Below are 204,674 nucleotides of genomic sequence, written 5' to 3'. Positions count from 1 at the left end.
CTGTACCCCCATTGTAGCTAGAAAGTAACTAACTTGGTTTTGATTTTACAGGCTCATAGGTGGAAGGGACATGCCTTGTCTCAGATGAGACTTTGGGCTGTGGAATTTTGAGTTAATGCTAAAATGACTCAAGACTTTGGGGCACTGATGGGAAGGCATGATTGATTTTGAAATCTGAAGACATGAGATTTGCGAGGGGCCAGGGGTGAAATGATATGGCTTGGCTTGTCCCCACCCAAATCGCAATTGAATTGTAGCTCCCATAATTCCCATGTGTTGTGGGAGGAACTCAGTGGGAGATAATTGAATTATGGGGGCAGTTTCCCCCACACTGTTCTCATGGTAGTGAATATGTCTCACAAGATCTGATGGTTGTATAACGGGAAACCCTATCACTTTATTCTCATTCTCTATTGCCCACTGCCATGTAAGATGTGCCTTTCACCTTCTGCCACGATTGTGAGGCCTCCCCAACCATGTGAAACTGTGAGTCCATTAAACATCTTTTTCTTTATAATTTTTTTTTTTTTGAGACAAAGTCTCATCTCTTTCACCCAAGCTGGAGTGAAGTGGCACAATTTGGCTCACCTCTGCCTCCTGGATTCAAACAATTCTCCTGTCTCAGTCTCCCGAGCAGCTGGGATTACAGGCATGTACCACCGTGTCCAGCTAGTTTTTGTATTTTTAGAAGAGATGGGGCTTCACCATATTGGCCAGGCTGGTTTCAAACTCCTGATCTCAGGTAATTCACCTGCCTTGGCCTCCCAAAGTGCTAGGATTACAGGTGTAAGCCACCACGTCCAGCCTTTCTTTATAAATTATCCAATCTCAGGTATGTCTTTATCAGCAGCATGAAAACAGATGAAAACAATTTTTCTGACAAAATATTTGATTTAAGTGCTTCTTATTAGCCCAATTAATCAGAACTTTTTCATATAAACATCACACACAACACATAAATATATAGACAGAAGAAGATCCAGTAGTTGTAAGATTTTTCATTTGTCAGTTTTTGAGATTCTTAATTGGATTACTGGATTCAGGGTGGAGTCCTTTGAGGAACAGGGCTAGGAAAACATGCAATTTCTAGGGCCTAATAAGCAGGCACAGATGGAAAGCAAACAGATCTCCAAAAATTCAGGGTCCCATTTTTATGCCGGATTCTGGATCCCCAAAAGAGAAATGGTGTGGAACAAGACAGTGCAATGATTTTACTGTACATTTCATTGCAAAGCAACCCAAAGCCAATCAACCCATTTTTGATCAGTTCATCCCCCATGGGAGTCTTACCTTTCAGTGGGGGTAGAAGGACACCCAACTAGGTGTGGAGCCTGGGACGCCAAGCTCCTAGGCTAGTGTATTTAGCTTTAGGTTTTGAGAGGAATGGTATGTTTTGGCTCTGTCCTCACCCAAATATCATCTTGAATTCCCATGTGGTGTGGGAGGGACCCAGTGGAAGGTAATTGAATCGTGCAGACAGGTCTTTCCCATGCTGTTCTCATGATAGTGAATAAGTCTCATGAGATCTGATGGTTTGATAAGGGGAAAGCCATTTTGCTTGGCTCTCATTCTGTCTTTGCCTGCTGCCATCCACATAAGATGTGACTTGTTTCTCCTTGCCTTCCGCCTTGATTGTGAGGCCTCCCCAGTCATGTGGAACTGTAAGTCCAATAAACCTCTTTCTTTTGTAAATTGTCCAGTCTCAGGTATGTCTTTATCAGCAGCATGAAAATGGACTAATACAAGGGATTTATCTACTTTCAATTCCTGGGGTTTCATGAGGAAAAAAGATTTTTCCCAAAATGGGGTCTGTGGCACTTCCTCCGATTTTCCCAAGGAGTCTGGGCTGTTAGAAATTATCTTAGGTCTTCACACCTGTAATCCCAGCATTTTGGGAGGCCGAGGAGGGCAGATCACAAGGTCAGGAGCTCAAGACCATCCTGGCCAACCTGGTGAAACCCCTGTCTCTACTGAAAATACAAAAATTAGCTGGGTGTGGTGGTGCATGCCTGTAGTCCCAACTACTCAGGGGGCTGAGGCACAAGAATCACTTGAACCCACAAGGCAGAGGTTGTAGTGAACCGAGATCACACCACTGCACTCCAGCCTGGGCGACAGAGCAAGACTCCATCTAAAAAAAAACAAAATAAAACAAAAAAGAAATTATCTTAAATCTGTCCAGGCATGGTGATGCATGCCTGTAATCCCAGCACTTTGAGAGACTCAGGCAGGTGGATCACCTGAGGTCAGGAGGTTGAGACCAGACTGACCAACATAGTGAAACCCCGTCTCTACTAAATACAAAAATTAGCCAGGCGTGGTAGCACATGCCTGTAATCCCAGCTATTTGGGAGGCTGAGGCACAAGAATTGCTTAAACCTGGGAGTCAGAGGTTGCAGTGAGCCAAGATCGCACCATCGCACTCCAGCCTGGGCATTAAATTCCTTCCCAAAAAAAAAAGAAAGAAATGATCTTAGGTCCTCTCATGTGTGCATCAAGAGTGGCAAGAAGACAAAATGGAGAAAATCAATTCAGTTGTCTGAACAGATAAAAATCTTTTTTTTCCCCAGAAAAACAAGATCCAGAAGATCCAGAAAGAGAAAGAAAAAAACAAACAAACAAAAAAAATAACAACAAAAAATAATATATAAAAATATATTATATATATACATATATATATATATATGTCTTGTCAATATACCTATAGCTCAAATATCTGCTTTTAATTAAGTTGACTTTGAACCAAATATCTTATTATAAGACTATAGCCAGAACAAGCAGCAAATATTTCTTACCTTTGAACTTTACCAAAGGCAACATTCCCAGTGCTCAGAGAAAAGAAAATTCAAGACAGGAAGTCAGAAGTTGTTCATGGAGGGAAAGAGAATCAATAAATGGCAAACATCACACAGATATCAAACCAAAAAGTGTTGCAACAGTGGGTAGCTAGTTAGGTATGAGCAGGGCAGGAGAGGGCTCCCCACACACAGACACACACACATACACATACACACAGACACACACACACGCACACACACTAGTGAAAGGTGACAGCATGCTGGCAGCCCTCGCTCACTCTCTGTGCCTCCTGGGCCTAGGCACCCACTCCGGCCATGCTTGAGGAGCCCTTCAGCCCGCTGCTGCACTGTGGAAGCCCCTCTCTGGGCTGGCCAAGGCCAGAGCCGGCTCTCTCTGCTTGCGGGGAGGTATGGAGGAAGAGGTGTGGGTGGGAAAGCTACAAGGCACTCGCGGGCCAGCGTGCGTTCCAGGTGGGCGTGGGCTTGGCAGGCCCCACACTCAGAGCAGCCAGCTGGTGCCACCGGCCCTGGGCAGTGAGGGGGTTAGCACCCCGGCCAGCAGCTGCAGAGGATGTGTTGGATCCCCCAGCAGTGCCGGCTGGCCAGTGCCGCTCTCAGATTCTCAGGGGCCTCAGCCGTGCCCCCCTGCACCCTGCCCCTCAGGGCAGGGCTCGAGACCTGCAGCTCGCCATGCCCGAACCACCCTGTCACCTGTGGGCTCCCATGAGGCCCAAGCCTCCCTGATGGGCACCACCCCCTGCTCCTAGGCACCCGGTCCCATCCACCCTGGAAGGGCTGAGGAGTGCGGGCGCACAGCACGGTACTGGCAGGATCCACTAGGCAAGCCAGCTGGGCTCCTGAGTGGGGTGGGGACTTGGAGAATTTTATGTCTAGGGAAAGGATTGTAAATGCACCAATCAGTGCTCTGTGTCTAGCTAATCTAGTGAGGACTTGGAGAACTTTTGTGTCTAGCTAAAGGATTGTATATGCACCAATCAGCACTCTGTCAAAACGGACCAATCAGCTCTCTGTAAAACGGACCAATCAGCTACCTGTAAAATGGACCAATCAGCTCTCTGTAAAATGGACCCATCCGCAGGATGTGAGTGGGGTCAGATGAGGGAATACAAGCAGACTGCCCTATCCAGCAGTGGCAACCGCCTGGGGTCCCCTTGCACGCTGTGGAAAGTTTGTTCTTTTGCTTTTCGCAATAAATCTTGCTGCTGCTCATGCTTTGGGTCTGTGCCACCCTTATGACCTGTAACACTCACCAGGAAGGTCTGCAGCTTCACTCCTGAAGCCAGCAAGACCGTGAACCCACCGGGAGGAATGAGCAACTCCAGACGCACGGCTTTTATGAACTGCAACACTCACCATGAAGGTCTGCAGCTGCACTCCTGAAGCCAGCAAGACCACAAACCCACCAGAAGGAAGAAACTCCAGACACGTCCGAACATCAGAAGGAACAAACTCCAGACACACCATCTTTAAGAACACTCACCATGAGGGTCCGCAGCTTCATTCTTGAAGTCAGTGAGACCAAGAACCCACCAATTCCGGACACACTAGGAGTGTTGGGCGACCATCAGGTGATGGTCAGGCAGTTGTTAACTGTTTCGTTAAAGTAGTAATTGTTCACAGCTGGTGCCAGGGAACAGCAGTCTCCTAATAGACACAAAACACCTGAAACTAATCAGCAGCTTCCCAGTAAGATCTCAGGTTCGGGGAGAAGTAAGACAAGATCCCAGAAGTATGCCAGCCTATAAAACTCCGAGTTAAGAGGTCAAGCTGCACACCTGGTCTCTCAAGTCACCCACGCCTGTAACTCCAGCACTTTGGGAGGTTGAGGCAGGCAGATTGCCTAAGATCAGGAGTTTGAGACCAGCCTGACCAACATAATGAAACCCCATCTCTACAAAAATACAAAAATTAGCCACGTGTGGTGGTGGGTGCCTGTAATCCCAGCTACTCAAGAGGCTGAGGCAGGAGAATCCCTTGAGTCTGGGAGGCAGGTTCACTGCAAGCCACTGGAGTGTGTGTCACTGCATTTCAACCTGTGCAACAGAGCCAGACAAGAAAAGCAAAGGGGTCAAACACAAAAATCCATGCAAATTTCTGAAAGCCAAGTTTTACACCCCTGAATACTGCCATTTACTACCCGTTTCTTTCTGACCCAGTCAAATGTAAGAGGCTTCTAACTAGATCCAAGCCAGTTAATCAGTTCATTACTGAATCCAATCTGGTCTGGACCCAGTCTTCTGTTATACTTTCAAACCAAGTTTGGATCAGAAATTTGCCCAGAGAATTCAGACAACTCAAAACACAAATCTATGGAGCTTCGGAATCTGAGAGATTCTGAGAGAGAACTTACCCACGATCCCTGCTTGGTCACTCAGCATTCCTGGGGGTTGTGAGAAGTTGTACTTCAGATCCCACTTCTGACACCATCTGATAAAAGAAAAACTTCAGCCAAATTAAATTTAAAAGAGTTTAATTGAGCAGTGAATGATTGAAGGGCAGCCTTCTGAGCCAGGTAGACTCAGAGACTCCAGCAGAGCCACATGGTGGAAGATTCATGAACAGAAAAAGGAAGGTGACATATGGAAAATCAAAGTGATGTACAGAAACAGCTGCATTGGTTATAGCTTGGCATTTGCCTAATTTGAACATTTAGCCACATTTGATTGACCAAAACTTAGTGATTGGCACAAGAGTAGACTACAGGTTGTTTATACTTCCATTTAGGCCATAGTTCGTGATGTACAGAGAAACCTTTAGGCCAAAATAAAGTATGCAAGGAGGCAGCTATAGACTAAACTTGATTTAACAAGGGATGAAATTTAAGATTATGTCACACAAAGAGAAAGAAGGGCCTGGGCACCTGTAGTCCCAACACTCTGGTAGGCCAAGGCAGGAGGATTACTTGAGCCCAGGAGTATGAGACCAGTCTGGGAAACAGACTCATGAATCATTCACTGCTCAATTAAACTCTTTTAAATTTAATTTGAGTTAATAGAGACCCCATCTCTACAAAAAAAATTTTTTAAATAAAATTTTAGGCCAGGCGTGGTGGCGCCAAGACCAGAGGATAACTTGAGGTTAGAAGTTCGAGATCAGCCTGACCAACATGGTAAAACCCCATCTCTACTAAAAATACAAAAATTAGCCAGGTGTGATGGTGGGCACCTGTAATCCCAGCAACTTGGGAGGCCAAGACAGGAGAATTGCTTGAACCCAGGAGGCGGAGGTTCACAGTGAGCTGAGATTGTGCCACTGCACTCCAGCTTGGGCAACAGAGGGAGACTCCATCTCGAAAATAAATAAATAAGGCTGGGCACAGTGGCTCAAGCCTGTAATTCCAGCACTTTGGGAGGCAGAGGCGGGCGGATCGCAAGGTCAGGAACTTGAGATTAGCTTGGCCAATATGGTGAAACACCATCTCTACTAAAAATATGAAAATTAGCTGAGCGCAGTGGTGGGTGTCTGTAATCCCAGCTACTCAGGAGGCTGAGGCAGGAGACTCGCTTGAACCTGGGAGGCTGAGGTTGCAGTGAGCTGAGATCACACCACTGCACTCCAGCCTGGTTGACAGAGTGAGGCTCCATCTCAAAATAAATAAATTAATTAATTAATTCAATTTTAAGAAAAGAGAAGAAGGTTTAATAATGATTTGGAGGGTTATATATCAGATATCACTTAGGGCCAGGCACAGTGGCTCACGCCTGTAATCCCAGCACTTTGGGAGGCCAAGGCGAGTGGATCACCTGAGGTCAGGAACTCGATACCAGCCTGACCAACATGGTGAAACCCCATCTCTACCAAAAATACAAAAACTTAGCCGGGCGTGGTGGCAGGTGCCTGTAGTCCCGGCTACCTTGGGAGGCTGAGGCAGGAGAAACGCTTGTACCCAGGAGGTGGAGGTTGCAGTGAGCCAAGATTGCAACTTTGCACTTCAGCCTGGAGGACAGAAGTGAAACTGTCTCAAAAAAAAAAAAAAAAAAAAAAAAAAAAGGTATGGGCCAGGCACAGTGGCTCACGCCTGTAATCCCAACACTTTGGGAAACCGAGGCAGGTGGATCACCTGTGGAGTGAAACTCTGTCTCTATTAAAAATACAAAAATTTAGCCAGACTTGGTGGCGGTCGCCTGTAGTCCCAGCTACCTCGGGAGGGTGAGGCAGGAGAATGGCATGAACCCGGGAGGCAGAGCTTGCAGTGAGCCAAGCCAAGATCATGCCACTTCACTCCAGCCTGGGCGACAGAGCAAGACTCCATCTAAAAGAAAAAGCTATCACTTAAAAATAGGAGTAAGTGAATGAGTAAGTCAGCCTCACCTTCAAAATAATCTAACCTGACCACCATTCACACCTCTACTGCTTTCATCCTTATCTAAGCCACTAGCATCCCCTGGCTGGCTGCAAGTCTCCTCTTTGGTCTCTCGGCTTCTGCTCTTGGCAGTCTTCAATATATCCTCACCACAGCCAAAGTCATCCTGCTAAATCAGGTTACCCTCCTACTCAGACCCCTCTGAATGGCCAGCACCATTTATTAAATAGGGAACCCTTTCCCCATTTCTTGTTTTTATCAGGTTTCTCAAAGATCAGATGGTTGTAGATGTGTGATGTTATTTCTGAGGGCTCCGTTTTGTTCCATTGGTCTATATCTCTGTTTTGGTACCAGTACCATGCTGTTTTGATTACTGTAGCCTTGTAGTATAGTTTGAAGTCAGGTAGTGTGATGCCTCCAGCTTTGTTCTTTTGGCTTAGGATTGTCTTGGCAATGCAGCCTTTTTTTTTTTTTTTTTTTTTTTTTTTTTTTTTTTTTGGTTCCATATGAAATTTAAAGTAGTTTTTTCCAATCCTGTGAAGAAAGTCTTGGAATGGTCTTCCATTTGTTTGTGTCCTCTTTAATTTCATTGAGCAGTGGTTTGTAGTTCTCCTTGAAGAGGTCCTTCACATCCCTTGTAAGTTGGACTCCTAGGTATTTTATTCCTTTGTAGCAACCATGAATGGAAGTTCACTCATGATTTGGCTCTCTGTTTGTCTATTATTGGTGTATAGGTATGCTTGTGATTTTTCACATTGATTTGGTATCCTGAGACTTTGCTGAAGTTGCTTATCAACTTAAGGAGATTTTGGACTGAGATGATGGGGTTTTCTAAATATACAATCATGTCATCTGCAAAGAGGGACAATTTGACTTCCTCTTTTCCTAATTTTATACACTTTATTTCTTTCTCTTGCCTGATTGCCCTGACCAGAACTTCCAACACTATGTTGAATAGGAGTGATGAGAGAGGGCACCCCAGTCTGGTGCCAGTTTTCAAACGAAATGCTTCCAGTTTTTGCCAATTCAGTACGATATTGGCTGTGGATTTGTCATAAATAACTCTTACTATTTTGAGATATGTTCCATCAATACCTAGTTTATTGAGAGTTTTTAGCATGAAGGGCTGTTGAATTGTATTGAAGGCCTTTTCTGCATCTATTGAAATAATCCTGTGGTTTTTGTCTTTGGTTCTGTTTATATGATGGATTACGTTTATTGATTTGCATATGTTGAACCAGCCTTGCATCCCAGGGATCACACCAACTTAATCTTGGTGGATAAGCTTTTTGATGTGCTGCTGGATTCGGAATGCCAGTATTTTATTGAGGATTTTTGCACTGATGCTCATCAGAGATACTGGTCTAAAATTCTCTTGTTTTGTTGTGTCTCTGCAAGGCTGTGGTATCAGGATGATGCTGGCCTCATAAAATGAGTTAGGGAGGATTCCCTCTTTTTCTATTGATTGGAATAATTTCAGAAGAAATGGTACCAGCTCCTCTTTGTACCTCTGGTAGAATTCAACTGTGAATCCGTCTGGACCTGGACTTTTTTTTTTTTTTGGTTGACAGGCTATTAATTATTGTCTCAATTTCAGAACCTGTTATTGGTCTATTCAGGGATTCAACTTCTTCCTGGTTTAGTCTTGGGAGGGTGTATGTGTCCAGGAATTTATCCATTTCTTCTAGATTTTCTAGTTTATTTGTGTAGAGGTGTTTATAGTATTCTCTGATGGTAGTTTGTATTTCTGTGGGATCAGTGGTGATATCCCCTTTATCATTTTTTTATTGCATCTATTTGATTCTTCTCTCTTTTCTTCTTTATTAGTCTTGCTAGTGGTCTATCAATTTTGTTGATCTTTTCAAAAAACCAGGTCCTGGATTCATTGATTTTTTGGAGGGTTTTTTGTGTCTCTATCTCCTTCAGTTCTGCTTTGATCTTTGTTATTTCTTGTCTTCTGCTAGCTTTTGAATGTGTTTACTCTTGCTTCTCTAGTTCTTTTAATTGTGATGTTAGGGTGTAGATTTTAGATCTTTCCTGCTTTCTCTTGTGGGCATTTAGCACTATACATTTCCCTCTACACACTGCCTTAAATGTGTCCCAGAGATTCCAGTACCTTGTGTCTTTGTTCTCACTGGTTTTAAAGAACATCTTTATTTCTGCCTTCATTTCGTTATGTACCCAGTAGTCATTCAGGAGCAGGTTGTTCAGTTTCCTTGTAGTTGTGCAGTTTTGAGTGAGTTTCTTAGTCCTGAGTTCTAATTTGATTGCACTGTGGTCTGAGAGACAGTTTTTTGTGATTTCTGTTCTTTTACATTTGCTGAGGAGTGCTTTACTTCTAACTATGTGGTCAATTTTGGAATAAGTGCGATGTGGTGCTGAGGAGAATGTATATTCTGTTGATTTGGGGTGGAGAGTTCTGTAGATGTCTGTTAGGTCCACTCAGTGCAGAGCTCAATTCAAGTCCTGGATATCCTTGTTAACCTTCTGTCTCATTGATCTGTCTAACGTTGACAGTGAGGTGCTAAAGTCCCCCATTATTATTGTGTGGGAGTCTAAGTCTCTTTGTAGGTCTCTAAGAACTTGCTTTATGAATTTGGGTGCTCCTGTATTGGGTGCACATATATTTAGGATAGTTAGCTCTTCTTGTTGAATTGATGCCTTTACCACTATGTAATGGCCTTCTTTGTCTCTTTAGATCTTTGTTGGTTTAAAGTCTGTTTTATCAGAGAATAGAATTGCAATCCCTGCTTTTTTTTGCTTTCCACTTGTTGGTAGATCTTCCTCCATCCCTTTATTTTGAGCCTATGTGTGTCTCTGCATGTGAAATGGGTCTCCTGAATACAGCACACTGATGGGTCTTGACTCTTTATCCAATTTTCCAGTCTGTGTCTTCTAATTAGGGCATTTAGCCCATTTACATTTAAGGTTAATATCGTTAATATTTACATTTAAGGTTAATTATGTGTGAATTTTATCCTGTCGTTATGATGTTAGCTGGTTATTTTGCCCATTAGTTGATGCAGTTTCTTCCTAGCATTGCTGATCTTTACAATTTGGCATGTTTGGCAGTGGCTGGTACCAGTTGTTCCTTTCCATGTTTGCTGCTTCCTTCAGGAGCTCTTGTAAGGCAGGCTTGGTGGTGACAAAATATCTCAGCATTTGCTTGTCTGTAAAAGATTTTATTTCTCACTCACTTATGAAGCTTAGTTTGGCTGGATATGAAATTCTGGGTTGAAAATTCTTTTCTTTAAGAATGTGGAATATTGGTCCCCCACTCTCTTCTAGCTTGTAGAGTTTCTTCTGAGAGATACGCTATTAGTTTGATGGGTTTCCCTTTGTGGGCAACCTGACCTTTCTCTCTGGCTGCCCTTAACATTTTTCCCTTCATTTCAACCTTGGTGAATCTGATAATTATGTGTCTTGAGGTTGCTCTTCTCGAGGAGTATCTTTGTGGTGTTCTCTTCATTTCCTGAATTTGAATGTTGGCCTGCCTTTCTAAGTTGGGGAAGTTCTCCTGGATAATATCCTGAACAGTGTTTTCCAGTTTGGTTCCATTCTCCCCATCACTTTCAGGTACACCAATCAAATGTAGATTTAGTCTTTTCACATAGTCCCATATTTCTTGGAGGCACCATTCATTTCTTTTTATTCTTTTTTCTCTAAACTTCTCTTCTTGGTTCATTTCATTAATTTGATCTTCAATCACTGATACCCTTTCTTCCACTTGATCAAATCAGTTACTGAAGCTTGTACATGCATCATGTAATTCACATGCCATGGTTTTCACCTCCATCAGGTCATTTAAGGTCTTCTCTACACTGTTGATTCTAGTTAGCCATGAGCCTAATCCTTTTTCAAGGTTTTTAGCTTCCTTGCGATGGGTTCGAACATCCTCCTTTAGCTCAGAGAAGTTTGTTATTACCGATCATCTGAAGCGTACTTCTGTCAACTCATCAAGGTCATTCTGCATCCAGCTTTGTTCCATTGCTGGAGAGGAGCTGAGATCCTTTGGAGGAGAAGAGGCGCTCTGATTTTTAGAATTTTCAGGTTTTCTGCTCTGGTTTCTCCCCATCTTTGTGGCTTTATCTACCTTTGGTCTTTGATGATGGTGACTTACAGATGGCCTTTTGGTGTGGATGTCCTTTTTGTTGATGTTGATGCTATTCTTTTCTGTTTGTTAGTTTTCCTTCTAACAGTAAAATCCCTCAGCTGCAGGTCTGTTGGATTTTGCTGGAGGTCCACTCTAGACCCTGTTTGCCTGGGTATCACCAGCAGAGGCTTCAGAATAGCAAATATTGCAGAACAGCAAATATTGCTGCCTGATCCTTTCTCTGGAACCTTCATCTCAGAGAGGCACCCAGCTGTATGAGGTGTCAGTTGGCCCCTACTGGGAGCTGTCTCCCAGTTAGGCTATCTGCGGGGTCAAGGACCCACTTGAGAGGGCAGTCCGTCTGTTCTCAGAGATCAAACACCATGCTGGGAGAACCACTGCTCTCTTCAGAGCTGTCAGACATATATGTTTAAGTCTGTAGAAGTTTCTGCTGCCTTTTGTTCAGCTATGCCCTGCCCCTAGAGGTTGGGTCTACAGAGGCAGGCAGGCCTTGTTGAGCTGCAGTGGGCTCCACCCAGTTCTAGCTTCCTGACCACTTTCTTTACCTACTCAAGGCTCAGCAATGGTGGATGCCTCTCCGCCAGCCAAGCTGCTGCCTCACAGCTCGATCTCGGACTGCTGCACTAACAGTGAGCAAGGCTCCATGGGTGTGAGACCTGCTGAGCCAGGCACAGGATATAATCTCCTGGTGTGCCATTTGCTAAGACCATTAGAGAAGCACAGTATTTGGGTTGCAGTGTCCCAATTTTCCAGCTACAGTCTGTCACGGCTTCCCTTGGCTAGGAAAGGGAAATCCCCTGACCCCTTGTGCTTTCCGGGTGAGGTGATGCCCTGCCCTGCTTCAGCTCACACTCCAAGGGCTGCACCCACTGTCCAACCAGTCCCCGTGAGATGAACCAGGTACCTCAGTTGGAAATGCAGAAATCACCTGTCTTCTGCATCAGTCACACTGGGAGCTGCAGACCGGAGCTGTTCCTATTCAGCCATCTTGGAACCCTTCTCAATATTTAGTATTTTAAATATTTAGTTTCTTGTTAGCTGGTCTTCAGTTGACTTGGTTCTCTATCTAGTTACAGCCATGCTGCATATTGCAGTCATGCAGTCATCTATACATTATTTAAATGGGTTTAAATGTTAAATGTGTTACCCATGAATAATAAAATAGACCTTTATGAAAACTATAAAAAAAAAATACACAAAAAAAGCCACTGGGTACATTTGTTTAAATCTTTTTTTTTTTTTTTTTTTTAATGGAGTTTCACTATTTGTTGCTCTGCCTGGAGTGTAGTGGCACAATCTCAGCTCACTGCAACCTCCACTTCCCAGGTTCAAGCAATTCTCCTGTCTTAGCCTCCCCAGTAGCTGGGATTACAGGTGCCTGCCACCGCACCCATCTAATTTTTTGTATTTTTAATAGAGATGGGGTTTCACCATGTTGGCCAGGCTGGTCTTGAACTCCTGACCTCAGGTGATCCACCCACCCTCAGCCTCCCAAAGTGCTGGGATTACAGGCGTGAGCCACCATGCCTCAATGTTCTTGGGCCAGGTGCGGTGGCTCACCCCTGTAATACCAGCACTTTGGGAGGCTGAAGCAGGGAAATCACGAGGTCAGATCAAGACCATCTTGGCTAACACAGTGAAACCCCTTCTCTACTAAAAATACAAAAAAATTAGCTGGGCATGGTGGTGGGCACCTGTAGTCCCAGCTACTCGGGAGGCTGAGGCAGGAGAATGGCATGAACCTGGGAGGTGGAGGTTGCAGTGAGCAGAGATCTCGCCACTGCACTCCAGCCTGAGTGACAGAGCAAGACTCCGTCTCAAAAAAAAAATAAAAGTTCTTTATTGCCTTCAGCTGTCAGGGCTTCGTGACTTCCATTCTATAGAATTTAAACAAAATCCTCTATTTCTCAATGGCAGCATAGCTGGCATTTGAGATCAGATCATTCTTTGTTGTGGAGCATGGATGTCCTGTGCAGTATAAGGTGTTTTGCAGCATCTGCAGCCTCTACTCACTAGATTTCGGTAGCGCTCCTGCCAGGCCCTCCACCACCACTGGTTACAGTGTCTCCAGACATTGCCAAATGTTCCCTAGATGTAGGGTTGCCAGGTAAAATATTGCGTGGGACAAACATACTAAAAATACTATCAATTGTTTATCTGAAATGCAAATTTAATTTGGCCTTCCATATCTTTATTTGCTAAATCTGGCAACCCTATCTGAGAGGTAAAATCACCCCTACATCTCCTACCTCCCATCCCATTTGAGAACCAATGCTCTAGTCCACAGGGAGCAATGGAGAAAAAATGTGGTAACAGGTTTGGGAAATGTTATGATTAGCTTTGCATTTGGAACAAAACACTTTTTTTGTCTGTTTTGTTTTGTGTGAGATGCAGTCTCTCTCTGTTGTCCAGGCTGGAGTGCAGTGGCACAATCTCAGCTCACTGCAACCTCCACCTCCCAGGTTCAAGGGATTCTCCTGCCTCAGCCTCCCCAGTAGCTGGGATGACAGGTGCCTGCCACCACACCTGGCTAATTTCACCATGTTGGCCAGGATGGTCTTGATCTCTTGACCTCGTGAGCCACCCCGCACGGCATGGAACCAAAAACACTATAAAACATCCGAGCCCTCTTCACCATCTGGGAATGCTGTAGTCAGCATCCTGTTTGAGACCTGATTGGAATGCCAGGCTCTCCCTTTTTTTGTTGTTTGTTTTTGAGACGCAGTATTGCTGTCACGCAGGCTGGAGTGCAGTGTTGAGATCTTGGCTCACTGTAACCCCCACCTCCTGGGTTCAAGCGATTCTCCTACCTCAGCCTCCTGAGTAGCCAGGACTACAGGTGCACACCACCACGCCTGGCTAATTTTTGTATTTGTAGTAGAGACAGTGTTTCACCATATTGTCTAGTCTGGTCTCAAACTCCTGACCTCATGATTCACCTGCTTCAGCCTCCCAAAGTGCTGGGATTACAGGTGTGAGCCACCACACCTGGCCGTCTCTCCTTTTTAGTAAGCAACTGGAGTTGGGACTCCATATGTGACCAGGCACATGCACCTCTGGGGAGACTACCCTGACTGCTAAAGCTGGAAGAATAAAAGAAATGGGTGGTTGTGCCTTCTATCTCCTGTTTATCTTCTTTAACATGTTTATATTGAAGGCTTTATTTAATTAGCTAATAAAGGTGCATTAGGAAGAATTAACATGAAATATTTTCTATTGTCCTTAAATCCAGTTCAGGGATCTCCTAAAAACAGGAACATACTTGTGCTCTGGGAGAGATGAGACTTGAAATTCCAAACCCAGAATGTCTTTCTCTTTTTCTTTTTCTTTTTTTTTTTTTTTTTTTTTTTTTTTTTTTTGAGATAGAGTTTGGCTCTGTCACCCAAGCTGGAGTGCAGTGGCAAGATCTTGGCTCACTGCAACCTCTGCCCCCCTGGCTCAAGCCATCCTTCCACCTCAGCCTCCTGAGGAGCTGGGACTACAGGCACACATTACTGCCTAGCTAATTTTTGTACTTCTTTTAAAGATGAAGTTTTGCCATGCTGGCCAGGCTGGTCTCAAACTCCTGACCTCAGGCAATCCACCAGCCTCGGCCTCCCAAAGTGCTGGGATTACAGGCATGAGCCACCATCCCTGGCCCAGAATGTCTTTTTATTTTTCAGTTTTTTATATCTTTTTGCTAATCTTCTCTGTATTGTTTCAATTTTAGTATATGTGTTGCTGAAGTGAACACTTATTTTTATTCAATGGGCTCTTCCTAGCCACTGTACAGGCCCAGAATATCCAAGGTGGAATTCACCAGAACCATAGGTATTCTTTTAAAAATCTCTCAATACATCAGCCAATTTATAAAAAGAATTCAAGGCCGGGCGCGGTGGCTCAAGCCTGTAATCCCAGCACTTTGGGAGGCCGAGATGGGTGGATCACGAGGTCAGGAGATCGAGACCATCCTGGCTAACACGGTGAAACCCCGTCTCTACTAAGAAATACAAAAAATAGCCGGGCGAGGTGGCGGGCGCCTGTAGTCCCAGCTACTCGGGAGGCTGAGGCCGGAGAATGGCGTGAACCCGGGAGGCGGAGCTTGCAGTGAGCTGAGATCCGGCCACTGCACTCCAGCCTGGGCTACAGAGCGAGACTCCGTCTCAAAAAAAAAAAAAAAAAAAAAAAAAAAAAAGAATTCAAAGAAACATAGAGTTGCAGATTGATGTAATTTAGTCTCTTCTCCTCCTTGTTAGAATTCTGGTTTTTCTGTCTCCAAATCGCCGGGTTTGGAAAATGGGTTCTTACCCCGACACTGCAGAGCTCTCTCTCATCTATAGAACAAGAGTACAGCTGCCACCATTATCTCCTGACTGCAGCTCCTCCGAATGTGAGCTCCATATCCATTCCAGTCAAAGGCAGAGAAGTCCCCACACTGACAGGGCTTGCCCTGTGGGAAGAACCCTCCTCCACTGATGCAGTGCTGGGAAACAGAAAGAAGAGACACTGTGAGGGATCTGATTTGCTGCTGACACCAGTGAGCCCAAGACTGGTATCTAACTCCAGACCTCAAGTGATCCGCCTGCCTCGGCTTCCCAAAGTGCTAGGATTACAGGCGTGAGCTACCGCACCTGGCTATGCATGTATTTTAAAGAAATAATGCATGCAGGGACATATGCAAACATGCACTAATGGACAGTCTAAGAGCCAGTGGAGAAGGTTGTCAAGGAAAAGGGCATAAAGACACCTACTTTAGTCCACCCCCAGTGCCCACGTGGTCAGCATCCTCTGAATTCCAATCTGCGAGTCCCTCCATGAGAGAATAGCCGCCTCATCTTAGCTGGAAAATGAAAAAGCTGAAAGCTGAGGCAGGGAAGTGAAGATGGAACTGTGAGTTCAGACTGTCAGTTGGGGAGGAAAGGGGGCCCTAAGTGAATGCCCTTGTTCTTGATGGCTCTGATACTCTCTTCCTCCAGCCCCTAGGCACAGGATGTCCCTCAAATTCAATCTCCCACCACTACAGCTATGGTGCTGTCTTCTACAATAAAAATATAAAGCTTCTAAAAGTTAAGATTAATATTGGAGAATATTTTCATGACCTCAATGTAAGGAGGTTCATCTTAAAGAAAACATGAAAAGTACTAACCATAAATGAAAATTTTGGTAAACTGAATTCCATTAAAATAAATTATACTCGGCCAGGCGTGGTGGCTCCCACTTGTAATCCCAGTACTTCGGGAGGCCAAGGCAGGTGGATTACCTGAGGTTGGAAGTTTGAAACCAGACTGACCAACATGGAGAAACCTGTCTCTACTAAAAATACAAAAAAAATTAGCCAGTCGTGGTGCTGCACACCTACAATCCCAGCTACTCAGGAGGCTGAAGCAGGAGAAACACTTGAACCCAGGAGGCAGAGTTGCAGTGAGCAGAGATCGCGCCATTGCACTCCAGCCCAGGCAACAAGAGTGAAACTCCGTCTCAAAAAAATAAATAAAATAAATAAGATTTTAAAAATAAATAAATTATACTCAACTTCTGGCATCTACTACTCCAAACTTTGTATCACTTCATTTTTATTAAAAATATGGACTTTTCAAAGAAAAAAAAGAAATAAAAAATAAATTATATTCATAAGACATCATCAAGAGAGTAATGAGAGTGAAGAGAATAATGAGAGTAAGCAAGTAACCACAGAGACACAGAATGATGGACCCACACAGGTGCACACACGTGCATACCCATGCACACACATGGGCCATTGATCTCCCCAAAAACTCACATGCTCAGTGTTACAGCCAGTAACTCTTATCCCAGCACAAAGGGCTTTGGCTGCTCTCTCATTATTAAACACCCAGAACTGGAAGAATCCTGCAACAAATTCCCCTGAAAAAGAAGAGGTGAAGAAAGAGCCAAGCATTCACAGGAGGAACCAGAAGCAGCATCCCATTGGCCAGTCCAGGAATTCCCTAAGCCAAAAGCTGAGGCTACAGCCAAACACCCCAGGTTGTAGGGGTGCAGCCCAGCACCTCTATGGCCAGTGGCTTGTGCATGTCAGCCCTAAACTTGTCCCCAAGGGAACTTCTTTTCATCTGGGGCAAGAGGACAAAGGCTGGGGCTCACAAAAGGACCCTTGTCTGCCTACAGCTTATAGGAGAAGATAGACTCCACAGAAAGATTACTAAAAAGATCTGAGAAGGCCCAGCAGGAATAAGCAATGATCAGATGTGGCTGCCTGTTGCTGTTTACACACTTCTCAGCCAATTACCATGGGTTAGTTTCCCTGGCCATCACCTGCTTTCATTGAAATATAAAAGGCAAACAGTGATGTCTTTGATTTTTTTCATCCACAACTTAACTTCTGTGGTCTTATTATACTGAAAACTGCCTTTTGTAAGATAATTAATAGTTATCCTTCATAACAAAAGTAAATTTCTCTCACCACTCTGCTAGTGGTTCTTTCCTGTGAACCTCAGTGTGCACCTTATCTTTTTTTTTTTTTTTTTTTTTTTTTTTTTTTTTGAGATGGGGTTTCACTCTTGTTTCGCAGGCTGGAGTGCAGGGGTGTAATCTCAGCTCACCGCAACCTCCGCCTCCCGGATTCAAGCAATTCTCCTGCCTCAGCCACCCAAGGAGCTGGGATTACAGGCGTGCACCACCATGCCCAGCTAATGTTTTGTATGCACCGTTTCTTAACTATTATAAGAGGCCACGCAGGTGGTGATGAAGAAGCTGGGATTATGTCCTGTGAAATGGGATTAATAGCAATTCTAACTTCATAGTTTTCTCATAATTAAATGACACAAGATCATGTTAAGTTCCAAGACAAGAGTCTGGTGCATTTTAAGTGCTCAGTAAATACTAGTAATTATGAATTGTTCTTATTTGCCACCATTCTCCAAGAGTGCAAGAAAATATTTATGACCAGACTTAGGGAGCAAGCACTCACATTGACCATATGGTGAGTAACAAGATGCAGTCTTTTTAGCATCACCAAAGTCATAGACCACAGGTATGTCTGGGCCGTTGTCATTCCAACATTTCCGTCATCCGTATTTCACTGGCTATTTCTGCAGAGACCCAGAAGAGAGGTTTTGTGAGGACAGTAGAGATGCTGCCACAGTGCAGGGAGAGGAGGAGTTTCAAGTTAACTGCCATTAACCAAAACCAATCATAATAATAGTGCTTCCTTTTCCCCATAGCTGTGTCTCCCCAACAGCCCCAAACCCCTTGTCCCTGTCTCTTTCTCCCTATGCTCTCCTGTCCCACAGGCCTCTTCGTTGCTTGGCTTAGAGTTTCTGAGAGGCCAGACATGAGCTCACAGTGAACCAAAGGAAGGAGAAACAGCCAAACACTCGGTAGTGATGTGGAACCACAGGACAGATCTGCCCCCTACCCTAGACACTTGGCTCTCTGTTCACCAAAGAAAGTGCCCCCCAGCCAGCAGCCCCGTGTACCTGGTAGAGGCCAAACAGATGATGTCCCAGTCTCTGGAAAAAGCCAGTGTTGGTGCGGTATCTCAGCAGGGTGCTGTTTCTCCAATGCTGCATGGAGGACTTGTTGGGCACATGCCAGATGCCCAGGTCCTTGGCCTGGATGTCGTAGTAGCTGGGGTTCTGGAAAGCAACAGACACTGAGCCTGACTGGGCCAGGAGGCAGAAGGTCCACACATGCAAGTGGGCTGAGAGCTCTGGGATCCAGTAGGCAGATGGTTAGCCACGCTCAGACACCCTACTCCCAGCAGATGATCCCATCACCACTCACGGCCCTAACAGCCTTGTTGGGAGGAAGTTGTGATTCAAGGCATGTATTTCTCTCTTATTCTCCAGCTCTTCCCCACATCCCCACCTTCCAGCCCTCCCTACTGCAGGCTTGTGGCCAGCCACACTCCACTCCTCACCCTCACCCTAGTGGGTGGGAAGTGGTACCAACCTTGTAGTCATTGCTCGTGGCCGCCTCTGCAGACCCAAAGATGTTGTAGTTGGCCCAGTTGCCATACCCCTCTGGGTAGTCTGCTTTGCTGCCCTGCTGACTGGACCAGCAATCGCCCACCGTGCACTTCCCATGCACGTCATTCTCGTGCACGCTGGCCACCAGGGTCCAGCCACCACCCCCAGAGGTCATGTCACAGAAGGTCTGGTAGACAACACCATTCTCGGTGCAGAGAAACTACAGGTCATCTGTAGAGAGAACCAGCCCAGAGCCTCCCTGTCTGAGAGCTCAGGGTTCATCTCAGCCCCGTGAACGGAAAAGCCCTAAGAAGTCAAAAGTACACCCAGAAGACTGCAACACATACTTGCTGGAAGATGATGCTCCGCGCGTCCTGTGTTCTGGTCACCTATGAGCAGAGGCACTGACTGCCTTGGCTTCACACTATCTTTTCAAAGAGTTTGTAGAGCAAAGAGCCTTAGAAGAGACAGAGATGGTATCTCCCTCTTGACAGTGCCACCCTGTGGCCAGGAGAGGCCAGAAATCAGCACACAGCCACATCTGAGATAGCTGGATGGGGCCTCTGTGCAGCTCAGAGCAAAGGTTGTGCCCATTTCATAAGATTCAGCTTCCCAAAGCTCAGAGTTCCCCTTCTGTTCCCAAGTTTGCAGGAGACTGGCTCCACTGTGGCATCCTGGTGACCTTGCACATTTGCACATAGGCCACATAGGGACAGCTGACCTAAGCCTTGGCAGAAAGCCTGTGGTCTTCCCGAAACATGGAAAGATGGGAAGCCTGTGAGGACCTGCAACGAGGTCACTTCTCACCCTGCTCCCTATCTTTCGTGGAGGCTGTCATGACTGTGTCATCACCTCCTGGGTTCTGAAGAGGTATGAGGTTTTTTGCCTCACTTGCCCCCACCCCATAGGGTACACAGGCCATGAAACGGCTAGGGCAGCATGGACTGGCTCCTCAGCCACTGCCCACGTTGCGTTGTCACCCACCCTCTTTTCTGTACCGTCTTGTGGGACAAGGGATGGGAAAAGCTGACACTTTTGCCGATCTTGAACTTGCTATCTATGTGAGTAATAAACTCTCTGGCTCTAAAAAGGGCTCGTTGTTTCTTTGCCAGCCACATTTGTCAGCCAGCTTGACAAACCCACTACTTGGGCAGATGTCACCTGGCCCAGTACAAGAAAATGCTGATGCTCTGGCTGCTGCTATTTCTGTGATTAATAAAGTTCCTTGTCTCTGGCTCGGGAGTTTCAGGTTTTCTGCCAGCATCTATAAACCCCGGGCAAGTAGCGGCAAATCTTAGACTCATCACAGTTCTTGCCACCACTGTAAGCATAACCAGGAACACTGCATTCTCCCCCTGTTCAGAAGACTTTGTGACTGGAATGGGACACAAAAGCCTCAAAATTCCCACTAGAAACCTCCTTTCGTAGGAGCTGGGGGCAGAATAGGCTCCACATGGATATGTCCCTCCTGATTTCCATGACTGGACTCTGTTGAGCTAAAAAGTGGCTTTAAAGAGAGAATGGTGAGTTTGTTCATTACTCACCACCCGCACTATGGCAGCATTCCTTGACTTCTTTGCAGCTTCTAGGCAGGGAAGAAAAGGAGGAGGCACAGGTTTGGAACTCCCTCAAGAGCATCTCAAGAGAAGAGGCCGCTGTTAGAAGATGTGAGAATGATTCTCATTAAAAGTCTGACCACTAAGGCCACCTTTCCTGGCCAACCTCTGCCCCTGCATCACTCTGCTCTGAAGTCCCAGAAGGTCAGGGATTCTCTATGCTAAGACGGTCTAATCCAACAGCTGGTATAGGTTAAACACCTGGAATCTTCCACTCGACTAACTTTAATTAAATACCTACTGTGTGAACTACCTAGATGCCGGACAAAGACAATTTGGCACATTTCTTCAAGAGACTACATTCTACAGGGAAGGAGCACATGGAAAGGGGCCAACTGAGATGGGAGGGTCAAACCCACCTACAGGGGTGAGGCCTGGAAACTTGCTGGGGAAGGGACCAGCTGTAACTCAGAGCAGACTGATTTTGATGGGAGAATGGGAGCTGGCTACAGGACAGGAAGAAAAGGGGAGAGTACACCCCAGGAAGAGAAGAAAGCACATGAGATGGCCTGAAGCAATAGCAGAGCCCAGCCCAGCCCAGCCTGCTGAAAACTACAGGTCAGTCTCTTACTGCGGCTGGAACATATGTTGTAATACAAAGAGGTTTGGAAACCAAAGCTGAAAAATTAACAGAGGCCAGTGGAGGAAGGGCTGTGTATATTAGTCTAAAAGCCTAGAAATTATTCCAAAAACCTGGCAGAGTAGGAAAAAGTGTAAAATTACAGGACTCAGGCCAGGCGCGGTGGCTCATGCCTGTAATCGCAGCACTTTGGGAGGCCAAGGAGGGCGGATCACAAGATCAGGAGTTCAAGACCAGCCTGGCCAATATGGTGAAGCCAAGTCTCTACTAAAAATACAAAAATTAGCTGTGTGTGGTGGTGCACACCTGTAATCCCAGCTACTGGGGAGGCTGAGACAGGAGAATCGCTTGAACCCAGGAGGCGGAGGTTGCAGTGAGCCGACATTGCACCACTGCACTCCAGCCTGGGTGACAGAGCAAGACTCCATCTCAAAAAAAAAAAATTACAGGACTCACGTTAAAACCCAGACAACCCCTGATGACAGTGCCTCCTTGAGCAGACACTTAACATCTCTGATCCTTTTTCTTCATCTTTAAGATGTCATTAATAACTTCTTTATACTCATGGAGATCAAATGAGATGCATATGTAAATGATGGATTGAAATAAACAATAAACTCAGTGTCAATGAAAAAATATCACTAGTGTGCCTACTGGAAGAATAGAATTGTGAGGATGGCAACTAGAGGAGGGTGTACCCTGGGCACAGCACTGATCACCCAGCTCCCTCTGGAGATCCCAAGGCCAAGACTACAAGAGCAGCCGAGCAGGGACACAGTTTACTCTCTCACCTTATGAACCCCTCACAGTCACAGAAGCAGAGAATCAAGCCCAAGGACATACCCGAGCTAACATCCTGACTGCTTCAGACCAGACCCCAGGAGAGGCCAGAAATCAGCACCCAGTCCACACCTCAAGTTGGCTGCCTATCCTGGGTTCCGTGCCTCTCCAGGACTTCCCCCCTGGCCCTTGACTTCAGAGCCCTGCCCAGCTCTACTCCCTCCAGGGCCCTGCACAGCAGAGGGGAGCCCAGGGAACTGCAGCTCCTACTGTCAGGAGTGATTTACCTGCACTGCACCCGCTGGTGGCCACAGAGAAGAATAACAGGAAGCAGAGTCTGGTCATTGTCCTCTAAGGAAAAACAAGATGCACAAGGTCACTGGTTGGCCCCTCCTTTGTCATCCTCTCATTCTTACTCCCTGACATTTCTGAGTCAGGAAACCTCACATGGAAAATGATGGGCTTATGAGCATTCTAGAACCTCCTGGAATGTCCTCCATGGCTGTCCAGCACTACAAATACCCCAGAGGCCACAGGCTCATTTCCCTGAAACTCTCAGTCTCTAAAACTGAGACCAGACCTGAGCTGGCATCATTGCTCCCACACACATGGATCAAAAACACTTTTCTCACCAGCATAGACAGCTCCCTCCTTCCTTCCTCACAGATGCCAGGAGCTGAAAGTTCTCTTCCAGTGGACACTCAGAGCTCCCCTGCAGAGGATCCTGATGCGGGGTGAAGTGCTGGTCCCTTTATGTGGAGAGCTGTGGAGAGTCCAAAAGCCTGGCAGAGTGGCACCCAAGCCCTGCCCAGCCCAGCCCTGATCAGCCTAGACTGCTGGCCCCTCCCTCTGATTCCCTTCCCTCTGAGGGTACCTCAGCCTGGGCCCCTGGAAATGAGAAAGGATGTGTGACTGGCTGGAGGAGCAGGGAGCTGTGTTCCTGGCCACACAAGTAACTGTCACCATCTGAGGAGGGGTGTCCTGCTTTGCCAGGGCAGGCCATACAATGTAGCAGTATCTAATCCAATTTGTGGATAGGTCACAATCCTCCCCTGCGTTCTCCCTCTCCCACCTCCCCCAGATGCCCTGGCCCCCTAGACACGGCTCTGTCAAGAAGTCATCCTTTTAGACTGAGGTGACACTTCATGAAAAATAAATTAATTAAGAATAATAATTGGCCGGGCGCAGTGGTTCACGCCTATAATCATAGCGCTTTGGAAGGCTGAGGTGGGCAGGTTACCTGAGGTCAGGAGTTCAAGAGCAGCCAATATGATGCAACCCCGTCTCTACTAAAAATACAAAAATTTAGCCAGATGCAGTGGCATGCACCTGTAATCCCAGCTACTCTGGAGGCTGAGACAGGAGAACTGCTTGAACCTGGGAGGTGGAGGTTGCAGTGAGCCAAGATCACGCCACTGCACTCCAGCCTAGGCAACAGAGCAACACTTCGACTCAAAAATAATTATTATTATTATTATTATTATTATTTAAATAAATAAATAGAGGAAAAGAAGACATCATCCTTCCAATCTTTCCTCCAATTTCTCTATGAAGCCTTCCCTGACACCTCCACCCCCAGACAAAGCTGATGGCTCCCTCCTTTGTCCCACTACTATACATTGTCCAAACACTAATTATTGCATGTATCCTGCTGTAATTTTATTGTTTTATTAACTCTGTTTAGAAACAATTTAAAATTTATTAAATGTTGCAAAAATAACAATGGTATAAAACCATACATATGCCCTTTACCTAGATTCAACTATTGTTAATATTTCACCCCATTTGCTTTATCATTCATGTTCTCTCTCTGTCTGTCTCTCTCTCTCTCTCTCTTTCCTCTCTCTCTCTCTGTATGTGGGTGTGTATATATATACCCACACACACACAAAATTTTTTCTGAACCATTTGAGGGTAAGTTACATACATCATGGGCCTTTATTTTTAAATAGGTGTGTATGGGTTTTTTTTGTTTTGTTTTTTGAGATGGAGTCTCGCTCAGTCACCCAGGCTGGAGTGCAGTGGCATGGTCTCAGCTCACTGCAACCTCTGCCTCCTGGGTTCAAGTGATTCTCCTGCCTCAGCCTCCCGAGTAACTGGGATTACAGGCGCCCGCCACTGCGCCCGGCTAATTTTTGTATTTTTAGTAGAGACAGGGTTTTGCCATCTTGGCCAGGCTGGTCTTGAACTCAAGACCTCGTGATCCACCCACCTCGGCCTCCCAAGTGCTGGGATTACAGGTGTGAACCACCGTGCCCAGCTAAGTATGTGTTTTCTAATAATAGGAATATGTACATGTCAACCACAGTACAATTATCAACATCATATTATTAAAAACTCTTTTTTTGGACTGGGCATGGTGGCGCATGCCTGTAATCCCAGCACTTTGGGAGGCCAAGGCGGGTGGATCATCTGAGGTCAAAAGTTCGAGACCAGCCTGACCAACATGGAGAAACCCCGTCTCTACTGAAAATATAAAATTAATCGGACATGGTGGTGCATGCCTGTAATCCCAGCTACTCAGGAAGGCTGAAGCAGGAGAATTGTCTGAATCCAGGAGCCGGAGGTTGCAGTGAACCGAGCTTGCACCATTGCACTCCAGCCTGGGCAACAAGAGTGAAACTCCATCTCAAAAAAAAAAAAAACTCTTTTCTGTAGAAACGGGGTCTCCCCGTGTTGCCCAGGCTACTCCCGAACTCCTGACCTCAAAGGATCCTCCTGCCTCAGCCTGCCCAAGTGCTGGGATTATGGGTGTGAACCACTGAGCCAGCTTGTTAACTCTTTTTAATGTAACTGATACTTCCCTAGGGTACATCAACCCAGGGGTCATGGTGAGTTAGCATTAATGAGACAAAAATTTCTCTGGCTTTCATGCCCTCCCATTGTAAGGAGACTTCTGGTCCCCTTTTAAGTTCATAATCGCAAGGGGCATCTTGTGTGTGCTAACAAACATTTCTCCATTTCACACATACTCCCAGCCCACCCTGACTCCTTTCAGTGCTGCCTACTGCTGAGACCACAGCTGACCACCAACCATATGATTTGGCATCCCTGCTCCTCTCTGATGCTGGACCTGGTGGTGTTGGGACAACTTGCTGGTGTTTAAGGCACTGTTTCTGCTCACTCCCAGGCCTCCGGCACATCTCCTTGCTATTCAAGGCATGGAAGTAATCCACTTCTTAGGGTGCTGGAGAAGGGAAATGCCTCACTGCTCCTATGATGGGCACCAGATTGGGACATGTCTCCAAGTGTCTCAGTGACCTCAGTGACACCACTTTTTCAGTGCCTCTTGCAGTCTCTCTCTTTCTTGGACTCAGACAGAAATCTAAGGAGATGAGGATAGAGGACAAACCTGGAAGATGTCATACTACTCTGATGGACCTTTGTCTCTGAATGCTAAGATACTATTATTGGAAAGATTTTGTAAGCTCCTTCTCATGAAACTTTTGAATTTTTTTATTTGAGTACTTATATAGGTATTTGCTTAATACCTGTCTTGTGGGGAAAAGAAAGAAAGATCAGACTGTTACTGTGTCTATATAGAAAGAAGTGGACATAAGAGACTCCATTTGGTTCTGTATTTGAGATGCTGTTAATCTGTGACCCTACCCCCAACCTTGTCCTTGCAAGAGACACGTGCTGTGGTGACTCAAGGTTTAAAGGATTTTGGGCTGTGCAGGGTGTGCTTTGTTAAACAAGTGCCTGCAGGCAGCTTGCTGGTTAAAAGTCATCACCATTCTCTTAATCTCAAGTACCCAGGGACACGCACACTGCCAAATGTCACAGGGTCCTCTGCCTGGGAACGCTAGGTATTGTCCAAGGTTTCTCCCCATGTGATAGTCTGAAATATGGCCTCGTGGGAAGGGAAAGACCTGATCGTCCCCCAGCCTGACACCCGTGAAGGGTCTGTGCTGAGGAGGACTAGTACAAGAGGAAAGAAGGCTCTTGGTGGTTGTTGGCAGTTGAGATAGAGAAAAGCATCTGTCTCCTGCCTGTCCCTGGGCAATGGAACATCTCGGTATAAAACCTGATTGTATGTTCTGTTTACTGAGAAAGGAGAAAAACACCTTAGGGTGAAAGGCGGGACTTGCTAGAGCAATGCTGCTCTTTATGCACTAAAAAGGTTTATGGAGATGTTTACATATGCATATCAAGGCACAGCACTTTTCCTTAAACTTATTCATGTCACAGAGATCTTTATTCATATGTCTTACTGCTAACTTTCTCCCTACAATGATCCTATTATCCTGCCACTTCCTTTTCTTTAAGATGGTAAAGATAATTATCACGGGTCCTCTGTATGCTAAGCGCCGGTCCCCTGGGCCCACTTTTTCTTTCTCTATACTTTATCTCTGTGTCTCCTTTCTTTTCTCAAGTCTCTTGTTCCACCTAACGAGAAACGCCCACAGGTGTGGAGGGGTAGGCCACCCCTTCACTGTCTCCTTCTTTATAAAGACAGAGTCTATGTCTGTGGTTGTCCACCAGATGTCCAGGCCTATGCACAATGCCTGGCACACAGTGGGCCTTCAATATGCATTAGTTGAATGAAAGACATTGACTCCAGGTGGTACTAAAAAACACACATGAACGCTTTCTCCAATCCAAAAAAATTTCTAGGAAAGAAAATGGCTATGCCATCTTTCCACCATCAAACATTCAATAAAAGTTAGAATGCATGCAACAGCTTGGTGTTTAGCAATGCTTCAGAGGAAAAAAGGAAGAGATGTGGTATCCTGTTTGGGAAGGAACAACAGGGCAAAGGAAACCAGAGAAAAACAATGGCAGCCCCAATCAGATAGATGATAAGAAGTAGACGAGAGCCCAGGAACTGGCTGAAATGCAGAAGCACACAGGAGAAAAATAGGTCTCCTTGGTACTCTTCAGTTGAATTGGGTAATTTTCTACAGTAGATTTTACCCGCAGTACCAGAACTACTGGGAATGGCAATGTAAACGTAGCTGGAAGAAAGGGGACCTGAGGCTTACATTACATATTCATAAATGTTTATTATCCACTTAGTACCTTTCTTTGTAAATTCTGGATTTTTTTTTTTTTTTAGACAAAGTCTCACTCTGTTGCCCAAGCGGGAACGCGGTGGCACGATCTTGGCTCACTGCAACCTCCGCCTCCAGGTTCAAACGATTCTCCTGCCTCAGCCTCCTGAGTATCTAGGACTACAGGCATGTACAACCATGCCCAGCTAATTTTTGTATTTTTAGTAGAGATGGGGTTTCACTATGTTGGCCAGGCTGGTCTTGAACTCCTGACCTCATGATCCGCCTGCTTCAGTGTCCCAAAAAAACAAAAAAAAATTAAAATGTTTTGACTGTGCCAGGCACGGTGGCTCACACCTGTAATCCCAACACTTTGGAAGGCCGAGGCAGGTGGATCACGAGATCAGGAGTTCAAGACCAACCCGGCCAAGATGATAAACCCCGTCTTTATTAAAAATACAAAAAAATTAGCCAGGAGTGCTGGCAGGCATCTGTAATCTCAGCTACTCAGGAGGCTGAGGCAGAGAATTGCTTGAACCCGGGAGGTGGAGGTTGCAGTGAGCTGAGATCCTTCTCAAAAGAAAAAAAAAAATGTTTTGACTGGACTTCAAAAATTGTTTCAAAACTTTGTTGCAATTTTTAAAATATTTCCCAAAATTAAAATGTTTGGAAGACTGCCCAAACAATGTAAACAAATTCAATTGAAACATGCATTTAACTTTTATAACTTATATTTACGACTCAACAACAAAAAAGCAAACAACCCAATTAAAAATTTGGGCAAAGTAGGACTTACAGTATGATGTTGAAAAAAAAAAGGACAAAGGACTTGGATAGACTTTTCTTCAAAGAAGATATACAAATGGCCAACAAGCACATGAAAAGATATTCAACACCACTCATCATTAGGGAAATGCAAACCAAATGCAAAACTACAGTGAAACACCAGTTCACAATCTTTAGGATGGTTATTACCACAGGGAGGGAGGGAGGTGAGCAGAAAACAAGAAATGTTGGTATGAATTGGCCGGGCACGATGGCTTATGCCTGTAATCCCAGCACTTTAGCAGGCCGAAGTGGGTGGATCACTTGAGATCAGGAGATCGAGACCAGCCTGGACAACATGGTGAAACCCTGTCTCTACTAAAAAAGTACAAAAATGTGCTGGGCATGGTGGTGTGCACCTGTAATCTCAGCTACTTGGAGGCTGAGGCAGAAGAATCGCTTGAACCCAGGAGGCAGAGGTTGCAGTGAGCCAAGATCGCACCATTGCACTCTAGCCTGGGTGACAAAAGCAAAACTCGATCTCAAAAAAAAAAAAAAAGAAAGAAAGAAAAAAAAAAGAAAAGTTGATATGAAGGTAGAGAAATTGGAACCCTTATGAATTGCTAGTGGGAATGTAAAATGGTGCAACCTCTGCAGAAAACAATATGGCAGGTCCTAAAAAAGTAAACAGAATTTGGTTGGGCACAATGGCCCATGCCCATAATCCCAGCTCTTTTGGAGGCCAATGCAAGAGAATCGTTTGAGGTCAGGAGTTGGAGTCCAGCCTGGGAAATGTAGCGAGACCCCTATTACTATTTTAAAACACTTTTTTAAGAAAAAAATTAGCCAGGTGTGGTGGCACATGCCTGTAGTCCTACCTACTCAGGAGCCTGAGGGTGGAAGGATCACCTGAGCCCAGGAACTCAAGGTTACAGTGAGCTCTGACGGTGCCACTGCACTCCAGGTTGGGCACAGAACAAAACCCTGTCCCGAAAATAAAAACAATAATAATAAACAGAATTACCACATGATCCAGCAATCCTACTTCTGGGTATATACTGAAAGAATTGAAAGCAAGGGCTTTCAATTTTACAGATATTTGTACACCCATGTTCATAGCAGCATTTTCCACAATAGCCAAAAAGTGTAAACCACACAAATGTCCAACAACAGATGAATGGATAAACAAAACATGGTATTTGGAGTCTCTCTGAACATATTCTGGTTCTGGAGTCTGCTCAATTCACAAATTGCAGAAAATAAAAATAAATATAAATATAAATATATATATTTTAAAGAGTTGGGGTTTCGCCATGTTGCCCAGGCTGGCCTCAAACTCCTGAGCTCAAGCGATCTGCCAGCCTTGGGCTCCCAAAATGCTGGGATTACAGGCATATGCCAATATGCCCAACCAAAAACAAATTTTTTTAAATGTGGCATGTACAGCCAATGAAGGAAGGAAACTCTGACAGATGGTACAACATGAATGAACCTTGAAGATTATGCTAAGTGCAATAAGTCAGAAACAAAAAGATAAATACTGAATGATTCCACTTATAGGAGGTACCTATAAAAGTCAAATACACAAAGACAGAAAGTAGAATAGTGATTACCAGTGGCTGGAATTGGGAGGCAGGAATGGGGAGGTGTTGTGTTTTTCTTCAATTTCAATGGCTTTAGAGGTACAAGTGGTTTTTCATTACACGGATGAATTGTACAGCGGTCAAGTCTGGGATTTTAATGTACCCATCACCTGAGTAGTGTACATTGTACCCAACAGGTGGTTTTGCATCCCTCACCCCCCTCTCACTCTCTACCCTTCTGAGTCTCCAATGTCCATTATACCCACCTGTATGCCTTTGTGTACCCATGGCTTGGCTCCCACTCATAAGTGAGAACATGCACTATTTGGTTTTCAATTCCTGAGTTACATCACTTAGAATAATGGTATCTAGTCCCCTCCAAGTTGCTGCAAAAGACATTGTTTTATTCTATTTTATGGCTGAGTACTATTCCACAGTGTATGTGTATATATGCTATATACATATACCATATTTTCTTCCTTTTTTTTTTTCCTTGAGACAGAGTTTTGCTCTTGTCACCCAGGCTGGAGTGCAGTGGCATGATCTTGGCTCACTCCAACCTCTGCCTCCCAGATTCAAGCAATTCTCCTGCCTCAGCCTCCTGAGTAGCTGGGACTACAGGCGCCCACCACCATACCTGGCTAATTTTTGTATTTTTGGTAGAGACAGGGTTTCACCATGTTGGCCAGGCTGGTCTCGAACTCCTGACCTCAGGTGATCCACCCGCCTCAGTCTCCCAAAGTGCTGGGATTACAGGCGTGAGCCGCTGCACCCGGTTCATATACCATATTTTCTTTATCCATTCATCAGTTGACAGGCACTTAGGCTAATTCCATGTCTTTACAGTTGTGAATTGTGCAATAAGCATACACGTGCAGGTGTCTTTTTGATAGAATGACTTCTTTTCCTTTGGGTAGATACCTAGTAGTGGGACTGTTGGAGAAATAGGAAGTTATTGATTAAGGGTATAGTATGATTGGAGGTAACATATACCCAGTTTTTCAAAAAATAGGTATAGTATGAGATGATGAAAAGCTCTGGAGATAAATACTGGTAATCATTGCTCAAAATGTAAATGTACTTAAGGCCACAGAACTCTATACTTTTTTTTTTCTTTTGAGACAGAGTCTCAGTCTGTCACCCAGGTTGGAGTGCACTGGTGTGATCTTGGCTCACTGCAACCTCTGCCTCCCAGATTTAAGCGCTAGAACTCTACACTTAAGGCACTTAAGACAGTGGCTGATGTCTGTAATCCCAGTACTTTGGGAGGCTGAGGCAGGTGGATCACTCAAAGCCAGGAGTTCAAGACCAGCCTGGCCAACATGGCAAGACCACAGTCTGTACTAAAAATACAAAAATTAGCCAGGGGTGGTGGTGCATGCCTGTAATCCCAGCTACTTGCAAGGTTGAGGCACGAGAATCGCTTGAACTTGGGAGGCAGAGGTTGCACCACACTGAGATCATGCCACTGCACTCCAGCCTGGGTGACAGAGTGAGATTCCATCTCCAAAAAAAAAAAAGAATAGTACTGACCACCAGTTCAAGTTATGAGTGGGAAGGCTCAGGTTCAAATCCTGTTGGTTCTGCTTCCTACATATCACTTAAAGTCTTAAACCTTCCCCTCTAGGCTGGGCTCAGTGGCTCACGCCTGTAATCCCAGCTCTTTGGGAGGCCGAGGTGGGCGGACCACTTGAGGTCAAGAGATTGAGACCATCCTGGCCAACATGGTGAAACCCTGCCTCTATTAAAAATATAAAAAATTAGCTGGGCATGGTGGTGCGTGCCTGTAGTCCCAGCTACTGGACTAGCTAGTTTGAATAATTTCATCAGGCTCTGGGGCACAGGGGCTGTCCCTCGTTGTCAGGTATCTGGCACTGGATGATTAGGGCAGATGCGTAGCAAGGCAGAATATGAGCCCAGCAGAGGAGGTGGTTCTATGGGCTCTGGATTGGTCATTTTGCATATGAAAGGCATGCTCACAGGCAAGTTGTTTGCTATCTCTAAGAATCAGCCAAACTTAGGAGAGATAATCTGTCCAGGGTCAGCAAGGTTTAAGGTGAAGATGTCAAAGTATCAGAAAATAAAAGGAATGGCTAATACAGCCTTACCCCCATAGACTGAGATAGGTACATCCTAAATACATTTCTATCACCAGATTTATTAAACTCCATTGTAATAATTGTTTTGTTGGTCTTTTGCCTGTTGGACTTAATTCTGCTGGATAGGGATTTTGTCTCCTTCATCTTTGTGCTCTCAGCTCAGAGTACAGTGCCTAGTCCAGAGCTTCTGAGCTCATGTATCATAGCACCCTGGTACGGCATAAACAGGTTACAGGTGTCCCAGGAAATGTCGATGATCGTAAATTTTTTATAGTGATACAGAATCTAAAATTGTCTTTTCATAGGCATTTAGATTTTTACTCCAGTTAAAATTATATTTAAACATTATTCGTGTGGCTCCCTCTGTATACTTCTTAAATTCAGTTCTTATTATCTTGGCAAAAGACTTTGGGCATAACACCCACCATCAAAGAGTGTTCTCTATGGGCTACACCAAACAGCATGTCCCCTGGAAATAGCAGGCTAAGAGTATCCTTCTGGCCGGGCGCGGTGGCTCACGCCTGTAATCCCAGCACTTCAGGAGGCCGAGGCAGGCGGATCACAAGGTCAGGAGATCGAGACCACAGTGAAACCCCGTCTCTACTAAAAATACAAAAAATTAGCCGGGCGCGGTGGCAGGTGCCTGTAGTCCCAGCTACTCAGGAGGCTGAGGCAGGAGAATGGCGTGAACCCGGGAGGCGGAGCTTGCAGTGAGCCGAGATCGCGCCACTGCACTCTAGCCTGGGCGACAGCGTGAGACTCCATTTCAAAAAAAAAAAAAAAAGAATATCCTTCTGTGTGTCCCATGATGCAAAACTTGGGAGCTGTAGTCTAGCAGGATTAAAACAAGGGATGTTAATTAAATCAAATAAGATTGCATAAATGAATTGATGAATGTAATCAAAGTACTTGTTTTGCCTCTTAGACACTGCAGAACACTAGCCTCTCCAACCCTTGACTTTCAAGCTACAAAGAGAGAATAATACTTGTAAGGGTAAACTGAGGCTGGAGCCGAACCAGGAACGAAGACATATGTAAGTCTGAAGGTGTGTTCAAAGAGGAAGGGAAGTCTCGAACAAAGGGCCTGCTCAAACAAAGGGCCTGTTACGCCGAGTGGCACCGCCATGTCGGGTCTAGATCCCTGCCTAACATTCTGACCTCTTTCTAATAAGAAAAAAGGGGCAACGTGTTCATCTGGCTGCTTCCTGCTGTTATGGGTCATCATGGGGTTTTTCGGAGGTCGGAACTTGGGTATAGGGGTGGAGCAGCATCTGATTGAAAGTGACCCAGGAGACTTATTTTATGAGGTTCTGGATAAAGCGGAGGATACAGGGAGCTGTGAGCAGTAAGAAGCCAATGATTAGTAAGGGGCTTAGGAAGGGTAGGACCCAGCCGGCCATAGACGACTGCCACCACCCGAGTGGGGACTCTAATCCTGAGGGTTTTTTGTGGAGTCCTTCTCGGACTTTTTCTAGAGTGAGGAGGTTGGTTTCTACTAGTCCTGACTCATTGATGTGGTAGCAGCATTCTTCATTAAGGAACATACAGGTCCTGCCTTTGTCAGCCATAAGGAGGTCAAGTGCTCTGCGATTCTGGGCTGCCACCTGGCCCACTGAGGTGATCTGTCGTTGGAGGGAAGCCAGGGATTCTGCCGAAGCTTCGATTGCTACCTGTAATCGCGCTGAAAGGTCTTGAGAGGATCGGACAGAATGAGTTAAAGCTCCAGTTCCAAGGCCAGAGGCCACGAGGGATGCCGCTAAAGAGACTCCAATCATTAGCGGAAGGAATACTGCTCTTGCCTGGCAGGGGCGGGCAAGGGGCAGAAGAGAGGATAGCTCGGCTTCACTGTACAGGGTGAGGCTGGGACTAGGGAGATGGGGACGCATAGGGTAGTGTTGGAAGCCTTGAGAGTTTTTGACAGGGTGGAGTTGCACCAAAAATACCCGCCTGGGGGGGCAGTGAGATTTGGAGGCGCCGATCCTGTCCGATTGCACCAGGAAGCATTAGGGGTGGAGTAGCAAAAGGGGAGTTGTTGTCTAAGCGGGTCTTGGAACAAAGGAACTTCCCCCAGGGTTTGGCCAGGATGGGGAAAGGAGGGGGTTAGGTTAGAGGAGTTAAAAGGGCTAGGTAAAGGTACCGCAACCAGTGGGGGCTTATTTAATGCTGCACACAAGAAACAACAGGAGATGTTGTGCACTCCAACCATATGTACTACCTGGGCCCCTTCTCTGACTAGGGTTAGCCAAGAAAAAGGGTTACCGCTGTCCTGAGGCTTGTTGTCTGAGTTGGCTGTGTTGTCTGGGTTGGCTAGAGCTGAGATGACTTTTTCTTGTTGTTTGATGTCGGAGGCCAGGCTGACAAGGGTGCTTGTGACCCTGACGTATGCTCTATAAATCTTGCGCCAGGCTACGGGATAAGATTCATAGACGTGCCGGTAAAGGCGAGCCTCTACACCTGACGCCCACTGAGGGTCCCACGGGTCAGAAATGGTAAGGAAGAATGTAGGCACTTCTCGTCTGTGTGATCTGACTAACCGAACTGTTGATGCCGGTTGCTGCCACTTGGTGTATGACATGTCAAGGTAAGTAAAATGCATGTTACAATAATGATATGGACACCCGCCGTTGGTTTCTACCCAGTAATTGAGACAGTCATATTCTACCTGATCATAGAGAAAGCATGTGACTCGGTTCCACCAGTCGGGGCAACTGTTACAGGCGGAGAAGTTAAAGGTAACCTGACTCTGGCACCCTTGGGGCTGGCAGTCAACTGTGGCTAAGATGTGGGAACTTATGTGATTGTTTTGGGTCCAGGTCTCTGACAGATAGAATCTCCAGCGGAATGGGTTGATGGGGGGAGTTTGGGTAGAAGTCTTACCTAGGCTCAGGAGTACTGGATAGCTGAGGAAGGTTAGGCAGAGGGTCATTACCAGCACGCATAAGTCATAGTTTAGTAGGGGCAACAGCCTGAGCTGTCCACCTGGAATCATGCTGGGTGGGTGCTTTTTTCAGCTGGGACAGATGATACCAGGAGGGAAGGCCGAGGAGCTTGGCAGCAGTGGGCATGGTAAGGATTACAGTATATGGTCCTTACCACCAGGGAGATAAGGCTCAGGGCTGCAGCTGCTTGACCAGTACCAGGTCTCCTGATGCTACAACGGTGGGATTTTTAGGGTTTGGGGAAGCGGGTGTGGGGAGACACTGGTCCGCGTGTTTTCTTAGAAGCTCGCGTAGGAGGGTTAAGTAAGGGAGGTAGGAGCCTAAGGGAGGGGAGAGGGCTGGTGGCTCCTGGAAGAGGAATGGGCGTCCCTACAGTAGCTCAAAAAGGCTGAGCCCTGTGGGGGCCCAAGGAGCTGCCCTGAGATGAGTAAGAGCCAAGGGAGGGAGAGTTATCCACGAGAGGTGGGTTTCTAGAGTGAGCAGGTTAGATGCAGTTTAAGGAGGCCGTTTTCACGTTCTACCTTACCAGACGACTGTGGATGGTAGGGAATGTGGAGCTTCCAGGTAATCTGGAGTGCGGCTGCCACCTGCTGGGTGAGTTTGGAAATGAAAGCCGGACCATTGTCTGATTGGATGGTTTGGGGGAGACTGAACCTGGGGATGATGTGCTCTAGGAGAATACTTGCCATGACTTTCGCAGTCTCTCGAGTGGTGGGGAAAGCCTCAATCTATCTTGAGAAGGTGTCAACTAAGGTCAGCAGGTAGCGAAATTTTTTATGTCAGGGCATGTGAGTAAAATCAAGTTGCCAATCTTCTCCTGGCTGGTGGCCTCTTAGCTGATGAGTAGGCCCTGGGTGTCTGAGCCTATCTTGGGGGTTAGTGGCCGAACAGGTGGCACATTGTTGATGTACTTTCTTAATTTGGGCCTGCAGTGAGGGAAGGTGAAAGATGGGTTCTAGGAAGTTATACATAGCCTTGGGTCCTATGTGGAGAGAGCGGTGTATGTCGGTCAGTGTATGTACTGCCTGAGTCTGAGGGAGCGCTATTCAGCTGTCAATGAACACCCACCCATCCTTGTTCCAGGTAACACTGGGGTGGGCCATCAGGATTTGAAGTTCCTGGGAAGAGTAGTCGGGGGAATATGTGGGGGAAAGAAAGAGTAAAGGTGCTCGGGGAGGGGAGGAAGTGAGGGCAGTGGCCCATGCGGTGGAGTCAGCTAGGCTGTTACCTTGCGACACAGGGTCCTTAGAATGCTGGTGGCTTTTGCAGTGGATGACGGCTACCTCTTTGGGGGCCTGGACAGCATCAAGCAACCTCTTTATATGTGGTCCATTGACTACTGGCATCCCTTTGGTGGTAAGAAACCCGCACTCTTGCCAGAGAGTGGAGTGAGTATGTGCAATAAGGTAAGCATATTTAGAGTCTGTATAGATATTAACCCTCTGCCCTTCGGAGAGAAGTGAGGCACGAGTAAGGGCAGTGAGTTCAGCCTTCTGGGAGGTGGTGCCTAAAGGCAAGGGCCTGGTTTCAACCATTTGGGTTGCTGTTACGACAGCGTATGCTGCCTGTCTGTGTCCATTGGTGGTTAAGGAAGAGCTCCCATCTACAAACAGGGTATGGTCTAGGTGTTCTAACGGCTGTTCGGAAAGACAGAGGCGGGCGGGTGGCAAGGTGGTGAGAACTTCCGGGCAGGAATGTGCAGGGGCAGAATCGTATCCTGGAGTGGGTAAGAGGGTAGCAGGGTTTAGAGGGGTTGAGGTGGTGAGAGTGATGTGAGGGTTTTCAATGAATAGCAGGTGGAACTGTTGAAGCCAGGATGGGGTGAGATGGCTGAGACACTTGTGTGTGATGAGATCTGACAGTCGGTGAGAAGAGTAGACTGTGAGAGGATGCCCTAGGGTAAGCTTGAGGGCCTCTTGGGTAAGTTCTGTGGCAGCTGCCAGGGCTCGCAGACAAGGTTGCCAGCCCTGGACTGTGGGATCTAACTGCTTGGAGAGATAGGCCACAGCCTGGTATGTGGATCCAACCAGCTGGGCTAGGAGGCCAGTGGCTACCTTCTGGCGCTCCTCGGTGAATAGATGAAAGGGCCGAAGGGGGTTGGGGAGAGAGAGAGCAGGGGCAGAGACAGTCCTGAAGCTTCTTGAAAGAGTTGGCAACCAAGGAGGGGTTTGACAGCGGTCCGGTGGGTGTCTCCTTGGCAGCCTGGTAGAGGGGCTTGGCTAGGACCCTGAAGTTGGGAATCCAATGCCTGAAATACCCTACCAGTCCTAGGAAGGACAAGATCTCTTCCGCATCCTGAGGAGGTTGGAGAGTTTTAATGAGGCTTATTCTATCTGCCGTAAGGCTTTTTGTAGTGGGTGTGAGTAGTATGCCTAGGTAGGTGACAGAAGGTGTGCAACGTTGAGCCTTAGCCAGGGTAATCCAATAACCTCAGTCACCTAGAAAATTTAAAAGTGTAGCAGTGTCTGCAAGGGAGCACTCCCAGGAAGGACTACATAGTAATAGATCATCTACATATTGCAGAAGGGTGCTATGGGTTAGGGGGCAAAGGAGGATGTCCCGTGCCAGTGCCTGTCCAAAAAAATGGGGGCTATCTCGGAACCCTTGAGGCAAGACAGTCAAGGTCAGCTGGGAAGAAACATGAGTGTCTGGGTCTTCCCATGTGAAGGCAAACAGAAAGTGGCAGTCTGGGTGTAGAGGGATGGTAAAGAAGGCATTTTTCAGGTCAAGGACAGTGAAGTGAGTGGTGTCAGGGGGAACGCGCGAGAGGAGTGTATATGGATTAGGAACAACTGGAAAGGTAGGGACTACTGCCTCATTGATGAGGCGTAGGTCCTGCACAAGGCAATAGGCCCCAGAGCTTTTCCATACAGGCAGGATAGGAGTATTGCATGATGAGTTGGCGAGAACTAGAATGTGCTGTTGGAGCAGGCGTGTAATGATAGGTTTTAATCCCTGTTGATGTTCAAGGGAGATAGGGAACTGGGGTCTAGAGGGAAAGTTGGAAGGGTCTTTTAGCCAGATGCAGACCGGAGTATGGTGCTGGGCAATGATTGGGGTGGAGGTGTCCCACACTTTAGGGTTAATGGGGACTGGAAACGGGAGTGGGGGGTCAGCCTGGCGAGGTTTGTCAGGTGAGAGGAGGGGGAGGAGGAATGTGAGGTGTAGGGAGGGGTTGGGTCGGAAGTGAACTGAGGCCCCTAGCTTGGACAGGAGATCTCATCCTAACAAGAAATGATAAGAAATGAGTGCAAGAAGAGGGAGCCATCCAGGCAGCAAGACAGAGGAGGAGTCTGGCGGTAGCTGGAGGGAGTGCTGTCAATTCCCATGACTGTGACAGTGGAGGGGTGGCTGGGGCCACTGAAGGAAGGCAAAACAAAGTAGGTAGCCCTCGTGTCCATAAGGAAGGATATGGACTTACCCACTACCTGGAGCATGACCCTGGGCTCGGCGAGAGTGAGAGGGGACCCCGAGTCTGGGCCTCTTCAATCTTCGTCAGTGTCGAGGAGCTGGAAGGCGCCTCCAATACCTGGAGGAGGATCGTCATGTGGAGGCGCAGCGACCATCCTTAGGTTGGGGCAGTCTGACCTCCAGTGGCCCATCTGCCGACAGTGTGGACAGGGGCGAGTTGGTTCCTTTGGGTTAGGGCACTGCCTGGCCCAGTGGCCATCGTTGCCACCCTTGAAGCAGGCACCAGATGGCCCTCAGGGAGTACCTCCTTTCTGGGAGCTCCTGGAGCCCGCCAGCCTCAGGGCTGCTACCAAGGCCTGGGTTTGGAGTTGTACCTTCTGTTTTAGCCTGGCCTGTCGTTGGGCCTCAGCTGCTTCTTCCCTGGAGTTGTAGACCTTGAAGGCCAGTTTAACTAATCCTGGATGGGAGTTTGAGGGCCTTCCTCCAACTTTTTTAACTTTTTTTGGATATGGGGGGCTGACTGAGAAATGAAATATGAGGCCAAGACGGTCCCCCCTGTGGGGGAGGCAGGGTCAAGGCGGGTGTTCCTCGGTCCAAAGGTGCAGGCCAAGGAAATCGTGCTGAGGGAGGAGGGTAGGGGCTTCTTATAGCCTGAGAGGTAGGGAAGCTGGTTGTGCAAACAGGGACTGGGGGGTCTTGAAACTACTAGGGCAGGAGTTGAGTAAGGGTCACGAGGAAGGGGTCTTTGGAAACTGTTAACCGAAACTGCTGTTTACGAACTTGTGGAATGCAGGTGAGCTGCAGGTCATGGGGGAGTGTGATTGCCCAGCCGGAACCTCTGACATATGTAAGTCTGAAGGTGTGTTCAAAGAGGAAGGGAAGTCTCGAACAAAGGGCCTGCTATGCCAAGTGGCGCCGCCATGTCAGGTCTAGATCCCTGCCTAACAATACTTATCTTATAGGATTATGAAGATTAATAAGGAATAAGTGAAAATTTAGATAAAAAGCATTTTGCAAATCTAATTATTACCACCTTTGGCATGAACAATTACACTACCATTTCCTCTACTGATAATTCTTCACCTTCGCCAGTCTGCCATATATCCTGCTCTCATTAGCAAATTATTCTCCAAACTCTTTTCTCCCTCAAATCCCTCTTCAAATTAAAAAACCTTTGGCAGCCTCCCTTTGCCTACTCAGCCACAAAAACCTTCAACTACCTGGCTGCAACTTCTCTCTGTTCTCTATGACAGGTCCTGGGGAGAATCCAGGGCCAACCCGGCAGGTACACCAGCCACCAGGGGTGTAAAGTCCCAGGACCACGCTATATTAGGCAAAAGTTCACCCAGAGAAGTCAGAAGCAACAGCATAAAGGGGCAACAGGTGAGGCAAGGAGCCAAACTGTAGAGCTCTAGGAGCATCAATGTCAGGGTTAGAGGCAAAGTAAGGACATAAGCCATGTGTTTTCATCAGATGGGCTCCGTGTGGCCGGGCACGATGGCTCACACATGTTATCCCAGCACTTTGGGAGGCCAAGGCAAGCAGATCACCTGATGTCAGGAGTTCGAGACCAGCCTGACCAACATGGAGAAATCCGTCTCTACTAAAAATACAAAATTAGCTGGGCATGGTGGCACATGCCTGTAATCCCAGTTACTCAGGAGGCTGAGGCAGGAGAATTGCTTGAACCCAGGAGGCAGAGGTTGCAGTGAGGCAAGATTGTGCCATTGCACTCCAGCCTGGGTAACAAGAGTGAAACTCAGTCTCAAAAAAACAAACAACAACAACAAAAAAAGACGGGCTCTGTGATGCTGCCCTAGCCAACAACTTCAAAACTCCAGTGGCTTAACATAACAGAGGTTTATTGGTTGCTTATGCAAACTCTGCTGCAGGTCTGAGTGATTCCCAGGGTAACTGTCTCCCATGGAGCAGCTCAGTAACTTTACCATCAAACGTTTTTGATTTCAGAAGGAGATAATAGATCTGGAAGATTGTGCAGGCCTTTTTTTTTTTTTTTTTTTTTTGCTTCACCTTGGAAATGAAATGTGTTGCTTTTGCTCACAGCCCATTGTCCAAAACTAGTGAAAGTCCCCGCCTAATTGCAGGAGGAATGGTAAATGTGGATGTAGTAGATAGAATCCAAGGATGTCACCCACAATCTCTCCCCTCCCTAAACACACATACCACTCCTCCCTCCCATCGAGAAGAATCCTGGCCAGTGCCCTGGTTCCCGTCTGTAATCCCAACATTTTTGGAGGCTGAGGTGAAAGAATCAATTGAGGACAGGAGTTCAAGACCAACCTGAGCAACATAGTGAGACCTTGACTCTACAAAAAATAAAAATAAACATTAACTGGGCATGGTGGTGCATGTGTGTAGTTCCAGGTACCCAAGAAGCTAAGGTAGGAGGATTGCTTGAGCCCAGGCGGTTGAGGCTGTAGCCTTGGTGACAGAGTGAGACCTTGTCTCTTTAAAAAAAAAAAAAATTAAAGAAATAGAGTCCGTGCCGCACACAGTGGCTCACGCCTTTGGGATCCCAGCACTTTGGGATGCCAAGGCAGGCAGGTCACCTGAAGTCAGGAGTTCAAGATCAGCCTACCCAACATGGTGAAACCCATCTCTACTAAAAATACAAAAAGTAGCCTGGCATGGTGGCCCATGCCTGTAATCCCAGGCATTCGGGAGGCTAAGGCAGGAGAATCCCTTGAACCCAGGAGACAGGGGTTGCAGTGAGCGGAGATGGTGCCACTGCACTCCCACCTGGGAGACAGGGCAAAATTATGTCACTAGATCAATTAATTAATTAAAATAAATAAAAGCATACTCAGCCAGGCAGTGGATCACTCCTGTAATCCCAGCACTTTGGGAGGCTGAGGCAGGAGGATTGTTTGAGCCCAGGAATTCGAGACTGGCCTGGACAACATAGTGAGACCCCATCTCTGTTTTTTAGAGAAATGAAAAGAAAAAAAAACAACAAATTAGAAGCCTATTCAATAGGCTTCATCCTTAAGCACAGCTGTATCAGTTCGTAACACAACCACAGACTGAGTGGCTTAAAGAACAGGAATGTATTGTCTCACAGTTCTGGGGGCTAAAAATCCAAGATCAAGGTGTCAGCATGTTTGATTTCTTCTGAGGCCTCTCTCCTTGGCCTGCAGATGGCCACCCTCTTGCCATTTATTCCTCATGCAGTCGACCCTTGGTCTGTATTAGTGTCTTACTCTCTTATAAGAACACAAGTCACATTGGATTCGAGCCCACCATAATGACCTCATTTAACCTTAATTACCTCTTTAAAAGCCCCATGTCCAAATACAGTCACACTCTCAAAGGTACTGGAAGGTTAGAACTTGAACCTAAGAGTTTGAGGGGACAATATTCAGCCCAAAACACCAGTGTTAGTGATAATATTTGTTACAATTCTTGACATTAAAGTGTAAAACGAGGGATCTTATTGAGAAAAATCACGTTCCTAAAAAGAACAAAATAATTAGAGGGAAAAGGCCGTCTTTACACTGCCTCCCAAAAGACATAGAAAGGGGAGAAATCCTTAATCTTAATAATACTTTTTATAATCCCCTTTCTCTTCTCCATTTTTTCCAATCCCGCTCCCCTAACCCACAGAATCCTATTGCGCACCCTAGTCCCCAGTCCCCGGCTCTTTGTAATGTAAATTAAGTCGCCTTCCTGTAAATACCTTGCGCTGGCCTCTCCCAGCCTTTTCAATTCTGCCCTTTCTGTAATTCTGCATCACAAAAGTTCAGAACTGGTCTGGCCGGGATCTACTCTCCCAGAGATGGGAAGTGGCACGCAGTCTCGCAGTCACGGTAAGGTATCAGAAATGGGGTCGGGAAGCCTGGAGGCGGGAAGGCGGCACCGCCCCTGCACTAACCCCCACCTCCAAACCCTGCGCAAGGAACATCCCCGCGCGACTCCGCTGCCCAGGCTTCAAGCCCAGCCCACGGTTCCTCCCCGTGTCTTGAAGATGCCACTGGGCTAAGCCTCCTCGCACAAAGATTTGGAACCCACACCTTCTTAGAATCAAGACCTGGGGATTAAAGCCCCTCCACGATTAGGTCCTCCGCCCGGGAGAGCAAGAAGACCAGTGGCCACTTGGTGTACCCCTGGGCCGCATCCAGCGGGGCTCAGCCAGACCCCGAGGTCCCGGTGTTCGTTCCTCCCTAACTGGGACCGGGCGGCATAGCAGGCTTCGTGACCCCAGCGCTTCCCCTTAGGGCCAGACTGGCCCGAAGGAAGCAAATTAGCGGGACTTAGTCTCCAGCCCTGAGGCCTTGGCTAGCTCCTTAAGAAGCGATCCCCGCGGGATCTTAAGAACTCCCACGAATTTACTCGCAGGGACTTCAACGTGTGGAAGCTTCCTCTGTCTTTTGGGATTGGAGCCAGGTCAGGTCTGAGTCTCTCCCAGATCCCAAAGACACCCACAACCCTGGGGTACCTGGGACGGTCTCAAGCTTAAGTAGAAAAAAAACCTGCATGTCAATGCATTTTCTACATCCTTCCAGGTTCCTTCTTTGAGGTACTGCATTTTAAGTCGTAGCTAATTGATAGTAAATTCTGTGACTTACATAATTTGCATTACTTCCTTTCCCACGCCCCAACGAATTTTTGCCTCCATTTGCAATTCAACATGCTTTCACTCTGCATATAAATTTGTGTTTTTTCTATTCTCCCTTGAATCCGTTATAACATTTACCTGGCTCTCTCATACTGAGAGACAGTACTAGCTGGATTTCATAGGCTGACTAAGAATCCCTAAGCCTAGCTGGGAAGGTGACAGCATCCACCTTTAAACACCGGGCTTACAACTTAGCTCATACTGGACCAATCAGAGAGCTCACTAAAATGCTAATTAGGCAAAAACAGGAGGTAAAGAAATGGCCAATCATCTATTGCGTGAGAGCACAGCGGGAGGGACAAGGATCCGGATGTAAACCCAGGCATTGGAGGCGGCAAGGGCAACCCCCTCTGGGTCCCCTGTCTTAGTATGGGAGCTCTGTTTTCACTCTGTTTCACTCTATTAACTCTTGCAACTGCACTCTTCTGGTCCAGTGTTTGTTATGGCTGGAGCTGAGCTTTAGCTTGCCCTCCAAAAACTGCTGTTTGCCACCATGGCAGACCTGCTGCTGACTTACATCCCTCCGGATCCAGCAGGATGTCAGCTGTGCTCTTGATCCAGCCAGGCGCCCCTTGCCACTCCTGATCAGGCTAAAAGCCTGCCATTGTTCCTGCGTGGCTAAGTGCTTGGAGCTGAACACTAGTCACTGGGTTCCATGGTTCTCTTCCGTGACCCACGGCTTCTAGTAGAGCTATAACACTCACTGCATGGCCCAAGATTACATTCCTTGGAATCCATGAGGCTAAGAACCCCAGGTCAGAGAACAGGAGGCTCGCCACCCTCTTGGAAGCGGCCGGCCCCCATCTTGGGAGCTCTGGGAGCAAGGACCCCAGGTAATGTTACAAGTCAAATAAGGTCTTTCACCAGTGTTCATTTTCATATTGCTATTTTATATCATTTTCATTCATGATTTGACTTTTTTCTGAAAATTAATTTTTTAACAATGATTAGAGGCAGAATAATTATGATTTTTTTCCTTTTTTTTTTTTTTTTTTTAATGTAGGGTGTCTCGCTCTATTGCCCAGTGGTGCAGTGGCAGAGATCATAAGTAACCGCAGGCTCGAACTCCTGGGCTTCAGCGGGTCTCCCACTTTGGCCTACCAAAGTGCTGAGATTACAGGTGTGAGCCACCGCCCCAGGGACAATAACTGCAATATTAAAGAAACTGAAGTTTCAGGCCCCCGTCCAAGGTCCTGTACCCAAGTTTGTATTTTTTTCTTAAAGAGATCCTCAGTTGGAGCCGGGCTCAGTGACTCAGGCCTGTAATCCCAGCACTTGGGGAGGCAGAAGTGGGCGGATCAGTTGAGGTCAGGAGTTCGAGACCAGTCTGGCCAACGTGGTGAAACCCTGTCTCTACTAAATATACAAGAATTAGCTGGGCGTAGTGGCGCGTGCCTGTAGTCCCAGCTACTCCGGAGGCTGAGACAGGAGAATCACTTGAACCTGGGAGGCAGAAGTTGCAGTGAGCGAAGATCACACCACTGCACTCCAGCCTGGGCAACAGAGCTAGACGGTGTCTTTAAATAAATAAATATATATATATATATATAAATAAATCGATCCTCAATTGAATGAACTTCAGGACTGCCAAACCTGTCTTCTCCCCTGCTGCTGCCTGCTAGCTCTGACAGTTTCCATTAGGTAGTTGAAAGATAATTTGTTTTAAGGTAATATTATTCTCACCACAAAGAAATAATATTTGCTGTGATGTATATGTTAATTGGCTTGATTTGATCATTCCACAATGTATACATGTATCAACATATCACTTGTACCTCATAAATATATGCAATTAATATTTGTCAATTAAAAATAAAAGATGGCTGGGTGCGGTGGCTCACACCTGTAATCCCAGCACTTTGGGAGGCAGAGGCAGGTGGATCACCTGAGGTCAGGTGTTCAAGACCAGCCTGGCCAACATGGAGAAACCCCATCTCTACTAAAAATACAAAAATTAGCCAAACGTGGTGATGTACGCCTGTAGTCCCAGCTACTTGGGAGGCTGAGGCAGGAGAATCGCTTGAACCCAGGAGGCAGAGGTTGCAGCGAGCCAAGGTCACACCATTGTACTCCAGCTTGGGCAACAAGAGCAAAACTCTGTCTCAAAAACATAATAATAATAAAAATAAAAATGTTACACGTGTCCATATAAGAGACCACCTGAGCAGGCTTAGTGTGAGCAACAAGGCTGTTTATTCATTTCAGTGCAAGTGGGCTGAGTCCGAGAAAGGAGTCAGCGAAGGGTGGTGGGATTATCAATTATCATTGGTTCTTATAGGTTTGGGATAGGCAGTAGAGTCACGAGCAATTTTTTGCGGCCAGGGGATGGATATTATAAAGTACATTCTCAAGGGCAGGGAGGGTGTATTGTCACAAAGCCAGGGAGGATACATTGTCACAAGAGCGGGGAGGAATGTTACAAAGTACATTCACAAGGATGGGGGAATATCACAAAGTTCATTATCACAAGGGTGGGGGAATGTCACCTCACGGTGGCTTGACCCTGGTGCCACCAGCTCAGAGGACCTTACCAAAAGTTTCATACTTGCATGTGTTTTCTTGTGGCAAAAAATTAAAACATTTAATTTCTAGGATTTTTTTTTTTTTTTTTTTTTTTTTTTTTTTTTTTGAGATGTAGTCTCACTCTGTCACCCAGGCTGGAGTGCAATGGCATGGTCTTGGCTCATTGCAACCTCTGCCTCCCAGGTTCAAGCAATTCTTCTGCCTCACCCTCCAGAGTAGCTGGGATTACAGGTGGCCCAGCTAATTTTTGTATTTTTAGTAGAGACAGGGTTTCGACATATTGGCCAGGCTGATCTCGAACTCCTGACCTCGTGATTTGCCTGCCTCGGCCTCCCAAAGTGCTGGAACTGCAGGGTGAGCCACCGCACCTGGCCGGGATCATCATTTTTTTTCTACAGAGAGAAAATCAATTGTATCTCTACCAGACAAAACAATTTGCATTTCTATTAATATGAACAGGGATCATTTGTATCACTGTCAGGCTTCTACATATTTAACTTTTCTTTCTAGAGTTGCAACACAGTACAAGACACGGAAGGATACTGACTTCTAGAGAATCAGAAAACCCCCAGAAGCGCCCTCTCCCCTAGTCTAGACAAATCCTAGTAATCCACTGGAAGGATACCTGTATTTGTCCATTTCAGAAACGGTCACAATTTTTCCTTAACAGCAGGAATTTTGGTAGCAAAAAGTCACATTGTTTATTATCACTGTGGGAGCCAAGGCCTTTGGTTCCCTGAAGTTTTCTGAAAATCACTGACACAAGGCAGATTAATAGGAAAAAAGGCATACAAAGCCTTCGGAATGAAGACCCAACCTCCCAATGAGGTGCAGAAGCTTATACACCATCCTGAGGTTACAGAAAGAATGAGAGTTTTGATGCTGCGGGAGAAAAGGAATTCTGTTGATGGGCAGTAAATGATTACTAGAGAAAATGATTGGATCAGGAAACAAATTGTAAAGAGTTTTCTTTGGAATTTAGATGACTATGGGAAGCAGGCATTAACTTGTGAAAAGGTCTGTTCAGGTGTGGTTACATTTTTGGTCTTACAGGCGGAAAAGAAACCTACTGTTCTCCTTGGAGGGTCTGGATCTTAGGCAAATAAAGGAACTTCAGCTTCTTTGGGAGACCGTGTGGAGCGGGGAAGGTCAGAGAGACCTTCAGGTTGCTTCTTTGGTTCAGTATGTCAACGTAGTATATTTGGGGGTATCGATTTTCTAAGCCCCAACATTACCTAAGTGTATTGTTCCCGATGAGCCTCCCTCCAATCCCTTTTCCCTTGTATCCCAATGGCCGGCAACTTGTGGAAATTCTTCCCAAGGCCTCTAAAAGTGGCGCTTGCTTTTGCCTGAATGCCGATGCAAGTTGTGAATTGCACGCATGAATCACTATCACTGTCCATCCACCTCTCTCTTGTTCTAAAGCATTGAAACGGCACTGCAGAGAGGTGCCAGGTAACAAAGGCTCTCCTTCACCAGCTCCAGCATGGCTTCTAGCAACTTAAGGCTTTGTCCCTAGGAGGACCTCAGCCCCCCGCTTAAAATGCCTGCCTGAAAAAGCTCATTGATGTCAGAAAAATTTACTGTTCATCCCAGCCCAGACCTAGTAATAGATATAGGCCCCTAAACTTCATCTTAGTGCAATTACTTAGAAAGAAAGCTTGCAATTAAAACATCTTTCTCTGCCTCTTTGAGATGTAAATCTTCTACCCAAAGCTATTTTCACTGGGACCAGAGAGTTTCTTTGAAATGCAAACATTTGAGGAAATAAATCTTGCTCCAGCTCCCAACCAGGTGGGTGCCTTGCTCTAACTTGCACCACTAGCTCCTGTCGTAAAAATAGGTGCTTATTTCTCTTCTGAACAAGCACCAATTCACAAATCCAGATTGTCTAGTCACATGGAGCAGCTCTCTATCTTCATGCCTATCCCTTAACACACCCCAGCCTTCAAACGGCCTCCTGCCTTTTTTTTTTTTTTTTTTTTTTTTATGAAAGTTGAGTTCAGTTCACCTCAGGCCCTCTTCCCTACTGTGATAGTTACTACTTAAAAAAACCTATCCTAGGCCAGGCAAAGTGGCTCATGCCTGTAATCCCAACACTTTGGGAGGCCAAGGTGGGCAGATCACCTGGGGTCAGAAGTTCAAGACCAGCCTGACCAACATGGAGAAACCCTGTCTCTACTAAAAATACAAAAAAATTAGCTGGGCATGGTGGCACATGCATGCCTGTAATCCCAGCTACTCAGGAGGCTGAGGCAGGAGAACCGCTTGGACCCTGGACACGGAGGTTACGGTGAGCCATTGCCCTCCAGCCTGGGAGACAACAGGGAAACTCTGTCTCAAATAAATAAATAAATAAATAAATAAATACCTATCCTTACTTCTTGTCTAAACTCTTGTCTGGCTTTGTTTAGCTTTGACACAGGCTTTATAAGCCCACAAATAACTTTAGGGCAAAGCCTTATAGATTCATCTGAGGCACTGTCTTGAAGCTCTCTAACATTTCTGTGATATGCTTCAAGCTCACTTCCAGCCTATTCCAAACCTTCTTTTTCGTTTTCTACTTCCAGAGACTTTTTCCTTTGGTTAACCACCTTGTAATTCTTAGGTCTGATTCTCGAGCTAGCACATTTCAGCCCCTACAAATAAATGCCTTCTCCCAAAATGTGCAGCACCTTTGCCATGCTACATTCTATTTGTCTTTCTAGTACTATTTTAATAAATATCATAGCTCAAGCATGATCAACCCTCAACTTCTTTATACAGTTATAGGAGTCTCTGACAAGTCTTAGGACAAGCATGTTTTGCATATTTTTTCTTGTCAACTTTTTTTAATGTGCAAAACATTAACATGGTTCCAAAAGTGAGAACTAGACAAAATGGTAAGTAAACTCAGAGAAGTAATACTCCATCATGTATCTATTTCATCCAGACCTTACCTGCTTCTTGAAATAACCAATTTAGTTTATTTTCCTTCCTGTATTTGTTTCTGCAAAAATAAGCAAATATAGTATGCTTTCTTATTTCCCCTCCTTTCTTATAAAAAATGTGGCCTTTTTAAAAAAATTTTCTCATAGAGACAGGGTCTCACTTTGTTGCCCAGGCTAGTCTCAAACTCTTGGCCCCAAGCAATTCTTCTACCTCAGCCTTCCAAAGTGCTTGGATTACAGGTCTGAGCCACCATGCCCAGCCGCTTGTCTTTTCTTTTCCTTTTTTTTTTTTTGACACGGAGTCTTGCTCCCCAGCCTTGTCGCCCAGGCTGGAGTGCAGTGGCGTGATCTCGGCTCACTGCACCCTCCACCTCCCAGGTTCAAGCAATTCTCCTGCCTCAGCCTCCTGAGTAGCTGGGATTACAGGCGTGCACCACCACGCCCCGCTAATTCTTGTATTTTTAGTAGAGACAGGATTCACCATGTTGGTCAGGCTGGTCTCGAACTCCTGACCTCGTGATCCACCTGCCTCAGCCTCCCAAAGTGCTGGGATTATAGGCGTGAGCCACCGCACCAGGCGCCATTGTTTTTTTTAAATTGAGCAGCTTCCAGAACCTGCCCAGGCTCAGATAGACTGACTGTCAAGCTTTTGAATTTTTGCCAATCAGATAGGTAAGGTTAACTATTTTTATCCCTTCTTATCTCCAGCGAACCAGGCCTGTTACTTAGCATCACTGTTTAGAGGTTCCATGTCAGGCCGGGCACGGTGGCTCACGCCCGTAATCGTAGCACTTTGGAAGGCCGAGGCGGGCGGATCACTTGAGGTCAGGAGTTCAAAACCAGCCTGGCCAACATGGTGAAGCCCAGTCTCTACTAAAAATACAAAAAAAAAATTAGCCGGGTGTGATGGCGGGTGCCTGTAATTCCAGCTACTCCAGAGGCTGAGGCAGGAGAATTGCTTGAACGGGAGGTGGAGGTTGCAGTGAGCTGAGATCCCGCCACAGCACTCCAGCCTGGGCGACAAGGGCGAGACTCCGTGTCAAAAAACAAAAAAAAATTTCCATGCCAGGAGAGTCTAGCTCCACCTAGTGGTATCATATCTAGTTGCAGAAAAAGTACCTTTTCTTCATAGGTGTGCCTTTGTACTTACTTTTACTTACCTACTAAATTTCCTGTTCTTTCCTCGCTAAATGGAAAAAAAAAAACCTGCATTCTAATCTCTTTCCTATGTGTTGCAGCATGTGTCACACTCTATGTGGTCCTTATTGGGCACTTCAACATCTTAAATCATGAGTTGGGCTCAAAGGTAGGAGGAGTGGTGCTGAACTCTAGGATACACTTTCTCAACATACCAGAAACAAGGAAATGAGGCTGGCTTGTTTGTTTGTTTGTTTGCTTGCTAGTTGTTTGGCCCTTCAACCTGCTCTACTGTCCACACACCAAGAACAAAGTGTTGGTGGTGGCAACTTTCAAAAATTCAGGGCTGACCTGAATGGCTCACGCCTGTAATCCCAGCACTTTAGGAGGCCAAGGCAGGTGGATCACTTGAGGCCAGGAGTTCGACACCAGCCTGGCCAATATGGTGAAACCCTATCTCTGCTAAAAATACAAAAATTAGCAGGGCAGTAGTGGCATGTGTCTGTAATCCCAGCTACTTGGCAGGCTGAGGCAGGAGAATCGCTTGAGCCTGGGAGGCGAAAGTTGTGATGTGAAGGTTGTCTGGCCACTGCACTCCAATCTGGGAGAGAGAATGAGACCCTGTCTCAAAAAAAAAAAAAAAAAAGTTGTTCTAAAATGGGTATGGGTATCCCCACCGGTTACATGGCATCTCCCAACACTTCTCATTGGTTTCTCATTCACCCCTTTGTCTTCATTCCTCATTCTTTTGTGGCTGCTCCCAACCACTCTGCCTTCCGCGTGCCTTTCTCCCCAGGGATGTTACAGACCGCGACCAAAGGAATCTGCATTTTACAAGTCTGCATTGAAAAACAAGTGAGTCTAGCTACTTTTTAAAAAACAGATTTTCTTTTTTTTTTTTTTTTTTGAGACGGAGTCATGCTCTGTCGCCCAGGCTGGAGTGCAGTGGCCGGATCTCAGCTCACTGCAAGCTCCGCCTCCCGGGTTCACGCCATTCTCCTGCCTCAGCCTCCCGAGTAGCTGGGACTACAGGCGCCTGCCACTTCGCCCGGCTAGTTTTTTGTATTTTTTAGTAGAGACGGGGTTTCACCGTGTTAGCCAGGATGGTCTCGATCTCCTGACCTCGTGATCCGCCCGTCTCGGCCTCCCAAAGTGCTGGGATTACAGGCTTGAGCCACCGCGCCCGGCCTTAAAAAACAGATTTTCAATCATGGCTAATCGCCAATTACCAACCCATCACCTGTTTTTGCACAGCCTGATATATAAAAATCATTTTTACATTTTTTATTTTTTTGAGACGAAGTCTCACTCTGTCACCCAGTGTCGTACTCTCGGTTCACCGCAACCTCTGCCTCTCAGGTTCAAGTGACTCTCCTGTCTCAGCCTCCCAAGTAGCTGGGATTACAGGCACCTGCCACTGTACCCGGCTAATTTTTTGTATTTTTAGTAGAGACAGGGAGACAGGGTTTCACCATGTTGGCCAGGCTGGTCTTGAACTCCTAACTTCAGGTGATTCACATGCCTTGGCCTCCCAAAGTGCTAGGATTACACGCGTGAGCCACTGCGCCCAGCTGTTTTTACATTTTTAAATGCTTGAAAAAGATTCGATAATTATTTCATGACACATGAAAATTATATAAAATTCACATTTTAGTGTCCATAAAAGAAGTTTCATTGGAACACAGCCATGATCATTCATTGTCTGTGGGTGCTTTCCCCATACAACTGGAGTGGTATCATTGTATAGAGACCTGCAGAACCTAAAAAATTTATTCTCTGGCCGGGCGCGGTGGCTCACACCTGTAATCCCAGCATTTCAGGAGGCCAAGGCAGGCGGATCACGAGGTCACAAGATCGAGACCATCCTGGCTAACACGGTGAAACCCCGTCTCTACTAAAAATACAAAAAATTAGCCGGGCGTGGTGGTGTGCTCCTGTAGTCCCAGCTACTTGGAAAGCTGAGGCAGGAGAATGGCGTGAACCTGGGAGGCGGAGCTTGCAGTGAACCGAGATCGCGCCACTGCCCTCTAGCCTAGGCAACAGAGTGAGACTCTGTCGAAAGAAAAGAAAAAAAAAAGGAAAGAAAAGAAAAGAAAGCCAACCCTGACCTAGAATACCCAATTTAAAATTAACCATAGACAGCTCTTAGCTGAGGTGCTGCAAAGTTATTTACAGACCTTGCTACATTACGTTTCCAAACTTTGCAGAATACATATTACCACAATTTTTTAAGTGAGAAAACTAAGGCTGACATAAAACTTTGCCAAGAGTCTGGAATTAAACAAGGTCTGTCTGACTTGGAAACTAGCATTTTTTCCAGTACACAACACCCCCTCCTTAAATCTCTGAGGGGCACTACATTCTGAATTAATACAAGCAGTACCCATCCACTGGTCCTAATTTTCTCCCTTCAGTCCATTAATACAGTATATCTAGACTATAATTTTGTTTTGCCTGAGTCTTTATTCTCTGGGCTTAATGCTGATTCTTTCAGAAGTTTCTACATGACAAAATTTTAGGTCCCTTCACCCTCCAGATCACTCCTCTGAATATATTCATTTGTTGATAATGCCCTTAAAGTTTGGCACTTAAGACAGAACTTGATGCAGGGGTAGGGTGCCGTCAGCAGAGTGACCCCTAGTTCTAAAAATTCTACGTCTTCCCTACTTTTCTATGAAGAGTTGACTTTTTGAACCCAAAGGCAGAATCTGACTTATTACTATTGAATTTCAATTCAATAAAATTTAATAAACTGGAGTTTACCATTCCTGATTATTTGAATCCTCATTCTGCACACTGATGATGTTGCAATTCCTACTAACTCCTTGCCATCCACAAATATGATATGCATGCCTTCTGTTTTTCATCCCGGTCACTGGAAAAACTGCATTAAGTTTTATCCTTTACTCCAGAAGGTTGCACTATAGGCCCTCCATTTCATCAAAAGCCTCATACTTAATATGCCTCACTCTGTCCAGAGTCTGTCTGTTGGGATAGCAGACTCAAGTGAGATTTGTCACACTTCAGAGGAAACCCCAGGCCAAACATCACTTTTTTTTTTTTTTTTTTTTTTTTTGAGACTGAGTCTCACTGTCACCCAGGCTAGAGTGCAGTGGCACCATCTCGGCTCACTGTGATGCCTTCCTCCCAGGTTCAAGCAATTCTCGTGCCTCAGCCGCTCGCATAGCTGCAATTACAGGCACACACTACCACCCCACCCAGCTAATTTTTGGTTTTGTTGTTTTTTGAGACAGAGTTTCGCTCTTGTTGCCCAGGCTGGAGTGCAATGGCACGATCTTGGCTCACGGCAACCTCTGCCTCCCGGGTTCAAGCGATTCTCCCGCCTCAGCCTCCGGAGTCGCTGGGATTATAGGCATGCACTACCACCCCCAGCTAATTATTGTATGTTTAGTAGAGACAAGGTTTCTCCATGTTGATCAGGCTGGTCTTGAACTCCCAACCTCAAGTGATCTGCCCCCTTGGCCTCCCCCAAAGTGCTGGGATTACAAGTGTGAGCCACCACACCTGGCAATTTTTGTATTTTTCATAAAAATAGGGTTTCACCATGTTGGCCAGGCTGGTCTTGAACTCCTCACCTCAAGTGATCTGCCTGCCTCAGACTCCCAAAGTGCTGGGTTTATAGGTATGAGCCACCGCATCCGGCCCCAGCATTACTTTTAATGTTCTCTCTCCTCAAACCCACATACCCACCTCTACAAAAAATGTTAACTTCTGTTTCCAGCTCCTCCTCCTGCATTATTTTCCATTCTGGGTCACTGAGCAGGATATAGGTTACCCAACCTCCCCTCCCCAGGATCTTAATCCCAGACCTACCATTTGCCTAGGACTGGTTGTGTGAACTTAGGCAAATTCCTTAGCATTTCTCTGCCTCTCTTCCCATCTGAGAAACAGAGATAGTAATAATACCTAGTAAATAAGTTAACGGATGATAGTAGTAAGAAAAAATGAGCTGGGCACGATGGCTCATGCCTGTAATCCCAGCACTTTGGAAGGCTGAGGTGGGTGGATCACAAGATCAGGAGTTCAAAACCAGTCTGGCCAACATGGTGAAACCCCATCTCCACTAAAACTACAAAAAAAAATTATCCGGGCGTGGTGGCAGGTGCCTGTAATCCCAGCTGCTCGGGAGGCTGAGGCAGGAGAATCGCTTGAACTCAGAGCGCGAGGCTGCAGTGAGCTGAGATCGTGCCACTGCACTCCAGCCTGGGTGACAGAGTAAGATTCAGTCTAAAAAAAGAAAAAAAAAAGAAAAAAGAAAAGAAAAAATGTTCCATTTCATATCAGATTTCCATAGCTAGTACCAGAAAAGGGGTAATAAGCTGGAAAAGCTAAAGAATTGGATATTTTTTAATGTAAATTGTTTTTCTTCATTTGTCTACTTTATTAAGCTGTCTTCATGTACCAAGAAACATACTGTCCCCTCATTTAGAAACAGACTAACTCCATTTTCCTCCACTATCCCCTCCCCTATCCCTGTCCTTGAACTGTAGATCCTGTTAAGACAGGAAGAACAATGTTGGTCAAAGGGTACACGCTTTCAGTTACAAGATGAACAAGTTCTGAATATGTAAGATAGAACATGGGAGGTGATGTGGCTGGGTGCGGTGACTCATGCCTGTAATCCCAGCACTTTGGGAGGCCGAGGCGGGCGGATCACGAGGTCAAGAGATCGAGATCATCCTGGCCAACACAGTGAAACCCCGTCTCTACTGAAAATACAAAAACTAGCTGGACATGGTGGCGCATGCCTGTACTCCCAGCTACTCGGGAGGCTGAGGCAAGAGAACTGCTTGAACCCAGGAGGTGGAAGTTGCAGTGAGCCAAGGTCGCACCATTGCACTCCAGCCTGGCAACAGAGCAAGACTCCGTCACAAAAACAAAAAACAAAAACAAAACAAACAAAAAAAATCATGGGAGGTGATGTATGTGTTAATTGACCATGGCAATCATTACACAAATGTATATGCATATCAAACCATGTTGTATACTCTGAAGAAAATTAAAAAACGACAGGAACAACAAACACATCCTTAACACTCAATCATTTTATCCCAGAGTATGCTGAGTTCATGTCTCAGGGGAAACACCAAAATCCATGGAACTGCTCTCATTTTCTATCCCCTAAATGTCACTTTAACATAGGAAATGTCCATTTTGGGGTTATTTGCATTCAAACACAGGCCAATGAAAAAAGCTAAATTAAAATGTAATTATCAAGGTAATGGAAAGATATCCTAATCTCTTCATTAACAAGACTATCAGGAATATTTCGAATGTCCAATCACTCTAGGAGTCCCAATTCTCTTAAGGAAGAACTTCAGGATTTAAACAAACTCAATGTGAAAAATAAACATTTATTACAAAAATCAGTTTTGACATTTTAAAGTGAATGCAGACAAGGTGTTTTCCAGTTCAAAAGGTCTGTTGTAAGCTATAGAAGTAAATTCCAAGGCTGGTAATAACTGACTCATATTCTTCACAAGTGACCTAGACAACAAGGAACCATTCACCTCAAATTCACAGAGCCATGAATCACCTCTGCTTCCCCATGACCTTTTCCATATCCCTTCTACTGTCTCTTCCAACCATGACACAGAACTGAAACATACTTTAAAAATCTCATCCTTGGCTATGCACGGTGGCTCACACCTGTAATCCCACCACTTTGGGAGGCCGAGGCAGGTAGATCAAGAGGTCAGGAGTTTGAGACCAGCTGGACCAACATGGTGAAACCCTGTCTCTACTAAAAATACAAAAATTAGCCAGGCATGGTGGCATGCGCCTGTAGTCTCAGCTACTCAGGAGACTGAGGCAGGAGAATGGCTTGAACCTGGAAGATGGGTGATCACACCACTGCACTCCAGCCTGGGTGACAGAGTGAGACTCCGTCTTAAAAAAAAAAAAAAAAAAAAAAATCATCCTTACTGAACCATTTCATAAGCTCTACTTTGTCTAGTTGGATTTCATTTCTTCTGGAAAATTTATTTTTTATTGGCATGTGACCCTTAACCAATGGCTTCATTAGCATTTTGTTTTTCTTTTTGGATCCTTAATAGAAAACTCAGTTGTTAGGGATTTCCAAATAGGATAGGGCAAAGTGGCACTCAGTATATCCTCCACAGAAAGAAAGAAGCAAAATCAAGCCAAGAGGGCCCTTTATTTGTCCTCTTGCTAAGTTAATAGACTGGTGGGATGGTGGTAGATGCAGAAACAAAAATGTAAGGGCAAAGGGTCCAAATGGGGAGGAGGAAAGCAATGATAGCCAGGCCTGTCCTGCTCATTCGCGTTTATTCACATGCAGACCACCCATGATCTGGTCTTCAAATTTCTTCTGAACTCCACCCCACTAAATATAGTAGCAGTTACTACTTTACTACTAAAGCACTTGTTCTCCAAATGACCTGAGAAATCCCCCCGCCTCAGCTCTGGGACAGTAGTTCCTACAGCCATAGGGAGGTCTGTTAATGTACCTGGCTGGACAGGAGGTACAAGAGTAAGTACTTTCTCCTCTCACTTGGTGGAACAGGCCAAGGAGATCCCCCAAGTACAGCATCAGCTTCACCCTGAGTACCTTCCTCCAGCAAAGGAAGGCCTGGCCACAAGAGGGCTCTGGAATGAGGGCCTGAAATTCAGAAGCTCTGCCTTGAGATAAGAACCCGGAAGGGGCAGGACCAGGCACTGGGAACCAGCCCCAGGTTGCTGGGAAGCAAGGCTTGGAGGCATTTTCCTGTTGTACAAAGGAGCCCAGGAACCCTCAAAGACTTTTTCCCCTGCTTACTTCCCACAAAAAGAGCCTTGACAAACCAAGGTTTTATTTCCAGCAACATCCAGCTGATAGAAACACACAGAAATACAATCTAACCAAAGAGCTAAGAAGCCCTCCAACACACGCCCAATTTCAGCATACAGCTAAGACCGCACAACACACACACAGGCTCAACAAAGAGCTAAGACCACTACACACATCTCCATAGCACCACGAGCACATCTCAAAAGGGTCTGTCCAATAGTTCCAGCCAAGGGAAGGGTGATGGCCTGAGCCACCAGCTCCAGCTTTCTTTTCTATTCTCTTTCCCTTTTTTTTTTTTTGAGATAGAGTTTCGCTTTTGTTACCAGGCTCCCGAGCAGCTGGGATTACAGGCATGTACCACCATGCCTGGCTCATTTTGTATTTTTAGTAGGGTTTCTCCATGTTGGTTAGACTGATTTTGAACTCCTGACCCCAGATGATCCACCTGCCTCGGCCTCTGGGATTATAGGCGTGAGCCACCACGCCCAGCCTCCAGTTTTCTTTTCTTTAGAGCAGTGGTTTTAAATATTTTTCACTTCACGTTCTCTGAAAATTTACTATGCTCTCCACAACAAGAGCTCCCATTTTCCACAGACACAGTCAATGTCAGGCGGCTTGTATTCAAGAGGAGGACAGGGCAGAGGGACTTCCCATGGGAAGACAGAACAGAGTGGGCCCCAGAGATGGAAGGACCCCAGTGTCATCACCAAACAACCATTTCAGCTGCTCTAGCCTCTAATCCCTACTCTAGAACAGCTGGCCCCGGTCCTCGGTACACAAGGAAAGAGCCCAGAACCAAGCTCAAGATCCCTATTTAAAGATCCCTGCCGGCCAGGTGGGCAGTTGAGAGCAGATTCCTGGGAGCCCCACCATTTTTGCTGTCTGTTTAGAAGGGAAGTCAATGGCATACCCAGGATTCCTACCTGATCCCTCATAGAAATGGGGAATAAACACTTTAAACAAGTTCCAGGCCACTCAGCAGTGGTAGGAAAGGAAGGGAGAGAATGAAGGAGGAAGGGGCACATAGTTGACATTATTAAAAACACATCCTAAGAAGTAGGGGGCCGTGTGGGGTGTAGAAGACAAATAAGGCATCCTGTGAAACTACAGACATCAGGGGCCAGAGTCCGGTAGCACCTGAGTGAGGCAAGTGCAGATGACAGGCGGTGAGCCCGACCAGGCTCACACCAGGAATGACGAGGTCTGTTTGAATTCCCCCTGCAGAAATAAAACATCCGGTCAACTCTCAATAGTCTTCTTTAGCTGATAATCCCCAAAACACATAAACATGGGCTAGAAATCTCCTCACTCCAGCCCCAGGTAGCCCACCCCTGCCCAGGGCAGGCATACTCACTTCACTTCGAGCACTAGGCTGGCTGTAAATCACCTTCTTACTCGAAGTCCTGTGAACAAGCCAGAAGACAGAGACACTCAGCCACCTAGGTGCTTATTACCTCTCCTTGCCAACTTTAAAGGCCAGAACCGAGAATGCTACAGAAGCACAGAGTGCGCAGCAGAAAGGCATGGGTGGGGGGAAACAGGACAGGCCCAGGGCCGAGGGCACAGAGAAAGGGCTGGATATCCAGATGCCTTCCCTCCAAACTGGTTGCTTCTGCCTTCAACCCATTCCCCCGGGCCCACTTCAGCTTCAAACGGCATGCATCCCTGCTCTCAAACTTGGAGAACCCCAGGACAGCACCTCACTCACCCTTTCTTTGTTCCTGAAAGAGAAGAAATGGGATCATGAGTGACAGCAGGACAGAAGACAGCATGGCTTGGGAAGATGGAGGGGCAGGCCTCATCTTCCCAAGGTGTGTGTTCGATGGGTGATCAGTGTTCCCCAGGGGACAACACCCACACACATGAGCACAGTATCAGGGTCAGTACTCAGATGACACCCATGCCAGGCCCTGGGATGGGGGCAGTACAAAGGAGAGCCTCTGGGGGCAGATACTTACTGTCAAAGTGGCCTCGGCTATAGGCAAACCAGATGCCAAAAATCAAGATTCCCAGGAGAATCAGGGTTACAAGGACAGCTGCCACGATGACCCCCACATTCCGCTCCACTGTGAGACACAAATGAGAAGTCAAGCACCAGGATACTCACTCACGGTACCAACAGGATCACCAATGGCAGGATGAAAAGCAGACGCCGATCCCCACCCCAGGTCTGGGCTCAAGCCCTAACTCTCACCAGCTTCCATGCGCACAGCATTTGATGTCATGGGTGTCCCATACCCATTCCGTGCCTCACAGCTATATTCTCCAGTATCAGAGGCTGACAGGGGATCAAAGACCTGAGGGAGGAAAACAAATTGGCTTCCTGCTTGAAGAAGCAAAATAGCCATTTTTTAATGTCTCCTGACGCCAAACCCAAGTTCACCCTGCTGCCTGTTCTTCCTCCCACTTTTTGGGGTTCTATAACTGCATGCCCCACACATCTTTCACCACCACCCCATCCATACCAGCTCTCCTGTTGTGGGATTCAGGACATAGGAAGAGTTGCTGAAGGCACGGGTACTCTTGGGATTCGTAGGCATCACAATCCCATCTTTGAACCAGGTGTATTCAGAAGGTGGGGAACCATCTTTTTCTGAGCATGTCAGCACTGCCCGGTTCCCAATGGTGGCAGAGGAGGGGATGCTAACTGTAGGCTTGGATGGAGGCACTGTGGAAGAGAAAGACAGAAGGTGCTGAGTACAGGGTGGGGGCTGCTTGAGTCTAAGTAACCAACTAGAATGGTACCCCCATCTACTCAGCTCAAGCCTCCCACCCTCACCATGCCCCTGGTTGCCACCTAACCAGGGCTTATCCCCTCTCTGGCAGCTCCAGGACTCTGAATAGCCCCACCTGTGGGCATTCTCACCATCAAAGAGCTCCAAAGCTCAGCAGAGCCTGCTATGGGAAGTAACTAACTCCAGGCCCACCCAGAAGATATGTGGCACATACCAAGCACGATGAGCTTGACCTTGACCTCCCCATAGTTGTTGCCGCCTTCCTCAGAGACCATACAAGTATATGTCCCGGTGTCCTCCCGTGTCACAGACTTGAAGGTGATACCACTTGGCAAGAAGGTCACTCGGTCCTCATAGGAAGCTACCACAAGAGGAGGCAAGGGCGAGGACAGAGTGAACTGGAGAGCTAAGGGAAGCTGATGAAGGGGGCATCCAAGGTACGCAAGTGCTCTCCTCTTCCCCCAGAAAGGGGAGTGGGAAGGCCATGAGGACTTGAGCCCCAGGGTATGCCCTGGGATAAGGGCACAAAGCCTGGATCGTAGAATCCAGGCATGATAACCCCTCCACAACCTAGGCAATCAGGAAGGAGGAGAAGCAACTCACCTGTGATCTTGTTATTATAGCAGACGAGTTTGGTGGTGTCTCCTTGGTCAAACTTCCACTCCACACGGGGAGAAGAAAAGCCCGAGTAGGCACAGGACAACTTCACAGCTGCAGACAGGGTCAAAATGAGCCAGAGGAGGAATCAGCAGCAAATACACGAGATGGGGAACAGCCCTAAACTGCAGGCTGGGCTGGGTGCTCTCTAGGTCCCCAGACGGCCGGCAACTACTCACCCTCACACCCTCGAGAGCCACCCTCCACAGCCCCTCCCAACTCACGATTATTCTCAGGAATTCTGACTTCAGGTTCAGAAGAGTGCACTGTAACACTGCCCAATGCCAGGGAGCCTGAGGAGAAAGAAAGAGGTGGGCCCTGTCAGGAGTGAGCAGAGAAATGCCAGGAAGAGGGAGGCACAGACCCAGCAGACAGGGCTTCTCCACTCACAGACCCTAAGCGGAAGGGATTCCAGACTCATGCTCCTCCTGACTCTCACACTTTGTCACCATGATCCTAAATGTCTTCTTTAAGTGCTTTTTGCTACAATTGCAGGCTAATACTTCTTTTATCAATGGAAATCTCTCAAATGCAGCTTCTTTTGCTTCTAATTTTTCTCCCTGTGACTCCCAATAATCTAATTAGATTTCTACTAGTCCAAGGGCAGCTTCCAGAATGACATTTCACCATTCAGAGAAAGCTTCTCAACAAATGATTGCAGCCACTTGTCAAGACAATCCTGGAAGGAAGCCAGCAGGGCTGGAGGCAAGGGATGGAAGGGAAGGGCAGAGCCATAATGAGGATAATAATAATACTCGACATTTGTGGAGCATGTGGTGCTTTTTAAAGTGTTTTTGCATACATTATGACACGCTGCATCATTTGATCCTGGAAACAAGCATGACAGATTGGCAAGGCGTGTATTATTATCCCGTGTTTACATGAGGAATTAAGAGTACAAGAAGTAAATGTGCCTAATGTCATACAGCTGGGGCCAGGCCCGGTGGCTCAGGCCTGTAAACCCAGCACTTTGGGAGGCCGAGGTGGGCAGGTTATGAGGTCAGGAGTTCGAGACCAGCCTGGCCAATATGGTGAAACCCCCGTCTCTACCAATAATACAAAAATTAGCCGGGCGTGGTGGCACGCCTGTAGTCCGTTACTTGGGAGGCTGAGGCAGAAGAATCGCTTGAACCAGGGAGGCAGAGGTTGCAGTGAGCCGAGATCGTGCCACTGCCCTCCAGCCTGGGCAACACAGCGAGACTCAATCTAAAAAAAAAAAAAAAAAAAAAAAATCACACAACTGGTTCTAAGGTGAAGCTGGCACTAGAAGTGGGTTCAGATCACCTCACTAGAATATTCTACTCGACAGACGGACAAAGAAAAGGTAGTGTGTGCTGGGTGGAGGGAGGGAGGAGCAAAGAGGCTAATTAAGTAATATGGGGGAGATGCATCAGGGTTCACGGGAGGGACCCACAAAGGTCAAATTAAGCAGCAGTGACGGCCGGGCACGGTGGCTCAAGCCTGTAATCCCAGCACTTTGGGAGGCCGAGACAGGCGGATCACGAGGTCAGGAGATCGAGACCAGCCTGGCTAACACGGTGAAACCCCGTCTCTACTAAAAATACAAAAAACTAGCCGGGCGAGGTGGCGGGCGCCTGTAGTCCCAGCTATTTGGGAGGCTGAGGCAGGAGAATGGCGTAAACCTGGGAGGCAGAGCTTGTAGTGAGCTGAGATCCGGCCACTGCACTCCAGCCTGGGTGACAGAGCGAGACTCTGTCTCAAAAAAAAAAAAAAAAAAAAAAAAAGAAGCAGTGACCAGGGATTCTGGGACCACACGGTGCAGCTACAAACCTGCACTTACACAATTATTCTCATTCACGTTTTCAAAGTCAAATTCATGAAATATCCTTTTATTCATAGCTTCAAGTCAGGACCCTGTCTTAGATAAATGTAGAATTCAAACACATTTGTTGAATTCAAGTACATTTTTCCTTTACTTAATTATGCACATAACTGAATATGGTCTCTTGACCTCTGAGATTCCCCTTCCTCTCTGAAATATGAAACAGATGTGCTCTAAAGTCCTTTAGGTTCCTTTTTAATTTTGGCATTGATGTTTAGACAATGTCTGTATACATGTATTTCAATCTGACATAATAATACTATGGGCCGGATGCAGTGGTTCACGCCTGTAATCCCAGCACTTTGGGAGCCCGAGGCAGGTGGATCACGAGGTCAGGAGATCGAGACCATCCTGGCTAACACGGTGAAACCCCATCTCTACCAAAAAAAATACAAAAAATTAGCCGAGCGTGGTGGTGGGCACCTGTGGTTCCAGCTACTCAGGAGGCTGAGGCAAGAGAATGGTGTGAACCCAGGAGGCAGAGCTTGCAGTGAGTCGAGATCACACCACTGCACTCCAGCCTGGGCGACAGAGCCAGACTCTGTCTCAAATAAATAAATAAATAAATAAATAAATAAATAAATAAAACAACTTTATTTTTAAAAAAAATAACACTATGAATTAGTCCAGATAAGTATTCTCTCTCCCACTTTATAGATAAGAGACTCAAGATATAGGTTACTCCTATATCCTTTTTTTTCTCTTATTATACTTTTTTTTTTTTTTCTAAGACGGAGTTTCACTCCTGTTGCCCAGGCTGGAGTGCAATGGCGCTATCTCAGCTCACTGCAGCCTCTGCCTCCCAGGTTCAAGTGATTCTCCTCAGCTTCTCAAACACTGGGATTATAGGCACTTGCCACCACACCGGCTAATTTTTGTACTTTTAGTAGAGATGGGGTTTCGCCATGTTGGCCAGGCTGGTCTCAAACTCCCCCTGCAGCCTCCCAAAGTGCTGGAATTACAGGCGTAAGCCATGGCGACCAGTCTAATTTTTTTTTTTTTTGAGACAGAATCTCACTCTGTCGCCCTGGCTGGAATGCAGTGGTGCAATCTTGGTTCACTGCAACCTCTGCCTCCCAGGTTCAAGAGATTCTCCTGCCCCAGCCTCCTGAGTAGCTGGGATTACAGGTGCCCACCACTACACCGAGCAAGTTCTAACTAGTTTTTTGTATTATTATTATTTTTTAAGATGGAGTTTCGCTCTAGTTGCCCAGACCAGAGTACAATGGCGCGATCTGGACTCAACACAGCCTCCACCTCCCAGGTTCAGGAGATTCTCCTGCCTCTACCTCCCTAGCAGCTAGGATTACAGGCATGCGCCACCATGCCCGGCTAATTTTGTATTTTTAGTAGAGACGGGGTTTCTCCATGTTGGTCAGGCTGGTCTCGAACTCCTGACCTCTGGTGATCCACCCGCCTTGGCCTCGCAAAATGCTGGGATTACAAGCGTGAGCCACCGGGCCTGGCAATTTTTTGTATTTTTAGTAGAGACAGGGTTTCACCATGTTGGCCAGGCTGGATTTTTTTTTTTTAAGAGCTAGGGTTTTGCTACATTGCCCAGGTTGGTCTAGAAATCCTGGCCTCAAGCAGTTCTCCTGCCTTGGCCTCCCAAAGTGCTGGGATTACAGATGTGAACCATCACGCCTGGCCATATAGCATGGTTTTCAAAAAAGAAGGGTATAGGCTGGACACGGTAGGTCACATCTGTAACCCCAGCACTTTGGGAGGCCAAAGAGGGCAGATCACTTGAGGTCAAGAGTTTGAGACCAGCCTGGCCAACATGGTGGCCAGGTGGCACGTGCCACCATGCCTGGCTAATTTTTTGTATTTTTAGTAGGAACAAGGTTTCACCATGTTGGCCAGGCTGGTCTCGAACTCCTGACCTCAAGTGATCCACCTGCCTCGGCCTCCCAAAGTACTGTGATTATAGGCCTGAGCCACCACACCCCACCTGCCCAGCTAACTTTTACAATTTTTTTGTAGAGACCAGGTCCCACTATGTTACCCAGGCTGGTCTCAAATTCCTGAACTCAAGCAATTCTCCTGCCTTGGCCTCCCAAAGTGCTAGGATTACAGGCATGAGCCACCATGCCTGTGGAAGTCTCTTACTCAACTCTCATTAAGAATGCTATTTGGCTGGGTGTGGCAGCTTAACAGCCTGTAATCCCAGCAGTTTCAGAGGCTGAGGCGAGCAGGTCATCAGGTCAGGAGTTTGAGACCAGTCTGGCCAATACGGCGAAACCCCATCTCTACTAAAAATACAAAAATTAGCAGGGCATGGTGGCAGGCACCTGTAATCCCAACTACTCAGGAGGCTGAGGTAGGAGAATCGCTTGAACCTGGGAGGCAGAGGTTGCCGTGAGCCAAGATCGCACCGCTGCACTCCAGCCTGGGTAACACAGCAAGACTTGGTCTCAGAAAAAAAAAAAAAAAAAGGGGGTAGGGGCACTTCTGTTCCAAAGCTGTCTGTGGGATAGGCTGAGGTCTCACCGGGACTACAACGCAAACTTGGCCTCTCCCTCTGTCCAATCTTGCTTCCTTCCCCTCCTTTCCATGGGCGTGGATCCCAAGTGCACCCCCTAATAAATGTCTTGTATGATTATTGACATCTCAGAGTCAGCTTCCCAAGAACCCAACCTATGGGTTGGGTTATTAGCAGCATCTAATTAGACTAAAAACTAGCCTTTGAAATCAACACACATATACACACAAATCACAACATATGAATTTTATGGTTGTTCCTCCACCACTTCTGGGTTTAGCTAAAGTTCTTTGTTGAGGCCGGGCGCGGTGGCTCAAGCCTGTAATCCCAGCACTTTGGGAGGCCGAGGTGGGCGGATCACAAGGTCAGGAGATCGAGACCACAGTGAAACCCCGTCTCTACTAAAAATACAAAAAATTAGCCGGGCGCGGTGGCAGGCGCCTGTAGTCCCAGCTACTCAGGAGGCTGAGGCAGGAGAATGGCGTGAACCCAGGAGGCGGAGCTTGCAGTGAGCCGAGATCGCGCCACTGCACTCCAGCCTGGGCAACAGCGTGAGACTCCGTCTCAAAAAAAAAAAAAAAAAAAAAAAAAAAGTTCTTTGTTGAGTCCTCTCAGATCATCACATTCACACCACATATATACACAAACACATTGGGCTACAGGCACATTAACTTTTTCTTCATTAATCCTCACTGCCATCACCTGGTCTGGGCTTCTGTTCTTTTGTTTCGAATACATGAACCTTAGTGTCCTCCCACCCACCTCTGTTGCAGGATTAACTATGTCTGCCTGTGGCCTAACTGTGCCAATTCTCCCAAGGTCTACTGTGATGGCCTATCACATCATGAGTCAAGGCCGGCCTTACCACCATGCCTTTCCCATTCACCAGAGGACACCTCAGCCATTCTGGTCCACATTCCCCTTCTCATTCTTGAACAGGCCCCTAGAACCAGACTGCCTGCGTTCAAATCCCAGCTCTGGGCTGGGCGTAGTGGCTCACGCCTGTAATCCCAGCACTTTGGGAGGCGAAGCAGGTGGATCACCTGAGGTCAGGAGTTCGAGACCAATCTGGCCAATATGGCAAAAATCCATCTCTACTAAAAAAATATATATATATAAATTAGCCGGATGTGGTGGCACATGCCTGTAATCCCAGCTACTTGGGAGGCTGAGGCAGGAGAATCGCTTGAACCTGGGAAGCAGAGGTTGCATTAAGCTGAGATCGTGCCATTGCATTCCAGCCTGAACAAGAAGAAACTCTGTCTAAAGGCCAGGCGCAGTGGCTCATGCTTGTAATCCCAGCACTTTGGGAGGCCAAGGCGGGTGGATCACCTGAGGTGGGGAGTTCGAGACCAGCTTGACCAACATGGAGAAACCTCGCCTCTACTAAAAATACAAAATTAGCCACACGTGGTGGCACATGCCTGTAATCCCAGCTACTCAGGAGGCTGGGGCAGGAGAATTGCTTGAACCCAGGAGACAGAGGTTGCAGTGAGCCAAGATCGCGCCATTGCACTCCAGCCTGGGCAACAACAGAGAAACTCTGTCTCAGAAAAAAAAAAAAAAAAAATTCCCAGCTCTGTTACTTACTAGGTTATGTGACCTGAACAAGCCACTTGGCCTCTTCAAATCTCAGTTTACCCATCTGTAAAATGGGGATAATAACAGTTTCTACATCAAAGGGCTGTTTTGAGGACTAACCAAGCTAATACTGTACAAATAAAGTGCTTAGAGCAGTGTCTGAACAGGAAACCCCAAATAAGTATATTTTATGATTATCATCTGCTCATAGGCCCTTCTGTACGCATACTTCTTTCTGACTTCAATGTTTTCTTCAACAAGACATATAAATAAAGCCTGAAAAGTACCTACTCCAGCCCACCAAACCACATCTCCCCCGTCATTGCAGCTGCCTTGGAAAGGCGGCCCCTTCTCTAGAACCTTCACAGATGGACCAGCAGAGCTAGGAGTTTGCTCTCACTGAATCCAATCTGTATCAGGACACTCACAGTTTCCCTGCCCATCCTCCTCATCTATTTTATATTTTCCCTTGCCTTCTCACAGCCCCCCTTTTGCACTTAACCTTGGGCCCATACATACCATACTGTACACACACATACAAATGTCCTACTGATGTACATGGTAAACCAAAATAGAAGGAAATTCCATCCTTTCCATTGTCAAGTTTAATTTTCTCTAAGTTCACAACAAGAAAAGCCACAAAGTTAAAGGCATCAATAGATTTTTGGCCTGCTCAGGTTTTGGGCCCATGTATAGAAAGTCCATTCTCCGGCCAGGCGTGGTGGCTCACGCCTATAATCCCAGCACTTTGGGGGGCCGAGGCAGGCAGATCACAAGGTCAGAAGATTGAAACCATCCTGGCTAACACAGTAAAACCCCATCTCTACTAAAAATACAAAAAATTAGCCAGGCGTGGTGGCAGGCGCCTGTAGCCCCAGCTACTCGGGAGGCTGAGGCAGGAGAATGTCGTGAACCTGGGAGGTGGAGCTTGCCGTGAGCCAAGATGGCACCACTGTACTTCAGTCTGTGCAACAGAGCGACACCCTTCTCAAAAAAAAAAAAAAGAAAAGGAAAGAAAAAAAGAAAGTCCATTCTCCATCCCACTACTGGATGAAGTGCTAGCATTTATTGAGCACATACTGTATTTGAGGCACTGTTGCAAGCATATTATATGTGATATCATTTAATCCCTGCAACAGCCTTTAGAGTTAGGTGATTCTATTGTTATCACCCATATTTACATGGGGAAACTGAGGCCCAGAGTAGTTAAGTAGCTTGGCCAAGGCCACACAGTAAGTGGTAGTGCAGATTCACACCAATGCGGTCCAACTGCAGAGGCTATACAATGCTACACTACACTATACAGCCTTCCTTAAAATGCAAATCTGACATGTCCTTTAAGCTTTTGATGATTCTACATTGCTTATATGATAAAATCCAAATTTTTCTGCAAGCTAAGAAAGTTCCAATAATCCCTATATTCTGCCAAACACCCACCTCCTTCTCTCCCTACTGGAAGTGCTGGAAGAAAGTTCCAGCACTATCTGACCTTTTGATAAGGTTATCATCTTCATCACCCACTCTACTGTTGCAATTTACCCTCTAGCAATACAAAACTACTTAAAATTCCTAGCAAAGACTGGGCTGTTTCACAATCTCTGCCTTTGCTCATGCTATTTCTGCTATGTGGAACACCCTTTTCCCCTCTTTATCTGGGCAGCAGTATTCATCCACATTATTTTCTGGAAAACGAACTCCCACATGCCCAGTCCTCACCATAGCCTCACCTAAGCCTCTTTCCTAGGCTTTAATTATCCCATGCAAAACACTGTCAAAGCAATTCCTACATTATAATGACATCATCTGTGTACAAGTATGTCTCCCATGGTAAACCCCAAGCGAAACGGGACCATGTGTTAATATTCTGAGTATCCCACACTTAGCATAATAAAACTGGTACCAGTTGACGTTTAGTAAATGTTTGCTCAGCCTGGGCAACACAGTGAGACCCCCATCTCTACCAAAAAAAAAAAAAAATTAACCAGCTGCAGTCACGCATGCCCACGAATACTGAGGACACTGTAGGATGTAATTCCTGGAAACTACTATGTACCTGAATAATAATAATGAAACAACCGTGGCAAATAGTATTTTCCAAAACAGCCACATGTATCTGTATATTTATCTCCTCCCCCATGCTCTACTTACATTGTGACCGAGGTGGAATCTAAGTTAAGTTTCCTCCCCATGGGCCCAGCGCGGTGGCTCACGCCTATAATCCCAGCACTTTGGGAGGCTGATGTGGGTGGATTGCTTGAGGTCAGGAGTTTAAAACCAGCCAGGCCAACATGATAAAAATTACAAAAATTAGCCAGGCATGGCGCATACCTGTAGTCCCAGCTACTTGGGAGGCTGGAGTACCACTTGAGCCCAGGAGGTGGAGGTTGCAGTGAGCGGAGATCGTGCCACTGTACTCTAGTCTGGATGAAAGAGCAAGACTCTGTCTCAAAAAAAAATGTTTCCTCCCCATGAATCTGGCAGGGTCTTACGACCGCCAATGGCATAATAGTAGAAGTGGCAAATTATTAAGGTTGGGCCTTACATGCATTTTCTCACTAAATTCTAAAATAAATAAATAAATAAATAAATAACCCTATGAGACAAGTACTATTGAAGTACTATCATTACCATTTCATTTTACAGATGAATAAACTGAGGCTTAGAACAGTTGACCCAGGCCAGGCACAGTGGCTCACGAGTATAATCCCAGAACTTTGAGAGTCCAAGGCGGGAAGATCACGAGGTCAGGAGTTTGAGACCAGCCTGGCCAACGTGGTGAAACCCCATCTCTACTAAAAATACAAAAATTAGCTGGGCATGATGCCAGGCGCCTGTAATCCCAGTTACTCGAAAGGCTAAGGCAGGAGAATCACTTGAAGCCGAGAGGTGGAGGTTGCAGTGAGCCAAGATTAAGCCACTGCACTCCAGCCTAGGCGACAGAGTGAGACTCCGTCTCAAAAAAAAAAAAATCCAAACCATATGGCTACAAATAGCAAGGTAGGAATCTTAACCCAACTCTGCCTGATTTTGAGGCTCTAAAACTATTATGCTATATGTAACTTTATTGGACAAGCAAGGAAATCCCATGTATCTTTCAAGATCCTGTTCAAATGTCCATTGATCTGTTATACCTTTCCTCAATCAAAATTAATCTCACCCCAATTTCTAGGCATATAACCTAAGAAAACAATCAAAGGTAGGCACAGTAGCTCATGCCTATAATCCCAGCACTCTGGGAGGCTGAGGCGGACGGATCACTTGAGGTCAGGACTTTGAGACCAACCTGACCAACATGGTGAAACCCCGTCTGTACCAAAAATACAAAAATTAGCTGGGCATGGTGGCAGGCACCTGAATCCCAGCTACTTGGTAGGCTGAGGCAGGAGAATCACTTGAACCTGGAGGTGGAGGTTGCAGTGAGTTGAGATTATGCCACTGCACTCCAGCCTGGGCGACAGAGTGGGACTCCGTCTTAAAAAAAAAAAAAAAAAAAAAAAGGATCCATGTACAAGAATAATTTAACGTTATTTAAGTTTTATTGTTTGTTTTTTTGGAAACAGAGTCTTGCTCTGTTGCCCAGGCTGGAGTGCAGTGGTGCGATCATGGCTCACGGCAACCTCCGTCTCCCAGGTTCAAGAGATTCTCCTGCCTCAGCCTCCCAAGTAGCTGAGATTACAGGCACACACTGGGCATGGTATGCCCAGCTAATTTTTATACTTTTGATAGACACGGGGTTTTATCACATTGGCCAGTGATCCTCAAGTGATCGGCTTCAAGTAATCCGTCTGCCTCAGCCTCCCAAGGTGCTAGGATTACAGGCATGAACCACCATGCCCAGCCAATTTAATGTTATTTAGTATAGCAAAGAAAAAAGAGAAATCTAAATGCCCAACAAAAGATGAATAAGTAAATTATGATATAGCCATACTTTAGGAATATTATAGAAAGGACCTTATTTAAAGTATATTTTGGGTCAGGTGTGGTGGCTCACACCTGTAATCCTAACACTTTGGGAGGCCAAGGCAGGTGGTCAGGAGTTCAGGAACAGCCTGGCCAAGATGGTGAAACCCCATCTCTACTAAAAATACAAAAAAATTAGCCAGGTGTGGTGGCGGGCGCCTATAATCCCAGCTACTTAGGAGGCTGAGGCAGAGAATTGCTGGAGCCCAGGAGGTGGAGGTTGCAGTGAGCCAAGATTGTGCCACTCACTGCACTCCAACCTGAGTAACAGAGCGAGATTCCATCTCAAAAAAAAAAAAAAAAGTATATTTTGTAGGAAATATAGACATATATCACACATTAATTCAAAAAGACTAGCATGAAACACCAGTAATAAGTGTTTATCTCTAGATAATAGAATTACATGTGATTTTATTTTCTCCATAGTCCTTTGCATTTTCCTATTTTTCTACATTGAGCGTGTATCACTTTTTTTAACAAAAAGAAAAAACTTATCTTTTTAAAAAGTTACTCTCTTCTCCTCTATGCTCCCAAAACATTCTGTACTTTGTTGACAGCCCGTGGCACACGCTGCTCTGTACTCTACCTAGTCAATATGTGTCTGCAGTTTCTTGAGTTCTGCTTGTATCCTTCCCCAGCTCCCAGCACTACACTTTGCACAGAGGAGGTGCTCCATGAACTGCACCAAAGCACTGCTGAGGTGAGAAAATGGTCACAGAAGGCAGAGGCGTCCAGACTCTTAACAGAACCCACCAACAACCATCTCTTGTACATGGAGGGTCAGGTCAGACCCATAACAGAAAAGGACCTACTTCCTTCCACTACTTTACTAAGAAACCTTTAGTTTTTTTCTAGATATCCTGTTAATTATTAGAATTTTCTGGCCAGGTGCAGTGCAGCAGCTTATGCTTACAATCCCAGCACTTTGGAAGGCCAAGGTGGGAGAATCACTTGAGCCCAGGAGTTCAAGACCAGCCTGAGCAACATAGAAAGATCCAATCTCTATGTCTCAGGGATATCAATAACAAAAAATAAAAGAAGAAATACAACATAAAAATAAAAGAAATTTTAAAAAGAGAGAGGCTCTGATCTCTATAAAAATAAAAGAAAAAAAGAATTTTCTTTGAGTTGCTTGAGTGTTGAGTTTGAATTTATTTATTTATCTATTTATTTATTTATTTTGAGACAGAGTTTTTGCTCTTGTCGCTCAGGGTGGAGTGCAATGGCGTGATCTTGGCTCACTGGAACCTCCACCTCCTGGGTTCAAGCAATTCTCCTGCCTCAGCCTCCTGAGTAACTAGAATTATAGGCACCTACCACCACGCCCAGCTAATTTTTGTATTTTTGGTAGAAATGGGGTTTCACCATGTTGGCCAGGCTGGTCTGGAACTCCTGACCTCAGGTGATCCACCCACCTCAGCCTCCCAAAGTTCTGGGATTACAGGCGTGAGCCACCGCGCCCAGCCAATTTATTTATTTTGAACTTTAATTTTATGCTCAGGGGTACATGTGCAGGTGTGTTATACAGATGAACTACATGTCATGGAGGTTTGGTGTAAAGATTATTTCATTACCCTGCTAATAAGCATAGTACCCAAAAGGTAGTTTTTCTATCCTTACCCTCCTCCCATCCTCTACAACTCAAGTAGGCCCTGGTGTTTGTTGTTCATTTAAAAAAGAAGAAGAAAAAAGAAGAGGAGGGGGGAAAAGAGGGAAAACAGCCAGTATCTCTGGTTTTCTCTAATAATTCATCCAATCTTCCCTCTGGACATATGAGACTCACAAGACCCTCCAGTTGCCAGGGAGCCAGAGCCCTGCAATATGAAAGATGAGTCAGGGCTTCCTCACCCCACCAGCTATAGCATACCCAGTTTAACTTCATGTTTTCCCCCTAATCTCTAGCACAGTGCTCAGAATATAGTAAACACCAATGTTTGCTGGATTAACAAGTGAATTTCACATTGCAATATAATTAGAACCTGGACCTCCACCCTGGTTTTCCCCTTCCTCCCCACCAGTCAGCCTGCAGAGTCTGAAGTAACTCTCATAAGAGTTGGCCTCCCCGTAAAGATCAAGAAGCTCCACTGCGCCAGGGAAGTTTCACAGCTGACAGGGCCTTTCCAGGGGTTGCGGTAGAACAGTTAAGGAATGCGTGGGCAAGAGGAAGGCTCTGTGAGGCCAACAACAGGTGGGCTATGTCTAAACAGCCATCCTTGGCTGCACTTTCAGTGATGTCAATCAGCTGGCTCGGGCCCTCTGAGGATAGCAGAAAGTGGTAATGGCAGGGTAAGACAGGAGCGCTTTCACTCCCTGGCTCCCTCCTGCCCGCTCTGCAGAATTTCCGGTTCTACCTGTTCAGCTCCCCAGCCACCCCATCTTCCCAGTGCAAAGGAAGGTTGAGCCTGCCTACCCAGGACTTACTTCAGGGGCCCGGCATCCACTTCCTGCCAGCCAGCTGCTTCCTCCTGTTCCACCCCTACATTGTGAAACAAATGACGCAGCTGGACTTTAGACAGAAACCCTGCTTATCAGGGAGTCCAGGCAGATGAACTCTGGGTTTTCAATGCCAGGAAAACCCCAGCGTGCGTCTACTCTCACAGTATGTGTTCACTCATACTGCTTTCCACAACCCTCACACAATAGTGAAACCTCATCCTCAATTACGTTGGACGCAAGGTCATCCAGGTCTTTCCTGAATCTCTGAAACAGAAATTGGTTTGAGTTTAGAGATCCCCAGGGTCTCTAGTCAAACCTAACAGATGTGATAAACAAGTCTCATTATTCCTATCACATAAAATGTGCATAGCATTTAAATCTATTTTTGGGTGTGGTGGAAATGTGTGTTGCCCATTTATGTGTCCATAGAACAAGTGCACATTGAACTCAGCTGACTTGGAGGGGGTGGGATGTATCCTAACAGCCAAGGCCACAATCCCTAGAAACCAATATGGGCCAGGTGTGGTGACTCATACCTGTCATTCAGCATTTTGAAAGGCTGAGGCAAAAGGATCCCTTGAAGCCAAGAATTCAAGACCAGCCTGTACAACATAGTGAGACCCTGTCTATACTAAAAAAATTAAAAATTGGCCGGGCGCGGTGGCTCAAGCCTGTAATCCCAGCACTTTGGGAGGCCGAGATGGGCGGATCACGAGGTCAGGAGATTGAGACCATCCTGGCTAACACGGTGAAACCCCATCTCTACTAAGAAATACAAAAAAATAGCCGGGCGAGGTGGCGGGCGCCTGTAGTCCCAGCTACTCGGGAGGCTGAGGCCAGAGAATGGCGTGAACCCAGGAGGCGGAGCTTGCAGTGAGCTGAGATCCGGCCACTGCACTCCAGCCTGGGCTACAGAGCGAGACTCCGTCTCAAAAAAAAAAAAAAAAAATTAAAAATTAGCCAGGTATGGCTTACCACTCACGCTTGCCTATAGCCTCAACTATTCAGGAGGCTAAGACTGGAGGATTGCTTGAACCCAGGAGGTCAAGGCTGCAATGAGGCCAGGCACGGTGGCTCATGACTGTAATCCCAGCACTTGTGGGAGGCCAAGGAAGGTGGATCACTTGAAGTCAGGAATTCAAGACCAGCTTGGCCAAATGGTGAAACCCCATCTGTACTAAAAATACAAAAATTAGCCAGGCCTGGTGGTGCACGCTTGTAGTCCCAGCTACTCAGGAGGCTGAGGCAGGACAATCACTTGAACCTGGGAGGCAGAGCTTGCAGTGAGACAAGATCGCGCCACTGCACTCCTCCCTGGGCAACACAGCAAGACTTTGTCTCAAAAAAAAAAAAGGCTGCAGTGAGCTATAATCATGCCACTGTACTCCAGCCTGGGCAACAGAGTGAGACCCTGTTTCAAAAAACAACAACAACAAAACGAAACCCCATGATATATATACATATAAGCAAGATGTAGAATATATGTAGTATGCCTCTTTTTGTGTCAGAAAGGGGAGAAAAAACAAGTTTTATTTATATATACTTGTATCTGTAAAATGGAACACTGAAAAGAAACATAAGAAACTATTGGGGTTCAGGGGCCGGGCGCGGTGGCTCACGCCTGTAATCCCAGCACTTTGGGAGGCCGAGGTGGGCGGATCACGAGGCTGGGAGATCGAGACCACCCTGGCTAACACGGTGAAACCCCATCTCTACTAAAAATACAAAAAATTAGCCAGGCATGGTGGCAGGCACCTGTAGTCCCAGCTTCTTGGTAGGCTGAGGCAGGAGAATGGCATGAACTCGGGAGGCGGAGCTTGCAGTAAGCTGAGATGCACCACTGCTCTCCAGCCTGGGTGACAGAGCTAGACTCCGGCTCAAAAAAAAGAAACTATTGGGGTTTGGGGTGAACAGCAGCAATGTGGGAATGAGATACCCCACCGCTTTGATATCATTTTAATTATAACACCGTGTCAATTAACCTCTTCTAAATAAATATTTTTTTAAAAAATCACAGTAGCTCTATCTTGAATCAGAACTGGGCTGGAGACTCCACAAGCCATGATCACAAAGGAACTGAAGAGCAACATCGTGAGGTAAAAGTGGTTTGGAGTGGCCGGGTGCAGGGGTTCACGCCTGTAATCCCAGCACTTTGGAAGGCCTACGCAAGAGGATCACTTGAAGTCAGGAGTTCAAGATCAGCCTGGCCAACATGGTGAAACCCCATCTCTACTAAAAATACAAAAAATTCGCCAGGCATGGTGGTGCCTGCCTGTAGTCCCAGCTGCTGGGGAGGCTAAGGCAGGAGAACCAATTGAATCCAGGAGGTGGAGGTTGCAGTGAGCCAAGATCATGCTACTGCACTCCAGCCTGGGTAACAGAATGAGCCTCTGTCTCAAAAAAAAAAAAAAAAAAAAAAAAGTGGTCGAGAGCCAGAAGGCAAAGACTAAAGGGCACTGGAATTCCACTGCCACTCTTTTCCTAATTTCAGGTAGAACTAGGAAGTGCCAGTCACCATTTTCTAATTTGGAGGGAACAATTCACTCCTGGGAGTAGAAGTAGAGGAAAGGAGGAGTAACTCACCAGTCTACAGTTTTGAGGTATGCCTGCCCCTGAAAGGGCAAAGCTAGAAGGGCTTGAGTCAGAAACATCAGTAGGAAACACCGGGACTCAGAGAATGACCCAGATGCAGGGCAATTCTGCCCTGCCCACCCGGAACTCCTCAGTGGTGATACCACACTCATGACAAGGGTGGGACAAGTATTACTCCTATTTTACAGATGAAAAGACTGAGCTACTGCCTAAGATCACAAACAGGGCAGAGAGAAAGCCAAGCTAGAACGCAGGTGTGGCGGCCCGGCTCCCATTTCCATCCTCATTTGCACTAACCAAATGACTCCCCTCCCCCAACCCCACCCCAGATCTAGCCTGATTTAAAAGTTACAAGGTCAGTTCCTCCATTCCCTGGACATGTCACTTCCCAGGACCCACTGTCCTAACAGGCTAATGCGACATCATCTCAGGTTCCCTCTGCACTACTGTGGCTTGGTTCCCTGAAGACACCTCCAAGCTCAAAATGGTGCTATCACAACCCTTCCAATGCCAGTATATGATTATTTTAGGATTATCATAAATAATATAGGAAATTAGAAGAAGAAAAAAGAAAGGAAGCAGTGGCAAAGGATAGGGAGGAAGCAGCTCCAGGAAACTTTTAAGCCTGACAAATACTGTCATAGACAAAAACTGTTACAAATACAGTCACTCACCCAGAAGAAACTTCTGGGCTTAGGGGAAAAATACTGGCACAGTACAAAGGTTGGAAAAACCTTTAGTGCCAGAACCACATAACCAAAAATTAACTATGGTTGTCACTAGCAGTTCTAAAATACAAGCCGAAGTAAAATAGGCAAGGGGTAGGGAAAAAAGGGAAAATAAAGAAAAGGGAAATCGAAGAGTAGAATAAAAGGGAGACATGGCCAGGTGCGGTGGCTCACACCTGTAATCCCAACACTTTGGGAGGCCGAGGCTGGTGGATCACCTGAGACCAGGAGTTCAAGACCATCCCGACCAACATGGTGAAACCCCGTCTCTAGTAAACACAAAAAAATTAGCCGGGCGTGATGGTGCATGCCTGTAATCCCAGCTACTCCGGAGGCTGAGGCAGGAGAATTGCTTAAACCTGGAAGGCGGAGGTTGCCGGTGAGCCAAGATGGCGCCATCGCACTCCAGCCTAGGCAAAAAAAAAAAAGGAGGCGGGGGAGACATGAATGAAGAAGCTAGTAGGCAAGTAAGTTTAAAGGTAAGACAGAGAGTAGATTCTGAAGCAGTATCCCAAACAGATCTTGTGCTACAGGGTGCCTGAGATGCTGGATCCAAAAATGGAAAAAGGAAAAGCAAGTCGAGAGGGTTTGGTTCCATTCCCAGGTTCCACCCCTAACTCTATTGTCAACTTGGAAGTCATTTCCCCTCTTGGACCTGTTTCCTTATCAGTAAAATACAAAGAGGACGAGATATGCCTCTGGTCCAATCTCCCCCAAGGGTTTATGTTGTGATAAGGTACAAATGAGCAGTCAATTCATCTAAGGGCAGGGAATCTACAGACACCAGTACTGATTGTAATCATTCATTTATTTAACACTTTCTAAAAAAAGAACCTTGGGGGTGAGGGGAGACTCATGTAGAACACATACTGGCACAACTACCCACACAAGGACACGCACACTCAAGAATCAGACAGATAAACACACAGGTGATGCCACAGGTTGACTAACGCACAAACCAACCGACGACACGCTCAGCCCCACACAAACACATCTAGAGACAGAGGCATGCCCTAGCAAGTGAGCCTCATTGTTCCTCAGGAAAGGGAGTTTACAAAGGAAACAAAAACTCTCATACACAGCCAGTGGGAGGGCAGAGCTCTGGCTCTGATGAGAATCAAGCCAACCAACAGATACACTCTCCCCCTGGGAAGAGTCAACAACACGTATTAAGGACTCCTGAGGTAGTTATTCCAGAAAGGAACTTCGCTGGAACCTCTGCTGCGCTTAGAGAAATTTCAGGTTTCTATTGCATTTCCTCTTTAGACTGTGCACCCAGACATTTTCCCAGAGCAATGGCCGCAATCCAAAGATTCAGAAGAGCCAGAGACTCCTTCAGCAAAAGCTAGGGAAAGAGACTTCCACCCTAGACCACTGCCATTCGATTTTCTCCGAGGACCCTTAAGGAGCCAAGGCTCCCGGTTGCGCAGCGGGGTTCGTGGGTGCGCGTTGGAGGGGCAGGCTAGCCCTTCCCAGGGGCGTGTGGAGCGCGCGCTGGGTAGATGAGTGTGGAAGGGTCTTTGGCCTGACGGCCCTCTGCAGTGAGGACGAGGAGTGTACCTCTGGTGTGTGCAGCGTGAGGGGTACGGTCACAACTCACCAGTGTGGGGGAGGGGAGCCAGCCACTCACCCAGCTGTGAGAGTGGTGAAAGAGGGACCAGCCAGGGGTGGAAAAGAGAATTAGGAGAGCGAGGTAGGAAGGTTTCTGAGCTCCTCCCCTCCCGCGGGCTAGGGGCGTGGGGAGAGGCTTCCTCCAACCTCCGACCCGACCGGCCGATTCCTCCCGAAACTCCGGGAACTTACACAACAGGATCGCCAATATGAAGAGGTGCAACAGTTTCCTGTCGGCTTGCGCCTTTGTCCCCATCGCGATCAGGCTCCCGGTACAACAGCCGCCGACGGGCTCCTGGGAACAGACACAGCTCCGCAGACTTCAGCGCTAGGACTGAGAGCCAGCCGCCAGGTGGAGCCCCGCCTGGCCCCGCCCTCCGCGGCTTATTGGCCAGCTCCCCACCCCGGCGCGTTCCGATTGGAGTAAGGAACCGCCGCTCTTCAGAGCGAGTCACCTCCGCCAGGTGTTACCCTGCCGCCACTCCCCGCCTCGGCGCACTGCGCCTTTCCCCACCTGAGCTGCCTCTGATTGGCCCAGGAGACTGTCGCGTCAGGAGACGAATGCCGCACCTTCAGCAGGTGACGGCCCCCTGATTGGTTGGTGTTCCTGAAGTAGGGACTTCCTGATTGACTGGGTTCTCAGTAGGAGCTGGAGGGCTGAGAAGTACCTCTAAGGAGGAAGTAGGGAAGGCATTCGTGGTGTGGGATTTATGGAGACGGGCTTGGTTTGTGATTTTGCGTTTGTTTGAATGTAAGTTGCTTGGTGCAACTGCACCTGCAGTTTGGTGCTGCAGAAACTTTGGGCCTGCCTCTTGGCAAGTGAAAATCACATATTAACATGGGAGGGCGGGGGAGAAGACCGGGAGAGAAATGGAATGTTACCTTGACACCATCTCCAAACTGTTCCTCTGTCCACCCCACCGGCAGCATTCACAGGCTTTGAGAGATGAGCTGCGCTGGGAGGAAGAAAGGGAAAAAACAAGGGAAAGGGAGCACTCAATTGGAAAATGGGAGCCTGGTCAGTATAGTCCCAGCTACTTGGGAGGCGGAGGTGGGAGGATGACTTGAGCCCGGAGGCGGTAGTTGCAGTGAGCCTAGATCGCGCCATTGAACTACAGCCTGGGCGATAGAGCCAGCCCTTGTCTCAAAAAACAAACAACAACAAAAAATTTTTTAAACCCACAATAATACGATTTGAGAAAAGCGGAATGACGTTATCTCAAGAAGAAAGTTAAACAGATGTACACAAAACACACCCAGATGATACAAACTGAGCTGAACAGGCTCTATAAACATCTTTGGGTGACTGTGGATATGTCCTTTACACATATTTGATCTGTGAACAGGTCCCTACATTTCAGAATTATTTGTTTTCTCACTGTGACTAATAGTTGTGTGCTGACTAAGCCGCCTTTTTTCTATAGAAGATGTTGATACTCAAACTTTGTTAATATTTATATTGTTACATCTTTTTTTTTTTTTTTTTTTTTTTGAGACGGAGTCTCCCTCTGTCACCCAGGCTGGAGTGCAGTGGCCGGATCTCAGCTCACTGCAAGCTCCGCCTCCCGGGTTCACGCCATTCTCCTGCCTCAGCCTCCCGAGTAGCTGGGACTACAGGTGCCCGCCACCTCGCCCGGCTAGTTTTTTGTATTTTTTAGTAGAGACGGGGTTTCACCGTGTTAACCAGGATGGTCTCGATCTCCCGACCTCGTGATCCGCCCGTCTCGGCCTCCCAAAGTGCTGGGATTACAGGCTTGAGCCACCGCGCCCGGCCATGTTACATCATTTTTAACTGACATTCATGCTCAACACCTTTGCTAGTTGTAGTTTCTATTTTACGATGATTTAATTTTAACTGTACTAAGTATATGCAGACTGTGGAAAAAAACTTCCTTAGCATTACCTCATTGCAAGTGAAAAGACCACATTTTTATCCAAAAGAATGATATTGTTTGACATTTTGCCTTTTTCACCTTTGCTCTCATTCCTTTGTCCCCATCTCTTTGGCCAAAGTTCTGCTTCTGGTTCCATTCAATGTAAACCACCTACTGGGTGCTTAATAGTCTTGGCCGGGTGCATGGAGCACGCCTGTAATCCCAGCACTTTGGGAGGCCCAGGCGAGTGGATCATCTGAGGTCAGTCTGACTAACATGGTGAAACCTGTCTCTACTAAATACAAAAAAATTAGCCGGGCGTGGTGCACATGCCTGTAATCCAAGCTCTTGGGAGGCTGAGACAGGAAAATCACTTGTACCTGGGAGGCGGAGGTTGCATGAGCTGAAATCGTGCTATTGCACTCCAGCCTGGGCATCAAGAGCAAAACTCCATCTCAAAAAAAAAAGAAAGAAAGAAAGAAATTTAAAGTCTTGGAGAAAGGTATATACACTGACAGCTGGGCTCTGTGATATGTGCCTGTAATCCCAGTTACTCAGGAGGCTGAGGCAGAAGGAGAGGATCACTTAAGGCCAGGAGTTTGAAACCAACCAGGGCAACATAGGGAAAAGACTCTGCATCTAAGACATTTTATTTTATTTTATTTTATTTTATTTTATTATTTACTTATTTATTTTTGAGACGGAGTTTCGCTCTTGTTGCTCAGGCTGAAGTGCAACGGCACGATCTTGGCTCACTGCAACCTCCACCTCCCAGGTTCAAGCAATTCTCCTGCCTCAGCCTCCCTAGTAGCTGGGATTACAGGCATGTGCCACTACGCCCGGCTAATTCTGTATTTTTAGTAGAGACAGGGTTTCTCCATATTGGTCAGGCTGGTCTCAAACTCCCGACCTCAGTTGATCCGCCCGCCTCAGCCTCCCAGACTGCTGGGATTACAGGCATGAGCCACCGTGCCCAGCCTTTATTTATTTATTTTATTTTTGAAACAGGCTCTTGCTCTGTTGCCCAGGCTAGAGTGCAGCGGTGCAATCATGGCTTGCAGAAACCTCCACCTCCTGGGCTCAAGCAATCCTCCCACCTCAGTCTCCTGAGTAGATGGGACCACAGGCATTGCCACATCCTGCTATTTTTTTTTCTTTCTTTTCCTTCTTTCCTGCCTTCCTTCCTTTCTTTCTTTTCTTTCATTTTTGTTTTTTGTTTTGTTTTGTATACACGATGTCTTGCTGTATAGCCCAGGCTAGTCTTGAACTCCTAAGCTCAAGTGATTCTCCCACCTCAGCCTCCCAAAGTGCTGGGATTACAGGCATAAGCCACCGTGCCCGGCCTTTATTTATTTATTTTATTTTTGAAACAGGGTCTTGCTCTGTTGCCCAGGCTAGAGTGCAGTGGTGCAATCATGGCTCGCAGAAGCCTCCACCTCCTGGGCTCAAGCAATTCTCCCACCACAGTCTCCTGAGTAGATGGGACCACAGGCGTTGCCACATCCTGCTATTTTTTTTTCTTTCTTTTCCTTCCTCCCTTTCTTTCTTTCTTTTCTTTTTTGTTTTTGTTTGTTTGTTGTTTTGTTTTGTATACACGATGTCTTGCTGTATAGCCCAGGCTAGTCTTGAACTCCTGAGCTCAAGTGATCCTCCCACCTCAGCCTTCCAAAGTGCCGGGATTATAGGCGTGAACCACCATGCCCAGCCAGAAAATTAAATTTAAAAATTTTTTTAAATAAAAAATTAGCTGGGTATGGTGGTGTAACCTGTAATCCTCTACTCTGGAGGCTGAGACAAGAGAATCACTTGTGCCCAGGAGTTCGAACCTGCAGTAAGCTCTGATTGCACCACTGTACTCCTGCCTGGGCAAAGGAACAAGAAAGATGCTGCCTCTTAAAAATATAAAAATAAATATAAATAAATTTAAAAAGCATGCATTCACAAATATAATAATAGCCATGTTACACTATTGAGTTATATTCAATTTACAGTATACTAAAATGGGTAAACCTTTTATTTTTACCTGAAATACTATTAAATTGGGTCTCCCACATCCTATACTTACGCTTTTTTTTTTTTTTTTTTTTTTTTAGATGGAGTTTTCCTCTTGTTGCCCAGGCTGGAATGAAATGGCGCAATCTTGGCTCACTGCAATCCCCGCCTCCCGGGTTCAAGCGATTCTCCTGCCTCAGCCTCCCAAGTAGCTGGGATTATAGGCAACCATGCCCTGCTAATTTTGTATTTTTAGTAGAGGGGGTTTCTCCATGTTGGTCAAGCTGGTCTCGAACTCCCGACCTCAGGTGATCCACCCGACTCGGCCTCCCAAAGTGTTGGGATTACAGGTGTAAGCCACCGCGCCCAGCCGCATTTCTTTCTTAACCAAAGTACCTTTTTTGTTTATCTCTGTTCAATTTTATATTTTCTGTTTTGAAAATATTAATAATGGACAAGTATACATGAAATAATGTTAATAACTAAAATGAAAAAAGTAAATACAAATCGTGTGCACCTCAGTTAATACTATATAAAACATCTGTGTATACATTTACAAAGCATGAAGGTATTTTAGAGCATGCAAGTAATTTGATGTTCATCAGATTCTTTTTCCCATAAAGTTGCTTAAATGTATAATAAATGTTACAATTTCGTTGTCATTGACATTTGTTTTCTATAGTCTTTCAAAAAAGCAGATTTGTAAACTACAGACTGATGAGTTTGTCTGCAAAGTAGAAAATTATGGAAGGAATTATTCAACAGCCCCACACACAAAAAAGTAGACTGTGACTATAGACAGTTCAATAGAAATTTTGCAGAGAAGGCCAGCAGAGAAAAGGAGCAACAGCTGTAAGACATGTTGAATAAATGCAGAGTAGGTATTTTGTTTAAATGGAAATGCTTGTATGTTAATAGCAATGATCCAGTAAAGAGCAAGAAATTAATCATGTGTGGAAAAGAGAGGCTAGGCGCAGTGGCTCATGCCTATAATCCCAGTGCTTTGGGAGGCCAAGACAGGTGTATCACTTGAGCCCAGGAGTTCTAGACCAGCCTGGGCAACAGAGAGAGACCCCTGTCTCTACAAAAAAAATAAAAATTAAAAAATTAGCTGGGCATGGCAGTGCCTGTGGTCCCAGCTACTCCAGAGGTTGAGGTGGGAGCCTGGGAGGTGGAGGTTGCAGTGAGCCTCCACTGCATTCCAGCCTGGGTGACAAAGCAAGACCTTCTCTCAAAAAGCGGGTGGGGGAAGAACAGCTGTGGTATCAAGTAATAGAGGAGAGAAGAGATGGCATCCTGAGCTCAAGCTGAGGGTTAAAGCAGAGAAAACCACCTATCATAACAAGAGAAGCATGTGGTACAGCTTGTAGATTTGTTGGTGAGAAGATAATGGCAATTTCTTTGATTTCTTCAGAGGTAAACTCATTAGCTAAGAGTGCAGAGGGAAAAGGAAGTTTAGGAAATCTAGAGAGTAGGGAGAAGTGGAGACTGAAGGTACACACTAGTGGCTGGGCTCAGTGGTTCACACCTATAATCGCAGCACTTTGGGAGGCCAGGCCAAGCGGATCACCTGAATTCAAGACCAGCCTGACCAACAAGGTGAAACCCCCTCTCTACTAAAAATATATAATTAGCTGGGCGTGGTAGCTCACGCCTGTAATCTCAGCTACTCGGGAGGCTGAGGCACAAGAATCACTTGAACCCGGGAGATGGAGGTTACAGTAAGCAGAGATAGCACCACTACACTCCAGCCTGGGTTACAGAGTGACAATTTGTCTCAAAAAAAAAAAAAAAAGGATATACACTAGAGAATTGTGTTAGAGGCCAGGCCGCGGTGGCTCACGCCTGTAACCCCAGCACTTTGGGAGGCCGAGGCGGGCGAATCACAACATCAGGAGTTCGAGACCAGCCTGGCCAATATGGTGAAACCCCTGTCTCTACTAAAAATACAAAACTTAGCCAGGCATGGTGGCGGACGCCTGTAGTCCCAGGTACTTTGGAGGCTGAGGCAGGAGAATCACTTGAACCTGGGAGGCAGAGGTTGCAGTGAGCCAAGATTGCGCCACTGCACTCCAGCCTGGGTGACAGAGGGAGACTCTGTCTCAGAAAAAAAAAAAAAAAAAAAAAAGTGCATATCTCTTATTACAAGTGACCTGAGCATCTCCCTGGGTTAAGAGCCAGTTGTGTCCGGGTGCAGTGGCTCACGCCTGTAATCCTAGCACTTTGGGAAGCCGAGGCAAGTAGATCACCTGAGGTCAGGAGTTTGAGACCAGCCTGGCCAACATATAGTAAAACCCTCTCTCTACTAAAAACTACAAAAATTAGCTGGGCATGGTGGTGCATGCCTGTAGTCCCAGCTACTTGAGAAGCTGAGGCAGGAGAATCGCTTGAACCCGGGAGGTGGAGGTTGCAGTGAGCCAAGATCGTGCCACTGCACTCCAGCCCAGGTGACAGAGCAAGACTGTCTCTCCAAAAAAAAAAAAAAAGAGCCAGTTGTATTCTGTGAATTGTCCCTTCATATGCTTTGCTCATTTTTTAATTAGGATAGTTGTTTTTTCCTGATCCATTTGTACATGTTCTTTATATATCCAAGGAATTAGCTATTTGCGTATGCTCTGAATTGATTTCCCCAGTTTGTTGTTTCTCTTTTGGCTTGACTTCTGTGGACATGTGTTTCCCATGCAGAAGGCTTTGGCTTGTTTGTTTTGTTCTTTATCAGCCTTTTATGGCTTTTAAATTTTGAGTCATAGTTAGAAATATTTTCACCACTTTAAGGTAATGAAAGAGTTTGTACTAGTTTGTTCTCATGCTGCTAATAAAGACATACCTGAGATTGGGTAATTTATAAAGGAAAGAGGTTTAATTGACTCACAGTTCCACATGGCTGGGGAAGTCTCACAATCATGGCAGAAAGCGAATGAGGAACAAAGTCACATCTTACATGGCAACAGGCAAGAGAGCTTGTGTAGGCGAACTACACTTTATAAAAGCATCAGATCTTGTAAGACATATTCACTATCATGAGAATAGCATAGGAAAGACCTGTCCCCATGATTCAATTTTCTCCCACCAGGTCCCTCTTACAACATGTGGTAATTATGGGAGCTACAATTCAACACGAGATTTTGGTGGCAACACAGCCAAACCATCCATACCAGAGGTCTTCCCCTCTTAATAGTTTACATTTTTTGCTTTTTTTTTTTTTTTTTTTGAGATGGAGTCTCACTCTGTTGCCCAGGCTGGAGTGCAGTGGCACGGTCTCAGCTCACTGCAAGCTCCGCCTCCCAGGTTCATGCCATTCTCCTGCCTCAGCCTCCCAAGTAACTGGGACTACAGGTGCCCACCACCACACCTGGCTAATTTTTTTTTTTTTTTTTTTGAGACAGTCTCATTCTGTCACCCAGGCTGGAGTGCAGTGGTGGGATATCAGCTCACTGCAATCTCCACCTCCCGGGTTCAAGCAATTCTCCTGCCTCAGGCTCCCAAGTAGCTAGGATTACAGGCGTGCACCACCATGCTCGGATAAATTTTGTATTTTTAGTAGAGACCGAGTTTCACCATGTTTTCCAGGATAGTCTCGATCTCCTGACCTCGTGATCCACCTGCTTCAACCTCCCAAAGTGCTGGGATTACAGGCCTGAGCCACCGTGCCCAGCCAACACCTGGCTAATTTTCTGTATTTTTAGTAGAGATGGGGTTTCACCATGTTAGCCAGGATGGTCTCAATCTCCTGACCTCATGATCCACCCATCTCAGCCTCCCAAAGTGCATAAGCCACCGCACCTGGCTTTTTTTTTTTTTTTTTTTTTTTTTTTGAGACGAAGTTTTGCTCTTGTTGCCCAGGCTGGAGTGCAATGGTGCGATCTCGGCCCACCCCTCCACCTCCCGGGTTCAAGCAATTCTCCTGCTTCAACTTCCTGAGTAGATGGGATTACAGGCATAAGCCACCACCCCCAGCTAATTTTGTATTTTTTTAGTAGAGACAAAGTTTCTCCATGTTGGTCAGGCTGGTCTCGAACTCCTGACTTCAGGTGATCCGCCCACCTCGGCCTCCCAAAGTGCTGAGATTACAGGCATGAGCCACCATGCCCAGCTGACATTTTTTACTTTCAATCTTCCATCCATTTGAAATTTATCTTAGTATACAGTATGGGGTACAAAACCCATCTGTATATCCATTCACATTGTTTTAATTACTAAGAATTTATTTCATTTCATTCATTTATTTATTTAGAAGCATTCATTTATTTATTTATACATTTATTTATTTATCTCATTACATTGTCCAGGCAAGCCTCAAACTCCCGGTCCCAAGCAATCCTCCCACCTCAGCCTTCTGAGTAACTGGGACTAGAGTGGTGTACCACGAAGTCCAGCTAATGAATCATATATTCAGGGGAGTCAAATCTTTTGGCTTCCCTGGGCCACAATGGAAGAAGAATTGTCTTGGGCTACACATAAAATACACTAACACCAGCTGGGCGCAGTGGCTCATGCCTGTGATCCCAGCATTCTGGGAGGCCAAGGCAGGTGGATTATTTGAGGTCAGGAGTTTGAGACCAGTTTGGCCAAAATGGAGAAACCTTGTCCCTACTAAAATACAAAAATTAGCTGGGCATTGTGGCAAGTGCCTGGAGTCCCAGCTATTCGGGAGGCTGAAGCAGGAGAATCACTTGAACCCAAGGAGCAGAGGTTGCAATGAGCCAAGATTGTGCCACTGCACTCCAGCCTGGGTGACAGAGTGAGACTCTGTCTCTCAAAACACATACATACACACACACACACAAATCTTATAATGTTTTAAGAAAGTTTATGAATTTGTGTTGGGCTGTATTCAAAGCTGTCCCGGGCCACACGTGGCCCACAGGCCGTGGGTTGGACAAGCTTGATATATATGAATAGCTGGTGGGGCTTGCTGCCCCTCGTTGATATTCTTTTTCAAGCTTTTCTGGTTATTCTTGTTTTCAACTAAACATCATGATATATTTACAAAGTTGAGTCTTCCTATCCAAGAACCTTTTTTTTCTTTTTTTTGAGATAGAGTCTCGCTTTGTCACCCAGGCTGGAGTGTAGTGGCACGATCTCAGGTCACTGCAACCTCCGCCTCCTGGGTTCAAGCAATTCTTTTGCCTCAGCCTCCCTAGTAGCTGGGATTACAGACATGCACCACCACGACTGACCAATTTTTGTATTTTCAGTAGAGACAGGGTTTCACCATGTTGGCCAGGCTGGTCTTGAACTCCTGACCTCAAGTGATCCACCCGCCTCAGCCTCCCAGAGTGCTGGGATTACAGGCATGAGCCACCGCACCCAGCCAAGTCTTTTCATTTTTACAAGTCTAATTTTAGGTCTTTTTATTGTATTTTTACCATTTTCTTCATACAGGTCTTGAACTTTCTTGATAAGTATATTCCTAGTTATGCAAAGGAACGATGACAATTACGAATCATGTATAGAGTCTAAACTGAATTAGGAGGAAAATATGGGCATGAGGAAAGTAATAAGTTGTAAAAATTTGGTAAGGTAAATTAATTGAAGGACTTGATAGGTTCAAGAATATGATTAGGAATAGAAATGCTAGTAGAATGAGCTGGGAGGATTTCTTATTGGGAAATACCATCAGACCTAGTTTCTTAGGACTTTCTATTTTCTTGGTTTATCTTCACTTTAAAGTCTCTGGCCATGAGCTCAACATGTATTTTCTTTGAATTTTAAAAATCTGTTTTCCTGTAGTCTACTTCTTGTGTCTAACTGTGCTTAGTGTCTTTTTCTTTTTCCTTTGGTTAATATGAATTTCAAGGAGGCATGATCGATTATTTCTCATGTAAATACTAACCAAAATTGAAGTGGTATAGTTGTACTAATATCAGATAAAATGGATCTGAAGGTAGGAAGCATCCCCAGGGATAAAGAGGGACACAGTGAGAAAGGGATCAATCCAGGAGGGAAGCATAACAATTCTAAATTTGTATACATCAAATAACATAGTCTCCAAAATATGTAAAGTAAAACCGGCAGAACTAAAAAGAAAAATGGACAAATCCAAATCATAGTGAGAGATTTAAAAACCCCTCTGTACGTAACTGATAGAACAAGCAGAAAAAAACAGTAGAGATACAGATTTGGGCCAGGTGCAGTGGCTCATGCCTGTAATCCCAACACTTTGGGAGGCTGAGGTGGTAGGATTGCTTGAGCCCAGGAATTCAAGACCAGCCTGGGCAACATAGCAGGACCTTGTCTCAAAAAAAAAAAAAAAAGAGGCCGGGCGCGGTGGCTCACCTGGCTAACATGGTGAAACCCCGTCTCTACTAAAAAATACCCAAAAAAACTAGCCGGGCGAGTTGGTGGGCGCCTGTAGTCCCAGATACTTGGGAGGCTGAGGCAGGAGAATAGCGTGAACCCGGGAGGCGGAGCTTGCAGTGAGCTGAGATCTGGCCACTGCTCCCCAGCCTGGGTGATAGAGTGAGACTCCATCTCAAAAAAAAAAAAAAGAAACAAAGAAAAAGGGAAGAAAAGGGAAGGGGAGGGGAAGAGAGGGAAAAGAGAAGGAAGGCAAAAAAAAAAAGGAGAGATAGATTTGAACAACATAATTAGTAAATTGGACCTAACTGACATATATAGAACACTGCACCCAAAAGCTGCGGAATACATCTTATTTTCAAGTGTTCAGTGACTATTTACAAAAACTGGCCATAAAGCAAATGTCAACACATTTTAAATGATTCAAATCATACAGTATATATTTTCCTACTACTCATATGAAGGTACTCACCTTTCATATGCCAAGTTATAGTTTCACTGTTGGCCACACAATAATAAACAATCCATCCTCTTAGAGAGCTCAGGCTATTTTGCTCCCCCTCACCCCCCTCCCCACCCACTTCAATAAGCTGGTCTAGAAAGCTTAGTCTACAGTGGGAAGAGCCATGCAATGTGGTAAGTGCTACAACAGAGGTACATACTTTATTTTTCCCATGTCTTATGTCCTTCACGGAATTCAGTTATATAATTTTATCTCGTTATTGTTCTCCCCTCTCCTTCAGTTTAAAAGCCATCTTGATGAGAACAAGTCTTATGCCAAAAACCTTCTTCTAATTCTTGTGAAATTCAGAATGGTACAAAGGAGACTGGAAACTTCCCAAACAGGGAAAATGGCACGTAAAGGCCAGCGTCAGGAAGGAGTAAGGCCTACTTAGGACACGAAGAAAACCAGCTTGTGGGGAGCAGCCACTGGAAGATAAGTTTGGAAAGGCAAAGTGGCACCAGATCTAGACTACAGATTGCTCAAAAGGCCAGGCTGAGACAAGTGCTTGAGCCACTAGACAACAAGGACCTATTATAAATTATCAATTCTGACTGATAAGATAAAAATGTTATTTTAAGATCAGGCAAGCAGTGATTCTTCAGAAACGCTGAAATTAGAAGATTCTGAAGGTCGGAAGGCTAGTGAGGCTCAGCAGACACCTACTGAGAAGTCATGTTTGAGGCACTGGAGGTAAGAAAGTGAAAGCCAGGCCCTGCCTTTGAGAAGCTCACAATCAATTGTAGAGACAAACAAACGAACAACAAAAATGTGGTGTAATAGAAATGATGACACAGGTTTATGGTAAATATAAACCTGGGATAGACAACATAGGATGAAAGGGCAGAGTTTAATTTAGTATGAAAAGGAAGGTATAAGGCAAGAGAAGTGCATATAGCTGGTAAACTCCAGGATTTCAACCTCTCCTGCTGAAATAGTTGTGAGGAAAGGGAAAGAGAATTTTAAAGGGCAAGGTAATCACTTGGAACAGCCTATCCGGGTTATGAACCAAACAGCTAATGAAGGAGAAAGAGGAATGTTCTCTTAACGTTGATCAAGCCAGAGGGCATAGTTATGTAATGAGCCAGGTCTGTTTACTTCCAGGATTCTCTCTAAACCTCATCAGTTATAAAACTGAAGAAAGCAGCCGGGCATGGTGGCTCACGCCTGTAATCCCAGCACTTTGGGAGACCAAGGCAGGTGGATCACAAGGTCAGGAGTTCAAGACCAGTCTGGCCAATATGGTGAAACCCCATCTCTACTAAAAATACAAAAATCAGCTGGGCGTGGTGGTGGGCATCTGTAGTCCCAGCTACTCAGGAGACTGAGGCAGGAGAATAACTTGAACCTGGGAGGCAGAGCTTGCAGTGAGCCGAGATTATACCACAGCACTCCAGCCTGGGTGACAGAGCCAGACTTGGTCTCAAAAAAAAAAAAAAAAAAGAAACAAAAAAAACTGAAGAAAGCAAATGGTCTAAGTTGACAGGCCAAGAAGGGGGCTTGAGAGCTACCTTTTTTTTTTTTTTTTTTGAGACAGGATCTCACTCTGTCACACAAGCTGGAGAGTAGTGCATAATCATGGCTCACTGCAGTCTCAACCTCCCAGTCTCAAGCAAGCCTCCTGCCTCAGCCTCCTAAGTAGCTGGGACTACAGGTGTGCACCACCACACCCAGCTAATTTTTGTATTTTTTGTAGAGACAAGGTCACACTATGTTGTCCAGGCTGGTCTTGAACTATTTGCCTCAGGCAATCCTCTTGCATCAGCCTCCCAAAGTGCTGGTATTATAGGCGTGAGCCATCACACCTGGCTAAAAAACCACTTTATGGTGATAAAAGATAAAGTGGTTACCTAGAAAGAGGGTAGGGTGGGATTGACTAGAAAAGGCCACCTAGGCCGGGCGCGGTGGCTCAAGCCTGTAATCCCAGCACTTTGGGAGGCCGAGGCGGGCGGATCACAAGGTCAGGAGATCGAGACCACAGTGAAACCCCGTCTCTACTAAAAATACAAAAAAAAATTAGCCGGGCGCGGTGGCGGGCGCCTGTAGTCCTAGCTACTCAGGAGGCTGAGGCAGGAGAATGGCGTGAACCCAGGAGGCGGAGCTTGCAGTGAGCCGAGATCGCGCCACTGCACTCCAGCCTGGGCAATAGCGTGAGACTCCGTCTCAAAAAAAAAAAAAAAAAAAAAAAAAAAAAAGAAAAGGCCACCTAGAGATATTCTGGGGATTTCGGTGTTTGAGATCGTGTTTAGGGTGATGGTTACAAGTGAGTATACTCAAAATTCAGTGAATTGAATGCTTAAGAATTGTGCATTTTGGCTGGGCACAGTGGCTCACGCCTGTAATCCCAGCACTTTGGGAGGCCAATGCGGGCAGATCACCTGAGGTCCAGAGTTCAAGACCAGCCTGACCAGCATGGAGAAAACCCATCTCTATTAAAAATACAAAATTAGCCAGGTATGGTGGTGCATGCCCATAATCCCAGCTACTTGTGAGGCTGAGGCAGGAGAATCACTTGAACCCGGGAGGCAGAGGTTGTGGTGAGCCGAGATCGTGCGATTGCACTCCAGCCTGGGCAACAAGAGCGAAACTCCATCTCATAAATAAATAAATAAATAAATAAATAAATAAAGACTATTCCAGTCGGGTGCGGTGGCTCACGACTATAATCCCAGCACTTTGAGAGGCTGAGGTGGGCAGATTACCTGAGGTTGGGAGTTCGAGACCAGCCTGACCAACACAGAGAAATCCCATCTCTACTAAAAATACAAAATTAGCAGGGCGTGGTGGCACATGCCTGTAATCCCAGCTACTCGGGAAGCTGAGGCAGGAGAATCACTTGAACCCGGGAGGCAGAGGCTGCAGTGAGCTGAGATCGCCCCATTGCACTCCAGCCTGGGCAACAAGAGCGAAACTGTCTCAAAAAAAAAAAAAAAAAGACGATTCCAACTGGCCCACTATCCTACAAGTGTACCTTTTTTTTTTTTTTTTTTTTTTTTTTTTTTTGAGACGGAGTCTCTCTGTGTCTCCCAGGCTGGAGTGCAGTGGCGTGATCTCGGCTCACTGCAAGCTCCACCTCCCGGGTTCACGCCATTCTCCCGCCTCAGCCTCCCAAGTAGCTGAGACTACAGGCGCCCGCCACCACGCCCGGCTAATTTTTTTTTTTTTTTTTTTTTTTTGTATTTTTAGTAGAGACGGGGTTTCACCATGTTAGCCAGGATAGTCTCGATCTCCTGACCTCGTGATCCACCCGCCTCGGCCTCCCAAAGTGCTGGGATTACAGGCTTGAGCCACCGCGCCCGGCCACAAGTGTACCTTAATGGCGAGTTTGTGGGGGGCTGTGACATTCTTATGCATATGCACTAGAATGGGTACCTGATGGAAGAACTGAAAAAGTTGGGGATCCATTCTGCCCTTTTAGATGAAAAGAAAGACCAAGACTCCAAGTGAGGGCGCCTGGGCCTCACTGAACAGAGAGAGGGCCTGTTCATGTCAGAGACTCCCTGCCAGAAAAGCCTTACCGATTTTGGTTTTCATTACTGAGACAACAACTGCTTGCACTGATCATTTCAGTTCATGAGCAGTCTGGTGATTTTAGTTTGTCTGGTGTTTGGGTTAAGACTATTTTACTGTGAATTTAATTACAACCACTGCATTGTAATTAATGCTATATTATGATATTATTGTAAACAAAATTCATTCTTATATTGTCATTTATTCTTTGTCCGATTCAGGAGTTAAACTAGGAGCTTTGAAATCATTATTATTCATGACCCCTCTGCAAATGTGTCAGTCTGCAAAGACAGTATCTCCCCCCAAATTTTGTGTAGCTTCTTTTGTCATGGAAAATGGACTAAAAAGAAACTGTGATAACTGGGGCGTTGTTTTTCTAAAATAAACTGCCAACCACAGGTAAAAAAAAAAAAAAAAAAGAATTGTGCATTTTATATTTATTTATTTTTTTTTTTTTTGAGACAGAGTCTCGCTCTGTCACCCAGGCTGGAGTACAGTGACGTGATCTCAGTTCACTGCAACTTCTGCCTCCTGGGTTCAAGCAATTCTCATGCCTATGCCTCAGCCACCAGAGTAGCTGGGACTACAGGCAAACACCACCATGCCCAGCAAATTTTTGTATTTTTAGTAGAGACAGGGTTTCCCCATGTTGGCCAGGCTGGTCTTGAACTCCTGGCCTCAAGAGACCCGCCCACCTCAGCTTCCCAAAGTGCTAGGATTACAGGCATGAACCACCATGCTGGGCCAAGCAAGAATTGTGTATTTTATTATAAGTAAATTATGCCTCAATAATAATAATAAAATGCTATAACCAAATTATAATAAACACCTGGGGAGGGGAAAACATAAGACTAAAAGAGTTAAGACAAAACAAAGAAGGAAATAAGGCCCCAGAAGAAACTTCCCAACCTTTCTGAAAACCAAAACGTTTTCGGTATTTGGGGAAAGGGTAATTGACACTATTTGCCAGACTCTCAGTTGGACTCTTTCATATATTTCAACTTTATCTCCAAACTCAACAATGTCTGGCTAAACTCATACGGTAATGTGGCAAGATGAGCCCAGGGAGAAAGTAGGATAGCTGTGTGACAGGGAAGCTGGAGAGCCCAGATGAATAGCAGATTTCATTGTGTATAGAGTGCCTACTATGAGATAAAAGATGTAGGAGGGGCCAGGTGCAGTGGCTCACTCCTGTAATCTCAGTACTTTGGGAGGCAGAGGCAGGCGGATCACCTAAGTTCAAGACCAGCCTGACCAACATGGTGAAACCTCGTCTCTACTAAAAATACAAAATTAGCTAGGTATGGTGGCGCATGCCTGTAATCCCAGGATGGATTACAAGAGCGAAACTCCATCTCAAAAATGAATGAATGAATGAATGAGGGCTGGGTATAGTGGAGAAGGCAGACGGGAAGAAAAGGACGTGAGAGAAAGGCAAGGAATACAGGAAATGCGTGAAAGAAGTTCTTCAGAGGCATGAAAACTCAGAAACCTGGATTCATTTCTGACTCAATCTTCTCTTCCACAGATTAAGGAATACATTTTCCAAAAATCAAACTTAAGAGGTAAAAACTCTGCCACAAAAATATTTAAAATGTATTGTGCATCAAACTATACACTATATTAGAGGGAAGTCATATACCTACTGTGTAGTGTTGAATTTTGTTTCAGTAAGCATGCATAATTTCATCTTTTTAACCAATTAAATTTTGGTTTTTTTGAGACCGAGTCTGTCTCTGTCACCCAGGCTGGAGTGCAGTGGCATGATCTCGGCTCACTGCAACCTCCACCTCCTGGGTTCAGCCAATTCTCCTGCCTCAGCCTCCCAAGTAGCTGAGACTACAGGTGTGCACTACCACACCCGGACACTTTTTTTATTTTTGGTAGAGATGGGGTTTCACCATGTTGGGCAGGCTGGTCTTGAACTCCTGACCTCAGGTGATCTGCCACCTCGACCTCCTAAAGTGCTGGGATTACAGGCCTTAGCCACTGCGCCTGGTCAACCAATTAAATTTGTTAAATCCAGTATAAGAGATCAGTGTTGATAAAAACCGAAACCTGGTTTTGGTGGCACAGGAAAGGCTCCTCACGCCTGTAATCTGTGCATGACACATCGGTAGGGATGAAGGGTGCTATCCATTCCCTCACCCAAAGGCCTGGGATTGCCCTTTCACCTCCTTAATCCATGGACAAAGCAGCCATAGACAATAACCAAAGTTCACAGCAGCCAGCCAGTTGGGGCCATACTTTGCTGACCTCTAAAGCAGTGGTACCTGCTTCTAGCTGCATATAAGAATCACCCCAGGGGCCCATAAAGCCACTAATGCTCCGGCTCCACCCTCCATATTCTGAATTAAAAAATAAAACAAACAAAAAAAACTTGCTGATTCTGATGTGCATTCTGGGTTGAAAACAGCTATTCTAGAAGTACTGTACATTGTAGCCTCTCAGGAAACTGCTAGAATTTTGCATGTGGGGAGTGCTAGGGGAAGCAGATGAATGCTGAGAAATGATGATCCAGGACTGAATTGAGGTCTAGATAAAGATTAGAACTGTTTTCAGTCCACCTGACACATTAAGTGCTTCCAATACTTTGATTAAATGTTCTTTATTTGATGCTTTTGTGTGCACAACACTATAAGGAGTTGCCCAACTCACCAAGTCAGCCCCTTCACACCCTTAGTTAAGATGGCCATTAAGGGGCCAGGGGGTGGCAATCAGTAAGCCGCCTCCTGCCTAACCCTCTTTCTCCAACCATTCTCTATAGGCCCCAGCATAGTTGCGAGCCCTGTGGAGATAAAGAAGGGTGAGAGACGGACAGGAATGACAGGTAGTCCCCATCACCTCCCAGCTAGCAGCCATACCTCCCCGTACCCAGTGTATCCAAGACTCCGGGCCAGTTGCATGGCCTGGAGGCCCCGCTTGCCCATCTGACAGAAGAAAACGAGATGCTCATCTTCCAGCTTTGGCTTCTCAGCAGAGTACAAAGCCTGGAAGGCAGCTGGCTCCATCTGCAGAGCACTCTCCAACTCGGACACTGGAGGAGTGGAGAGGGTAGAAGGGAAAGCCGGCAGTTTGGCACTCAGGTTCGGAAGCTGGGCCTGGAAAGGCTGGGTCCTGGGGGCCCCCAAACAACATATGATAGCCATCCCCTACCCCCACCCCAATTTCAAGAACCAGAAACCAACGACTTTTGAATGCGAGCCACTCCCCAAGCTGTGAGGAGGCGGGGCGGGATGCTCCCTCAGGCGTCCAGACTTGGGGAGGTCAAGAGAAGCTGGTCTGCCCCTCTCCTCTCCACCTGCTGTCTTCTCAAACTGGATGGGCCAGTTCCGATGCCAGGATCCGCCTCCTATCAGTCCTTCCCAGGAAGCTGAAGGCTGGCTCCCGGGAATGCAGGACCCCCATAATCAGTGCCTTCCCCATTCCATCCTAAATGAGGTCCCACTGGCAAAGACCCTCCTGAACGGCTCTATTCCACCACCTGGGCGTCCCCTCTCCACCCTTTACCCGGGATGTTGAGCGCCCCTGGGATGGTCCCAGCTGCCGCCTCCTCCCGAGAGCGCACGTCGAAGAGTCGGGCCCGGCCGGAGGCTAGGAGTGAACGGAGTTCAGGGAGCGAGACCGTGGGCGCTGAGGAAGGGGCGCGACAGCCTTCAGGAGAAGGGGCCTAGGAGTCATGGCCGCCACGGTATCCCCTCACCTGGCAGCGCCCCTCCCTGGTAGGGTATGCACCAAGACCCCTCAACCACGCCCCTTCGCTCCCCCACCCCACCCCCTGCCACACCTCAACTCAAGGGGCCAAGAGGACCGCGGTCCCAGGCATCCCCCGCAGGTACCTCCAGCCATGGTGCGCGCAGCAACTGCGAGTCTCCGGAGTGCGGCCCCGGCCCCCCCCCTCGTAGCCTGCAGCATCTCCCACTCGCTCCCGGAGCTGAGACCGGATCCGGAAGCGAGGGCACCGCCTCCCGCACCGCCCCCGCAGCACCTGTTCACGGCGTCTCTAGCACCAGTCTACTGCAGAAGCCCTTAACATTCTCTAGCGTGGGCCAAAAACGACAGACCGGTCTGGCCCAGGAACCAGGTCTCCGGGTAATAAGTGCAGGAGCAGCACCCCACCCTGAACTTAGCACAGCCCTTACTGGTCAAAGAGCAATGCCCCTCCCTTCCAGCCTGTGGCCCCACAAAAGGAAGAAAAACAGACAACTGTGGCTTTGAACAATTTTATCCTAAAAAAAAAAAAAAAAAAAAAAAAAAGGAAAAGGAAAGAAAAAAAAAAAAAAAGACCCCCATAAGGGGGAAGGCCCCAAGTGGACCCCTGCCTGTTGTTCTCTCTGGCTTCAGAGACGTCTGCATAGGCCTCAGCTTCTCGCTGGCCAATCTCCTCTTCATGGGCACCAGCCACTGCTAAACACCCTTCCCCCACTTCTTGTGTAAGCTTGCTCCCCTGAGCCACAGGGTGCACCTCTAAACCTCAGCTCCAGGGAAAGGAAGAACCAATGGAAGTGCCAGAGTCCTGGGGCAAGCCAGAGCATCACCTGTCAGCAGACCTCTGCTGGGCACTCTAAGCAAGTACAGGACAAGCCCCCCAGTTTAGTGTGTCCAGTATCCAGCATGGAGGCAGCACATGCATTGTGCAAGAGGAGCACAAGGGCCCAGGGGTTGCATGGTGGGGGTGGGCAAGGCTGTCAGTGCACCTCCACATTGTGTGTTTCACACCACTGCAGGCTGCCATATCACAGGGCCTCAGTTCAAGGACACACCTTCTGAACTTCCCCCTGTCCCATGCCAGAAGTGGGCAGTGAAGGAAAGGGGCACAGGATTAGGCTGTTGCTCCTGGGCTATCTGCAGTTCTTGGGCCCAAAGCCCCTGAATCCCCATAGTTAGTTGCTGTCATTCTTGATGACGACCTCTAATCCGTGGTGCCGCAACTGAGCTCGAAGCAGCAGATTCTTGTTTTTAAGATCTTCCACCTGACAAGGGAAGGAGGCAGTAAAGGAATGGGTAGTAAAGTTGGCACTACCAAGCCCCTGAATGTATTCAGACATCCACTGGTAAGGGGAAAAGATGAAGCCCTCTCCATGGAGAACAAAGTAGAGGGTGTCAAACTGGGTCAGTGGCTAGCAGAGCTGAGAAGGGCTGCACTGGGGGTAGGAGTCTGACCTGTTGTCGAAGCACGTCATTGTCCAGCTGCAGTTGGTCAAGCCCCTGCAGTTCTTCAGACAAGCGGTGGTTACTCTGCCGAAGCTCCTGGATATAATCACAAGCTTTGGATAGAATCCCACCTTTACTCTGCAAGATAAGGTCAACAAAATCAGGACTAGGATTTCAGATACCCAGCTTGCTTTCCAAAAGTAGGTTCATACTTTGGACCTCATTTTCCTCTAAGGAAGGTGGTATAATATCTCCCAGAGATACAGGAACCTCAGGGAGAGATAAGACTACTGTCATGTGCGCCCCTCTTTCTACCATTTCTGGAAACAATACCAGGTGACAGAATTCAGGCATCCTGCCCACTACCAGGGTCTTTCCATGACCTGGCCAGACTTGGTGCTCTCCATGGAGCAGTCTGGGATTATCTTGGAGAGCTGCACGATCCAGTTGTTGATCTTGTCTCGGCGGCGGCGCTCCACTGTGGGGCAAAGTGGAGGACAAGGTGACTCAGTGAAAACTCGCCACAAGTCCCGGGGTAAAATTACCTAACCCTCCACCCCTCAGACATCACTGCTGAGATCACACCAGACAGCTCCTAGCTCCACCCGGATCATACCTACCTTCATTATGCTGAGCCCTGCGTTTCTCATCCCGAGTCGTCCGGGGAGCTTCTGACTTCCTGACAACAGAGCCCAGGGTGGCCAGAGTAAGAAGACAAAAGTACATGATTGGAGTTTGGGGTTAAGGAATTATACAAGATTTAGCAGGTACTAGGACCACTTATGGGTAGCTGGGTGTGTTGTCTCACACCTGTAATCCCAGCATTTTGGGAGGCCGAGGCAGGCGGATTGAGGTCAGGAGTTCGAGACCAGCCTGGCCAACATGATGAAACCCTGTCTCTACTAAAGATACAAAAATTAGGCCGGGCGCCGTGGCTCAAGCCTGTAATCCCAGCACTTTGGGAGGCCGAGACGGGTGGATCACGAGGTCAGGAGATCGAGACCATTCTGGCTAACACGGTGAAACCCCGTCTCTACTAAAAAATACACACACACAAAAAAACCTAGCCGGGTGAGTTGGCGGGCGCCTGTAATCCCAGCTACGCGGGAGGCTGAGGCAGGAGAATGGCGTAAACCCGGGAGGCGAAGCTTGCAGTGAGCTGAGATCCGGCCACTGCACTCCAGCCCGGGCGACAGAGCGAGACTCCGTCTCAAAAAAAAAAAAACAAAAACAGATACAAAAATTAGCCAGGGGTGGTGGTACACATCTGTAGTTCCAGCTACTTGGGAAGCTGAGGCATGAGAAACGCTTGGACCCTGGAGGCAGATGTTGTGTGAGCTGAGATCACGCCACTGCACTCCAGCCTGGGTGACAGAGCAAGACTCTGTCTCAGAAAAAAACAAAAAAAACAAAAAAAAACACTTATGAAATTTGAGAAGAAACAAGTGTCACTCACGGGGAATAAGGGTGAGTCCTAGGGGCAATTGAGCGCTGGCTTCCTCCCTGCAGTACTTCTTGTGGTGACATCATCACAAAGAATTGACCTGTGAAGATGCAGGGTAGGTTCTGTCAGGACATGGGTAGGAACCTCACCAAGCCCTGAGGTGAAGACCCTGGGCCCCTCCTCTAAAAAGAACATGTTAATAGAAGAGCAGCCCCGGACTCACTGCCTGCCCAGATCTTAATGATCACTAAGAGTCATGAGTGAAGGCTCACTGCCTACCAGTCATGTCTCACAGCCTATTCTAGCCCTTTCAGCCAGCATCCTCATGCAGTATCTCACCAGTGCCAGGAGGGGTCGCCTGCCCCAGCAGTGCCTCTGAGCCCTGGGTAGTAACAACAGCAGCTGTACTCCCCGATGTGGTACCCCCTGCCCCATCTCCCACTGCCGTGCTGGGGAAGTAAGTATAGTGCGTCTCAGCAGCTGTCCCCTCCGTGTCAACTGCATCATCACTGGTGAAAGCACCCTGGATCACCGCCTGAGAGAGAGAGAGAGAGAGAGAGAGAAACATCCAGGAAAGGAGAGCCTAGTGCTTTGGGACAAGGCAGCCCTAGACGCCTCACTGTTCCTAGCTTCACCCCCATCCTACTAATACCCTTCTTCATCTTACTTCTCAGAACACTAGTCACCTCCCCAGCCCATACCCTGTACCTGGGTCATGGATTGAGTGGCAGGGTAGCCACTGATGGCACCAGTTCCCTCAGTTTGGCCATCCAGCTGCCCCTCAGACACCTGGATCACCCTGTACATCACCTAGAAGTGTAGAGGAAGGCAGAGCAAGGGAAAGAGAGAATAAAAGATTAAGTGTTGGGAATCTTAGGGCCCCTCATAAAGCTTCCCTTGGATAGGGCCCCAAAACAAAGTCCTTCAGAGACACGGATTGAGCCATTCTCCCTTCTCTCCCCACACAGAGGTTTCAGCATACACCTAACCTCACACCAGTCTCTACTCCAGTATCAGCACCCCCCTCCCCTGAAACAGTCCACTCTTTCAACTCATCCTCCAAGCCAGGTCTCCCCAAGACATGTTCAATTACCTCCCTCAATCCCAATCCCAAATAACACCTGCAGCCACCTGGCCCCCTCCCTTACCTGGCCCCCATTCTCAGTTCGGAAGACGTACTTGACGTTGGGGTCAGGGAAGGTGGCAGCTGACTGGATGCTGGCAATAGCCACACTGGTTGGGTCTTCCCCAGTAGCCACTGCACCTGAATTAAAAGAACAAAAGAAAAGTCTGTGAGTTAACTGCCTTTCTATCCCCGTTCCACGTGCATGTCACTGAAGGAGGAGGATGCACAGGAGATGGTCTGGTGGGGGAGGAAGGGAGGCCATGATGGGTTCTTAGTCTTGGTTCCGTCTCTAGCACTCACCTTCCTGAATCTGCACTGTCCCCTCTTCCGTTTCAGCTGTTTTCTGCTGCCTGTTTGTGGTGAAAGGACAAAAGGAAGAGTATGGGAAGAAGTCAATGAGAAGCTTACCGGCCCAGTAACATATGGCTGCAAACTCATTGGCATTCCCAACAGAAGCTGAGTTAGGTTAGAATAACAACTAGTGTTTGCTGTTTACTATGTACATAAGCACTAAGCTAAGTACATCACATGTACTCTTATTTAATATTAAAAACAACACCATGAGATAGATAGCACTACTTCCATTTTATAGATGAAGAAACCAAATCACACAGTAAGTGATAGAGTAGAACCTGAATCCAGGTCTGCCTGACTCCAGAGGCAGTGCTCTTGGCCATTTTGCATTCTTCCAGGCCACCCATCTTTCATCCCAGACCCTACCCCTTCTTCACTCACCCCTTCATCTCTCTGTGAGGGGGCACATCCGAGGAACTGGTCCTTTTTTGGAAGTCTTTGTATCTCCTATTCACAGGCCTGAGTGCTAAGTCCTGGTAGAAATCATGAAGTTTGCAGTGAGTCTAGGAAACAGAACAGTATCTCCGGTTCTAGAACTTAGGTTCCATGAACACACAGCCAGGAAAATAACCCAGTCATCTGCAGGGGACAATCAGCCTCCACCATACTGATGTTGAGGACTGGCCTACAGTGATTGAAAAAGCAACTCTACAAATAGTGTTCCTTGTCCCTCCATTATCACTCCAACTCCTGGTAGAGAGGGGATAATTATACTGGAAGACAGAAACAACGCTTTTTTTCGAGACAGAGTCTCGCTCTGTCACCCAGGCTGGAGTGTAGTGGCGCGATCTCAGCTCACTGCAACCTCTGTCTCCCGAGTTCAAGTGATTCTCCTGCCTCAGCCTCTCAAGTAGCTGGGATTACAGGTGCATACCACCACGCCTGGCTAATATTTGTATTTTTAGTAGAGACGGGGTTTCTACTAAACCATGTTGGCCCGGCTGGTCTCGAACTCCTGACCTCGTGATCTATCCACCTCGGCCTCCCAAAGTGCTGGGATTACAGGTGTGAGCCACCGCACCTGGCTGAAACAACACATTTCTCTTTTTTTTTTTTTTTTTTTTTGAGACAGTCGTGCTCTGTTGCCCAGGCTGGAGTGCAGTGGCACAATCTCAGCTTACAACCTCCGTCTCCTGGGTTCAAGCAATTCTCCTGCCTCAGCCTCCTGAATAACTGGGATTATACGCGCCCACCACCATGCCCGGCTAATTTTTGTATTTTTCAGTAGAGATGGGGTTTCACCATGTTGGCCAGGTTGGTCTGGAACTCCTGACCTCAGGTGATCCGCCTGCCTCAGCCTCCCAAAGTGCTGGGATTACAGGCATGAGCCACCGCACCCAGCCAACAACACATTTCTAAATGGATCACTATTAAAGCTATTATGACCTGCCATGATGGCAGCCTCATGGGAATCAGGAAGGGCCATGTATTGGCCCCACCATCAAAAAATACCGTGTCATGGACACTGATACTTCTTCCAGTTTCTCAGCCACATATTGTCCACCAAGACATTTCTGTTCTCAAACCTAGGAAGAGGAAATCTCAAGCCCACTACCACTGGAAGAATGTCCCTGACCACAAAGACTAGACTTGGCCTTTGGGCCCCATTCTACTGACAGGATTCTTGTTTTGGGGTATTCCGATTTATATAATCTGTTAGAAACCCTAAAGCCCAAGTGGATCCTCTTCAAGCACCCTCTATTTTATTCATCAAGCCTTCCTGTAGAACAACACAGTTGCTAAAATGTTGCTATGACAACTCCAAATCAACTGAGCCTCGGCAAGAAGGGGTAAAAAAAAAAAAAAAACAGGGTTCTGAAGAAGAGACAAAGGGGGAAGAATCCACCTACAAGCTCTGCCTTAGGACCCTGACACCCAGCCAGAGGGCAGGAAAAACAAAGAGCTGGGCAGACATGCCTCCAGAAAGAAACAGCTACACAGTACAAAGCAATAAGATAATCCCAACACAAAAGGGGCAAGATTTTTAGAAATTCTCTACCCATAAGGTCCTCCAAACCTTTCCTATCCAGGGAAAATTTTCAGTGGATAAGCCTTGGAAAGACCGCGTCCGAGGAAAATGTTGAAAAAGGAACTGAAAGTGAAACCGTCCAGAGGAAGTAACGCTGCAAGGAGATCCCAGTCGATAAGGGGAAGTAACACTAGTGTTTTGGGACCACCTACATTTCCATCTTCAAACCTGAAGAGGAAATGCCCTGCGAAGCTTGCCGCGCTGACTGCAGGGGAAGGCAATGAAATAGAGGGCCCGGCACAGGAGGCATCTCTATTGGCCACAGCTGTCAGCCGGGGCAGTCTCTGAGGACACCCAGCAACGGGGTCAGGGTACTTATTCAAATCTTAGTTGGACATCCGGAAGCATTTCCTAGGCATTAGGGATCTGTGACACGGAAACTGGAATGGGACGTTGTGGTGGGCACGCTCAGGCCAGAAGGGCCCAGTAAGAGCCCTTGCTAAGTCTGGACACAAAGGGAAAAAAATCTACTCCCGAAAGAAGTCAGGCGCCTAGACCTTGCCTGAGAATGAGGCGTCTCCCTGCAGGCTCTCCAACCAGAAGGCGCTTAAGGAGCTGAGCGCCCGCCAGGCGCGAGCCCGGGAGCCTGCGCCGTGACCCGCAGCCCCGCAGTCTAGCCCCGCGCCCCAGCTGCTCCGCGGAGGAGGCAGGAAAGGACATCGGGGACTAGGGGGCTCAGGCGCCCGGTGCCGGCGGCTGCGGCCCGCAGCTGGACAGCGCAGGAGGGCTGGGACGCTCGCGCTCGGGGGCAGGGAGTTTGGCCCACAAAGCAGGGTAGAAGATAAAGAACCAGCACAACACCCCCCCCCCCCCGCCCAAAACAAAGGCTTCCTCCCCAGCAGTGTTCTCTAACCAGAAAAAAGGAAACAAAATCAAACCTGCCCTGCCTTGCCAGTCCACCCAGTTTCCAGACTTCTGCCCGGTCCTACACTCACCGGCCAAGGCCGTCTCAGCCGCCGATTTTCTCCAACTGTGTTCTCCCTCTCCCGACCTAGGTAGCTCCATAGACAGCTGCTCATGCGCACTTGCAACCCGCAGCCATGTTGGTGAGGGGCGGAAGTGTCGCTCTCGGCCCGCCCACAAACTCAAACTCAGAGCCGCCCCACTTCCGCTCACTCCATCTTGATGAGAGCTGATGTTTGTGGGTTTTCTGTGAAGTCGGGAAGAAGCCGTGTCCTGGAGTATGTAGCTGAAGCCCTGGCCACTTTAGACAAGAACGGGAAAGAGACCACTAACTTGTACTGACATCTTAGTGCTGGCAGGGCATTTTTTCATTCCAGGAAAAAAGAGAGAATCCAGCTGAGATGAAGGGAGGGACGTCTGACGGAGGCGCCATCTTTAACAAGGGCTATTTGGGAGGCCATCTTGGCTCAGGGCGTCTTTTTGAAAGATTACCTACCTGCTAGAGATTACGACCTATCAGGGCATGCATAGAACTGGGTATGTTCCTTGTTATTCGCGTCGGCAGTCACTAACCCGAAGACCCCAAAGCTTCTAGTTTTCTAAAGGCTCACACTTTCTGTGACAGGAATCTTGATTCCTGTTCTTCTCAATCAAGACCTACCCTGAATGGATTTGGAGTAGTGTGGTATAATGGGAAGAATTCAAACTTGGGGACGAGGCAGATCCAGGTTTCAAACCCATCTCTGCCACTTCTTACCTCTGAGACCTTTGGCAAACATTTTGACTTAATTGAGCCTTAGTTTCCTCATCTATAAACTGGAGATACTAGCACCAACCTTCCAGACTTATGTGGATTAAATAAAATCAAGGACACAGATTTTATGAGCACAGGATACTTAGTCCAGTTCCTGGCACATAATGAGCATTATGTAAATATAAGTTTCTCTTCCTTATTTCGTGACCACCATGAACCTAGCTCTAGTTTCTAGCCACTAGTCTCCATGACAACAACTGAGGAAGAGCACCCAAACAACAAGAAGAAAAAGAATGTTTTGCCAAATATATGAAGATATAATAGCTATCACCAAAGACTTTAATAAGAGTAATGAGACTCCACACTACGTGTAAAAATACAGCTTTTATTCTGAGACATTGACCTTCACTAGAGTGGGACCTATGGCCCCAACCTGGCTGGAGAAGCAGTCCCAGGGCCTGAGTGACACCATTTCCCTTTCCTGAAATAGGAAGAAGTTATTCTAAAGGAAAAACGAGAGCCCAGAGACATCTGTACAGGATCTCTCTTGCACATGGTGACTGGAGGCAGAGGGTGGGGAGCTGGAGAGGAGTCCAGTCCCTCCAACAAATACTGAGGGTTTCAAAGAGCTTCCTGAACGTTTCTCTTAATCTGGATCTAAAAAGGACAGGAGGTATCTAAGGGTCCAAGAGCAGAACAGGAATGGGCAACTCTAGAAGTGTTTGTGTATGGAAGGCCCTAACCTGGCCCTGTCCCCCGTCTCTACCTTTGGCTTTCATGAAGAGAGATTCATAGCTCAGAGGAAGGGAGGAACTTCTCCAGTCTTCACTTTAAGAAACTCTTTTAACTTTTCTGCCTACCTTATGTTCCCTTTGGCCAGTAACCCACTCCCTGGGAACAAGATCTTGTTGACTTTCTTGGGAATCTCCTAAGAGATAAGTGCTTTCTGTCTGAGACAAGGCAGTGCCTCCCACAGTCAGAGAAGCTGGAGGGCCAAAGCCTATAGAGTTGGGCACTACAGCTGCCTAGACTGCAGAAGAGACAGCTAGTCAGGAACCCTGGAGATTCAAGACAACTTACTGGTCCCCTTTGCCCAGGGCTGTGGTCCTAATCACAGTCCCTCACCTTTCTCAGGGTTAGCCTGTGTTTCAAATGCATACGATCGGCGCTGAGGGGACAACAGGGTGTCAGGAACCTGGGGTTCTCTGGGGGGCAGACTAAGACGACTCCGGGATCCAGACCCTTCCGTGCCTTCAGGTGGGATCTCCAGGCAGCTAAGGGGCCGAGGAGAATGGGCAGAGATCATGCTACAAGGGGAGTTTCTGGGGATGAGGCAGTAATCCCCACCCTCAGTACAGGTCTGGGTTCGCCGAACTCCCTGAGCCTCAGTCCTTTGGCGGTCCCGGGCTAGGGCCACAGCAGCATCAAAAGAAAGACTACCCCCATTCCTCCAAGAGGATCGAGAAGCTCGGGCCCCCCAAGCCCTTTCTCCAGGAGTCGCATCAAGCCGGCCAGGCCTCGGGCTTGGATTTGCAGGTGCCACATGAATCTTGCTACACATTGCACTGGGCATCTTGGCAAACTGTGGCTTGGGGGGCACCACAGGCACAGAGCGGACCTGTTGGACCTGAACCAGAGTAGAAGCTAGACGCATGCCCACGCCACCCAAGCCAAGGGAACAGGGACATAGACAGCCATCTGAACTGGGCTGCCCCTCAGACTCCTTCTCCTCTGACTGGGGTGGCTGTGGGGCTGCCTCTTCCATCTCAGAAGAGTGAGGATTGCCCTCTTTGGCACAGTCAACCTCCAGGGACTCTACACCTGAGCCTTCAGAGAGGGTACCCTCTTCTAAATAGTCCCCTCCAGCCCTCTGGTCTCCCTCAGCCTCTCCATCCCCACTCTCCCGTTCCTTGCTGACCTCCCCTGCTCCTCCTTCAGTTGCTGCTTCTGGGCTTCTGCTGTCTTCACCATCTCCTTGGTCTTTTCTTGCTTCATACTCTCCCTTCCCCCTCTGTCCTTTGTCCTCATCCTCTCTGACTCCCTCGGCCTCTTGTTTGTGTACAACTTCCCATTTCTCCTCAGCAACTTGATCTTCCTGGGCCCCTTGCTCTAGGTCCCTTTCAGCTTCTACCTGGGCTTCCTTTCTTTGTTCGGCCTCTTTTCTCTCAATTTCTTTTTCCTTCTCCTCATCTGTATACTGCTCTTCTGGTTCCTCCACACTTTTAGCCTCCATACTGTCAGCCTTCTTCTGACCTTTGGACTTCTCTTCCTTGGCCTCTGTCTCTTCCCTACTCCCTTCTCTCAATCTGACCTTTGTCTCTTGGCTTCCCCCAGCCTCCCCTGTATCCTCACTGGCCTTTCCAGCCTCCACCTTGGTTTCTGGATTTCCCTCTGCCTCTTCCCTGATGTCTAGCCTGCCACCAGGCTCAGCCTCCTTGTCCTCCCCAACTTCCCAGCGTGCCTGCTCTTCCCCAGCCTCTCCCGGAGCCTGCCTTCCACATCCTGCTGCCTCTCCCTCCAGACTCCCTGCACCCTCCCAGATTGGAGATTTAGGTCCCAGAAGGGGACTTAGGTCATCATAGGCACTCAGGAAAACTTCCTCGCCATTTTCCTCCTCAACTTCAGGCCTGGGGCCAGGGGAGTCCAGGGAACAGCAGCTGGGGGCCAAGACAAACTGTGCCTCATCCAGAGACAGGTCATCCAGGGGCGGCTCCACAGAGAACTCCTCCACCTGTAGGCACAGCGTGGTGGCTCAGGACCAGAAGGCCCTGTCCACACTTGACTCCATGCCACCCCCAAACCCAGCACAGCTCTCCTTACCTGAGGCCCAACTCCCAGGAGCTCCTCCAGGTAGCCCATCCCAGGGTCGTCCTCCCCAGGGGAGAAGGCTGCTCCTGCTGATTCTGCCTGGGCCACCTCCCCATCCTCTGCCCCCACCCACTCAGGTTCTGAGCTGCTTGAGTCCTCTAGGAAGGAGAAGGAGTCCTGCACCTCCTGGGACAGGGAATCCTCCAGGGCAGGAGCCAAGTCGTCTGTGCCTGAGTCTGCCAGGGGACTTGAGGCTGGACTTGCTTCCAACTTTTCATCTGTTGGGGGAGAAGTAGTTCCAGGAATACAAAGGTCAAGCCCTGACCCAAATGTGAGTCCTCCTAGCATTGATATAGCAGGGGCCCAGCACTCCCAGCACTGCTACTCTGAATGACTGATCCTCTCAGACCAATGTCCTTAATTATTGGCTTGCTACCTTAATTGAGACCGTACCAGGTGCCAAGCACTGTGCTATACATTTTACAATGCATTGTCTTATTTTTTCCTCAAAACTATTATGTGGGGTATTGTCCTCATTTTACATATGAGGAAACTGAGGCTCAGAAAAATTAAGCAATTTGTCTAAGGTCATGTAACCAATAAGCAGTACAGCCAAAATTTGAACCCAAGTCTGCCTAACTCTATAGCCCATGTTCTTACCCACTATCCTATCCTGCCTCAGGACTTCTCATGCGTGACACTTCGGGAACTGGAGGCAGAGCAAGGATTAGATCCTAGCTCTGCTACTTCTACCTAAATAAATAGCAAATTGATTAACCTAAGTCTCAGTTTCCACTGCTGTAACATAAGGATAACAATACCTGTACAATATCCTATCTCACACAAGAAACATACGGATTATGAGAAAATGAAACAAGCTAATTCCTGCAATCATAGCACTTGGAACTTTTTTTTTTTAAGACAGAGTCTTACTATGTCTCCCAGGCTGCAGTGCAGTGGCACAATCTCAGCTCACTGCAACCTCCACCTCCTGGGTTCAAGCAGTTCTCCTGCCTCAGCCTCCTGAGTCTCTGGAATTACAGGCATGCCTTACCACACATGCCCGGCTAATTTTTTTTGTATTTTTTTAAATAGAGACGGGGTTTCACCATGTTGGCCAGGCTGGTCCCGAACTCCTGACCTCCAGTGATCCACCCGCCTCAGCCCCCCAAGGTGCTGGGATTACAGGCGTGAGCCACCGTGCCTGGCCTAGCACTTGGTACTTAATAAACTCTTTTTTTTTTCCTTTGAGACAGAGTTTTGCTCTTGTCGCCCAGGCTGGAGTGCAGTGGTGCAATCTCAGCTCACTGTAACCTCTGCCTCCTGGGTACAAGCAATTCTCCTGCCTCAGCCTCCCAAGGAGCTGGGACCACAGGCGCCTGCCACCACACCCAGCCAATATTTTGCATTTTTAGTAGAAATGGGGTTTCATCGTGTTGGGCAGGCTGGTCTCGAACTCCTGACCTCAGGTGATCCACCCGCCTAGGCCTTGCAAACTGCTGGGATTACAGGCATGAGCCACCATGCCCGGCCAGTACATAATAAACTTTTTTTGTTTTTGTTTTTGTTTTTTTTTTGAGACAGAGTCTTGCTCTGTCACCCAGGCTGGAGTGCGGTGGCGGGATCTCCGCTCACTGCAAGCTCCGCCTCCTGGGTTCACGCCGTTCTCCTGCCTCAGCCTCCCGAGTAGCTGGGACTACAGGTGCCTGCCACCACACCTGGCTAATTTTTTTGTATTTTTAGTAGAGACGGGGTTTCACTGTGTTAGCCAGGATGGTCTCGATCTCCTGACCTTGTGATCCGCCCGCCTCGGCCTCCCAAAATGCTGGGATTACAGGCTTGAGCCACTGCGCCCGGCCTAATAAACTCTTGATAAATGTTAACTGATAGTATTGATGTTACTGTTGTTATTACCCATCTATCTATTATATATTCCCACATTTGTCTTTAGTAATCCCTGCTGTATGTTTCTCACACAAGCCCCTATTCTTGGGTACATCAATGTTCTGAAGGCTGCTAGAGATCTCCTCTCCATAGATTTCACATAACCTGATAATATTACTGAATTTCCCCAATCCTGAATCTAGGGAGGCAGCTGAAGGTAACCACCCCAAAGCCCAAGGGCTGAGGCCTCTGCCCTTCCTAGGGTGGATCTTCCAGCATCAGAGCTTCAGCCTAGAGTTCTAGTCCTCTTTCCCAGTCTTGATCAATCAATGGGTCCTCACCTGGGGGGCCAGGGCCAAGTCCAGGACCAGGGCCAGGGCCAGAGGCAGGGCTTGGCCGGTGCTGTAGAGCAGGGCACTCAAGGCCACGGGTGAGCCTGGCCAAGGAAACGTTAGAGATGATGTTCGGGGGCACATTGAGGATAGAGGTGATGTGTAGTGGGAGGTTGACATTGTAGGGGTCTGAGATGTGGACACCAGCACAGCGCTCTGCACGGCTGCTGCCCCCAGCCCGGATGGCTGACCGCCCAGCTCGTGGTGTGCCTGGTTCAGAGTTTGTGCCACCCAGTGCTTCTGCCTCAGGTTCCTGTTCACCCTCTGCTGCTTCTATGGAATCGTTCTCCAAGCTTTCAGGCAGCAATGGGCTTGGCCGGGGGCTGCTGGGCCCCACCAGCCCCTCTGGCTCTGTGGAGGAAAAAGAGGGCCAGGTAGGCAATGGCCTAAGCTCCAGGGGCCTAGACATCTCAAGAAGGCTCTGGAGAATGCTCTCTGCTTTCTCAGGCCTGAGAGCAAGGACAGCCTGGAAGGCACCAGGCCCAGCTTCTTTTGATCACTACTGCAAACTTTTCACCCAGCCAGTAGGTCAAAGATCACCTCACCTTCACATACCTAGGAAACTCCCCTCTTTCCCTGCAGATACAGTCACTGGCCATCGTCACCACCATCACCACCACCACCATCACCATCACCATCACCACCACCACCACCACCACCACCACCACCACCACCACCATCACCACCACCACCACCACCACCACCACCACCACCACCACCACCATCACCACCACCACCACCACCACCACCACCACCATCACCACCACCACCACCACCACCATCACCACACACCCATGCTGTCCCTTCCCATATGAACACTCATCAACAAACCCATAGATTAGACAATGAGCTCACCATTGTAAACATAGCATTCAGCTATGTTTACAATGTGACTGGTATGTAATAGGCACTCATTAAATATTTTTCGAAATGATTGAACACAGTTGGCTGCATGTTCACACGCACACACAAGCCCATGCTGGTCACATAGCACACACACATACACACACAGAAATGCACCCCTATACTCACCATCACTGGCCCCAGCCGCAGCACTCAGTGAGTCCATGCTTTTGGCTGGCCGCAGTGTCCCCTTGTTGGATTTGTCCTCTGTAAGACAGGGATGTGGGTAGAGCCAGGGCCTTGTGCACCCTCAGCAGAGCTCCCCCCATCTCCCCAGACTTACCCCTGTCCTCAGCCCCCCGTGGAAGTTTACGCTTAGTCTCATGGCCAGAGCGACCTAAATTGAAGATAGACCTCCACTTCCTGACCTTCAGAGACCCCTTCCTCCTACAAAGAATGGAGGGGCATAATTGGAGGTTGGAACATGATGGTCAGTGCTGGGGAGAAAGGCCCAGGAAGGAGGCCTTACTTGTGCTCTGCAATCTCAATGATAGTGTGGTAGGGCCGCATCTGTGGGGGTCCATCACCAGCCTGCAGGATGCTAGGCAGGTGATAAGGCAGGGGCCTGGGCATAAGGTCCTCAGGGCTGCCTGATGCCCGGGTCCCTGGAAGTGATCGCCATCCACTCTCCACCTCACCACCTGGGAAAAGGAAAGGAATTGACCAGCTAGGAACAGAGCCAAGAGAGGGACCTCAGGCACCCAATCCTTCATCACCCCTCACCAACTACCAGGTTAGGGATACATTCAGAAGCCCCTAAAGACACTACCTCCATGTCCATCACCTCAAAAGAGTACCCTCATGGACAAAGAGGGCCGGGAGATCCCAGGACGTTGGCCTGGTGGGCTGGGGGTGGGTATGAGCGATCACTAGCCTTGGGAGCCAGGATGGTGACTCACAGGTCAAGCTATGCCCTAGACTGACAGCAGAAGAGGTCTTCTCAAGTCCTGACTGCACCGTTATCTCCCCAGGGTTCTCTCCATGTGACCACTACCAACATCCCTGTATGAGAATCAACTGAAGCAGGTGATCTGCAAGGCTATCTATAACTGACTTGACTCCCCAAACAGTGGCATATGTGGAGGGCAGGAAAGACACTGACCAGAGAGGGCAGCACCCCCAAAGAGCTGGTCCACGTGTGTGAGGATGAACTCCACGACGATGGATTGCACCCGCACCTCCATGAAGGCCGCTGTCCCATTGAAGCCTGAGGCCTCTATGTCCTTAGACCTGTGAAGATGTGGGGTTATTCTCCCCCTCAGCCCCACCAAACTTCCCAATCCAGATTCTCCCTGAAAATACTTTATTCTCTCTCTCTCTCTCTCTCTCTGTCTCTCTCGAATGACCTTAACTCCATCTCTACCTCTTAAATTGTATGCATTATTCTTCCAATTCTCAAATGCCACTTGAAGACTTCCAGGAGGGAAGCCTTCTTGGACCCCTCCTCAGGATTAATCTCTATTTCCTTTGCGTACCAGGGTGTCTAGTTTATAATGAATTTTATGGTGAATTACAGGACTTCTCATCATCTGTCTTGGACCACAGTAAGTGATATGCACAGTGAGTGCAGCCAACAGACTGCAAGACGTTTTGCTCAACAAACATTTGGCCTGAGACTGGGCACAGTGGCTCACACCTGTAATCCTAGCACTTGCACGGGGAGGAGGTGGGTGGATCACTTGAGGTCAGGAGTTCAAGATCAAGTGAAACCCTGTCTCTCTACTAAAAATACAAAAATTAGCCAGGCATGGTGGCTTATGCCCATAATCCCAGCTACTCAGGAGGCTGAGGCACGAGAATCACTTGAACCTGGGAAGCAGAGTTTGCAGTGAGCTGAGATCACACTGCTGCTCTCCAGCCTGGGCGACAGAGCAAGACTCTGTCTCAAAAACAAACAAAAAAATTGACATGGAACTATTATGTTGCAGTCCCTGAGCTCAGTGACACACTGTAGGAAAACACAAAAGTCCTGCCTTTTAGGGACTTTATTTGATCATAGAGAAGGGACTAAAATGGATGGGGCCCATCAGACCCAACATAATCTTGAACCTTCTTTTCTCACTGGGCTTCGTGAGCCCCACATCCTTCTCCAGTGTACCCACACAGTCACACCTCATCCTGGGAGCAGCCTCCCAGAGGCCAGTGCCTCACAGGATCCCCATACACTGCTCACACAGGCACCTACCTCAGCAAGTTGGGAGCCCACACTATGGCCAGGTTGCGAGCATGCATGTTGGTCTGGGCACTGAATGAGGCCATGTGCACCAAGTGCCTCATGAGGAACTCCAGGGTCCTGCAGAAAGCAGGGGCAGGGATCACACAGGGAATGCACAGGGCAGGCATTAGGGCTGGGACCTGGGAGTCAGTAGGACCCAGTTAAGGCTCCAGGCAGAAAGTGAATGAGTTGTCTCAGGTTGCTGGGCGGATGTGGAGCGCCACATACCTGTAGTTTGGGACAGGGAGTTCTCGAAGCACCTCTAGGATCTTGACCAAGCGCTCAGGTTCCAATTGCACTCCTACAGCCTCCTGATTGAGAAGGGTGCAATAAGCAGGAATCAGTGATCCAGCAATGCCCCTGCTTACTCCCCAGAGCTCCTAACCAAGTTCTCAGGAACAATGAGCACTGGACTCTGTGCTACCCCATCCTACATCATCTGTAGTGCACTGACATGGTAGAGAGAGCTTAGAATTTGAGGTCCACAAAGATGGCAGCTGAATTTTGGTTATGCCACTTAATAGCTTTTGTGAACTTGGCAGCTCGCTGCCTTATCATCCTCCATCCGTAGAGCTCTGGTACTGGGATACTTCAGTGGTGCCACCTTGTGGATGCCCCAGGGACCACCCAGTTGTTTCAGTGTGTCCAGGAAAGCCGTCTCCCACCCCAACCTAGCCAGTGTGGACTAAGCAGGGTGCTGCTAGCATTTAGGGTCTCTCAGTGCTGTTGTGCTCAATAAAGTGCAACTTATTTTTAAAGTGTTACTCAATTCAAAATAGCATATTTTTCATGTGTTTTCACATTTAAAAGATGTTCAGGCTGGGCACAGTGGCTCACACCTATAACCCCAGCACTTTGGGAGCTGAGTTGGGAGGATTTCTTAAGCTCAGGAGCTTGAGACAAGTCTGGGCAACACAGCAAGACCTTGTCTCTACTAAAAATTTTAAAAATCAGCCAGGCATGGTGGTACACGCCTGTAGTCCCATCTACTCAGGAGGCTGAGATAGAAGGATCACTTGAGCCTGGGAGATCGAGGCTGCAGTGAGCTGTGATCACACCACTGCACTCCAGCCTGGGTGACAGGAGACCCTGTCTCAAAAAACAAAAAACAGGCTGGGTGCAGTGGCTCACACCTGTAATCCCAGCACTTTGGGAGGCCAAGGAGAGTGAATCACCTGTGGTCAGGGATTCAAGACCAGCCTGGCCAACATGGTGAAACCCTGTCTCTACCAAAAATACAAAAAATTAGCCAGGCATCGTGGCGGGCTCTACAGCTACTCGGGAGGCTGAGGCAGGAGAATCACTTGAACCTGGGAGGCGAAGGTTGCAGTGAGCCAAGATTGCACCACTATACTGCAGCCTGGGTGACAGTGTGAGACTCCATCTCAAAACAAAAAAAAAGAAAGAAAAAAGAAAACAATCAAAGATGTTCAACACACAATTACAGTGAATGGAGAGACATCCTTGAAAAAATTTGACTTCTACAAAGTATTCTCATTCTCTTAAGTGTAGGGAAGCTCTGGTCTATGTGCTTTCCAAGGCCCTTCCAGCTACAACAATCTGGCCTCTACCTCCCCAAGTCTCACCACTGTGCTGTGTGCAATCTGCAGGCCTTAGAAGAAAGAAGGACATAGCAGAGGGAGAGTGAAGAGAAGAGGGATGGGGCAGGACAAAGGTAGTAGGGGCTAGGAGATTTCAGGAGGTGGGGTCTTTTCCCCAGTAAGTTTTTCTGTGGTCTCTTTCATTCAGGATCACTAGGACTCTGGCTGGTATGTGGCACACCTGGGATGTCAAAACCAGGCTGTCCACCCCTAAGCCGTGTCTTCCACCCCCTTGCCTCTCAACTCACAGCAAACTTGTCATACAGCCGGTAAGTGAGTAGGGGATCTGGCAGTTCTCTGAAATAGGCCTTGCACAGGGAGGAGACGCAGTGAATGTCCTGGAGGTAAACATCCCGACGCAGGTCTGGCTTCCGCTCTGACTCAAATTCCTGCCTGGGGAGGCACAGCGTGGTCAGGAGTGGTAGGGGTTGGGGTGATGTGGGGAGAAGTGGGTCCCTGTAGAGATGGTTCCCGGCATGGTCATGGGTCAACATGTATGGGACTTGGAAGGAGAATGTTGTGACACGTACACGTATAAGCCAGTAAGTATAAGGTATTGCATATGTTGACACGTAGATGTGAATGTGAGGATGGGTACATGTACAGGTAAGTGGATCGATGCATGAACAGCGATATGTTAGGGATGTAGCTGTAGATATGTGTAACAATGCAAGGGTATGTAAGAGTCTATAGGGTATGGTCCTAAATTTGTGCCACTGGGTATGTGTAAATATGGGTGGGTATAACTCTTAGAAAGAAACTTAAGTGTAAATCTTTATGTCCTAGGATTAGGCAACAGTTTCTTAGATATGACACTAAAAGCACAAGCAAACAAAAAAATGGATACATTCAACATCAAAATTAAAAACATTTGTAGTCAAAAGTAACTATTAAAAAAGTGAAGACAACCCACAAAATGGGAGTAATATTTGCAAACAACATATCTGATTGAGGGTCTAGTATTTGTAACATATAAAGAACTCTCATAATTCAATGATTAGAAAGACGAATAAGCTAATTTTTTTTTTTTTTTTGAGACAGAGTCTTACTCTGTCATCCAGACTGGAGTGCAGTGGCACGATCTCGGCTCACTGCAGCCTCCGCCTCCCAGGTTCAAGCGATTTTCCTGCCTCAGCCTCCTGAGTAGCTGGAACTACAGGCACCCGACACCATGCCAGGCTAAACAAATAAGCCAAATTTTTAAACAGGCAAAGTTGGCACCATAGGAAAGGGGGAAAAATGGGCAAAAGATTTGAAAAAACACTGCTACTGCTCCAAAGAAGATATGCAAGTAGACAATAAGCACAGGAAAAGATGTTCAACATCAATACCTATTACAGAAATGCAAATATAGGCCAGGGAGGTGGCTCATGCCTATAATCTCAACTACTCAGAAGGCTGAGGTAGGAGGATCGCTTGAGCCTAGGAAGTAGAGGTTGCAGTGAGCCATGACCATGCCACTGCACTCTAGCTTGGGTGACAGAGTGAGACCCAGTCTCAGCAAAAGAAAAGAAAAATAACAAAAGTAACTCAAATATAAATCACATTGAAATATCAGTTTACATTTACAGGGATGGCTATAATAAAAAAAGGTAGGCCAGGTGCGGTGGCTCATGCCTGTAATCCCAACACTTTGGGAGGCCGAGCCAGGGGGATCACCTGAGGTCAAGAGTTCGAGACCATCCTGACTAACATAGAGAAAACCCGTCTCTACTAAAAATGTAAAATTAGCCAGGCATGGTGGCGCTTGCCTGTAATCCCAGCTATTCAGGAGCCTGAGGCAGGAGAATCGCTTGAACCCGCAAGGTGGAGGTTGTGGTGAGCCAAAATTGCGCCATTGCACTCCAGTCTGGGCAACAAGAGTGAAACTCCATCTCAAAAAAAAAAAAAAAATTAACCAGGCGTGGTGACATGTGCTTGTAATCCCAGCTACTCAGGAGGCTGAGGCAGGAGAATCGCTTGAACCCAGGAGGAGGCTGCAGTAAGCCAAAGTCTCACCACTGCACTACAGTCTGGGCAGCAGCGCAAGACTCCATCACAAAAAAAAAAAAAAAAAAAAAATACACAGGCCAGGGCATGGTGGCTCACGCCTGTAATCCTACCACTTTGGGAGGCTAAGGCAGGCAGATCACTTGAGGTCAGGAGTTCAAGAGCAGCCTGGCTAACAGAGTGAAACCCCGTCTCTACTAAAGATACAAAAATTAGCTGGGTGTGGTGGTGTATGCCTGTAGTCCCAGTTACTCGGGAGGCTGAGGCAGGAGAATCACTTGAACCCCGGAGGCAGAGGCTGCAGTGAGCCAAGATCATGACACTACACTCCAGCCTGGGCAACAGAGGAAGACTGTCTTAAAAAAAAATTGCAAAAAAAAAAAAATTAAGACCAGCCTGGCCAACATAGTGAAACCCCATTTCTACTAAAAATACAAAAATTAGCCAGGCATGGTGGTGTGCACCCATGGTGGTGTAGTCCCAGCTACTCAGGAGGCTAAGGCAGGAGAATCACTTGAACCCAGCAGGCAGAGGTTGCAATGAGCCAAGATTGTGCCACTGCACTCCAGCCTAGGCAACAGAGTGAGACTCTATCTCAAAAAAAAAAGTAAGAAATGTCCTGGAATTAGATTGTGATGATTATTGTACTTCATCACTATCTAAAGTAAATATACTATGTGACTAGTATGTGAATACACTAAAAACAACTGAATTATACATTTTTAAATGGTGAATTTTGTGATATGTAAATTGTATCTAAGTTTTTTGTTTTTTGTTGTGAAACAGAGTCTCACTCTGTCACCCAGGCTGGAGTACAGTGGCGCAATCTTGACTCACTGCAACCTCTGCCTCCTGGGTTGGAGCAATTCTCCTGCCTCAGCCTCCCAAGTAGCTGGAATTACAGGTGTGTGCCAACACACCCAGCTAATTTTTGTATTTTTAGTAGAGACAGAGTTTTGCCATGTTGGCCAGGCTGGTCTTGAACTCCTCACCTCAGGTGATCCACACACCTCAGCCTTCCAGAGTGCTGAGATTATAGGCATGAGCCACTGCGCCCAACCTAAGTTGTTTTTTTGTTTGTTTGTTTGTTTAAGTCGGGTGTGTGTGTGGGAATGGTGTATATGAGAGTGGAGTTTGTATATGTGTGTGTGCTAAGTTGGGGGAGGGACCATTGTCTTCACCTTTCCCGAGGAGTTGTTAGAGACCTCCCTGGGTCCTTACCTAGCATCTGTGTTTCCTTCTCCCCACTGCCTCTCACTCCCTGTCTCTGCTGTCCTCAGCAACTCTTACTATGACCTTCTGGCTCCCTGGCCTCCTGGTCACAGAGCCCTCCCACTCTGTTTGACTCACCGAAGCTTCTGGATGTTGGAGGAGACCCCTGAGAGGCGGTAGATCCCATCCACCACTCCATACTCCTCCACAAATTCTGCACAGCTCTTTAGCACCTGGGGCACTGGGGACACAGACGGGGCAGAGACACAGAAATCAAAAAATCTGGGTGGTCAGAGACTGCACTGGGTCTGAGAAATGGAATTTCTCAGAGAAGGGAATTTGGTGAGACCATGGACAAAGCTCATGGAATAAAAACTCATCAGAAAGATTCTTACAGGTCATCAGCTTCAACCTGCCAACCCCTCTCCAGTATCTCTGCTTAGTGGGTCCTAAAGGTCCTGGGAGGTCACTGCCTCTCCAAACTACCCCAGTCAGCCCTTTGTTAGAAAGTTCTGCCTTTGTTAAAGTGAAATTTGTCAGGCTGGGCTCAGTGGCTCACGCCTGTAAGCCCAGCACTTTGAGATGCCAAGGCGGGTGAATTGCTTGGGCCCAGGAGTTCAAGACCAGCCTGAGTAACGTGCGGAAACTCTGTCTCTACAAAAAATACAAACATGAATGGGGTGTGGTGGTGCACACCTGTAGTTCCAGCTACTCAGGAGGCTGACATGGGAGGATCACCTGAGCCCAGGAGGCAAGGGCTGCAGGAAGCCATACTCTGGCCTGCTGGGTGACAGAGTGAGATCCTGTCTAAAAAAAAAAGAAAGAAAGAAAGAAAGAGAAAGAGAGAAGTTTGTCTTTCTTGGGCCATGTGTGGTGGCTCACGCCTGTAATTCCAACACTTTGGGAGGCTGAGGTGGGTGGATCACCTGAGGTCAGGAGTTTGAGACCAGCCTGACCAACATGGTGAAACCCCATCTCTAATAAAAACACAAAAACTACCTGGGCATGGTGGCACATGCCTGTAATCCCAGCTACTTGGAAACTGAGGCAGGAGAATCACTTGAACTGAGAGGTGGAGGTTTCAGTGAGCCAAGATCACGCCACTGCACTCTAATCTGGGCAACAAGAGCGAAACTCCGTCTCAAAAAAAAAAAAAAAAAAAAAAAAAAGGAAAAAAGAAAAGAAAAGAAAGAAACTTGTCTGTAATTACTAGTTATTTTTAAAGAGGTAATAATCTGGTTGGTGAGGGGGGAGGCAGAGGCAGAGTCAAGGACTTTTTTTTTTTTTTTTTTGAGACGGAGTCTCACTCTGTTGCCCAGGCTGGAGTGCAGTGGCATGATCTTTGCTTACTGCAACCTCCGCCTCCCAAGTTCAAGCGATTCTCCTGCCTCAACCTCTTGAGTAGCTGGAATTACAGGCACCCACCCCTATGTCCAGGTAATTTTTTTATATTTTTAGTAGAGACAGGGTTTCACCATGTTGGCCAGGCTGGTCTGACCTCATATTTCGCCCACCTCAGCCTCCCAAAGTGCTGGGATTACAGGTGTGAGCCACTGCGCCTGACCTGCTTTATATATGTTCTATCATTTTGTCTTAAAAATTAGATATTCTGGATGACAGACCTTTGACAATCAAATACAAGAATATCTGAAAAAAAAAAAAAAAAAACTTTAAAAATTAGATGTTCTAGTCCCCATTTTACAGATAAGAAAACTGAGGATCAAAGAAGCACAGGCAGGAGAATCACTTGCTAGAGGCAGGACTCTAATCAAGGGTGCAAAAACCTGTACTCTTTCCCAACCCCAGGCCCCCTCCTGTTACTAGACTGTAAGCTTCTTAAGGACAAAATCTAAGTGTGATCCATCTTGTTATTCCTTATATTATCTGACATGGTGTCTCATACATGATAGATCCTCAAAAACCAGGTCAGGCGCGGTGGTTCACACCTATAATCCCAGCACTTTGGGAGGCCAAAGTGGGTGGATCACATGAGGTCAGAAGTTTGAGACCAGCCTGGCCAATATGGTAAAACCCCGTCTCGGCCGGGTGCGGTGGCTCAAGCCTGTAATCCCAGTACTTTGGGAGGCCGAGGCGGGTGGATCACGAAGTCAGGAGATCGAGACCATCCTGGCTAACATGGTGAAACCCCGTCTCTACTAAAAATACAAAAAACTAGCCGGGCGTGGTGGCGGGCGCCTGTAGTCCCAGCTACTCGGAGGCTGAGGCAGGAGAATGGCGTAAACCCGGGAGGCGGAGCTTGCAGTGAGCCAAGATCGCGCCACTGCACTCCAGCCTGGGTGACACAGCGAGACTCCGTCTCAAAAAAAAAAAAAAAAAAAAAAAAAAAAAAAAAAAACCCGTCTCTACTAAAAATATAAAAATTAGCTGGGTGTGGCAGCGCACTCCTGTAATTCCAGCTACTTGGGAGGCTGAGGCAGGAGAATTGCTTGAACCCAGGAGAGGGAGGTTGCAATGAGCCGAGATTGTGCTACTGTACTCCAGCTTTAGTGACAAAGCAAGACTCAGTCTTTTTTTTTTTTTTTTTTTTTTTTGAGACGGAGTCTCACGCTGTTGCCCAGGCTGGAGTGCAGTGGCGCGATCTCGGCTCACTGCAAGCTCCGCCTCCCGGGTTCCCGCCATTCTCCTACCTCAGCCTCCTGATTAGCTGGGACTACAGGCGCCCGCCACCGCGCCCGGCTAATTTTTTGTATTTTTAGTAGAGACGGGGTTTCACTGTGGTCTCGATCTCCTGACCTTGTGATCCGCCCGCCTCGGCCTCCCAAAGTGCTGGGATTACAGGCTTGAGCCACCGCGCCCGGCCAAGACTCAGTCTTTAAAAACAACAACAACAAAAAGAAAAACCATGTGTTGAAACCCATCTCCACAAGGCCATGTAGTTATCTTTCCAAAGCACTTTCCCACTTTAGATCCTTTGCCTAGCATACACCCTACTCTGCCCCACATTAATCCCCATTGCTTACCTTACAGATACAAAATAAAATATAAACTCCTCAGCCTGGTATATAAGACCCTTCACAAATCGTGTCCAGACACCATTTCAGCCACAGCTCTAGACAATTCCTTCACAAATCCTATGATGCAGCCCTTTGCTAGTCCATTAACAAGCCTTGGTACCATTACTCATATTATTCCTTTGCCTGGAATTACCCTCCCTATGACTCTGCCTGGTGAACTTCTATGCATTCCTTAAAACACATCTTGGGCCAGGTGCGGTGGCTCACACCTGTAATCCTAGCACTTTGGTAGACCAAGGTGGGCAGATCACTTGAGGTCTAAAGTTCGACCTCAAGCCTGGCCAACATGGCAAAACCCCATCTGTAATAAAAATACAAAAATTAGCCTGGTGTGGTGGTATGCATCTGTAGTCCCAGCTACTTGGGTGGCTGAGGCAGGAGAATTGCTTGAACCTGGGAGGTAGTGGTTGCAGTGAGCTGAGATTATACCACTGCACTCCAGCCTGGGTGACAGAGTGAGACTCCGTCTCAAAAAAAAAACAAAAAAACAAAAAACAAAAAAGCACATCGTAAACATAACCTCCAATTCTAAACCTTTTTCTTTTTCTTATATCTATATTATAATCCACCACAGTCTTTGTTCATGTTTTTTGTTTTGTTTTGTTTTTTGTTTTTTTGAGACAGAGTTTCACTCTTGTTGCCCAGGCGGGAGTACAATGGTGCAATCTCGGCTCACCGCAACCTTCGCCTCCGAGGTTCAAGCAATTCTCCTGCCTCAGCCTCCCTAGTAGCTGGGATTACAGGCATGCGCCACCATGCTCGGCTAATTTTGTATTTTTAGTAGAGACGGGGTTTCTCCTGTCTCAAACCCCCGACCTCAGGTGATCTGCCTGCCTCGGCCTCCCAAAGTGCTGGGATTACAGGCATGAGCCATCACACCCAGCTGTTCATGTTTGTATTATAGCACTTCTTGCGGTTTGTTACGATTAGTTTATTTTATATTTATACCTCCTGACATATAATAACATTCTCCTAACATCTAGCACAATGTTGAAACAGAGCAGTTGCTAAATAAATGTTTGTTAAATGACTCAGTGAATTAATCAATTATGAGAATCAATAACATCCCTTGGAGAATTAATGGAGAATATTGCCAATGAAAAACATTGGGTCCTATTAACTAGGACTCATTAGAGAAATGCGTCTCACATATCAGCATCAGAAAAAGCTATGTTTGGCATGGCAGCTCATGCCTGTAATCCCAACAGTTTGGGAGGCCAAGGCAGGTGGATCACTTGAGGCCAGGAGTTCAAGACCAGCTTGGGTAACATAGCAAGACCTCTCTACAAAAAATAAAAAATGAGCAGGGTGGCTAACACCTGTAGTCCCAGCTACTCAGGAGGCTAAAGCAGGAGGACTGCTTGAGCCCAGGAGTTTGAGACTGCAGTGAGTGATGATGGCACCATTGTACACCAGCCTGGTCAACAGAGTAAGACAAGAAGGAAGGGGGCAGGGGAAGGGAAGGGAAGGGAAGGGAGGGGAAGGGAAGGGGAAAGGGGAAAAGAAAAGAAAAGAGAAAAAAGAAAAGAAAAGAAAGGAAAGGGAAGGGAGGAAAGGGAGTGAGGGAAATAAAAGAGAAATGAGAGAGAGGAAGGAAGGAAGGGAGGGAAGGAAGAGAAAGGGAAAGGGAAAGGGAAAGGGAAAGGAAAGGAAAGGAAAGGGAAAAAGCTGTGTTTCTCCTAAACCATCTAATTTTTTTTTCTTATGGGCCCATTTGTCTTGCACTTGATTAAGTTTGTTTATTTACTTATGTTGAGTTGGGGCGCGTTCAAGCAATTCTGTTGCCTCAGCCTCCTGAGTAGCCAGGACTACAGGCATGTGCCACCATGCCCTGCTAATTTTTGTGTTTTTTAGTAGGGATGGGGTCACACCATGTTGGCCAGGCTGGTCTCGAACTCCTGACCACAAGTGATCCACCCGTCTCAGCCTCCCAAAGCACAGGGATTACAGGCGTGAGCCACCGGGCCTGGTCTATGTTTACCTCTTTAACCACTAGGAAGCTCAGAGCCCACCTCTAAGAACCATATAGAACCACATAATATGCATTTCTGGGTGCTGATCTTTCTCTTCTTGTTTTTCCTTCAACCCAATTCCTTCAACCATTTATTCTAATTTTTTGTAAAGTTTTGGGTTTTAAAAGTCATCCCAAGCTCTTTGTTGAATAAAGTATGACAGAAATATGGAATGAAAATAATCAGTAAATTCATCAACCCCAATCTTTCCTTTTTCTTTTTTCTTTCTTTCTTTTTTTTTTTTTTTTTTTTTTTTTTTTGAGACGGAGTTTCACTCTTGTTGCCCAGGCTGGAGTGCAACAGTGTAATCTCAGTTCACTGCAACCTCCGCCTCCCAGGTTCAAGAGATTCTCCTGCCTCAGCCTCCCAAGTAGCTGGGATTACAGGTGCTCACCACTCTGCCCGGCTAATTTTTATATTTCTAGCAGAGACAGAGTTTCTCCATGTTGGTCAGGCTGGTCTCGAACTCCCAACCTCTGGTAATCTGTCCACCTCGGCTTCCCAAAGTGTTGGGATTACAGGAGTAAGCCACTGCACCCAGCCCTATTTATTTATTTATTTATTTATTTATTTATTTATTTATTTGAGACAGAGTCTCACTTTGTTGCCCAGGCTGGAATGCAGTGGTGCAATCTTGGCTCACTGCAGCCTCAGCCTCCCGAGTAGCTGGGACTACAGGTGCACACCACCATGCCCAGCTAATTTTTGTATTTTCACTAGAGACAGAGTCTCACCATGTTGGCCAGGCTGGCCTCAAACTCCTGACCTCAAGTGATCCACCTGCCTTGGCCTCCCAAAGTGCTGGGATTACAGGCGTGAGCCACTGCGCCCAGCCAACCACAATCTTTCAACTCTCATACAACCTGGCTTCCAGACCCTTCATCCTCCTGCACACAACAGCCAGGAGTTGGGTGGGATTAGGGAAGCATCTAGTGTGCAAAATTTAAGGAAGCAGTTATTCTCAGGGCCATGCAGATGCCAACCATGCCCATGCACAGTCTTGAGTACCTCCTTGAGAATGAGGCACCTAGCGGCCTGGCGTGGTGGCTCATGGCTGTAATCCCAGCACTTTGGGAGGCTGAGGCAGGTGGATCACCTGAGCTCAGGAGTTCAAGACCAGCCTGGCCAACATGGCAAAACCCCGTATCTACTAAAAAGTACAAAAATTAGCTAGGCGTGGTGGTGCGTGCCTGTAGTCCCAGCTACTCATGAGGCTGAGGCAGGGAGAATTGCTTGAACCCAGGAGGTCAAAGTTGCAGTGAGCTGAGATGGTGGTGCTGCACTCCAGCTTGGGCAACAGAGCAAGACTGCATCTAAAAAAAAAAAAAAAAAGAGGCACCTAGGGCAATTGTACGACACTGAAAGTGAGTGCTTCCTTAAATTTTGCACCCTAGTCACGTCTCTTGCCTTGTCTTAGTCTCAGCCCTACAGTTCACCATCCATCCTTTCAGTACCTGCTCCCATTTTCTAGGATCCCACTGACCTCAGGTTCCCAGCATTGAATGCAGAGATAGGGCAGGCCCCTCCTTGTTTGAACTGCTGCTGTACTCTTGGGTGCCTAATGCTAAACCAACTCTTTTGACTCATAAATAGTCTGCTGTCACCTAAACCACCAAGTTTTTGTCACATGAGCAGCATCCAAACCAGGTCTTCTCCATCCTATCCTTCTCTGCTGATTTTGAACCTCCAGAGTCCTTTAAAGAGGACACTCAAAAACCTAAGGAGTCACAGTCATAGAAGAACTGGGTCAAGGAGATGGGGAAGAGACAACAGGGTCACAGAGATGGGGGAGTTAGGGAGATAAAGATCAGAGATCTGAGGTCAGAGATAAAAGCTACAGACAGGATTGGAGGGATGATGTCAAACGGATGGAGACATCGAGGAAATGAGAGTAGGGTAAGGGAGGAGGGCCCAAAGCTTAGGGACCTGGAGAATTAGAAACCTGAACAATCAGCTGGGCACAGTGGCTCACTCCTGTAATCCCAGCACTTTGGGAGGCCGAGGCAGGTGGATAATGAGGTCAGGAGTTCGAGACCAGCCTGGTCAACATGGTGAAACCCTTTCTCTACTAAAAATACAAAAATAGCCAGGTATGGTGGCACCCGCCTGTAATCCCAGCTACTCTGGAGGCTGAGGCAGGAGAATTACTTGGCACCGGGAGGCGGAAGGTGCAGTGAGCCGAGATCATGCCACTGCACTCCAGCCTGGGACAGAGCAAGACTCCGTCTCAAAAAAAAAAAAAAAAAAAAAACTGAACAATCTATCAAAGATTAGGAAAAGAAAGAACTGAGTACATATAGGGCTTAGGGAAGGAAGAGACCCATGTTGGGGCAAAGAGCTGGAGAGAAGGCTGAGATGGAGCAAGGTTGTAAGGATGGGGGAGACCAACATGATCAGGGAGGATAAATTAACCAAAAACACAGATCTGTCTGCTTTCATTTTTTTGTGGATGTTAGGTTAAAGAGAGGAACCACACCAGCCTCTCTCTGTCCTTCCTTCCACTTTCCACCTCTCTGTACCGGGAAGACCTGGGGGATAGAAGGGGCCACCACTGCTACTCTGGTGCCCAAGATAAACCCACCCTTGGGTTCAGGTGAGGTTCTGGTCTCCTGCTCTGGTATTCACCTAGGATCAGGACTCAGCAGTCAGATGTCTGTCCCCTCTAGAGAGCATGCCCCTTCCCTGCTAGGAATGCAGGAAGAGGCCAGGAGGGTTATAGGAGCAGGGTCTGGGCTGGCTATGGGTTCGGTGTTTCAAGATAGGGTTGGTTGGTGGGCCACAGTAAAGGGCAGTACCAGGAAAGGCTGAACTGAGGGTTTGCATTGAGCAGGGAGGAGAACATCATCCCCAATTAAATCTCGTGGTCCTTGGCTAAGAATCACAGCTCTTGAGAGGAGTCCCTTAGAAAGGAGTAAGTCCTGCACTGATAGCTGTGCCACCTCCACTCTGCCCAGTGAGAAGAGGAAGGCCAAATAAGCTCGCTTCAGCTGTTTAACACTCTTCCTTGGGGTGTGGGCTTTCCCTTAACCAAGGGCAGTGGGGATAGGGGTCGTCTGGAGGGAGGAGAAAAGGGGAAGGAGGTGTCTGGGGACGCAGGGGTGGGGCTAAGAGCAGGAAATGATCTGGGAACCACCATCACCCTCCCTCCGTCCGCTGCAAGCACCACAGCCCAGAGCAGAGGAGGGGACAAAGAGGAAATGACAGATTGGGGTGGGGTGGGATGGGGTGGAGTGGGGAAAGAATTTTGCCCTTCTCTAGGAGGAGCTTGAAGTGCCAAAAACAAGCTGGGCTGGGCAGCGAGGATACCTGGGTTCAATTTCAAATTGAATCAAGAAATGATTTTGAGTGACTGTTCCATGCCAGACCCCGTGGTGAACTTGATATTGTCCCTGGTCCTTCTGGCTTCAAAGCCCACTCTAAGCTAACCCAAGGAGGGAGATGGGTGAGCTCCACAGACAGCTCCACACCCACCCTCCTTTGCAACCTCCATCTCCAGCTTCAAGCCAGGCCTCACGCCCTCTCTCATTCTTCCCCATTTCAGCAGCTTCTCCCCTTGCCCCCCACTTTGAATCTGTTTCTCTTTTGCATAGGGAGAACAAGAGAATCACAGAGACTGGAGGCAGAGGCTATTTCCAGCCCCACATCCTCCCCTGCAGCCCAGCAAGGCTGCGGTGGGAACAGAGCCCACGACCTTGTCCTTGGGTGTTCTCCAGCCAGGAAACCACCGGCCTCAAGGGCCATCTTGAGACCCTTCTGGGGCCATTCTCCTGTCTCCTTTCATTCAGACCTAAGGATAATCATTTCCCCTTCAGTCACTCCTCTCCTGACCCTCTCACCTCACCCTCCCTCTCCTGTTCCCAGGCACCTGCCCACTGTTTCATCCACTCCTCCTTGGTTTCCAGTCTCTCCATCCTCCACCTCACTGCTCCCTGGGTGCTCAAATTCTTATCCCCTCAGCCACCCCATCCCCAGAAAGTTACACAAGGGAGCCGCCCTGCCTTCTTCACTGAGACACATTTCCTGTCTTGCCCACTTACAGGTCTCTTGAATGGTGACCCCAGGCCACTGCCCCTTCCCCAGGAGAACCGGAAACTGCTTCTGCCCTTCAGGCTGCATCGGGCTGCAGACACCCAGTGCCTCCCCACCCACCCCGCAGAAGCTGAGCCGGCCTCCTTACCCTCCTGGCCTGAGTGCTGCAGGTGCTCCTGCAAGTCGCACCCAAAAACCCGCTCCTTCGAGCTGCCTTTCTTCTTTCCTTTCTGCCGAGACTTCATGGCCAGAGCCCCAGGGCACTGGCCCGGTCACCTCTGTCCCCCAAGACCTGTGCCCTACCAGTCCCCCATGGGATCCCAGCCAGCTGCTGGGCTTGGCCCGGCCCCAGGGAGGCAGGGCTCCCAACTAGGGGGTGGAGGGTGGCCTGGGCAACGGGCAGCAGCTCCTGCCCCTGGGGCCCCGGCCACACGGAAGTGGCTGTTGAAGAGGAAGCTACCAGGACCCTGGCAAGAAACAGTGTCCTGTGTCTCGTGGCCCAGCCTGGCACTCGCCCTCTTCGCCCCGCTCAGCTTTAGGGGGCAGGAAGCAGTGCAGCTCCTTAACCCACTTCCTGTTAGAGCATCTTTGCAACCACAGGGCCTAGGGTGGGGGAGGTAGCTGACATTCACATCCTCACCCATTGCTTGGACTTCGTTCATTGGTCAGGGAAGGTGATGTCAGAGCCCTGGGGTGGGGTGATGGCGTCTGGGGTGTAAGCAGGTGACTGACTCCCTTAGAGACCAGAATTCTTGGGTCCAAGACCTGGGGCTTGCCTTGGAGCAAGGTGACACCGGGCTGTAAAAAGCACACGCACAAGGGAGGATGCCTGGGTTCTGCCTCTGATGGGTCTAGCACCTCAGTCAAATCACATTACTTCACTGAGCCTGTTTCCACACCTAGGAAAACGAAGGGAGAAGACTAGAGGACCTTTAAATGCTCCCACCTCTAAGAGTCTGTACAACTTATTTAACTTGGGTTTCAGTTTCTTTACCTGTAAAAAGGGTACACTGCTGCCTATTTCACATAGCTGTTTTTGAGTCTCCAGTACAATAAGGAATTCAGGCTGGGCTCAGTGGCTCACGCTGTAATCCCAGCACTTTGGGAGGCTGAGGCGGGTGAATCACCTGAGGTCAGGAGTTTGAGATCAGCTTGGCCAACAGGTGAAACCCCGTCTCTACTAAAAATACAAAAATTAACTGAGCGTGGTGGCAGGCGCCTGTAATCCCAGCTACTCGGGAGGCTGAGGTGAGAGAATTGCTTGAACCTGGGAGTCGGAGGTTGCAGTGAGCCAAGATCGTGCCACTGCACTCCAGCCTGGGCAACAAAGTAAGACTTCATCTCAAAAAAAAAAAAAAAAAAAATGGAATTTAAAACACTTTGCAAACTAAGGCACTGGCCATGCTCGAAAGGGTTCTTAGCTCCACTCTCCCACCTGGGGACTCTCAGAGATGGCCAAAGGCCTTGTGGAAGCCAATTCTTTTCCTATCCCTCCCAGCTACAGGCATCCTAAGTCTTCCCCTACTTGGGACTACCAGAAGGATGGTACCAAGACAGAGAGTATGTGACTCAGAGCTTACACAGTTCAAGGGGCAAGACAGGAACCAGACAGAACAAGTTTTGTCTGTTTATTTAAAAACAGAATATCATTTTATGTACAAATATGCACATATTTACATACAATGTACATATTAGGATCTTAGATCTTCAGGCTCCACATTCAAAGTCCTAGGCTGGCTGGGGAATGAAGGATGGGAGCCTTTCCTTTATGCCAGAAATCCAGCAGATTTCAGACTAAGAAGAGTTTGGGTACTAAATCTAGGTATTCTGGCTGAGTGTATCTGGGTGTGCCAGCTAAAAATAAACCTCATGGAACTCCAGCCCCCACCCAGAGAAACATCCAGAAGAGCCTTGAATTAGTGATCCAACACCCAGAGGGAAAGGCGACATTCTCACCCCTAGCACCTCCTTCACCTCACCTGAACTCCTACTCTCTCAGTCTGTAATCACTGCTCTCTCTCTCCCCAACACCACCATTGAACAGGAGCCCTTGTCACCAAGTCCAAGCAACTCCCCAAGGTATCACAAACAACTGTGGATGCAACTTTACCTTACCCAGTAACCACTAGGCTCACATCCCTAATTCCAGACTCCACCAGCTCTCAGGTGCCCTCCCAAGGGGTTGTCTGCATGAACATGCCTTGGAAGGAGCCCCTTTCACAATCACAGGAATTAACCCCCTGGTGTTGGGGGGGCCTCACTTTAAGCAATCCCAGTAGTAAGCATTGGATAAATCTAAAGCCTTTCTTTAATTTTTCTTCTCTTAGTAAAGGATTCAAAGCAGGCACAGTGGTATAGACCTAAAGTCCCAGCTACTAGGGAGGCTGAGGCAGGAGGATTGCTTGAGCCCAGGAGTTCAAGGCCAGCCTGAGCAACATAGTGATACCCCATCTCTAAAAAATAAAAATAAAAATAAAAATAAAAATAAATAAAAAATACAACTAATGGAAAGGGCAAGAAAAAAAAAGAAAAAAATTAAAAATGATTCGGAGCAGTATTCCTGCAAGAAGCTCCCGGCGCATGTTTATTTACAGAAAATATGTACATGCAGCAGGCCCAGAGGCCACCAGAGGGCAGAGGGCTTCTGTAACAGTTCAAGCCTCTGGCTGCCCCCGGGACTGGCTGCTTCACACTTGCCCCCATGGCTCCCAAGTGGTAGGAGACAGGTTCCCTCACACCGGAGGCAGATTTCAGGTCCAGCTATGCCCGCACACCTGGGTCTGATCCACAGTCTCCACCTCTCACCTCCAACCTCTGCATCATTAATACTGCTCTGGGGTCTGAGAAAATACCTGCTTTTTCAGGCAGAGGTCACACACAGCCACACGACACACATGCCAAACCCTGACAGTGTTGCCCACGCAGCCACTCAAATCCTGTGGCACATACACCATAGTTCACTTGACTCTGATATGATAGCACAATATACACCACGGACACAGTCACCCCTCCACACACACACAGTCAGTGAACACTCACACAGGCACACATGCACACACACAGTGACCTGCATGCATTTTGGGAGAGATTCAATCAGTGGAGCCCTCCCGATGAACAGAAGGGTTGGAGGTAAAGGTCGAGCAGTCAGTGGGATGGGGAGCATCTTCTGCAAGAAATGGGGGTGTTTAAGGAAGCCCCCAAGATGAGCTAAAATCTCCCATGTCAACAGAAGGAGCCAGGCCTAGGGAAGGGAGGCAGGCCTGGGTCAGACCAGGTGTCCCCGCCCATTGATGTAGATGCCATTGCCTGTGGGCTTGGCCCGTAGGGTCCCATTCTCCTGAACAAAATGGTTCATGGCCTGTTTGATGCCTTCATCCTGATCTTCCTCCTCCTCAGTCCGCCCAGAGCCTGGAGACAGCAGTTCAGTCTGTGTTTCGATCTCCCTCACCGTGGTCAGCGTGGAGTAACTGCGGCCCTCAGGCTCTTCACTCTGGAGACCAAGGGCAGAGGGCAAGTCAGGAACCAAAGCAGGGTGGCTGGACATGCTGGGGCACAGCTGGGGCACAGCTGGGGCACACCTGGGTCATGGTGGGATCAGAGGCCAGGCACAAGCAGGGGTAACGGTTGCCTCAGAAGCATAGGGGCCCAGAGATCGGGGACCAGGAACAAGTGTTAGGCATGGGGAGGGGGAGACGGGAGAACAAAGGTGTAGCAGAGATGCGGTGCTGGGCTGCATGAGCCAGGGCTAAGGCGAGAGGGACTGGTAAGTGGGCTGCTGACGCACCATATCTGGGACCAGGACAGGGGCCCGAGGAGAGTGGTGGGGACACCGGTGGGGCCGGGGGCCTCACCATCACAGAGCAGCTACTGTTGTCCTTGAGACTATCAGGGTGGCCCTCGGCTCTCAGCCCTACACTCTCCTCCGGCTGCAGGGCCCAGACATGGGGGAGTTAGAACAGGGCTCAGCCTCCTCCCCTCAGCCTCTTCCCCTCTTGTCCTCCACCAGCCTCCTCCCTACTCACCTGTCCCCCAACCCAACAGGTCCATTCTCTTGGAAACAAACATCCTTATTTCCCCACTGCCACCCCAAACCCACCCTGGAAGCAGAACTGATGGTGGCTTCCCAGAGAAGGCCCTAGGCCAATGCTGAAGGGAGCCTTCTGGAGCAGCCCTAGCAGACCCAAAGCAACTACACCCTCTCAACTCTACCCTAGCCAGCCCCAGCTGTGAGTCAGTGGCTGACCCAGCAGAGAGCTGTGCGCCTGGTCTGCAGAGAGGCCCAGGCACAAGCAGACCCCGATGTGACCACACTCCTGCATGCATGCATCCGGCCTTGGCACACACCTGGCTCCTGGGGTCCGTGTGATGGGAATGCAGCCTCCGGATGGAGTTCTCCCTGGTCAGGGTCAGCTCCTCCTCACTGGGAAAGACACACCCTTGTCAGGAGCTGAGGGTAGCGGCAGCCTTCCAAGGTGAGCCTATCCTGGCTGAGCCTAGTGAGATAGGCCTGGAGGGTGTGGGTGCCGTGCTGGCCCTGCAAGTGTGAGTGTGTGGCTGCAGATGGCAGTGCAGCTGAAGAGCATGTGTGTGCTGTGTGCGTGTGCATACTTGGCGACACCCAGGCACATGGATCTGACCCTCACTAAGGTGGAAGGATTGAGTGCTCCATCTGTGCTCCAGACCCTTAGCTCCTCCTCAGCCCTAGAAAGACCCTGCCCACCTCTAGTCTGAAACTCCTGTTTTCAGGCCACCCAGTCTCCTCGGTCCTGGCCCACCTCCTGCTATCCTCTTCTTTGTTCTCAGCTTAGTTCTACCCACCCAGGAGTGCCCAGTACTCACTATTTCTGGGTCATCTGCTGGGCCTTGCGCCGATGGTATCGGGACATGAGCACCACCACCACCACCAGAAGGCAGAACAAGAGTGCGGCGATCACACCCACCACCACCACCGAGGCTGACACTAGGTCCACCTGCTTCCCAGAGTCTTCCTGGGGGTCTGCTGGAGACAGGCCACTGTCTGAGGTGGAAGCCTGCAGCCACAACCCACCCCAGACCTCACAGCTCCCCTACAAAACATCTAAAACCACACCTCAGTTTGACTCTCTGCAAAAGACACACAGTCCAGCCCCCACTGAATAAACACTTGCCCAATTCACTGTCTCTGTCTTGCTTCCCGCTGCCCCCACCAAGCCCTTGGCCCAGGTCCCTTGTTTCTTCTGCCCCGGTGCTTACCAAGAACATCCACAGTGACCTGAGAATCCCTCGAGGAAAACTCATTGCTGACATGGCAGATGTAGATGCCACTGTGCTCAGTGGTCAGTGGGGGAAAGCCCAAAGTGTCCCCATCCACTCGTACCCCACTGGGCAGAGGCCCATCCAGCCTGGAAGACAGGGAAGCTGAAGGGTGCCAGCCCGGAAGGGCTGAAGCCACCATCACCCAACGTGTCCAGACAGCTCTCCACCCTCCACCCCCATGACGTCACCCAGAGCCGCCGGCTGTTCCCACGGTGTCCCTCCCTCCACCAGGCAGGTCTAGGCAGAAGTCCTTTCTCCCTGCTGCCCAGCCTGACCTGGGCACCCCCTACACACACCCGGGGAAGATCCACACGTGTGCCATCCCACATGCTTCCACAGGCATCACGTCATCCAACACTGGGTACCAGGTACACATGTTATAAAGTCCACCCAACAGGACACTCCACTCCTAGCTGGGTGTAGAGGTAATTGGAAAATGTGACTGCCTGCTCCAACACCCGTGATGTTGCATGGCAGGATACATGAACATAGCCCCAGGCACAAGGCCACATGCATCGTTCATATGCTTACATGTGAGAACATGCCCGTCATGGGCTCACACACATGTGTACCCAACCTCTCCCTGACTCTCTAGATATTTCAGACCTTGGAAAAAGGCCAAGGATGCCTTGAGGGAACTGGACGTAGTGGGTGTTTTCGAGGTGCTGGCAATATTGTGGTGGTTATAGGAGTGTTGGCTTAACTACTGCAAAAAGACACAGCTGTCTTGTGCACTTTATGCATTCACATAAATATGCAAAATATTAATATCGAAATATTGTGTTATATTTCACAATTTAAAAGTTAGACAAGGCCAGGCATGGTGGCTCACGCCTATAATCCCAGCACTTTGGGAGGCTGAGGCGGGCGGATTACCTGAGGTCAGGAGTTCAAGACCAGTGTGGTCAACATGGTGAAACCCCGACTCTACTAGAAATACAAAAAACTAGCTGGGCATGCTGACGCACACCTGTAATCCCAGCTACTCAGGAGGCTGAGGTAGGAGAACCACGTGAACCCAGGAGGTGGAGGTTGCAGTGAGCCGAGATCGCGCCACTGCACTCCAGCCTGGCAACAGAGCGAGACTCTCTCAAAACAAAAATAAAATAAAAGACAAAAAATTTAAGGGCTTGGCCGGGCGCGGTGGCTCAAGCCTGTAATCCCAGCACTTTGGGAGGCCGAGACGGGCGGATCACGAGGTCAGGAGATCGAGACCATCCTGGCTAACACGGTGAAACCCCGTCTCTACTAAAAATACAAAAAATTAGCTGGTCGTGGTAGTGCGTGCCTATAGTCCCAGCTACTTGGAGGCTGAGGCAGGAGAATGGCGTGAACCCGGGGAGGCGGAGCTTGCAGTGAGCCGAGATCGCGCCACTGCACTCCAGCCTGGGGCACAGAGCAAGACTCCGTCTCAAAAAAAAAAAAAAAAAAAAAAATTTAAGGGCTTATCCATTTATTCCCTACTAATGACCATGTATCTTAGATTCCCTGGGCAAGCCAATAATATATGGTGACCATGCATATTCTTGTACAATGAGTATAATAATACAAGAGATGTGAACACATACCCCAACTTATTTGGGGGCTCAGAATATATTGTCCCATCCCATAGTGAGTATACCCTGGCCCTGAGAGGGCAGGAACCTAGTCTCAAGTTAGGCCTTCCCCAGGCTCGGGCCCTTACCGTGTCCAGTTGTATGAGGGAGGGGGCTGCCCTTCACTCAAGCACTTGAGCATAGCTCCTTCTCTGCCAACGTGCCACAGATTTTGGTCTTCAAGGCCCCTCACAGAGGCCTCAGCAAGGACTGGAATGGGAGGTGGGAGGAGAAGGAATGGGAATGATGCCTTTGATCATATGGTACCTCAAAGGGCTCTGCCCCCACCCCACCCTGCCTGAAATACCCTCCCTTGCCCTTCTCCATCCTACTCATCTGCTGCCAAACCTAGCTCAGCCCCACCCTGCTGACAGCTCCTGGCCACACTGTTCCCTCCCCTCTCTAAGCTCAGAGAGTCTGTATTGGTTTACCTGTACAATGAGGCCATAAGTCCCTCAAGGTAGTGATCCATCACACATTTTCTGGATGTCCTGTGTTGCCTAGCATAGTGCTAGTCACAGAACAGGTGCTGAATAAATGTTGCCTGATTCTTCAAAAGTGTAACAATCCTACTAGTTCGTTCATTTCTTCAACAAACATTTGTTGAGGACCTACTTTGAGCCAAATGCTGAAAACAGTCTTATCCCCTCCAGAAGCTTGAAATCTAACACTGGGAAAATAGTATCTACCATTTACCAAGCGCCTTCAATGCGCTGAGCACTGTGTGAGTTGCTCTGCGTTCATAATTTCTAATTCCCGTCAAAACCGTCTAAAGTTGGTATGAGTTATAAATAATTATACTCATTGCTGATAAAGAAAATGAAGCCTAACACAACTGAATAACAGCTGGTAAGTAGAACTAGGGCTTGTCTAAGTTTATCTGTTTCCAAATCCTAAACTAATATTTTAGAAAGTGTTTTCAATTCCATATTTATAGTTGATTCTCCCAACAACCCCGTGAAGCAGGGCAATCTCCTTTCTAAAGATAAGGACACAGAAGCTCAGAGAGGTCTATCCTCTGGGATCGGGCTCCAGGTCTTCCACATTTGGACTAGTGCTCTCTTACACACTGTAGCCTCCAGGACCCAGGTTGACCAGCCCGGCCTGGCTCAGGGACCTATGGCGTCCCACCAATCTGCTCAGAACCCCTTGGGCCTCCCTATCCAAGCATCCAAGTACTTACAGGACACGTGGAGGATGTGGGTGATCCTTTGGTCCTGTAGCAAGCCAGGATGGGACACCACACAAGTCAGTGGCTGCCCATTCATGCTGCGGCTAGGCACCAGGTGGAACTCTGAGGTGACAGCGGCAGAGCGGGAGTGCTTGAAGGAACGGCTGGACGTTGTGCCTTTGACCTCTGTGTCCCAGGTCACGCTGGGGGCTGGGCTGCCCTCAGCTGTGCAGGAGGCCGCCAGGGTCAGGCCCTGGCCCTCTTCTAGTGCTGGCCCAGGATTCAGTGAGGGCAGGGGAGGCACTGAAAATGGGAAAGGCAGGGGTCACAGGTCTGCACAACCCCTGTTAGGAGGCCCCCACTCATCGCATTTCAGTCTTGTGCAAGTACAAACTTTCAGGCCCCCGGGCCGGGCACGGTGGCTCACACCTGTAATCCTAGCACTTTGGGAGGCCGAGGCAGGCGGATCACGAGGTCAGGAGTTCAAGACCAGCCTGGCCAATATGGTGAAACCCTGTCTCTACTAAAAATATAAAAAATTGGCCGGGTAGGCCGGGCGCGGTGGCTCAAGCCTGTAATCCTAGCACTTTGGGAGGCCGAGACGGGCGGATCACAAGGTCAGCAGATCGAGACCATCCTGGTTAACACGGTGAAACCCTGTCTCTACTAAAAAATACAAAAAAACTAGCCGGGCGAGGTGGCAGGCGCCTGTAGTCCCAGCTACTCGGGAGGCTGAGCCAGGAGAATGGCGTAAACCCGGGAGGCGGAGCTTGCAGTGAGCTGAGATCTGGCCACTGCACTCCAGCCTGGGCGACAGAGCTAGACTCCGTCTCAAAAAAAAAAAAAAAAAATTGGCCGGGCGTTGTGGCGGGTGCCTGTTATCCCAGCTACTCGAGAGGCTGAGGCAGGAGAATCGCTTGAACACGGGAGGTGGAGGTTGCAGTGAGCCGAGATCATGCCACTGCACTCCAGCTTGGGCGACAGAGTGAGACTCCGCCTCAAAAAAACAACAAAAAATACCACAAAACAAGTTTCAGGTCCCCTTTCCTTCTCTTACTTCATGGAGACACAGATGAATGGGAGAAATTGAGGTGACTTTGTATCCTTCCCTACTGTGTGAATTTTTTACAATGAACATAGGTCATTTTAAAAAATAAAAATAATGAAGTAATTAAAAAACTAACCAGGGCCGGGCGCGGTGGCTCAAGCCTGTAATCCCAGCACTTTGGGAGGCCGAGACGGGTGGATCACGAGGTCAGGAGATCGAGACCATCCTGGTGAACACAGTGAAACCCCGTCTCTACTAAAACTACAAAAAACCAGCCGGGCGAGGTGGCGGGCGCCTGTAGTCCCAGCTACTCGGGAGGCTGAGGCAGGAGAATGGCGTGAACCCGGGAGGCGGAGCTTGCAGTGAGCTGAGATCAGGCCACTGCACTCCATCCTGGGCGACAGAGCGAGACTCCGTCTCAAAAAAAAAAAAAAAAAACTAACCAGATATCATCTACATAATAATAATAACCACCTCCTAGTAAGCACTTACTATGTGTCAACTATTATGCTAAATATTTTATAAATGTTATCTCAAATTCTGTCAACAAACAGTGAGTTAGGTATTATTATCTCTATTTTCCAGATGAGGAAACCAAAGCACAAGGAAGTTAAGTGACTGTCCCAAGTCATCAGCTATTAGGTGACAAAGCCTAGATTTACACTTGGTTTTTTTTTTTACTCCAAGGCTGATGTTATTAACTTATAAGTGAATAAAGGGGAACTATAAAAACCTTTATTGTATTTATTTATTTATTTATATTTATTTATTTACTTTTGAGACTGAGTCTCCCTCTACCGCCCAGGCTGGAGTGCAGTTCCACAATCTCAGCTCACTGCAATCTCCGCCTCCTGGGTTCAAGTGATTCTCCACCTCAGCCTCCTGAGTAGCTGGGATTACAGGCACGAGCCACCAGGCCTGGCTAGTTTTTGTATTTTTAGTAGAGATGGGGTTTCATCATGTTGGCCAGGCTGGTCTCGAACTCCTGACCTCAGGTGATCTGCCCACCTCAGCCTCCCAAAGTGCTGGGATTACAGTGTGTGAGTCACCTCACCCAGCAAAAAAACCTTTATTTTTATCTTCAAAATATTAACACAGAATGGAAAAGACTTGACCATAAGTCCAGAGTTGACCACAAGTGCCCGCAATATAAAGTGATGATTTAAAAAGTGATTGTGGCCAGGCGCGGTGGCTCACGCCTGTAATCCCAGCACCTTGGGAGGCCAAGACAAGCGAATCACGAGGTAAGGATATCGAGACCATCCTGGTTTACACGATGAAACCTCGTCTCTACTAAAAATACAAAAAAAATTAGCTGGTCGTGGTGGCGGCGCCTGTAGTCCCAGCTACTTGGGAGGCCGAGGCAGGAGAATGGCGTGAACCCGGGAGGCGGAGCTTGCAGTGAGCCGAGATCGCGCCACTGCACTCCAGCCTGGGCGGCAGAGCGAGACTTCGTCCGAAAAAAATTAAATTAAATTAAATTAAAAATTTTAAAAAGTGATTGTGATCTCAGACCACATTCACTGAAGGTCCATATCAAGGAAGGTATTAGCCCCACTGGCCGCGTATGGCCACACCATAGCTGGGCCTGTGTCCACACTCAGGACCCACATTGTAAAAAAAAAAAAAAAAAAAAAAAAAAAAAAAAAAAAAAAAACCATGGAGCACAGGATGGTGAGAGAGGCTTTGAAACTGTCTTTGGTGGAACTGTGTCAGGAACCAGTAAGTTTAGCTTGGAGAAGAGTAGATTTGGGTGGGGCATGACAAAGGGCCTCTGCTTTTGGAAAGGTTGTTGTGCAGAAAACAGAATAAACCGTGCCATATTGCCACAGGGCAAAAGTAACAGAGGGAGTTTCATGTCGTCGGAAGGAAGAACTTCCTAATAAATGGAATCTTCCCCAGCTTTTGGGGTTACTTGGAGAGAATTTCTGGATTGGGTACAAGGATAGCTAGCTGGATGAAGCTCCCTCACCTGAACAGGACCCTACATTTTATTCCTGTTCTACTTCTGCCCCATTCATCTCTGCAATTCCAATCTCTGCTTCCCCCTGCATCCACAGCAGCTCAGACCATCCCCAGAGAGCCCCACTTACCCAGCACTCGCAGCCGCAGCCGCGCCTGGAAGCTGCCGGCGGGGAAGGTGCTAACCCGGCACTCGTACTCGCCCTCGTCCGCCTGCACTGCGTTGCGCAGGAGCACCGAGCCGTCCAGGGGATTGCGTGGAGGCGGCGGCTGCTCCACGCGGCCCTCGTAAGCCGGGCTCACATGAAGCCCGTATTTGGAGTGCAGTAGCGCTAGTTCCTGGGCGCCTTCGCCCGCGTCCGCCCGAGCCCATGCCACTTGCCCCACTTGCTCGCCGGAGTCCCCTCTGTAGAAGCAGGGCAATTTTGCGTCCTGGCCCAGCACCACAGTTACCACGTCTGAGGTCTCCAGCTCACCCGCGGGGCACCGGCCTGCAGGGGGCAGACAGGGACAACCACGATTAAGGGTGCTGCCAGAGCTGGGGGAACGCATTCATAATGATAATGATAGCAAAGGTGGCCGGAACTCCTGAAGCATTTTGTGCTTGCAAAGCACATTCAGTTCATTACCTTATTAAATCTACAAAACATTCCCAAGAGGTAGGTGTTATTATCACCATTTAACAGATGAGGAAACTGAGACCCAGAGAGAGGAAGTGGCTTGCCTAAGGCCACACAGACGATTTATAGAAGACTCACACCCTCTTGCAGCCTAGGATTGTATCCTGAGCAGTTGCAAGGTGGGAGGTTGTAACAGAACAGGAGACCCAGCCTCTGCCCTCAGGGAGCTCACAGTCATCAGGGAGGTGGAATTCATGCACAAAGAAACAGGGAAAGCCATGAACAGACTTTCAGAGGAGGTTCAACCCACCAACCAGGAAAAAGTGGATAGTTTCAGAAAGTGTGGCCGGGAGCCACGGCAAGAATCCAAAACTGTTGGTGTCTGGAATGGGTCACATAGGGTAGGAAGGGTCTAATTCAGTAGGCCCTTTGGAACATTCTTTTCATGGCTTGAAGATGAGAGACCTGGATTCCCATAGCTCAGGAAGTGTTCCATGTGGGAGGAAAGGCATGAACCAAGGCTCAGAGGCAGGAATGAGCAAGCCACTAAAGACAGAAAGGGCCCAGGTCAGAGGCCCAGAGAGATGAGATCAGAGCAGGCACACAGCAACGGGGTCAGAATTGTAAGCCAGAATCAGAGGACAAGGGACAAAGGGCTAGGACAAAGGGCTAGTATTCTGCATATTAATGAAACCCTCAGGAATTCTGGAATCAGAACTATCCATCATGTTACCTTATCTGCAAGTAAGGATCCACTCCTTGCTCTCATGGGACTTGAGGTCTGCTCAGGAGCAAGAGATACATATGGAGACACATATGGAAACATGTGATGATGGTTTCTGATTTAGTGCTCAGGGGTGTGTTATAGGCCAACTGTGGGATGGGGCAATCACTATGGGACTGAATCATTTGGGAGGGCCCCATGCATGAGTTGGGTAGGATTAGGAGGCAGAGAGGCCTAGAAAGGCATACAAAGTCAGGGACCACGGTGAGCAAACACCAAGGAGATGGAGAAGGTGGCTTGTTCAGGAAGCAAAGAGGAGAGGACTCAGCCTAATACAGGGTGTGTGTGTTGAGCAGGAGTGGAAAATATGGTTGGGGCAGGGTGGGGCCAAATCACCGGGGAACTTCCATACGAGCAAAGGAATTCAGACTTGGTCAAGAGGAAATGAGGAGTCACTGAAGGTTCCTTAGCAAGGGAGTGCCATGAGCAAGTGGTGAGGGGCAGTCACTGAAGGCTGCAGCTGCAGCCTGGGCGCAGTAGTGCTAGGAGGGGATAGGAGGGGACAGTTCCAGGGGGAGATTTGACAGGGATTTGGTCACTGACCAGAAAGAAAGATGAAGGAGAGGAAAGACTCAAAGACAGCTCCTAAATTTCTAGGATGAGTAACTTATGAGGGAGACAGGGCCTGAGGATGTTCATTGTTGGGAAGAAATAAATTTGGAGTCATGGAATCAAAAGTGAAATATGGGGATTGGGGCCTGGGAGCAGAGCAAAGGAACATGCTGGGATGGCAAGAGCTCCTTGCTTTGGAATGCATGCCCCAGCAATCCCCAACAGTGTGTTGTCCCTGCCTCTGCCCAGCAAGCCACACACCTTGTTGTTCCTCACCTCTGCTCACACAATACCCCCTGCCTGGAATGCCCTCCTCCCTATGTCTGGTAGCGCCTACTCATCATTTAAGACTCTGCTTAGGCATCATTTCCTCCAGGAGTCCTCCCTCCTCCCACCCCCACCTCAGGCAGCATTAGGTGCCCTTCCTCTGTTCTCCTCATCACCCTGCTTTCACTCCTGTCACAGCACTTTATCCCTGTTTTCTGGGCCTCACGTCACATATGGAACCATTGTTTCTGATTTAGTGCTCAGTGGTATGTGGGTTCCATCAACATTTATTGACCGACTGAATGAATGAACAGGTGAATTAATAAATGAGAGAGACAGAAGAAAAGTGTAGAATGAGGAGGAACAGGCTGGGCAGAGTGGCTCACACCTTTAATCACAGCACTTTGGGAAGCCGAGGCAGGCAGATCACCCAAGCTCAGGAGTTTGAGACCAGCCTGGCCAACATGGTGAAACCCCATCTCTACTAAAAATACAAAAATTAGCCGGGCGTGGTGGTGGGCGCCTGTAGTCCCAGCTACTCGGGAGGCTGAGGCAGGAGAATTGGTGAACCTAGCAGGTGGAAGTTGCAGTGAGCTAATCATTCCACTGCACTCCAGCTTGGGCAACAAAGTGAGATGCTGTACCAAAAAAAAAGAAAAAGATAAAAAACAAGAATGAGGAGGAACAAGCATTGGGCTGGCCAGGGAGGAACACTACATGGTAACCCTGGGGCGGAGGCAGGATAGGCTGGGCTAGCTAGCTAATTGGGTTCACTGGCAAAGGGAGCACCTCCAGACTGGACAGAGGAAAAAAATAGGAATGGAAGGAGGCAGGCATGAAGGGAGGAAATGAAGCTCCACTAGAATGGATCAGAGGGTTTTAGTGAGGCAGCACATAGAGCACAGGAAGGGGTTCCTGTGGCGCTGCTACCAGGAGAGGGAAGAAGGATGCTGTTGGGTGCTAAGAGGTCCCAGATGGGACAGGATAGACCTGCAGGGCCAGATACCAGGGCCCTGACCTGCCTAAGCTAATGTTGGTCCCACCCAGCCCAGCCTGGGAGTCCAGCTAACCACCCGCACCCATCCCAGGCTTCTTCTCCTCCTGGCACTGGAAAGAACAGGGCTGCCAAGGAAGGGCTGCGAGTGAGCTTGGGTAGGGATCTCCAGCACAACATATCCTCTGCTTCAAACGCTGTTGTCTGTGAAGGTCACAGGGATCCCAAGACCTGCCCCACTGGGATACTCAAACCTTTCTAAAGGCTATTTCTGAAACAACATCAGATGGCATATTTTCCAACCCTATTCCTATACTAGTCAACCACCTGCTGCCTCCCCACCACTAATCACCTATATTTCCCTAGGAAAATACAATACCTTCTTAGGGTACAGCAGGCATTAGATATCCAGCGCATGCCTGAATCTCAATCCTCCATGTTCTCACCTGTGAGTCGATGATCCCCACCCCTAGGGGACAAACTGAAGCTTCTCAGACCGAGGAACCCAGTAAAACAGGAAATTCCTTTCTGGGTATCTCCCACAGATCCTCATTGTTCTAAATCCACTATTTAGTAGGAACATCTCAGCCTGAGGCAACACCCTCCTCCAGTTGCATACCCCTCTACCACCCTAGGGTACAAGAGAAGAGAAAATAGAATTTGAGCCCTAGAATCCCTGTCCTTGGCTAAACAGACCCAGGAGTCCAGGCTTCCAGGCCAGGGCAGGCCAGGACTGCCTCCTCCTTCTCTCCTCCACCCAGTGTCAGCCTGGCGTCAGCATGATGATGTCATCAGACCAAAGGAGACACATTGCCTGCCTGGTGAGGTCACCTTGCGGGCAGGTGATAGCCAGGCCAGGCCAAGCCCACAGACCCTTCTGTTGCAAATTGTTTGCTGAGGCTGGTGGACTGGGGCTGGTTGGACACTCCTCCCTCTGACCCTCCCACCCCTCCTCCCTGGAGCACCAGGACGCTGGTCAGGAGCCTTGGTGACTCAGAAGCTGCTGCACAGCAGCAAGCCTAGCCACAGCCACCACCACCTTGCGCAAGGGAGAGAACAGGCCCAACTGGCCAGACGGGATCCCTGCCCTTGGCCTCCCCCACCCTGGCCAGGCCCCCACGGGCCTCTTTGGAGCCCAGCCCTTTGTGTACCCCGCCCGCTCCCAGACAGGCCCTCCGTTCCAGGTTTGGGCTGGCTGTTCCCCACCCTATGCCTGGGTCTCAACTTTCCTTTCTATGTGAGCCTGGCCTCTGATCTCAGGAAGGGAAACTGAGGCTGGCACTTGCTGATACCCAGCCATCAAGAGCATCTTTAAGGAAGTAGGTTTTCTTTATGAGGGGCCTTTCTCCATCAGGATCCCCTGCTGGGACTTACAGGTGTGAATGTAGGGGTACTAGAGATGGGTGTCTGAGAAGGAGGGAGTAGGTATGAGTTTTTTGTATATGGGAGCTGTGGCTGAGGGCCTGGTCTGTCTTAGTGCTGGTTCAAAAGCATGTGAGGCTATCTCCTTGCATCAACTGGTGGGTGTTTGGCACATATATGTGTTCATGTCTTATCTTAGGGGCATATATGTACTTACTTGTCTGTGTCCAGAGGGAAGAGCTATGTACCGGTATGTGTGAATGTGTGTGCACACACGATTCCGTGTGCGTGTCACACCCTCTGTATGCATGGAGTGCATTCTTGTCTCGCGGAACTCTGCACACATAGTAAATATTTTGCTGTCGGTTTATCTTGGCTTCCGCATGTCTCTCTGTCTCAGCTGCCCTTGGTCAGTGGTATGTAGCTCTGAGCCTTTGCCTCTGCATCCTGCCTGGAATGTCACCCCCAGCATCCCTCCCCATCTCACCCCAAGACTTGAGGACAGATTCATCTCAGGCTCAAGGTGGAAGTGCCTAGAGATGAGGTCACTGTCCCTCCAGGTGATGGGAACTTGCCATTAAGGACTCCCCAGCAGAACAAAACAAACGTTCCCTTTCCCCTTGCTCCTCAGGTTCCTACTAAAAGGACTCCCACATTTCTCACCACTACCCCCAGCCACTCCCCTGGGTCCCTCAGCAGCTCTGGCCCCCGAAGGAGGCCTCTCCCTGGAAATCTCTGTCAGGGTTCTGCTGCTGCCACTACCAGAAAAACCAGCTCTGGTTCCAGACCTGGGTAAGGGTTGTCTGGTGTGGGTTTGTAGGGAGTGAGGGGAATCCTGCCTGGGGCTAGGGGGAGGGGTCCAGGCTGTCTAGGGTCTCATGCTCCTTTGTTAACTCCTGCCTCCCCTTACAGCAACAACCTCCACCCGAGAGCTGGAGTATGTGGGTGAGTTTAGGGTGAGAAAGGACCTGGGAGGGATGCACCGAAACTCCCCAGACAGGACAGGTGACACAAACAACCCAGCAAACCCCTTTCCATCCACTCTTTTCCCCATAACCTTGGCTTTGGAGTGCTAAGGAACTTTAAAAGCCAGAAGATTCCCTCTCCACCTTCATTCGCCTCCCTCACTTACCCCCCATTGTTCTAAGCCCCCCAGCTTAGTGAGAGCTTCCCAGCCTGGGCAGAACGCCCACCCACAGATTAGTGTCTGGGGAGGGGGGCCACACAATCACAAAGGGAGATGAGAACAATGGGGAGGACAGGCCTTGAGGCAGCCCCGGCTCTGGCCCAGACACAGCTCCCAGCACAGATAAGTCCCCTAAACCCCCCGGAGCCAGAGTCTGAGCCTGGCTGAGTCACCACAACAGCCACACTGTGGGTGGGAGACCCAGGATTCAGCTTCTCCCAAACTCCTGAGATCCTAACCCCTGCTCCACACTGCCCCTCCACCCACCATGGCTTGCTCTGCCCCGTCCCAAATCACAGCCTCAACTCCAGCTCTCAGGACACACCAGATTTAGAGGGAAGGGGGTGGGGGTGGCCAGAAAACTATGAGAAAATCTCCCGAGGCCAGAGGCTGCCTGTTCCAGTGAAAGAGTGACCTCAGCCACCTTCTCCACAGCCTTCGTTCAGGAGGCATGGCAGATGCCTCCTCAGTTCTGAACTTCACCTCTTCTTTTTTTTTTTTTTTTTGACACAAAGTCTCACTCTATCACCCAGGCTGGAGTGTAGTGGTGTGAGTGTAGTGGTGTGATCACGGCTCACTGCAACGTCAGTCTCCTTGGATTCTGGCAATCCTCCCAAGTAGCTGGGACCACAGGTACACCACCATGCCTGGCTAACTTTTGTATTTTTTGTAGAGACGGAGTTTCGCCAGTTGCCCAGGCTGGTCTCAAACTGCTGGGCTCAAGGGATTCACCTGCTTTTGGCCTCCCAAAGTGCTGGGATTACAGGCGTGAGCCACCACGCCTGGCCCCCTCCTCATTTTAGATTCTCTTCCCAAATTTAGACCCTAGATGCCTCTACTCCCTTCCCTTCTGGCTTCATTCCACATATCACCTCCATCACTTCTCTCTGCCTAGACTTCGGTCAGAGCAAGGGCAAATTTTTGGAGGCCAGAACATCCAATCATTCTCTTCTCACTGGGTTTGTGCCCCAAAGTAGCTAATCCCCATTCACTTTGCCTAGAGAACCCCCAGATCCTGAGGCTCTGGTCCACCTGATGGAATCATGAACTCTAATGTCCTCATCACCATCTCTGTAGCTAGGGTCTCCTTGGCCCAGCCTCCTTAAACACTAGGGTGGGAACAAGGTCACTGAGGTCACAGGGCTTCCCTGGGATTCTCCCAGTTCTCACCACCTCCCTTGCTGGCTTTCCCAGGTTTGGGTAGGTCCTACAGGAAAGGGCCTGCCCCCCTCTGTAAACAGGAGTAGAAAAGTAAGGATGGGCCCCTCCCTTTTGAGGAAACTAACCTGAGACAGAAAGCTGATCCTAACCCCCAGAAGGCAGACCTCAGAATGCAGAGCACCACCACTCACCCTCTGGTCCTGCAGGGCTCCTGAACCCAGACAAAGAGCTAGGGACTAGGATCCTAATGGGGGAAGGGGTGTCTCATGGATTTGGGTCCCTCAGCCCCAGGGCAAGAGATGGGGGAGGGAGAAGGGAGGAGACCTCACCCGGAAACTCAACCCATTAAGGAGAGACAAAGAGCTGTGGTGCTGAGGCGCCTCCCAAGCCTGGGCTCCTTTCCCTGTCAGGGGTGGGGCAGGGCCCTGGGGCTCAGAGCTCTAATGGCCCAGGATTTGGGTGGGGGGTGAATTTGCAGTAGGGCCAGGAAGGCAGTATTCTGGGGAAAGGTACGCTGGTACCCTCTGAGAGATGGGACCAGAACCCCTTTCCTCCTCCTATCTCCACAACTAGATCCAGTGACCTTTCCAACACCGCAGCACCCCACTTCAACCAGGGCTGGAACATCACAGAGTCATCGTATTTGAGCTGGAAGGTCAGTAGAGATGATCTGGTCCTAGCTCTTGGTCTACTGAAGTCTGGTTTCATCGCTGCCCAAGGTTACCAAATAGATTAATAGCGGAAACGGGATCTGGACCCAAGACTCCTGACTTCCCAGTCCAAGGATTTTTTTCAGAGACATGAAACATTCCAGATTCCTGGGGGCCATTTAAGAGAGTCTATATACAGAAGAGCCAGAATGGGGGTGGTAGTGGAGGTAGGACCATCTGATCCTCAGGCTAGTAGTCTCCAGCCCCCAGAGCAACCTCGGCTCTGTGCAGCGGAGTGCAGCGGAGTGGCCTCCTACCAGCTACCAGCTTCCTGGGGCAATCTGGAGCCAAGCTTCCTCCCTTACTGTCAGGGATTGCATGAGGTCTAACTAGAAGGGGGTCTCCTTTCCCCTTCCCTAGGCTTCCCTTAGTAAGAACAGTTTTGCCATCATGGAAAAGGAAGACAAAAACCATGTGATGCAGTCACCATTGCATCTCCAGCATCTAGTATCCAGGCTGTATCCAGTGTGCATTCAAATGTACTATTCTTCAATGAACTTAGAATCACAACACCAAGACACTAACCCTTGTCATACTCCTAACACTGAGCAGAGATAATCAGGGATTCCAGACATAGTGACCTGGCCTGGGGGGCTGGGAGGGAGCGTGAAAGGGAAGGACTACACTGGCTCTTCTGGGGGCACTGCTGGAAGCTGGGGTTGGGAGAGAGGGATTGGCTCCTCAGTTCAGAGTCAAAGGAAAGAGATTGTGTGTGTGTGTGTGCGCGTGTGTGTGTGTGTGTTAACTCCTAACATTGAGTTATCTTGAAGATCTCACTTGCCTATCTCTCTCAGTTTTTTCATCTGTAAAATGAGAGAGTTGGAGTGGTAATCTCTTTGATCTCTTCCAAGTCCTGAGATGGCATGACTCCACTCTTTAGGTGTGGGTAGATCCCACAGGAAAGTGACTGCTGGTTCCCCGACTCCAGCAACTAGGCTCCACCTTTTTGGCCTAAACAAGTTGAGAAGGATTATCTGGAAAATGGGAATTAAAACACAGGTGGTAGGGGACTGTGAGGAGATGGCAGGGGTAGGAGCTGAGTATCCTACGACTGGAGGCTGAGCCATGACCTATTATAAAATCAGAGTGGGGGCAGCCCATACCTCCACCAATCCACACATCTAGGCCTTATTCCCCTCCTCAAAGCTTCGGCTGGAGATGGAGGTGGGGGAATCACTGCCGGATCTTGCTGGGCAACAGAGGCTCCCTTGCTACTGCTCCTGGGCCCGAGAATCAAACTGTCCTATCCAGATCAGCCCCCATCTTTTGAAGGAGAAAGATTTCTGTTACTCATTACCCTAGGAACAGCCTATGGAATCCCACTGAGTCTCACTGTGCACACACACGCACACACACTCTCCTCTACTCTGAAGATTATACATTCCTATAATTCATATTTGTTGTATATACATTAGACAGACAGGAGGTGAGGAGTAATACAAGGCATCTAGTTAAGAAAATGGGGGAACAGGAGATGAACAAAAGGGGACCACATCCTATCTAGATGGTTCCCTATCTTAGACCCCCACCCATCTAAACCCCCTTATTACCACCCTGGCACCTAATACTGCGTCCAGGGAAAGGGAGGGGTAAGAGTGACAGGCATTCTCAGTTCTCCTATAGTACCCAACAGGTGCCCCCGTCCTGGTGCTCTAGAACATCATGGAGAGAAGAGAAGGAAACAGAAATCCCCCATCCACTCTGTGGGCATCAGGCTTCCAGCACCCTGATGACTGCCGAAACCAGCTGAGCCCTGAGTCAGCCCCAGTTCCAGGCAGCTGTTCTAAAGCCCAGGGGGTAGGCCAAGGCACCTCCAGGAAACCCTGGGGTGAAAAGAATCCTCACAAGTCCCATCTCCCTGCCCACCTGCACTGGGTCTCTATTCCCCAAGACAGCTCAGGCCTAGGCAAGGCTTTGGCAGAGGTGTCAGGGATCCCAGACATAGTGACCTGGCCTGGGGGCTGGGAGGAAACACGAAGGGGAAGGGCTATACTGGCTTTTCTGGGGGCACTGCTGGAAGCTGGGGGTGGGAGAGAGAGACTGGCTCCTCAGTTCAGAGTCAAAGGAAGGAGAATGTGTGTGTGCGTGCATGTGTCTATGTGTTTGTGCATGTGTGTCAGTGACAGGTTGGGCTCAGAAGCAAGTGTCCTGATGGTTCAGGCAAGTCCTACCTGTAAACGATGCCAGCAGTAGCAGCAGCAGCAGCCAGGCCTCAGGCCCCCACATCTCGGCTCCCAGGGACAGGGGCATGGTTGAAAGGCAGACTGCCCAGCGTTTCTGAAGTTCCACTGAGATCTCCCTGGGAGCCAGCTGCAGACGAATAAGGAACTGACCCAGAAGGCAGGAAGCTGCAGAGTTCTTGCCTCTCGTACTTGGGTCTGTACTGGGGGACCCAGCCCCGGCCCCGTTCTACCCACCCAGCCGTAGCTACCCCCAAGAAGCCGTGATCCGGAGCTCCGAGCTCCCCCAGAGCTGCTTCCCACGCTGTGGCCAACAACGACGGCAGAAACCTGGGAACCTGCTCAGCAGGTCAGAACAGGTGCGTCTCTGGGGGCTGGGCCTGGCACGGAGACTCAGCAGCCACCGCCCCCACGGCCTGGGCTAGCTAATGGGCGCCAGGGAGGGAGGGAAGAAGGAAAGGACCTGGGTGGGGGCAGTGGGGTCCCATCCTCAGCTCCAGGCTTTACCTGCGAGTATGTGGAAGGGGCTGTGAAGGGAGAGGCAAGGGCGGGGGCTAAGGGAGGCCCAGGGTACCAGGGCAGGCCAGGATGAACAGGGGCAAGGCCCTTGTGGGTAGAAAGGAACCCAAGCGTCCCACACCCCAGCTAGCCTTGCTACCTCCTGGGGGCCTTGACAAGTTCCCGGATCTCCCGGAGGGTCTCAGCTTTGGAGCCACAGAATCAGAGAAGGCCGGAACTGAGGAGGAAGGAGTCTGTCAGTGCTGGGCTGTATACTTCATTCTTCAGATGAGAAAACCAAGGCCCAGAGAAGGGGAGGGACTTGCCAGAGGACACACAACTTAGTCTCATGGTTTGCTCAGACACCTCTATCCCTGAGGTAGGGAAGTAGTTCAAAGACCCCTGATAAATAACTTACGTAACTCCTCTAATCCCAACTCCATATGGGAGAAGCCAAGGAAGTGGCCAAGGAATTAGCCCTAGGGGTTCCTGGCTTCCCTATCAGGGCCCTCTCTCAGCTTCAACATCTTGTTACCTGGCCAGGTAACAAGCGCAGCAGCACAACTTGAATGGAGAGAGGTTCCTCTCTAGGCTCTCCATGGTCATTTTACCCAGTGTATTCCTACGTCATTAGACAAGACCACATGTCTGGACTTTGCAAGGACAATCTTAATTTCAACGAGTCCTGTATTCCTATAAGTACACTCATCCTTGTCAGACCACATGTTTCCATTCTGAATGCATAAAAAGTGACCGCCAAGTTACACAAAACCTTACTGGCCTCCCTGAGATAGCCAGAGGAAGAGGCCATATTCTGCGCTCACTGAAAATTTAGTGAAGGAGAGAGGCAAGATCACTTGCAGACTAGGGCTAAAACAAAAACCAGGTAAATATAGAGATAGATGTGGGAGAAGAAAAAAAAATAGGTTAAAGTTTTGCAATAGGACCCTTCCATCTGGAGGAGGCAGAGAGGAGGAATAAAGAAGCCGTAAGGAAGAGTTTTTCTATGTAGATTTTCTACCACACCATCCCCACCAACTCTACCTGTCAAACTCTTATTCATCTTTCAAAGCTGACCTCAAATGCCACATCTTCGTGAAGCCTTCTCTGCTCCTCCCACCCCAAATTAATCTTTCTTCTATTCTTCCTCAGCCTTTACTAGTCCTTTTATTATAGCTTATGTGCTCATAATTTGTGCACATCTTATCTCCTTAACTAAATTGTAAGCTTCAAGTCAAAAAAACATTGATTGAGGCCTGCTGTGTGCCAGGTATTCAGTATTAAATTGTGGGACAGGGCAAGAGTTGTAGCCTGTGAACTCCTTGAAAGTTGGGCTTATTTTATAATCTTGTCTCAGTCTTCCATGCTAGGACAGGCCACAGCATTTCATGGGAACTGACTACATTTTGGTGGAGGCATGAATTTCTGAATAAATGAGTTGTCCAGATGGAAAGGGTGGTGAAGTAGGATCAGTAAAGCAGAGATCCCGACTAGCTGTGAGTTACTGTCCTGAACTGGGGTTGTGACCTGTACTTTACTCCTGTCACTGGACTATGACCCCAACTCTGGCTCTAGATCCCAACTGTCAGCAATGACCACGGCAGTGACCTCTTCTTCAGGGGCTATTTCCTGCAGGTCAGAGGCTCTTACAGGCCAGGCCAGATGCCAGAATTCCCCAGTTTCTCTCTGCCTCCAACCCCTTCCCCTCTTCAGGTCCCCACCTGTGCCAGGGGAACAGCCCCACCCAGATGCTGCTTTGAGATCCACTGTGGCAGGGGTGGAGTAGGGCCAGCGGGAATGGGAGGGGGAGCATCCTGTGTTATAATTATAATTATCACACCTTGGATCCTATCGCATGCTTTCGGAGGAGCTGCTTTCCTTCCCACGGATTCACCCCTCCAGGTACAGGAAGCCACAAGAGAAACTGAGGCACAGGAGTGGAAAAGCAGTTAGTTCACAAGATGGGTATCCAATCTCCTTCAGCCTGTCCATTCAGGGTATACCCCTGTGAAAGTGCTACCGGTCAGGATGTCTCTGAACCCCTGGTTAGGCCCCTTAATCACTCACCCTGAACTCTAGCTATACAGAGCATGGAAGGGAGGCAGAACTGTCCAGAGGTGGAGTTAGGGTATGGCTATATTCATTTTTTCATGGGTATGTTTGGGTCCCAGTAAACACCAGATGCAGCCTTGAAGTAGGCTAAGGGTACCACAGGGCCTAAGAGGGAGTACTAGAGTCTAGCAGCCCACTCCAGGCCTTTGACGGAGGTAGGGATCTCTCTCTCTCCTCATTTCACAAATATCTATCTCAAGTCCCACTGTCTCCTCCCTCCCCTCAGCCCTGTATGTCTCACAAGGGCCATGCTCTCAGAGAATATGCCCTCAAACTTAGGTCTCTCTTACCCTCTCCTAGCATGAAGGCTGGGGAAGGCATATTCTAGGATTGAGGCTGGAAGGAAATATTGGATGAGGAAGATTTTCAAGACCAATGCCTGGTATCCTGGTTCGGTTCTCCCTTCCATATTGAATTCTCATTCCCCACATGCCTCACTCCTACCCTCTTCCTACCCATATTGTGGACCCTAAGAATGAGAACAATTCAAGCCATGATAGTGTCTTTATCATGTACACGCCTGCACCCATGCCTTCCTTCAACAGACATTAAGTGAGTACCACTATGTGTCAGGCTCAAGGGAGGAGACCAAGACACATAACACATAGTCCCTGCCCTCAAGGAGCCCTCAATCGGGAGAGTCAGACACAGAAACAACTGTAATGTGCTATATCCCACCATCATGTGCTCCCTACGTATCTCTGTACGTGTACATGCTATGCACATATGTGGAACTGTCTCTGTGTGCACAGCAGTGGATGTTCTTCATGATCTGCATGCATCCAAGCGTCCACTTATACCTGTCTCTGTCCCCATGACAGGCTGCACGCCTCAGCCAAACCGGTTGGAGTGGGTTGTGCTGAAATTTTTGTTTGTGTCAATGGGACTTGAGGTGACTCAGGGAGGGACAAGGATGGGTGGGGTGGTGTGGGGGAGAAGAATAGTGAGAGTGAGGGTCAGATTGAGTGGGGGAGGGAGGGAGTGGGCCCAGGTGGGAAGGGGTGGGAGTGAGGGTGGGGTGCAGGAGGATGAGTTGGGGGTAGGAGTAGATGAGAGAGCTCCTTGGTGAGTAATATCCTGTCTGTCTGTAGTGAGGTCCCAGGTCAGAGAAGAGTCAGAGGCTGGGGGAGAGTCCCTTGTGCTCAGGGAGAGAGGAGGGTGAAAAATAAATCAGAGTGTAACTAGTTGGAAGCATGAGTGTGGATAAAATATTTATGATCCATTTCTGTACAGCTTTGTCTCTGTGATAAGCTATTCCTGACCTGCTCATTGCAAACTTTCTGCAGTTTGTACAGAAAGGTGTTGGGGAGCTGATGACACAGTGAAAGATTACCAATATGGGCCTTGATCTCGCCCGCCAGGACCGAGGCTTCAAAGTCACTCCTCCCGCTCTTCCCTAGGATCACTCCCCCCATCCATGGAGGTATGGGCATTCCCCTATACAGAACACAGGGGCTCCAGCAGTTTTTCCACCCCTAGAAAACACCTTTGCTCTCCTCCAGATGGAGCTTCACTATGCTCAATATTAGGATGGTGGCCTTCTGTTTTCTAGGAAATTACGTCAAAACATTGCCATGTGCTATGTTGTTCTTTGCCTATCCTGCAGGCCCACCGATTCCCCAATACCCAGCCCCATTCTTTAATGATAACCACATTTCTTGGTTGCCTAACAACCCTTGGAGCTCAGGGGACTGAATTTGCTTGTTCCTCGAGGGCCCTAAAGCTGGAGTGTGCCATCCAGGGGAGGAGGCAGTTGAATGCAAGGCATATTCAGGTCCTGTTTCTCAGTAGATCCAGTTGTGTGCAGAGCCCCGTCCTCCTTGCACTCACCCCATGAACTTCCCAAGTTTCCATGAACACACTACCATGAAATCCAGGACCAGAGTATGGGTTAAGGCACAAATGTCTTTGTTTTGACACTAAGACCCCACTGTAGGGAAATTCTACTCCCTGAAAAGGCCCTATGTATTGAAGCTCACTCAGGTCCTCATCAAAAATTGAGACCTTATGACTGTGCCTGAGGACCCCAAACTGGTGCTACAGTTCTAGAAAGCAGCCAAAGGGAAGAAGAATGGCCACTTCTGGAAAGTTCTAAAGCTCTTTGCAGGAAAATCAGATGGCTGGCTCTGTCCAGCAGGAAAAAAAGGGCAGTAACCCAGAGAGAGAAACGCAAAAGTCAGAACAGTGATAGACAGATCTCAAGACACAGTGAGAAAAATGGAAACTTAGAGACAGAAAAAATACACAAATGTTCCTTGACATTTATGATGGGGTTATGTCCTGATAAGCCCATTGCAAACTGAACATATAACTTGAAAATGTGTTTAATATACCAGTCGCTAGCCCTAGAAAATATCAAAATTCAAAATTCAAGTATGGGTCCTACCGAACACATTATCATTTTTGCATCACTGTAGTTAAAAAATTGTAAGTTGGGTTGGGCACGGTGGCTCACATCTGTAATCCCAGCACTTTGGGAGGCTGAGGCGGGCAGATCATGAGGTCAAGAGATTGAGACCATCCTGGCCAACATGGTGAAACCTCATCTCTACTAAAAATACAAAAAATTAGCTGGGCTTGGTGGTGCGTGCCTGTAGTCCCAGCTACTCAGGAGGCTGAGGCAGGAGAATCACTTGAACCCAGGAGGTGGAGGTTGCAGTGAGCTGAGATTGTGCCACTGCACTCCAGCCTGGTGACAGAGCAAGACTCCGTCTCAAAAAAAAAAAAGAAAAAAAAGAAAAAGAAAAATTGTAAGTTGAACCATCATAAGTCAGGGATTGTATTGGACACACACACACACACATATGAGTTATTGAAGGGGGAGAATTCAAAGAGACAAAGTGGCTGAAGTGGCCAAGACAAAATCTGAAACAGAGACAGAAGGACCCGAAGAGAAATTTCTGGTTGCCATGATTACTCAAGTCCTTCTCTCTTCCGCCGTCAATTCCCACCACTCAGCAATGACCCAATGATACTTTCCTATTCAACATTGCCTACTCCCTCAACAACATAAGCTCCTCCCCATCCTTATCCCACCTCTCCATCATTCTCTAACTTGGCTGATTACCACTCCCCTCCACCCTAAAGCCTGCTTACAATTTCACCTTTCTCTCAATCTCCTAGCTTACATCCAGTCAAAGGAGCTCTCAAGATCTGACCTCATGCAGTCTCTTTGCCTGATCATTGCTCTGTCCTTTTGTCTATGTCTTTATTCTGGCTGAGTTGAGAGCAAAGAGTCAGAATTGGGGCCAGGATGGCATAGGGCCAGGAAATCAAGCTGTGTGAGAAATAGAGAAGGGTCAGGGGACAGCAGAAGAAGAGTCAAAGAAAGGGCCTGAAGGATGGGGACAGCCTGGGAGACACGGGCAGAGGGAACTGTGGGAGTCTTGAGAGTGCGACTAAGACCCTTTGGTGCAATTGTTGGCTGGCTTTCTTTCTTTCTTTCTTTCTTTCTTTCTTTCTTTCTTTCTTTCTTTCTTTCTTTCTTTCTCTTTCCTTTCTTTCTTTCTCTTACTTTCTCTCTCTTTTCTTTCTCTCTCTCTCTGTCTCTCTTTCTCTCTCACTCAGTCACCCAGGTTGGAGTGCAATGGCACAATCGCAGCTCGCTGCAACCTCGGCCTCCCAGGTTCAAGCGATTAGCTTGCCTCAGCCTCCAGAGTACCTGGGACTACAGGCATGCACCACCACGGCTGGCTAATATTTTTATTTTTATTTTTATTTTTAGTAGAGATGGGGTTTCACCATGTTGGCCAGGCTGGTCTCAAACTCCTGGCCTCAAGTGATCCACCCACCTTGGCTTCCCAAAGTGTTGGGATTACAGGGGTGAGCCACCACACCCAGCCCAATTGTTGGTTTTCTGTATGTACTGAATAATGCTAAGAAGCAGAGATGGTTCCAGGGTCAGAAAATGGGGCTAAGGGAGGGAGAAGATAGAGTAAGAGCTTTGTGAAGGTTTGAGGCAAGGGGCCATAGATTTGGGGCTAGGACACACATCTAAGGCTAGGTAGGAAGCTGGGTGCTTGCTTGCTAGAGATCACATAGACTCTTGGCCAACTGAGACAAAGCCAACATCAGAGGATCACATCAGGATTGTAAGACTTTCAGGATATCCAGTCCCTGCTCTCATTTCTGGACAGAGGTTGTCCCTGGATATTATCAGCAGGTGAAAGCAGGTTTACAGCCCTGGCTGCCTTTTTCCCTGTCTCACAATTTTCTCTCAGTTCTCCCTTTCACTTATCTTAATGCCCTTTCAGTTTGTATCATTGACAAGGTCATTATAGACCACTGCAGATGCTGTCCTGCGGTGTGAAGCATGTGTCATGCAAGTCCAGGTTGGCTGGCTTGCTTTCTTCCTCTCTCTGTTTCTCTCTTTCTGGCTTCTCTTCTCTCTCCTTCAAAATATAGATTTGGTTCAAACTAACCTAAGAAAGTAGGAGTCCTAGGCAGTTCCTCTCCCAGGGTCTTGGGATGGCAAAGCAATGGACAGATGCTTCCAGCTATTAGGAGGAACTGGAAGCATCTAGGTCAGAATTGGAGAGGGTACAGCCAAGGAGTATGTGAGGTTCAAGCTCTATGTCTAACTAAGATGCCTACTGCTAAGGACTCAGAGTCAGAGAGGAAGCTGGGAGAGAGGAGCTGGAAAGGCCCCTGGGGTGGGGAGTTCCCATTTCTATCCAGGAGAGACAGAAAGTAAGTCTGACAGAACAGCCAAGACTTAGGCAAAAGCAAGAGACTAAAATGGACATATAGGCCAATAAGGTTTAAGCAAAATTGCCCCACCCCTAAGGCAAGCCCTTGCCTAATCCTAGGAGTATGACAGATCTGAATCCAGCTGTTGGGAGGTTAGCCAGTGAGAAGCCTGAGGGAAAAGACTGACTTTTAAATTTCAGCCAAGGACAGTAAAAGTCAGTGATTTTTTAGAGATTCTTACCATGATTTTTGGAAAACTGAGAATACTGCCTGTCATACTCAGGGAAAGCTATAGTTGGGAGGGCAGAGACTTTCAAAGCTATTGTTGAATCTTGGCTTTAAGGCACAGGTGGGGAACAGGTCCTGGTAATCTTCCAGTCTCTATAACTGTGCCTTTCCTGCCCATGCCATCCCCATGCTGTGTTCTCTGAGGACCAAGAGTTGGGAAGAGGAGGGGAAAGCCCTGCTGTGCTATCAGACCCTGCATTACATGCCCATCCTCACTGCAGCCCTGGCCACTCTCTCCTTTCTTCCTTTTTTCTTTCTTTCTTTCTTTCGACAGGGTATCGCTATGTTACCCAGGCTGGTCTTGAACTCCTGAACTCCCGGCCTCAAGTGATCCTCCTGCCTGGCCACTCTCTATGGTCTCAGTATCTCAGGGATGATGGGGAGCAAGGTGATGTGTAGAAACCAAAGGCCACAAGTAGCAGTCATCATTCCCACTTACAGCCCAGTCCCAGAGGACACAGATCCTGTTTTTGCCCCACCCCAGCTGTGTTGGGAGGAAAATTCTGTCTGTATTTCCTCCTTCAGCTGAAACCAGTAAGCTTGTATCTGGGCCTCTTCAGTTATCACTTGGTCCTTGGGGACAGAGTTAGTATCTGGAACCTGGCTTAAATAAAAGATATCAGGGAAAGAAGGGTAGGGGTCTGTTTTCTCATTTTCTCACTTTTCCCCCACTTCACCCTTCTAAGGCTGCGTGGGTTCTCTCTCTCTCTCTCTCTCTCTCTCTCTTCTCTGTGTGTGTGTGTGGGGGGGGGGGTTCTCTCTCTCTCTCTTTCTGTGTGTGTGTGTGTGCGCGTGTGTGTGTGTGTGTGTGTGTGTGTGTGTACGTACCCTGAGAGACTGGGTTCTGCTACCCTCTAGTGGCCAGAGCTGAAAGGACTCTCCCACCCAATCAATCGGGACCTTCTTTGGGAATAAACCAACAGCCTATTTGATGAATGACAAACTGAGAAGGCCTAAAGAGAAACAATGCCTTTGAGGGTCGGGGCATAGTCGGGACTAGAACCCAGGTCTCCTCTCTCTCGGGCCAGTGCTCAGTCCACTTTCACCTCCCCCACCCTCTGACTTTTGCTTCTCCTTCCTTGTTCATCCCTGGGGTGGTTAGTCGGAGTAAGAAACCCTGAAGCCAAATGATCCCTTCCGGCCCTAGTGGAGCAGCACCTGCACCTCAAATGTCATAATCGCAAATCAGTTCACAGCTGAGATCACAAGGGTTTATTCTGAGGAGCCGACTGTCCTCCGACTTTCTGAAGTTAACAATCTTGCAAGATTTTTATTGACCTGATACAGCTACGGTTCTCGATAGCAACCCAGGTGTCCTGTCTCCACGGTGACTGCTGCTTTGCGACCTTCGGTTTGCAGCGGTCGCGCTGCAGCCGCTGCAGTGGTTGCTGGGCGACGGCGGAGAGAAAGCCTGGGCTTGAGGTGGGAACCCCGGCTGGCGTCTGGTAGGGGGAGGTTCCCGGGGAAGCCCGCGGAAGGCGAGGTGCCTGGCCTGCCATGTAGGGGCTCGTTCCAAGCCGCAGACCCCACCGCCCTTCCTCTCCCCGGGGCCCATGGCGGTGGCCGTGCCCCCGGGTCGGGCCGCAGGCTCAGGCTGGGCCTGGAGGCCAGTGGCGCGGGACGCGCTTTTGGCTAGGGCCTTCCATTCATGCACCGAACTGCGGGGACGGTTCTATCTCGTAGGTGGTCTCCTAGCAGGAGGAACGAGAGAGCCCAGCAGCGATACGGTGGTCTTCGACCCGGCGAGGGGCCAGGCCGTACGATTGGGATCCCGGGGCAGCCCCCCGCGCAGTCACCACGACGCGGCACCCGTGGGCGGGCGTTGGCTCTGCGTGGTGGGCGGCTGGGACGGGTCTCGCCGCCTGGCCACAGTGACCGCGCTGGACACAGAGCGCGATGTGTGGGAGGCGTGGACAGCGACCCCTGGTGACTGCCCCCCCACCGGCCTCAGTAGTCACACCTGCACCCGCATCTCTGACCGAGAGCTGCAGGTGGCTGGCCGGGAGGGCGGTATCCACACTCAGCGACGCTATGGAAATATCTACACATTAAGGCTGGACCCCAGCGCCCGCACGTATTGGTATGGCACCCCCTGCCCAAAACCTTTCACTCTCATCTACACTCTGGAAAAACAAAAGCCTAAACATTTCTCAGGCAATTTATCCACGTCCTCACCCTCGCACCCTCCGAACCTACCATGTTTAAGCTAGCTGAGCTCTCTACAGTATTACCCTTCCTTTCATCCCACCTACCGCACTGCCCTATGCCTCTTCTCCATCCATCCTTGGCAAGAGCGGTGGCACTTACATTTTCCAGAAAACCCACTCAGGCCTGAATTTCTGCATGTCCACAGCTACAAGCAAGAAGGCTGCCACATAGCCTCACGCTCAGGTCACTGTGCGGCCCTGCTCCAAACTCCTGGACCCCATCCAGGTCATCAGCTATTGCTCTTCGGAGGTTGCAACTTAGCTGAACCAGAAGTAGCTAGGCATTGGAGTCATGGGAAAATAAAGGTATTAGCTCCCCACACATCTTGTTTAGGATGGGAAGAGGCTGAAATTGTGATGCCCAGGTCTCTTCAGACAGTGCTTTCTTTCTCCCCAAGGAGGAACCACCTGTTGCTCCTCATTTGATGGAAAAGCTTGCAAGGCTTGTGAGCAGTGGGCAGGGGTCCCAGAAGGGGCCCCATGGACTACGGCATCACTCGTGTTCTGTGGTTGGGCCCTTTGCTGTGCTGTTTGGTGGAGAAACTCTGACCAGAGCTAGAGACACCATCTGCAATGATCTCTACATCTATGATACCCGTGAGAGCCAGACTAATGGCTGAAGGGGGGAAAGGTGGGAAGATGGGGGAAGCTGAAGACTACAGAAAGAGGATGGAGTGATGGGGTAGGGAGGATGAAAAATTAGTTGACAGGAGTTAAAGGAGTACACAGAATATTAAGCATTTGAAGAGGCCTACAAATGAAGTGAGCAGAAAAACAGTGGGCAAGCCCTTGGTCGTGTTGTCTTCTGTGAATGACAAAGTGCTACTGCCTCAATAACCACCCTCTGCCCCATCCAACAGGCACATCTCCTCCTCTGTGGTTCCACTTCCCCTGTGCAGATCGCGGGATGAAACGCGTGGGCCATCGCACCTGCCTTTGGAATGATCAGCTTTACCTGGTTGGGGGTTTTGGTGAGGATGGCAGGACAGCCAGTCCACAGGTTTGCGTTCTGGACTTCCTTATCTAAATAGTGCCGAGACACACCACTAAGCCTCGTTTTGTTTTGCTTTGTTGCAAATCTATAAAGCATTATCACCAGAGCTATCTGCTTCACTTCAAATGCTTATTAAATTTCAATCTGAGACTCAAGATTTGTCTCTGAAATTTTTTGGGGGAGGGGGAAAGGCAGTAAATAAGTGGACATACCTTTATTTGCAAGGAAAGGATAAAATAAATATGGGTCCTATTCTCATATTATGAGTCATTAACCTGATGGAAACAAAAACCACAAATCATATGCTGTTCCATGTCTCAAAACAATTTCCACCCCTAAGTGGGAGAAAACTTCAGGCTACAGCTAAGCATTCTGACCAAAACATTTAATTAACAAAAAATATTACAATAGCAGAGAAAATAATAATAATAACAATAAAGAGAAATCAGAAGTGGGAGTCAGGGTAGAAAAAAATGCAAAGGCCTTGGTCCCTAGGAGACCAACACTCCAGCTGAGCTGGCCTTAGCCCCAGCCCCTTCTGAGTTTTCCTTGGCTGCTGGCTTCTCATCTTCTCCCATGAGACGAATGTTGTGCTTTTCCCGGAATTCATTTAGTTCTTTTCCTTTTGCCTGAAGCTGCTGTGTCAATGTCTCAATGATCTTCTGTATCTAGAGGACAAGTGACAGGGATTATATAAGGAATTCAGGACTCCTTTCCCCCACCTGGAATGGACTATGGCTGGAGGAATTGTTAACACGTTTAACCTTACCTTTAACCAAGTAGAGGAGTCCAGGTATTAAAATTATTCCTTTCTTGAAAGCAGTGGTTTATACACTTTAATGTACTTAGAATCACCTGGGCTGTTTATTTTTATTTTTTACAGAGACAAGTTCCCACTATGTTGCCCAGGCTGGTCTCAAACTCCCGCCTCAAGCAATCCTCCTGCCTCAGTCTCCCAAAGCACTGGGAATACAGGCATGAGCTTATTTTTATTTTTTCATTTTTTACTTATTTTTTTTTTGAGATGCAGTCTCGCTCTGTCGCCCAGGCTGGAGTGCAGTGGCACAATCTCGGCTCACTGCAAGCTCCGCCTCCCGGGTTCACGCCATTCTCCGGCCTCAGCCTCCCAAGTAGCTGGGACCACAAATGCCCACCACCATGCCCAGTTTTTTGTATTTAGTGGAGACAGGGTTTCACCATGCTAGCCAGGATGGTCTCGACCTCCTGACCTCGTGATCTGCCCGCCTCGGCCTCCCAAAGTGCTAGGATTACAGGTGTGAGCCACCACGCCCAGCCTAGCTTATTTTTAAAATGTCACTTCATGGCACTCCCAAAGGTTCTGATCCAGTGGGTTCGGGAAGCGGCATTTATAAATTAGTCCTTCAGGTGATTTTGATTCACATACCCGTGAAACACACTCTATGAGAAACACTAATCTAACCCCAATCCTCCCACCCCAATTCAGCCAGGTCACAGAGCCCACAGCAGTCAGCAATTCCTCTTGTCTAAGAGTTGGCCTTAGCATAGCATAATGAGCATAGGCTATTTTATGCTGTTGTCCTTTTTTTTTTTTTTTGAGATAGGGTCTTACTCTGTCACCCAGGCTGGAGTGCAGTGAGGTGATCACAGCTCACTAAAGCCTCGACATTTTAGGCTCAGGTGAGTAGCTGGGACTACAGGCACATGCCACCATACTCAGCTAATTTTTTGTATTTAGTGATATGGTTTCACCATGTTGCCCAGGCTGGTCTCGAACTCCTGGACTCAAGGAGTCCACCCACCTTGGCCTCCCAAAGTGCTGGGTTTACAGCCACTGTACCCGATCCTATTCAATGATTCTTGCTTACCTGCTCCTTGTTGTTCTCCAAAGCAGGCAGCACCTCTTTGACAGTTCGCTCCACCAGCACTCCTCCAACCATGCGGTAGCACTTACGAGTTTCATCTACCTCCTTCAGTGTATCGATCACTAGGCTGGGATAGGAGAACAAGGCAGGACCTGAGGATTCAGCCCCACTCTACTACAAATCCCCCTCACGGAGTAGCCCATAGAACTGTCCTACTGTTTGCTGCTCCCTGACTTTCTCACCTGTGCTCATTCAACTCCATCTCCAACTCAGCTGCTTTGGATGCCAGGCCTCGCTGTTCCTGCCGAAGGCGGTTGAAGCCAGCAATTACCTAACAAGGTGAGAGAAGAGATGAAAGAGGGGATAGTGGAAATGGCAGAGGGTCCAGATAGCACATAGGGTGGCAGGCTTTACAAAGCTGTAGTGGGCACCTACCTTGGAAAAGGAGTAGAACCACAAGTTTGCGATTTCGACCTAAAATTTTTCTGGAATTCCATTCACCAAACACGGAGGGCCTACTGAGGGATATCATAGAATAGATTTGGCCTCTGGCTTCTCATAGCTTATAGTTTGTTGGGAAACAGGCATTTAATATAATGGGGGCCAGGTGCGGTGGCCCACGCCCGTAATCCCAGCACTTTGGGAGGCCAAGGCAGGTGGATCACGAGGTCAAGAGATCGAGACAATCCTGGCCAACATGGCGAAACTCCGTCTCTACTAAAAATAGAAAAATTAGTTGATGTGGTGGTGTGCACCTGTAGTCCCAGTTACTTGGGAGGGTGAGGCAGGAAAATCGTTTGAACCCAGGAGGCAGAGGTTGCAGTGAGCCAAAAGAATGGGGGTGGAGAGCTACTGGAGTACCTACAGGGGAGCCTAGACTTGCAGTGAGGGCTGTCAGGAAGGGCTTTGTAATGAGAAACTCTTGTTTGGGTCTGCTCAGTATTCCATCCATTGGGGAACTGCCCCTCCTTAACTTGGTGTGGTTCTTTTGGGGTTATTAACCACACGACCCCTGACCCAGGGGCAGTGACCTACGGAGTCTCTCTACAGGAATTGGAATTTTGCAGACAAATGGGTACAGAAGACAGCTGGAGTTAAGATTCCTATTGGTTCTATAGAGATGACCTTCCATTCCTATTCCTAGATTCCCTAAAGCTGCCCCAGTTCTTGAACTTTGTTCAGTCTATTTAGCCTTTTCTTTTCTGTTCAATTCTGTGAAATACCCACTATTATTCAAAAATAGCCCTTAAAAAAAAAAAAAAAAAAAAAGACCCAGGCGCGGTGGCTCACGCCTGTAATCCCAGCACTTTGGAAGGCCGAGGTGGGCGGATCACGAGGTCAGGAGATCAAGATCATCCTGGCCAACATGGTGAAACCCCATCTCTAGTAAAATACAACAAATTAGCCGGGCATGGTGGCGTGCCTGTAGTCCCAGCTACTCAGGAGGCTGAGGCAGGGGAACTGCTTGAACCCAGGAGGCGGAGGTTGCAGTGAGCCGAGATTGCGCTACCCCACTCCAGCCTGGCGACAGAACAAGACTCCATCTCAAAAAAAAAAAAAAAAAAAAGAAAGCTGGTCAGAGTTGGTTTCTGTAGCCTATAAACCCTAACTGATACACGCTTCCTAAGGGATAATGTAATGGTCTTAAATGAAACCTGAAAAATCAGAGTGTGGGGAAAACAAATGAAAAATATGAGGCTCAGAGACAAAAGACCAGGTTTCAGGTTCTGCCTCTGCTACTTTATTGGCTCTATGGCTGGGACAGACATTTAACCCTGTAGTTCTTAACCACGGCTATATGTTAGAATCACCTGAATCATTTTAAAAACATGAATAGTGGAGCCTCAGAACAACTACACAACTACTGGGGGTAAGGCCCAGTCCTCAGTATTTTTAAAAAGATCTCCCATGTAATTCTATTGTGTAGTGTGAACTGAGAACCACTGGATCAACCCCTTTGAGACTTAAGTTTTCTTACCTGCAAAATGCAGATAATGATTCCTACTTCATAAGGTTGTTGTATCATGTGAGCCAATGAGTGTGAAACATCTTTGTGAACAGTGAAGTATATTAATACTGTCATGGACTTCTCTCCAAGTCCAGAACTGCCCCTTTAGACTCTCCTGGCCATCTGACAACAGTGGACTCAATCCATTCCAACCATTACCAAATCTCTCACTCCTATTTGTAAATATCATCTCCAGTCACACAGCCAGAAACTTTGCCCTAATAAAGATGATTAACCACTTCATCTTTACTAGGGTCCCATCTCTTTCTTTCTTTTTTTTTTTTTTTTAAAGAAAGGTCGCACTGTGTCACCCAGGCTGGAGTGCAGTGGTACAATCACAGCCCACTGCAGCCTCAATCTCCCTGGGGTCTGGTGATCTTTCTGCCTCAGCCTCCCACGCAGCTGGGACTACAGGTGCACACCATCTAATATTTTTGTAGAGACAGGGTCTTCTTATGTTGCTTAGGCTGGTCTCAAACTCCTGGGTTCAAGCGCTCTGCCTGCCTCAGCCTCCCAAAGTGCTGGGATTACAGGCATGAGCCAACATGCCTGGCCTGGCCCCTTAGCTCTAGCTCGCCCTCTGCAAGGATCATATACAGCAAATATTATCCAAATGGCTGACCTGCACCACCCTTATATCCCTTCTACTGCCAATACACCAAGGAATAATACTTCACCAAAAACTTGCCATTCCAGCAACTTCCTCCTTTCTCCCATCTATCACCCCTTCATCTCAATCTACTTTATCCATTCATTTCAACAAATGCCTTGGAAATCTAACTGATCTACAGGCTGTTTTTCCTTAACCTTCATTGCTTATCTCAAAACCATCCCATTTATATCAGCTTTTTCTCTAGAAAAAGCTAATTCCAGATCAAAATAATTCCAGCTAAAAAAAAAATTATGACTAAAGCAGATTCTAGATGTTCCCTTAGCACCCAAATGATCCACTTTTCTGGATGTATGTTGTTAAATACATCAAAGAAATCAGCTTAAGTGTCTAAAATTTCTGATGCCCCAACTTTTAACTCCTGGGCTCAAGTGATCCTTCTGCCTCAGCCTCCCAAGTAGCTGGGACTACAGACATGTGCCACCACAGCAGTTATTTTTTTATTTATTTTTTTTGTAGAGATGGTCTCGCCATGTTGCTCAGGCTGATCTTGAACTCCTGGCCTCAAGCAATCCTCCCACCTCAGCCTCCCAAAGAGCTGGGATTACAGGCAGCAGGCTGGTCTCAAACTCCTGACCTCAGGTGATTCACCCACCTCAACCTCCCAAAGTGTTGGGATTACAGGCATAAGCCACTGCACCCAGCTGAGATTTTTTTTTTTAATTCCGACTTTTCTTCCACATTCTTGCTAATAACTAATTTCCTCTTGTTCCATTTTATGAACTTTTAATCAAATACCAAACTAAAATCTACTTAAACATGTGAATTATCCACAGTTATTATGGAAAATTTCAGCCATAAGTGCACGTAAAGGAAATGAAATCTCTTAGCAGCTGATATAGTTTATGTGTCCCCTCTAAGTTTCATATTGAAATATAATCCCCAATGTTGGAGGTGGGGCCTGGTGGGAGGTGTTTGGATCATGGGGGTAGATCTCTCATGAATGACCTGGTTGCCATCCCCTTGATGATAAGTCAGTTATTGATCTGAGTTCACATAAGATCTGGTTCTTTAAAAGTATGACACTTACTCCTCTTTATTCCTCCTGCTCCCACCATGCATGAGACACCTGTCCCCTCCCTTTGCTTTTCATTATGATTGGAAGCTTCCTGAGGCCACCCCAGAAGCAGATGCCACATTTCCTGTACAGCCTACAGAACCATGAGCCAATTAAACCACTTTTCTTACAAAGTATCCAGTCTCAGGTAATTACAGCAACACAAGAACAGCCTAATACAGCAGCTAACTGCAACTTAACTGTAGACTATATGCAAAATAAGCCAATATTAAGCCATTTCTGGGGTCTGCCAGGTAATGGAAACAGAGAAGTCATCCTCTATTCCCCCATTTTTCCTTTTAAAACACAACTTTTCTAATGGTCTTGTCCCCTATGGCTAGGACCTAATTATCCTTCCCTTTCCTTATTCCTTATTCTCTTTAAGTTGTCTGGTGTAAGCACAGATTGACACGTCAGTGTTGCGTCTCCCAACCCTATTAAATCATCATCTATGTACAAACAATTTTTTTCTTTTCTTCTTGAGACAGGGTCTTACTCTGTTGCCCAGATGGAGTGCAGTGGTGCAATCATGACTCATTGCAGCCTTGAACTCCTAGGTTCAAGTGATCCTCCTGCCTCCACTTATACTAGTAGTTGGCATGACAGGCACCCATCACCACTCCTGGCTAGTGTTTTTTAACTTTTTGTAGTGATGGGGTCTCACTCTGTTCCCTAGGCTGGAGTGCAGTGGCATAATCATGGCTCAATGCAGCCTTGAATTCTTGAGCTGAAGCGATCCTCCCACCTCAGCCTCTTGAATGATGGGACCATTGGCATGTGCCACTATGCCCAGCTAATTTTTATATTTTTCTGTAGAGACAGGGTTTTGCCATATTGCCTAGGTTGGTCTTGAACTCCTGGGCTCAAGCGATCCTCCCATCCTAACCTCCCAAAGTGCTGGGATTACAGGTATGAGCCACCAAGCCCATACCCTATTGATATATTTTTAAAAACTGCTTAACTAAGGCCGGGCGTGATGGCTCATGCCTGTAATCCCAGCACTTTGGGAGGGTGAGGTAGGTGGATCACGAGGTCAGGAGATCCAGACCATCCTGGCTAATACGGTGAAACCCGGTCTTTACTACTAATACAAAAAACTAGCCGGGTGTAGTGGCACGTGCCTGTAGTCCCAGCTACTTGGGAGGCTGAGGCAGAAGAATTGCTTGAACCTGGGAGGCAGAGGTTGCAGTGAGCTGAGATCGTGCTACTGCACTCCATCCTGGGTGACAGAGCGAGACTCTGTCTCAAAAAAAAAAAAAAAGTTTAACTAATCCTCTGCTGTTGGAACATTTAGGTTGTTTCCAATTTTTCTGTAATAAACAGTACTAATATAAAATCTCTTTGGACAGGCCTGGCACAGTGGCTCATGCCTGTAATCCCAGCAGTTTGGGAGGCCAAGGTGGGCAGATCACTTGAGGTCAGGAGTTCATGACCAGCCTGGCCAACGTGGTAAAACCCCATCTCTACTAAAAATACAAAAATTAGCCAGGCGTAGTAGTGCACACCTGTAGTCCCAGCAACTCGGGAGGGTGAGGCAGGAGAATCGCTTGAACCCGGGAGGTGGCGGTAGCAGTGAGCCTAAGATCGCACCACTGCACTCCAATCTGGGTTACAGACTGAGATTCTGCCTCAAAAAAAAAAAAAAAAAAAAAAAACAAAGGCCAGGTGTGGTGGCTCATGCCTGTAATCCCCGCACTTTGGGAGGCCGAAGCAGGCAGATCACCTGAGGTCAAGAGTTCAAGACCAGCCTGGTCAACATGGTGAAACCCCCATCTCTACTAAAAATACAAAAAAATTAGCTGGGCATGGTGGCGTGCACCTGTAGTCCCAGCTACTTGGGAGGCTGAGGTGGGAGAATCACTTGAACCCAGGAGGCAGAAGTTGCAGTGAGCTGACATCACACCATTGCACTCCAGCCTGGGCAATAGAGCCAGTCTGTCTCAAAAAAAATAAAATTAAAATTAAAAATTTAAAAAAAAAAACAAGGCTGGGTGTAATGGCTCACCCCTATAATCCCACCACTTTGGGAGGCCAAAGCCAGTGGATCATTTGAGGTCAGAAGTTCAAGACCAGCCTGGCCAACATGGTGAAACTCTGTCTCTACTAAAAATAATACCAAAAAAATTAGCTGGGTGTGGTGGCACATGCCTGTAATCCCAGTTACTCAGAAGGCTGAGGCAGGAAAATCACTTGAACCCGGGAGGCGGAGGTTGCAGTGAGCTGAGATCGTGCCATTGCACTCCAGCTTGGGCGCAAGACCAAAACTCCGTCTCAAAAAAAAAAGAAAAAAAAAAAGGAGAATCACTTGAAGCCAGGACATAGAGGTTGCAGTGAGCTGAGATCATGCCACTGCACTCCAGCCTGGGCAACAGAGTGAGACTCCATCTCAAAAAAAAAAAAAAAAAAAACCAAACAAACAAAACAAAACCACTTTGGACAAATAGTGCACGATTTATAGCCACTTTTCTTGAATTTCTTGAATGGTATTCAAAAGTAAGGTCAAGGCCGGGCGCGGTGGCTCAAGCCTGTAATCCCAGCACTTTGGGAGGCCGAGACGGGCGGATCACGAGGTCAGGAGTTCGAGACCATCCTGGCTAATACGGTGAAACCCCGTCTCTACTAAAAAACACAAAAAACTAGCCGGGTGAGGTGGCGGGTGCCTGTAGTCCCGGCTACTCGGGAGGCTGAGGCAGGAGAATGGCGTAAAAACCCGGGAGGCAGAGCTTGCAGTGAGCTGAGATCCGGCCACTGCACTCCAGCCTGGGCGACACAGCGAGACTCCGTCTCAAAAAAAAAAAAAAAACAAAAACAAACAAACAAACAAAAAAAACAAAAGGTCAATAAGTAAAAGGGGCATTAGTATTACAGCTTCCATTGCATGTCGCTTGAAAGCTCTCCAAGATGACCAGATTAATTTATATTGCTACCAGCAATATCATGATTATATCTCTTACCCTAGAGCCCTAATGGTAGCTTTTATTATTTCTGTTAATTTAATACTTTTTAGAGTTGGAATGTAACTCCAGAAACCTTGGAATCATCCTTGATTCACTATCTATATCAAATTAATTACATCTGTACTACTATACCCTCCTTATTTCTATACTGTCTCCTGATTTGCCCCCTTTAATCCACTCCCCACACTGCAGCATCAGTGACCAAAAATATAAATCTAACCAATTATTCCTATGCCTAAAACCTTCCCAATGCTCACAGGATAAAATCTAAACTCCTCAAAAAGTCCTATAAAGACCAGGTTCCAGCTTACCTCTCCTAATCAGTCGTTCCCTCCACATCTTAACTCAGCACTCAGTGTCCTAAGTCACTGGTAGTTTCCCTTAACAGCTGTCTTCAGGCATCTGCATAGAATCTTCACCCTACCTTTGGTGTACTTTCCCAAACCTCTCTCATTCAGTTTTTCTCTAAGTCTAATTCCTTCTTCAGGTTTCAACTTAGATTCTTCTGGGAAGCAGAAGAATCTGGCCATCTTCCACTCCCATACGTTAACCCTTTCTATGTGCTCACATGTAAATGCGTATTAGTTACTTAAATAATTTGACAAAATATTTTCTATGTATATTGTGTTATTTTCCACCATGCAGACTGCCTTCTATTATCTTCTTTTAAAATTTTAAATATACAAATGCAACCTATTTTAAAATATCTATTTCTTTCATAGTCCTACTATAATCTGCCTTCCAGTCTCAACAGTAAAGGAACACCCATTATATGCCAGGCACTGTGCTAGACTATCTCACTTAATTCTAAAAAACAAAAAAGACTGTAAGACCTGTAGCTTCAATTTGTAAAGGAGGAGACCAAGGCTGGTGGAGTGTTGTGTGGTGGTCAAAATAACCTAGTGTGGGTCCAGGCACAGTGGCTCATGCCTGTAATCCCAGCACTTTGGGAGGCAGAGGTGGCCTGATCACTTCAGGCCAGGGGTTTGAGACCAGCCTGGCCAACATGGTGAAACCCTGCAGATCACTTAAGGCCAGGAGTTCCAGACCAGCCTGGCCAACATGGTGAAACCCTGTCCCTAATAAAAATACAAAAATTGGCTGGGCATGGTGGGGGGTGCCTGTAATCCCAGTTACTCGGGAGGCTGAGGCAGGAGAATCGCTTGAACCTGGGAGGTGGAAGTTGTAGTGAACCCAAATTGTGCCATTACACTCCAGCCTGGGTGACAGAACAAGACTGTGTCTCACAAACACAAAACAAAGCAAAACAGTGTGGGACGGGCGCAGTAGCTCACACCTATAATCCCATCACCTTGGGAGGTTGAGGCAGGCAGATCACTTAAGCTCAGGAGTTCGAGACCAGCCTGGCCAACATGGTGAAACCCCATCTTTACTAAAAATACAAAAAATTAGTCGGGTGTGGTAGCTTATGCCTGTAGTCCCAGCTACTCGGGAGGCTGAGGCAAAATAACTGCTTGAACCTGGGAGGCCGGGGTTGCAGTGAGCCTACATCACACCACTGCACTCCAGCCTGGGTGAAAGAGCAAGGCTCCATCTCAAAAAATAAAATAACCTAGTGAACTGCAGAAATCATACCTGTATCCAGGTTTGTCTAATTCTAAAAATCTATCTCTGTTAATATATTATTCCTGGCTTATCAAATATTAATTTCTTAGCAAATTTATATTCCTGTTTTCTTTTTTGTTTACCATGTAGTTTTAATAATTTTAGGAAAAAATCTATAATCATTACCTTTCTCTCCAAAATGTCCTTGGGTCTTCTTACATGACATTTACTCTTACTGGTTTCAGTGGAATAGAAGAGGTAGAGAATTACCATTGGATGAACCTGGAAAAGCATGATCTGGGATACTGCTCCACTAATAACCTTCCTTTCAGTTCAGTGCCCCCTTTTCTGGAGAACATACTCAACTCTCTGTCAAAGAAAACTTTTTGACCTTATTACTCCATCAAATAATAGTACTCATCCCTTCTCTTCATGAAATTTTTATTTATTAATTTTTGTAGAGATATGTTTTTTTTGTTTTGTTTTGTTTTGAGACGGAGTCTCGCTCTGTCGCCCAAGCTGGAGTGCAGTGGCACGATATTGGCTCACTGCAACCTCCACCTCCTGGGTTCAAGCAATTCTCCTGCCTCAGCCTCCTGAGTAGCTGGGACTACAGGTGCTTGCCAACACGAACACACCCGGCTAATTTTTTTTTTTTTTTCCAGTAGAGACAGGGTTTCACTATGTTAGCCAGGATGGTCTTGATCTCCTGACCTCGTGACCCACCTGCCTCAGTCTCCCAAAGTACTGGGATTACAGGTGTGAGCCACTGTGCCCGGTCCGAGATGGGGGTCTTACTATGTTGCCCAAGCTGGTTTCAAACTCATGGCTTCAAGAGATCCTCCTGCTTCAGCCTCCCCAAGTACTGGGATCCAAGGAGCAACAGAGTAAAGTGGAAAGAACCCAAACTTCCTATTCTGACCTGGGTTGAAATCCCAGTTTTGCCATTTACTTGCTATATGACTGAGTTACTTTCCTTGTTTCCACATTTATAAAATGCACCTAATATACCACAGGGCAAGATTTCTCAACATTGTCACTACTGACATGTTAGGCCAAATTATTCTTTGCTATAAGGGCTGTCTCAGGCACTATAGGATGTTTAATCCCTGGACTATACCCTCTAAAAGCCAGTAGCAACCCCTTTAACTTGTGACAACCAAAGATGTCTCCAAACATTGCCAAATGTCTCCTAGGAAAAGATCATGCCAATTGAGAACCACTGCTATAGGGTAACAATGAGAACTAACTGAGATAATAGGTCAAGTGCCCGATACAATGTAGATCTTCAACTCCCCTTTGGTTTCCAGGTCCCTTCAGTTCTCCTTCCTATCTCAAGCCTCCTTCTTTCTCCTTTCTGAAAGTTCTTCCTCTTTCACTCCTACAATGGCCATAGGATCTAAGATTCTATTCACAGCACTTCTTCATTACCTTATTTTTGAAATTATTTTTTATTGATTCATACTCATTCATATTTTCATGGTATATGTGATAATTTGATACATTCATATAATCAAATCAGGGTAATCTATACTATTTCAAGTGGCATTCTTAGCTACTTCTATAGTTCCAGCAATTGCCTTTATTCGAATTGCCTGCAAAACCAGGCCTTTTCAGAAATTTTAGTCCCACATTTACAAGTTAGAAAAAGAGGCCGGGCGCGGTGGCTCAAGCCTGTAATCCCAGCACTTTGGGAGGCCGAGGCGGGCGGATCACAAGGTCAGGAGATCGAGACCACGGTGAAACCCCGTCTCTACTAAAAATACAAAAAATTAGCCGGGCGCGGTGGCGGGCGCCTGTGGTCCCAGCTACTCGGGAGGCTGAGGCAGGAGAATGGCGGGAACCCGGGAGGCGGAGCTTGCAGTGAGCCGAGATCGCGCCACTGCACTCCAGCCTGGGCGACAGAGCGAGACTCCGTCTCAAAAAAAAAAAAAAAACAACAAGTTAGAAAAAGAGCTTTTGGCCGGGCGCGGTGGCTCAAGCCTGTAATCCCAGCACTCTGGGAGGCCGAGACGGGTGGATCACGAGGTCAGGAGATCGAGACCATCCTGGCTAATACGGTGAAACCCTGTCTCTACTAAAAAATACAAAAAACTAGCCGGGCGAGGTGGCGGGCGCCTGTAGTCCCAGCTACTCGGGAGGCTGAGGCAGGAGAATGGCGGGAACCCGGGAGGCGGAGCTTGCAGTGAGCTGAGATCCGGCCACTGCACTCCAGCCTGGGTGACAGAGCGAGACTCCCTCTCAAAAAAAAAAAAAAAAGAAAGAAAGAAAAAGAGCTTTTTTGTGCCTGACAGAAATGGCTTAACATCAGACCATGACAAGTTCCTTCTTTTCTGAATGTTTCTTCACCAATAAAATACAGATTAATACCTGCCTCACAGAATGTCGTTTAAGGATTAAGTAATTACATCAAGAACTTAGGACAATATCTATCATATAACAAGTTTTCAATAAATAGTAGCTGCTATTACAGATCATCTCTACCTAAATGTCCCATGGATATCTTAAACTCATGTTGTTCAAAGCTGAAGTGATCTTCTTATCTCTTCTATTTCTGCTACTGACATCACTCTAGCCCTTCTGGTAGGAAACCCTAGTTTCATCTTTTGTTTTGTTTTTAAAGATGGGGTCTCCCTATGCTGCTCAGACTGGTGAAACGTGGTTATTCACAGGCATGATTATAGCACACTATAGCTTCAAACTCCCAGACTCAAGTGATCCTCCTGTCTCAGCTTCCTGAGTAGCTGGGACTACAGGCACTTGCCACCATACCCAGGTTCATTTTTTAACATACCATAATCCCATCAACTGCCAAATGTATTGCACTTACTTCAGCAATTTATCTTAGGCTCACTGACATCACCTTAGTTCAGATGTTCATTACTTTCTTGTCTGAACACTGCAATAGTCTTCTAAATGATCCTATTTTTAGACTCCCCATATCTACTGTACACACTGCTAATTTAATCTTCCTAACACTTAGATGACATAGAAAAATGTTCAACATATACTATTAGGCTTAAAAAACAGATTACAAACCAGTACATACTGTAGTATAATCCTAATTTTATAAAATATGTAAAAAAAAAAAAACAACAACAAAACGCCCTCCTTCCATCCACACATATATACATAAAAAGATAAAGGAGGGGGAAAAAAATCTCTCAAAGGATATTCTCCAAAATGGCAAGAAAAGTTATCTCTGGATAGTTGGATTACAGGCAATTTATTTCCTGGTTTGAACTTTTTCCTGTATTTTCTACAGTTCCAACAATAAATGTATTATTTTATGTAAGAGTTAAACAATTAATAATATAACACATAACCTTCTGCAACTTCCTCACTGCTTAAGTTAAAAGGTCACAAATTCTTTGCCCTGCACTCAAAGACCTCTATGGCCTTACTCAACTACTCTCCTCTTATATTCCCTACTTTCTATTCCCACTGCTACCTGTTCAAATCCATCCACTCCTTCAGGGTTCTGCTTAAATATCTCTAATACAATCATGGCATAAGTGGAAAAAATAGGTCTACCTGATTCTTAAGTCCCTCATTTAAAAATCTGCTCTTCCAGTTACTGACCTTGGGCAAGTTAACTAAAACCTCTGAAATTAAAATGTCCTCACCTATAAATGGAGGACAATACAACCTACTTCAAATGGCAGTAATTAAATAATATAAGGTAAGCCTGAGCGGTGGCTCAGCTCATGCCTATAGTCCTAGCACTTTGGGAGGCCAAGGCAGGTGGACTGCTTGAGCCCAGGAGTTCAAGACCAGCCTGGGCAACATGGCAAAACTCCATCTCTACAAGAAGTACAAAAATAAGCTGGGCAGGGTAGCACATGCTTGTAGTCCCAGTAACTTGGGAGGCTGAGGTACAAGAATCACCTGAGCCTTGGGAGGTTGAGGCTGCAGTGAGCTGTGATCACACCACTGCACTCCAGCCTGGGCAACAGAAAGAGACTCTGTCTCAATCAGCAACAGAAGGTAAAACAAGTTAAGTGTCTAACACAATGTGTTATTTTCTTCCATCTTGTTTGTAAGGGACATACGTGGCTCAAATTTGCAGCAGTGATAAATCTTGCAATGTTTTACCCAGTGTTCTCTCCAGAATAAACAAAGGCAAGAGAATGTTAATCAAGGAACAGCCTCAAAACTCAATTATTACACTTCCTCAGTTTCCTGAGGGAAGTCTAAGAGCTTCTCTTTAGCTCCCCTAAAACAGTGGTTCCACTCTTGTTCTACTTATTTTTTCACTTTCTGTACAAACTATGGAAGTGATCATTTTCATACATAACCATGGCTTTATCATCCATAAACTCAATTCTCAAATCTGTATCTCCAACTCAGATTTCTTTCTGTATCTCAAGATTTAAAAATCAACGTGTCTACTGAATGTTTAACCTGGTTGTCCCACAAGAAAACTAAACTCAAAATCCTAAAATAAACTTTTATTTCCCTCCAAATTGTCTGTCTTCCTACATTCCCTGTGGCACCATTATCCACCAAAGACAGAAACCTGAGAGACATCTTACATTCCTCTTCCATCCCCTTTTCTCCATATTCAAGTTCTGTAATCCATCTCAAACATTAAGCCCCACCTGCATCCCAAACATGCCAGGCAGTTTCATGCCTTAGTGTTTTGGAACACATTATTCCCTCTACCTAGAAAATCTTCCACTTCCTTCTTTGCTTGACTAACTTCTCTCATCCTTCAGAATTGAGCTGAAGGATTTTCTCCTCTAGAAAACAAAAGCCAACTAGCATTTACTAAACACATACTATATTCTAATCACTGTGCAAAACACTTTGCATGCATTGTCTTGCCTAATACTCTAAATTCAGAGACAAGGTAGGTACTGTTATGTTTCTACAGATGGGGGAGGCCAAGATGTAACTCATGGGAGGTCATATATAAATAGTAAATAGTAGAAATGAAATTCAAACTTAGGTCTGACCCTATTGCATAAGAATGCTCTTAGCCACCCTACTATACCACAGCTTCCCTTTAGCCCCTACCCCCACAATCCTACAACCTCGTGATTAGTTAGGGGTCTCTCCTTTAGCTGCCATAATGAACGGATTGTGCAGCACACTATAAATCTTTAATGTTTGGTTTGTCTTTTCTCAAATGAGTCTGTGAGTAAAGCAATTTGAAGACAAAGTCTATTTCATTTACAATAGTCTCTCATTATCCAGAGTTATCCAATGTCTGAAAATAAGTGGAAAATTCCAGAAATAAATAATTCATACTTTTTGTTTGTTTTTTGAGACAGAGTCTCACTCTGTTGCCCAGGCTGGAATGCAATGGCGCAATCTTCGCTCACTGTAACCTCCGCCTCCTGGATTCAAGCGATTCTCCCTGCCTCAGCCTCTTGGGTAGCTAGGATTACAGGTGCCCGCCACCACACCTGGCTAATTTTTGTATTTTTAGTAGCGATGGGGTTTCGCCATGTTGGCCAAGCTGGTCTCGAACTCCTGACCTCAGATGATCCACCCACCTCGGTATCCCAAAGTGCTGGGATTACAGGTGTGAGCCACGGCACCTGGCCAACAATTCATAAGTTTTAAGTTGCACACTGTTGTCAATTGCGTGATGAAATCTCGAGCCATCCCGCTCAGGATGTGAATCATCCTTTTGCCCAGCCTACCCATGCTGTATATGCTACCTGCCCTTTAGTCATCAACATCTCCTGCTCAACATTATCATGGCTCAATGATCCAAGATCATCTACAGCAGATGATTCTCCTTCTGACTTATCAATAGTGGCCTAAGGCTATATCACAATGCTGTCATTCACCTTACCTCATCAGGAAGGCAGTTTATCATCTCACATTATCACAAGAAGGGTGACTACAGTATAATAAAATATTTTGAAAAAGAGAGACCACATTCATGTAACCTTTATTATATTGTTATAATTGTTCTATTTTATTAGTTACTGTACCTATTATATAAATTAGACTTTATCATAGGTATGAGAAAAAACAGAGTTCAATACTATTCCAGGTTTCAAGCATCTACTGGGGTCTTGGAATATGTCCCCCTCAGATAAGGGGGAACTACTATATCTGTATCGCTGTACCCAGCAGACTGCTTGGCCCATGGTAGCCTTAAAAAGTATTAGGGGGAGCCACACAAGGTGGCTCATACCTGCAATCCCAACACTTTAGGAGACCAAGGTAGGTGGATCACCTGAGGCCAGGAGTTCGAGACCAGCCCGACCAACAAAGTGAGACCCCCCCCCACCCCATCTCTATCAAAAAAAATTTTTTTTAATTAGCCATTCAAAATGGCTTATTCCTATAGTCCCAGTTACTCAGAAGGCTGAGTCAGGAGGATGGCTTGATCACCCAGGGATTTTGAGGCTGCAGCAGGCTATCATCACACCACTGCACTCAGCCTGAGCAAGGAAGTGAAACTCTGTCTCTAAAAAAAAAAAAAAAGTATTGGCCGGGCGTGGTGGCTCAAGCCTGTAATCCCAGCACTTTGGGAGGCCGAGGCGGGTGATCACGAGGTCAGGAGATCGAGACCATCCTGGCTAACATGGTGAAACCCCGTCTCTACTAAAAATACAAAAAACTAGCCGGGCGTGGTGGCGGGCGCCTGTAGTCCCAGCTACTTGGAGGCTGAGGCGGGAGAATGGCATGCACCCGGGAGGTGGAGCTTGCAGTGAGCCGAGACCGTGCCACTGCACTCCAGCCTGGGCGACACAGCGAGACTCCGTCTCAAAAAAAAAAAAAAAAAAAAAAGAAAAAGTATTGTGACTCATGCCTGTAATCCCACCACTCTGGGAGGCCAAGGCAGGCGGATCACTTGAGGTCAGGAGTTCGAGATCAGTCTGTCCAACATGGTGAAACCCCGTCTCTACTAAAAATACAACGATTAGCCAGGTGTGGTGGTACACCTGTAATCCCAGCTACTCGGGAGGCTGAGGCATGAGAATCGCTTGAACCTGGGAGGCAAAGGCTGCAGTGTGTCGAGATCACGCCACTGCACTCCAGCCTGGGCAACAGAGACTCCGTCTCAACAACAACAAAAAAGTATTAAAAAGTATTAGGTTCCTTTTCCCTTCCCCCACCTCAAGTCAGAAACTATATTCCATAGCACTTTATACTTCTCTTAGGACACTTATCTTCCGCCTCATATGAGCATTTTGCTTCCTTATTTATCCCACCAGACTATGCTCTTCGAGACCAGCATGGGCAACATGGTGATATCCTGCCTCTACAAAAATTAACTGGGTGTGGTGGTGCAGGCCTGTAATCCCAGATACTCGGGAGGCTAAGGCAGAATTGCTTGAACCCAGGAGGTGGAGGCTGTGGTGAGCCGACATTCCGCAACTGTACTCCAGCCTGGATGACAGAGCCAGACTCTGTCTCAGAAAACAAAAAAAAAATAAAAATCTTTATGCTGATACATCTGCCTGTATTAATTGTTCAACAAAAACTTAACCTATAATCAAGACAGCTGTAGGCCGGGAGCGGTGGCTTACGTCTGTAATCCCAGTATTTTGGGAGGCCGAGGTGGGCGGATCACTAGGTCAGGAGTTCGAGACCAGTCTGGCCAATATGGTGAAACCCCGTCTCTACTAAAAATACAAAAATTCGCCGGGTGTGGTGGCGCGCGCCTGTAGTCCCAGCTACTCGGGAGGCTGAGGCAGAAGAATAGATTGAACCGGGAGGCGTAGTTTGCAGTAAGGCGAGATCGTGCCACTGCATGGACTCCAGCCTGGGCGACAGAGCGAGACTCCGTCTCGAAAAATAATAATAATAATAATAAAACAGCTGTTACCTGTTTTCATTTCTATTGTGTAGATTTCCTCCCACTCCTATTTTTCCACTTAGCAAAACATGGTTCCCAAGGAACAAAGGGTTTTCTGATTAACTTATCAAACGCTTCTCGATGCTAGCCACTGGGGAAAATGCAAACTCGGATTAGAAAGGCATTTCTGGTCTCTAAAGAAATTCGATCTAGTAATGAACTCTCGAATCAAAATAGTATATAGAACACTAGGCTGTTCGAGTATGAGAGTCACGTGGCTCTGCAGCGTGACGGCGATTGTCAACGTGGGTTCAGGATCACGTAACAGACTACACAGCCAGCCTGTTAACTAATCCTCTGGGGTTAGTTTCGAGCTGTCTTGCCCGGCCATAACCTGTTTGGAGGGGCTGAGGACAGAGAAAGCAGCAAACCATCTTCCCTCAGACCTGTGCATCTTCCCAGACCCTGCATGTCAGGGCTTTCCCCTTGCTGAGGCTCACCCAACACCCCAGGGAGGCGTGGCTCTCACCCACCCACCCGTCTACCTCTCCGAAGGGGCTCGGCTAGCTTTTCCGGGGACCCTTCCCTCTCTAGGTGCCACGCACATGTGCTACTGGAGTAAAGGCCTGCACAAGCCACAGGCGCCCCCTTCTCGCCAGTATTCCAGACGCAAGTGGGCACCCTCCTTCGCGTTAGCCACTCCTCACCTGCTCTGCGGACACCGCCCCCTTGCCCGCGCCGCTCCCGCTGCTCTTGCCGGCGCGACCGCTGTTCTCCGCCATCTTCGCCGCCTGCTGGGTTTCCGGCCGGCGCAGCTCAGCCCCCGCCTTTCGTCACGTCCGGCCTGCGAGTTACCGCCCACTCGCCGCGGCGCTTCTGGCTGCAGGCCGGCCTCCGGTTCCGATCCTGCGAATGGTTTTGGCCATATCTTCATGTAGGACCTACTCTCTGTCCCGTCGACTGCAGTGAATCCCACCTGCGGTGCTTTAACTTGTGCAACAGAGATGCGCCCATGGCGGGGAGGGATGGGCCAACTGGAGCGGGCGGCGGGAGGGTGGAGGGCGGGTCGCGGCTTGGGGCTTGGGTTCCTTTGCCCCTTGCCCACCATGGAGGGGTTGGACACGAGGGAGGGCGAACTTTCCCCTGAGAGATTCTGGGGAAAGGGGAAATAAGCTTCGAGTCAGTAAAACTGCGCAAGTGCACAGTCAAGAAGAGAGTCTTGGGAAAACCAAGGATAGTTCCCGGAGATGACTTTTGGACTGCGGAAACGTTTGTCAAAGGAAAGGGGCTTCAGTTTAATGTGAGATCATTGGAAGTTGAACTATTCAGGCGGCGAGCAGAGCCCCTTCCTCCATCTTCCCACTGTATGATCTTGTCCCTTAGTACATAATTTTTTATACAGTAAAGAGCGTTTTGAAGATTAGAAGGGTTTTACTGGCAGGGCCCTGATTCAGGCTCACAGTATAGAGAAGTCAGAGAATCCTAGAAATTTATTGCTTGAGGAAGGGGTTGGTGTTCTCATTTCTCACCTTCTTCAGGCTGGGCTTCATCACCAGGCCTCCTCACAGATTCCTGTCCCTTCTGTGTCCCGGACTCCGGATACCTCGACTTTCAGTACCTTGTGCTCAGCCCAGGTAACACGTTTTGTTGTGTCCTCAGTGCCTGGCACTTAGATGCTCAGTTTGTTAAATGGATAGTGGGAGACACAGGAGTGTCAACTATCCACACATTTGATTGGTGAGCCCTACTAGCCCTGGGTCAACGTGCCCTGTAAGAGGATAACCAAAAGGAGTCCATTCCTTTCCTACCTCTCCACTTGAACCCCTTAGCATTAAATTTATGTTTCCCCGTGTTATGAAATCTGAGAATCCTGCCTATGCTATTTACAGGCCCAGAGCCATGGCTATCTCCTCTTCCTCCTGCAAACTGCCCTTGGTGGCTGTGTGCCAGGTAACATCGACGCCAGACAAGCAACAGAACTTTAAAACATGTGCTGAGCTGGTTCGAGAGGCTGCCAGACTGGGTGCCTGCCTGGCTTTCCTGCCTGAGGCATTTGACTTCATTGCACGCGACCCTGCAGAGACGCTACGCCTGTCTGAACCACTGGGTGGGAGACTTTTAGAAGAATACACCCGGCTTGCCAGGTATCAGGGAAAGAGCGAGGGAGAGGTAGAATGTTAGTTGGACAGTGTCCCTGGATTGCCAGATGTGAGGGTAGAGCCTTGAGAAGTCAGTAAAGAGTTGTCAGTGTCCCTTCCACCCAGGGAATGTGGACTCTGGCTGTCCTTGGGTGGTTTCCATGAGCGTGGCCAAGACTGGGAGCAGACTCAGAAAATCTACAATTGTCACGTGCTGCTGAACAGCAAAGGTGAGACTTTATAACCCTTTAGCCTGCCTCTTCCCATGCTCTTCTACCTAAACTTAGATTCTCCAGAATTGTTTCTCAACTCTTATTTCCTTGACCCAAGGATTTAGGGGTGTTCCTACTTCAGTTCCTAGCCTATAAACTATCTCCTTGGGAGCAGTAAGCAAGCTTCTAGAACACCAGCACTAAATATTCCTTCTTTCTTACTGTAGGGGCAGTAGTGGCCACTTACAGGAAGACACATCTGTGTGACGTAGAGATTCCAGGGCAGGGGCCTATGTGTGAAAGCAATTCCACCATGCCTGGGCCCAGTCTTGAGTCACCTGTCAGCACACCAGCAGGCAAGGTGGGAGTTGTGAAAGAATGAGGGAGGGGAACAGGAATACTCTGAACTAGCGGTAGAGGATAGAAAACCCTAAGAAAGGGGGTAATGGAAGTATGACTAGTTGCTGTGACAAAGAGAGCAGGAAGACTACTAAGTAGGCTGTTTTTCATTCCAGGTTGGTCTAGCTGTCTGCTATGACATGCGGTTCCCTGAACTCTCTCTGGCATTGGCTCAAGCTGGAGCAGAAATACTTACCTATCCTTCAGCTTTTGGATCGGTTACAGGCCCAGCCCACTGGGAGGTAAGACAACACGTTTTTGAAACATAAGGGCCTTTTAACCTTATCCTCCCTGCTTGGCCCTACCAGTTAAATTCCTTCCCCTTTCCACCTAGTGGGAAAACTCATTCCCCAGATAATTCTTATGTTACAGAATAGTTAAAATAGTAAATCATTCCCAGGCAATTATCAGAATAGTCACAATGGGTAGATTGGTCTGTAATGTCCCTCAACTGTCACTTCCCCACTATTTGCTACATGTACTTACGTGAACACACATTTCATCCCCAGGTGTTGCTGCGGGCCCGTGCTATCGAAACCCAGTGCTATGTCGTGGCAGCGGCACAGTGTGGACGCCACCACGAGAAGAGAGCAAGTTATGGCCACAGCATGGTGGTAGACCCCTGGGGAACAGTGGTGGCCCGCTGCTCTGAGGGGCCAGGCCTCTGCCTTGCCCGAATAGACCTCAGCTATCTGCGACAGTTGCGTCAACACCTGCCTGTGTTCCAGCACCGCAGGCCTGACCTCTATGGCAATCTGGGTCACCCACTGTCTTAAGACGACTTCTGTGAATTCAGACCCGCCCCCACCCCGCCATTGTGAGCTGGTGCTCATGTGACTTGGAGGCAGGACCCAGGCACAGCTCCCCTCACTTGGAGAACCTTGACTCTCTTGATGGAACACAGGCAGGCTTGGCTTCTTAGGCAAGAAACTTTCACCTGAGCTTCACCTGAGGTCAGATTACAGTTTCAGAAAGGTGGCATTTTATATAGTCATTGTTTATTTCATGAAAACTGAAGTTCTGCTGAGGGCTGAGCAGCACTGGCATTGAAAAATATAATAATCATAAAGTCTATGTCTGGACATCGCCTTTGGGAACTAGAAGGGGAGTTGGTATTGTACCAGCTGGACTAAGCTCCAGTTCTAGACCTGGCTCATTCAACATGCGTCCCTACATAAATAAAAGTGCAACACTCAGTGCATGTCCCAGCCCCATTCTCCCAAGCATGGGAGTGGGCGTAGGAGTGGAGGAGGGGGAAGGAAAAAGGAATTACTTCACTTTCACCTACGATGCCCTTTGCCCAAGCCAGAAGAAAGCAAAGGGGAAAAGGGCTGCAGGGTACATTATTTATTTTCACTTGAACATGGAAAGAAAGTGTCACACTCCCCCTTCCCCTTTATAGGGGGAGTGTATTTTAATCAGCAACCTCTTCTCCATCCACCCTGTCTATGTGTGTACACATATACCACCACAATTGGGAGGCGTGACTCAGCTGACCCAGTCTTCTTATCTGTTCCTCCGTTGAAGAGGGTTTGACAAATGGGTAAAAGGAAGGAGCCACATCAGGCAGAGGTTTCAAGCCACGGAATGGAGGAAAGGCGGCAGAGAGGAGCAGCACCAGAGGCCAGGAGAGAGTGGAAAGGGTCACAGCTTCTTTGTTTTTAAAAAATTCTATAATTTGGAAGAGGGTGGCGATTAATTTTCAAAATACACTTCAGAGTCCCACCTTCCACACAGCTCCCTTACTCACAGCCCTTTGGTTTTTTTAGACATTTAAGAGCTCTCATAAAGCCAGAAGTATTGATAACTCCTTAGTGCACCCAAAAGCAGTGTTCACATCAATCCCTTACAAAGACTATGTGCTGTAGACTTCGCTTCTCCCTATACATTTGTCTTACGGCTCAGTGGTAAGGTAGCTGTAGAGACACACATTAGGGGGTAAATGGAAAAGGGAAACAAAGGGGAAGCCCAGGCACATGGGTGCAGGGAGGGGAGGGGAACACCACTTCCACTTTCGTCTTTTTCTTTAAAAAAAAAAAAAAAAAAAAAAGGCAGGGGTGTGATTGGTTGGAAGGGTAGAGAACAAACCCCAGAACAGTGTAAGCTCCAGAGATGGGTGATGGGAACAGTCCCCAAAGTGAGAAGAGGGAAAAGGTCAGGGTAATGCTTGCAGCATCAAGTTCCTCAGGAGTTTCTGTCGGCCCAGCTCATAGTCCTCCTCGTCTACATTTACCAGCAGCTTGATGGCTTCATGGCCCACAGCTTGCTTGAGGGAGTCTGTGATGAAGACACCTTTAAGTGCCTCTAATAAAGAGCCATTGATGTAGTCGCGCCAGAATGCATCGAGGTAGGTGAGCTCAGAGAACTTGATGTCACAGATGATGGAGCCCAGGTCCCGGGACTTGAGGATGGTGTTAGCCTGGTTAAAGCGCTCAAACTGGCGCTCAAGTGGGTCCTGCTTGTTAGAGAAGACGTTGCCCTGCAGAGCAGTCTCATGCTGGCAGTACTCAGCCCGAACCCGCAGTCTGATGTCTGTTGGAAACAGAAGATAGAGAGCAGAAGAGGTTACAGTGAGGGATGAGTTTACAACCCAAGCTTGAAAACTGAAAAGCACAGCAGAATAAAAAAGTAGGGAATATCACCTGACAGCTTCTCTACCTCTTCCCCAGGACTATTTCTATGTATCTCTGAAACGCTTGCCTGAATGCAGGAGGTTCCCTTAAACTGGACATGCCCAGGTCAGCACTGTTCCCATTACCCACAGGTAGCAACTTGCTTATAGGAGATTGTTTCCTAATTACCAGGCACAGAAGTTCATTTTAATACTCTATCTTGACTTGGTTCATCCTACAATAAGGATGTCATAACAACATCCCTGTGATGTAGTATTAACTAAGAAGAGTTGAAATGCACCCTGCCACAGTCACAAAGAGCAGTTCTTCCACCAGACACCAAACCATTCAGCCTCACTTTGCAATGGCAATCAAAGTGAATCTCACACTGAATAGCATAAACTGCCTAGTGTCCCAGCAGTTCTTTATATTCTGCTTCAAGTCTGCTCCACCTCTGGAACCCTTGAACTTCCTCACCACATGTCTGCTTTTCCTTGGGATCTGGTGTCACTGACTTCCGGCGTTTTCGCTGGCTCCCAAGTGTGGCTCTCCCTCGGGCTGGCCGCTTGCTACACATCTGAGGACCCGAAGTGGGGCAGCACACCACAGGATAGTGGGGAGGCACTGACCAGAAAGTAAAAGGGAAGAAAACACAGTAGGGTAAAGGCAGAAATTCAAACACTTCTCTTGGAATGAGGAAGGAATCATTTAGACTTAGCACTAAAAGCAGTGGAAATAATGTGACTTGAAAAGACATAATGTGAGAGCAAATACAGGACCTAGGAGAAACGTCAACACCTCACCTGATTTTTTTTTTTTATGGGACAAGATGTGGGGCACAGCATCCTTTCATTTAAGCTGGCAAAGCCCAGAATGTGATGGGATCAGTGTCCTTTTACTTGATGATGGAAAGTAGGGGGAGTTAATGTCTTCTCACCTGTTTTAGGGGGCTGGGGAGGCCTTGGTTCTGGATCACTGAGGGCTCTGGGGGTCACATAGCGAATTGATGTCTCCTCCAGATATTTGTCTACAAGATCAGGGCACACTGTAGGAGGAGAAGTAATCATTCAGGAAAATATATACCCTTCCCTTCTGTCAGTCCAAACCCCCAATGGGCCTCACAACTTACTCTAAGTACTCCCCAGGGTCAATGTGTCTTCCCCTTTGGATGCCTATGCTGCTCCTTCCTGGCCTCCCACAACTCTTCCCTGATTCTAGCCCCTAATACATCCTCACCAGCCCGTCTTCTCTTGAGGGTGACATAGGGCAGCAGGTCGTGGCGAGTGATGATGCGCAGCAGCTGCAGCACCTGGCGAAAGTTACTTTCATCACAGCGGCCCTGGCGCTCCAGTGCCAATAAGAAGTCACGTCCATTTCGGATGAGTCCACGCTCGTGGTCATCAATGACATCAACAAAGAGGAAAGAAAGCACGCGCACATCTCTGTGTGTCAGATGAGTGCCCACGATGTCAAACATGCGGTGCAGGCTGTACAGCCCATGTTCCTGCTCACCATGCTCTTCTGGCCACACCTGGCTTGCCCGCCGCTTTAGGCCCGCCATGCTGGGGGCTCAGGTACGCAATGCTTTCCAGAATCCCTGCTCAGCAGCTGCAATCCACACTGTACTGAAAGGGCAGGGAAAGAACCGATGAGATACTCAAGGGCAGGAACTAGTCTTAGGCATTCCCATATTCCCAGTCGCTAATAATGCCTGGCACAGTATAGTGCTTTATACATGTTTATCACATTTTTTAAAGTGTTTGTTTACAAATAAACACTGGCTGGGCACAGGGGCTCACACCTGTAATCCCAGCATTTTGGGAGGCCAAGGCAGGAGGATCACTTGAGCCCAAATATTCAAGACCAGCCTGGGCAACATATGGAGACCCCTGTTTCTACAAAAAAGAAAAAATTAGCTGGGCTTGGTGGTACACGCCTGTAGTCCCAGCTGCACAGGAGGCTGAAGTGGGAGGAAGGCTTGAGGCCAGGAGTTCAAGATCAGCCTGGGCAACATATGGAGACCCCAGTTCCTACAAAAAAGAAAAAATTAGCTGGGCTTGGTGGTACACGCCTGTAGTCCCAGCTACTCAGGAGGCTGAGGCAGGAGGATCACTTGAGGCCGGGAGTTCAAGGCTGCAGTGAGCTATAATCCTGCACTGTAGCCTGGGTGACAGAGTGAGACCCCCATCTCGAAAAAAAAGAAAAGAACTAGTTTAAATTCTGACTCTTCTCACTGAAAAGCTGTGTAGCTATGTGACCGTAAGCAAGTCACTTAACTCCAAATTCTCAGTGCTGTCATCTGTAAACAGGGATGAATGAATCTATACCTCAGAGTTGTTAAGAATCCAATGAGAAAATACATGCAGAATCACTTGGTAACCCTTACATAAATGGTTGTGAAACAGATTTCAAAGATATAAGCATCCTTGGCCTTTGCAGCCCAGAATCATCCCTCCACATTTTTCCTACAGTCCAACCACATCCAGAAACGATAACTGCTCAATATTTACCAAAACTCATGGATTTAAAATAACATTTATTACGTTTCTACAATAAGCATTCTTGTAATTCTGTGCCATTTGTACTCCCTTGATCGTCACACTATTTGGCAATACCAACTTTTTTTTTTTTTTTTTGAGATGCAGTCTCACTGTGTCACCCAGGCTGGAGTGCAGTGGCACAATCTCGGCTCACTGCAACCTCTGCCTCCCGGGTTCAAGCGATTCTCGTGCCTCAGCCTCCCAAATAGCTGGGATTACAGGCAAGCGTCACCATGTCTTGCGAATTTTTGTATTTTTAGTAGACACGGGGTTTTACCATGATGGCCAGGCTGGTCTTGAACTCCTGACCTCAGGTCATCCACCCGCCTTGGCCTCCCAAAGTGCTGGGATTACAGTCGTGAGCCACTGTACCTGGCCTTGGCAATACCAACTTCTAAGCTTCCCTCATGGATGTCATTTACTAATCCCCTATCAATGACCAATCACAGCCCCACATTCATTATATAGTTTGGCACTTGATTCACAAAGTTCCTCCATCATTATGGGCTATGGTTAATAACAATGACACAGTCATTAATCAATTCTCAAATTCAACAACTTTCACTCCACTCAAGTCACTCATACTTACTGCTCCACCAGACAGCACCATCCAATACTGTCCACTCTCTGGTCACAATCTCCAATCACACAATCAATTCTAAATTCCTGTTAATGCTACTTCTAGATATTTCTTAAATCTGTCCTACCTTTCCACCTCCACTGCCGTGGTTCAGATTACAATAATCTTTCACCTGGACTACTGTTACTTTAAAAGTTCTCTGCAACACCAATTTTAACCTACCTAAATCCATCCACTGCCGCATCCAGTTCAGTAAGCTGTCTAAAGTCCACAACTGACCAAGTCACTTTCCTGCTTCAGACCCATTGATAGCCCCTTCCTTATCTATAAGAACACTCCAAACTCTTTTTTTTGAGACAGAGTCGCTTTGTTGCCCAGGCTGCAGTGCAGCGGCACAATCTTGGCTCACTGCAACCTCCGCCTCCCCGGTTCAAGTGATTCTCCTGCCTCAGCTTCCCGAGTAGCTGGGACTACAGGCGCACGCCACCACGCCCAGCTAATTTTTGTATTTTTAGTAGAGACGGGGTTTCACCATATTGGCCAGGCTGGTCTCGAATTCCTGACCTTGTGATCTGCCTGCCTCGGCCTCCCAAAGTGCTGGGATTACAGGCGTGAGCCACCACGCCTGGCCGAACGCCCCAAATTCTTTACACACACATCAAGCCTTCTAAGATCAGGCCTACCTTCCCAACCTCATCTCCCACCACATCCACTTTTTATTCTCTAACATTATCAATTTGTTTATAGCTCACATACATCATGCAATTTGTTTCTCTATACCTTCTTCTCTTTGCTTGAATGCCCCTCTCCCTTCTCTATTCCACACCCCCATCACTCTTTTTCAGATGGCTAACTCCTACTCATTCTTTAAGAGTCAGCTCAGATGCCATCTTCAAAATGCATTCTCTACACCCCCATGCTGAGATAAGTAGTCCTCTTCCATGCTCTTATTGAACACTATGCATATCTCTTTTACACCATTTATCACCATGTACTAAAATTATTTGTGTATTTATTATCCCATTAGATCCTACTCAACTCATAGAGGGGCTATGTCATATTCATCTTTATATCCCTAGTGACTAGTAATGGACAGAGCCTCAAATATAGTAGGAGCAACCCACTGTTGAACTGAACTTAATCTCCAAGAGATCACCTCCAGCAATTCCAATTAAGAAACAAACTCACAAAATTCCGAGAGGACCCCATTAAAACAGAGATACAGGTAACTCAGTTACCATGCATATATTCTAACTAGCCATAGCCTCCTCTGCAATGTCCAGAACTACCCACACCATACCACACCACACTACCCTACTCAACCATAAGACAGGTTGTTCTGTCCATTTATACAAAAAGGAACTGAGGCTAGACTAAGAAACAATAAAATAATAAGCTGCTTTGGAAAAACAAAGCTGATAGAGACTTGGAAAGCTGAAGAGTAAGTAGGAACTAGTCCTCTCTTCCTCAGATGAGAAACTAAAATGAGCACAGAGAAACTCATTCCCTTAAGAAAAGGGGAGGTACACTCTGGGATCACTTAACCCTATACCATGGGTTCTGACATGTAGAAAGGAAATGTAATCCATATATAATTTTGAGAGCCCAGATGCCCCACCCAAAGCATGGAAAATAGCTATTCAACTGTAGACTGGTATTCCTTGTCTCTTCCTCTCGATTCACCTGTTGCTGTCACTGGGTACAAATGAAGGTGCTAAAGGAAAATAAGTTCTTGCTCATAGCAGGCAACATGAGAAAACTGAGCCTCCTCAGAGCCCCTGTAACTTCTCCTTGTTCCCTATCCCACCTGTTCCCTTGGGCCAGCTGTTGATTATGAGGATCTCAGATAAAGCAGATGGGTAGGTTTCACATTAAACCAACCAGAAGAGCCGGTTGCTCCCCAGTTCCCAAATTTAAAGTGTGTTTAAACCCGAGGAAATGAAGAAACACTGTCCCCACATACCCTCACAATGGAAAATGAGGCAAAATACAGGAAAGCACTGTGGTCCTAATTACGCATCTATGGATGTAATTCTATAAGCTTCAATCCCTTGAAGTTAACTCCCTACATTTGAGAGGAAACAGACACACTAGCCACCTTTAAGTCCCAGATCCCAGGCGAGATCATCAATGTACTAGGAATTATAAGAGCTTTTAGGTCAGTGGTTCTCAACCAGGGGCAAATTTGACCCCTGGGGAATATGTCGCAATGTCTGGAGACATTTCTGATTATCATGCCTGGTGGGGAAGGGGACTGCAATCAGCACATAATGAGTAGAAGCCAGGGATATTTAGAAACATCCTATAAGACAGGTGCAGTGGCTCACGTCTGTAATCCCTGCACTTTAAGAGGCCAAGGGGGGAGGAACGCTTGAGCCCAGGAGTTTGAGATCAGCTTGGACAACATGGTGAAACCCCATCTCTACAAAAAATAAAAAATTAGCCAGGCGTGATGGCATGCACCTGTGATCCCAGCTACTTGGGAGGCTAAGGTAGGAGAATCGCTTGAGCCTGGGAGGTCGAAGGTACAGTGGGATGTGATAGCGCCACTACACTCCAGCCCAGGTGACGGAGACAGACCCTGTCTCAAAAGAAAAAAGAAACATCCTATAATGCACAGAACAGTCTGCCACAACAAAGAATCATCCAGCACAAAATGTCAATAATGCCGAGGACAAGAAACCCTATTCTAGGTGGAGCATGATGAAGGGTCAAAAGAATGCATGTCACTTTCCACACTAGATCTAGAAGACGCCATTTGGTCCCCCCAGTCCAAACCCATCAAACAACATTCCGGAAGAAAAGAAAAGCCTATCGGACATACACATTCATTTAACTCCCAAGTCTAACTGCACTAAGGTGTCTCATGCCATTCCAACCTTGGGTCCTCTGTCACCTGCTGTTGCCATTCAGCTGAAGAACAGGTGGTAGTTCTACACCCACTTCTGCCCCATCCCAGGAGGTCTACTTTGACCTAGTTCAATCTAGAGTTCCGTGGGGATATTAGAAATGTAATCCTCTGCAAGACAGATATAAAGGATCCTGCTCGTAAGCCTCAGGGCCATCTTTAAAGTCTTGAAACTGGATGAGTAGCAGACTCTCCTTGTTAGGTCACTAATCAGACTTACATTGCTTACTCAGTGAAACAAAACATAGAAATATGTAAGTTCCTCAAGGCCATGTCCTTGGGAGAAATATGAGGATACTGTCATGCAGGTTAAGGGGCAGCCCTCTTCACTTAATGCAACCCAGATAAGGGTTCCAAGAATCTAACTTTAACATTAAAATAATGTGATGAGGCCTGGCACAGTGGCTCACACTTGTAATCCCAACACTTCGGGAGACCAAGGCAGGACTGCTTGAGCCCAGGAGTTCGAGACCAGCCTGAGCAACATGACACAACCCCATCTCTACAAACAATAAACAAAAATTTGCTGGGCATGGTGGGACATACCTGTGGTCCCAGCTACTCTAACGCACCACTGCACTCCAGCCTGAGGTACACACTGAGACCTTGCCTCAAAAAAAAAAAAAAGGAAAAAGGAAAAAAAATGTGATGAAAGTTCAGCTGATTAGTAAAATTAGAAAAGAAAACACGACCAATTTCTTCTAAAACCAAAATATACTCAGATTTCTGTGGCAGTGAGGCAAGGGAGCTCAACTTAAAACATACAGAGATCCTAGATAACAGGTATCAGAATGGTGAGGAGAATGTAGCCCTCTGAACAGATTAGAACTCAAGTCTTGGTATCTGAAACACTGCCAAATACCAAGAGACAAAACTCCAGCACACAGAAAGTCCTGATCCCACTGACTGGTCTGGCTCTATGTGAGACAGTAACACATGAATTCTCCCCTACAGTTTCCCAAGAATAATTGATTCTGAGGAATTGCTGTATTTCCTGGAGTTTTACTTTTTTCTTTAGAGAAGTCCAAGTCAGCCAAGGGCCAACAGACAGTCTATAGGTATCTTCAGGATTTTCTCCTGATTGGTCCTTCTCTACTATGTTTCTACTTCCAAGCAAAGTCTGGTCTCATCCCAACCAGGAATAGCTGTAGTTTTTGAGGTACTTGGCTCTCTCAGAAGCCCTTAGGGGAAAGCCACGTGAAAGAAATAAAAAAGAGTGCTGTCTTGAAATGAAAACGACAGTCATCTTTTCTGAACAGGGATGATATTTGTAATTTCATAGGAGAATTAGAGATATCTGACTCAGAAGTCCTCAAAAGTCATTTGTAGTTCTTTTTTGTAGAAGAACTACAAAAAAAGTGGTGTCTTGAAACTTGAAATGAAAACTACATAGAAAATCTTAAAGATGGTTAAGAGTACATTCTTGCTCGTGGAACTAGGAAATGTAATCAAATATCTGGAAGTCAAAATTACACAGTATGTTTTCAAAATAAAGATGCCAGGAACCCCCCCAACAGCTAGAAGAGAAAGTGAGAGGAAAAGTTTCCCATGGAAGGAAGGTGTCCCAGCAACCCTCCAAGGGCAAAATTTAGTAGACAATGTACTAGAATACAGCCTTCCATATGTTTAAAAAAAAAAAAAAGTTTCAGAGCTGACCAAGAAGACTAGACAATAACAAACCAAAGCTGGGGGATTGTCCCAAGACATCTAAATCTCCTTCTCTTTTCCCTCCTATCTCCAATTAACTGAAGTAACAGTGATTACAACAGATCTCATGCACTCAGATGGGTGAATGAAAACTCATTTTCCCTGACATTCTCCTCCTCATTAAGGGACCCAACCTCAAAATAACTCTCATGCTATTTCCATTCCCTTCCATTGTTTGAAAACAATAAAAAAGTTCCAGACTTACCTCCGCAAGAAACTTAATTTCCCAGGTCTCTTCCTAGCACAAGTTTCACAGCCAGCAGCAAAACAAAAACAAATAAGGAGAGGAAAATAATTAATTTTCAAGTTTTACTTTGAAACCTCGAAGGCCCATAGAATTAGACAATCTCGTTGCAAAAGTACACAGACAAGCCTGAAGACATTTAGAGAACTCACCCCCAACAAGTCTCCAGGCTTCCCTAACTCTCTATTAGTCAATTTACAAAAATACCAACTCCAAGAATTTCCAGTCTCAATGGCTTGCGGTAAGAAAGCTCCCAAATTTAAGAACTTCTGGGAAAATCAATTACCCTCTGGCACCTTCTCATCTTCCTCCACAATTCCTTATTCCTATTTTGTTACAATATTAATGTTAACTTTCATCTTCAGAAAAAACTGGGAGGCAAGTGGTTACAACAGACCAGCACTATCCTCCAAATTCTACCTTTGGCCCTTTCCCTTAACTAGCACACAATGAGAACAAAATATCTAATGGCGCAGCATCCACTCATACATCTATGTTTCACCAGGGAAAGTTTTTCTACATACAGTATCCATGTTACCCCCTCCCTTCTAGACTTAAACAGCAAAAGGGTCTGGAAACTACAGCACTCATTTAATTAGCCTGTCTAGATGCCACTCTATCTTTTGTCTTTCCCTCCTCAGACTTCCAAAGCCTCCACCTTAGCATATAGGGTTCCAATATAGCCATGTCTGCTCCCCCACTCTTTTATTGCTAATGCTAAAAACTAGAAAAGTCCTTTGCTCCTCCACACTTGGACGACACCGGCTTCCCCATTTTCCCAAGCAGGAAAAACAAGGGAACAGTAAGCTAGGGAGTCTTTTGGAAAACAAACCCAGTTGAATTCTCATCCAACCCCAATTCTGCAAACCCACATGACCATTCCCTTCTGCCCTTCCCACCCTCTTAAAAGCTAAGGACCTGGCAATTAGAATTGGCTGCAACTGATGCTGCTTAACTCTGTTCTCTCCTCCTCTCCACCGGGGAAAGGGAAACCCCCGAACCTCTATCACCCGTGCAGCTCCACTGTCCTATCTCCCATTCCACTCCTTCTTCCCAAACTTTCTTCCTCCCAGTCTCTCACTTTCTCCATTACCTCCTCCCACCGACACTCTCTCCATTCCCCAAACCTCCGTTCTCTCCTTTTCCACCCAAATTCTCCCCTAGGCCCTTCCCCCTCCCACATCCAATTTAACACTTTCGAAGCCCCCCAGAATCGTCTAAACTCCAATTCTGAGCTTTCCCCACCTCCTCGCAACACCCCTCATCAGAGTCCAGTCCTCCCTCCAACCACATGCCACAGCCCCCTTCCCCTTCACACCCTCAGCCTCTCCCTCCTGCTCCTACCCACTTCAATACGAGCGGATCGCAGCCCCACTCCCCACCTCGGCCTCTCTAATACCCCTGGCTGGGCCCAGACTCAGCCCTTGTTTACGCCCCTCCCCATGCCCTCACTCCTCGGTCTCGACCCCTGCCCTCTCCCGCAGTTGCCATCTCCCCTGCACGCCCCCCTCGGCAGCTCCCCTCCCCCACCTCTCAGCGTCCCGTCACCTCCCTCTCTTGAGGTTCTCAGGCTGGACGTCGCCACCGCCTCCCCCTCCACTTTCCTTCCCCAAGCCCTTTGCGGCCCCGCCCGGCCCCGCCCCGTCCCGCTCGACTCCCTCTCCCCATTCCGGCCGCCCCTCCGCCTCACTCTCGGCTCAGGCTCGGCGCCGCCATATTGGATCCATCCGCGCCGCTCTCCCGGGCCTGTCTCACGGCGCCGCATCCGGGCTCCAGCCGCCGCCGCCGCCGCCGCCGCCGCGGGCGTGGGGGAGGGGAGAGGCGGGCGGGGGTGGCTGCATCCTGAACGGCGCCTCCCGGAACCCGGCCGGTTAGTGGCGGCTTCGAGGCCATAGTGAGACATGAGCCGCAGTAGCCATAGTAAGTGAGGGCAGCCTGGCAACGGCATTAAGCGGGGAGTGGATAGCTTCACTTCGGGAGGACAGATAGGGATTGGCAGCCATCTTGCTTTGGGGCAAGCTGGCAACGCCGGTTTTTCTTGACGGCTGCTTAGGGCGGTAATAAGGAATGGGGAGAGGATAGCGTTCTTGAATGTGGAAACATTGGTGGCGCCACAGCTGGCTGGTGGCCACTTCAAGACCCACTGAAAGGCTGGGATTGGCAGCCATGACTCATAAGGGCGGAATAGCACGGGGATCGGTTTGTCTGGAGAACTTGAGTGAAGGGTCAAGTTCTGGATTTCACCTTTCCTCTGAGCTTCCTGATAACCCGGACGTTCCGTAAACCCGGATCCGGAGCCGAAAGCGCTGCTCAGATCCCGTCTCGGAATTCATTCGTTCAGCATTTACCTTTTGAACGCCGGTTTCCTGTAGCAAGTGTCGCCTAGCTGATCCGTGTAGGGCTGTTGGGAATTGGGGGTGGGGAGGATGGTGCGGGTACGTTCTGGAGCTGCCAACAGCCTGGTGTGGCTTAAGAAAGAGGTAATAGATAGGGGAAGACCAGATCATGCGAAGCCTTGTAAATTAATTGATTTTTATTCTTAAGACTTTTCATTGTCTTTGAAGAATCTCAACAGAGGTGTGAACAATTTTATGGCATTTTAGATCGCTGCGTGCAGTGTGAAGGATGAATTGAGGGGACCAAATGAGAATCAAGGAGAGCAGTTGTGAGGCTCTTTTCCAGGCGTCTGCCTGTGGAAGGGAGAGTGCGGATGGGGAGATACAGATTGGATTAAGAGGTACCAATGTTGTGACTTGGACAACTGGGGAATAATGATACCATTTTCTTTCTCGTTTAGGGGGAGATAATGAGTTTTAGGTGCCCCTGGGGTATTAGCTAATGTGGGTTGGGAACCCAAAAGAAAGGTTTGAGGTGTGTGTGCATGTGCATATAGATGGCTGTTGAAGCCATGAAATGGGCTGGAGAGAAAGATACCTGCATTTGCAGAATAGGTTGAGGGAAGCCGAAAACAGAACACTGAGAAGGGGCAAACCGAAAGGAAAGAAAACCATAGAGAACTATCAAGGAAACTGGTTAAAGCGTTTAGTGTAACAGAGATAAAGTAAAATGTGAACTAAAATATATCCATCAGGGCTGGGCGTGGTGGCTCACACCTGTAATCCCAGCACTTTGAGAGGCCGAGGTGGGTGGATCACTTGAGGCCAGGAGTTCGAGACCAGCCTGACCAACATGGTGAAACCCTGTCTCTACTAAAAATACAAAAATTAGATGGGTGTGGTTGCACATGCCTGTAATGCCAGCTACTTGGGAGGCTGAAGCATGAGAATTGCTTGAACCCAGGAGGCAGAGGTTGCAGTGAGCTGAGATCGCGCCACTGCACTCCAGCCTGGGCACCAGAGCAAGACCCCGTCTCAAAAAAAATAAAATAGGCCCAGCACTTTGGGAGGCCATGGTGGGCAGATCACTTGAGGTTAGGAGCTGGAGACCAGCCTGGCCAACACGTTGAAACCCCGTCTCTACTAAAAATACAAAAATCAGCCAGGTATGGCAGTGCGTGCCTGTAGTCCCAGCTACTGGGGAGGCTGAGGCACAAGAATCGCTTGAACCTAGGAGGCGAAGGTTGCAGTGAGCTGAGATTGGGCCACTGCATTCCAGTCTGGGTGACAGAGTGAGACTCTGTCTCCAAAAAACTAAAATAAAATAAATAAAATGTATCTATCAGATATTGCAACAAGGGCCAGGCACAGTGGCTCACACCTGTAATCCCAGCACTTTGGGAGGCCTAGGCGGGTGAATCACTTGAGACCAGGAGCTGGAGACCAGTTTGGCCAATGTGGCAAGACCCCATTTTTACAAAAAATACATTAGCTGGGCATGGTGCTACACACCTGTGATCCCAGGTACTCTGGAGGCTGAAACACAAGAATCATTTCAACCCAGGAGGTGGAGGTTGCAGTGAGCGGAGATTGCACCACTGCACTCCTGGCAACAGAACAAGACTTTGGTTTTCTTGTAAGTAAGTAAGTAAATAAATAAATAAATAAAAAGGCCGGGTGTGGTAGCTCACACCTGTAATTCCAGCACTTTGGGGGCCGAGGTGGGCCGATCACCTGAGGTCAGGAGTTCGCGACCAGCCTGGACAACATGGTGGAACTCCCACCTCTACTAAAAATACACAAATTAGCCAGACATGGTGTCGGGCACTTGTAATCCCAGCTACTTGGGAGGCTGAGGTGGGAGAATCGCTTGAACCCAGGAGGCAGAGGTACAGTGAGCCGAAATTGCACCATTGCACTCCAGTGAGACTCTGTCCCCCCAAAAAAGATATTGCAACAAGGAGGTCATTTAGGAAATTTGGAGAAAGCTGTTTTGTAGTTATGGTGGATAGAAACCAGATTGAATTGAGAAGGCACAACATATAAAGACAGTTTTTTCATGGTGTTGATGTAAAAAGGAGACTAATGGTAGGGTATTGCAGGAGGGAGAATTCCAAAGAAAGGGAAGAAGTTTTAGGTATCTGTGAGATAGCTAGATAGATATGTCCTAGTGGCATGTTTAATATACAGATCTAAAACTTAAGAGGAAAATATAAGTAGAGGAAAAAAGCAAGCACAGAATACATATGACACATTTACACATGCATTAAAAAATTATGAAGAGTGGGCCTAGGAGGGATGAGACATACTTTTCATTGTACATCTATCTTTATTGCTTGAAATTATTTTTCTATGCACATCTTATAGAAAGCTACTTTATTTTTTTTTTGAGACAAAGTCTCTGTCACCCAGAGTGACAGTGGCACGATCTCGGCTCACTGCAACTTCTGACTCCCAGGTTCAAGCAATTCTGCTGCCTCAGCCTCTCGAGTAGCTGAGACTACAGGCGCATGCCACCATGCCTGGCTAATTTTTTGTATGTTTAGTAGAGACGGGGTTTCATTATGTTGGTCCAGCTGGTCTCAAACTCCTGACCTCATGATCCACCCGCCTCGGCCTCCTAAAGTGCTGGGATTACAGTCATGAGCCATGGTGCCTGGCCAGAAGGCTACTTTCTAGAAAGTCCTATGATCTATAGGCCAGAAATTCTGAAACATCAACCTTTCAGTGATAATTGAAGCCATAGATTTGGATAAGCGCGCCGGAAAAGAGCTGAGGGCTAAGAAGAGTGCTCTGGGAAATTCCAACATTTAAGGCACAAGTAGAAAAAGAGCCCTTGGAGAATCTTTGAAAAGGAACAGTGAGTGAAGAAGAAGAAAACCTGGGAGATAATTATCACAGAATCAAAGGGAAGAGTGTTTCAGGGGGGTGGATGTTGAAAGTGTCAGATGTCCCCAGGAGGCAGCTAATAGGAAAGGTGCTTTTACCTCTGAACCTAGGTTTCTTGGAAGCTTAGCACAAGAGTCAAATCCAGATCTTGAACCTTTTCCCAAGTATCACTGGGCAGTACAACCCCCAGGCTATTCTGCCCTTATGCATCACGGCTGCCAGTCCCAGTCTTTCAGTGAGTCTTCAAGTCAACATCAGCCAGTGCTGGCACCATCAATCTTACTACATGCAAGAATGCTACCCTGGCTGGGTATGGTGGCTTACACCTGTAATCCCAATACTTTGGCCAGGAGTTCAAGATCAGCCTGGGCAACATAGTGAGAGACCCCATCTCTACAGATTTTTTTTTTTTTTTTTTAATTAGCTGGGTGTGCACTTCCCTGTAGTCCCAGCTATTTGGGAGGCTGAGGTGGGAGGATCACCTGAGACTGAGGAGTTTGAGGTTGCAGTGAGCCCTGATGGCACCATTGCACTCCAACCTGAGTGACATAGTGAGACTGTTTCAAAAAAAAAAAAAAAAAGAAGAAGAATGCTACCTTCTTCCAGTCCTTACTATGGCCCTGAAGCTGCCATCAACAAAAACCTGTTTTCCTAGAAAAGGTGAAATTAAGGAATTGAAAGTGGGAGTATTAGTTTGAGTTGGAGGTCAGGAGCTAACTGTAGTTTTCATGGGTTTGTCTAAAACCTCCCAGGGTGATAGTAAGAGTTGGCACAAAGAGAGGTTATTTAATAGGTGCTGAAGGCTGGGTTTGGAGGATCACTTGAGCCCAGGAGTCTGAGTCTGCAGTGAGCTGTGATTATGCCACTGCACTCCAAAAAGAAAAAGAAAAAAAAAGGGTGCTAAGGGGCAGTAAAGCCAGATGGCAGAAGCTTCAAAGGGAGAAGAATTTTTGCAAGAGGATGAAAGCACAGTGGTCTGAAAGTAGCAGTGGGTAGCAAAGAGAAAGCTGATACCTTGCCACCCCTTCCTACAGGAGCAAGAATAAACAGCCTCTAGAACGTTGAAGGGAAAAGGTGTTCATTAATTGGGAAAAGTCAAAAATTTCTACCTCACCTCTGACCATGTTTTCCTCTATACCCACTGGAATGCTTTTCTTTTGTAAACAGCCTCCCTTATATATTCATTGTCTTCGCAGATTGCTCCTTAGCTTTTCCTAAACTTTTTCTAGAGGAATAGCCATCAGGACAGAGGTAGCTCTGATGTGTGAAATGCAGACGTAATCCATATAAGCCCGCAAAAAAGGCAGACACAGGCACTACTTCTTAAAGTAGAATAATATTCTCTCTCCATATGCATATTCTGAAATGGTTTGACACCTAGTAGTCTTGGCACTGTGATGGTAATTCTTTTTTTTTTTTTTTTTTTTTTTTTTTTGAGACGGAGTCTCGCTGTGTCGCCCAGGCTGGAGTGCAGTGGCCGGATCTCAGCTCACTGCAAGCTCTGCCTCCCGGGTTTTTACGCCATTCTCCTGCCTCAGCCTCCCGAGTAGCCGGGACTACAGGCGCCCGCCACCTCGCCCGGCTAGTTTTTTGTATTTTTTAGTAGAGACGGGGTTTCACCGTGTTAGCCAGGATGGTCTCGAACTCCTGACCTCGTGATCCGCCCGTCTCGGCCTCCCAAAGTGCTGGGATTACAGGCTTGAGCCACCGCGCCCGGCCATGTGATGGTAATTCTTTTCCATGAACCCACCTTTCCTCTCCAAACCTAACCCAGTTCCATTCAGAGGATTACAGAAAGCTGAGGATTGCCTTTTCTAGTCATAGTATGATGTCCAGTCTGCTTATTGCAGCCAATGGGGAAAAGAACAGATCGCTTTCTTCATTGAGAATGGAAAGCTTAGCCGGGCATGGTGGCTCACACCTATAATTCCGGCACTTTGGGAGGCCGAGGCAGAAGGATCACTTGAGGTCAGGAGTTCAAGACTGGCCTGGCCAACATGGTGAAACCCCGTCTCTACTAAAAAAATACAAAAATTAGCTGGGTGTGGTGGTGGCATGTGCTTGTAATCCCAGCTACTCGGGAGACTGAGGCAGGAGAATTGCTTGAACCTGAGAGGCGGAGGTTGCAGTAAGCCAAGATCATGTCACTGTACTCCAGCCTGGGCAACAGAATTGAGCTCTGCCTCAAAAAAAAAAAAAAAAAGGAAAGCTGAAGGAAGGGCTGAGATTTGCCTTCATTAGGCCTTCCAAAGTAATCTCTCTTCCCCTACAGGACTCACAGAACGCAGTCCTTTTCCCCTGGGGCCAGCCTTCAATGACCAAATTTTCCAAATTCCAAACATTGGGACAGTTGCCTGGCCAGCTGTTCCTAAACTAGTCAGTTTATTTGGAGGGATGTTTTCTGCTTGGGGAGGCCTGGAAGTTCACTCTTTCAACATGAAGCCATAAGATCATAATGCCAACAAAGAGAGCTGTGCAGATTCCCTGAGCTAAGCCAAAGGGACCTCCTGTGTAGAGATGGGCACCCTCATGTCCATCACTGAGAAAAAAATATTTCAAACAGTTTAGGGTATTTCGTTAGCTATAGCTAGATTGCTGTTCCTCCTTAGCTTAAACTATACATCATCTGTACAGTTAAAACAAAAACTTCATCTCTTGCCTTATGAACCACCCTCTCCTTGATTCAACTAAAAACTTGGGAGAACTTCCTCTGAGAAGATTGAGAACGCTGTGTAGAATTATCTTGTGGAAGTCCTCTGCTTGTTATGTTTCTTCCTTTACATTAGTTCCTATCTCTTCCTCAGCTGAGAAAACATCCCTCCAGCTTTCAAAGACTGGCCCCTTCAGTTCTACCCTGATGCCCATCCTTTTCTACTTATCAAAACACTACTCCCACAGTTACCTCTTCCTTCACTGGAATCTGTAACCTGGAACCCTTAAGCTGTCTCTCCACAAGCTCACATTTCCACTGTATCCTTAACTGTAGTTTTCAACTCCCTGTAGTTCTCAGTAATTAGAAAGGCCTTTTTACTATCCTTAGATAAATCTCTTTGTAACTTCCACTTACTGGTTCTGTTTTTTCTCTCTGGGTCAACACATCATAGCCACATGTCCCTACTAAATATTTTTTTTGCAAGTCAGTGGTAAAGTTTAGAGTAAAGCAGATCTGTTCTCTTTCTTGATCTGAATACTCTATTAAGGCTGCTTGTCCTAGTCCATGTTCCTTCCCAGCTCTACGAGATTAATCTTTTCAAACCAGATATTCCCTTAAGGAAGTCTATATCTTACTAGCACTAGCCCCTTGTCACAAGTATCCTCTTGACTCTTCCAGGGCCACTCGGATCCCTGTGTCCCCACCAGAGCTTTACTCTTCTGCTTTACCCTGCAGGGACTTGCTGACCTGATGATCTGATCTACTTCTTGGTTTCCTATTAACTCTAAGCTGCGGCAGTTACTCATTTTCATCCAGGCATTATACTACTGACTCCTCCTAATTTCAGTTCAGATTCGAACCTAGCTGTAAGTCCTTAGCTAGAATTCTGGCTTCTATGGCTCCTAAATAAAAGAGTAGGGACCTCAGCCACGCACGGTGGCTCACGCCTGCAATCCCAGCACTTTGAGAGGCTGAGGCGGGTGTGGATTGCTTGAGCCCAGGAGTTCAAGAGCAGCCTGGGTAACATGGCCAAACCCTGTCTCTACAGAAAAAAATACAAAAATTAGTCAGTCATGGTAGCATGTGCTTGTAGTTCCAGCTACTCAGGAGGCTGAGGTGGAAGGATCACTTGAGCCTGGAAAGCCGAGGTTGCAGTGAGCCAAGATCACACCACTGCACTCCAGCCTGGGTGACAGAGCCAGACCCTGCTGCCTCAAAAAAAAGGAAAAAGAAAAAGAGTAGGGACCACAGTCAGTTGCTGAATCCTAATGATCTGCTGTTCAAGTCTCCTCAACCTATTCCCTTTTCTTCATTCCCCAGCTCTGACCCTCACTAATATGACAGGCAAGTTCCTTAACTTCTCTAAACTTGTTTTCTTATCTGTGAAAGAAATATAACATCCACCTCACAGATCATTGTTCTAATGATTATATTAAATGATGTATAGAAAGTGTTGCACAGGTCCTAGTGCTCCATAAATGTTACCTAATATTTATTATTGTATTATATATAACAAATTTCACCAGGTTTCAGAAATTCAGCAGGCTCTTTATCAGTGACTCTCTGCTGCCCCCATGGGGATGACTTTTTCCAAGTCATTGGTTATTCCAAAGACGGTAACATAAAACAACCCTGTCTCAGGTCAGGAGATCGAGACCATCCTGGCTAACATGGTGAAACCCTGTCTCTACTAAAAATACAAAAAACTAGCCGGGCGCGGTGGCGGGCGCCTGTAGTCCCAGCTACTCGGAGGCTGAGGCGGGAGAATGGCGTGAACCCGGGAGGCGGAGCTTGCAGTGAGCCGAGATCGCGCCACTGCACTCCAACCTGGGTGACAGAGTGAGACTCCGTCTCAAAAAAAAAAAAAAAACAACCCTGTCTCACCAATCCCACCAGTTAATTAGAGAATTAACCAATTTTTCTTTGGGTGGTTGTTCAATTAAATAAAAATGCTCTTATATTCTAGACCATTCTCTAACTTTTTATTTTTTTTTTATTTATTTATTTTGAGACAGAGTCTCGCTCTGTCGCCCAGGCTGGAATGCAGGGGCGCAATCTTGGCTCACTGCAAGCTCCACCTTCTGAGTTCATGCCATTCTCCTGCCTCAGCCTCCCAAGTAGCTGGGACTACAGGTGCCCGCCACAATGCTCGGCTAATTTTTTGTATTTTTAGTAGAGACAGGGTTTCACCGTGTTAGCCAGGATGGTCTCAATCTCCTGACTTCGTGATCCGCCCGCCTCTGCCTCCCAAAGTGCTGGGATTACAGGCATGATCCACTGCACCCAGCCTAATTTTTTCAAATAACATAACAGGCCGGGTGTGGTGGTTCATGCCTATAATCCCAGCACTTTGGGAGGCCAAGGCAGGTGGATCTCTTGAGGTCAGCAGTTTGAGACCAGCCTCGACAACATGGAGAAACCCCGTCTCTACTAAAAACACAAAAATTAGCTGGGCATGGTGGCAGTCGCCTGTAATCCCAGCTACTCCAGAGGCTGAGGTGGGAGAATCACTTGAACCCTGATACACTGCATCTATGATGTTCTCCTAATCTGTTAATCTAGTAACACTGACAAGAAAGGAAACTCATTGAGTCATTTATTTTTAGTTTAGTTTAGTTTAGTTTAGTTTAGTTTAGTTTAGTTTAGTTTAGTTTAGTTTAGTTTAGTTTAGTTTAGTTTGAGACGGAGTCTCACTCTGTTGCCCAGGCTGGAGTGCAGTGGCACAATCTCAGCTCACTGCAACCTCTGCCTCCCAGATTCAAACGATTCTCCTGCCTCAGCCTCCCGAGTAGCTGGGACTACTGGCGCCTGCCACCACACCCAGCTAATTTTTGTATTTTCAGTAGAGATGGGGTTTTACCATGTTGGCCAGGCTGGTCTCGAACTCCAGACCTCAATTGATCTGTCCGCCTTGGCCTCCCAATGTGCTGGGATTACAGGCATGAGCCACCGCGCCAGGCCTGAGGAAAATTTTTAAAAAATAATTGAGACTGTTATGGTGACACCACCACCAGAAGCTACAAGCAAAATACTGATAAACTCAACCTCATATGTGAAAATTTTTCACATTGTTTAAAATACTATGAACAAAAGCAAAGACAACAAACTGGGAAAAATATTTACTACTCATCACAAATGGCTAATATCTTTAATATTAATTTTTTTTAAAAATACAAATCAGATCAGGCACAGTGGCTCATTCCTGTAATCCCAGTACTTTGGGAGGCCGAGGCGAGAGGATCTCCTGAGTCAGGAGTTCAAAACCAGCCTGGCCAACATGGAAAAACCTGTCTCCATTAAAAATACAAAAAGTAGCCAGATGTGGTGCAGGCACCTGTAATCCCAGCTACTTGGGAGGCTGAGGCAGGAAAATCGCTTGAACCTGGGAGGTGGAGGTTGCAGTGAGCCGAGATTGCACCACTGCACTCCAGCCTAGGCGACAGAGCAAGAATCTGTCTCAAAAAAAAAAAAAAGCTGGGTGTGGTGGCTCAGACCTGTAATCCCAGCACTTTGGGAGGCTGAGGCAGGTGGATCATGAGGTCAGGAGATGGAGATCATCCTGGCCAACACAGTGAAACCCTGTCTCTACTGAAAACACAAAAATTAGCCGGGCGCGGTGGCGGGCACCTGTAGTCCCAGCTACTCAGGAGGCTGAGGCAGGAGAATCGCTTGAACCCAGGAGGCGGAGGTTGCAATGAGCCGAGATTGTGCCACTGCACTCCAGCCTGGGCAACAGAGCAAGACTCCATCTCAAAAAAAAGAAAAACGAAAAAAAGATTGGGCATGTTGGCTCACACCTGTAACACGCCCAAATCCCAGGACTTTGGAGGCCAAGGCGGGTGGATCACCTGAGGTCAGGAGTTCGAGACCAGTCTGACCAACATGGAGAAACCCCGTCACTGCTAAAAACACAAAATTAACTGGGCGTGGTGGTGCATGCCTGTAATCCCAGCTACTCTGGAGGCTGAGGCAAGAGAATCGCTTGAACCCCGGAGGCAGAGGTTGCGGTGAGCCGAGATCGCGCCATTGCACTCCAGCCTGGGCAACAAGAGCGAAACTCCGTCTCAAAAAAAAAAGCAAATCAGTAAGTAAAATAAATAATAATTTAAAAGGGGGAAAGGAGGTAAGACTTTACAGAAAAGAGCTGGGTGTAGCATGCACCTGTATGTAGCTGCTTGAGAGGCTGGGTCCCTTTGAGCCAAGGAGTTCGAGACCAGCTTGGGCAACATAAGGAGATTCCATCTCTAAAATAAATGAATAATAATGAAAGAATGTACAAAACAGGAAATACAAATGGATACTAAACATATGAAAAGATAGTAGGCAAGGTGCAGTGGCTCATGCCTATAATCTCAGCACTTTGGGAGGCTGAGGTGGGCAGATTGCGTGAGCTCAGGAGTTCGAGACCAGCCTGGGCAACACGGCGTGAAACTCCATCTCTACAAAAATATACAAAAATTAGCTGAGCATGGTGGCATGTGCCTGCTGTAGTACCAGCTACTCGGGAGGCCGAGGTGAAAGGATCACTTGAGCCTAGGAGGCAGAGGTTTCAGTGAGCTGAGATTGTACCACTGCAGTCCATCCTGGGTGACGAGCAAAACTCTGAAACATAGGTTTCACTGTATATTCTTTTGTCCTTTTTAAATTTGGGGCAGGTGCATGTATTACCTACTCAGAAGTAAATATTTTAAAACCAAATGTATGTAAAAGTTTGTTCTCATGTTATCATATTTGTGCTTTCCCTGCTCCCTCCTTGCCTGCATGTTTAATGTATTCATACTAAGAGTTCCAGTTCAAAGGCCATCAGCCAAATCTGATTCTCTCAGGCATAGTTACTCAGACAGTACTTTGTATATCTCCAGAATAGGGATTTCTTATTTTATGGTAATTGTCACCATATTAGTTTCTCCTACCCAAAGAGGAGGTAGAGATGAAGTCCCATTAATGGTTAAATGCAAAGTCTGTAGTTCCAAAATCCCTAAGGGTGATACCAATACCACAGAAGGTACTGTGCATACCTCAGCCTATTCAAGGGAGGGGGTTAGAGTCCCTGCAGCTCTACTGTGCTTAATGCAGAACCACCAGGCTTTCCTTGTGTTTTCAGAAACAGGTTCAGTATTGATCACTGTCTGCCATTTAGGGCCTGCTACTGCTTCCAATCCCTCAGATCCCTGCTGCTAATTTAATATTGGTCTAGCGATGGTAGAAAAGTATATCAATTGGTTAAGTGTGTGACTTCTAGAGCCAGGCTGTGCTCTGGATTGAATTTCAGGTCTACCATTTAATTGCTATGTGATAGGGCTTTTTTTCATTCAACTTGTGCTTCAATTTCTTCACATGTAAATGAGGATAATGAGAGTACCCACCCCAGGGTTATTGCCAGAAGTAAAGGAGCTGATGTTTGTAAAATATTTAGGACAGTACCAAACACATAATAAGCACCGTATAAATGTTAGCTTAATATTATAATTATTTTTACCAAGTGATTCTAAGTGTGAACCCAGTTTCTCATAGCATAAGAGACCAAGCTATAATTTACAATAATTCTTTGTTGAAGTCTCCAGGATAATTAAAGGTAATAACAAAAGAGAATAACTTCCAAAACTGGCTATCCATCTACACTAATCTTCTATAATATGGCTTCCTCCCTATAGCAGAGCCATCATTTCTTTTACCATTCTGAGTTATTTTCCAGCATATTAGAGTCCAGACCAATGCCTTAAAGAACAGAGGAGCTGGGCACAGTGGCCCATGCCTGTAACCCCAGCACTTTGGGAGGCCGAAGAGGGCGGATCACGAGGTCAGGAGATCGAGATTATCCTGGCTAACACGGTGAAACCCCGTCTCTACTAAAAATACAAAAAATCAGCCAGGTGTGGTGGCGGGCACCTGTAGTCCCAGCTACTTGGGAGGCTGAGGCAGGAGAATGGCGTGAACCAGGAGGCAGAGCTTGCAGTAAGCCGAGATCACACCACTGCACTCCAGCGTGGGCAACAGAGCGAGACTCCATCTCACAAAAAAAAAGAACAGAGGAAAAGCTTCTCCTTTTTTCCCTAATCCAAGGCTTATTTCTCTAACCCAATATTCACTTCTCTTTCTGTCCCGGGAGCTGCCTTTTCCCATGATGACAGACAGTGGGGCTTTCAGCTACCTTCAGGGGCTCTCCAATGCACCCAACTGTCCTATTGCATTGCCTACATTTCTTAGAATTTAGCTATTCAATCAATCCTTTTCGATTCCTTTTTTTTTTTTTTTTTTTTTTGAGATAAAGTGTTGCTCTGTTGCTGAGGCTGGAGTTCTGTGGTGCGATCTCACCTCACTGCAACGTCTGCCTCCTGGGTTCAAGCAATTCACCTGCCTCAGCCTCCGGAGTAGCTGGGACTACAGGCACACACCACCATGCCCCGCTAATTTTTTGTATTTTAGTAGAGACAGGGTTTCACTATGTTGCCCAGGCTGATCTCAAACTCCTGAGCTCAGGCAATACACCTGCCTTGGCCTCCCAAAGTGCTAGGATCACAAGTGTGAGCCACCATACCTGGCTGAATTCCTTTTTATAACTATTTAAGGATAATTTCCGTGTGGATGGGGAGTCCACCTACCTATGCACTACTGTATTTCCAATGCCTGGAACATATTAGGAACTCCATAAACATTTCTCATGAATGAGTTCTTCCTCTGAAAAACAGTGAGGCTCAGGTCTACATACTCTTCCTTCAGTCTTCTCAATTTTAGTTTCTTGTCTCATGTGAGCATTACTTAATAGTAAGCTAAATCCATAGTTTAAAACTAAACATTTCTCTAAAAGAGACATATCCTACAGAGATGCAACTATGCCTATAATAGAGGCAGGCCTATGTTTATAACAGAGACAGCGCTTTGTATTATCATACATAGTATGTGCTATGCTTTACTAAACGGTTTAATAAGGTGGTTTTCCAGCCGGGTGTGGTGGCTTATGCCTGTAATCCCAGCACTTTGGGAGGCTGAGGCGGGTGGATCACCTGAGGTCAGGAGTTTAAGACCAGCCTGGCCAATATGGTAAAACCCCGTCTCTACTAAAAATACAAAAAATTAGCCGAGTGTGGTGGCGGGCGCCTGTAATCCCAGCTACTTGGGAGGCTGAGGCAGGAGAATTGCTTGCACCCAGGAGGCAGAGGTTGCAGTGAGCTGAGATTGCGCCACTGCACTCCAGGCTGGGCAACAAGAGTGACACTGTGTCTCAAGAAAAAAAATAAAAATAAAAAATAAGGTGGTTTTCCAAAACTATGAAACAAAAACAACATGCAGCTTTATAAAGACAGCTTTTCTGGTGCTTACTTTATGTATCGAGATACTCATTGATGTTAAAAATATTGATTGAACATTTAATCTGTGGCAGATGCTATAGTAGGTTTTAGGAGCACAGCATTGAACAAGATAGATACACAATCCCTACCCTGATTGAGCTTCTAGGCTATCAAGACAATTATACAATTAATAAAGTGTGATGAGGATGAGTAGTTACCATAGAAGTATTCTCAGGGATAGAGGTCTTCTGCCTGCACTTGAACAAGAGCAGCGCTATATTGATTGTTTTTATAGTTTGGGACTCCAGGTAAGATTTTGTTTGTAAACCTGGCTTTACTACCATATAAAAGTTTGAATACTGCCATTTATTTATCTGAATTTTATCCTGACAGCCTATTATGTAAATGAATGGCGACTGTGTATATAGTTATAACCACATAAGCTTTTTTTTTTTTTTTTTTTTTTTTTTTGTTAATTGAGACGGTTTCACTCTGTCACCCAGACTGGAATGCAGTGGTTCAATCATGGCTCATTGCAGCCTTGACCTCCCAGATTCAAGTCATCCTCCCATCTCAACTCCCCAAGTAGATGGGGACACAGGTGCACGCCACCACATCCAGCTAATTTTTAAACTTTTCGTGAAGACGGGGTCTCTCTATTTTGCCCAGGCTGGTCTCGAACTTCTGTGCTCAAGCAATCCTCCTCCCTTAGTCTCCCAAAGTGCTGGGATTATAGGTGTGAGCCACCATGCCCAGCCTTATAAGCCTTATTATCCTCATTTTATAGTTGAGAAAATACAGTTAACAGAGTTAAAGAACAGAGTTAAAGTAACTCTTTTTATTTATTTATTTATTTTGAAACAGAATCTCGCTATCTATCGCGGCTCACTGCAAGCTCCGCCTCCCAGGTTCACACCATTCTCCTGGCTCAGCCTCCCGAGTAGCTGGGACTACAGGCGCCCGCCACCACACCCACCTAATTTTTTTTGTATTTTTAGTAGAGACAGGGTTTCACTATGTTAGTCAGGATGGTCTCGACTCCTGACCTTGTGATCTGCCCTCCTCGGCCTCCCAAAGTACTGGGATTACAGGCATGAGCCACCGCGCCCCGCCAACACTCTCACTCAATATTGTACTGGAGGCTGAGCACGGTGACTCACACCTGTAATCTTAGCACTTTGGGAGGCCAAGCGGGGTGGATCACCTGAGGTCAGGAGTTCAAAGCCAGCCTGGCCAACATGGTGAAACTCATCTCTACTAAAAATACAAAATTAGCCCGGTGTGGTGCTGCGCACCTGTAATCCCAGCTACCCAGATGACTGAGGTAGGAGAATCGCTTGAACCCAGGAGGTGGAGGTTGCAGTGAGCTGAAATCATGCCACTGCATTCTAGCCTGGGTGACAAGAGTGAGACTGTCTCAAAACAAAACAAACAACAACAAACAACTTACTGCCACAGGCTGGAATGATTCACTGAATAAACTGAAATAAACATAAATAAAATAAATATATTTTTTAAAAATTTGGTCTTACTTTGACCCCCAGGCTGGAGTGAATTGGTATAATCTTGGCTCATTTGCAATCTCGACCTCTGGGGTTCAAGCAATCCTCCTGCCTCAGCCCCTAAAATAGTTGGGACTACAGGTGCGTGCCACCACTCCAGGTTAATTTTTGCATTTTTTGTACAGATGGGGTTTTACCACGTTGCCTAGGCTATTTCCGAACTCCTGGGCTCAAGCCATCTGCCCACCCCGGCCTCCGAAAGTGCTGGGATTACCTGCGTGAGTCACTGCACCTGGCCAAACAGGATATTTAAATCCACAATTAATGTGTTTAGGGTTCAAGCGATTCTCCTGCCCCAGCCTCCCAAGTAGCCAGGATTACAAGCATGCGCCGCCATGCCTAGTTAATTTTGTATTGATAGTAGAGAGGGGTTTCACCAGTCAGACTGGTCTGGAGCTCCTGACCTCAAGTGATCCACCTGCCTTGGTCTTCCAAGGTGCTGGGATTACAG

The 204,674-nt window shown here is 47.5% G+C and overlaps 9 protein-coding genes, 1 long non-coding RNA gene and 1 pseudogene across 50 annotated transcripts; 3 read left to right on the top strand and 8 right to left on the bottom strand.

Moving 5' to 3' along the window:
* Positions 1 to 14,913: 14,913 nt before the first annotated feature.
* On the bottom strand, positions 14,914 to 14,969 carry LOC123571020 (U6 spliceosomal RNA; annotated as a pseudogene).
* A 39,540-nt stretch (positions 14,970 to 54,509) lies between these two features.
* Positions 54,510 to 94,692, bottom strand: F11R (F11 receptor). Of its 2 annotated transcripts, XM_074039148.1 has the most exons (12): positions 94,608 to 94,692; positions 77,473 to 77,546; positions 76,783 to 77,260; positions 59,582 to 59,650; positions 59,304 to 59,411; positions 58,915 to 59,061; positions 58,431 to 58,633; positions 58,160 to 58,262; positions 57,924 to 58,031; positions 57,674 to 57,686; positions 57,320 to 57,368; positions 54,510 to 57,183 (listed from the first exon to the last, which is right to left on the bottom strand). In XM_074039148.1, the coding sequence occupies exons 3-12, from the start codon at positions 76,844 to 76,846 to the stop codon at positions 57,148 to 57,150; spliced, it is 900 nt and encodes a 299-aa protein (XP_073895249.1). In that variant the 5' UTR covers positions 76,847 to 77,260; positions 77,473 to 77,546; positions 94,608 to 94,692; the 3' UTR covers positions 54,510 to 57,147. The 2 variants fall into 2 exon arrangements, with proteins under 2 accessions (XP_073895249.1, XP_073895247.1); XM_074039146.1 differs by lacking the exons at positions 54,510 to 57,183; positions 77,473 to 77,546; positions 94,608 to 94,692 and adding an exon at positions 60,458 to 60,563 and having other exon boundaries at positions 57,320 to 57,686; positions 76,783 to 76,926.
* On the top strand, positions 77,022 to 81,118 carry LOC135970548 (uncharacterized). Of its 2 annotated transcripts, none has more exons than XR_010586265.2 (2): positions 77,022 to 77,169; positions 80,558 to 81,118. It is a non-coding gene; the product is annotated as an uncharacterized lncRNA (long non-coding RNA). The 2 variants fall into 2 exon arrangements; XR_012434510.1 differs by lacking the exon at positions 77,022 to 77,169 and adding an exon at positions 77,232 to 77,608.
* TSTD1 (thiosulfate sulfurtransferase like domain containing 1) lies at positions 93,361 to 94,692 on the bottom strand. Of its 2 annotated transcripts, XM_005541224.4 has the most exons (4): positions 94,608 to 94,692; positions 94,279 to 94,401; positions 93,643 to 93,805; positions 93,361 to 93,556 (listed from the first exon to the last, which is right to left on the bottom strand). In XM_005541224.4, exons 1-4 carry the CDS (start codon positions 94,681 to 94,683, stop codon positions 93,505 to 93,507), a joined length of 414 nt encoding a protein of 137 aa, XP_005541281.1. In that variant the 5' UTR covers positions 94,684 to 94,692; the 3' UTR covers positions 93,361 to 93,504. The 2 variants fall into 2 exon arrangements, with proteins under 2 accessions (XP_005541281.1, XP_005541283.1); XM_005541226.3 differs by lacking the exon at positions 94,279 to 94,401.
* A 285-nt stretch (positions 94,693 to 94,977) lies between these two features.
* USF1 (upstream transcription factor 1) lies at positions 94,978 to 101,930 on the bottom strand. Of its 7 annotated transcripts, none has more exons than XM_005541227.4 (11): positions 101,754 to 101,930; positions 99,228 to 99,319; positions 98,793 to 98,842; positions 98,515 to 98,630; positions 98,075 to 98,176; positions 97,706 to 97,901; positions 97,379 to 97,466; positions 96,543 to 96,601; positions 96,306 to 96,400; positions 95,932 to 96,060; positions 94,978 to 95,741 (listed from the first exon to the last, which is right to left on the bottom strand). In XM_005541227.4, the coding sequence occupies exons 1-11, from the start codon at positions 101,892 to 101,894 to the stop codon at positions 95,652 to 95,654; spliced, it is 1,158 nt and encodes a 385-aa protein (XP_005541284.3). In that variant the 5' UTR covers positions 101,895 to 101,930; the 3' UTR covers positions 94,978 to 95,651. The 7 variants fall into 7 exon arrangements, with proteins under 7 accessions (XP_005541284.3, XP_005541285.1, XP_005541286.1 ...); XM_005541228.4 differs by having other exon boundaries at positions 99,228 to 99,349; positions 101,811 to 101,930; XM_005541229.4 differs by having other exon boundaries at positions 101,811 to 101,930.
* A 969-nt stretch (positions 101,931 to 102,899) lies between these two features.
* On the bottom strand, positions 102,900 to 125,149 carry ARHGAP30 (Rho GTPase activating protein 30). Of its 5 annotated transcripts, none has more exons than XM_045399081.3 (12): positions 124,761 to 125,149; positions 115,675 to 115,777; positions 112,584 to 112,728; positions 110,963 to 111,045; positions 110,705 to 110,812; positions 109,622 to 109,749; positions 108,989 to 109,160; positions 108,803 to 108,906; positions 108,649 to 108,726; positions 107,566 to 107,967; positions 105,353 to 105,618; positions 102,900 to 105,263 (listed from the first exon to the last, which is right to left on the bottom strand). In XM_045399081.3, the coding sequence occupies exons 1-12, from the start codon at positions 124,855 to 124,857 to the stop codon at positions 103,644 to 103,646; spliced, it is 3,306 nt and encodes a 1,101-aa protein (XP_045255016.1). In that variant the 5' UTR covers positions 124,858 to 125,149; the 3' UTR covers positions 102,900 to 103,643. The 5 variants fall into 5 exon arrangements, with proteins under 5 accessions (XP_045255016.1, XP_045255019.1, XP_045255020.1 ...); XM_045399084.3 differs by having other exon boundaries at positions 105,524 to 105,618; XM_045399085.3 differs by lacking the exon at positions 115,675 to 115,777.
* Positions 125,150 to 126,227: 1,078 nt separating this feature from the next.
* On the bottom strand, positions 126,228 to 145,823 carry NECTIN4 (nectin cell adhesion molecule 4). 5 transcript variants are annotated; one of them, XM_045399043.3, is made up of 9 exons: positions 145,491 to 145,823; positions 135,815 to 136,174; positions 132,686 to 132,976; positions 131,592 to 131,712; positions 129,845 to 129,993; positions 129,452 to 129,611; positions 128,957 to 129,032; positions 128,464 to 128,538; positions 126,228 to 128,102 (listed from the first exon to the last, which is right to left on the bottom strand). In XM_045399043.3, exons 1-9 carry the CDS (start codon positions 145,567 to 145,569, stop codon positions 127,878 to 127,880), a joined length of 1,536 nt encoding a protein of 511 aa, XP_045254978.2. In that variant the 5' UTR covers positions 145,570 to 145,823; the 3' UTR covers positions 126,228 to 127,877. The 5 variants fall into 5 exon arrangements, with proteins under 5 accessions (XP_045254978.2, XP_005541277.2, XP_045254993.2 ...); XM_005541220.5 differs by having other exon boundaries at positions 129,452 to 129,608; XM_045399058.3 differs by lacking the exon at positions 128,464 to 128,538.
* An 8,641-nt stretch (positions 145,824 to 154,464) lies between these two features.
* Positions 154,465 to 156,442, top strand: KLHDC9 (kelch domain containing 9). Of its 5 annotated transcripts, XM_015454645.3 has the most exons (5): positions 154,465 to 154,585; positions 154,770 to 155,166; positions 155,440 to 155,599; positions 155,692 to 155,890; positions 156,154 to 156,442. In XM_015454645.3, the coding sequence occupies exons 4-5, from the start codon at positions 155,719 to 155,721 to the stop codon at positions 156,318 to 156,320; spliced, it is 339 nt and encodes a 112-aa protein (XP_015310131.1). In that variant the 5' UTR covers positions 154,465 to 154,585; positions 154,770 to 155,166; positions 155,440 to 155,599; positions 155,692 to 155,718; the 3' UTR covers positions 156,321 to 156,442. The 5 variants fall into 5 exon arrangements, 3 of the variants coding, with proteins under 3 accessions (XP_015310131.1, XP_005541274.3, XP_073895214.1); XR_012434507.1 differs by having other exon boundaries at positions 154,465 to 155,166; positions 155,403 to 155,599; XM_005541217.4 differs by having other exon boundaries at positions 154,465 to 155,166.
* Positions 156,443 to 156,657: 215 nt separating this feature from the next.
* Positions 156,658 to 178,992, bottom strand: PFDN2 (prefoldin subunit 2). Of its 5 annotated transcripts, none has more exons than XM_074039125.1 (5): positions 174,862 to 178,992; positions 166,576 to 166,624; positions 158,374 to 158,462; positions 158,135 to 158,258; positions 156,658 to 156,955 (listed from the first exon to the last, which is right to left on the bottom strand). In XM_074039125.1, the coding sequence occupies exons 1-5, from the start codon at positions 175,260 to 175,262 to the stop codon at positions 156,779 to 156,781; spliced, it is 840 nt and encodes a 279-aa protein (XP_073895226.1). In that variant the 5' UTR covers positions 175,263 to 178,992; the 3' UTR covers positions 156,658 to 156,778. The 5 variants fall into 5 exon arrangements, 4 of the variants coding, with proteins under 4 accessions (XP_073895226.1, XP_073895229.1, XP_005541267.1 ...); XM_074039128.1 differs by lacking the exon at positions 166,576 to 166,624 and adding an exon at positions 158,567 to 158,649 and having other exon boundaries at positions 174,862 to 174,947; XM_005541210.3 differs by lacking the exon at positions 166,576 to 166,624 and having other exon boundaries at positions 174,862 to 174,947.
* Positions 175,011 to 177,977, top strand: NIT1 (nitrilase 1). Of its 2 annotated transcripts, none has more exons than XM_005541213.4 (7): positions 175,011 to 175,135; positions 175,693 to 175,788; positions 176,044 to 176,298; positions 176,419 to 176,522; positions 176,732 to 176,865; positions 177,020 to 177,145; positions 177,413 to 177,977. In XM_005541213.4, the coding sequence occupies exons 3-7, from the start codon at positions 176,054 to 176,056 to the stop codon at positions 177,677 to 177,679; spliced, it is 876 nt and encodes a 291-aa protein (XP_005541270.1). In that variant the 5' UTR covers positions 175,011 to 175,135; positions 175,693 to 175,788; positions 176,044 to 176,053; the 3' UTR covers positions 177,680 to 177,977. The 2 variants fall into 2 exon arrangements, with proteins under 2 accessions (XP_005541270.1, XP_065399337.1); XM_065543265.2 differs by having other exon boundaries at positions 175,011 to 175,454.
* DEDD (death effector domain containing) lies at positions 177,885 to 189,247 on the bottom strand. Of its 15 annotated transcripts, none has more exons than XM_065543383.2 (7): positions 189,185 to 189,247; positions 187,456 to 187,488; positions 185,099 to 185,216; positions 180,752 to 181,140; positions 180,453 to 180,560; positions 179,993 to 180,139; positions 177,885 to 179,435 (listed from the first exon to the last, which is right to left on the bottom strand). In XM_065543383.2, the coding sequence occupies exons 4-7, from the start codon at positions 181,074 to 181,076 to the stop codon at positions 179,059 to 179,061; spliced, it is 957 nt and encodes a 318-aa protein (XP_065399455.1). In that variant the 5' UTR covers positions 181,077 to 181,140; positions 185,099 to 185,216; positions 187,456 to 187,488; positions 189,185 to 189,247; the 3' UTR covers positions 177,885 to 179,058. The 15 variants fall into 15 exon arrangements, with proteins under 15 accessions (XP_065399455.1, XP_073895222.1, XP_073895224.1 ...); XM_074039121.1 differs by lacking the exon at positions 189,185 to 189,247 and adding an exon at positions 189,025 to 189,122; XM_074039123.1 differs by lacking the exon at positions 189,185 to 189,247 and adding an exon at positions 189,025 to 189,122 and having other exon boundaries at positions 180,752 to 181,135.
* Positions 189,248 to 204,674: the final 15,427 nt, after the last annotated feature.

Source organism: Macaca fascicularis, chromosome 1 (genome assembly GCF_037993035.2).
Source record: "Macaca fascicularis isolate 582-1 chromosome 1, T2T-MFA8v1.1".
NCBI classification, from domain to species: Eukaryota; Metazoa; Chordata; class Mammalia; order Primates; family Cercopithecidae; genus Macaca; species Macaca fascicularis.
The sequence above is the reverse complement of the archived record's forward strand: the minus strand, read 5'-3'. Positions and strand labels throughout refer to the sequence as shown.

What these genes read in the sequence shown, in the direction of transcription:
- F11R (XM_074039148.1), bottom strand. Translation starts at nt 76,846, where the DNA reads ATGGGGACAAAGGCGCAAGCCGACAGGAAACTGTTGCACCTCTTCATA. An exon ending in CATATTGGCGATCCTGTTGT is followed by an intron (nt 59,651 to 76,782) that starts GTAAGTTCCCGG and finishes CTTTCTCCTCAG; the next exon opens with GCTCCCTGGCATTGGGCAGT. An exon ending in TGCTGTGCGCATGGAAGCTG is followed by an intron (nt 58,032 to 58,159) that starts GTGAGAGTTAGG and finishes TGTGTCTCACAG; the next exon opens with TGGAGCGGAATGTGGGGGTC.
- TSTD1 (XM_005541224.4), bottom strand. Translation starts at nt 94,683, where the DNA reads ATGCTGCAGGCTACGAGGGGGGGGGCCGGGGCCGCACTCCGGAGACTC. An exon ending in TGCGCGCACCATGGCTGGAG is followed by an intron (nt 94,402 to 94,607) that starts GTACCTGCGGGG and finishes CCCCTTCCTCAG; the next exon opens with CGCCCACGGTCTCGCTCCCT. An exon ending in AGGGGCGCTCAACATCCCGG is followed by an intron (nt 93,806 to 94,278) that starts GTAAAGGGTGGA and finishes CCACTCCTCCAG; the next exon opens with TGTCCGAGTTGGAGAGTGCT.
- USF1 (XM_005541227.4), bottom strand. Translation starts at nt 101,894, where the DNA reads ATGAGCAGCTGTCTATGGAGCTACCTAGGTCGGGAGAGGGAGAACACA. An exon ending in CCTCACAGAGAGATGAAGGG is followed by an intron (nt 98,843 to 99,227) that starts GTGAGTGAAGAA and finishes CACCACAAACAG; the next exon opens with GCAGCAGAAAACAGCTGAAA. An exon ending in CAGGGCTCAGCATAATGAAG is followed by an intron (nt 96,401 to 96,542) that starts GTAGGTATGATC and finishes TTTGCCCCACAG; the next exon opens with TGGAGCGCCGCCGCCGAGAC.
- ARHGAP30 (XM_045399081.3), bottom strand. Translation starts at nt 124,857, where the DNA reads ATGAAGTCTCGGCAGAAAGGAAAGAAGAAAGGCAGCTCGAAGGAGCGG. An exon ending in TCCAACATCCAGAAGCTTCG is followed by an intron (nt 112,729 to 115,674) that starts GTGAGTCAAACA and finishes GTGCCTCCCCAG; the next exon opens with GCAGGAATTTGAGTCAGAGC. An exon ending in TGGGCTCCCAACTTGCTGAG is followed by an intron (nt 109,750 to 110,704) that starts GTAGGTGCCTGT and finishes ACATCTTCACAG; the next exon opens with GTCTAAGGACATAGAGGCCT.
- NECTIN4 (XM_045399043.3), bottom strand. Translation starts at nt 145,569, where the DNA reads ATGCCCCTGTCCCTGGGAGCCGAGATGTGGGGGCCTGAGGCCTGGCTG. An exon ending in GCTGCGGCTGCGAGTGCTGG is followed by an intron (nt 132,977 to 135,814) that starts GTAAGTGGGGCT and finishes TCCCATTTTCAG; the next exon opens with TGCCTCCCCTGCCCTCACTG. An exon ending in CCCTCATACAACTGGACACG is followed by an intron (nt 129,994 to 131,591) that starts GTAAGGGCCCGA and finishes CCTGTCTTCCAG; the next exon opens with GCTGGATGGGCCTCTGCCCA.
- KLHDC9 (XM_005541217.4), top strand. Translation starts at nt 154,640, where the DNA reads ATGGCGGTGGCCGTGCCCCCGGGTCGGGCCGCAGGCTCAGGCTGGGCC. An exon ending in CCCAGCGCCCGCACGTATTG is followed by an intron (nt 155,167 to 155,439) that starts GTATGGCACCCC and finishes GCATGTCCACAG; the next exon opens with CTACAAGCAAGAAGGCTGCC. An exon ending in GGAGTCATGGGAAAATAAAG is followed by an intron (nt 155,600 to 155,691) that starts GTATTAGCTCCC and finishes TTTCTCCCCAAG; the next exon opens with GAGGAACCACCTGTTGCTCC.
- PFDN2 (XM_074039125.1), bottom strand. Translation starts at nt 175,262, where the DNA reads ATGGTGGGCAAGGGGCAAAGGAACCCAAGCCCCAAGCCGCGACCCGCC. An exon ending in AGGACATTTTGGAGAGAAAG is followed by an intron (nt 158,463 to 166,575) that starts GTAATGATTATA and finishes TCACCTTGTTAG; the next exon opens with GTAATTGCTGGCTTCAACCG. An exon ending in TGGAGAACAACAAGGAGCAG is followed by an intron (nt 156,956 to 158,134) that starts GTAAGCAAGAAT and finishes CTTGTCCTCTAG; the next exon opens with ATACAGAAGATCATTGAGAC.
- NIT1 (XM_065543265.2), top strand. Translation starts at nt 175,402, where the DNA reads ATGACTTTTGGACTGCGGAAACGTTTGTCAAAGGAAAGGGGCTTCAGT. An exon ending in GTACCTTGTGCTCAGCCCAG is followed by an intron (nt 175,789 to 176,043) that starts GTAACACGTTTT and finishes TGCTATTTACAG; the next exon opens with GCCCAGAGCCATGGCTATCT. An exon ending in GAATACACCCGGCTTGCCAG is followed by an intron (nt 176,299 to 176,418) that starts GTATCAGGGAAA and finishes CCTTCCACCCAG; the next exon opens with GGAATGTGGACTCTGGCTGT.
- DEDD (XM_005541215.5), bottom strand. Translation starts at nt 181,076, where the DNA reads ATGGCGGGCCTAAAGCGGCGGGCAAGCCAGGTGTGGCCAGAAGAGCAT. An exon ending in CCTCAAGAGAAGACGGGCTG is followed by an intron (nt 180,561 to 180,751) that starts GTGAGGATGTAT and finishes CTCCTCCTACAG; the next exon opens with TGTGCCCTGATCTTGTAGAC. An exon ending in CAAGGAAAAGCAGACATGTG is followed by an intron (nt 179,436 to 179,992) that starts GTGAGGAAGTTC and finishes TGTTTCCAACAG; the next exon opens with ACATCAGACTGCGGGTTCGG.